The sequence below is a fragment of the Oryctolagus cuniculus genome, chromosome 5, assembly GCF_964237555.1.
Source record: "Oryctolagus cuniculus chromosome 5, mOryCun1.1, whole genome shotgun sequence".
NCBI classification, from domain to species: Eukaryota; Metazoa; Chordata; class Mammalia; order Lagomorpha; family Leporidae; genus Oryctolagus; species Oryctolagus cuniculus.
In genome coordinates this window covers 144,592,518-144,836,310 of record NC_091436.1, presented here as the reverse complement: position 1 = coordinate 144,836,310, position 243,793 = coordinate 144,592,518, and the positions used below count along the sequence as shown (strand labels likewise).

Genomic DNA, 243,793 nt, shown 5'->3' with positions numbered 1-243,793 from the left:
CCTGAAGCGCTGGCATCCCATAGGGGTGCCGGTTCTAGTTCCGGCTGCTCCTCTTCCAATCAAGCTCTCTGCTATGGCCTGGGAAAGCAGTAGAAGATGGTCCAAGTCCTTGGGCCCCTGCACCCACATGGGAGACCCAGAAGAAGCTCCTGGCTCCTGGCTTCGGATCGGTGCAGTTCCGTCCATTGCAGCCATCTGGGGAGTGAACCAACGGATGGAAGACACCTCTCTCTCTCTCTCTCTCTCTCTCTGTAACTCTTTCAAATAGATAAACTGAATCTTAAATAAATAAATAAAAGAAATGAATAAACGTTAAATGGGGTATGAAATCCTCTTTCCTCTGCCTTTTGTTCTATTCAGGCAATCCATGGATTCGATGGTGCCCACCCTTCATGGAGAGGGCAACCTGCTGTGCTGAGTGCTGACCTCGTCTGAGAACCCCCATCCCAGACACACCCAGATAGAATGGGTCATCTGCGCACCCCTGACCCATTCAAATTGACGGCTAAAATGAATCATGGCAGGGGCTACACCTGCGGTCAGAACCATGAGGAAATCAGGAGGGATGAAGACTGTGCTGGGCGTTTTCTTTTCTTCTCTCTCTCTCTCTCTCTCTCTCTCTCTCTCTCTCTCTCTCTCTCTCACGCGATAACAGTGCCTGCATTTCCTCTAGCTGACTGATCCTCTCCCCAGATGGGCAGCTGTGGGAGGACCGTCTGGGCATCCTGCACTGCAGCCCCAGGCCGCAGGGTGGGCGTGCCACCTAAGGTTAGCCAGGTGGCCGGCTCATCAGGGACTTGGAAACTTGGGCCAAGTGATCCAGGGATGGAATAAACTCAATGCCAGCAGAAATTCCTTACCTGATGAGATCGTCGATAACTCTCGCAAATGATACTTTCCCCATCCGTTTCAGGAGCTGTGCTATCCTTGCAATGCATTCCTCTTAAATCAGCAGAACTGGCTTACGACCCTCTCAACTAAAGACCCTGGGCTGGCCATCAGGACGTCATGCATGGTTTTGCCTGGGTAGTTTTAGGGGGAGAGCAGTGAAAAGCTGACTGAAGACAGAATGGAAGGTGGGGAAGTAGAGATAATGATTGCATTCTACTCTTTTAGGCATTTGTTTTGGAAGAGAAGCCTTTAGGGAAGTGACTCTTTTTAGCTATGTTTGACTCCATGTCAGCTAAAGACAGTTCTTAAAATTTGGGCAGCTACAAATATGTTTTATAAGGATTGCTCCAACTTTTAGTGAGATTTAGTTTGTAAATATATTTCAACTATTTTTACAAGTAATGAGCATACTTCAAAAAATTTGTGCAAAGAGGAATCAAAAGATAAGCTAATTGTGGTGCAAAAAGTTTTTGAAATTCATGGATAGAGACTCTTCAAAGAGTTCATGGAAAAATGCATGTTACCAAAAACTGTGTATGGATTTCAAAATATTTTTGCAGAAAAATAAACTTCTAATTCCATTTTTCCACCTTTTAAAAATTTTTATTTGAAAGCCAGAGTTGCAGAGAGAGAAGGAGAGGCAGAGAGAGAGAGGGACATCTTACATCCTCTGGTTCACTCCCCAAATGACCACAACAGCCAAGGCTGGGCCAGGCCAAAAACCAGGAGCTGGGAGCCTCATCCAGGTCTCCCACTTGGGTGCAGGGGCCCAAGCACTTGGGTCGTCTTCTGCTGTTTTCCCAGACACATTAGAAGGGAGCTGGATTAGAAGTGGAGCAGCTGGAATGCTGGCATTTCAGGCAGCAGCTTAACCCACTATGCCACAGTGCCGGCCCCACTTTTTCACCAGTTTAAGTAAGTTCCCTTGTATATGGCAAGTCAGATCTGTGATGTCAAATTGGTCTTTGCTGTGCACTTCAGGATAAGGTTTGTCTGATTTAATGTATCAATAGAAAGCAATTGTAAAAAATGAAACCACCACCAAAGATTTCTTCTGCAAATAAGGTGCCCAACACACCAAGTAAAACTGAATTAAAAAATAATTTGAGGAGCTGGCGTAGTGGTGTAGTGGGTAAAGCTGATGTCTATGATGCTGGCATTCCATATGGATGCTAAAGTTTGTGTCTTGGCTGCACCACTGCCAATCCAACTCCCTGATACCCTGGGAAAGCAGTGGAAGGCAGCCCAAGTGTTTGAGCCCCTGTCACACACCTGGGATACCCAGTTAAAGCTCCTGGCTCCTGGCTTCCACCTGGGTCAACTCTAACTATTGCTGCCATTTGGGGGGTAGTGAACCAGTGAATGGAAGATCATACTCTCTGTCTCCATCTCTCTTCTATAACTCTTTCAAACAAATAAATCTTTAAAAAATAATAATTTGATTTTAGTGCTAAATTTTAGAAATTCGCATAAACTAAGACCCCCTTTCCCCCAACCAGACTTGGAGAGAATTGCTATATGATGCTTTTCTGCCCCCTGGTGGTGGTTAAAAAGCATTAAGAAAATTATCTGTTTTAAAACATTTTGTATTGAAATTGATAATATATTTTCAGTATAACAGAATTTCTGATTCTATGACTCCAGATGATTTTTAAATGCGTCATCATTCACAAAAGGCAGGTGACATTCTAAAAGATACTCAAACTCACAAAACGGCTGCCAATCTAATTGTAGAGAATGAACAGGCAGGACCCACCAGTAGGTGGGGGAATTTCCAAAGCTAAGATCGCCGGGCTCTCCTAACCTGACTTCCGAATCTGAGTCCTTAAAGATCATGGATTCAGCCTTCTCCGTTTTACACTGACAGAAACCAAGGACTGTCGATGCTTTAAATACAGATACAAATATTGCCCACCAAATTCTGGTTAAAAGGGCAGGCTGTTTTTAACTTTGAATTGTATTTCTACTCATGAGAAAGGAGACTGGGGGGAAGCGAAAGCATCATGTTAGGTCTGGTGGGCATGAGATATGAAACTGAGAACAAGTAGTGTGAATGGAGAAAGTGACTGTGACACAGGGAGCAAGGAGGCCAAAGGGCAACCTGGGCGGCACCTGAGAAAGTGTTAGATTACCTGACCACATGACCGGGTGTGGGAGGAGGCAGTGGCAGCTGCGTTTGGCTTTGATCTGGTCAGCAACTGAAAGCTACTGTGAAAGACAGACATATTTATAAAATACCAAGTGTTGGTACAAATGAACGTGAAAACTGTTGGTTTGCTTTTGCTGCTCCTTTCTGAGCCCTGGAAACCACCGAGAGGGAGAGAGAGAGAGAGAGAGAGAGAGAGAGAGAACACCAAAGTTCTTGAGTGCCTGATGTAAATTCTCTCCCCGGGGCTTTCATGCCAGACTGTGGCTCCACTCTTCCCAGACTCCCTCCCAACCTCTCACCAGTGGAGCCCTCTCCCCATTATCATTTACTTAGTGTTATTTATCTATTTATTGTTCATTTTATTTGAAAGGCAGAAAGAGAGAGAGAAAGGGAGAGAGATCTTCCATTTGCTCATTCACTCCCCAAAAGCTGGGTTAAGACAAAACCAGGCTGGCACCGCGGCTCAATAGGCTAATCCTCCACCTAGCGGTGCTGGCACACCGGGTTCCAGTCCTGGTCGGGGCGCCGGATTCTTTCCCGGTTGCCCCTCTTCCAGGCCAGCTCTCTGCTGTAGCCCGGGAAGGCAGAGGAGGATGTCCCAGGTGCTTGGGCCCTGCACCCGCATGGGAGACCAGGAGAAGCACCTGGCTCCTGGCTAGATCAGCGCGATGTGCCAGCCGCAGCACACCGGCCGCAGTGGCCACTGGAGGGTGAACCAACGGCAAAAGGAAGACCTTTCTCTCTGTCTCTCTCTCACTGTCCACTCTGCCTGTCAAAAAAAAAAAAAAAAAAAAAAAAAAGAAGAAGATGAAACCAGGAGCCCAGGACTCAGTCTGGGTCTCCCATGTGGACAGCAGGGGCCCACCTACTGGAGTTGTCACCTGCTGCCTTCTAGGGTGCATGATGGCAGAAAGTTGGATGGGAGTGAAATAAGCAGGACTCAAAGGAGGCAGTCCGATTTGGGATGCTAGCCTGATGGTCCCCTGCCATTCACTTTTTAGCGCGACCCCATTGCCTGGAGTTGTACACCAGCCGGACATTAACCAAGACCTTGCCGTCACCAGATTCCCACTCTGTTCTTGGCTTCTCGTGTTCTTGTGCCCAACAGAATGAAAAAAAAAAAAAAGCCCTAATTCTCTTGGTTTCTGCTCCATTTTCTCTCTCTTCTTCTTCTTTTTGAAAATATTTATTTATTTGAAAGTCAGAGTTACACAGAAAGAGGAGAGGCAGAGAGAGAGAGAGAGAGAGAGAGAGGTCTTCCATCCACTGGTTCACTCCCTAGATGGCCGCAACGGCTGGAGCTGTACCAATCTGAAGCCAGGAGCCAGGAGCTTCTTCGGGTCTCCCGCATGGGTGCAGGTGCCCAAGGACTTGGGCCATCTTCTACTGCTTTCCTGGGCCATAGCAGAGAGCTGGATTGGAAGTGGTGCAGCCAGGACTCAAACCAGTGCCCATATGGAATGCCAGTACTGCAGACTGGGGCTTTAGCCTGCTGTGCCACAGCGCCGGCCCCTCTATAATCTTTTATATGTAGCCCTTTGGTTGTCTCTAAACTGTTATTGTGATATTACTTTTTTCTTTGATTCAAGAATTATTTAAAAGAGTAATTAAGCTTCTTTTAAAAAACAACCTAATTATGGGCCGGCGCCGCGGCTCACTAGGCTAATCCTCCGCCTAGCGGCGCCGGCACACCGGGTTCTAGTCCCGGTTGGGGCGCCGGATTCTGTCCCGGTTGCCCCTCTTCCAGGCCAGCTCTCTGCTGTGGCCAGGGAGTGCAGTGGAGGATGGCCCAGGTGCTTGGGCCCTGCACCCCATGGGAGACCAGGAAAAGTACCTGGCTCCTGGCTCCTGCCATCGGATCAGCGCTGTGCGCCGGCCGTGGCGGCCATTGGAGGGTGAACCAACGGCAAAAGAAGACCTTTCTCTCTGTCTCTCTCTCTCACTGTCCACTCTGCCTGTCAAAACAAAACAAAAAACAAAAACAAAAACAAAATAAAACAAAACAAAAAACAACCTAATTTATTTGAAAGGCAGAGTTACAGGGAGGGAGAGGCAGAGAAAGAGAGAGAGAGAGAGAGAAAGTGAGTGAGCTTCCATCCACTGGTTGACGCCTCAAATGGCTGCAATGGCCAGGGCTGGGCCGATCTGAAGCCAGGAGACAGGAGATTGATCCAGGTCTCCTACATGTGTGATAGGGGCCCAAGGATTTGGGTCATCTCTCACTGCTTTCCCAGGCCCATTAACAGGGAGCTGGATTGCAAGTGGGGCAGCCAGGTCTTGAACTGGCATCTGTATGGGATGCCAGTGCTGTAGGAGGCGGCTTAATCTGCTATGCCACAGTACTGGCCCTTAAGCTTCTTCATTGGTTGGATTACTTTGGTTAATCTTTCTTCTCTTTTAGTTTCATTGCCTTAGAGACTGTGGCCTGTGTAATATTTACTTTTCAAACTGAAAGACTTTCCCTTTATCTAACATAGATTCAAGTCTATAACACACTGTAAAAACAAATGTATTCTCTATTTTTAGAGTTCCAAAAATCTTTCAAGTCAATCTTGTTAATTGTATAACTTAAATTTCCTATACGAGAGTCATTTTTTTTTTGCCTTCTCAATCCATCAAAAATGAAGGTATATATTTTATCACACTATTATATTTTACAAAACTAAATTTTTTTGCAATTTTAATAGTTATTGCTTAACATATTTTCATGAAAAACATTTCACAACTATGGCTGTTAGAATTTTTTTATTTTATTTATTTGAAAGAATTACAGAGAGAGGTAGAGACAGAGAGAGGTCTTCCATCTGCTGGTTCACTCCCCAGATGGCCGCAACGGCTGGAGCTGCGCCGATCCGAAGCCAGGAGCCAGGAGCCTCTTCCGAGTCTTTCACTTGGATGCAGGGGCCCAAGGATTTGGGCCATCTTCTACTGCTTTCCCAGGCCATAGCAGAGAGCTGGATCAGAAGAGGAGCAGCTGGGACCAGAACCAGCTCCCATATGGGATGCTGGCGCTTCAGGCCAGGGCTTTAACTCGCTGTGCCACAGCGCCGGCCCCTGGCTGTTAGAATTCTAACTGGGTCTCCCAAATCCCTACTTCCTGGCACACCTGCCTGTATTCTCCCTGCCCTGGGGCATGAGAGAGATGCGCAAATGTGGGGGCTGTCCCTCCCACAGTGAAGTTGAGATACAAGCCAAAGGCAACAGGATTCTGCAGATGACAAGAGCCTAGGGTGATTACTGATGCCATAAACAAGAATGTCAATTTGTTAAGTCAACAACAGGAGTCACTGTGCACTTACTCCTCATGTAGGATCTCTGTCCTTAGTGTGCTGTACATTGAGATTTAATGCTATAACTAGTACTCAGACAGTATTTTTCACTTTATGTTTCTGTGTGGGAACAAACTGTTGAAATCTTTACTTAATGTATGCTAAACTGATCTTCTGTATATAAAGAGAATTGAAAATGAATCTTGATGTGAATGGAAGGGGAGAGGGAGTGGGAAAGGGGAGGGTTGCGGGTGGGAGGGACGTTATGGGGGGGAAGCCATTGTAATCCATAAGCTGTACTTTGGAAATTTATATTCATTAAATAAAAGTTAAAAAAAATAAAATACCACAAATACAGAAAGCACAGTATCTCAGGACATAGGACAGAGTTTTGCATATAGTATGCATTCAACAGATATTTACTTCTAAATATATAAATGATTCATGCACTACATATAGTGTTTATATGTAATGTTCTGATCCATTAAAAAGTTATCAGTCAATAAATACTATCAGTAAAATGACAAAAAAAAAAAAAAAAAAAAAAAGGATTCTGCAGATGCAGCTAAACTCCCTAATCCATCAACCTCAGTTAATCAAGGCGAGAAGGTCCTTGTGGGTCTGATGGAGTCAGGTGAGCCCTTTGAAAAGTCAGAAGGCATTGAAGTGAGAGTGCCTCCTGCTGGCAGGGTTGGGGAGTGCCTGTGGAGGGGGCCATGAGGTAGGGGCTTGTGGGTGGCTGAGTGTGCTCCCCAAGCAACATCCAGTGAAGAAATCAAGACCTCAGTCCTACAATCTTAAGGATCTGAATTCTGCTAATAACCTGAACCTCTTGGAAGACGGTCCCTAGTCCATCAGGGGCCGGGTATATTTTTTTCTGTCAAGGGCTATTTGGATATTCATAACCTCATTTGCAGGCCATACAAAATTGTCAAGTTAAAAATTGGCCTTAGAGCCAGTGCCATGGCGCAGTAGGTTAATCCTCCGCCTACGGTACCGGCATCCCATATGGGTGCTGGTTCTAGTCCCAGCTGCTCCTCTTCAAATCTAGCTCTCTTCTGTGTTCTGGGAAAGCAGTGGAGGATGGCTAAGTGCTTGGGCCCCTGCACCTGCATGGGAGACCTGGAAGAAGCACCTGCTCCTGGCTTTGGATCGGCACAGCTTTGGCCGTTGTGGCCATTTGGGGAGTGAACCAATGGAAGGGTGTCACTTCGGAAGTGGAGCAGCCAGGACTTGAACTGGTGCCTATATGTGATGTCAGCATTGTAGGTAGCAGCTTAACCTGCTAGGCCACAATGCCGGCCCCAAGATGTGGTTTTTTAAAAATATTATATGAGGGACTGGCACTGTGCCATGGTGGGTAAAGCCACTGCCTACAGTGCTGGCATCCCATAGGGGCGCCGGTTCCAGTCCTGGCTGTTCCACTTCTGATCCAGCTCTCTGCTATGGCCTGGGAAGGCAGTAGAAGATGGCCCAAGTCCTTGGGCCTCTGCACCCATGCGGGAGACCTGGGAGAAACTCCTGGCTCCTGGCTTAGGATCAGCGCAGCTCCAGCCATTGCGGCCAATTGGAGAGTGAACCAGTGGAGGGAAGACCTCTCTCTCTCTCTCTCTGCCTCTCCTTCTCTCCCTGCATAAATCTGATTTTCAAATAAATAAATAAATCTTAAAAATATATTATATGAAAGTACTTCAGAAAGCTAATTAAAAGATAAGTTTATTTTGGTATAAAATTTTTGAAATCTATGCATAATTTTTCATAATATGCATTTTCATACACTTTTTGAAGAGCCTTTTTATGCACAGACTTCAGAATATTTTTGTACCAAATTCCATTTTTATTCCAATTTTAATTCCATCTTCCATTTCAAACTTTTTGAAATAACCTCACATACCAACACACCAGAGTTCTGTGAATGGACTCAGATATTTTAATAAAAAATGTTCTTACAATCTGTTTTTCTGATATAAGCTCATTTCACTTAATATACTGTGTTGCGTCCATCTTTCCAAGTTCTTTGTAGTTGTTTCCAGTGGCTGAGCCAATAAATCATAGGATTCCCTAGGTGGCATAGTAGTTTTGGTAGGAAACTGCTCCGATAAACCCGAATTTTTAATTGTTTAAGCACAATGGTCTCAGCCCATTTGGTGCTGTTGTAACGGAATACGTGACAGAGGTGATTTGTAAAGAGCAAAGATGTACTGAAGGCTGGGAAGCCCAAGGTCCAGGGGTTCATGTTTGTCCAGGGTCTTTGTGCTGTGCCATCCCCTGGCAGAAGGTAGAAGGCAATAGAATGTGCACGTTGTGTATGAAGCTTGGGGAGAATGGGAAGGGGCCAAAGTCATTCTTCATGAGGAATGCGCTCTGATGATAACCAACCCATTTTTATCTCAAAGCTCCTACCTCTCCATATGGTTGCACTGGGGATTAAGTTTCTAACACATACACTTTGGGGGACACATTCAAATTATAAAAAAAATATTGCTGGGGCCATTGTTGTGGTGTAACAGGTAACCCCGCCATCTGCAGCGTCGGTATCCAATATGAGCGCCTGTTCAAGTTGCTCAAGTGGCTGCCCCACTTCCAATCCAGCTCCCTGCTAATACAGCTGGGGAAGCAGTGGAAGATGGCCCAGGTCCTTGGGCCCCTGCACCCACATGGAAGACCTGCATGAAGCTCCTGGCTCTTGGCTTTGGCCCGGCTCAGCTCTGGCCATTGGGGCCACTTGGGGGAGTAAACCAAAGGATGGAAGACCTCTCTCTCTCTCTCTCTCTGTCTCCCTCTCTCTCTCTAACTCTGCATTTCAAATAAATAAAATAAATCTTTAAAAACAAATACAACAAAACAATGTGCATTTATTTTGTTTTATTTATTTATTTATTTATTTTTGACAGGCAGAGTGGACAGTGAGAGAGAGAGACAGAGAGGAAGGTCTTCCTTTTTCCATTGGTTCACCCCCCAGTGGCCGCTGCGGCAGGCGTGCTTTGTTTTTTAAATATTTATTTTATTTATTTGAAAGTCAGAGTTACACAGAGAGGTAGAGACAGGTTTACTCCCCAGATGGCCGCAATGGCTGGAGCTACACTGATCCAAAGCCAGGAGCCAGGAGCTTCCTCCACGTCTCCCACATGGGACTTGGGCCATCTTCTACTGCTTTCCCAGGCCATGGCAGAGAGCTGGATCGGGAGTGGAGCAGCTGGGACTAGAAACCGGCGCCCATATGGGATGCCAGCACTGCAGGCGGCAGCTTTACCTGCTATGCCACAGCGCCGGCCCCAGGCACCTAGGTTTTCACTGACTTGTTATTTGTTTTTGCCTAACTGGAGCATATTGGTCATCTACATGGCTGAGGCTGGATGCCATGTCCCGGATCCAGCTGGTGGAAGGAAGAAGAAATGTGGAGAAAACAAGCTCTCTGGGGCCGGCACTGCGGCGCTGTGGGTTAAAGCCCTGGCCTGCAGTGCCAGCATCCCATATGGGCGCTGGCTCTAGTCCTGGCTGCTCCTCTTCTGATCCAGCTCTCTGCTATGGCCTGGGAAAGCAGTAGAAGATGGCTCAAGTCCCTGGGCCCTGGCACCCATGTGCACCACCGTTGCGGCCATCTGGGGAGTGAACCAGCGGATGGAAGACCTCTCTTCCTCTCTCTGCCTCTCTCTGTAAATCTATCTTTCAAATAAATAAAAAATAAATCTTAAGAAAAAAAAAAAAGAAAACAAGCTCTCTTCAGACTCAAATGAGATTTTCCACATGATTCAAACTACATTCCTTCAAGGGCAGTGTAGTCATATGGCTACCCAAGGCGGGGGAGGCTGGGGATGCAGTTTAGGAAGAAGGGAAAGGACAGGCATTTAGTCCAGCAGTCAAGATGCCACTAGAGACACCCACAGCCCGCATCTGGTTGCCTGGCTTTGAGTCCTGGCAACGTTCTCAGTTCCAGCTTCCTGCTGATGTGCGCCCTGGGAGGCAGCAGAGGGTGGCTCCAGTAGCTGGGTCTCTGCCGCCCAGCTGGGAGGCCCTGACTGAGCTCCCAGCTCCCTACTCACGTTGTGAGCATTTAGAGGGTGAGTCAACGGATTGGGCACTCTGTCTCTCTACCTTTCAACCACATAAACTAAATAACATTTGAAAAATAAGGGGAAATAGATTTTGATGGAGAGCTAGGGTCTCTGCTACAAGCAATTTGTTATATGCTTGTTTAATTTCATATTTGAGCAAAATTTTAACATGCTGATCTCATTTTAAAAGAATTATACCTTTAAATAAGATATGAGGCATTTGTCAAATGGGCACACCTCTGGTTAGTGGCAGATCCACATGGAAATCAGATCTTCTGATTCCTATGCCAAAGCCTTTTCTAATTAATTAAAGAAATTAGGTTTTTGAAGTGTTGATGAAGTATGAACTTTTATTTGTTTTCACTGAATATAAAGCAGATAGGCAATATCTCTATTTGAGATATCTGCGATATTGAAGTCAGAGAGAGAGACAGAGAGAGAGACAGAGAGAGAGAGAAAGTTATTTCTGGAACCTACAGAGTACGGGGTAATTTAACTTCAGAACATGGTTCTGGGGCCAGTTGGTGGAAGCAGCCTGCAGAATGCGCAGCATATTGCTGGTGTAATTATTTTAGAGCTAACAAATGAGAGAACATTTTGATAGCTGTCTATGAACCAGATTTTAGTTGCTAACAATGGAACATCCTTCCTTGATTTCCACATTCCCTGAATGGGTTTCCATGAATATTCCTGCTTTATTCTTCATGAAGCTGCAGCTGAGCATATAGGAAAATGTTGACCACATTCTTAGTAATTTGGATAGCTTGGGTTTTCAAATACTATTCTTTCAATAGGTATATATCATTTCTTCTTGCTTAAATTAGCCAGATAAATACTAAAATTCATGTTTCATTTGCCATTGTGGTCAGCATGAAGAAGTGAGAGTCATAACTTTGGGAAAACTCCAACTTTTCTCACCATCCCAGAACATGGAGAATACACATCGCTCAGAACTCTTTCAACAACCACATTGTCATAAATTTGTATTCTTTTCTTGAGCAGGCAACTCATGCATGGCACTTGTAAAATATTTCTCATGATCTCTACATGTCTCTTAGGAATGCTATAGTATAGCACAATGTCTTTATTTTACTTTATTTAAAGATTTATTTTTACTTATTTGAAAGACAGAGTTACAGAGAGAGGTAGAACCAGAGAGAGAGAGAGAGAGTCTTCCATCTGCTTGTTCACTCCCCAAATGGCTGCAACAGCCGGAGCTGGGCTGATCTGAACCCAGGAGCCAGGAGCTTCTTCCCAGTCTCCCATGTGGGTGCAGGGGCCCAAGGACTTGGACCGTCTTCCACTGCTTTCTCAGGCCATAGCAGAGAGCTGGATTGGAAATGGAGCAGCTGGTGCTGCATCCCATATGGGATGCCGGTGCTGTAGGCTGGGACTTTACCCACTACTCCACAGTGTTGGCCTCAGACAATGTCTTTAAATGTCCATAAAAGATCACAGATTTTATCATGCCTGATTGCAGAAAGAAACTACTCTCTGCTTTGGCCTAATTCTTACATTTTCTCTACAGCTTTTAAACTGAAGAGGAATGCCTGAAGTAGGCTGAGCACCACTGGCTGGGTGGAGGCCGGGGTCCCTAGCAGGGGGTGCACGCTGTTCATTACGTGTGGAGGTGACTGTGCCCCTTCGAGACCATGAGCAGGACAGCAGCTGGAGTCTTCCTGAACAGACCTACAGAACTGCTGTGTTCACTGGAAGACTTCCCAAGGCAGGATCACTGGCTTTTTGAATGGAAGAAATCAGGCCACAGAGTTTTATATTAAAAATCACACACACAAAAATAAAAATAAAAAGGTGCGCCTTCTGATGAATTGCCGTGCTGAATGATTGAGGTCAGGAGATTACCAATGAAATCGTTTTTCTTGGAAAAGATCAAAAGTTTATTTGAGAGTGTGAGAGACTTTTCCCTTCTGCTGGTTCACTCCCCACATGCCTGCAATGGTGAGGGAGTGGGCGTTAGCTAAGCTGCTGTGGGAGTCAGGAGTGCAATCCAGGTCTCCCATATGAGTGACAGGGACCCAACCATTTGAGCCAGGGTCTGCATCAGCAGGAAGCTGGAATTGGGAGCACAGCTGGGACTCCAACCCCGGCGTTTCACTATGGAAAGTGGGTGTCTCAATTGGCATCTTAATGGTTAAACATAACACCCACCCCTGATGGAATGACTGCTAATGAAAAACAAACAAACAAACAAACTTTGTGACACTGATGAATGGATTTTATTTATTGTTTAACTTGTTGAAGAATTATTTTTATTTGAGAGACAGAGAAAGAAATCTCCCCTCCACTATTGCACTCTCCAGAAGGCTGACTCAGGGAGAAGCCAGGAGCCCAGAACTCTATCTGGGTTTCCCACGTGGGTGGAAGGAGCCCAAGCACTTAGCCCAGCAGCTGTTGCTGCTCCAGGCACACAAGCAGGGAGCTGGACTAGAAGTGGAGCAGCCAGTACTTGGACTGGTGCTCTGATATAGGATGCCAGGGTCACAAGTAGCAGCTTAACCTGCTGCACAATGCTGGCCCCTGGGGAATGGAATTTAAGCCTTGTTTCTATGCTTTAGCAAGCAATGCATTTCTCTCATGTGGTTCTTCATGTCATTAGGATGTCATTCATTGGCCACTGAAAAAGCAAGCTATTGAAATAAGCTGGACTTAGGACTCAAACATTCAAAGGCATAGTGTCCAGCAAAAGCGATCTTGAAATATAAAGTGGAGGGACACCTGAAATAAGATTCTCTGTTGGGCGAACGTTTCCCTTTGTGAGTTGTATCTTCAGTGCCAAGTTACTAAGCAAACCGCAGAGGAACAGAAACCGTTTGGAGAAGTCTGGCTGAATTATATCACTGGGTAATTTGAGCTGGCTCGTTTCCACGTGAAGCACAGATACAGCTTTGTCATGTTCAGAAACACTGAAATGGTTAAATGAGCAGGAGAAATCGATGACAGATTACAAAATCAGTTCATCTCAGTGGAAGCTACTGAAGTCGTTAAAACTGCTTCTGCGTTTGAATGTCCTGCAGAAAGCACCACTGGTTTGAAATTATTCTTTTAAAATGAGAGTGTTTTACAAAATTCCCTTTTGGAATATGAAACTTATGCAATAGCTCCTAAGGATTTGGTATCAGACAAGGGATTCCTGACCCATAAATCCAACTGCCTACTCTCCATTTGCAGTGAAATGTCACAAAGATGCCCCGAGTTAAACACTGGCAAGGCTGAGCCATGGTCTCCCTAAGACCTGCTTTTCTTTCACTGCTTTTTTATCACAGGCAATGGCTTGAAATCTAGGATAAGTCTGAGCAGCCTGGGCTGAAACCGGAGAGGAGGCGAGAACAGGGGGCTGTGTGGGAGGTGTGCATCCATTTTCACCCTTGACGGGCAGGCAGAACTCCTCTGTGAACACTTGGAGTTGGTCTGGGGAGGCGGCTTTGGGCTGGGGACGTGGATGTGGGAATCGTCTACCTGGAGGTGATGAAGTGATGGGAGACAAGTGAGCATCTAAGAGGGAGGCAGGTGGAAGGGAAAGCAGCCAGAGCCGCACACTGTCTATGTCACAAAATCAGAGGGAGTCTACCAGGACGAGGCGGCGTGTAGACTCTCGGTGGCGGAGGAGGGAAATGAAGCCACAGAAATGTGGTGAGACCAGAGCTAAATCAGCTATAGAAAGGTGTGCATGTGTGTGTGTCCCCTCATTCTGCTTCTGTCTGTAACTCTGCCTCTCAAATAAATAAATCTTTAAGGGGGGGGGGGCGGGGAGAGGTAGGGAGGGAGGGAGAGAGAGAGAGAGAGAGAGAGAGAAGAGATTCCTGGTGCTTAACTTTCTAGAAATTATTTTCATTTTGACTTTTTGTGAATGTATGTGACATACAATTCTGCTAGGTATAAATTTCTTTCTTCTTAAGATTTATTTATTTATTTGAAAGGCAGAGATAGAGATAGATAAATAGATAGATTGATAAAGATCTTCCATCCATTGATTCACTCCCCAAATGGCCGCAATAGCCAGAGCTGGGATGCTCTGAAGCCAGGAGTTGGGAGCTTCATCTGGGCCTCCCACATGGGTGCAGAGCCCCAAGCACTTGGGCCATCCTCTGCTGATTTCCCAGGTACATTAGCAAGCAGCTGGATAAGAAGTGGAAAAGCCAGGACTCGAACTGGTCCCATATGGGATGCTGGTGCTACAGGCGGTGGCTTTAATGGCTAAGCCACAGGTATGGATTTCTTAACTCATTGACAGTATTTATTAGTCATAACATTGGTAACAGAATTTGGCAAGATGCAAGAAACAAAGCACATGGGAAAGACGGCATTGCCTTTGGTAATTGTTCATAAATTGTCCACTGTTTTTCAACACATTCAATCTATTCTTTTTTTAAAAGGATTTATTTTATCTATTTGAAAGACAGAGTCACAGAGAGAGGTAGAGACAGACAGAGAGAGGTCTTCCATCTATTGGGTCACTCCCCAAATGGCCACAATGGCTGGAGCCGAGTTGATCAGGAGCCAGGAGCTTGTTCCAGGTCTCCTTGTGGGTGTAGGGGCCCAAGCACTTGGGTGCTTTGCACTTTGCCGAGTTCCCAGGTGCATTAGCAGGGAGCTGGATTGGAAGTGGAGCAGCTGAGACTCGAACCGGTGCCCATATGGGATGCTAGCATTGCAGGCTGGGGCTTTTAACCCACTGCACCACATTGTTGGCCCCTCGTCAATCTATTTCTTCCTTCCTCCCTCCCTTCCTTCCTTCCTTCCTTCCTTCCTTCCTCTCTCCCTCCCTCTCTCCCTTCCTTCCTTCCTTCCTTCCTTCCTTCCTTCCTTCCTCCCTCCCTCCCTCCCTCCCTTCCTTCCTTCCTTCCTTCCTTCCTTTCCTGGCAGAGTGGACAGTGAGAGAGAGACAGAGAGAAAGGTCTTCCTTTACCGTTGCTTCACCCTCCAATGGCCGCCACAACCGGCGTGCTGCGGCTGGTGCACCACGCTGAAGCCAGGTGCTTCTCCTGGTCTCCCATGCGGGTGCAGGGCCCAACCCCTTGGGCCATCCTCCACTGCCTTCCCGGGCCACAGCAGAGAGCTGGCCTGGAAGAGGGGCAACTGGGACAGAATCTGGCACCCTGACTGGGACTAGAACCCGGGGTGCCGGCGCGGCAGGCAGAGGATTAGCCTAGTGAGCCATGGCACCGGCCGTCAATCTATTCTTAAATCACATAAATAATTGACTTATCAAGGTAGCGTAAAATAATTGGCTGAACTTCAAGTCCAGAGTCTCATCTCCCGTGAAACCTTTTAAATGGCTGGTATCAAGTTCAAAGCCAGCTGACTTATTTCTCAATATAAAATTACTACTATATAATGGATATTTAATATGTACTTTTTATAGTCTTTTCCTTCCATTTAATTTTCCTCCTAGAAGTTTATAAGTGTATTTTAAGTTATTTACATTTGTTATAATTTGTAATCTATAGTATTATAAGTATACTATAGTTATAAAATCATGTATTTCCTGGAATGTTCACATTAACAGACATTTATGAAGGGGTTTTCTGAGTGAAAAGGTCTTGACTTATAGAACTGGATTGTGGAATTTTCTGAATGACAGGTGTTCTAACTGCAAATGGCTTTGTCTAATATCCACCTTGATGAAGAAGACATTCACCAGGGAAGCCGATGGCATGCTGGATAAATTCTAATTCAACAGGAAGACTCAGCTGTCTTTCCTAAATCTCACATATGAGAAAGGGGCAAATCAACTTGGAAAAAAAATTTTTATCACCCAGAATTCATCACAGTATTTACACAATTAGAATTTTACTTTATTTCAGAATAAGTTTACATTTCAAAAACGATATTTACTAAAGCCACAGCATTATTCACACAGACAAAACTTTTATAGCAAATCCTTAGTATGTGAGCGTTAGTCATTTGACTACTATATGGATATAGGAGATATTTAAAAAGTGGAAATGATGTATTCCAAAGGCTGTCATAGGCACAATATATATGCTTGTATTGGTTCTGCAAGCATTATGCTTCATGAAAGCATTCACACTTCATGAAAATGTGATTCAAGAAGTTGTAGGCTTTTCAGCACTACATATTGAAAAGATACAAGGCAATATAGTTATTCCTATGTGGAGAAAGCATGTACTATCAAGACTACAAAACAGGAGCAGCAAGCCAAACCAACAAACAATTCCTTGGGTGTTAGAAGAAGTAATACATCTATGGCTTTTTCGTGTGCAGTTTTGAGACTGGTTAGCAAGTCCGGCAAGTGGAAAAGAGGAAATCAATCTGTAACCCAACATTCAAGGCATCCTGAAAGGCATCTGATATTTAACAGGTTCCAAATCAGAGAATCAAAAGTGAGCTTGACCTCAGCATAAAATTGTGAGGTATTACATAGCAAAAAAAAAAAAAAAAAAAAAAAAAAAAAGACTTCCTCTCATGTATCTTTTGGCATAAGAATTTTTATTCAAAAGAAGAACATGGTGGAAAAGTATTTAAGATGAATAATTCGAGTTCACTTTTGGTTTTTAGTAACGATGAAGGATATAGGTCTTTCAAGGACCAAGAAAGTGAATTTGGTCCTTCCTGTGGAGTTTCACTTTTTCATTAAAATTTGAGTTAAAACATGTATTCATGCCAACGGTGTATCTGCACTGATAAAGCTGAGTATGTGGTCACGATAGAAAGCCACTGTACATTTTTCAGGGCAAACTACAACAACACCATACCGAAAAGTCTCTAAAAGGTAGAAATGGACACCTCAGATTCGCAGATGGTTCCTATTTCAACTAGCAAATCAACATAAGTGTAAAAGTGAATCATGCAGATGTTCACCTAATGATGGGAGGGGAACAGAATTCTCTTTTTCCTTTAAATCGTCAGTGATCGCAAGTCATCAAGTGGAACTAAAAGTCACACACAAAAGCAAATCATGAAAAAATGTTAAATATTTCCAAATGCCCACAAAGGCGTGCCGGAAACGAAGACGTGTGGGAGGCCCAAACCACTGCCACGGCTAGCTCCTCAATGCTGCTTTTTTGTTCACTTGATGGGCGGGGGGTCAGGAGAAGGGTGTTCCGTCTCTCTGGAGGTCAGGCCATAATTTCTGCAGGTTCAGTGACCAACTTGGAGCCATCCCAGAAAGTCTTGAATTGTTCAGGAACGGGAAACTCTCTCTGCAAGAAGAACAAAGCTATTTCAAGCGAGGCTTCCCTTTGCGAACAGATGGAAGGCTGACGAGAGCCACAGGATGGGCAAAGAAATGTGACAGAGCCCACATGTGCATGGTGGAGGGCTCTTGGCCACCTGGAGTCTCGCATATGTCAAGTGTCAGGTCAGTGACTGCACACCGGCGTCATCATTAAAGCCAGCAGCTACCAAGAACCAGGCAGGCTTCTAAGCACTGGGCACACAGGAACCAACGAGGCTTTATCTCCTACAACCACCCTGCGAGGGGGCGGGGAGAAGAGGTGTCTCCTATAGGAAGCAGAGGGCCCACGATGGTATCAGTCGTAAACACAGCAGTCAGATTCCAAACCTGGGCTGTCTCTCCTACCTGCGTCTCTCACAAAGTCATCATGAACAGGAAACAACCTGCAATCCCATTAGCAGGCCAGGATAGGAAGGAGAATCTGCATTTGCAACAAGCCGAGAGGCTGGCGAGGCGGGAGAGGCTTTATCTCCGAATTAACTGCCTGCGCCTGATGAATTCTGATCACGAGAACGTGTTGAGGGTTGTGTAGAGATCTGTTACCCCTCCCCCTGCCCTGCCCCCTTCCCATTGGAAAACACACACGCGTGTGCACACACACACACACACTGCACCCTCTACACACACGACAAAGCGGAAAATACAGAATGGCCCAAATGAAGGTGGCCTGGACTCTCCCCTTTCCCCAGGCTGATTCCCCAGTAATTCTGGAAGAGGATGGAACAGGAGCAGCCCCACAGGCCCTGGCTTCTGGGCTTGTTGAAACCCTGTGCGTGGGATAAGCGTCACATCGTGAGACGTGATGTCTCTGTGAAACACACGTGAGCACCTGTGCTGTTTCCTTGGGAGGGAGCTATTCCTCTCTCTAAAAACGAAGGCCCTGTGGAGTCATGAGGGTCCTCTGGTGGAAACCTGCAATGGAAGCCACAGTCTCAGTAAGCTAATGGCTGTGTGTGCCGCGTGCAGGAGCGTGGCCCGTATCCATCCCGGGGCTCTTCCACAGGAGCCCACGAGGAGCTGTCGGTCCTCCAATCCCAGGCCACATGGACAACATTGCAGAGTGAGGGCTGCTCCCTGACAGCCGTGCATGGCAGCTGCTCCCAGCCAGTAATGCGACGACGGATCTGCTCCGGGAGACTGATTCCTGTCAGGGCCAATCACCCACCCCCACCCTCCATCCCCGCATTCTACCGCCAAGGGCACCTCCTCTGTCCTGGTCCCTCCCCTCTCCAACTGGGCAGAGGGCCGACACCTGTGGGCACGAGCAATTGGCCCATGGAGGTAAGACTTCACCCTTTCGGCAGGAGAGCTCTGGTTTTGGCTACACTTGGCCTTTGGGCCAGCAGTGCTCAACCTTTGGCTCCGCATCAGAACCCCCTGGGACGTTCCCCAGACCACAGATGCCTGGGTCCCACGCCCAGAGAGCCTCATTTCATGAGTGTAGAGGGCTCATCCACACCCCACAGCTCCTCTGAGTGGATCCAGTCCCCATGCACAGGAGCCTTCTGCAAGGGCCAGGGGTCAGCCCGAGCTTTGGCTGCCTTACTCGGAAGCTGTTCTGTATTGGCTTTTGTTCTTTAGCTTTTTTAATTGAGGGTGGGGGGAGGAAGAGTCCCAGAGGGGACCTTTTCTGGCTCCAGATTAGGCTGTCTAGACACCTAGTGGTCAGGCATGACCCAGTGCTGGCAAAGATTTGTGTTTTAAACAGAAATTATGGGGCTGGTGTTGTGGCATAGTGGGTTAAGCCTCTGCCTGTGACACTGGCATCCCACATAGGGCCGGTTTGAGTCCCGGCTGCTCCACTTCCATTCCAGCTCCATGCTAATGCACTTGGAAAGGTAAAGGAGGATGGCCCAAGTGCTTGGTCCCTGCCTTCCACATGGGGGACCCAGATGGAGTTCCAGGCTCCTGACTTCAGCCTGGCCCAGCCTCAGCTGCTGCTGCCATTTGGGGAACGAACCAGCAGATGGAAGATCTCTCTCTCTCTCCCCCTGCTTCTCCTTCTCTCTCTGTGTAACTCTGACTTTCAAGTAAAATAAATAAATCTTTAAAGATACAAAAAAGAAATTCAGAGTCCTGGGCCTCACTCCAAGCCTCGTGAACACAGTCTCTAGGTGCAGGATTTGGGAGCTGGCATTCTTCACGCAGCCTCCCAGCTGGTCCTTACACTGGGTTGCAGAATTTGACTGCTTAGACTTATCCCCTCCCCAGGAGCACTTCTCCTTCCTTCCTGTTCGCCTGCACCAGGACAAAGGGAAATGTTTAGTCCTCCACAGTGGGAGTTCAGATGCACGCTGTGCTATTTGATAGACGCTGGTGCATTAAAATAATTGTGGGTAAAGGGCCTTGAGAAGCGCCAGTCCAGGAGTGAGCAGAGTCAAGAGGCTAATGGGAGAGAATAGACATGGACGACGGCGTCCTGAACTCCTCCTGGCCTCTGAGCTGTCCCACGCATCAAGCTCATGGCAGGCAGCTGATGAATCAAGCTCCCAGGACGTCAATAACGAAGGCTCCAAGTACTTACATAGTCGCCATCCTGAGGGACAAGGATGTTCATTTCAGAGGACGTGGCGCTCACAACCTCACAGTCCAGTGCATCGTCACTAAGGTATATGTGGCAGCCTTCTGTCTTATTAATGGATATTGTTGGCACTCTCCCCATTACCTGAAATACAAAAAAAAAAAATAAAATAAAAAAAAATAAAATCTGGGATCAAACCAAAGAAACAGAAACCATGATGTCCTCCAAATAAATACAATCTCGATTCTTCCAGGCTTTAGCTTGGTTATCCAGCATTAGGAATTGCTGGATTAGAGCTGAGGGACTGCTACCTATGGGCCATGTCTGCAGGCTGAATAGGGTAGGAGTCATTTGGGGACAGAATGAATGGACCACCCACCCAGGGGGCACTCCACAACCTCAGGTGCCTTCCCAAGACAAAATTAAGGCACTAATTTGGAAACAGCAGCTCCATGTTCACAGAAAGTCTCACAATCCCACGAGAGGACCTGAAACATATATTTGATTTCATGATAAAAGCAATAAGATGCATTTTCCTTTATTTGCTTAAAATTTTAGTTTTGACCAATCTCTCTGAAACCTGGATTCAAACAAGTACTGTCATTTAAGAATAAAATTATTCTTGAATAAAAACTGATTAGATTGTTTCTGTACTTAAATAAGTAGGAAACACTATAATTCTTTTGACATAAGTCCTCTGCTGAAATGCAAAGCTTAAATGAGATGAGTGTCTAGGTATTTCGAAGTGTATTCATTTCAGGAGCCACAAGGAGAGGCTTGGTTCAGGACACTCATTATATAGATACACAGAACTGTACACAGAGGAGGCGATTCTTTGTATCGTTTATAAATATCGAAGGGCTACAACAATTCTGATAGTTTTAAATTTCTCTTTGAACAATCAGTTTTCAGACACTCCCACCAAGATCTCCACTGGGGCAGTCTCTCCCACATTACAACTCTAATTTTCGTTCTTGTAATGGTAATTAAAGCGATAAGGACATCTCCGCTTTCCCCTTGAAGAAAAGACTGCATTGCAAGTCCTGTTCACAGCGCAGGTGATGGGGAGAATTCCTTGCCGGGGTGTCTAGCCGGGTCACCATACCCATACTTCTCTGTTTACTGCTCTCTCCATAGAAACTGGGCATGGAGTTGGAATTGAGCCCAGTCAAAAAAAAAAAAAAAAAAAAAAAAAAAAAAAGGCAGAGGTAGTTTAAGGTCAAGTAAGCTCTGGGCTCTGCCACAACTAAAATAATAACTCACAGATTTATATTCTGATCTCAAGAACATGTCAGCAGCCATGTTTTGATCATTGCTAGATTTCCCGAACTGTTTGATACTAGACAAAAGGGAAATGGATAAATTGCTAGTTCATCTTGGATGATTCGAGACAGTGGATTAACAATTGGTAAGTACACTGGCCTAACAGCATTTTACTTGTATTTATATATGTAGAACACCTTATGCATCTAAAGAGGCAATGGGAGAATTTTAAAAATAGCCCTGGCATGTTAAGGGTTGTTGTTCCCGCAGCCTTCTGGTCAGTGCCATGTATCGGTACATTCTGTGTGTGGCTTTCATCTCTGAGAGTCTGAGAACACCCTGAGAACAGAGATTACTTCTGATCAGGGGAGCTGGGCCAGGCTCTCTGCGGAGTGACAGATGTGGCCTTGCATAGGCCAATGTCTTGCATTTAAGACATGCTTCTGTAGTAACACTTGTTTTTCATGAATTTATTCCCCCCCCTTTTTTTTTTTCCAAAGTTCCCATTGACTAATTTAGGTTCTCTCTCTCTCTCTCTCTCTCGCACGCACACGTGGTTTGTACTGTTTTCCTAGGAGAGTCTGCCAAAAGCAGGATTACTGGACCAAATCTTATGAACTTTTGTCCATGCCCTTTTCTTCCAATTTTTAAAAAGGATTTTTGAGGTAAAAGCTGCAGACATGAAATTCACCCACTTTCCATGTACAACTCGATGCTTGTTAATGACTCCACAGAGCTGTGCAATGATTGCCACGTTACCATCACCCCAGACAGCCCTTCAAGGCCATTAGAGTCACCCCCATCCCCATCTGCAGGCAGCTGCTAGTCTGCTTTCTACTGATATTGTGTTCAGGTCCCTTTAAAACAAGTCCTTAGGGCCGGAGCTGTGGCACAGTAGGTTAGTCCTCCACGTGTGGTGCTGGCATTCTGTATGGACACTGATTAGAGTCCCAGCTGCCCCACTTCTGATCCAGCTCCTTGCTAATGGCCTAGAAAAGTATTAGAAGTTGCCCCAAGTGCTTGGGCCCCTGCACTCACGTGGGAGACCTGGAAGAAACTCCTGGCTCCTGGCCTAGGATCAGCCCAGCTCCAGCCACTGTGGCCATTTGGGGAGTGAACCAGCAGATGGAAGACCTTTTTCTCTGTCTCTCCCTCTCTTTGTCTATAACTCTGCCTCTCAAATAAATAATTAAAAAAATTTTAAAAATAAAACAAAATATAAACAATTCCTCAAGTGTTTTCAATGAATTATGACATTCACTTAGCTTGACATTTGCCATAGGTAGACACGGTCTGCTCTTCCAGACACCATTCTACAATGCTAGTCCACATCCATAAAAAAAAATCATGATGCATCTCAAACATGGAAATATATAAAGAATGATATAACAAATGCATCAACGCCTACCAAATAGCTTTACCAGAGTGCTTCATTTTAGCTCTCTTTTTTAAGACTGAAGTCTTACACCGTGTTGAAGCCCCCTTTGTCATCCAGGGTCCCATTCTCCTTCCCTCCGTGTCCCTACTCTCCAGAACATTGTATTTGTCATTCATCATCTCTGTACCTTGGATGAGGGGACTGGGTGGCTGCCTGAAGCTCTCATAAGCATATGTAATGCATGAGCACTGTTTTGTGTGTTCTGAATCTTCATAAACGGAAAACAGGCGCATTTCCCAGTGGATGCCACTCTGGAACTTGCTCAATGTTGTTTTGAGATTTATCTGTTTTTTCCTTTTTTACATTTATTGATGAGGCAGAGAAATTTATTGATGATATATATATATATATATTTTTTTTTTTTGACAGGCAGAGTGGACAGTGAGAGAGAGAGACAGAGAGAAAGGTCTTCCTTTTGCCGTTGGTTCACCCTCCAATGGCCGCCGCGGCCGGCGCGCTGCGGCCGGCGCACCGCGCTGATCCGATGGCAGGAGCCAGGAGCCAGGTGCTTTTTCCTGGTCTCCCATGGGGTGCAGGGCCCAAGCACCTGGGCCATCCTCCACTGCACTCCCTGGCCACAGCAGAGGGCTGGCCTGGAAGAGGGGCAACCGGGACAGAATCCGGCGCCCCGACCGGGACTAGAACCCGGTGTGCCGGCGCCGCTAGGCGGAGGATTAGCCTAGTGAGCCGCGGCGCCGGCCTTGATGATATATATATATATATATATATATATATATATATATATGAAAGAGAGAGAGAAGGAGAGAGAGAGGGAAGGAGGGAGAGGGAGAGAGGGAGAGAGAGAGGGAGAGAGAGAGAGAGAGGCACTCCCATCTGCTGGTTCACTCCCCAAAGGCTTGTAACAGCCTGGGCTGGGCTGGGTCGGGGCTGAAGCCAGCTGCTAGACTCCCAGTCCCGGTATCTCTGGGGGGTGGCAGGAACCCAACTACTTGAGCCATCACTGCTACCTCCCAGAGTCTGCAACAGTAGGAACTGGAGTCAGGAGCTGGAGCCAAGCATTGAACTCAGGTACTCCAAGGAGGGACAAGGGTGTCCCAACGGCTAGGCTAAATGCCCACCCCTGCCCGTTTTCACATGTTATTTAGCTTGTTTATTTTAATTACTGTACTTATTTTATTTAGCTTGTTTATCTTCATTACTGTACAGTATGCCACTGGGAAGATTTATTAGCGATTCATTCACCCACTGGTGGCTGCCAGCATGAATAATGCAGTGAGCATTTTATAGCCATCTCCTGGGTGTATGCACTGTGCTGTTCCGTGCACATTCTCACGGGGCAATCACCCAGGCACGCACTATGGACGTGTCGTCCTTAGATGGTGCCCATTTGCTCTCCAGGGAGTGTAACAGATTTGCTCTCCCCTCCACACACCAGTGCACCAAGGCTCACACTGTCTCTCCTCCGGAGCAATCCTATAACCTCAGACTTGAATTCACAGGCAGTCCTCAGGGTGCAGTTCTCCGATGGGGAACTCAGTTAACACGGCCCTTTGCCAAGTCAGGGCAGTCTGAACACAAAGCTGATGAGTGGGGAAAGATCTATGTAATAGTAGTGTTAGTTTGCATTTCTACAAATCTCATACCTGTAATTCAGTTATAGAAGGTAGTGTATCTTCTCTGAGCTTTTTCTAGAATTATCGGATATAGGCATAGAGTTGGCACCAGTGCCACGATCTCATAAGGCCCACTCACAGCTATTTCCATTCAATGACCATGTACAAAACCAATTTCTTAGATGCAGTTAGTGAATGTGAGTTCTACTATTGAATATATGTGTCACTGGAGCAAAAGAGAAAGATCTCTAAAATCCAATTTTAACAAACATAATTAGGAAACACTAGAGAGTAGCAGTATGAGAAGAGGGGTGGGTGGGTATTCAGTGCAGTGGTGGAGTCACTGCTTGCCACGGAACGCCTGGATTTGAGTGCCGGCTCTGTTTCTGTTCCAGCTTCCCGCTAATGCACACTGTGGGAGGGAGCAGGTGATGGCGCAAGTAGCAGTGGCCCTGCCATCTGCTTGGCAAAACTAGATGAGTTCCTGGCTCTTAGCTTGGCTCCGGCTCAGCCGTGGCTGCTGCAGGCATTTGCGACTGAATCAGTGGCTTGAAGATGTCTGTCTGCCTGTCTCTGTCTCTCTGCCTTTCAAATAAAAATTAAAAAATCAATATGAAAAGAACGTAATCAAAGACAGAAGTTATAGCTGGCCATAGGTAAGAAGTCCCTTAGCTTTTCTTGTACTATAAAATCCCATATACCTTTATCTTAAAACAAAGAAATACAGATTTTCTTCTGTTTTGCAAATTCAATACCAAATCCTACTATCCAAGTTGTTCTTCTTCTTCTTTTTTTTTAAGGTTTATTGATTTATTTGAAAGAGTTACAGAGAAGGAGAGGCAGAGAGAGAAAGAGAGCCATCTTCTATCCACTCCACAAATGGCCGCAATGGTCAGGGTCTAGCCAGGCCGAAGGCAGGACCCAGGAGCCTCATTTTGGGCCCAAGTACTTGGGCCATCTTCCACTGCTTTCTCAGGTGCATTAGCAGGGAGCTGGATTGGAAGTGGAGCAGCCGGGACTTGAACCAGTGCTATGGGATGCCGGCATTGCGGGCAGTGGCTTTACTCACTATGTCACAGTGCCAGCACCCTCCAGGTTATTATTCTGATGATGTCAACTATTCTTCAGGAAAACTGTTCCTCCTCCTTGTCCAGAACCAATTTTCCCAGGGTGGGGGGGAAATTCTCTTTGGGATGGTAGGGCAATGAATCTCTTGGTATCTTTATTTATGCAGTGGCTCATTTATTGCAATCATGCACTCAGCAAACATTTATTGAACACCTACTATGTGCAGGTACTATACAACATTCTGGGGCTGCTGGGACCAGCACTACAGAGTAGCTGGTAAAGCTGTTGCCTGCGACATTGGCCTCCCATTTGGGCGCCAGTTTGTGTCCTACCTGCTTCACTTTAAATCCAGCTCCCAGCTGATTTGCCTAGAAAAGCAGAAGAAGATGACCCAAGTGTTTGGGCCTCTTCACCCACATGGGAGACCCAGATGAAGCTCCTGGCTCCTGGCTTCAGCCTGGTCCAGTGCTGGCCTTTGCAGCCATCTGGGGAGTGAACCAGTGCATTGATATCTCTCTCTCTCTCCATCTGTAACTCTGCCTTTAAAATAAATAACTCCTTAAAAATAAAAAAAGATTCTTGGACTGTAAAGATTAGTCAGCTGTCCTTGAAATAGCTGGTGAGCCAATCACTAAAGCACAAAACGGAATGAATGTGGCATAAGAAACTGAAAAGGAACTAAAGCAGTGTAAGAAGCAGGACAGAACTTCACACAGGAGGTGGTGACAGCTGCGTCTGAAGGCAGTGGGGACAAGAGTCCCCTTGCAGGCCGAGGGCATGGTCAGTGCCAAGGCAGAGCTGGGGCAGAGCGTGGTGGGAGGGGCACTCACCTGGATTCGAATGTCCTTGGAATTGATCACTTCCACAATGCCCACCACGTTGTCAAACACCAGGCCGAACTTGTTACAGTTGTCTAGGGGGAAAAATCAGCTCCACTAAATACACATAGTAGGTCTGCATGAAACAACTCATCCTAGTAATTAGTAATTGCCCTACCAATTGTAATGGAATTTATTTTCCCTTTCATCTGGAGAGTTGATTTGTTGCACTTGAAAATGTAAGCCACTTGTTTCAGTTCGGTCTCCGGAATCATAAGGTCATTCCTGTCTTCTTGGTATTCCTAAAATTAAAACAGACGCAAGCATTACGTACGTTTAAGGTTGATACCCAGGATGTGGCATGTTTCAAGGTACTCTATCTTTCAGAACCTCTCCTTGTAGAGGAAAACCATAGGTCTTACCTTAGTATCTGCATTGGCTGGAAATGGGTGGATGGAACCAGGGGTCAGGGTTCATATCAACAGGTGTCTGGACCCTGGCTAGCGGGTGGGGGCTGGAGCAGGGGTATGGCAGCTGTTGGCTGAGACACTGACGCTGCACCTGGACTCGAAGCAGTGCTGGATAAACAGGCCGGTGAAGGGTCAGGAGAGTGGTCTAAGCCCCCGTGCTTTCAGGCTACCATCACCTTTTTTAGGGACCGTGACCCTTCATCTTTAGGCAGACCCTCTGTGTGGGCAGGGGACACCAGCTCTCACCCACAAAGGCAGTTTCTTTGTCCTGTTCACACAGTTAGCCCCGGCAGGGCTGGGTGGTGGCAGCTGAGTGCCTCACTGCCTTCATCAGTGGGGCTGAACAACGCACCCCATGGAAGATCAGAATGGGGCGCCCTGGTTCCACAGGTTAATGGTTTCTCAATATTTACAAGCTGATGAAAGGAGGAAGTCAGATTCATGGAGATAGCAGGAAGTAGCATGGAGGTTTCTGGGGGTTGCAGGAGGGGGTATAAGAAGCTACTGTTCAGTGGGCTCGGATGTTCAGTTCTGTAGGATGAGACAGGTTCTGTGGATGGAACAGTAGTGATGGCAGCTCAATAAGCTAGTCCTCTGGCCTGCACGCTTGAAAATGGTCAATGCTACATTTTAATGTCTGCATTATATCATAACTAAGAAAACAATTTTAAAAGCTAAAGAATGCATGAGAATGAGTGGAAAAAAGTTAAGTTTATGGACACATTCAGAAATGTCCTGGTTTCTACTCCAGCAGGCAGATTTAGCCTCTGTCACTTGGAACTCCCAGGTAATTGGCTGAGCAGTTAGGTCCTTTAGCTGGATTGTGACAGACAAAGGTAAAAGGGAGCACTCACCACTCTCCACTTCTTTCCTTCTAACTCAAACACAGGAGCATGTTTCTGAGCAGGAAGAGATCTGGGCGATGTAGGGCTCGGGGTGTGGCTTTTGGTTGGAGACTTAGTCTGTCCTTGAGCCCGTAGGCTGGGATTCTTGTATGTCTTCTGGTCATCTGTAACATGCCGGAGCCCTGGAAGCGTAATACATGTGGACACATTTCTTTATAGTTCATGCAAGGGGAAATGTCCCTAACATGTTATGCCATGTATTGTACAGAGTATGAGAACCTCTGGTAAGGCTAGTTTCCTAACAGCCTAGTACTCCCAGTTAAGATGTCAAGTCTTCGTCCTATTAAAGTTTAGATAGCCAGAAGCACTGTAAGCATTTTTTTTTTTTAATTTGAGGAACCTCTTCTTTAAGGAGATGATAGATTAAAAATCTCTGCCAAAAAAATTCCCAATACACACCAAACCCCCTGCCCCCAAAAGATCACATGACTACTTCACCCATGGCTAAACCACTTGCCAGACACAGCATGAAAGGTTAGGGCGTTCCAGTGAGCGTGCATTAGAATACGGAATTGACCTTAGAGCTCAAAGTCCACTCCTTCACTTTGCAAACAAGGTTTGGAGGAGCCAGTGGAGCCAGTTGGGGTAACAGAAAAATTTAGCATTTTGGGTTCTCATCTCTCAGCTCAGTAGAAAGGCACCCCCTTACAATCTAATTCCTATCACCTGTGCAAAGCGAAAACACATGTGCATACCATTTTTTGTCAGCATGATTTACCATTTAAAATGCATGTGCTCCTGATCCTGAAATGTTTTATTTAACTTTTTAAAAGATTTATTTATTTATTTGAAAGTCAGAGTTAGAGAGGGAGAGACAGACAGATAGACACATATACAGAGAAAGAGAGAGAGAGAGAGAGAGAGAGAGAGAGAGAGAGAGAGAAATTATTTTCCATGCAGAGGTTCACTCCGCAGATGGCCACAATGGCTGGGGCTGGGCCACCCTGACACTGGGAGCCAGAGTTTCTTCCAGGTCTCCCACGTGGGTATTTTTCCCAGGCCATTAGCAGGGAGCTGGATTGGGAATGCAGCAGCTGGGACTCCATATGGGATGCCGGTGTTGTAGGCGGCGGCTTTACACACTAAGCCACAATGCTGGCCCCATGATCCTGATATATTTTTAATGTTGTATGATCTTTAAAAAAAAGTCAACTGTTCACCAAGAGAACACAGTCAGCTCAGTGTGATGCATACACAGAGGTGCTACTGTTTGCTACATTTGTTTCCCTCGATCTTGACCTCGTGGCTGTAGAAGAGGATGCTAAGGCACCAGGAGCTGAAGCTGAAGCAACTGGGAACCCAGGGTGTCTGAGCTCCTTCTAGTCCCTGCAGCACTGCAGCTCCCGCCTTCCCTGTATGCTGAGGACTGGGATGGACTGAGGTCCCCTGGGGCTCCGGGTGTCTGTGCCTGGTGCTCCAGGGGGAACAGGGACACCCTCAAGGTCCCACTTTCTCACCTTTTGTGATTGCTTCTCCCTGGTTCAGTTGGGCAAATAAAGCTGAGCGTGAAGGAGAGGACGCCTCTTTTTTGCCTTCGGCTTCAAAAAGCGGAGGTGGCCCTGGAGGGGGCGGAGGAGGAGGGGGCGGCGGGAGACCCGGCCCGGAGGAGACCACAGAAAACGTTGAGGCTGTCGACGCGACGGGACCCTGTGGAACACAGAAGGTGGAGAGCATGGCACCGAGACTGAAGCCCCAGCTGGGATCTTGCTGGAGTGACTTGGAACCTGTTGGCACCAGGGTTCCCAGGAGGCACACTCAGGCACAGTGGTTCTGTGCAGGGGGTCCTGGGGCTGAGCCGGGGTCCACCCTGGGAACACAGAGCACGGCTGCCAGTAGAATCTGCATGGCCAGGAGTCCTGCTGCCAACTCAGAGGCGAACAGAGGCCTGGTCACAAGTTCATGTCCAAGGCTCAGGACAGGAATGAAGCTGGCCTAGTTATTAGAAAAAAGCAGTACAAATTGACAAGAAGATGAGCTCTTTAGCGACACTCGAAATCACAATCCCTGATGAGAGTGGGAGAGACAAACAGCGGATGGTTATTAGGTGATTTTGAGCCTTTTGGACCAGCTAGAGGGAGAGATGCTGGACGCTCTGGAAGTCGTTTTCCAGATATGGAAGCCTCAAGCTGACCACCAGACAAAGAGTATGGACACGTTGGAGGGGCTGCAACCGATCTGACAGTCAGTCGTCAAACCCGGGGAAAATCAGTCTTCCAGAGCAAGACCTGTGCTTATTCTTACTTTCTCTGCTGTGTGAAGGGCAGTCCTTGTTTTCAACGTGAAGGTCTAACAAATTCAAATGGCAGTAAAAGGTGACAGAGAAGACAGGGACTATTTTAACGTTCTGAAAGGTCCCCATGGATGACAGCTGCACGGTGCTTCAAGCAAGTGGGATAGAAACACACACAGACCAGTTTGGGATAAAAGCCACTTTACTTTTTTTTTTTTTTTTTTTTTTTTTTAAGACTTATTTTATTGGCCGGTGCTGTGGTTCACTAGGCTAATCCTCCACCTGCGACACCGGCACTCCGAGTTCTAGTCCCGGTCGGGGTGCCAGATTCTGTCCCGGCTGCTCCTCTTCCAGTCCAGCTCTCTGCTGTGGCCCGGGAAGGCAGTGGAGGATGGCCAAGTCCTTGGGCCCTGCACCTGCATGGGAGACCAGGAGGAAGCACCTGGCTCCTGGCTTCAGATCAGCGCAGCGCGCCAGCCGTAAGGGTCATTTGCGGGATGAACCAACAGAAGGAAAGCCTTTCTCTCTGTCTCTCTCTCTCACTGTCTAACTCTGCCTGTCAAAAAAAAAAAAAAAAAGAATTATTTTATTTATTTGAAAGACAGAGTTACAGAGAGAGGTAGAGCTAGAGAGAGGGAGAGAGAGACGTCTTCCATTCCTCTAGTTCACTCCCCAAATGACTGCAATGGCCAGAGCTGAGCTGATCTGAAATCAGGAACCAGGAGCTTCTTCCAGGTGTCGCACGTGGGTGCAGGGGCCCAAGGACTTGGGCCATCTTCTACTGCTTTCCCAAGCCATAGCAGAGAGCTGGATCGGAAGAGGAGCGGCTGGGACTCAAACTGGCACCTATATGGGATGCTGGTGCTGCTGGCTGGGGCTTTAACCCATTGTGCCACAGCACCAGCCCCAGTCACTTTACTTTTAGACTTGGAGGTGGAACTGTATACCTCTAATAAGGAATTATAAACTAGTTCAACTTAAAAAAATTGGGAGTGTTGAAATGTGACTTAGGTTCATATATTTTAAATACCAAGTACACAGGTAAAACATCACATAAATGCAGAATATAAATAATAAATACAGTATATTCTTATTTTCATAAACAACTCAGTACTATGATGTGTCAAAATCAAGAAGTTATTAATTTTTTAACAGATTTATTTATTTACTTGAAAGCCAGAGTTAAAGACAGAAGGAGAGACAGAGAGAGAGGTTCACACTCCTGCTGATTCACTCCCCAAATGGCTGCAACATTCAGGGTTGGGCCAGGCTGAAGGTAGGAGCCAGAAGCTTCTTCCAGGTCTCCCAAGTGGGTGGCAGGGAACCAAGAACTTTGGTCATCCTCTACTGCCTTCCCAGGTGCATTAGCAGGGAGCTGGATCAGAAGTGGAGCAGCTGGGACTCGAACTGGCACCTATATGGGATGCTGGTACTGCTGGCCATGGCTTTAACCTGTTGCACCACAGTGCTGGCCCCAGAAGTTATTAATTTTTAAAAATTATTTGAGTGAAAGAGGGAGCTCCCACCCACTGGTTTACTCTCCAATTGCTTAAACAGCCCCAGACTGGGGAATGAAACTAATCACACACCTAAGCTCTCACCTCTTGCCTTCCAGGGTCTCCAATAGTAGGAAGCTGCAGTCAGGAGCCAGAGCTGGGGCTTGAACCCAGGCACTCTGATGTGGGATCACAGGCATCTGACTGCTAAGCCAAATACACAGCCCTTAACTTCATCAAGTTTTAGTCTAGTAGTACAGTAGATGCCGCTCGAAAAAGAAAACAAGCTATTTCCAAGTACTTCCACAATCCCTATTAAGTGTAGAATTCCCTTGAAAATAGATTCTTCTCTTATTCAGAATGCAAGACTTAAAAACCCAGCAGGCTGGAGTTCTTACTTCCTACAGATATAATTTGCAAGGCTTTTATGTTTCTATAACCAACCTGGCGCCATCAGGATTCCTGGGTCAAGGAGAAATGATTTCAGAGATCAATCTTCCCCCAGCATGTGAAATGTTTTCTATTGTGTTATAGGGGTGAAATTTGAGAATTTGTTCTGAATCATAAAGACCATAAATAGGAGCTTTGCGCATCAAGCAAATATTCCTGTCCTCAGTGACACACACCAAAAGTCAAGAAATACTTTTCCTCCCAATTACATAATAACTTATCGAGTTGGTGATGGAACAGGCCCTGTCCCCACCCTCCAAACCGCTCATGGCTCTATGGTCTGATTTTTGGGGAAAGGGAAGGTGATACCGGCTCCTAACAGAATCACTTAGTTGGTTCCATGGCTCCCGGGATCCATTCTATGAGCCATTAAAGGATCCTGAAGCTGATAAGCCACATAATCAACTTTTTTTGGACCACTGATCTATTCAGAGAGGTGACGCAGGAATGGCAGGCATAGGATTTACGGCCACTGATGTTGAAAATGAAAGCCAAAAAAACAGGAGCGCTTGGGAGCAGCTGAAACTGCGCTGGGCAGACCCTTCCTGTCTGCCCAGCCACAGCACAGCCCAGGCTCGTGTTTCCAGGGCTCCTTTTCAGTCAGCATTCAGGCACTCTGCAGTGCGGAGCACCCAGCACCAAACTGATCAGACCTTCGCTTAACTGGATCTCCGCCGGCCGCCCCTCGCACACTAACTTATCTGTACCGCGGTCCCTTCTTCTCTTTCTGTAGGACGTGAGCACAGCGGGCGCCAGAGCTGTCGGCCTTCCTGCATGGGCCTGGCTGCCAGTCATGGCCTGACAAGTTCAATGTCCCAGGAAAAAGCAGAGGAGAGGAAGGGAGCCGTGTGCTGCCCTAAGTCTAGCAGGGGTGCCGGGCACTGATGATTTTCATTCATTCAACAGATTTTTAAGGCCCAGCACATGGCAGGCTCTATGCCAGGGGCTCCCAAACTCATTCAAAACATGTTAGGGATCTGCGAAAAATTCCCACGCCCAGGCCACACTGCAAATACTCTCTGGGGGTGGAGGTGACGTAAGATGAGACATGTGTACTTTTCTGAGGCTCCCTAGGTGAGGGACTCCCAGGTGCTGACAAGTCTGGGGACAACCTCCATCTCCTGGGTGCAGGGGTTAACCTTAATCAGTACAACCATGCTACCCAGACTGTACTGAAGCACTTCCCTAGCAGAAAATAAATCAGGAAATCGACTATTTAATTAATCTTACAAGTATAAAGTAAACTGAAAGTAGATCTTTGTAAAAATTAAGAGTTGGAATAGGAGGGGGAGGAGGAGGAGGAAGGGTGGGAGGGTGGGCGGGGGGGGGGAGGGTAGCGTGGGAAGTATCACTATGTTCCTAAATCTGTACATATGAAATACGTGAAGTTTGCATACCTTAAATAAAATAAAAAATTTCAATTCTCAATGGCAGAGACATAATTCAAGCACATGTCTGTTTGATTCTAAAATATTCTTCAAGGAAACCTTTTATACTATATTCAGACTTTTAAAAAATTATCTAGGAGGCTGGTGCTGTGGTGTAGAAGGTTAAGCCTCCATCTGTAGTGTCAGCATCCGGTACGGTGTCGGTTTGGGTCACTTCCAATCCAGCTCCCTGATAATGTGCCTGGGAAAGCAGCAGAAGATAGACCAAACACTTAGGCCCCTGCACCCATGTGGGAGACCTGGAAGAAGCTCCTGGTTCCTTGCTTCTGCCTGGCCGAGCCCCAGCCGTTGTGGCCATTTGGGGAGTGAACCAGTGGATGGAAGATCTCTCTCTCTTTCTCCCTCTCTCTTTCTCTGTCTCTAACTCTCCTTCTCTGTAACTCTTCCAAATAAATACCTATTTTAAAAATTATTCAAATAAATATTTAGTTTATTCTAGAAGTGGAGAGACAAAAAGAGAGAGAGGAAAAAGCCTCCCATCTGCAGGCTCTCTCCTTAGTTCTCACAACAGCCAGGGTTGGGCCAGGCCAAACCTGGGAGCCTAGAACTCATTTTGGGTCTCCCATGTGGATGGCAGGAAGCCAGCTACTTGAGCAAACAGCTGCTACCTCCTGGGGTATGCATTACTAGGAAGTTGGAGGCAGCAGTGGACCTAGGCACTCCAATCTGCAATGCAAGGCATCCCAAGTGAAGTCCTAACAGCTGTGCCAAACGCCTCCTTCCTCCCTTCTCCCCCCTTTAAAAACAGCCACCAGCCAAATTAAAGATATAGAAGTCTGTGCTGCCTCCACACATGTGTAGCATTGTTCTCGTGCCTCTGGTTAGAATAGGCGTAGATGAAGGAATGGGAGAGGTGTAATAACCCAGCTTGGATTGCACCTCCATTGCAACCCTCATGCTCTAGCAGCGGACCTGGGTCCTACGGCCAGCTCTGCCATCAGTGTTCATCCTAAGGGGACAGAAGACATCTTGGGCTTTGATACTGGCACCTCAGCGTTGTCACCCTTGATGCTGCTTTTTATTTTTTGGATTTATTTGAAAGGCAGAGTTAGAGAGCGAGGGATACAGGGAGATCTTCGATCCCCTGATTCACTCCTCAAATGGCTGCAATGGCTAGAGTTGGGCCAAGCCAAAGCCAGGAGCCAGGAACTCCATCTGAGTCTCCTACGTGGGTAGCAGCGAGCCAAATACTTAGGCTATCTTTTGCTATTTCTCAGGTGCATTAGCAGGGAGCTGGATTGGAAACAGAGCAGCCAGATCTCAAACTGGTGCTCTGATATGGAATGCTGGCATTGCAGGCGGCGGCTTAACCGCCGAGTCCTCAACACTAGCTTTGATGCTGCTTTTGTGGCAACTGGGTGCCCTGGTTCTGGAAACTGGGCTCTTATGCAATTTTCCTAAGTCCCCACTGGTCACAGTAGCAAGGTCCTTTTTTTTTTTTTTTTGACAGGCAGAGTGGACAGTGAGAGAGAGAGAGACAGAGAGAAAGGTCTTCCTTTGCCGTTGGCTCACCATCCAATGGCCACCGCGGCTGGCACGTTGCGGCCGGCGCACCGCGCTGATCCGATGGCAGGAGCCAGGTGCTTCTCCTGGTCTCCCATGGGGTGCAGGACCCAAGCACTTGGGCCATCCTCCACTGCACTCCCTGGCCACAGCAGAGAGCTGGCCTGGAAGAGGGGCAACCGGGACAGAATCTGGCGCCCCAACTGGGACTAGAACCTGGTATGCCAACGCCGCAAGGTGGAAGACTAGCCTATTAAGCCGCGGCGCCAGCCTGCCAGTAGCAAGGTCCTTGTACCTAGACCCTGGCTCTCTCTGGCTAGTGTTCTTGTTGTTCTGCTCTGCTGGGGGTAGAGATTGAAGGGTTCCACCCCTCAGCATGATTTCCTTTTAGAGATGAATGCCCCAGGCTGTCCAGACTGGCTAGGACGAGAGCGTCAGACCCTGGCTGTGGCCTCAGCTGCCCCTTGAGTGACCCACTGCCTCCTGCTTTCCACAGCACCGGAAGCTAGAGATGTAGAAGGAGCACTTGCAGAGGGGCACACCTCTCAGGAAGGCGGGAGAATGAGGCCTGGGCAGAGCCTCTGAACCTGCGGTGCCTGCCCAGGGAGCCTGCGCGTGACCACACCAGCTGGGGTCTCCTCCCTGCTGCTTAGCCCAGAAACCCTGAAAAACGGCCAGGCCAGCCTGCAGACGGTACTCACTGCTCTGCCCAGAGCCCACCTGCTCAGACCTGCATGCGCAGACTAACACTGTCCACTCCGGGTATTTCTGGTTCTTCTCAGAGTCTTCTCTAACACATCCTTTTGCAATGAGTTTTACCCTAACGCTTATTTTCCTTTCTTTTTTTAAAAAAATATTTATTTATTTGAAAGTCAGAGTTACAGAGAGAGAGAGAGAGAGAGAGAGAGAGGTCTTCCATCTGCTGGTTCACTCTCTAATTGGCCGCAATGGCTGGAGCTGCGCTGATCTGAAGTCAGGAGCCAGGAGCTTCTTCCTGGTCTCCCACACGGGTGCAGGGGCCCAAGGACTTGGGCCATCCTCCACTGCTTATGTATCCAGAGATACATAAGAGAGCTGGATCGGAAGTGGAGCAGCTGGGTCTTGAACTGGCGCCCATATGGGATGCTGGAGCTTCAGGCCAGGGTGTTAGCCCGATGCGCCACAGCACTGGCTCCCATTCCCTTTGTTTTCTATAGTGTATAGTAATGCATCAGAAAGCTGTGTGACTTGCACAAGGCCACCTGGAGGGGGAAGTGAAGCTGGTGGCTGAACAGAGGTCTCCTGGGTAGGAACTGAGTGGAGACTTAGTCTTAAGTGGCAATGACCTACACACAGATGCTTTTCCAGAAACTTTCAATGGGCAGGTGTTGTGGCATAGTGGGTAAGCTGCTGCTTGGGATGCCTGCATCCCATATCACAGTGCTTGGGTTCAAGCCTCGCCTCTGCTTCTGATTCAGCTTCCTGTTAATATATTCGAGAGGCAGTAAATGATGGTCCAAGTACTTGGGTCTGTGCCATCTATGTGGTCGACCGGGAAAGAAATCCCGGCTCCTGGCTTTAGCGTGGTCCAACCTGGGCTGTTGGAGACATGTGGGAATGAACCAGTGGATGGAAGAGCTGTCTCTCTCTCTGTCTTTCCCTCTCTCTGTCACTCTCCCTTTCAAATAAATAAATAAACCTAAAAAAAACCCTACTTTCTTTGTTGATGACATGAGTTTCTTAAGTGTCTTGGGGCCTCAGACTGGGGACAATTCAAAAAGTACATTCTATTAAAATCATCTAACAGTGGCTTCCAACTTAAACAAAACGCAGCACAGTTATGAGTTTACATGGCCATATTCAGGGTACAAGCTTCAGTTATATTGCAAGAATACAGCACAAATCCTAAACATGCTGCCTTTAAGCTCTATTAAGATTATTTTTGAGAGCAGATGTTTGATTCTATACTTTTTTTGGGCACAAAGACTTTTTAAAAAGTCAGTGTGCCGCAAATCCCTTTCTCTAAATTAATTTCAAATGTCCTGGGAACAGCTGCTTCCTCTGTTTTTAAATATGTGAACTGTGGCTATAAAATAATGAACCCATTGTATGCTGCATGTGGAATGCTTGTCAGTTTTTGGTTATATATGCCGTATATAATATATAACTATATTATATATAATAAAGGTCTATGCTAATGTGCACTGAAATTTGTCCTCATTAAATGTTACTTTGTGGAGTAACTACTAATCATTTGATTTCTCTAGGATTTAGATATTTTTTTTAAAATGAAAGTGGTTTCCAGTTCTTAGTTGGAGTCTCCACCTTGCTTTGCTGGTGGCAATGACGTATGTAATCGACAGCTAGCAATCTACTCTTACCACCTTATTCTCGCCACCAACATCTTGCCTTAATTATTTGGTACAAATTTGGATCTAGATTAGGTGAAAAAATTACTTGAATTATCCATTTGGTTGAGCTTGTAAAAAGTAGGACGAAGGCGAGTTCCTGTCCCTGTGACACAATGAAACAAAAAGTGAAATACAACTATTTACATTAAACAAATTAGTTGCAAAAGTTTTCAGGCTAAAATCTGTAGTTCTGAAGTTGCTTGGAAATCTTCAATGTTCACATTTCAAGTTCTAAGAGTTTTAGGCCCAGAGGGGTAGCAGATGATTCTCTCTATACGGAATCTAACTTGTTAGTAGGTGGACTGAGCATGAAGTGAGAAAGCAAGGCTCATTTGCTGGTCTACTCAAAAAATATTTACCTGGTGCTACCTTGCTGGGAATTGGGTACACAATGAGGAAACAGGCCTAAGTCCTGTCTTAGAAACACACACACACACACACACACACACACACACACAGTGAGAACGAGCTTGCTCCCAACTGCTGGTTCACTCCTCCAAATGCCTGCAATAGCTGGGGCTGGGCCCAGCAGAAGCCAGGAGTTGGGAATTTAATCCAAGTCTCCCACACTGGCAACCATCACCTGCTACCAGTTAGAAAGTTAGAATCAGGAAGCAAAGCTGGGATTTAAACCCAGGCACTCCCATTGGGGTGTGGCCATTCCCAGTGGTGCCTTAGCCTGCTCCCAAGTCCTGTTTTTTTTTTTTTTTTTTTTTTTTTTTTTTTTTTTTTTTAGAAGCTCATAATCTTGAATCTGCAGGTGCCTGATCCCCTGTTTCAGCTAGCTGTAGACTGAGACAACCAGCATGTACAGACTTTTTCCCTCATCATTATTCCCTGAATAAACACAGAGCACCAGCTATTTACCTAACATTTCCCTCATAGTAGGCATTACAGCCAGAGACGACTTCAGGTATATGGGAGGAGGTGCACAGGTTACATGAAAACACCATGCCAGCTTATAGCAGAGATGAGCATCCGTGGAGTTGGGTTCCCAGGAGAGTAACTGCAGAGGCAGTTTTATATTTGTCACATGAACAAGGGATGCTGGGGCACACAAGGAGTGACCAGCTCTCCTGGAGAAGGCAGGGGCAGGGGGCCGGAGCAGAGGCTACAGCAATGTAGGCTCCCACCACACCATCCGGTGCCTTGTAGACCCCTTTGTCCTAACAGCAGACAGCAAGAGGATTTAAGCAAGGGAGAAACATTCCCAGGTAACATTTGTCTTCAATTTGCAGAATAGGTCAGGCAACCTATAACCTATATCTTGGTTACTTTTTTTTTTTTTTAAACCAAAGTTTAAAAAGCAAAGACCAAGAAAATTAAAACACCACGTGACAGTTTCTTGGAACAGGCAGAATCTGTTGCTTACAACAGAGCTTTTGTTAAGAGATGTCTTCCATAAAGCTAGCTTAGAGAGAGCAATATTTTGAGCCATCTGTCTTTACGTATTTGTGGAGATTGCAGATAAAGCCACAAAATGAAGCAGCTGACATGCAGTGGTGTGGTGTGGGTTTTATGTCCCCCACCCCCACATGGCTCCCTGCCGAGCGGGGATGGGTCAGATTCTTGGCTGTTCTTTGAAACACCCTGGCCCATGAGTCACCTGGCTTCCTGTTAAGTGTCACTCCAGGTGGCAGTGACAACTTACACGTGCCCCAGTTCTATACTTGAAAGCAATTTAAAAATTACAAAGCCATTTCAAACCACAAATACACTCATATCTTCATGCTGCAACTGTAGGCACTCACAGCATTTTGCAACTGATTCTCTTTACAAACTACTGTTTATTAACATTTTCAAGTGGCCTTGTGGACTATGGCACATGAAACATGATGACAAACATCTCACCTATGACACTAGGAGGGCGGGATTAAAAGAAAGAACTAGTATCTTCAGAACAAAGTACTTTTAGGCACAGAAATCAGTCTGCCTTGCAGCAAAATACACTTTCCAAAGCCATCATGAATGGCATGCTTATATTTTGGATTGCTAAACCAGTTTCTTTCTGTTTTCTGCAAGATGTGCTTTGGTCAGTAACAATGAAATTGATATATTTCCAAAATGCTCACATCACTAACCATCGAGGAAATGCAAATCTAAACACACCCCAGACTGGCCATTATTGAAAAAGCAAAAAAATAATAAGTGCTGACGAGGATGCTTGGAAATCTCATACACTGTTGTTTGGAATGTAAATTGGTAGAGCCACTAGGGAGAACATATTGAGGTTCCTCAGAAAACTAAAAATAGATCTGCCATATGTATGATCCAGCTACCCCATTTCTGGGCATATGTCCAAAGGAAATGAAATTAGTGTTATCCACGAGATACCCACACTCCCGTGTTCACTGGGGCACTATTCACAATAGCCAATATAATGGAATTAACTTAGGTGTCTAATGATGGATGAATGGATGAAGAAAATGTGGCTTAAGGTACCCACGATGGAATGTTAATCAGCCATACAATGCAATGAAATGCTGTCATTGGGGGCGAAATGGATGGAACTGGATGGCATTATGTAGAGGAAGTCAGGCACAGAAAGACACATACTGTGTGTTCTCAATGTCAGTGAAGACTGTGAAGGGTTAGGGGAGAGAGATGGACGAAGGTTGGATATAGAGCATCAAAATACAGAAAGAGGAGTAAGCCAGAGTGCACTAACTCTGCAGGAACACCCCGGGGTGCCTGTGGTTCACAACAGCCTCGTATATATTTGAGAAGAACTAGAAGAGAGGAGCTTGGACGTCCCAAACACCAGGAAATGATACACCTGGAAATGCTAACTACAGGGATCTGATGGTTAACACACTGTATACATGAACTGAAACATCACACTGTAGCCCATAAATATTTATAGTTACTACTAGGTGTTAATTAAAATTAAAGCACACACACACACATGCGCACACACCAAAACCAAATTGATACATTTCTGAATCTGTCCATTTCCATAAGAACTTGTAAACTTTTACATTCATATTTGGATCCCAGCTTCATTAGAAAACAACTACAGGGGCCGGCGCTGTGCCGCAGTGGGGTAACGCCCTGGCCTGAAGCGCCGACATCCCATACGGGCACCAGTTCGAGACCCAGCTGCTCCACTTCCAATCCAGCTCTCTGCAGTGGCCTGGGAAAGCAGTAGAAGATGGCCTTGGTCCTTGGGAGACAGGGAAGAAGCTCCTGGCTCCTGGCTTCAGGTCAGCGCAGCTCCGGCCGTTGCAGCCATTTGGGGAGTGAACCAGCAGATGGAAGACACCCCTCTCCCCGACTCTCCTCTTTGTGTAACTCTTTCAAATAAATAAATAAATCTTAAAAAAAGAAAACAACTACAATCAGGAAAACAGGTTGCCCATAGAGTGTCAGATGATCCGTCCATACAACATAACTGAGCCAGAGTGACTGGACTAAAGCCTCTCTTCTCTTATTTTTATCACTTCTTAGAATTCTGAGACTTCTTTTGCCAATGAAAACAAAGTTTCTGGGGACCTTTCCAAGAAAACAGAATTGTTAATAATACTGCTGAATAATAGTTTCAGCATACTGTGTGTTAGCCATTTTTATAAGGTCTGTTTGGGGACTATTTCCTATTTCTTCTAGGAAACAGCACATTGCTGTGAGACCAGGTAGAAACAGATGGTCCCATAATTTTTAAGGAAATGTGGGGCCACTTTGAACAGGTATCTTCACAGGCAAAGCTCCTAACATCCTTATCCTAGGTTACGAATGAATGGGGAGAGATCACGTCTCAAGGCAGGTGTTCGGCCTAGCAGTTCAGACCCGGCTTGGAACACCTACAGCCTGTAGCACAGCACCTGAATTTGGCTCCTGCCTCTGCTCCTGATTCCAGCTTCCTGCCAGTGTGAACCCCTGGGGCAGCAGTGCTGATGGCTCAAGTTGCTGAGTCCCTGCCACCAGGTGGGAGACCTGGACTGAGTTCTGGTTCCAGCTTTGCCCTGGCTCAGCCCTGGCTATTGTGGGCATCTGGCAAGTGAACCAGCAGATGGGAGATGAATTTCTGTCTCTCTGCCTTTCAAATAAATAATTAAAAAAATAATTTAAAAACCAAAACCAAAACCCTAACCTCATGATTTCACCTATGGTCTCTGACTTCACTCTTCCGCCTCTCTTCCCGCCTCCCCCTGCCTTTGTGTGTTGTCCTCTGATGGTCCACCTGAGCCAGAACTTCAGCTGTAGACGACGAAACGGAAAATCAAAGTTGCTTCTGCAAAACGGTATCAGCTTCACGTGAGAAAACTGACACACACCGTCTACTCGAGGACCGGCAAACCAGTAACCCAGTGTGTTGACGCTTGTCATACTCTGAATTCCTGAGAGTACTTCAACACGTTTGTGAAAAAATGGAATTAAAAGAGAAATTCATTTGGATGTGAAAGTGTTGAAATCTACACGTAGAGGAGTCTTTGAAAGGCTCATGAAAAATACATATTATGGAAAAAAAAAACTGCATGGATTTCAAAAATCTTTTGCAGCCAAATAAATGTATCTTTTAATTCCATCAACTTTTTGAAATTCATTATCTGGATGTGTCTCTTCAGAAAACATATGGTGATTTCTGTTCTACTTGCCCAAATTGGACTTTTTTAAGATTTTATTTATTTGAAAGTCAGAGAGTTACACAGAGAGAAGAGAGGCAGAGAGAGAGAGAGAGGTCTTCCATCTGATGGTTCACTCTCCAATTGGCTGCAATGACTGGAGCTGCGCTGATCTGAAGTCAGGAGCCAGGAGCTTCTTCCGGGTCTCCCATGTTGGTGCAGGGGCCCAAGGACTTGGGCCATTTTCTACTGCTTTCCCAGGCCATTGCAGAGAGCTGGATCAGAAGAGGAGCAGCTGGGACTAGAACCGGCGCCCATATGGGATGCCGGCACTTCAGGCCAGGGCATTAAACCTGCTGCGCCACAGTGCCGGCCCCACAAATTGGACATTTTTGACAAAAGCAGAGCAAGCTCTCAGAGTAGACCCCCATAGAATACAAGAGATCTAGACACTTTGCATACATGGTCTTGATAAGTAGCTTTAATTATTAGTTTGGCTTGGCTTGGCTACCGACGTCTGGACCAAATCTGGAATTTCCAGATTGTCTTTTTTTTCTTGTCTGCCAGCATTGGCAGTTTGAAAATACAATTTCTCATAAGAGAAAACAAGGAGAGATAAAATTAAATTTTCCATGGGAAAACTTTCCAGGGTTAAAGATAGCAGAGTATACCCATCAAAGAGACACAGGCTGGGGAAGCAGCAGTTATATAAAGTCCAAGAGTGACATGTGGCTTGAATTAGCTGGAAGACTACTTCATTTGGCCAGAAGAGCCAAAGACTCAGCTATCACTGAATTCCAGGTTTTGTTTTTTTCTTGCAGACTTTAGGGTCATAAAGAAACAATTGTACTTTCTCAAATTATCCATACTTGGTAAGTAGTGAAGGTGAGGCAGGGGGTTAAGGCAAAATAATAGCTATGAGCAGGATTATTTATATGTGACACTATACTCATTTGATATATTATTTATTTAAGAAAAAGTTTTCATAAAAACAAAGGAGCATCTACGTCTCCAGAGCTTTCCAGAGGCGGCATGCTAAGTCAAGCTAAGCACCGTGTCAATTTCAGCTCCAACATCCACAGGAAAGGTGACTCGGGGCTCAGACCCAAGGAAGGGACTGGGATTAGCTCGGTTTGTGTCAACGGTGCAAGCTGCACCAATAAATTGTGGCCAGGGCTTGCCTTGCATTCCCTTTTATGAAGTGTTTATTTTCCCGTTAGAAGATAATCTGCACCATTTTTTTTAAAGTAAATTTATTTATTTAATCTTTATTTATTTGAAAATTAGACAGTCAGAGACAGCTCCGATCTGGGGTTTATTTCCCAAAAGCCTACAATGACGGGCTGGGCCAGGCTAATACCGGGAGCCAAGAACTCAATCCAGGTCTTCCATGTGGGTGGCAGGGACCCACTGACTTAAGCCCTCATTTGCTGCCTCCCAGGGGATGCATTAGCAGGAGGCTGGAATCGGCAGTGGAGCAGACCACCCCACCCTCAGGGACCAGCCTCCTTCCCATCGCTGCTCCTGTAGGGTATAGCGAGGCTTTCCTATCAAGAGTCAGCCTCTCCTCTTAACCTCTGCTTCTAGGTCTGGGACAGGACGGGAATCGGTGATACTGGAGACAACTGGTTGCTGTGTGTTGGGTTTGAGTTGCATTTGGCTGTGAAGTGATTTTGTTGCAACAAGCACGTGGCGCAGAGGGGAAAGGTCAGGGGGCGTCGCCCTACACTTACTGAGACATACCGTTTGCTTTCTGTTGGTTGCATGTCTGAAGCGAGAGAGAGGCCTTTAGATGATACCAACTTGTTAACCAACTGTTGCAGGCTCTGAGAAAAATTTGCTCTTGAATCCCCACCCTCACCCCCACCACCAAAAACAAAGGAAGTGGAGCAGAGACTCAAACCCAGGCACTCAGGTATGGGACACGGGCGTCCCAAGTGTCATCTTAACCACTGTACCAAATGCCTCCTCCACCACACCCACCTTAAAAAACAAACTATTCTGCTTCATCTAACATCAGCTTCCACTTCCTGCATTTTTGCCAACTGAGAACAACGGGCGGCGGGAGGCACACGGGGAACAGGGGAAGCGTTGTCATCAGCAATAAAATGCATCATCCACCGTCATTCCCACCATCAAGGCACAGCTTTTACGTGGCTTGAGCAAGGGGCAGGATCCATAGGTCATGGAATAATAACATTTTGCAAATTCCACTGTGAAGAAACGTGCTCAGAAACAAATGTGTTTCTTGCAGCAAGTGCATATGGATATCGCCTGTTGCTAATGCCCTGGACCAGCTGCCGCAGCATCATCCAATGAGCTCCTGGCCCGGGAGCAGATGCTCTGTGTTCCCAGACATGACAGGAGCTCGGCTCTCTCCTGCTCCGTGAGCCTTTGCTCGGGCCGTGCCTCAGTTTGGAAGACTCTTGCCCATTTTCCATCTGGAAAACTCTTGCATATCTTTCAGGGCTCAATTCAAATGTGCCTTCTGTGTGTAGGTGTTCTGCAACTCACATGAAGAGGAAGCGATCTTGTTTCGCTATCACAAGGGCTGGTCAGGACACTCTTCCTGCGATGCTTCACTTCCTAGGGCACAAGCCCGCTGCACAGGGCTGGGAAGAGGCCCAGGCTCCGGGGCCTGACATGTGGCGAGTGCTTCACAAATTCTTAGTGCAGTGAATAAATACCCATTTCATAAAGTAGAAGGGGCTGAGCATCAGAGCTGCTGTGGAGAGAAAGGGGCATCGGGCTTGGGGTCGGACATGCGGCCAGCAAAGACCAGAGAAGCTCCTTGAGAGAAGATTTTATAAAGCAACCTGGAGCATGGGCAGAATGTGACACGAGGAAGCAAGAGTTAGGGGATTCTAGGAGCAGGGACGTGAGCACTCTCACCACAGCAAATACATGAAACTGAATTGTTAGTGATGGCACAGGAACTTACAGGTCTGATTACTGTATCTTTCTAGACATCACCCCTTGTCGCCTGCTTGCTTCATGAAACCCCTGCTACTTGAGGAAGTGTCTTTCAGGGTGGCCTCCAGATGTATTCACAGAAACACCTACGCCAAATGATCACTCACCCTTCCATACTCTGCTCCCTCGGACCACAAAGATATGACTTCAGCTAATATCTTGTCACCTGGAGTCTCAAGGCATTGTGGCCATTTGAAAAGATGACATTCACTTTAAGAAAGGAGATTTGGAGCCAGTGGTTAGCCCAGCAGTTAAGACACTTGCATTCCACATCAGCGTACCTTGGGTTTGACCCCTGGCTCTGGCTCCCAACTGCAGTTTCCTGCTAATGCACTCCCCACGAAGCGGCAGTGATGCCTCAGGTTGCCAGGTTCTGTCACCCCTGTGGGATACCTGGAAGGAGCTCTCAGCTCCTGGCACTGGTTAGTGTGGGTATTTGGGGGGTTAACCCAGTAGATACGAGTTCTCGTTGTCTCCCAAATGAACAGAACTAAATTAAAGATGATTTGCCATCCGTCAACATTCTGACAAGGATGGGCTACAGGCTCTATCTGCCACTGCCCCTGGTCACTTGGGGGTGGGAAGGGACAGTGAGATGGAGAAAGTCATCAGGCCATGGCAGTGCTACGGGAAGGCCCTGTCTCAGGAAGTTGGGGAGCAGAGGCTAAGCAGTTGGAACAGCGATGGGTGAGAAGCCAAGGCTGCCTGCAGCTGAGTTCCCTTGAGGCACCTGCTAAAACTTGGGTATGGTTTGAGTGTGTTCCCCAACAGTCCACGTGCCAGAAGCTTGGTCCTCAGTGGGGCAGTGTTGAGGTGGTGGGACCTTTAAGAGGTGGGCACTGATGAAAAGAAAACCCACAAATAATCCCCAAACTTCAAAAGGATGAAGTTGAAGCTATAAGAAGTGATTCACACGTTAGACTGCTAGACCACGAATCATTAAGGGATCATCACACAGAAACTTATCACTCCAGAATTCGCTACAACTGCATCTACCTCCCACCCTCCAGCACCCGCCCCCTCAAAGGTCAGTGGCCACAGGGCAATGATGGACCATGGCAGCCCTGTACCAGTCCTGATTCTCCCCAGGTTAGGACAGTTGATTTCATCTTTCCGATGGTGGCTTTGAGACCCTGTTTCTTTGGGTTCTCCTCCTGTCCACCTCTTGTCTCCTGGATTGATTCACCCCACCCTGGAAGTAACCTCATTCCCCAAGGTTATTATCCTGGAGCTCACATCTACACAGCTCTCATTTCTAGGCAGGCAACTCTCAACGTTATGTTGGGGTCCACCCCTTCAGTGAGCTCCAGGCCTGCATTTCAGTGCTGTATACCTTTTCCATCTGGATGGATGTCTCACTTGCACTCAAACAGAATATAGCAAAATCCCATATGGATGGTCTTCCTCCTCCATGAGCCCCTCCCGTGACTTCCCTATTTTTATCGATGGTACCATGATTCCAGATTTCTAGACTGGAAGTTTTTGTCTACATTTAAGCTCCTACTACTTCTCTCTCTTTCTATCTCTTCTTTGTCCTTCAACTCAGTGGTCACTCTATCTCTTTCTTTGCATTGCCCATATCACATTTTAGGTCACCCCCTAGCCATCCACTAAAGTCCCCTGACATATGTCAGGGCCTCTGATATCTCTCCTTTTCCATTTGTCCTACACAATTCCTCAGTCATTACTCACAGGGTATAACTTTTCGCTAAAAACCTGTGCAGAACAAAACAACCCTGCCTACCACATACGACCTCGTCCTCTTAGCATGATACATAAGGACCTCACCATCTGACCAACCGCCTTCCGGGTCTCACCTCTCATCATGTTCAGCTCTGCAAAGCTACTAGCCTTTCTCGCCGAGTTCTTCAATCAAGCTCTGTGTGCACAGACTGATTTCTCTGTTAGGAAATGTCCTTTTGGATGGGCGTTTGGTTCAGTGGTTAGGATGTGGGAGAGGAGGCCTGTGTCCCATATTTGAGTGCCTGGGTTCTGTTCCTGATTCTGGATTCTGGCTTCCCCTACCAATATGGACCTAGGGGACAGCAGGTGGCTCAAATAGTTGAGACCTTTTTAGGAGATGTGGCTTGAGTTCTTGGCTCCTGGCTCTGGCTCTGGTCACTGTGGGCATGCAGGGAGTACATCTGCACATAGCAGTTCTGTCTGTCCATTTTTCTCTCTGCCTCTCATAATAAGAAAGCCAAAAACCATCCTTTTCATCTCTATCTGCCTATGAAGCACCTATCATACATCAAGATCCAAATCAAGTGTCAGCTCCTTTGTTACCCTTCCTGCCCACCCAGGAGTCTACTTGGCATGGTTATTTTCCAATATAGCTTTCATTATTGATGTTTATTTTGCATCATGATAAAAACAGCTGAAACTGTAGCATGAATATAATGTGTGCTTTGCACATGTTGGATAGCCAACAAGTGGTTGTTAATAAAAAGGCTTTACTAAATAAATGAACAAGTACAAATGCATGATCACTGCACAACAATTCCTTCAGCCCAAACGAAATACGCCAGAGTGGTGCTTTTCAAATTGTAATATGCACATAAACACCTGGGGAGTTGTTAACAGGCAGCTTCTGATTCCAGATGGCTGGGCAGTAGCCTGAGAGTCAGAACCGCTTCTTCCCTCTCTTCCTTCCTTTGAAAGGCAGAGTGACAGCTGAGCAGAGGGAGGGAGAAGGATAAGGAGAGAGAAAGAGAGGTCCTTCATCTGCTGGTTCACCCTCCAAATGGCTGCAATGCCAGGGGTGGGCCAGGCCAAGGCCAGGGGTCTGGAACTCCATCTGGGTCTCCCATCTGGCCCAAATACTTGAGTCATTTTTCACTGTTTTCCCAGGCTTATTAGCAGGAAGCTGGATTGGAAATGGAGCAGTCGGGACTAGAACTGGTGCTCTGATATGGGATGCCGGTGTCCTGGGTGACAGCGGAACCTGCTGTATCACAATGTTGGCCCTGAGACTCTGTATTTCTAAGAGGTACCCAGATTGCCACAGGTACCACAGCCACACTCTACTTCAGAACAGGGTATACCTCCCAGGTATTCCCCATCTATGTTAGTAACAGGCTCTGTCACCCTGCCCACCCTATGCTATCACACTACCTGGGAAAGGGATTTATGTGGGCCCAGAGATCATGTCTGTTATGCCACACACTATCTTTGTGTTCTCAGCACCTTGTCTAGAACTTGGTGCATTGTAGGTGCTTTTTTAAAAAAAAAGATTTATTTATTTGAAAGGCAGAGGCAGAGAGAGAGAGAAGAGAGAGAGAGAGAGAGAGATCTTCCATCTGTTCATTCACTCCTCCAATGGTTGCAACATCCAGGACTCTAACAGGCTGAAATCAGGAACCAGAAGCTTCACCCGGGTCTCCCATGTGGGCACAGGGGCCCAAGCACTTGGGTCATCTTCTGTTGCTTTCCCAGGTGCAATAGCAGGGGGTGGATTGGAAGTAGAACAGTAGGGACTTGAATGGGCACCAATATGGGATGCCAGCACTGTAGGTGGTGTCTTTACCTGTTACACCACAGTGCCAGCCCCCACAGTAGGTGCTTTTGTAATGTTGGTTTAATCATGTGGTTTCTTCAACCTACCTAAGTTTGTTGTCTGTGCATTTGGGACTCATTTGTTAGTTGCTAACACTTTTAACCCCCTCACTGAACAATGTGGATCTCTTTTGTAAGATTAAGAAGTACAGATGTTCTTCTATGTCCAATGGGGCTTTGTCCTGACAAACCCATCATTGGCTGAAAACACTGTGAGTGGAAAGTGCACTGAATGCACCTGACCTCTCACTGTCCGGCTCAGCTGCATAGCAGAATGTCTGGGCTCCTCTGGTGACCCTGGGGCTGCCTGGGAGCTGTGCTCGCTGCTGTTGTCCAGCATTGCCAGAGAGGATGGGAGGCACAGCACTAGCCCAGCAAACAGCCAAGTTCAAAATTCCAAGTCTGGTTTCCGCTGAATGCATATCATGTTTGCACCGTCATAAACTCAAACAGTCATAAGCAGAACCACCACAAGTCAGGGACCAATGGCCATTGGCTACCTATAGGCCCCAAAGGGAGCTAAAAACGCAAGAGCAATTAATTAGCCTGGATGCAGCTGTGGTCGCCTCTGTCAGCAAAGATCTGTGGTGAAGAGCAAGGACTTGTGACCCCACAACCACCACCACGGAGGCTCTGCCCACTCACTCTGATGGATACATCGAAGCTGAGGTTTAGTGTAAGTTGCAAATGAGAATTTAATTTGAAAGGTTAACAACAGTTTCCTTGGGAGCCAAAGAGTCCAGAAGAAAGACACGAAAACTTACAAGACATAAAGGTTCCACGGCATGCTCCAGGGTCTATTTACACAGTCAGATACCTTCTGGGCGAGTTTTAATCTGATCAAAAGAAAACTGCTCAACATTAACTTTGTTCATGGACATTTGGCTTTTACTCTGAGAAACAGGCTGAAAAGAAGTATCTGCCTGGAGGAGAAGAACTTATTGTAAAATGTCTGACTTTGGGAAAAATACAATTCCATCTTGTCTGTTTATTTTAATCACTATTTGGATTTTCCTGGGGAAGTTAGGCCGGATGACAGTTAGTGTATAGGAGACAGTTTCTTTAGAAGATTGCATTTTTTTTTTTTGACAGGCAGAGTGGATAGTGAGAGAGAGAGAGACAGAGAGAAAGGTCTTCCTTTGCCGTTGGTTCACCCTCCAATGGCCGCCACGGCTGGTGCGCTGCAGCCGGCGCATCGTGCTGATCCGATGGCAGGAGCCAGGTGCTTCTCCTGGTCTCCCATGGGGTGCAGGGCCCAAGCACTTGGGCCATCCTCCACTGCCTTCCCTGGCCACAGCAGAGAGCTGGCCTGGAAGAGGGGCAACCGGGACAGAATCCGGCGCCCTGACCGGGACTAGAACCCGGTGTGCCGGCGCCGCAAGGCAGAGGATTAGCCTAGTGAGCCGCGGCGCCGGCTGACATTTTATTTTTTAAAACTATTTATTTATCTGAGAGGCAAAGAGTGAGAGAGAGCAAGACACACACACACACACACACACACACACAGAGAGAGAGAGAGAGAGAGAGAGAGAGAGAGAGAGGAAGCTTCCATACTTTGGTTCACTTCTGGAATGCTGGTAACAGACTGGACAGGGCCAGACCGATGCTGGAATCTGGGAACCCAATCCAGACATCCCTGTGGCTGACAGGAACCCACTTTTGTGAGCCATCACCATTGCCACACCGGGTCTGCATTAGCAGGAAGCTGGAGTATTTACCCCCGCTGATGGGATGAGGGTGTCTCAACTGCGAGGCTAGACGGCTGTACTGGATAGATTTTTAAAGCACATATTAACATTAAGAACTACGTCACTGGGGCTGTCGTTGTGGCACAGCTGGTTAAGCTGCTGCTGGTGATACTAGCACCTCATCTATGAGAGCAGGTTTGAGTCCTGGCTGCTCTGCTTCTGATCCAGCTCCCTGCTGATGTGCCTGGGAAAGCAGAGGAAGATGGCCCACGTATTTGGGCCCCTGCCACCCGCATGGGCGATCTGGATAGAATTCCGGGCTAGTGGTTTTGGTTATGGCCCAGCCCTGGCTGTTGTAACCATTTGGGGAGTGAACTAAGAAACAGAAGATCTCTCTCTCTCTCTTTCTCATCTCTTTGTCTCCCTCTCTCTCTCTCTGCCTTTCAAATAAATAAAAAATAAATCTTAAAAAATATAACTACAGTATCATCATGTGTGTCTCTGTATAACTTCAGTAATGTGCAGCCTTATTCTATTCTACAAACAGTTATACCCTAGAGTACTTCAAGATATTTGTGGAAAATGGAATTGAAAGATGTTTCTTTTTGGCACACAAAAATGAAACATATATATTTTTTCCATATTCTACATTTTCCATGAACTTTTTGAAGACTCCAACATTCATGGCTTTCAAAAATTTTTTGCACCAAAAGAAACTTATCTTTTATTTCCATCTTCCATGAAGTTTTTGAAATACCTTCAAATATGAAAGGACACAAATATGTGGACAAGTTGAACATCACAAAGTTAATACAATAATCATATTTATGTTATTCATGGAATTGTTTTCCTGGCCTGATCCACACAGAACAGAATAACAGTTTGAATGTTGATCTGGACAATTCACCAAAAAAAATCAATTCTTTGATAACTGGGAGTGTAAACACTAGGCTTTTCTTCCAGCTTATCTGATCTGAAGGAACTGCCAACAAATATTACAAATCTGACCACCTACAGAGGATAAATAAGAGTCTCTACTGGGCTTGTGCCAAAAGATGAGTTATCCAACAAAGCACATCTGAAACTTTGCGCCAAGGAAAGGATGTTAATTAACACAGATCTGAGTTCTGGAGAATGAAACTAACTGCAAACGGCAAGAAGCTGCTGGTGCAGGGCCCTCCTAGGCACAGTCGCCTTCACGTGGAAGGGAAGCTCAGGAAAATGATCAGGTCCCACGGACCACAGCACATGGCACGAGAAATTCCGGAGAGATTACCCCACAGCTGCTTCCCCCCGGCCAGGACGCTCTGACGCCAGCCCACTGTGCACACGTGCACACACACACACACACACATGCACATTCACACATGGGTGCTGTCCAGAACAATCCTTGGCCTCAAAGGTTCACATTCCGCAGTGACAACTGGACGGAGCAGCAGTTGCACTGCACAGCTGCAGGCCCAAGGCACAGGCTGGGAGGCGGTGCCGCCAAGCTGGGTACCAACTGCTGGCTCAGGGGGCGGTGACTCCTTAGTGAGTCCTCGGAACTCAGAGCCCTGACAACGCTAACAACCCCGCAGGGCAAATCTCAAAGTCCAATTTGAAAATGGAGGTAGAAACAAACTCTCAAAGCACCTGTACTAAGCTTTCCATGGTGCATGTAGGAGTACTGTTCTGCACAAAGTCCATTCAGATGGGATGGGTTTTTCCAACCTGAGTCCTGTGGCATCCATGGATGCTACCTTATCTTTCTTTTTTTTTTTTTTTTTTTTTGACAGGCAGAGTGGACAGTGAGAGAGAGAGAGAGAGAGAGAGAGAGAGAGAAAGGTCTTCCTTTTGCCGTTGGTTCACCCTCCAATGGCCACCACAGCCGGTGCATCGCGCTGATCTGAAGCCAGGAGCCAGGTGCTTATCCTGATCTCCCATGCGGGTGCAGGGCCCAAGCACCTGGGCCATCCTCCACTGCACTCCTGGGACACAGCAGAGAGCTGGACTGGAAGACAGGCAACGGGACAGAATCCAGCGCCCCGACCAGGACTAGAACCCAGTGTGTCGGCGCCGCAGGTGGAGGATTAACCTATGGTGCCGCGGCGCCGGCCTACCTTATCTTTCTACATTCCTTCCTAATCCTTTACAAATTCATATTTTTACATAGTTGTGATCAGTGGGCAAACAAATGAAACAGTCATGTTCATTTCTTCTTCCCACAGGCCACTGGATCAGATAATTTTTAAAAGATTATTTATTTATTTGAGAGGTAGAGTTACAGACAGTGAGAGGGAGAGACAAAGAGAAAGGTCTTCCTTCTGTTGGTTCACTCCCCAAATGGCTGCAATGGTTGGAGCTGCAACGACCTGAAGCCAGGAGACAGTTGACTCTTTCTGGTCTCCCATGCTGGTGTAGAGGCCCAAGGACTTGCGCCATCCTCTACTGCTTTCCCAGGCCACAGCAGAGAGCTGGATCAGAAATGGAGCAGCCGGGACTAGAACCAGCGCCCATATGGGATGCCGACGCCACAGGCGGAGGATTAACCTACTGTGCCATGGCACCGGCTCCTGGATCAGATAATTCTAAGAGCTCCTTGCCTCTTCCTTGCAAGAATGCTGGCATTCTGCCTTTAATTACTGATCAATCTTTTTGCTGATGTGTTGACAGATCTTGCAAGTTAGGAGACATTAGTTGGATTTATGCTAGCCTGAATTATGCTTTGGAATCTTTAAATAGTTTTAGTAATTAAAAATATAAATTTAATTTTAAAATTTGAAAGTATAATTTTTATAATATAATTTAAGTAGCTTTTCTTCCCAAATCTTAGAAAAAGACTAAAAATAATCAGAGGTGTTTCTATACACATGTCTGAAAGCTTGTCCAAAGATTTTATATATATGATAATCTTTCTGAACCAATATTTCCCTATCAAAACTATTTATCACTTTTAAATCTTTTTTTTTTTTTTTTTAATTCTTACAGATTTGAGAGGCAGAGGGAGCATTCCCAAACTCTGGTACATTTCCCCAACGCCCACAGCAGTTGCTGGGAGTCAGAACCAGGAGCTGGGACCACAATCCAGGTTTGCCATGTGGATGGTAGGTACCCAATAACTTGAGCCATCACCACTATCTCCCAGGTCTGCGTTGGCAGGAGAACTGGAGTCAGGAGCCAGAGCCAGAACCAGAAATTGAGCCCTTGCATTCTGAAGTAAGATGCCAGCATCTTTACTATGAGGCTAAAAGCTCACTTCCTTCACTTTCATATCAACTTTATCATTATACGCTTCCCTCAAAAGCAGTGAAGTAGACTATATGCTTTAACTGCTGTGAATAGAATTTTCCCAGGGCACATTATGTGCTCAATAAACAATAGCTATTACTATTATGGCAACCTATGATGCCCGTGTGTGCGCTATGGACCATTCACATTTTGTGTAGATAGAATATTTATTTACTATAACATGTCTGCCACTACTTGGGATGTGACCCTTGAGTGGGTCACGAAATCAAGTTAGTGAGTCTCTGTCAGAATTCTATAAAAAATGACATCAGTTAACAAAGAAAGCAACCGAGTGCAAGTATGTGGTAAAAGACAGCACTGTTGTAAAGCTTGCTTTAGTGCGGTTTTGTGTATATGGATTTCCCTCCATGAGTTGTCTTAAAAAGTTTGAAAGTCACTGTTTTTACAAAGCCTGCATTTCTGGTGAACATAATGGAATAAGTATTCACTCAAATAAAGGCAAACTACATTTATTTTTCTGCAATTAATAATCAATTCTTCTCTTTTATATTCAGAAACACAATTACTCAGCTTTTATATTGCATTAAAGGTTTTCCAACAATTTCAAACTAATTTGCTATTCATTTTCCATGGGAACCATTACAGAATTAATAGGCTAGCATTTGCTGACATTATTTTCCACAAATGGGCTCTCATTGTTTTAAGCATTTATCTACCGTGAAATAATAATAGACCCAAGGACTCCTGATTCTATGTTTACGATTCTCTAAAGATGACCTATCTCCAAGGCAAAGATGTGACAATTCCCCTTCATGACACAGTGATCTAGAACAAACCAGTATCTCTTTAGAAATGGCTGAAAAATAATCCCAATTAGTCTCCATAAACACCCTCCATATTCACACACCCTTGCTTATTAAAACCCCTCAAATGTCTGTGAACCCCTTTCTCAAAAATTACAATGTTGTGGGCAGAGGAAAAACAATTAATCCACTTAATTGTATCCTGCACCGTGCATTTCAGTGCCATGGAGAAAAGAAGCAAAGAAGACAGCAAAAGGAAAGCTCAGTCTTGAAGAGTCAATGTTAGCATTGGCACGAGTGTCGGGGAACAGATGGAGAAGTCCCAGAGTCCCTTGGAAAATAAGACTCTGCCTCAGCCTTAAGCAAAGATGCTGACATCAACATTCAGAATAGCTATAGACCATCAATTATGCAAAGGTAATGAAAGGGAGTTTCCATGGGAAGCAAGCACAGAGGCCCAAAACGGCAAGGAAGATTCTAAGAGCCCCCTCATTCACCATTTAGCCATTCACTGCACACCTACTCGGGCTCAGACACTACACTAAGGGCTGGAGACAGAGACTGAGTTTGCAATCCAGTGGGAGAGTCAAAAAAGCACACCGAAAATTACAACTCCACACGCTAAAGGCTGCGACTGAGGACTAGTCAAGAAACAAAGGAGGCATTGAGGACAGTCACAGAAGCCAGATGGGGAACTGACGGGAAAGCAGTGGAAGTTTCTTAAAGAGGTGATTTTGGGGGTCGGCACCGTGGTGTAGCGGGTAAAGCCATCTCCTGCTTCTGATATGGTCAGCGGTTCAAGTCCCGGCTGTTCCACTTCTGATCCAGCTCCCTGTGATTGGCCTGGGAAAGTAGTGAAAGATGGCCCAAGTGCTTGGGCCTCTATCCCCAGTGTGGGAGACCTAGATGAAGCTCTCAGCTTCTGGCTTCGGCCTGGCCCAGCCCCAGCCATTGCACCCATTTAAGGAGTGAACCAGCAGATGGAATATCTCTCTCTCTCTCTCTCTCTCTCTCTCTCTCTGTAACTCTTTCAAACAAATAAGTAAAACTTTTTTTTGTTTTTCCCCAGAGAGGTGATGTTTGGGCTGAGACATGGAGAAGGGCTGGGGTTGCTTGCTGGGGGAACCAAGTTATCCTGCGTGGTACACAAGTATGTCCAGGACTTCGCGACAGAGGCTAAACACTATGAGTCTGGCAAATTTTCAGACAACAACAATTTCATTTGTTCTGACTTAAGCATGGCACCTGTTCAGGGTGCTATAGCAGTTAGGGATGGCTGGGATGCATGTGAGACATGGGATGACACGAGAGACAAGCTGGAGAAGAGGCAAAGGCCAGACCAGCCTCCCACAAGGGGACTGAAGGGGGTGCAGAGAGAGGCTGTGATTTTACTCTTTGGCTCAGATGTCATTCATAGTACTAAGACTGCCAGGTATTCAAAAACATTGTGCTAAAAATTTTCACACACCAAAAGAAGAATTAAGAATATTTTAAACAGGCATTTTATTTGTAATTCCACCTCCTTAAAAAATTACACCCTTTTCCAAGCTCTCCTGTTGTCTTCAATTCTTATCACACAGTCTCCTTTTTATATTTTTGTTAAAAAATATTCTTTATTTTCATTTTATTTGAAAGGCAGAGACTGAGAGAGAGAGAAAGAGAGAGGGGGAGGGAGAGGTCTTCCACTTGCTGCTTCTCTTCCCAAATGCCCACAACAGCTGGGGCTGGGCCAGGCTCAAACTAGGAGCCCAGAACTCCATCTGGGTCTTCACGTGGATGGCAAGGACCCAAGTACTTGAGCCATCACCTGCTGCCTCCCAGAAAGCGCATCAGCAGGAAGCTGGATGGGGAGGGAAGTGGCCCGGACTCAGAACCAGCCACTTCAATACGGGACGCTGGCCCCAGGTGGCAACTTAACCTCTGTGTCGCATGCCAGCCCCTCCCAGGTTCTTCACACATACACCACGCTAGTATTTGTGCACTTGACCATCAGTTATTAACCAGCAAATCATTTTCCATGGACTCCTCATGTATGTTATTCTTAAACACTGTGGGGTGTTCTATACACAACTTAAGCAGTTTTCCTTTACATCACATAGATGGTTCCCAGATTGTCCTATAACAAATGACATTTCCATAAGCAGTTTCTACATGTACATTCTACCTTCTCATTTCCTTGAAGTCAATTTTAAGGTGTGAGATTAGCAGGTCACATGGTATGCAGATTGCTATACATATTTTTGTGGTCTTGGTTAACAGGTAGAAGAGGGCCTGGTACTTACTGTTTTGCTCCAGGTGAGGCCTGTGGTATGGTGTTCCTTGATGTATGCCTGAAGCTCACTCCAAATGTTCAGATACGACTTCACCCAATCCACATGGCGCAAATCACTTTGTTATGAAAGAGAGTGGGAGAGAGGGGAGTTAGGATCTACAACAAAATTTTTAAAAAGATTGGGGGAGGGGGACAGGGTTATCAGTAACCAGTGCTCCAAACGGCCCTGCAGCAATTGGCTTTCTGTCCGGGGAGACCCCGGATGGGAAGATGGCCCAGTCCCCTCGGGAGGGGAGGCCGTGTGTGACTCAGAGCCGGGGACTGCCTGGCTCCTCAGGCCATGCATCTTGGTCCCATTCCTGCCATCACCTCTGTGAGGTGAACGTGGACAGAAGGCCACTTTTCTTTTACTATTTCTGATACAGAATGCAAAAGCATAGGCTCTCGGGAATGAGAATGGTACTGTAATTGTAATGATTCGGTTGAATTATTTAGTTAACAGTACAACTGAATTGGAGAATTCTATTCATTATGACTGTTGAAGGGGCGGCTATTGTGAGGAACATGATTTTTTTACAAGTGTGTAACACCATACTTCTAAAGGAACATTCACTTAACGCATTGTAATTTCACAATGCAAACACGGCTGGCAGGACAAGTATTTTTGTCTCTATTTTATTGAGTCAAGAACTAGTGAAATGCTTACCTTTTATAACTGGATTCACATACAGGATTGGGGGAAATGTTAAACTTACAGACAGGTGAATATGGTTGCATTTCTTTTTTTTTTTCACCCATAATATGTACTTTTTCCGTTTAGAAAGTGGTGGTAAATATGAAAATGATGACATTTGAGTTAACAACAATTAAAATAGGTCCCTAAGGCATTAATCTGAAGATAAGCACTGGAGGAAATCTGTCTTACTCAAGCTCATGTCAGTGATGACTGTCCCTGGACATATTTTGTTTTGCCTTCTTGGAAATACATGTTTCTTCCCACTGCATGAAGTACCAACGTGTTTAGATCCACTGCATTAAGGCACATCGTTTAGGAAAACTGAGTGGAGAACTGGGGTCACAGGTCCTCCACTCTTCAAAGAGGAAAAACATGGGTGTGGTTTCAGTCTACACTTTTTGGATTTATTGATTATATTCATCAAATCTATGAACAATCTGTCACTTAGTTTCACTCAAAGGCCTGAGTATAGCTTCGTAAGTTTCCTTACCCTAGAGGATTTTGTGAGAGTCTTGCACCTAGGAAGCAGTATAGAATACATTACAACTATTAGAGCATTAAAATTACCTCAATATACATGCACACATATATTTATTCATATGGGCATTTAATACACATACATGTATATTCCTATGTGTGCACACCACACATACACATATGCAGACATTATAAAAACAGTATGTTGCCCACGTAATCTACTCTCTATTAAAATACTTAACAACCGATGAAGTCCTAATCTACATATGTAAATTAATTTCCTCTTAACCATGGCAGTATTGTTTTGACTTAAATCCTAGCAAAACTTGTAGTAAGGAATAACAGCATGGCACCTCTCACCTGAAGTCAGTCTCTAAGAGATCGCAAATTGAGCAGGACCTAAGCAAACACCAGAGGCTGCAAACCTTTCCTTGGTTTTCATTACCCTGGTCTAAGCTGTGGCACGGAGACTAGGATTTTAGAGATCAGAACTCAGAGAGAGAAGCCATGACTTGATAAGGCCCAGGTAACTGACTTGCTCTGTTCGCATACTGAAAAAGCAAAAGCAACCCGTCGACCCAGGGCCGAGGGAGCTCAGAGCTCACCTTCTGTTTAAACCACAAGGAGTCTGCCTTTCAACTTCTTCACTGATGGGCCAGTCCAGTGGGGGGGCAGCCATGAGCTGCAAATGACCACAGCGCACAGAAGGAGCTGTGGCCCTGAGAGCACCCACATGGGTGGTCAGGGTGCAGAGTGCTTGTGTTTTCATCTCGTCACCACCCCAGAAGCTCAAGGGTGACTTGGGCTGGGGTGACTGCTTCTGGATGTGACATGATCTGCACCTCTGGCTGCACTGGCCTGCCTTACTGTATGGTCTCCGGGGGAGGGAGGGTCCTCTGAGCTTCACTGATTTACCCTGGATGCTCTCAGAGCACATTTTCTACTTAACAGTTGACATCAAAGGAGAAAGACTGACTCTCTGTGCACAAGAACACAGAAGATCCCAACCCTCTCGGCTGTGGGGAGGACCACTCACACCCATGGCCCCAGCGTACACTCAGGTAGGGACTGAACTGAGGCACAGATTAAATTCTGTAACCACATACAGTTGGGCATTACAGGGATATGCATGTAGTGACATGCACTTCAATGGGGAGGGGTTACTCATTACAAGAGAACTGGGCAAGGCAGGCTTTCTAAAATTCAGATTATTACCTGGATGTCTGATGCTACTTTCAGCTGCCTTTCCCTGCCAAGATGGGATATTTTTCTTAAGTTTATAGCCCACTACATAGAACCCTAGAAAGGGATTAGCAATGAACTATATGAGAATACTTTGGAAAGCTTGTGGGGAAAGATATACATTTATTTTGGTGCAAAAAATAACCTTGAAATCTCTGCAGAGTTTGTTCATAATATATATGTTCCACGAACTTGTCGAAGACCCCCTCGTATGCATGAATTTCCAAATTTTTTAGCACCAAAATAAGCTTGTCATTAAATTTCATTTTTTTCCCACCAACTTTGTAAAGTACCCTGTTTTAGGGACAAATGTCTAACCAGTGACCAACTGAACATGTGAGTAGGCAAAGGCAGTACGTACCTGTGTTTGTAGTCCTTTAAAACCCTGTTAGTGTAAAAGGTGGCGGCGTCATTCATCTCCTTGACATAAGGACCAGGTTTGGGGGACTGAGAAAACAGGACCATCACCCAAGCATAGAAGGGGGAAAAAAAAAAACAGGATAAGAAAGAAAAAGTCTTAAAGAAGAAAAGCAAGGGAGACATGGACTTGAAAGATGGAAGCAAATTCTGCCCTGGGAGGGCGACTGAAACACTTGGCACTCAGAACAGAAAGCATTGAACTTCAAAGAGAAAAGGCAGATGCCCTTGGCCTGAGCAGGCCTCTTCCGTCAGCGCATGAGACTGTGGACATTGTGGAGAGGGAGCGTGGAGGCGGCCGTGAGTGCTCCCAAACACTCCAGCAAGGTGAGGAGGCACAGGGCAATCTCGTGGCTGGACTCACCACGGCGATCCATCCAAGGGCGGGGATGCTCTCGCTGACGGCCGAAAGATGATTAAACATGGTACTGCCCCGGTTTCTCTCTCGGAAGGTCTGGATTTCCTGAATCTTTTCCGATATGGGTTTCAGAAGCGCAGCCACGTCATTCTGCAAGCAGTGAGACATAGAGGGCTGTGACAGCAGCATTGCACTTCTCCGCATGCTGGCCCATTGGTTCACGCTCCAATGGCCGCCGCTGCGGGCGCTGATCCAATGGCAGGAGCCAGGTACTTCTCCTGGTCTTAGGCCCCGGGCTCAGAAAGAAACATAAGTATCTTTGAGAAAGGAGCAGATTTGTTCTTTGCTATGTTCATCCCTGTTTCCCCAGCTTCAGCTTCAACCAGCGCTGATAGAAGTTACTTGGGAAAAATACTGCCTCTGCACTGAACACGTCTAGCTTTTATTTCTTGTCGTTACTCCCTAACCAATGCAGTGGAAAGATTACTTACATAGCATTCCTATGCATCATAAGTAAGTGAGAGCTGTTTTAAAGCATACAGGGCCTGGCTCCTGCCATCGGATCGGTGCGGTGCGCCGGCCGCAGCGCGCCGGCCGCGGCGGCCATTGGAGGGTGAACCAACGGCAAAGGAAGACCTTTCTCTCTCTCTCTCTCACTGTCCACTCTGCCTGTCAAAAAAAAAAAAAAAAAAAAAAAAAAAAAAGCATACAGGGGATGGGCATATGCTATATGCAAATACTATGCCATTTTCTGGAATGGACCTGAGCGTTGTGGATTTGGCTATGTGTAGGGGTCCTAAACCCAATCCTCCACGGATACTGAGGGACAACAGTACTGTTTTCACTCTAGATCTATGAAAATTGACGATCTTTAAAAACCAGACTTGGTGCTGTCTCTTGAGATGCGGGAAAAGCCCACCAGTCTACTACAGCTCCAATCTGGGAGACTCTTGCATGGAAAATGGTGACATGCAGTGCATATCAATTCTACTGTCTTTGAAAAAATTTTTAAAAAATTTATTAGAGAGAGAGAGAGAGAGAAATAGATACATATTTTCTCCCATCTGCAGTTCAGTCCCCAAATTCTTGCAATGGTCCCAGGCTGAGGGCCAAAGCCAGGAGCTGGGAACTCAGTCTGAGTATGTATTCAAATGGAACCCACAGATCACACACTGCAGCGACACAAAGGAAAGGTGCGGTGAGCGAGAGGTTAGGGAAAAGGATGTCTTCCTCTTCCTGTGGGGATGCTGAGGGAGGGTGTCCTTGGTTTCGCCACAACCCATGGGAAAACGTGGAAACCTTTCACTAAGGCTCTTTTTAAGAAAACATGGTGCCTTACTCTATTTATAAGGACTTTGGTTTAGCTTCCTACATCATCCCCAGTCCTTTGGGCCTGTGACTACTGGTCATGTCACTCATGATTAATGCAAGCACTGACGTCTCTAGTCATGAGGAAAGAACTTTGAAAACCATGTGAGTTGAGTGATGAGGCTGCACAGAGCCAAGCACTTCACAGCATCACAGAGCCAGGCGCTCCCTAACCCTGCAGCTGCTCTGAACATCTCCCCTCCCACTCCCACCCCATCTGCTCAGCACGCTCACCTCTCTTTAGGTGTCAGGAGCAGATTCAAGGATGTTTCTTGGATTTTTTGATATGTGTGTGCTCCACAGGAAAAAAACAAAAACAAAAACAAAAACAAAGGTCCTATATTCAGCTTCTAAAAGTAGCTGGAGAGCTTTACATTGCATTTTATTAAATCTACTTGCAGGAAGTAAGAAGAGGAGGCTCTTTGTAGCTTTTTCATTTCTTTATCCGAGATCTCAGAGCAATCACTTCCACTCATGGCTACATCTTGGAACCACTTGGGGGTGGGGATGGGGCTTTGGACCCCAAACATGGAGATTCAGATTCAGCCTGTCTGGCGGTGACCTGGGTGGAGGTGGGGCATTGGAAATCCCACCCTTTCCCCTGTGATTTTTTTTTTTTTTTGACAGGCAGAATGGACAGTGAGAGAGAGAGACAGAGAGAAAGGTCTTCCTTTGCTGTTGGTTCACCCTCCAATGGCCGCCGCGGCCGGCGCACTGCGGCCGGCGCACCGCGTTGATCCAATGGCAGGAGCCAGGTGCTTCTCCTGGTCTCCCATGGGGTGCAGGCCCAAGTACTTGGGCCATCCTCGACTGCCTTCCCGGGCCACAGAAGAGAGCTGGCCTGGAAGAGGGGCAACCGGGACAGAATCCGGCACCCCGACCGGGACTAGAACCTGGGGTGCCGGCGCCGCAAGGCGGAGGATTAGCCTAGCGAGCCGCGGCGCCGGCACCCTCTGTGATTTTAATCCCTGCTACAGTGGTGGCCTCACACCGCAAAGGACAGTCACTTCTGCCACAGACAGCAAAACTATCAGGGAAGAAGTTATGAACAGTTGCAGCAGCTTCTCAACTCCTCCCCTAAAGAAAATGTTGGAGGTGAAGGCTTTGCTGTCAGCACAACCTTTGTTCAAATCTCAGCTCTGCCACTTACTGCTCATGGGGCCCTGAACACTTTGCTTGATTTGCTCTTTGGTTTCTTCATCCATAAAGCATAGATGATAATACTTATGATCTAGAGGCTACAAGAAATATTGAACTTTTTGAAAAAGAGATTCACTTTATTTGAAAGAGTTACAGAGAGAGAGAGAGAGAGTAAGAGAGTGAGAGAGCACTTCCATCTGTGGGTTCACTCCCCAGATGGCTGCAATGGCCAGGGCTGGTCCAGGCCAAAGCTGGGAACTGGGACCTTCACCAGGGTCTCCCATGTAGGTGCAGGGACCCAAGTACTTGGGACACTGTTTTTTGCTTTTCCCAGGCCATTAGCACGGAGCTGGCTAGGAAATGGAACAACTGGTGTTGGATGCTGGTGGTGCAGGCTGTGGCTTTACCACTATGCTACAGTGCTGGACCCAGATACTGAATTTTAATTCCTTGGCGCATAAGATTAAGTGTTTTAATTCCTTGGCGCACAATAAGAATAAGTGTTTGTTATGGTATGGTGCACTTAGCTCATCCTGGATGTAAAAAGGATGCTGTCTCCTACAATATGTAATATTTATTTGTTTCAAATATATGTGTATTTAAGATCAGAGGGGCTCCTAGAAACATCCACATAGGCTAAGAAGACTTTAGGATCACAGGAGTCTAAATCAGGTTACTTAGCTCAGCTTTCTGACAGAAGTAATTGAGCAGGTCACAATTAGCTTCCTGAAAAATAGGGTGGACAAGGTGGCACAGTGGTTAAGATTCCACTTGGGACACCTACATCCTGTACTGGAAAGCCTGGGCTTGAGTCCTGGCTCTGCTTCCAATTCCAACTTTGTGCTTATGAACACCCTGGGAGGCAGCAGGTGATGATGGTCAAGTACTTGAATCCCCATCACCCACTTGAGAGACCCAGATGGAGTTCCTGGTGTTGGCCTGGCCCAGGCCTGGCTGTTGTGGGTATTTGGGGATTGAACCAGCAGATGAAAGACCTCTCTCTCCCCCTTTCAAATAAATAAAAGTAAATTAATTTAAAAACAGCCATTAAAATAGATTATAAAATATCAGAGAGGATTCCAAATAATGGAATAGGGAGGGAGCTTACTGCTCTAGTCTAGGGGAAGATAGTTTAAAAAAGTGGAGAGAGCATGGTCTCAGTGAAGAGTCAGGGGAAAATTGCAGAGGAAACTCCAAGCAAATTAGAGGGACACTTTGGACCTATGCGGAGGTCATGGATGCACACAACTTAGGACCCCAGCAGCCAAGAGCCTCAGCACCAGCTTTGAAGAGGGAGGTGAGGCCAGATGTCAGCAGCCCAAACCACTGGCAATAAAGCTACAGGAAAAACCTGGTGTGAGTCTGGCTAGGAGTACCTGCCAACCTAGAGGAAAAAAAAGGGGCATCTCTCTCTCCCCAACCACCTGGCACCAGTGTCCTGTAATTAGCTAAGAGAGGAAGGGTGCCATTTTGGACATTCGTTAACAGCTGGGCCAACCTGTATCTGCACACCCAGTAACCAGCCAAGAAGAGATGCCCGAGTCTGTTTGGGAGAATTAACAGGGGGATGGATGCTTGTGACTGTGGGAGCCTTGTGTGCCAGCACTGTGAAAACACTGTGGCTATAGGGGTGGGTACAAGGTGTGGCTGGGACTTTGGGAAGTCACTGTGGGCAGCTCCACATGCTTGGGTTGCCCGATTCCCTGGTGAAGGTCATTGCTGCAGGATCCATGCTCACACTGAGGACTGCACAGATCCTTTGTGTGGTTCTTGTGGTGGTGCGGATGAATATTATACCCACTGGGACTAGTGCCCAGGCATTGGTCTCCTTGGAGGAGAGGAGCTGAGCATGAGACTACGCCAACAGAGTTGATCAAACCTGCCCTCTGATAAAAAAAAATAAGGGAGATTAAACATGCCCAACTTGGGTACCACCTTGGATATTCCCCTCACCCTGGAGCACTCAACACACCCAGCACACACCTCTGGGTATTCACTGAAAAAGCTGACACTCCACTAAGCCACAGAGGCATTGTCCAAAGATGAAATCCACCACAAGGGGAAAAAGTATCTCCACAAATGCCTAAAAATAAATGCAGCAATTCAAGAAACAAGAATAAGGAAGACAACATGATGCCCCCAAAGGAACACAATAACACTTCAATACTAGAATGTGAAGATTAAAGGGTTGAAGAAATTCTGGAAATGGAATTCTGGAAATGGAATTCAAAATATTGATCACAGGATTACTTACGAGTAATCAAAAGCAAATCCATGAATTAAAGAAATCCATACATAACATGAATGAAAATTTTTCCCATGAAATTGAGATTTTTAAAAAGAAATAAAAATGAAATACTGGAAATGAAGAATTCAATAGAACAAATAAAAAATGTGGTGGAAAGCCTTAACAGAGCCAGTGAGGCAGAAGAAAGAATATCTGAATTAGAAAACAAATCTCTGGAAATTTTACAATCAGACAAAAAAAAAGTTCAAAAAGTAAAAAACAGTGTTGGAGATTTATGGGATACTATCAAACAACCCAACATATAGGTTTTAAGAGTTCCCTAAGGAGTAGAAAGGGAAATTAGATTGGAAGGCCTTGTTAGTGAAATGATGACTGAAAATTTCTCTAATTTGGAGAAAGAAATGGATGCCGAAGTACAGGAAGCGCATAGAACTCCTAATAGACACGACAAGAAAAGATCTTCATCATGACACACTGTAGTCAAATTCTCCAGAGTAAAACAGAAAGAAAATATTTTAAAATGTGTGTGAGAGAAATGCCAGATTACTTTCAGAAGAGCTCCAATTAGACTCACAGCTAACTTCTCATCAGAAACCCTACAGGCTAGGAGAGAATGGCAAGATATAGTTCAAGTCTTAAGAGACAAAAACTGTCATCCCTGAAAAGCTTTCATTTATTAATGAAGGTGAAATAGAGACCTTTCATAATAAACAGAAACTGAATTTGTCACCATACATCCAGCCTTACAAAAGATGCTTAAAGATGTACTACACACAGAAACATGGTCATCACTATGAAAGAAAAGTGAAGGCAGAAAATCTCCCAGTAAAAGTATAAAGGAAATCCAAAGTAAACAATAGGAATATTAATGGAAAAAAGTCAGGGCCAAGTAATTACTTATCAATAGTCACACAGACTGTAAATGGCTCAACTCTCCAGTTAAAAGATGCAGACTGGCTGAATGAATCAATCTATTTGCTGCCTACAAGAAACACATCTCACCAATAAAGATACATGCAGTCTGAAAGTGAAAGGATAGAAAAAGATATTCCATGCCAACAGAAACCAAAAAAGAACTGGTGTAGCCATCCTAACATGAGACAAAATAGACTTTAACACAAAAACTGCTAAAAGAGACAAAGAAGGACATTAGGTAATGATTAAGGGATCAACTCAACAGGAAGATGTAACTATTATAACTGTATATGCACCTAATTACAGAACCTGGCTATTTAAAAGAAATTTTTTTTTATTTAATGAATATAAATTTCCAAAGTACAGCTTATGGATTGCAATGGCTTCCCCCCCATAACATCCCTCCCACCCGCAACCCTCCCCTTTCCCACTCCCTCTCCCCTTCCATTCACATCAAGATTCATTTATATACAGAAGATCAGTTTAGCATACATTAAGTAAAGATTTCAACAGTTTGCTCCCACACAGAAACATAAAGTGAAAAATACTGTTTGAGTACTAGTTATAGCATTAAATCTCAATGTACAGCACACTAAGGACAAAGATCCTACATGAGGAGTAAGTGCACAGTGACTCCTGTTGTTGACTTAACAAATTGACACTCTTGTTTATGGCCTCAGTAATCGCCGTAGGCTCTTGTCATGAGCTGCCAAGGCTATGGAAGCCCCCTGAGTTCACCGACTCTGATCATATTTAGACAAGGCCATGATCAAAGTGGAAGTTCTCTCCTCCCTTCAGAGAAAGGTACCTCCTTTCAAAGAAATGTTAACAGATCTATAGGGAGACACGGACTCCAATACAATAGTAATGGTGGAATTCAATACCCTAATTTCATCAGTGGACAGATCAACCAGACAGAAAATCAGCAAGGACACTACAGAGTTAATCTACATTATAGACCTAATGGACCTAACAGATATCTACAGAACTTTTCATACTACTGTTGCAGAATATACATTCTTGTTACCAGTGCAGGGAACTTTCTCTAGGATAGAACACATAATAGGCCATAAAGAAAGTCTCAGCAAACTCAAAAAAACTAAAATCTCACCATGCATCTTCTCAGACCACAGTGGAATGAAGCTGGAAATTAACAACTCAAGGGGAAATTAACAACTCATGGGGACTGAACAATATGCTCCTAAATGAACAGTGGGTCATTGAAGAAATCAAAAGACAAATTAAAAATTTCTGGAAATGAATGAAGACAATACAATTTATCAAAACTTATAAGATACAGCAAACGCAATGATAAGAGGAAAGTTTATAGCAATTAGTACCTACAAGAAGAAACTGCAAAGGCACCAAATAAATGAGCTGTCAGTGCATCTCAAGGATTTACAAAAACATCAAACCAAGCCCAAAACTAGTAGGAGGAAAGAAATAATTAAAATTAGAGAAGAATCAGCAAAATTTAAACAAAAAAGTACAAAAGATCAGTGAAATGAAGAGCTGAGTTTTTGAAAAAATAAATAAAATGGATATACCATTGTCCCAACTAACCAAAAAAAAAAAAAAAAAAAAAGAACTAACTCCAATTCTTTTCAAATTATTTGAAACAACTTGAAGGGGAGGGAATCTTCCCAAACTCCTTCTATGAAGCCAGCATCACCTTAATTCCTAAACCTGAAAATGATACAACAGAGAAAGACAACTACATACCAAGTTCCCTGATGAACATAGATGCAAAAATCCTCAACAAAATATTAGCCAATCAAATCCAACAACACATCAGAAAGATCATTCACTCAGACCAAGTAGGATTTGCAAATCAATGTGATACATCATGTTAACAAATTGAAGAAAAGACCTCACTCCTGTTAGAATGGCTTTCATACAGAAATCAAGAAACAACAAATGCTGGTGAGGATGTGGGAATATAAGAACCCTAGTCTATTGTTGGTGGGAATGTAAAGGGATACAGCCACTGTGGAAGACAGTATGGATATACCTCATAAATCAGAATATAGACCTACCATATGACCTAGCCATCCCACTCCTGGGAATTTATCCAAGGGAAATGAGATCAGCATAGGAAAGAATTATCTGTACGCCATGTTTATTACAGCTCAATTCACAATGGCTAAGATGTGGAATCAACCCAAATTTCAATCAATTGAAGACTTGATAACACAATTATGGGATATGTATACCATGGAATACTACACAGTGGTAAAAAAATAAAAGCAATCCTGTTGTTTTCGACAAAATGGATGAAAATGGAAAACATCATATTTAGTGAAATAAGCTAGTCCCAAAAGGACAAATACCATATGTTCTCCCTGATCTGTGATAACTAATAGAATGCTTCAAAGGAAATCTATAGAAGTGAAATTGACATACTGAGATGCGATGACTTTGAACAGACCTTGACTCGACTGTTAAGGAAAATATTTTTTTTCCATAGTATTTGTTGAACTCTTTACTTACTACAGAGTTAATCTTTTATGTATAAAATTAACTGACAATAGGTCTTAGTAAAAAATAATAGGAATAGGAGAGGGAGGAGTAAGAAGGGTGAGAGGGTGGGTACAGTGGTCAGTGTTCCTAACCTTGTATTTATGAAATGCATGAAGTTTGTATACCTTAAATTAAAGTTTTCTGGCAAAAAAGAAAATATCAGAGGACATTCACATATAATAAGGATGAGCATCTCAGGAAGCACTTGTTCCAGTTATGCAGTGTATGTGTGTGTAGTGGGCTGCAAAAAAATTGTTTCTTTTTGTGACTTTCAGTCCACATGTTTGAGAACCATGGAAATAATCCAATTCTCTCATTCTACATACAGGGATATAAGCTCCAGAAGATAATTTGCTGAGACCAGATCAGCTTACAAGAGTTGGCAAATCTGCAGCTGGAACCTAGCTCTTCTGGGGAGCCTTGAGACAATTCTCTGTATTGAGCACTGAGAACAATGTGGTTGCCTTTTCACACGCAGTTTTCTTCTCTACCAACAAGATTAGGGAAATTCATGGTGGAGACAGTAAGAGCTCAGGTTCTAGAATGAGACTGCTTAGGTTCAATCCTTTCTCCATAGTGAACTAGGCTTACACAAATCACTTGAACCTAATCACCAAAGTTGCCCAAGATTCCATGATCTAACTTGCAAAACAAGGTTCATAGGGTACTCCACAGGGATGTTATGAGGAGCAAATGAGAAGACGTGTCTGCATGTGGCAAGAGGTGCAGAGCATGGTGGGCATTCAACACATGGCCAGTGAGCTGCGAGATGCTGCCACTTAGAAAGTCAGATTGGCCATTCGACTGAGCTCTCTCCTGTCACACATGTGAACAAGGGAGAGCAGTTTCCTGAGATTTGCAAATGGACAGAGGACCTGTTTTTAATTGCAGGAAACAAAAACAGATAGGGAAGGAAAGCAAAGTGTTCTCAAAGTTCTCAGTGGACTTCTAGATCCTCCATATCGAAGGAAGGGAAACCAAAGATCTGCTGCAGAAGCTAGCTGGTTCTCGTAAAAATCCACAAAACCTCCCTGCCTTCTCTCCTTCCCTTCTGGTCATTACAAAGCAAAGGTCTTACCGATTTGGCATGAAGACCAGGAATCAGGGTTGTTATGGTCTGTGTCGTGTCCTCCCTGGTTCACACACTTAAGCCCCGGCTCCCAGGACCTCAATGTTGCCATATTTGGAGATTAAAAAAAAAAAAAAAAAAAAAACTAGTGAAGTTAAAAGGAGGTCATTATCATGGACTTTAATCCAATGATTATCCAATCCAATGACTATTGGATTATGTTATTAATCCAATGTGACTGGTGTCTTTATAAAAAGAGGACCTTTGGACATGGGTAACACACAGCGGGAGGATGATGTAAGGACACAGGCAGACGCCTCACCTAGCCAAGGAGTGAGGCCTCAGACGATATCAACCTTGCTGGCACCTTGATCTTACACTTCTGTGGCACTTTGTTATGGCAGCTCTAGCAAACGATTAAAGGGTCTAAGAGCATTTCAGGAAAAGCAAAACAAAAATAAAACAGAAAAAAAATTCCCTAAACTCTTCCCCCTCCCAAAACCCTTAACAATAAACCAATCAAAAAAAAAAATCTAACGATTCCCACCCCCAAACAACGCTATCCCATTTCTGCTCCTTAATGACTGCCAAAAGTAATTTTTAAATGCTCTCCCTAAAATTTCACTCTATAGAGAGCAAATATCTCTCTCTTTTCAGTCCCAATTCAACACCTGATTAAAGGTCTGGCATACATTTTCCCATCCTAACTTTCTCCAACAATTTACTGAGCTATAATATTCTCCATGCAATGGCATAGTTGAGAAAGACCAGAATATTGAAATTGTTGGTGCCACTTGGCCAACTGGTTCGAGGGAACAAGAAGCAGAAACTAAGTATTTACAATGCTAGGGAGATTTATTAAGGCCATCTTGGTTCATCTCTAACTTCCCAAGAACAAACTCTAAAGTCTGAAGAGACAGAGTATTCTGGAAGATATTTTATATTGGTTATCTGATGAAAGCATCATAAAGATTGAGAAAGTTTCCTTTTGCCTTAGTTTGGCAATTGCATGAGAACTGTCATCATTTTAAGAAAAGAAAGCAATGCTGGGAGAACCGAGTACGACAGCTGTTTGTACAACGCCAATAAAGAACACAACTTCTATTCTGTGCCAATAGATTTCTCCTGTACTTTAAAGCAGGCTTATCTTCCCTGGTTCATCCTGAACCTTCACAGCTGGAACCCAAACTCAGAGAGGACAGCAGAGCGGATCCTGTGATATCAGCCAAGGCTCAGTGTGTGGGATGTTAAAGTGGACAAATGGGCAGGCTGTTGGTTAGAGGTACTTCTGCCTGTTTAGCTATTAATCATGTATTAGGCTGAGTTGCATGGATGTCGATTAAATGTAGACAAGGATCTTCCACTGAAGGAGACCACCTTTCTCCCCCAGTGGAGTGAACACAGTGTGCTTTGGAAGGACTTTAAATTGCTCAAGTTCACATACATGTCAACAAGATCACTATTATTCTTAGTTTCACAACTCTTCCCTCAGGTTTCTTTTATTCTGAAAGACAAGAAATGTTCAAGGTTCGTGCAAGGATGAGCCCCTCCCTAAGATTCTGTGCCTTTTAAAGGATGCAAAAATGGCCCAAGTGGAGGTGACACATGAGCCAACTGCAAGTTCTCAGCAAATGCGTCCAAGAGCTCTGAGCTGCAGTGCTGAGCTTTGGAGAGTATTTTAGGACTCCATGTCTTTATGACCTTAGCTTCTGCTTTAAAGTTGAAGAATTGAGCCCCATTATCAGCTTCATCTAAGTTTCACTCCAGAAGTAACTGAATTGTTTTGCAGAAAGTAAAATGAAAGAGTTTTATCAGCAACCTTTGTAGAAACTTTACCCTAAAAGGAAAACCAAATTCCCACTCATGCTGTTTTGTAAGAGATGGAACAAACTCTGAGAGTTTGACCTCAAAGATGTGTCATTGAGTAAAACCAAAAAAGACTGTTATTTCTGGAATCCAGAGTGCTCATGCGGTTCTCCATCAGGTGGGAAATGGTCCATCATTGTTATTTCTTTTTGAATAATCTATTTTTCTTATTATAACTTTATTATACATTTTTTGGGAAGCATTGGAAAGCACAGATGGGAAAACACAAGTATAGGTAGATACTGGTGTCCATTTTTTCTCTTTAGCTATAATTACTACAGATATCTTTAAAAATAACAATATCTTTAAATTGTGGCTTTTCAAACCATAAAGAATGATTCTAAGAGCCAAATTCAAGCAGTTCAATTAAAACAAGCAAGTGCACAAATAAAATCCCATTTGCATATTTCTGGCAAGTACTGTGAGAATTCTATCATTTTAGGAAGAAGGTTTCAAAGGCAAATTTTACACTACAAATGCATTACCATTACAATTCAAGCATGAAAGTAAAACTTGAACTTCTTAATGTTTGGATCTTCCCCACATTTAAAATTCTAAGAAAGATCATATCAAGTGATATTCTTAGAAAATCATATTACAAAATATTTATCATTATTACCCCGGTTTATGTATGCTTTTGTACAATGTTTTACCAGTTGACTTCCTTTGGATTTGCTTTTGTGTACGTGTGTGTGTGTGTGTGTGTGTGTGAGCATACAGCTAGCAAACACACAGAGAGACATGTATTAAAGAATTAACAGAGAATTTTTATTCAATTCTATTGGCTTCTTTACATATTCTAAATTCTGGCATGTACACACTTTTCCTTTGTAATCAGAGGACAAGTTTCATTTTATTTTATTTTTTAAAGATTTATTTATTTATTTTGAAGGTCAGAGTTACAGAAAGAAGGCAAGGCGGGGAGAGAGAGAGAGAGGTCTTCCATCCGCTAGTTCATTCCCTAATTGGCCGCAATGGGCAGAGCTGAGCCAATCTGAAGCCAGGAGCCAGGAGCCAGGAGCTTCTTCCGAGTCTTCCACATGGGTGCAGGGGCCCAAGCACTTGAGCCACCTTCCACTGCTTTCCCACACCATAGCAGAGCTGGATTGGAAGTGGAGCAGCTGGGACTCAAACTGGCACCCATATGGGATGCTGACATGGCAGGCAGCGGCCTTACCTGTTATGCCACAGCACCGGCCCCAGGACAAATTTCAAAACCTACTAACCACTGTGCATCTTCAAAGGCAGAAAAAAATTGGGGGCTGATGTGGCACAGAGGGTTAAGCCACTGCCTGCAAAGCCAGCATTTCATATGGGTGCCAGTTCAAGTCCTGGCTGCTCCACTTCTTCTCCAGTTCCCTGTTAATGTGCCTGAGAAAGCAACAGAAGATGGCCCAAATCCCTGGACCCCTGCCACCCCTGTGGGAAACCTGGATGAAGCTCCTGGCTCTCGGTTACAGCCTTGCCTACCCTTGGCCATTGTGGCTGTTTGGGGAGTGAACCAGCAGACGGGAGATCTTTCTCTGTGACTCTGCCTTTCAAATAAATAAAAAGAAATCTTCACAAGTAGAAAAAAGATAATATAGGTACTATTGAATTTGCATATATCAGAAAATATTAACCTCATTCTTCCAATCAGGGAGTGACTTCAGGAAAACACATTCAAAGCTTGCCAGAATAAATTATTCAAACAAAGAAGAACCAAGTTTTCTCAAGCAAAGATCATTCAAGTAAGGAATAGCATTTACATCTAAAACTATAACACTGGGGTGCCTTCTAGTAATTGAAGCAATTGTTTTCACCATTTTTAAAGTCAGAAGCAAGCTTTTAAACCTCAGAAATGTAAAACTGTGTTACTTTTGCTTTGGGCAACCACTGAGATTTCCCCTTTATGTTCTTTTTATGTAAAACATTTTTACTGTCCAGGAACATTTAGGAGATTTCAGAATATGCCTCATGGAAACATTTTCAAAAATGCTTGTGCATTTTAGACAACTTGAGAATTGAAAGTGCTTGCAAAAGTGTCATAGAAGTCAATCTAAATAAACAAATCCACCAAGTATCACCAATGTACATGAGGCCATGATGCTGACATTGCATTGCATAATGACATATTCCTTGGAACATATTTTTTTTAAATAAACTTATATTTTAATTCAATTTTCCCATGAGCTCTTTTTCCCTTTAGCTTTTATTTATTTGAGAGGCAGAGAGACAAACATACTTTCATCCACTGATTCACTCTACAAATGCCCACATTGATCCTGACTGTGGCTGATGCTGGGAGGAAAAGGAACTCAGCAGAGGTCTCACATGGCTGGCAAGGACCAAATTACTTGAGCCAGGAAGCTGGAGTCAAGAACTAGGGCTAGGGGCTGGGGCTATGGCATAGTAGGCTAAGCTTCCGCCTGCAGCACAGGCACCTCATATGGGTGCTGGTTCATGTCTCGGCTGCTCCTCTTCAGATTCAGCTCTCTGCTTATGGACTGGGAAAGCAGTGGAAGATGGCTCAAGTGCTTGGGCCCCTGCACCCCCGTGGGAGATCAGGAAGAAGCTCCTGGCTCCTGGCTTCAGAATGGCTCAGCTCTGGCCATCACAGGCATTTGGGGAGTGAACCAGCGGATGGAAGACCTTTCTCTCTCTCTCTCTCTGTAACTCTACCTTTCAAATAAAAATAAACAAACAAACAAATAAACAAATAAAATAACAGAAGCAGGGCTAGATATTGAACACAGGCACTCCCAGTATCAGATACAGGCTGTTTAACTGGTGTTTTATCTGCTAGGCCAAATATTTTTTATGTTCCCAGAAGATATTTTTATATGTTCATAAGATTTTACAGTTCACATATATGCCTCATTTTAGGGTTGCTAAGCTCTTAAAAATGCACTCAAGGATCTGAAATGCTTCTGATTATAGTCCTTAAAAATCATCCATTTACAGCAGGGGTGGGGAACCTTGTTTCTGCCAAGGGCTATTTGGATATTTATAACATCATTTGCAGGCCACACAAAATGATCAACTTAAAAATTAGCCTGTTATAGATTTATTGAATTTCAAGACCCGCCTGTGGGTGCCTTCGCAGGGCCAGACCAAATTATTCTACAGGCCTTATACGGTCTGCAGCCTGGGGGACATTCTCCACCCCAGTCTAGAGCAAAATCTGGTAACTTGGTCTTCTCAGGGAATTCAGTGCTTTAGAGAGCTGCATCGTCCTGCCAGCCCAAAGAGAAGCTTTTCACATGCATAAAATCCTACTGAATTTTTTAACTCAAATCTTTCAACAACCCATGATTCTCATCAGCACAATTTTTTTTTCAGTAATAGTTTTTGTTCTTAAATGATTTCAGACATACAGAAAGTATAGAGAATACGAATGGGCTCCCATGTATATGAAATAGAATTTAGTAGTGTGTGGAGGCTCAGGGTCTAAACTATGAAGCTCCTCCTCTGCCACTGGGCACGCCATGGCCTGCAGTCTGGGACATGGGATGATGCAGGTAAGACCTCAGGGTGGCACTGATGTGTGAAGTCCAATTGTTCTATTTTTCTCATAAACGTAGAGCAGTGCACTTGCTGTGGCAAACTGGAAGTTTTTAATGGAAAATCTTTTCTACAAAAGTTTGAGAGTCATTTCTGAAGTCATTGCCTTCCTCTGCAGATAACAGTCATTAAGTTGTAAGGGTTTATGTGGGATTTTGGGGCCACTGGACCAATGAGCAACAGACATTTCTCAGTCAGTTCTTACTCGCTATTTTGGTCTTTGCCACTGTTCACAGGTGTGAACTCTACCTCTCATCAGTTCTAGATTTGGTAGTGCACTATTTGGGGAAGGGCTTACTCTAAAACTAACCATTTCTTTATCCAAACAAGAACACGGTTTTGCTGACATGACATGTGGGCTACAGTCTTCTCTAATCTCTTAATGCCTGACACTTTTCAGGAGGGTAGGTATGTGATATAAAAAAGTCAAGTTCAAGGGCCGGCATTGTGGCATAGCAGATAAAGCTGCCATCTGCAATGCCAGCATACCATATGGGTGCTGGTTTGAGTCCTGGCTGCTCCACTTCTTATCTGGTTCCCTGCTAAAGGTCTGGGGAAAAGCATCAGAAGATGGTCCAAGTGCTTGGGCCGCCATACCCATGTGGAAGACCCGGAAGAAGTTCCTGGTTCCTGGCTTTGGCCTGGTCCAATCCTGGCCATTGTTGTCCTCTGGGGAGTGAACCAGCTAATGGAAGCTAATGGAAGCTCTCTCTCTCTCTCTCTCTCTGTGTAACTCTTTGCTTTCAATTTTTTTTAAAGTCAAGTTCAATGGAAATCTAAACATTTAATGCAATGACCCACAACAATTTGTGTCCCTAGAATATCTTGTATCCTGAATCTTGGTGCAAGAACAGGGGTTGGAAGATGATAGAAAAAAAAAATAAAAAACAAACAAACAAAAATTCCTTAACATAAACTGACCCTTCAGGCTAAGATTTGTAGCTTTCACTATAGTTGTTCTGATAGATGCTTTCACCGATGGTACAAAGAAGAGCCCAGAGAAAATATCTTTTCTATTCATGCAATGGTGAGAAGGCTGACAAGTGAATATAGGATACACACAAAGCTCTACTGTAACTCTCTTTATAAATGGGTTCCTGTAAAATTCTGGGTTCATGGCAGGGGCATAGGATGAGCTGGTCTATTTGAGATACAAAGAAGGAAGTAATGGCTCAATAAGCGACAATGACAGATAGAGGCATACAAAATGACTACAGAGAGAAATCAGAAATTTGAGGGGAAAATTACGTTGAAAATCAAAGCTGAACTTGGTTATCCACAATAGGAATAAGAAATGAGAAGACTCTCATCGAGCATTTTGTTATTGTTTCCGTTTATTTTATTGGCTCAGCTGAGAAGACATTAACTCTTACCCTATCTGGGAGGTACCATCTGGCTTCTGACAATGATGAATTTTATAATCATCTATAATTTTACTTTATGAGACTCTGCACATTAAAAGTGAAGAGCAGTGGATCTTACTGTGCTTTAGTCAAACCTACAGCAACTTCACTAATAATTCCCAGGGTTATAAACTGGAGAGAACCGTCCAAATCATTTAAATTCACCAGCTTTATAAAATCTAAGACTAAATACACAGATCAAAAATCAGTTCTTTGAAATGGAAAAAAAGTTTTCTAAACTGCCATCTATTTTTCTACCAATGGTGGGTGAGCACTGACCACACGCCAGACACCATGTGGACTGGTTTTCATCAGTTGTGTCTACTTTCTCATGGTAAACCTGTTTAAGTTAAAGCTTTCATCTGAAAAATCCCAGCCCAAGTCAACAGCACGTGCCAAGTCGTTGTCTTTCCCCCGAATCAGTGAACTCCTGATGGAAGGATGGCCAGATCTGTTCTCTGAGATTCATTTAGTTAAGCTGAGAAATCTTTAGCTTCAATCTCAAACTTAGCAGATACATAGAATTTCAACATTTACCCCTGAGTCTTCAGACATCCACAAGGTAGAGAAACCATTACTGCCTGGAATCACAGTAATTACTGGGTACTTAGCTCCAATTACTTGTAACTGGCAATGTGCTTTCTCTTTTAAGGCTAGCACAATCTTCAAAAGATGCCACTGTTTGCTCTTCTCCAGAGTGGTACACCCAACTCAGCACCTGCCACAGTGCGGTGAGCAGCTCCACACCAGCGATGCCTCCTCCTGGCTAACAGAGGTTGAGGGGGAGGATGTTGCACATGCATCTCCCTTTGGGGACTCATAATTCTTCTTGGATATGAGAGATCTTCAAGAAGCTTATGGAAAATGCCTCCTTGAAAAAAGCTATGCATGGATTTCAAAATTTCTTTTGCACCAAAATAAACTTTTTTTTTGACAGGCAGAGTGGATAGTGAGAGAGAGAGAGAGAGAAAGGTCTTCCTTTACCATTGGTTCACCCTCCAATGGCTGCCACGGCTGGCGCGCTGCGGCCGGCGCACCGTGCTGATCCGAAGCCAGGAGCCAGGTGCTTCTCCTGGTCTCCCATGGGGTGCAGGGCCCAAGAACTTGGGCCATCCTCCACTGCACTCCCGGGCCACAGCAGAGAGCTGGCCTGGAAGAGGGGCAACCGGGACAGAATCCGGTGCCTCAATCAGGACTAGAACCCGGTGTGCCGGCACCGCTAGGTGGAGGATTAGCCTATTGAACCGTGGCGCCGGCCCAAAATAAACTTTTAAAAAATAATCCATTTATTAGAGAGAGAGAGTGTAGCTCACTCTCCCAATGTCTTCAACAGCAAGGGCTGGGTCAGGTCGAAGCTGGAAGCTGGGGATTCAGTTAAGGTCTCCCATGCGTGGGACAGGGATGCAAGTGTTTGAAACATCATCTGCTGCTTCTCAGAGTGTGTATTAGCAGGAAGCTGGAGTCAGGAGCTGAAGTGAGACACTGAACCCAGGACTTCCAATGTGGGATGTAGGCATCTTCACTGGTAGGCTAAACACCTGCTCCCTAAGTATCTTTTCAATTTCCACTAGCTTTCTTTTTTTAAAAACTGATGCATAGTTTTTTTTCATAATATACTTTTTATTTTTCTTTTTAATTAATTTATTTGAGAGTCAGAGTTACAAAGAGAGAGAGAAGGAGAGGCAGAGAGAGAGAGAGAGAGGTCCTCCATCCACTGGCTCACTCCCCAACTGGCTGCGATCTGAAACCAGGAGTCAAGAGCTTCCTCAGGGTCCCAAGAACTCAGGCCATCCTCCACTGCTTTCCCAGGCCACAGCAGAGAGCTGGATAGGAAGTGGAGCAGCCGGGACCCGAACCGGTGCCCACATGGGATGCCGGCACTGCAAGCAGTGGCTTTACCCACTACATCACAGCGCTGGCCCCTCCACTAACTTTTAAAAGACTTCTCATATGAACTTAGGTACTAAAGAAATCTATGTTTTAAATTTTTAAAAACTATTTTTATTTGAAAGACAGAGAGACAAAGACAGAGACAGACAGAGAAACTCTATCCACTAATTTACTCCCCAAATACCTGCAAGAGCCAGAGTTAAGCCAGGCTGAAGCAAGGAGCCCAGAGCTCCCAATGAGTCTCCCATATGGGTGGCAGGAACCCAGCTACTTGAGTCATGATCTGCTGCCTCCGAGGGTGGGCACTGGCAGGCAGTTGGTTCAAAAGCAGAAGCAGGACTCAAATCCTGATATAGGATGCAAGCAACCCAAGCAGCATTCTTTTCCGTCATCCAAAATATGTTTATTGGGAAGATTTCCCAGCATCTTGACTCAGGGTGCTCTGAGTGCTGCTTCCTTCTGAAGGGACATCCTTCTGAAAGCCTGGCTTTTCCTCCCCTGGGTTGGTGGATGACAGTGGAGCAGCCACCACACAAACCTACCATTTGTGCATGGCTGAAAGCCGTGGAGATCTGAGCGCATCCTGGGCACCTCAGACCCATGAAATAGGAACTGGGGCTCTGCACCAGGTGCTTCTTCTTGTGTTCCCTCTTCCCTTCCGGAGAGGGACAGAGGAGATCCTTTTCGAGAGGCACATTCGTGTGAGCAGGTTGTTCGTCACCTCCGGAAAGCCCAAGCAGCATTTTAACCACCCTGCCAAATGCCCACCACTGAGGAAACCTGTGTAACTCTGCCTTGAAAAGACTGGAGGAGGCCCCTACATGGGAGAAGACAATGTGCTTGACTAAATCTGCTCATTGAAATGTTAATCTCGCCCAAAAATGCCTTCACAGAAACACCCCGAACAATATTCGACCGAAGACACTTTGTGGCCCAGTCAAAAAATTTTTAAAAGATTTATTTGAAAGACAGAATGACAGAGAGCGAGTGAGAGAGAGAGATATCTTTGACCTGCTGGGTCACTCCCCAAATGCCCACAACAATCAGTCTGGGCCAGGCTGAAGCCAAGGGCCACGAATTCCATCCTGGTTTACTATATGGATGGCAGGGCCCAACCATTGAGGCCACCACCTGCTGCCTTCTCAGATGCATTAGTAGGAAGCTGGATTGGAAGCGGAGCAGCAGGGACTCCAACTCCAATTCCAGTATGGGATTCCAGTCACCACAGCACCAGCCCTGGCCCAGTCAAGTTGACACATAGAACAAACTGTCCAAGCAGGAGACAGCGAAAGAGCAGTAACCATAACAAATAACTACGCCACGTAGCACGTTAGGTGTCAAAGCCATGCAGGGGGGCGATGCTGTGGCACACAGCAGGTTAAGTCTCTGCCTGCAGTGCCGGCATCCCATACGGGCGCCAGTTCTGGCCCCGGCTGCTCTTCTTCTGATCCAGCTCTCTGCCACAGCCTGGAAAAGCAGTGGAAGATGGCCCAAGTGCTTGGGCTCCTGCACCTGCATGGGAGACCCTGAAGAAGCTCCTGGCTCCTGGCTTTGGATCTGCTCAACTCCAGCTGTTGCAGCCATTTGGGGAATGAAGACCTTTCTGTCTGTCTGTAACTCTGCCTCTCAAATGAATAAATAAAATCTTTTTTTTTTTTTTTTTGGTTTGCAGAAATGTGTTGATATTTCGGAGATATTTACTCTTCTATCCCATGAGCATCCAATCAGCTGCCTTTCAAGAAGTGGCATATCACTGCTGCCACAAAATCCCTTCATCTTTCCATGGTATAGCACACAAGTTTCAGGATCTGCTTCAAGATGAAAAATAAGTTTATCCTATTCAATTTTAAATAAAATCTTTAAAAAAAGCCTTGGGGGAAATCTACAGCTGCATGAGGGAGGCTGGAAACAGAAATGGTGGATTCAATTTCAAACAGGTCTCATTGAGGAAGCGACATAGCTGGATGCGACATTAGCCACGTGGACATCTGGGTAAGAGGTTTCTGACAGAAGAAATAGCCCCTGCAAAGATCCCAAGGTTGGAACAGGTGTTCAGGGTTCATGGCACAGCAAACAGATGGTAGACCTGCAATGCAGAGAGTGAGGGGAAGTGGCGGGGCTGGAGGCTGTGTTGGAAATGGGAGGGTGGGGGCACAGATCGCCAGGCTGCTGACAGGACCTTGGCCTGGTTCTGAGCAGAGAAATGCATGGTGTGTCTTTTCTAAGGCTAACCCTGGCTGCTGCACTCAGAGGAGACCGCTGGGGCATCAGGGCAGAAGCGAGGAGATCCTTTTTGAGACGACTGCAATAATTCAGAGAGGACAGATGGAGGTAGCTGGCGCTAGAGTGACTTCAGTGGGGACTGCAGCAAGAGGTGGACTGCAGATCGGTTGTGTGACGTAAGAGCAAATGAGGGGCTGGTGCCGCAGCTCAATAGGCTAATCCTCTGCCTTGTGGCGCCAGCACACTGGGTTCTAGTCCCGGTCAGGGCGCTGGATTCTGTCCTGGTTGCTTCTCTTCCTGTCTAGCTCTCTGCTGTGGCCCGGGAGGGCAGTGGAGGATGGCCCAAGTCCTTGGACCCTGTACCCCATGGGAGACCAGGAGAAGCACCTGGCTCCTGCCATCGGATCAGCGCGGTGTGCCAGCCGCAGTGGCCATTGGAGGGTGAACCAACGGCAAAGGAAGACCTTTCTCTCTGTCTCTCTCTCTCACTGTCCACTGTGTCTGTCAAAAAAAAAAAAAAAAAATGAGGAATTGGGAACGATGCCTTCATTTCTGACCTGGGTGACCAGAAGGCTGGAGTCACTTTACCATCCACTGAGAAAGGGACATGGCAGAAGGGGCAGACTGAGCAGAAAGAGCCGGAGTTCAGATTTAGACATATTATGTAGATGCTCCTCGACCAGGCTTTCCCAGGACACAGCCCTCGCTGATATCACCTGCAGTGCAGCTGTCTTGTCCTTAAGGTCCCCCTCCTCCAGTTCAGCCCCTTTCCTGTCTCCCCTCTTCAGTTTGTCTCTGCTGGTCAGTGTCTTCTCACAGCAGCTCAGTACTCCACATCAACGTGCTCTGTGTCCCTGTGCTCAGTACAATCCGGTTCCAATTTAGTCCAATGCAATGCATAAATACGCAATTGGTCCCTGGGTTCCATATGACTCAGTTCCAATCCGGATCAACACAAAGTGGAAGCAGCAATGCTCTGTTCTCATATACACCGCCGGTGCTTTAGGCCAAACGTCAGCCAGTGGTAAGCTCTGTGCTGTTTTGCTCTGGCCATGGTTTAGGCAGAGTCATGCACTCTGGCCAGCAGCAATGGTTTGTGAGCTGGCTATCTCGGATTATGGCTACAGTCTGTGGTTGGTGATACAATTATTTTTGCTCATTTCCCAGGTCAATGACTCATTAGATCCTGAAACTAGCTGACCCATAAAGACAGCAAGCTTTTGGACTTGGCTTCATCTGAACCGGATTTTGATTCACTGAGGTAATGGACAGCAGCATGCTATTGAAGACAGTTGGCTTGGTTAGACCCAATCTCGTTGTACAAGTGGATACTGGTGGCAGTCTGGTTCGCATTTTAATCCTAAACACAGTAAGGCGAATAATGGACAAATGAATAAATGCACACACCAATGTGGAAGGGAAACCTGAAAATGAAGCCCCTGGGAAACTGGATGCAGCCTGCGTAGCAGAAATCTCAAGATGGAAGTGGCTTCTCTTGTTTCCATACAAACATTTTTCATTCATAAGGAACGAAAGAATCAGATAATGTCTTCTATGTTCTCTGCCTCTGTTTTTCTTCATAATCTTCTTTCCTGCCTGCTGCCCACTGATGCTGACCTTACCATACGTCGTTGTTCCTTTTTTTCCCCCATTAAAATATTTATTAGGCACCTTTCATGCCAGATTTCACTGTAAGAACTTGGAATATATTAGTGAGAACAGAAAAGACCTCCCCCAAGGGTTTACAAGCCATCAACAAACAGACAAGAAACAACAGGCATATGAAATATCCTAGCATGAAGAACAAAGTGGCCAGAGAGGCCGGGGAGTTTTTCTTCAAGTAAAAGGGCGTGGGCGAGAGTATCTGCCAGGCACGGTATTTGATGGCTGCCCGGCTGATGCTGTTGGACCTGGCCAGGCTGTCACGCACAGCAGCGGATCACACCGGAATGTGGATCATGGGTGAAAGGCAAGCAGGAAACAGAAGTAGGGAGAAGCTGCCTTCCCTCCTCTGACTTCAGTTACTCAGGGGCCAACCATCACTCTCAGTTCCAGCTGTTCTTGGCCTTGGCACCTAGTGGATAATAAGCTGGCAGCTGCTTAGCATCGCACGAAACCCACAAGGATCCACTTGACCCCTTTGGTGTGGCCCTCACCTGGCTTTTCTCTTTTGGGTCTTTTTTTCAGCTCTGACCCCTTCTCACTTGCTACTCTACAGAGCTGGCTTTATGAGCTAGACTCAGCTTCTGGACTTTTTTTGTGTGTGTGTGACACCAGATTACAAAATTGAAGCACCAATCCATGCACCCTACTACTGGCTAGCATCACAAGGAAGGAGGGAAAATATGTAACTACTTCCCATCACTGGTTTTAGAAGACTTCTCTGAACTTGTAATATGGACCTCTCCAGCGTTACACATTACTGCTGTAATAAAAAAAAATCTAATTCCTGCGAAGGAAAAGAGCCAATGGAGTCAAACCTTGTCCTTCCCTCTGGCACAATAAATGCTGCTTCTTCCAGAATAAACACAGGGACAGGCTGTGACCAAACACAACCGGGCTGAGCAGCCACTGGGACCGACATGATCCTCACCATCAGGAAATCCACAAAAAAAGTATCTGCAGGTGTCCCTTGGGGTAAAGGTCATCTGAAGATCATTTTGGCAGTGGGGGCAGGAATAGAAAGGCAGTGAACATTTACTGCTTGCCTACTATAAATCATGCACTGAACTTTGGAGTCTACGTATTATTTAAATATTGCAAAACCTGGAAAGGTTGGCAAGATCGGCACTATTACCCCTGTTTTACGAACGCAGGAACAAGGCTGAGACATAGTTAGTAGCTTGCCCAAGAGCATCTGGCTAGAACCTGGACTTGATCTTAGATAAGCCTGGTTCCCAAAGCTTACGTTCTTAGGATCTGAAAACAGCTCTGACTTTGGAGTAGGACACTTCTGGTCCTACCTTCACTTTCACAATGGTCTGAGCCCCAGCATCTTCCTGAGAAGTCAGCAACATTCATCCAAAAGGTTCTGGTGATGACTACATCAGGAACAGTGTGTACCCTGGCTGACACACAGTGGAGGTCTGAGCTGCCATCATGACTGCCAATGTTCAAGCAATTTTACTAACCTCAGATACCGACGAAAAGCCATGTCATTGCCAACTGGACAAAACGGGGTGATTTTCGGTTAAACACCGTTGTTGATAAAAGAATGAAGAGCATAGTGCCTGTGAGATGCAGTCAGAAGGACCTCCATGTCCCTGGAATATACTAGATAAGGTGGACCCAGAAGCCGTGACACTAAGAAGGCTGGAAGGGGGTTTTCAGGCTTCTCTGGAAATACCCAGTGTGGCTGGGAGTGCAGCAGGGAGTGTGCACTTAGCCGGCAAACAGATGTGTGGGCAGAAGGGCTGCGCTTAGGGCTGGCACTCAGCTGAGGGCAGCAGGGCAGTGGACCAGTTGTTCAGACCCTGGTAAATGGCCACCTGTCAGACCCTTTGGGCATCTCCTGCTGCTCTGGCTGCCTCAGTCTCTCTTCCAGATTCCCTAAAGGTCCCCACAGTCCAGCAACCAAAGGCTAGTGCCTGGCCTAACAGGAGGTCTCCAGGACCCAGTTCCAGTGCTGTGATGCTGTTTGTTCTGATTGGACCCATGGGGAATCCTGAGGCGACAGCTTAAAACTCATAGGCAGCCCTCTGCAGAGTCCTGTCTCTGTGGCAGGAGCATCCAACTCTGTTACAACTGGCCAAATTTTTTGTAAACTCCCAAGTATTCTACAATTCTTTCTTTTCTTTCTTTTTATTCAAGATTTCGTTTATTTATTTGAAAGACAGAGTTACACACAAAACACACACACACACACACAGAGAGAGAGAGAGAGAGAGGTCTTCCATCTGCTGGTTCACTCCCTAGATGACCACATGGCCAGAGCTGAGCTGATCTGAAGCCAGGAGCCAGGAGCTTCTTCCAGGTCTTCCACACAGGTACAGGGGCCCAAGGACTTGAGCTATCTTCTACTGCTTTCCCAGGACATAGCAGAGAGCTGGGTTGGAAGAGGAGTGGCCGAGACCCAAACTTGCACCCATATGGGATGCCGGCACTGCAGCTGGGGCTTTAATCCACTGCGCCACAGCACCAGCCTCTAATCCTTTCTTTTCTAGCCTCACAGAAATTTACAGATAATATACACTAGAGACACATAAATTTTAAAAATAATATGTTGCCTAATTGTAAAATAAAGAAAGGGGCAGGCATTGTGGCACAGTGGGTTACGCTGCGGGTTGAGACATAAGCATTTCATATCAGAGAGCTGATTTGAGTCCTGGCTGCTCTACTTTTGATCCAGTTCCCTATTAATGTGCCTGGGAAGGCAGCAGATGATGATCCAAGTACTTGGGCCTCTGTCATCCATGTGGGAGACCTTGATGGAGGTTGGAGCTCCTGGCTTCAGCTTGGCCCAGCCCTGACTGCTGTGGCTATTTGGGGAATGAGCTAATGGATTGAAGATCTCTCTGTCTGTCTCTTTCTGTAATTCTGCCTTCCAAATAAATAAAATCTTTCAAAAAATAGATGAAATAAAAAGAAAGCAATTTCAGTGCAAAAATGCTTGGCCACAATTACACAAGGAAGAGATGAAGGGGTCTCACTTGCAGCTATACATAAACTCATGGGAAATGAGACAGCCCCAGGTGTGGCTGATACCAGGTGAGTGTGCAATCAACTCCAATGCAAGAGCCTCTGGAAGATATTTGGAGACAGAATTTTCTGATATGGCAAACACAGGATAAAATTCAGATCAAAAACAAAGCGACATCTTACCTTAATTTGCTCTATAGTTGCAATCCACGGTAACTTAGGGTATATTAAAATAGTACAAAATTACTATGCATATGCATACGGAATATGGAATGGGATTAGGTTCTAAGCTCAGATGATTAAAAATAGATTTTTCCACCTACATTCAAATCTGGTAAGCCACTGAAATTCGAGCAGGATGAGGGATAATGTACTGGGGGCGTGTTCCTGGATTTCTGATATTTGTCGTCACCACCCACTGAATGACAGGAGCATCTTCCCACACCTTACAACCAAAAAGGACTCTTACAAGCTTCAAAAATGCCCTTTGGAGGACGGTAACACCCCTCTGGAGCACCCCAGATACGGCTAAATAGATGGCGGCAATAGACACAAGTCTGTTTTGTTCACTACTATTTTCCCAGCCGAGAATCTGGCAAATAGTAGAATCTCAACCAACTTTGGTAAGTGAGGAAGTGAGCACAAAACCCTAGTCAGTCAAGGGCAAGGCAAGAAATTTCAAGGAGTTAATTCCAGCACTCAAGCCAAGACATATACAGAAGGTTTTAAATTGAACCCTCTCGGCGATGGCAGGCGACGCTGGGTAATGCCAGACCTGGGATATTCAGCCATTCAGTGCCCACTCAGACACAGTGGTAGACTTTGAGGACACCAGGAGACAGCACTGAGCGGTATCACAGTGTTGCTGATTTTCCTTAAATGCAATTTCTCTTGTGGCTCACTACAGCCATCCATTTTATGAACTCTGGAATGAGCAACAGTTCTAGACTTTGGTGGCGATGCTTCCCTGTATTCACCTGAGTGGGCCACAGGTAAACGTGTGTCAATGGCTGGTGGTAGAAGGTTCTGCAGAGCTACAGTGGAGCATAAGGGGGCAGCCCACTGGGGTTTCCACACAGCATGGGCATCGGTCACTCTTGGAGTTTAGTCAGGACTATACCCCTCATTTATTTATTTTTAAAGATTTATTTATTCATTGGAAAGACACAGAAGAAGAAAAAGAAGAAGGAAGAGAGAGAGAGAGAGAGAGAGAGAGAGAGAGAGAAAGACACAGAAGAAGAAAAAGAATAAAGAAGAGAGAGAGAAAGAGAGGGAGAGAGAGAGGTCTTCCATCTGCTGGTTCACTCCTCAGATGGCTTCAATGCTCAATGGCCAGGACTGGGCCAGCCCGAACCCAGGAGCTTCTTCTGGGCCTCCCACGTGGGTGGCAGGAGCCCAAGGACTTGGTCCATCTTCCACTGCTTTTCCCAGGCCATTGGCTAGGAGCTGGATCAGAAGTGGAACAGCCAGGACATGAATCAGCACTCACATGGGATGCAATGGCTCAGTTCACTACACTACAAAGCCAGTCTCTCTGCTCCTTATTAACTGAGAGAGTAACATCCACTTCATGAAAAACACGTGAGGCAAGAGGTGCCCTAGGGTCATGAATCCTCTTTCTCCTTAAACTTCCAGAGGGTGTAACTCGAGGCCAGGTATGCTAACGCAGAGTGCAAACTTCAATGACAACAGAACTAACAGACTGCTGTTATTGAATGAGCCAGCAGGATGTGACTGACACTAAGGCGTGCACTGATACAGAAATCGATGCGAACTCTGTTAATGACTTTATAATTAAGTAGTAATTTTTCAGCAGAGGAAACTGAGGTATAGAGAGTTAACACAATATCTCTGAGATTAATGTTGGCTTATAACATGATTTTTTAAAAACAGTATAAAATTAATTGACCCAGAGCAGGCATTGAGCCTTGCAACTCACTGGGTACCTACCTGGTTTGATTCCCAGCTCTGGCTCCTAATTCCAGCTCCCAGCTGATGTATAACCTGGGAGGCAGCAATGATGGCTCAAGTAGCTGAGTTCCTACCACCTACATAGGAGACCTGGATTGAGTTCTAGGCTCCTGGCTTCTGCTCTGGCCTAGCCCCAGCCACTGTGGGCATTTAGAGAGTGAAACAGTGGGTGGGGTACCTCCCTATCTGAAATAAATCAAATTTTAGAAACCCATTGAACAATTATTATGAATCACCATGCTAACTACAGCTACTATATCCCCAGCACTGAATCTGTTCACACTAACAGTTGAGTGCAGCTGCCCCACTGGAGTAGGGGGGGACACTGGTGACTGTGGGTGATGACCACAATCCAGAGGGGTGATGTCTGCCTGTTCTTTAAGGTTGAGAAGAAATCTGAAGGGAAAGGCATTCTAGGCTGAGAAAACAAAGTACAAAAATACAAGAAAACTCACAAAGTCATGGTGTGCTCAGGAAACAACACACCTTACAGAACGATGCAGAATGAGAATCTTGGGGGATGCCTGGTGGGCTGCGGCTGCTGAGTCAGACAGGGGTCTGCTCTTGGAGAGCTCCAGGTGCAACACTGAAGGATGTGGATTTTAATAGGGAGCCTGATGAGGATTGAAAAAAACGTTTATTCTTACCTAGCTGAAAGGCATAGTGTCAGAGAGAAAAAGAAAGAGACAAAGATATCTTCTATCTGTTGGTTCACTCCCCAAATTCCCAAAACAGCCAGGTGGGCCAGGCTGAAGCCAGTAGCCTGGAACGCCATCTGGGTCTCCCATGTGGGTGGCAGAGGACCAAATATCTGGGTCATCACCTGCTGCTTCCCAGAGTGCATTAGCAGGGAGCTGGATCAGAAGTGGAGTAGCCAGGATTCCAGCTGGCAAATCTATATGGGATGTGGGCTTCCCAGGAGACAGCTTGCCGTGCTGTGCCACTCTGCGCTGCCCCCATGCACCGCCACCTCCCTTCATGGGGATTTTGAGCAGGGCAGCACTCTAACCATAAGTCTAGAAAAGCCAGTCTGGCATGGAAGAGAGATTCAGAGCAAGGGGGTGGGAGCAGCAGGCAGGGGTTCCCACAGACGCAGGAGGGATCCTGCCTCTCTCCTGTCGGATCTCCAGCACAGGCACTAAGTAGGCACAGTGTACTCAGGCGTTCACTGCTGAGTTGACGAATGGGGTGAGGATGACAAGCGACCACAGAGCAGACAGGAGGAGGATTCCAAGGTTCCTTGTTGTTCCTTGTTGTTCATGAAGTCAAGGACAACGGCTTGGTCCATGAGCAGAAGGCATAGGGGCGCACCCTGCACAGCGGCTCAACTCGGACACCAGAGGCCACCGTGACATTAGGATGTGCGAGGACTTTCAGCTATCTGGAGTGTCCACTGCACATGGAAGGAGGCCTCATGCCCATCACACTGGGATCCTGACGGATTCCCCGAGTTCAGCTGGCCTCTGGTTACTGTCATGGAGAAAACATTTTAAAATCCCATCACAGTCCCTAGAATACCAGGGGCTGAATAATATTTTATAAAGGGAAATTTGGCTTACAGTTCCAAAGGCTGAGGAAACCAAGGGCTTGGTGGCAGTTTCTAGTGACAGCTTTCCTACTGTCACAACATGGCGGAAAGCAGAGGGCAAGCGGGCATAGGCCCAAGGGGCACGCGTGAGGGGCAGCGCTCCCTGGTGCCATCCCACCCTCCCAGGAAGAAACCCGGCCCCTCAGGAAGGCAATGCTCTCTTTCAACAATGTAATCACTTATTCTTAAAGACCCCACCTCCCAACTCGGACACAACAGCAATCAAACTTCAACATGAAGTTCAGAGAGGGCAAACCATAGCATATCCCTAGATTTTTTTTTAAAGATTTATTTTATTTGAAAGACAGAGTTACAAAAAGAGGTAGAGTCAGAGAGAGAGAGAGAGAGAGAGAGAGAGAGAGAGAGGTCTTCCATATGCTGGTTCACTCCCTAGATGACTGCAACAGCCAGAACTGAGCTGATCTGAAGCCAGGAGTTAGAAGCTTCTTCCGGGTCTCCCACGTGGGTGCAGGGGCCCAAGGACTTGGGCCATCTTTCCCAGGCCAAAGCAGAGAGCTGAATCGGTGCGGAGTAGCCAGGACTTGAACCGGTGCCCATATGGGATGCAGCCGCTGTAAGCCAGGGCTTTAACCTGCTGTGCCACTGCGCCAGCCCCCAGATCCCTAGCTTTTAACGACTAGTGCAATATATTTCCAGGCTGATTTGTAAGAAACATTCCAGGCCTTTTGGTGATATCCTGGTCGTGCTTAAATATTGAAAATTTATTTAGGTCTTGCCCTAGAAAAAAATTCAAATTGGGCTTAAATGATCAACAAAAACAAGCTCCTGTCAGTTTATTTCCCATTATTTTGTAGGATTTTCCTATTGTATTGGTTTTTGGAACATGTTTGTGTATAAATGTAGGGTTTTGTTAAAGGAGCATACTTCAAGAAGTTTGTGGGAAAAAATGGAATGCAAAGAAAAGTTTGTGGTGGTGCAAAATACTTGTAGTTGAGGGCTGTTCCCCTAAAAGGTTCCGATCAGTTCCTGCTTCCTGAAGGGAAAGAACATCTGAAACAGGGAGAAGGAGGGCAACCTGGGAAGATCTGCCTAGTGTTGAGTCTCCTTTCAAAACGCTGTCTTTAGCAAAATGTGACCTTATGAGAGAGACAGACAGACAGGGCGAGTGCTTATCTCTGGTTCATTCCTCAAATGTCCATACCAGCTAAGCTGAAGCCGGGAGAGGGAACTCAATCCAGGTCTTGCCTGTGGGTAGCAGCGACTAAGTTCTGGAGCCATCACCTGCTGCCTCCCAGAGTCTACATTACAGGAAGGTGAAGTTGAGAATGGACCCAGGATTCAAATTCAGGCACTCTGATGTGTTTTGCAGGTGTCTCAAGTGGGGTCTTGACAACTAAGCCACCCCAGTGTGACCTTATTAACAATGACTCCTTTAGTTATCAACTATCACTTCAAGGAAATAAGTCCAGTGCAAACAAAGGGGCTGACAAGCAAGGAAGATGAGTGGGTGGGAGGTGGGAGCTCCCACAATTGGAAAAGGTGCTGTTCATGGGATAAAGTCCAAAGTCACCACTCCTACCATTCCCCAGGGCCGGCTCTGGACCTGACTCTCGGAACCAGCTCTCTTGCTATCTTGGGCTGGGGCGTGCCTCCTTATCACGCCTGGCTAGGGAGAGTTGGGTGGCACCAGTAACCAGAGGCTTGAGCCCTGGGCTGGAAAACACCCAGCGGATCACTGCAGGTCTCTGATGAGCCCTGTAGCAGAACATCTGTGGGCTCTGATTTCTCCATCTGTACATGGAGTGTAGCATTACTACCCATGTGCTCTAGTGTGATGTTGTGAAGATTAACTAGCAGGTGACAAAAAAGTTGGAGACTCTTGAATTGAATGGTCCCCAATAATTGTTCACACAAAACTCCATCAACACATACATTATGCTATGTATATTGGGACTGAAAACAGAAGCCCTCAGGACTGGGACTTGGTTTGTTGTACTATTTCTATTTAACATTCTGCTATCTCAAGTGCTCTCACGCCAAGTAGAGAAATCAGACAGTAGTGCTTGAGCCTTGCATTTCAGAGAATGTTCATGTTATACCAATAATGAATGATTTTCAGACAGTGAAAGAAAGCCATCTTTGGTTAAGGACAGTTTGTGGCCAGAGAACAAGGGGACATGGATCCCAAGACAATGGCACAGTCCTTCCACCTGTCACAGAAACAGGCTCCAGGTGTTCATAGGCAGCTGCTGAATGCTCGCCAAACAATTTTCTCTATTGGATTTCCTTCCCTGAGACAAACCTGCCACAGCCAGCTTTCCTGTCCAGCTCCCATGTACTGCCTGCTTGAACTCACTTCCACATCAGTGTGGCCCCACACTTGACCAAAACAGCACGTGGGCTCCACCCCTTTGGCGTTCCACTTGATTTTTCAATTTGCAAATCACCCAGGAAATGTGTTAGAGATGAAAAGTTGAGGTGTTTACACACTGGCAATGAAATATGAGCTTTATCCTGCCAGTTGAAATGAGCCTGCCAGGTGTATTTTTTGGTGAGATTAAAATTGTGAGCCGTATCACATTACCCCTGGCCATGCCACCAGATGCACAGCGGGTGTCTCACAAAGAGGCACTCCTGTGTCATCTGAGCCAGGCTGCGGCTTCCCACAATTCATTACACGGAGCTAGTGACAAGGCCTTGCCTGAGAGAGGCCCCACCTAGACGTCAAACATAGAAGCAGGGATAGCAACGATGCTTTTCTTCCTTTATCTGCCCACCAACATCCCTGCTATCGTGGAAGAGCGCTGGAAAGAAAATGAATGGAGTTCACTATCTTTGAGTTGGGTCTGTGAAAACGGCTCTCACCTCAGGCTAGTAGACAGACTGAGGATTCAAGCTTGGGAATCTCTCTGTGTCTCCACGATGCTCTCGGGGACACCCTCTGCCCCACACCGCCTTGTACAGCTCCCAGAAGAGTGACCAGAAGACAGAAAGAAAACACCCAGGAGAAAAACCATGGGGCTGTTCCAGGGCCAGGTCCTCTGGTCGTGTCAGGGTGCCCTTGTACATGGTTTACCTGCATGAGCCACTTTCTTATTACTGGACAATGAGCTGGAATCTCAGGAAGTCACAAAGATTTTCATAAGATTGTTTATAGAATTAGAAAGGAAACAACAGAGGGAAAAAAGAATTAAAGAAAAGTGCTGGGAGCTACATACCCCAAACTCTTGAGTACAGAACTCCACAGATGCTCATTATCATTGTAAGATTATCTCTTCAACAACAAGACCCAACAGACACGATCTGATGAGCTTCATAAACAATAAATAAGTCTAACAAGTAAGTTCCACAATGAGCCTGAGTCCTATGAAACAGTTTTGCAACTTCAAAGGGAATAATAAATGGGACTAGTGCTGGCTACCTGAGCAGGCCTGAATGTGCTAATGACAACAGGTGCCAGAGAGAGAGAAAGAAAGAGAACATGAAGCGTTACCCTGCAGAGGAACATGTGGTGATGGAGATTATGACAGCCGAAACACCTCGCCCCAATTATGGCTGTGTGACCTAGGTAATGATGCTAGAACAGAGCCCAACAGACCTAGTGCTAGGGACTGAATTGTGCCCCATATCCCCAGATTCTTAGGTGAAGTTCTAACCCCACAAATCTCAGGATGTGACCATATTTGGAAACAGGGATGTTACAGATGTAATAAGTGAAGATGAGTACGGTGGGTCCTGATGCTCTGTGATTGGGGCCATCTTTGTCCCCTTCCCAAACTCAGGCTGAAATGTAACTGCTATTGTAACTGGATTAAGGGGAAAGACCTACCTTTAAGACACAATGAGGTCATGAGTGGATAAAAGCCACTGCTGTGGGAGTGGGTTCCCTATAAATGGAGGGGTTTGGTGCCCTTTTGTCCCTCTGTTGCGCACATGCTGTCTCCTATCACGTTATGATGCAGTGAGAAGGCTCCTGCCAGATGCCAGCCCCTCAGTCTTTGATTTTCCAGCTTCCAGAATGGCGAGAAAGAAATGTCTGTTCATTGTAAATGGCTGTCTTTCTTACGCATTCTGCAAAAGCAGCATACAAGGCCTCAGCCTACTGGTGTCCTGAGAAAGGGGACATCTGGACAGAGACACCTGCACATGGGAGCACCACAGGAACATGAAGCCAAGGGCACCAGATTGCCAGAAATCCACCAGAGCTAGGAGAGGGGCTGGGAACGGCGTCTTCCCTGAGCCCACAGAGGCAGCAGGGCTCTGCCCACACCTTGATCTCACAATTCATTCCAGCCTCCAGAATTGGGCGACCACACATTTTTGTCGTGTGAGCCATTTGGCAGCACAGGGTTACTGCAGCCCTGGGCAAGAGAAGGCCCCTCCAAGCTCTGAAGCCCAGGAAGACCAATGGAAGCAGGAAAAGACCGTGACGAGCATGACACCACGAACAGAGAGAACACAGCATTTACCCAACGTAAGGAGAATTTTGGACTAGACTTCTGGGTTCATGAGACTCCAGAGAAATCCACTCAGTGCTGGGTGACTTCCCTCCACAGACCAGTCTATCACACAAAAATAAATAAATGAATAAATAAAGACAAAGGCAAAGCTTCAAAGCCAGGAAGCCGGGGGCAGACATTTGACTTAGTGGTTAAGATGCTGCCTGGGACACCTGCATCCCTGGGTTTGAGTCTCAGCTCACTTTCAATTCCAGCTTCCTGTGCACTGTAGGAGGCAGCAGGGGATGGCTCAGGTACCTGGGTCCCTGCCACTTCCATGGGAGACCTAGACTGGGTTATTGGCTCCTGGCTTTGGCCTTGTCCAGCTCTGATTCTTATAGGCATATGGAGAGCAAACTAGAGGTTGAAAGATAGCTCTCTCTGTCTCTGTCTCTTTCTATCTCCTTTTCAAATACATAAATACATACACTTTTTTTTTAACAGGCAGAGTGGACAGTGAGAGAGAGAGACAGAGAGAAAGGTCTTCCTTTGCCGTTGGTTCACCCTCCAATGGCCGCTGCGGCTGGCGCGCTGCAGCTGGTGCACCGCGCTGATCTGAAGGCAAGAGCCAGGTGATTCTCCTGGTCTCCCATGGGGTGCAGGGCCCAAGCACTTGGGCCATCCTCCACTGCACTCCCTGGCCACAGCAGAGAGCTGGCCTGGAAGAGGGGCAACCGGGACAGAATCCGGTGCCCCGACCGGGACTAGAACCCGGTGTGCCGGCGCCGCAAGGTGGAGGATTAGCCTAGTGAGCCGCGGCGCCGGCAAATACATACACTTTTAAAAAGCTAGGAAAGTTGGTGTTTGATGATGCAAGGATAAAATTTTTATTAGATTTCTCTCCATGGGCACTAGAGGAGAAAATCTCTGGCAAAGCCAAAAAATGAAACAGAAAACAACTTGACCAGGGTCACTTTGCTCTTTGAAGTCCGGAGAAGAATATCTGAGACCAAAACAACTGGCCAATTAAAAATCCAAATAGGGATGGGAGTTGGTGTAGCGGCTGAGATACCACCTGGGCGCCCATATGAGAGTGCTTGGGTTTAGTCCTGGCTCTGCTGCCTCTTCCAGCTTCCTACTAATTGCACTCTGGAAGGTATCAGGTGATGGCTCAAGTAGTTGAGTTTCTGTCACCTACAAGGGATACTGGGGGCTGAGTTCCTGGCTGCTGACTTTGGCCTGTCCTAGCCACGGCTGCTATGGGCATCTGGTGAGTAAAAGAACAAATGGGAGATCTCTATCTGCCTCTCTCTTTTTGCCGCTTGAGAGCCAGAAGAAGGCGATCATAAAAATACAAAGAGTGGATCACAAGACCCATATTTGGGGCAGGTGTTTTGTAACTCTGCCTTTCAAATAAAAAAAATAAATCTTTTTTGAAAAAAGACTCATATTCATCGTGTCGATGTAAGGCAAGACATAGATATAAGGACATCCTGAGAAACAAATGGATTACAGCAATAAGCAGGGATTAATATTATAAAAGAGTTGACAAATTAGCAGCTAAATCTTGTAACTATCAGGTATTAGTTAAATCCTCAAAAGGATCTCAGATAGTAACTACAAAACATGAATAGCATTAGAGAAGCGAAAGATTCTTTCTGTTTTCTAGAAGGCAACCAATGTTTGTTTAGTTAAAAGAAATAAATCAAGCTGGCGCCGTGGCTCACTAGGCTAATCCTCCACCTTGCGGCGCCGGCACACCGGGTTCTAGTCCCGGTCGGGGCGCCGGATTCTGTCCCAGTTGCCCCTCTTCCAGGCCAGCTCTCTGCTGTGGCCCGGGAAGGCAGTGGAGGATGGCCCAAGTACTTGGGCCCTGCACTCCATGGGAGACCAGGAGAAGCACCTGGCTCCTGCCATCGGATCAGTGCGGTGCGCCGGCCGCAGCGGCCATTGGAGGGTGAACCAACGGCAAAGGAAGACCTTTCTCTCTGTCTCTCTCTCTCACTGTCCACTCTGCCTGTCAAAAAAAAAAAAAAAAAAAAAAAAAAAGAAAGAAATCAAAGCCAGGAAGATGGTTTTTCTGAAGTGCATTGATGCTAAAATGTTAACATGTGACCACTGAAGGCTATCTTTTAGCCCAGCTCAAAAACAGATAAACAGTTTAACACCCACCAGAGAGACCACAAAATGGAAAGATATAGCCAAGAAATGACTAAAATCAAGATAAATTTACTGGGACTTAAGGACAAACAATGTATCAAAACGTAAGTATGAACAACCTAAACTTTTTTATTAAAAATGAGTAACTGACTACATTAAAACACAAAAATTCAACTATCTGTAGTTTCAAAGCAAGGCAATTAGTCATTTTGGTGGAGGACCATTTGTTAGGCACAATGGCCTAGCCATGATTCCTGCTTATCTTGCAAGACCAAGTTCAAGGGGCCCCTTCCCTGTGAACCCTGCTCCAATCCCTCCAACCTGGGACCCCGAGCAGCTCAGCACTAATTACAATGTACTACATTTGGGTTTATCATTTGTTCTCACTAGACTCTGTGCTCCTGGAGGAAACCCATCCTGGGATCTCCAAGTATAGCTAATGAAATCATGGCTCATGATCTATCAATGAAAATGAACAACAGATGGACTAGGAGGTAAAGGCCACACATGTCCAACACCATTCCTTTGTGTGAGCAGAGACAGGAAAGTATACAGGTTCAGAGCACCCTGGTTGTTAATGGGATCAGGGGACTGAATTGGCTGTAGGGTGAGGACTCTGATGCTGGAACCATATACTATTGAATGGGCCTTGAACACCATCCTGTGCAGTCTGGAACTGATCCCTCAGGCAAAGAAAGGGATTCCAGATTAGTTTTGTTTTCTGCTTGTTTCTTTTTTAACAACGGCTAGGACCAGAGACTGGGGAACAGACTGGGGAGAGGGAGCTTTGGGGCAGAGTCAGATTATAAGAGGCCACGCTATACTTATACCATGCCAGAGCAGGTTAAGCCTCCACCTGCAATGCTGACATCCCATATGGGCGCCAGTTGGAGACCCAGCTGCTCCACTTCTGATCCAGCTCCCTGCTAATGGCCTGGGAAGGCAGAAGAAGATGACCCAAGTGCATGGGCCCCTACCTCCTATGTGGGAGACCTGGAGGAAGTTTCCGGCTCCTGGCTTTGGACCAGTCCAGCTCCAACCAACTGGCCCAGCTCTAGCCACTATGGCCATCTGGGGAGTGAACCAGCAGGTGGAAGATTTCTCTCTGTCTCTCCTCCTCTCCCTGGAACACTGCCTTTCAAATAAATAAAAACTAATTCTTCAAAAAAAAAAAAAAAAGAGGTCACACTACAGTGTTTATCAACGAGCAGTGGAATTTTTCCTTAAATCCTTCATTTCACAGCTTTAAATAAAGCAAGATTGTTACATCGTTATGTTAAAAAATAGAAAAACAAGAGAGCTTCTCTCTCTTCCTTCCCTTTCTCCTCTCTTCTCTTCCCTCCCTTCCCTTCTTCCTTCCATACTTCCTCCACCCCTCCTTCCCCCTTCCTTTCCCTCCTCCTCCCTCCCTCCCTTGCTCCCTCCCTGCTTCCTTCCTTCCTTCCTACTTCCTCCCTCCCTCTCTTCCTTTTGGAATTAAGACAGATGGGATAGAAGAAAGGTTTCAGATCCCATGGATCAGGGCTTCACCAGGACTTGAGGATTGGTTGAGTGAGGGGAAAGAACAAGCAGGAGTCGAGAAGACTTGGGGATTTCTGGTTCAGGCAACAGGGTGGCTGGGGTTCCATGAATTGGGAGAAGGAATCAGGAGGGAGCACAGTGTTTGACAGAGGTTTGTGCACATGTGGCTCTAGGTAAACTGCACTGGAGGCTCTTGTGACACATCAGGCTTAGGGTCTAAGAGCAGGAGCCTTCAGTATGGAGATACACAGTTGGCACCACCGGCATAGGAGGCTCTGATTCCACATGATCAGGGAAAGCTCAGCTTGGATGAGGTCCTCCTCCGGCAACAATGACATCTTGAAGGAATATGTACACTTCAGGGGTGGAGGATGGAAAGCCAGAGAGAGACTAGAAATAAAATAGACAATTTAGGAAGAAGAGTTGCGTGACACAAAGGAGGGGACACTTGTAGGAAGGTGACAGCCAGTGGTAAGACTCTTCAAGGAGCTCGGATGGAAACAGGACAATCAGGAAGAAGGCAGGGCACCGGGAAAGTCTTTGTGCACAATGATAAGGGAGGCAGAGGGATGACAGGAAACTGCCAAGTGTCGGTGAAGTGAGGACACGAAAGCAGGGCAAAGAGGGTTCTCACGAAGCGTGGCAGCGAGGGGGAGGATGGAGACAGCTTCAACAGAAGAGGAAGTTCTCGCTCTCTCTTTTTTTTTTTTTTTTTTTTTTTTAAGGCGAGAGAATCCTGATTTGGTTTGTAGACTAAACAGGAGGAGCCAGTTGGGAGAGAAGGGAATAGCTGATTAGATAAGGTTTTAGAGGAGGTAGGAGGAGACCTCAGCACCCACACAAATAAGGAGACTTATCATGCCCTGAGATTACAGAAGAGATTCTGAGCAAGCAGCCAGAAGGGGCCACCGTATGACTGTAATAGAGACAGCCGACCTCAGAGACTCCGTGTTGAGGTCCCAAGCAACATTAAATGTATATATAGCAATAGTGAGGAAATGCAAGAAGTCAAGTCAGGAACAGCTTAATTAATGTAAAACTCTGTTTAGGGCATACCTGAAAAAAATAAAGACTGGAGGCAGAGTGGAAAATGGCAATAATTAAGGAAAAATTAACAGACATGGGAAACAACCTAAATGACAGGATGACACTTTAAATCACAATTTCTCTCCAAGAAAAAAATAGATCTTTCCTACAAATTTATCCCAAAAAGCCAAATGACAGAGATACTTAAGATTACCAGAATTAGAAAATTTTAGTTTTTTTTAAAGTTTATTTCCTTGGAAGGCTGAGTTATGGAGAGAGGGAGAGAGAGCGAGAGCGAGAGCGAGAGAGAGAGAGAGAGAGAGAGGTCTTCCATCTGCCAGTTCATTCCCCAAATGACTGTAAAGATTGGTGCCAGGCCAGGCAGAAGCCAGGAGCCAAGAGCCAGGAACTTCCTCCTGGTCTCCCACGTGGGTGCAGGGGCCCAAGCAGTTGGCCAATTTTCCCAGGCCATTAGCAGGGAGCTGGATTGGAAGTGGAGCATCTGGGACTCGAACTGGTGCCCACAGGAGATGCTGGAATCACAGGTGGCAGCTTCACCTGCTGTGCCACAATGCCAGCCCTGAAAATTTTGCTTTTTAATTCTTTTTTGTTCTTACTGAGTGATACCAGATGAGCAAGAAACCTTTCTGTGTTTCATTTCTTCTCTTCTCGCAAATAAGGTTTCCATAAATAATCCACAGGGCAAGGAGTAATTATGCTGGGGCCTTTAAATGATGGTTGTGTTGAGTATAAATCTCTTCTCTGCATCCCAAAAGTATGGGAGGAGGACCATCTTTCAGGCTTCCTGAGATTCTCCTACTGCAAAAAGTGTTGGGGGTGGGGAAGGACCCAGTGTTGTGGTGCAGCAGGTTAAGCCACTTCCTGCAGTGTCAGTATCCCATACTGGCACGGGTTTGAGTTCCAGCTTCTCCACTTCCAATCCAGCTCCCTGCTAATGCACCTGGGAAAGCAGCAGAAGATGGTCCAAGTGCTTGGGCCCCTGCCACTCATTTGGGAGATCCAGATGGAATTCCTGTCTCTTGGTTTCATCCTGGCCCAGCTCTGGCCATGGTAGTCATTTGGGAAGTGAACCATTGGATGGAAGCTCTCATTCCCTCACTCTCTCAATCTGCTTTTCAAATAAGTAAGTCTCTTTTTAAAAAAATGTAATTGGAGTTGACTTTCCAGGCATTATTTGTTCTCACAAATAGAGAAACAAGAGGAGGTTTACAGAGACGTTTTGTCATTTCTTAAATGATCTTGGAAGAAGGTCTAAATCATCCTTAATATCTGAAGAATATCTGGTTTGGACAGCTTATTCATTTTGTCTCTTGTTGAGCGCTTATGATGAACAATGAATCTGGGCCACCATTCACTGCTCAGAAGTCCCAAATAATCAGATTCTGTTCCATCGGCCCCTCCCTTGAAGTGATTATTCAGTACCAAGTCAACAGTTAGACTGGCTGGGTGCCAGAGACGCACATAAAGAACAATGTAGAGCAAGCAACTAAGGTGAGGGTAACCCGACTGAAAATAAAGACAGAAAAATAAGCCAAGGAGATTCAAGAGGTTGGATGACCTGTTAAAGCGCAGGCAGACCTGTGTTGCATGGTTCCTCTCCTTCATTACTGCCATCTTACTAATTAGGACACCTACACTTTGCTTTCCCTGCTGCAAAAGATGGATCAAGACTCAGAGAAGCAGCTAAGAGCAGCGGGGTTCAGAGAATTACTGTGCCAGAGAGGTCTGAGGCACAGCACCACGTGATGGCTTAGAAGTCCCTCTGTCACTTCCAACTGACGACCCTGGGATGGTGACGATCTTTGTCTGTCTTCTTTCCTCACCTGTCTCCTGTAGCTCTTGTCTGACTCTTCCCCCGCTTTAAGTCTCAAGAGATGAAAGAACAAAGTTGAGTGGAGTGAGCCAAGAGAATCCTGCCCAGTGCAGTACAGGGTACAGCCTCTGAATACTGAGATTCTTTGGTTGCTACTTTTGAAAAAGATAATTCAATCTTAAGTACAGGATTAGCAAATTACAGAATGACTTGGAATGTCTCTGTGCAAGCCAGAGAAATGCTCTTTGGAAATGAAAAGAAAAATACCTTTTCAGGGGCTGGTGTCAAGGTACAGTGGTTTAAGCCACTGCTTGGGATGCCAGCATCCTATACCAGAGACCCAATTCTAGTCTTGGTTGCTTCATTTCTGATCCAGCTCCCTGCTAATGCACCTGGGAAAGCAGCAGAAGATGGTCCAAAGACTTCAGGTCCTGCCACCCACACAGGAGACCCAGACTCCTGGCTTTGTACTGGCCCAGCCCCAGCTGCTGCAGGCATTTGGGAAGTGAAGCAGCAGATGGAAGCGCACGCGCTCTCTCTCTCCTTCTCTGTAACTCTGCCTATCAAATAAATAAAACAAATCTGAAAAAAAGAGGAAAACATCTTTTCTACATACAGAAAGAATCTTAAAGGTATATCCGAGCCAGTACATTCTCTAGAAAGAGAACTTTCAAATCCAAAAGAGTCAAGAGTCACTGATGTGTCATTACTACAGCTGTCCTTTGTTTCAGATAGGTAACCTATGGTACAGACCTTTTATGATCTCTATTTGTGGTCAGAAGCCCTCAGGGACTCACATGATCAACGTGAACAGTATATTTATATCCATTTTCCAGGACCAGTGTCCACTCTGACCCATTTTAAGTAATGATAAAGGGTTCAGTGGTATCTTAGCTTGTATGATGTACAGTTTGCCCAGTGTGTGCATTATTTGCTGCCAAGTTGGTAAAACATGGAGTTTTAAGTTATAACCCTGTTCCTATGGGAAAAGAGAATCCAATTTATGACTCTGCAAGAGGACTCCTATACACACTTGACTACAGAATAGTCAGCCAAAGAAAATGATGGGACTCCTGTCGTTGGAGTTGTTTAAATCCCATTTATGTGACTGGCTGACCGTTACTCTATAGAGAGAGACCATCTGTGCAGGGATGGGCTAATCCTGAAGTTGCTTTGCATGGCAGTTTCTGCTACTCATACTACGCAGGTACCAGCTTCAGAGGCCTGACGCTGGCCACAGCACTTTCCACTCCTTCCTGCAAACACACTGTTTCTCACAATTTACATGAAAACACTGCCCAGGGAAGAATCCCTCTAATTGGAACATTTTTTCAACAGTGTTTTCAACCAGCTGGCTTTTGGCAGTGCAAGTGAAGTTAATCAGCAGGCTCCGGCCAGAACCTATATTCTACAATCACCGTGTGCCCGAGCCGCATCTGTCCCCCAGATCTAGTTGTGAACATTCCTCATCAGCGCCACACACCCAAGATGAACCATCCTGTGGGCCCCTCAGGGGTGCACACAAGAAAGGGTGCATATGAGAGATGGTATCTTGCTTACAGCACATTGCTGTTCTTTCTCTTCTAGGTTTCCCTTTTCCAAATGCCCACAAGGATACTCTTTCTGGGCTAAACGGATGTGAGGGACCTATGACTTACTAGGTGTGTGCTCAACTACACTCCAGTCCGTAACACATACACCTCCGAAGAGTGTGTTCTCTCACAATAGAAGATAACAGGACAATGCTAAACAAAAATGTCACTCTATGCTGATCTCGTCCCTGAGTCACTGTAACTCATTATCCCAGCTTAAATTTTTTTTTAATTATTTGGAGGGGAGGTATCTTTCATCTTCTAATTCATTCCCCAAATGCCCACAATGTCTGGGGCTGGGCTAGACTGAAGCCAGGAGTCAGGGACTCCATCAGGTCTCCCACATGGATGACAGAGACCCAACTACTTGAGCCATCACCTGCTGCCTCCCAAGGTGGGAGTCAGGAGCAAGCTGGAATCAGGAACCAAATCCAGGCACTCTGGGTGGAACACAGGCATCCTAACCTGCCTCTGAACTGCTGGGCTAAATGCACGTCCCTAACCGATTTAATTCCTCAAGCCAATAAAAGTCATCAGGAACTTAAGCCTCTCTCCTTAATGAAATCTGGCACCAAAAAATAGTTAGGATCATAGTATGTCCTAAAACTGAAGACACATCAACTCTAAAGAGCCTTGAGGCCGGCGCCGCGGCTCACTAGGCTAATCCTCCACCTTGTGGCGCTGGCACACCAGGTTCTAGTCCCGGTCAGGGCGCCGGATTCTGTCCTGGTTGCCCCTCTTCCAGGCCAGCTCTCTGCTGTGGCCAGGGAGTGCAGTGGAGGATGGCCCAGGTGCTTGGGCCCTGCACCCCATGGGAGACCAGGATAAGCACCTGGCTCCTGCCATCGGATCAGTGCGGTGTGCTGGCCACGGTGCGCCGGCCGCGGCGGCCATTGGAGGGTGAACCAACGGCAAAGGAAGACCTTTCTCTCTGTCTCTCTCTCTCTCACTGTCCACTCTGCCTGTCAAAAAATAAAAATAAATAAATAAAAATAAAGAGCCTTGAAGTTCTTAGGATTTTGTTGAGGGGATGAAAAACATTCATAAAAACTAACAGTGGAGGGGCTGGCGCGGTGGCATAGCGGGTAAAGTTGCCACCTGCAGTGCCGGCATCCCATATGGGTGCTGGTTCAGGTCCTGGCTGCTCCTCTTCTGATCCAGCTCTCTGCTATGGGTGGGAAGGCAGTAGAGGATGCCAGGTCCTTGGGCCCCTGCACCTGCATGGGAGACTAGGAAGAAGCTCCTGGCTTCAGATGAGCTCAGTCTGGTGGTTGTGGCCATCTGGGGAGTGAACTAGCAGATAGAAGACCGCTCTCTTTCTCTCTCTCTGCCTCTGCCTAAGGCTCTGCCTTTCAAATAAATAAATAAATAAATCTTTATAAAAAAAAAAACTGACAGTGGAATGCTTCCAATGTAGCACATGAACAAGCTCCTCATGGTTTGTCAGAGACCTCTAGCAGGTGCTGCAGTTCAAAGCCAGACGTCATCGGAGGCACAGTTACTTTGCCACTGGGCAGAGGAGACAGAGGCGGGAGGTGGAGGGTCTGAAGCACAAAGGTGGTAACATTAAGATGAGTGCAAAGAGCAGGAATATATGAATCATGACAGATGACATCACCCAGGCCCTCTTTTTCCAAAGTATGTTCTCATACAAATGAAATAATAATAGACATAGAGTGCTAGGTTCTCTGCTATAGAGGAGGGATCCAATAAATGCTTGGTTAAAACAAAAGCCCTGAGAAATAAATTAATGGAGTTGAGGAAATTAAAGAGGGCTGGGGTATGTAAGACACACAAGGGCCGTGCAGAGATCTGAAGCAACTACGTACAGGCAGATTTATCTAATAAACGATTCCAGATATGGAAACACGAGTTCTCACAGCAGCTAATCCGCCAAACCTGACAAGGACATTTATTTTTCCTGTTTAGTTTACAGAAAGAAATAATCATCAAAGAAGAACTACATTCTCCAGGTGTTCGCCACCTGCAACGTAAGCCCAGAGCTGTGCCAGGGTCGGGCATGTGCATGATAAAACGAAAAACAACCTATAGTGTGTGGTATGTTTTCTTCTTTCCCTTACGTACTTTGTGAAATGTCTCTCCTTTCAAATGCATGGACATCAACAAGATGTTGTCTTGCTCCAGTCAAGAAAGGAGCTAAAAAAATTGTAGAAGTGATAAATTTTGGTTTTCATTATTCTGGCAATGTTGATGCATTCATGTTCAAAATGCATGTGTTAAAATCTCTGGAAGGCACAGTGCATTTCAATGAGTTGCATGCAGAGCAGTTTGTCTTCTAAAGACAATTTCTTAAAATTTATTCCGGATTATTTGTAATTTTAGTACTTAGGGAGGTGCCTGCATTTTCAATTAGAAGCTAAATTTACAAATGAAGAGTACTGGCCAGTGCAGCTTAAATCGAGCTCTCTTGAGTTGGTGTACATAAACACTAATATCAAATGATGGTTTCGTCATGTGATCTATCCCCCAGCACATACAAATATAGAACATGACCATAAAAAGTAACAGCCCATGCCCTCTGCTAAGTAATTGATGTCAGCGGACCCGGGCTGGAATGTCAGCTGGAAGCACCTTCTCCTGGCCTGCGATTTTCACACAGCCAGCTTTCCGCTGCCCACAGAAGCTGGGTCCTGCAAAGAGGATCTGAGGTAAGGCAGCAGAAATGGGGAACAAGCAGCAAAGCAAAAGGGGCGTGGCTTCCAAAAAGACATGTTGAATGACTCAGCGCCTTCTTTTTAAGTTCATGTTTGATTCAGGTCGTAAGAGAGAAAGTTGTAACCCTTGCAACGTTTTATATCAGACTGACGGTGGCAGGTAGGCAAATATTTAGCTTCACAGTGGACAGCAAAAAAAAAAAAAAAAAAAAAAGAATTGACAATTATTTTACTAAAAACTACAAAGCAATCCTAACACGTAACGACACAGAGAATGAAAAATTCCTGAGTCCAATACACAGTTTTATGCTTTCTGTAGCACTTGCCATTAAAGTGCTCAGGCGTTCTCACGCACTCAGTATGAAATAGTTGATAAAGGATATTATCCTTTATTAACCCCCTCCTCCCGATAATCTCCCAAATCCCCAGGGTGTGATAACCACCTCACTTCCTCTGGGCAGTCATTCATTACCTAATTTATGTCTTACACAAAGAGGGATGAGCTAATGTGCCTTATCAGATTAAAAAAAAAATCCAACAAAGGTCACCATGAGTGACAGCCCAACGGGACAGGATCCTAGCAAATCCACTCTGCCTCCACAGGCCGGGGCTTCTAAATGCCTATAAAGCTACCAACCACAGCCGGAGCTCAGCGGCTCATCCACAGCTTTATGTTGCTAAAGCAAACAGTCTGTGCAGAAGAATGACAGAATTACTCTCCTTTCTGATTGCCCTTCTCTCTGCATCCTGATAAACTCACCATTAGCTTTCCTGTTGGGATTCAGCCCTGACTGGCTAGCTTCAGGCTGTCAACTCAAGCAGACTCTGATGCTATCACACACACCATGCCTCTCCTTCCTTCCCTGGTGGCTTACTCTGCATCAGCAGCTATTTCCAGCTCTGACAGCAGCCTTCACAGGCTGGCCGGGGTGGCATTACCATGGTAATTTCACTGCCATGGAACGGCTCATGCGACAAAGTAAAGGTGGGTTTTCGCCTCATTTCTCTATCTCTAGTAAGAAAAGCGACTCAGAAAGCTGCTGGTAACAAAAGAGTAATCCTGTAGGTATCAGCATCTGGTCAGTTTTTACCTCTGGACATCAACCATATTTGGACAGATATTTTAGTTGAGTTCAAGCCCACACAGTTCTACTGAAATTAAAAGCACATATTCTTTTGGCTGCTTTTGAGTTTGGTGGCAAAGACCATCAACCCATCTAGCATCATCAACAAGAGCAAAATCTTAGGTACCTTGATGAAGTAGTAATATCAAGTTAATTTGGAGAAGATTACAAAAATGAGCCATTGGTTAGATTCTAATGTTCCACTCTTTGCTGAAACTGTCAATCCAGATCACTGGGAAATATCCCTACTAAATGAAAACACAACTCAGCATGATACAAACAATGAAAATTTGTTTCACCTTTTACTTCTGTTGTCACTATTCTTCTGTTCTCAAGATACATTTAGGAATTACTTAAAAATCCATGAAAAATACTTGTTCCATACATGCAATTAACAGTAGTTACTCAACAGATGTGTTCTAGCTGCCTTTGCATTAAGAAAAAAACCTACAACTTTCATTATTTCAAAACAGGCATTTCATTTTACCTTAGGGCCAGAGTTGGTTTATTGCATTATGTTATCTGTCAATGTGGCCCCTGACAATAGAACGTAGCACCACCACTCACGGCCAGATCTTTCAGGAAGATCCAGCAGCCCTGACAGAGCAGTGCTGTGACATTTTCTGGGCATGGACTTAAGCAACACTTGGGAGTTTGGCTTTGTTCATTCGTTTGCCTTTCCTTTACAATTTCCAGACCTGCCACAAGCACCAAGTAATTTATCCAATGCATGCTCCGAGATCAAAGTCACTCCTTTGTTTGGCAAGTTAAAAATATTGGATAATAATTTGACACTTCATAGTTACGTTAAAACATCACATAGGCAAAAAGGATGAATTCATAATAACAAAGCTCTGATACTTGTATGCACATATCTATATCTATTTAAATCCAAATGCATCAAAAACATTTATCTGTTAGATTTTTAAGTGTTTTATGTGGTTATTTTATTTACTAGAAAGGTAGACACACACACACACACACAGAGAGAGAGAAAGAGAGAGAGAGAGAGAGAGACTTTCAGCCAAAAATACTACAGCGGATCTCATGTGAGCAATCACAAAAAAAAAACAGTTTACTATGATAAGTGTTGGAGTTTCAGGAACTTTTTACTAAAACTCTGGACTGTACTGATTAACACTGAAATCTTCTGCTCAGTTACCTACCCGTGAATGCTTTTCCTCATTTCATCCTCACAATAACTCCATAGGTAGGAACTATTATCCCTATTTCAAACATAAAAAAATGGGTTTAGAAAGTTTAACTGCCATCCCCCAAGCACCTAACTGGACAAATTGGTTTAATGAGAATTCACTGTGGATTTTATCAGGTTGGTTTTCCAGGAATCACCCAGAAGGAGACAAAAGATCTGCAAAGACACAGGTGAACTGTTTTTCTTTTTTCTTTTTTTTTTTTAAGAGTTATTTATTTATTTGCAAGTCAGAGAGAGAGAGAGAGAGAGAGAGAGAGAAACCTTCCATCCATTTGTTCATTCCCTAAATGGCTGCAACGGCCGGAGCTGGGCCAGACAGAAGCCAGGAGCCAGGAGCTTCTTCTGGGTCTCCTGCATGGGTGCATGATCTTCCACTGCTTTCCCAGGCCATAGCAGAGAGCTGGATCGGAAGTGGAGCAGCCGGGACTTCAACCAGTGCCTAATATAGGATGCCAGTAGGCCGGCGCTGTGGCTCACTAGGCTAATCCTCTGCTTGTGGCGCCGGCACCCCAGGTTCTAGTCCTGGTTGGGGTGCCGGATTCTGTCCCGGTTGTCCCTCTTCCAGCCCAGCTCTCTGCTGTGGCCCGGGAGAGCAGTGGAGGATGGCCCAAGGGCTTGGGCCCTGCATCTGCATGGGAGATCAGGAGGAAGCTCCTGGCTTTGGATAATTTTATTAAAATCACCCACTAGTAATCTGGTTCTCTCCCTCCAGATAATTAGCTGAAATCCCAAGATAATTGCCACTAGCCTTTCTTGTTTGGTTGAAAATGAACAAATTATTAACAAATATGGTGGCCGCTCTGTGCATTAGAAAATTCTGACAGGGTGAGTGAGCAGAGGAGTAGCTGGGAGGAGTCTCTCGCCCTCCTTCCCCTTCCAAGTCTTCAGACTGTAGTCAGACAAGCAAGGAAGGAAAGAGAAGCAGCTTTAGATTCCTGCTCCCTGCACATCAGAAAGCAGTCAGTCCGTCCTCCCTCCCTCCCTCCCTCCTTCCCTCCCTCCCTTCCTTCCTTCCTCCCTCCCTCCCTCTCTTCCTTCCTTCCTTTCTTCTTTTTTTCCCCCTCTCCCTCCACCTTCTTGGAGGAGTACAAAACCTCGTCTTACTGGTTTTTTTTTATTTTAAAGATCTATTTTCATTCTATGTGAAAGGTAGACACACACACAGACAATGCGTGTAGAAGAAGATACCTATCTTCCATCACTGGTTCAATCCCTAAATGTCCACAACAGTGGGGGTTGGGCCAGGCCAAAGCAGGGGCCCAGAACCATGCATGGCAGGGATTCAACTACATTAGCCATCACTTGCTGCCTTCCAGGGTGTGTGTTAGCAGAAGCTGAAATCCAGGTCTCAAACCCAAGTCCAATACGAGATGTGGGCACCACAAGCAGTGTCTCACCTGCGGGACCAAACACCCTCCCTTCAGTCTTTCTGATGAGTAAAATCTACACGGCAATCAATGACCAGAAATCATCTTCCCTGATGCTGGAAAACTTAGAGTTAACTTTTCCTCTGTGTACTGGTGGACATGAATTGCATGTGTATGTGTGCACTTGTGCACACAGACACACACACACACATACAGGTCATTCATTGTCAGGTCTCAGCAGCACAAGAAATGCTGGAGAAATATGGCAAGAGTGTGGCAGGAAGGGAGAAAACCTGCTGTTCTTATGACACGACAGCTGGGGGTTGCCACGGCCCAGGTGCTTCTCACCTGTTCCTGCACCATATCTACAGGCTAGGGGAGAAGCCTCCCAAGAACCTCCCAGGTGCCTGCCGTTTTCCTCGGGGGGTGGTACCCATCCAGGACACCTGTGGCAGAGTTTTGTGATCTCCAATGACAGAGATCATTACAGATCTTATTTCTCATCTCTCCTGTATGATGTGAGAAGTCTCAAGACCACAGTACACTTGTTCATTTTACCTCTCCCTAGTCACAGAAACATGTTCTAAGGTCATACTTTGATTTAAAAAACACCTATGAATAACCGTGCAGTGTGCCTCTTGTGTATAATGTCTGTAAAAAGGACTTTGGATGATGAATAAAGGAATAGCTCAGGTCTAGAGCCCCTAGACAGGTTACCAAGGCATCGCTGTGGGTTATTTTTCACGTTTGTGAACTAGAAACGACAGACTTTGTCTCTACAAGGAAATTGTTTTGTGTGTCAGGGTGAAGGCCTCCTGGAAATTTTCTACATGAAGGTCCTGCCATCAGTTGCAAGGAGATGCATCTGATAAATGGTCACGAAACTTCCTAGGTAATAATGTTATTAAGGACTGGGCCTTTCTGGCCTCAAGATTAATTATATAAATTACAACCAGAGAGACAAGAAAAACATGAGATGGTCTGCAAATGTGTTGTCACATGTTCTAGGTCCTGAGTGTTTCATATATCTACCAATGGGAGGGGTGTGTCTGAACTTCAAGGGGTGACCCACTGTGTGCCATGAAATTGATTTAGTGGGTCATGCCTGGTCTTAACAAAAGAAGAGAAAAATGACACAGCAAAATAATGAAACAGAAGAAAAACATCAGAAGGCAGAGCACACGGTAAGAATGACTGTTGTTTCGTAAAACTGGGTGTTGAAGTAAAATATATTTTTTAAATGGGTTATGGTTGAAAATTTTGAAAGCTCTTATATTACAGAGTACAAGAGATCTGTTCTTCAGTGCCTAAATGAGAAAGGAAATTCGAGGCTGGAAGCCATCATTGTCAATCAGGGCTGTAGGCAAATTCCTTTTCTAGCTTCCCCCAGGGTAGATAAAGGGGTGTCACTGGAGGAACTGGGGGTACATGTCAGTCTGTGGCCCACAATCCTACTTAAAAACAGTTATTTTGTAGTCTAGAAAGAAGGAACTCAAGGCAATCTGTATTAGTCTTCTATATCTGCGAAACAAATTTCCACGAACTCAGTGGCTTCAAACAATACTCACTCATCATTTCACAGCTTCTGTGGCTCAGAAAGTCAAGGCGGTGCTAGGGCCACTGCCCAGGGTCTCACAAGGTGGAAATGGGCCACAGCTGATCACTGACACTGATTTAGCCGTGCCCTAGGCTTTGGCAAGGAAAGTGCTTACTCTCATTTGCAGGCTCCCAGGCACCCCTGGCAGGGCCACCTCCCTACAATATCTTCCCTCCCTAATGCCTGAAACTCCTGTTAAAGACGGATTTCTCTTGGTGCATGGTTAGCCTAGAGGTTAAGATGCCAGTGTTCCATTTCTGAGTGCCTGGGTTGGATTCCTGGCCCCAGTTTCTGATCCCAGTTTTCTGCCAACGTGCACCCAGAGAGGCAGCAAGTGATGGCTTAAGTAGTCGGGTCCCTGCCACCCACTGGGAGACCAGGATTGAGGTCCTGGCTCATGGTTTTAGCCTGACCCAAACCCAATCTCAGCCATTTGGGGAGTAAACCACTGTATAGGATTTCTCTCTCACAAATAAATATTTAAAGTGCATTCTCCACCCTTTTCTCTCAGATCTGCATTACAATTGCAATTACTCATGTAATTATTTACTAGAAATTAAGCTCACTGGCCAGCGCCGCGGCTCACTAGGCTAATCCTCCGCCTTGCGGCGCTGGCACACTGGGTTCTAGTCCCAGTCGGGGCGCCGGATTCTGTCCTGGTTGCCCCTCTTCCAGGCCAGCTCTCTGCTGTGGCCTGGAAGTGCAGTGGAGGATGGCCCAAGTGCTTGGGCCCTGCACCCCATGGGAGACCAGGAGAAGCACCTGGCTCCTGCCTTCGGATCGGCGCGGTGTGCCGGCCGCAGCGTGCTGGCTGCGGCGGCCATTGGAGGGTGAACCAACAGCAAAAGGAAGACCTTTCTCCCCGTCTCTCTCTCACTGTCTACTCTGCCTGTAAAAAAAAAAAAAAAAAAAAAAAAAAAAAGAAAGAAATTAAGCTCACTGTAATAGGGATAAGATTTTGGAGATGTTTGTCACTGCAGCATAACACAGCCTGCTTTGATAAAGAAATGTTAGGAGAAAAAAAAATATGGGTTTGATATTTGGCTGCTAAGAGAATTCGAGCTTGTGGGGGGTTTTCTGGTAATGATCTCCATGGTCTTGTTGCTCAAGTGTAGTGACAGAGCAGCAGTCTCAGCACTGTCCAGGAACTTACTAGAAATACCGGCTAATGAGCCCAATCAGAAACCTGCTGGACCAGACTCCTCATTTTAACAAGATCCCCAGGTATCCCATCCAAGAGTGTTGTTTCAGAAGCAGTGGTCTACAGGCAGCTGGAAATGCAATTCTAAAGCATCTTAAATACATCTGAGCTCAATGTGTAATGGGGCTAGCACGGCACGGGTCCTCACAGTGTGGTCCCTGGGCCGGCAGCATCTCCATCCACTGAAGATTTGTTTATTTGTTTTTTTTTTTTTTTAAATTTATTTATTTATTTGAAAGAGTTACACAGAGGGAGAATGAGAGGCAGAGAGAGAAAGGTCTTCCACCTGCTGGCTCACTCCCCAGTTGGCCGCAATGGCCAGAGCTGTGCCGATCCAAAGCCAGGAGCCAAGAGCTTCCTCTGGGTCTCCTATGAGGGTGCAGGAGCCCAAGGACTTGGGCCATCTTCTGCTGCTTTCCCAGGCCATAGCAGGGAGCTGGGTTGGAAGCAGAGCAGCAGGGACTCAAACTGGTGCCCGTAGGGGATGCTGGTACTGCAGGCGGTGACTTTACCCGCTACGCCACAGCACCAGCCCCAAGATTTGTTTATTTGTTATCTGAAAGGCAGAGTTGCAAAAAAGAAAGAAGGAGAAACAGAGACAAAGAGATCTTCCATCTGCTGATTCACTCGCCAAATGGCAGCAATGGCCAGGGTTAGGCCCGTCCAAAGCCAGGAGCCAGGAGCTTCTTCTGTGTCTCCCACGTGGGTGGCAGGGGCCCAAGGACCTGGGCCATCTTCTGCTGCCTTCTCAGGCACATTAGCAGGAAGCTCAATTGGAAGTGGAGCAGGCAGGACTCGAACAGGCACCCATATGGGCTGCTGGCGTTGCAGGTGGCAGCTTTGCTACAACACTGGTCTCTCAATGAAGATTCTTTAGAGCTTCAGATTACCAGGGCTGAACCCAGACCTATTGAATGGGGAACTCTGAGAGTTAGATCCAGCAATTTCTATTTTAGCAACCCTTCACAGAATGTGCACGCACATGAAAGTTTTCTTGACAATCCCTGCTGACTATCAACAAGAGCTGAAATTACAGTAGTTGATTCTTAAGCGGAAGACAAGGACAATTACAATACTGTTCCCATGAGAAAATGCGATGTGTTACAACATAATGTTCTTTATGCACAGGGTGGCCATGGACTGTGATCCCCACTGTGGTGGTGACCTGTCAAACCTACTTTTCTAGCAGGTGGATGTTCCAGGACAGATCTCTGGATGAAGAGGACAGGGAAGGAGAAGGATAGGACAGAAAGGCAGAGAGGCAGCAACACTGCTTCGCGCTCTGCCACCCTGACGCTCCTGAGCCTTGCTGCATGGGAAAACCATGAGAAAGAAGCGCCATGGGGACCCTTCTGGCTGTGCCTCCCTGGAAATCCACCTCTCTCTTTCATCAGGAATGAACCAGAATCAGATCGCACACCCAGGTGCCTGAAGACAATCAGCAGTCCAACCCCTTGCTTCCTTTGGGATATCACAGACCCAGGGCATCCATTCACTGTTTTCATTGGTTTGCATCTTCATCCAAGATTTAGTGAGTGCCTTTTCTGTGCAAGGTATCCAAGGCAACAGGGAGGCCTCTTGCTCTGGACTTGGGAAAGGGCCTCTTCCCCTTGAGACTCTCAACTGAAATCACCCGTCTTTCCACGTCAGGCACAGAAAACGAGCATCAAACCATGACTTTCTAGTTTCACGTTCCTCTTCCATCAAGAGGGTTTGAGAAGGCCAAGGAGAAAAATGCATCCACAGTGACTCATAGAACATTTCCATCCCTAGACGGCCCCTAACCCAGACTGTGCATCAACTCCTTACAGCACATGGGGGGAGCCATACACCCAGCTCTGGTTATGTCAGACTCACCTGGAGGACCACACAACTCTCAAAGCAGAGGCCACTCCTCAGACCAAGTAAGTCAAAACCCATTGAGTGGGACCCAGGCATTGCTATTTTAAGAAACTTTCCAGTTGGTTCCACTGTGCAGGAAAGGATAGGAATGACTATGCTAGGGAGGGGATCTAGGGTATTAGTTTTTGCCCCTTAATGGAGCTGAGTATCTGTCCCTGAAGGTCAAAGTCCTGGATTCTCAGTTCAGCTTCTGTATTTTCTTTTTCTTTTTTCTTTTCTTTTTTTTTTTTTTTTTTTTTTTTGGCCAGGCAGAATTAGCCAGTGATAGAGAGAGACAGAGAGAGAGTTATAGACAGTGAGAGACAGGGAGAAAGGTCTTCCTTTCATTGGTTCACTCCCCTAATGGCCGCCACGGCTGGTGCTGCGCTGATCCAAAGCCAGGAGCCAGGTGCTTCCTCCTGGTCTCCCGTGCGGGTGCAGGGACCCAAGCACTTGGGCCGTCCTCCACTGCACTCCCGGGCCATAGCAGAGAGCTGGACTGGAAGAGGAGTAACCGGGATTAGTACCCAGTGCCCCGACCAGGACTAGAACCCGGGGTCTGGAGCCACAGGTGGAGGATTAGCCAAGTGAGCCGTGGCGCTGGCCAGCTTCTGTATCTTCATGACTTTGCTTTGGAACTCAAAGTGAGTAATCACATTTAAACTATTGTATCACAGCAAATCTTTCCATTCATCTTTTAATTTTTATAATTGTTACCAAAATTTAGATACAGATTATATAGCCAAAGGAACAAGTTTTATTTTTTCCTATCTGGGGGTTTGTTAGCAATAGCTCTACTTTTCAATTGAAAACTTGCATTCATTACGTGATCAACTTGGTCAAAATAATGTGGTTATGAAGCCTTGGTAGAGGGAATGCAATGCAATTGCATGACACAGTGTCAGTGGTTTAGGCAGGTGGTAGTGGGGCCTGGGTTTACAGAATAGGAAAGTCTAGTGCCCTAGAAAATGAGAAGAATCCCCAGCCACCGCTTTGCTCTTAAATCTGCTCTTGTCATTTGCATACACAAATTTATTCTGGGCCTTACATGGCAATGTTACAGTAGGTTAAAAGTCACTAACATCATAATATAGATTGAGTATCCCTAATTCGAAATGTGAAATATAAAATGCTCCAAAATTGGAAGCACTCAGTGCCACAAGGGGACAATTTCACACCATGAAACTTTGTTTCCTGCCCCAAATTATGAAAAATATACTCTAAGATCACTTTCAGGTTAGGTGTATGAAATATATATGAAACACAAACAAATTTCATGTTGCGACTTTGGTCCCATGGCCAAGAAATCTCATTATGCATATGCCTGTGCATATGCATATGCAAATTTTCCAAAGTTGGAAAAGAATCCCAAACCTGAAACAGTTCTGGTTGCCACGATTCAGAAACAGGATACTCAACCTGCACTGGCAACATTGTTGCATTTAGCATCACATCCTCTAACATATCTAAATATCTTTAACTTAAGAAAGACTGATTCACATTCATGAAAGCAGGGAAAGGAGAGATGGAATATGCCTAAGGATAAGGAGCCTTCCAGAACTTCATGGACAATGGAATGCAAAGACAGGTTTAGTTTGGTGCAAAGTGATCTGAAACCCATGCCTAGTTTTTTCACAATCCACATTTTCCATGAATGTTTTGAAGGGCCCATATGCATGGATTTCAAAGTTTTTTGCACCAATGATAAACTTATTTTTTTCATTCTGTTTTCCACAGATGTTCTTAAGCCCCCTGGTGCTTAGAGATTCTTGGAGATTCTCTCCAGTTCTGGTGACTTTAGAACAGGGATCAGCACCATCATCACCGAGGAGTTTAATATTAAATGCAGAATCGCAGACCTATTCCAGCGTCATGAATCAGACTCTGCAATGAAGCTCCTAAGCTCCTTAGGTGTCCAAAAACCCAAGGCACTGGAGAAGCACTGAGTCAGCCTACAGATGCTACTCACCACTCTGGAGCTAATCAAATCATACACGGAATTTGTAGATGATCGTAGAGGTGAATAGTCTTTGAAAACAAAGCAGCAAAGAACTGGAACTAAAAATTTGTACCAAATGCTTCCTGGATTATAAAACTAATAAGAACAGGATACAGATGACATAAACAGATGGCTTAAACTGGTGATGTCCATTGTGACAGTATAATTTGGTCACAACTATAACATGCTTATCACTAGTCATTAGACAGAGAGAGTGCTTTTTTTTTTTGCAATTGATATACATTTTTAAAAAACGTGTCTACTAAGATTATGAATACAGAAGAAATGCTCCTTAGCATGGTTCATGTTAGACGGAGAATTTGCCCATACTCCAAGTCTCATGTTGGGGGTGTCTCTCACAGGTAAAGGTTCTGCTGGCTCCTTGCTTCCTGCCTGAGGAGCCCCTTCCCTCAGCAGCCCTGTTCCTCGGGGTGAGCTCTTACCTCCTGGGGTTGTTGGTACTGAGAGGCCATGAGAAGGAATGCCCGCTGCGCCTGGAAAGCACTGTGCACCATTTCTGCCTGGGAACAAAGATGGAGAAGGCAGTTTCAATGTTAAGAGCTCTTAACCAGAGAGTCACCCACCACAGGACTCAGTAATTCTGCCCCTAGGGACATGCCCAGGAAAAATGGAAGCAGATATCCATGCAGAGCTTGCAAACAAATGCTCGCAGCAGCATTATTCTTTGGAGCCAACACGGGGAAGCAAGCCGAATGCCCACCCACTGATGAGTGGCTAAACAAACCGTGATGGATCCACACGACAGAACATGACTCAGCATTCCACAGAAATGAAGGACTGACACGTGCTTCAACACAGAAGAAGCCTGAAAACATTATGCTGAGTGAATGAAGCCAGCCACAAAAGAGCATATTCATATGATCCCGTTTATAGGAAATGTTTGGAATAAGCACATCTACAGAGACAGAAAGTAGATTAGTGGTTGCCAGGGGTTGCCAGGAGGGAGTTCTGGGGGGGGGAGTGACCGCTAATGGGCTTGGGGTTTCTTCTGATGGTGATAAGAATGTCCTGGAGTTAGGCAGTGGTGATGCCCTCACCACATGGGGAGTATATGAGACTGAATTGTTGACTTAAAAAGGGTGAATGTTACAGGTGTGAATGCTATCTAAATAAAGCTGCTAAAAATATTTGAGTTCCAAAGTGCCATTATTTTCAAAGCATGACTCTCTCTTGTTCTTTCACACTGGGTCCCGAATCTGTTCTATTCCTTCCAGGGGAAGGAGGATCGTTCTTTAACTCACCTAGAGCCAATGTCTTCTACGATTCCTCACTATGATAGTTCTGGAAGAGATTTTTTTAATGCTGCGTGGGGCCCCAGCTGGACTCAACCCTTCCATCAAAATGATCTGTGCAGAAGGAGTACCTTCAAACACACTCTCCTATCCTTACCCTCTACTCACTCCTGATGTTTTATTAAAAAAAAAAAAAAAAAAAAAAAAAAAAAACTACAGAAATGTACCAGGAAGACAATAATCTCAAATACCTATATCACCCAGCATTAACTAACTTTTTTGAAAATTTTCTCTAGCCTTTAAGAAAATCTAGTTGTTTTCACAAGATAAGGCATACTTATTTAGAATATTTTTTAATGCAGAAACATTCAAAGATTAGTTTTTGAAAAAATAACTCACAACCTGGAAGTGATCATTAGCAACGTTAGATGACATCATTGTAACCACTGCTTAAGAATATGTTCAGAGAAAAAAAATATGTTCAGACTTATGGAATGGGGCCATACCTAGTGTTCTTATTATTTTTTAAAAAGCATAACATTTAATTATTATTCAGGGGATGGTGCTGTGCTGTGACATAGCAGGTAAAGTTGCCACTGCAGTGCTAGCATCCCATATGGGTTCCAGTTTGGGTCCTGGTTGTTTCACTTCTGACCCAGCTCTCTGCTATGGCCTGGGAAAGCAATAGAAGATCACCCAAGTCCTTGGGCCCCTGCACCCACATGGGAGACCTGGAAGAAGCTCCTGGCTCCTGGCTTTGGATCAGCCCAGCTCCAGCTGTTGTAGCCATTTGGGGACTGAACCAGTAGATGGAGATCTCTCTCTCTCTCTCTGCCTCTGTAACTCTGCCTTTCAAATAAATAAATAAATCTTTAAAAAATTATTGTTGAATAGTAGAGATGAAAAAGAAAAAGAACTGTTAAAGTTCAAAGAAAACTCCCTGTATTAGAAGTTATTATTTCCTAAATGATTGATCTAAGGTAAAAATATACAAAATATTAATAAGCTGGAAATGTGTTTGCATTGTTATACAATAATTTTAGACAGTATTGGTCAACTTCCTGGGAAAGATGAGAACAGAAGTACTTTTACATTTTTCCATTTCTGGCCCCCTGTTTCCATATTTTTCAGTTATTATTTTGTCCAGTTGATGACATTCATATTCAGTCTGCAACATTAGTTTCCACTGTTGTTTAGTAGTACTTCCACATTTAAACCACTCTAGTGGTTTAAATAGTGTCTCCATTTCCAAATTATTTTGATGTATTTTTTCAAAGATTTATTTAATTTTATTTTAAAGAAAGAGCAATGGCAGGTGGGAGAGTTAGAGATAGAGAGAGAGAGATCTTCCAACTGCTGGTTCACTCCCCAGATGGAACTGTATCCGGGTCTCCCATGTGGATGGCAGGGGCCCAAGTACTTGAGCCATGTTCCCTGCTTTCCCACATGCATTAGCAGGGAGCTGGATTGGAAGTGGAGCAGCTGGGACTCCAACTAGCACCCATATGGGATGTCAGCATCACGGGCAGTGGCTTAACCCACGGCTCCACAACGCCGGCCCTTTGCTATGTTTATAATTGGCTGCACTGTCCATATCAAGTATTTTCTTCACCAAGAGCTTCAGTTCTTTCAGGTTTGAGCACGTCCTCCTGCTGTCTTTACATTCTCACGTCTTGTCTGGATACTTCCTCTGGGTCACTTCCTTCTCTGTTCTCAGAGAGCATGGCACTAGGAGTGGCAGTGCAGATGCCCGAGCTGAGCTTGACTTTTTACTCGCCTTTAGGAAACTGACTTATTCTGGCTCGACACCTAAAGAATTATTTCCTTGTTCTTGAGGTTTAATAGCTTCCCTGAGATATGTTTGGGTCTTGAGCATTCTATATTTTAGCCCCTGGAATAGACTTGGTCCTTTTTCCATCTCTGGGCAATTTTCTTCTTATATTTTTTTCAATACATCTTCTGTCCCATTTGTTATAGCTTCTACTGAGGGACTCCGATCATTATCCTCATATTGTATAATATTTGCATGTCTTCATATCTTTTAGATTATCTCTGTGTTTAACATCCTTGTCTGTCATCTGTATTCACTACCATTATATGAACACTTTTTCCCCGTTGTCAGCAAATTTTCAACTGGCATCCTACACAATGCTTCTAAGTTATCTATCACTTCCATATTAGCATATCTGGTTCTTGGTTTGTTAGACTTCCTATTTCCTTTTTCTCTTCATTCATATTGTTTTACCACCTTGTCTTTAAACTATTTAAAAAATGCTTTTATATTCTTAAGTTTGGAGAGTGTAGGTTATCCCCTTATTAAACCATTGTGAAGAATTTGCTTCTTTTTCTTACATTTCCATCTTCCTAGGGGGTGAGCTCTGTCTGTCTACTTTGCATGCTGGTTCCTACTAGATGTAGCTGCCATGCCAATTCTCTTCCATCTTGCTTATGCCTCATCGGCTCCGTCCAGATAGTTTAATTTTTCTGATAAAATGTGGTAATTCCTTGAGTCTCTTGTAGCCCCTAGAAACCAGTGTCTCCTCCCTTTTGAGCAGCAGTTTGAGGGCTAAATGCTGTGCAGGCTCTCTCTACTCTTCTAGGTTGGATGAGCCAGGGGTGAGGAAAAGGAGCAGCTTAGCTAAGGTGATGCCCAGTCTTCACTAGAGCCTTTGGGTGCAGCTCATTCTTCTGAGAATTAGTTAACCGACTCAGGCCAGGAACCCAATCTGGGTCTCCTACGTGTGTGGCAGGGATGGCAAGGGCTCAACCACTTGAGCCATCACCCTCTGCCTCCCATTGTGCACATTAGCAGGAAACTGGATTGGAAGAGGAGGAGCTGGGACTTGAATCAGGCACTCCCATATCAGATGCAGGCATCCCAAGCAGCATCAAACACCTGCTGCACCAAACACCTTCAGGGCACTATCTTCTCTTCTCTTTGTCCTGATCTTTGGATTCAGTGACTACATTGCTCACAATGCTCAGATGTCGGATATTCCTTGGGGAAGAACAGAGGGATTTCGCGTCTCACTGTACTGTCAGCCATTACGACCTGCAGAATGTGAAGCTAGCTCTGAGCCGCGTGAATGCTTTGTCATGTATCAAATACGTCTTTTCACAGTGACTCAGAAGGACTCTTGTCAGTCTGTAATGTCCACTTTTTAAAGAAAAAAAAACTACAAAATACAACTTTCCACAGCTTGACTAAAAATAAAGCAACTGCAGTTCTCCCAGCAGTCGTGGTGCAGGAGCCTCCGCTGTCTTCATCCGTGCTAAGCCTTGCAGAGTCGATGGAGTTGTGGTTGCTGTGGGAACCGTGACTTCTGCAGCGCAAGGTGGCATGAACAATATTTTGCAGTTATCCCAGGATGAACACTGTCATCAGCCTTTTTTATTTTCTCTGGTAACAACGTTTAGCCTGTTGCTCGCAGAATGATTTTCTGGCAAGTTCTGATTTTCAAAGTTGGCAAATTTCACTAATTAGTCTCTTTCTCCAAATGGTCTTTTACTCAACAATAGGGCTGAGGCTGGAGCCACAAAGGCTGAACACGTAGATGTCTGCTCCCTTTTCATTTGGCTTATGTAGACAAAACCTTTCTAAGGATTAGACTGCACCCCTCTCCTTTCAGCTCCATGGAAGTCTGGGCATAATTCATAAATACTAACCCACATTCTCTGATAACCTCATCAGTCTTGTCAAAGGACTTTCATTCCAACTTGAGATATTCCGGTCCACTTTTTATTCCTTCTGGAAAGTTCCATGATCCCTCCCCCATCCCCCATCAGACAGCACCCTGTTTAGGGGCAATTTTACTGAACCTGCTGAGTCTGATAACTGGAAAGAGAGAATTTGGCTCACTCAGGCAGTTCCCAACATTGTGAAAGGAAAAGCCAAACGTAGGGGTTTTTCAGGAACGACAAATAATCGATGGTTTTTGCTGAGTGTGTCCATCACACGTGTGCAGGGCTCAGAGAGCCTCCAGGGCCTTTGAGAGGGGACGTGTGCATTCAGCTGCCTGTGAGCACGTGTGTACAGAGAGGAAAGAGCATTCTGGTAAAAGTCCAGCCGTGCATTTTGTTTGAATTCTATCAACTAGCGCTTGGGTAACTGGGGTTCTGGGACACACAGGTTGCTGGAACATCTACTGTTCTGCAGTCCAAGAGTGAAGAGTGTTGAATGAATGTTAGCAACCAATTTAAAGCCTTTGAGAGTCAGTAAGGAGACCTCAGCTAAATATGACTTGTTTTCCTCCAGTCCTCTTGGGAGAGAGAGCTGGCTCCCTGGGGAAGCCCAGTTGATGTCAGAATACTCATCAAAGCTTTGCATTGTTTAGCTGGAAAAAACTATAGGCTGCAAAGTCCCATGTGGGTGGCAAAACAGTGACTGGGTCCTGGTACCAGCTCCACTGGCACAGCTGAAACCAGGGGAAAGGGCACAGGCAAGATGTGGAAGATGAGAAAACCATGCAGCCTGGGGGCCCATGCTAGAGGCACTTCCAGAACCTTCTGGAACCACACTGACTCTCTTGCTGAGAGCTAGATGGCAAAGGGAACGGGGCCCTTCCTCCTCTGACAAGGACAGGAGATGGACATCTATTTACTTTGTACAGTTGGGAGACCCTGAGAGGCCACTGCCCATGCCATCCCCATAGACCCCCCCCCACAAAAGTGGCCTACCAGCATCCTCTATTTCATAATTAGAAATACTGTGTTTTCATATTATTTATTTTTTAAAACTTTTATTTTATTTGAAAGGCAGACACACACTTACACACACCAATACACACACGGATTTTGTCTGCTGGTACACTCCCCAAATTCCCACAGGAGCTGAGAACTCAACCCAGATATCCCACATGGGAAGCAGGGACCCAACTACCTGAGCCATCACCTGCTGCCTCTCAGGATGCACATTAGCAAGAAACTGGAATCAGGAGTGGAGCTGGGGCCGGCGCTGCGGCTCACTAGGCTAATCCTCCGCCTGCGGTGCCAGCACACCGGGTTCTAGTCCCGGTTGGGGCGCCAGATTCTGTCCCGGTTGCTCCTCTTTCAGTCCAGCTCTCTGCTGTGGCCTGAGAGGGCAGTGGAGGATGACCCAAGTGCTTGGGCCCTGCACCTGCATGGGAGACCAGGAGGAGGCACCTGGCTCCTGGCTTCGGATCGGCGCAGCGCCGGCTGCAGCGGTCATTTGGGGAGTGAACCAATGGAAGGAAGACCTTTCTCTCTGTCTCTCTCACTGTCTAACTCTGCCTGTCAAAAAAAACAAAACAAAACAAAACAAAACAAAAACAGTGGAGCTGGTACCGGGACCCAGTCACTACAACATGGGATGTCTTAATGGCTTCACCAAATACCCACTGCCCCTTCTCCTCAATGCGAGTGTATTCTTTAGGGGCCTCTACACTACTCTACAGGAGAAGTGCCTTGAGTTTCAATCAAGAGGTAAAGAGTGATCTAATAAATGAAAACAAGACAAGATACTGGACTCATAAAAATAAGTGACTGGATGCCAAAGATAAATTTCACCTGTTCCTGATTTTGCACTGAAGGTGCTTAATTTTGTAGACCAGACCATAAGCACCGACCGCATAGTCAGATTGTGAAAGTTATCTGAGCTGACATACTACGAACCTCACAGAAGGCTTAAGTCAGTGGTTCTTAACCTTGTGCATGTATCAGGATCACCTGCAGAGTTTGTTAAAACAGATTGCTGAGTCCCTCCTTCAGAGTTTTGGGTAGGCCCAAGCCTTTGCATTTCTTTTTCAAAAAATTATTTTATTTACTTGAAAGCGAGAGAGCGAGTGAGTTAGTTTCCCACCCACTGGTTCACTCCCCAAACAGCCAGGGTTGAGCCAAACAGAAGCAAGGAGCCAGGGACTCCATCTGGATGTCCCATTTGAGTGGCAGGAACCCACGTCCTTGAACTATCATCGCTGCCTCATAGGGGTGCACACTAGCAGGAAGCTGGAATTGAGAGAGGAGCTGGGACTCTCATGTAGGCACTCCAAAATGCGACACAGGTACCCCAAGGAGCTTCTTAACCACTGCTCCAGATGCTCCCTCCTGCATTTCTAACAAGTTCTCGGGCGAGGATGGTGCCTTCAGCTCAGACACTATACTTTGCAACCACTGGTCTAAATGATACTATCATATCTTTTGTCTCTCTTTTCTATCTTATTTTCATTAATAGCTGAGTTAGCAAAATAGCATAGGAGAACCACAGGCTCAGTATCATCCCAGAGGGCTCATTCCATTCATCCCTGGCACTTTTTCAAGTGTGGGGATGAAAGTCTGGAAAAAAAAATGAAGTTTTTTATACAAGGTCATAAGGCCAGTTAGTGGCCAAAATGAAGCAAGAATTCCTGACTCCTGATTCATTTCTCTTTTATTGCCAGGGGGAGACCTGAAGCACACAAAATGGGAAGGAAGCAAAAGGGGGTGAGGACAATGCAGGTGGAGAGAGCTAAATACAACTGCATCAGGCTAATGTTTCTTTGGAAAACACAGCAAGACTTTATATCTACCACTGCTTGCCTACTGGAAGAAGAGTGGTGTGCATGAGCCAAGCCAGTCATGGGAACTCTCACTACCAAAGGATATTTATAAAACGGCGGCATGAGCATTTTGCTTCGGCGTTGAGTGCAGGCAGCCATGGTAATCAGAAAGCACAAAGGAAGGAGGGAGAGGAGAGAAAACAAGAGCCCTGGGTAAAAAATGTGCTAATGGTGTTTGGGAGCAGATACTGCAGGCCAAGGCAAGACTGCTTCGTCCCTTCCCACTCACAGAGAGCACTTGATGCCTATTTTCCTATCATCACTCCAAGGGTTCTCATTTCTTACAAAGAGTTTGGATCGAGTCCACAACTTCTCCTGGCCTCCAAAGCCATGCACAAATGGACCCTCATCTTCTGGCACCACAGTCACGACTCCTCTGCAAGTACTCCCTGCTCCGGCCGGGGTGGTCTCCCAAGTACTCCAGGACTCTTCTCAAAAGAGCCCTGGGAAAGAAATCTATTTATAGACTCTGAACCTGCCTCACACAGCTCTGTTGGCCCTTGGAAAAAGAAATCAGGGTGTGGACAGGCTGATGAATTTCCCAACGTTGATGGGATGAGATAGGATAAGAGTGGGGTCTACTGACCCCGGCCTTCTGCCTGCTCCCTAATCCCACACTACTTACCACTGGGTTAACTCTGTGTGGATGGGTTCTTTCCCATTTCCTCAATGACACAGGAAGTCCTTAAAGAGTCAGGATTCTATGTGCTGTCTGTTATTTTGTATCATAGCATTGAATACAGCATATGGCATATAGCTACTTACTGCTGGACAAGGATCCCAGCACTAGGTGCAGGCCACTTGACATAATGAAATCCAGGAGTGACTTTCATGGTGAGTGCCCAGAGCAATAGATAGGGATATGGCCCTCCTCAAAGATAAAGGATAGAAATGAGTTCCCTGGTTGTTTCTGATGCTGTCTCCAGTGATACCAATCCAGCAATGAATCAATAACGTTAAGGGTGGGAGGTGGTTCCCTGGCCTACAGCATCTGACCCTGAAGAGACAGGTTCTCCAAAGTCACCAAGAGTGCTTCACACCCTACAGTGTTTTCTCCTGGTCTGTTCCATCTGTCAGCTTCCCATGTGTCTACTTCACAGTCCCATCTGACTCTGCCAATCTCAATCACCACCCTACCTGTTACCTGGCACATGACAGGTGCTTCAGAACTGCCTAGCGGATGGATGAACTTAGCATAGCATGACAGGACTGGAAGGTACATTGTTATGTGTGTTTCTTAAACAAGATTTATTTACTTATTTGAAAGACAGAGTTACAGAGAAACACAGAGAGATTTTCCATCTACTTGTTCACTTCCTAAATGGCTGCAATGGCCGGGGCTGAGCCAGGCTGAAGCCAGGAAGCTGGAACTCCATTCATCCAGGTCATCCACGTCATCCACGTGAGTGGCAGGGGTCCAAGCACTTGGGCCATCTTCCATTGCTTTCCCAGGTGAATTAACAGGAAGCCGGATTGGAAGTGCAGCAGCTGGGACTCCAACAGAGGCTCATACGAAATACTGGGCATTGCAGTTGGTGGCTTAATCTGCTGTGCCACAATGCCAACCTGAAACTCTTAAATGTTAAACCCAACAATTACAGATTGATCAGTAACTGATGGAAAATTGTACTACCTCTGAATTCTTACCACTTCTGTCATTAACTTCTGTAAGTTAAAAGATCTGCTCCCTTCCACTTTTCTTTTGTAAACAAAAAACTTGGGGGGGGGGGCAGGTGTTGTGGCATAGCAGGTAAAGTCACTGCCTGCAATGCTGGCATCTTTTATGGATGCTGGTTCATGTTCCCGCTGCTCCACTTCTGATCCCGCTCCCTGCTAATGACCTGGAAAAGCAGCGGAAGATGGTTCAAGTACTTGGGTCTCTGCCACCCACATGGGAGACCTGGATGAAGCTTCTGGTTTCTGGCTTCTGCCTGGTCCAGCTCTGGCCATTATGGCCATCTGGGGAGTGAACCAGCAGATAGAAGATCTCTTATTCTCTCTCTCTCTCTCTCTCTCTCTCTCTGGGAAAGTAACAGAAGATGGCCCAAGTGCCTGGGCCCCTTCTACCCATGTAGGAGACCCAGATGAAGCTCCTGGCTTTGGCCTGGCCCAGTCCTGGCTGTTGTGGCCATTTGGAGAATGAACCAGCAGATGGAAGATTTCTCTCTCTGTGTCTCTCCTTCTCTGTTGCTCTGTGTTTCAAATAAATAAATAAATTTTTTTAAGAAAAATATTACTCAGTTTCAAGTTTCAGGCAACATTATAGAGCTCCCACCTCAGCTGCATCCTCTTAGTGACAGACCATCTTCCCATTAAGTAAGTGTGTGTTTGGGACACCTGGGTGGGAGCGGCATTGGGCAGTTACCTGGTAGAAAGGATGGTGGCACGTGCTATGGGGGACCCTTGAGAATTTGAGGAGCAGGGTTTCAGCTTAGTAAAAATGGTAAAGTTCTCTAATGATGCACTTATCCTCACTATGTGAGATTGTAGTCTTTGTGCTTGCTGTAGACATTGTGCTTGTCTGTAGACGTTGGAGATGAAGGTTAAAGCCACAACCCAAACCTCCCTCTCCAGGCCGTCACAGTGAAGGATAAAACATACAAATATGGAATGTTTCTTGCTATGACTTTTTTTTTGTTCCCACGGACTTTTGCCCATTTTGCACAATAACTCTGGGAAGCCACTCTTTCTTCCCAGTGCGCCATTACGAAAGGGCACAAAGCAACAAGACAGGATTACCACCAGCAAAGGAACTTGTCTGTCTGCTTCTGCTTAAACTTGTTGTGAGGGCAAAATCTGTTTTGTCAGTAACACAGTCTGAAGCTAAGAGCTAAGACATGAGAAATCAGACTGACTGCTATTTGCAGTTGAATCCAAAATTGCTACAGTGAGACAGGAGAAGGGCCAAGCTCTGCTTGGGCTGTGTCTGGGCCCATCATCTCACCTGGGCTGCCTGTGCCTGCCCCTGCAAGCGGCCACTTGTCCCATATAAGATTACAGTACAATTCTATCTTATCTAGGAGGAAAACACGATTGTACAATGAACGATTTATTAGAGCTTGACCAATGTCCTCAGGAAATAAATATTTGTTATTTAGTGTGTGCCTTAGTGTGTGCCTAGATGTCACATAAGGTAGAAGTCAAGAGAAACAAAGCATGAACACAGAGAATAATCAGGGCATGCATGTAATAAGTATGCTAATTGTGTGGTACAGACAACAAACCTCTAAAAAGAACAGGAATGGATTGCAGATATCATCAACTGCTATGATTTACAAGTGGTTGGTTCCCTAAAGGTTCATGTGCTGGGAGCTTGGTCCCTAAGGGGGTGACATGGAGCTGATGGAAGCTTTAAGAGGTGGGATCTTGGGGGGGTTCTTAGCCTGGAAGGGAATACTGGTCTCCCGGAGTAAGTTCTTGTGACAGCAAGTTGCTACAGAAGCCTCAACTTGACCCTTAAATCTCTGACTTTCCTTTTATGAGATGTGCTCCTTCCACCATGCTCCCACCACTACCATCCACATGGCTATGCCTCAGCCAACAGGTCCGTCACCGGGGCTGAGCCCATAGCAGCCCCTTGCCCTCGAACCTATGAAACTGTAAGTAAAATAAATCTCTTTATTTTATTTATAAAGCTAGACTGCCTCAGGTCCCAAAGGGACAAATATTATATGTACTCCCTGATCTGTGACAACTGAGCACCTAAAAGGAAACCTGTAGAAGTGAAACTGACACTATGAGAAACAACGACTTGATCAGCCCTTGTCCTGTCGAGGAATGGTTTATCATTTTATTTTTTTACTATTTTCTTTTTCTAGTAATACCATTGGTTGAACCCTTTACTTAACACAGAATTATTCATAGGTATTTAAATCCAGTTGAAAATTGATCCTTGTAAAAAATAAGAGTGGGAATAAGAGAGGGAGAAGATATACATGGCACTGTTCCCTCGGACTTACCCCTGAAGGTAAAGCTAAAAACTCCATGGGACTCCAAATCCCTTTAAGTTGGTTGGTACTAATGCCATCTTACTAGTTAAAATGATCATTTTAAGTGTGTAACTGATCATACAGATAGGAATAAGTGTCAAAGAGATCACATAAATAAGACCAGTGTCTGCTAATAACAAAGATCGAATTAAAAAGGAGAGAATGATCCAATATGGGAAGCGGGATACACAGCAGACTCATCAAATGACAAATGCCCTAAATAGCACTCAGGCCTCAGAATCAGCCCTTAAGGCATTCAGAGATCTCGCTAGAAAGCCCAAGAGAGTATTTCAGGCATGGAAAGTCAAGACACTGTGGCAAAAAATGACCTACATGAAAGATCTCTGTGAGTGAGATCCCAGTGGAAAGAAGGGCCATCAAAGAAGAAGGTACTTTTCTCTGAAGGGAAGAGAGAACTTCCACTTTGACTATGGCCTTGTCTAAACAAGGTTGAAGTTCGTGGACTCAAAAGGCTTCCATAGCCTTGGCAGCTCATGACAAGAGCCTCAGGTGATCACTGACATCATAAATAAGAGTGTCAATTGTTAAATCAACAATGGGGGGGCCGGTGCATGGCTCACTTGGTTAATCCTCCGCCTGTGGCACCAGCATCCCATATGAGTGCTGGGTTCTAGTCCCGGTTGCTCCTCTTCCAGTCCAGCTCTCTGCTGTGGCCTGGGAAGGCAGTGGAGGATGGCCCAGGTGCTTGGGCCCCTGCACCTGCATGGAAGACCAGGAGGAAGCGCCTGGCTCCTGGCTTTGGATCGGCGCAGCGCCAGCCATAGCAGCCATTTGGGGAGTGAACCAACAGAAGGAAGACCTTTCTTTCTGTCTCTCTCTCTCACTGTCTATAACTCTACCTGTCAAGTAAAAAAATTGTTTTTTAAAAAAATCAACAACAGGCGTCACTGTGCACTTACTCCCCATGTAGGACCTCTGTCCTTAATGAGTTGTACTATGAGAATTAACAGTAAAACTTATCTTCAAACAGTACTTTATACTTTGTGTGTCTGTGTGGGTGCAAACTGTTGAAATCTTAATTAGTGTAGAGTTGATCTTCTGTATATAAAGATAATTAAAAATGAATCTTCATGATGAATGGGATGTGAGAGGGGGTACGAGGTGGGATGGGAGTGGGGTTGGGAGGGTGGTTATGGAGGGAAGAACCGCTGTATTTCTAAAGCTGTACCTATGAAATTTATATTTATTAAATAAAAGCTTTCTAAAAAAGAAACAAAAAATGCTGGACTGCCTCAGGAAATTTTGCTATAGTGATGGAAAACAAACTGATATACCAACCCAAGGTAACTTCCCCATGGGGTCAGTTTGACAAAACATGACACATTCTCATAAAAAAAGAGATATAAAGGAACTGCATTCTTTTTGGATAAAAGATTTCCTTCTCTCTAGAACTCAGAGAGCACACTGCTAGGCACTCAATCATTTCTAACCATCATCTTCCTTAACGTGGTTCTCCAGCTCTTCAAGACAATGAGGATTTCATAAAGCCCAAGACTCAACCTCGGCTGCCTTTGAAATACCAGTGTGCACAATACAATGGAGTCTAAATTTACAGCCTGACTAGAATAAGGAAGCAGCAATGTCACACTCCACTTATTTAAAAAATACGTTGGCAATATTCCACTAAATCGTAAAGACAAGTTAATTTAAAGACTCTGGCCTGCTCAAGTAACAACCAAGTAACAGTCAATTTCAGGCTCTGCCTGAGCCAAAGCATGTATCAAAAAGACAATAATTTTATATTAGATAATTGTTATAAATTAATATTTTTATTGCCCTACGGTTTACTGATGTTTTTCCTGAATTCTACACTCATCGGCAGAGCTAGGAGGCATGCTGATTGAACAAGGTAAATACTTTTGCAATATGAAAAGGAAAGATGGGTAGGTAGGTTGAGAATGTCAGTGTAAGACTATGAGGTACACTTTATTTAAAAAATCATCATTCAGGCACTGATAATAAATGAGGTTTATTCTTCATTAATAGGCCTGTTGCCTTGGTAACTTCCAGCCCACAGAAGTATTTACGTCAGCCATAACACACACCTCTAACACCAAGAAACAGCCCCAGTATCTTCTTCTACATCCATGCCTGCAGTTCTCTGTTATACCCCATATTCAGGTGCATTACCAATCTTAGTTAAGGTGACCTCAATACCCTACCAAACCCATCCAAAACATGTTATATAAAACACCACAAAGGCAGTTTAAACAAATTTCCTGGTACATCAAATGGATCAAAGGTAGACTTTATAATTTTTATTTTTTACAGGAAGGATGATTTATGAGGGTTGTTTTTACTTTTCTGCTGGTTCAGTACAGGGTAAAGCATTTTATACATTCAATGCCATGAATATCATTGTTTATTCAAATCATGTAGTTACCATTCCTATTTTCTTAGTTAATAATTACCAATGGGGGCCAGCGCCATGGCTCACTTGGTTAATCTTCCGCCTGCAGCACTGGCATCCCATATGGGCACCAGGTTCTAGTCCTGGTTGCTCCTCTTCCAGTCCAGCTCTCTGCTGTGGCCCGGGAGGCAGTGGAGGATGGCCCAGGTGCTTGGGCCCCTGCACCCGCATGGGAGACCAGGAGGAAGCACCTGGCTCCTGGCTTCGGATCAGAGCAGTGCCGGCCGTAGCGGCCATTTGGGGAGTAAACCAACGGAAGGAAGACCTTTCTCTCTGTCTCTCTCTCACTGTCTATAACTCTAATGTCAAATAAATAAATAAAAATAATAATAATTACCAATGAACAGCCTGAAGCACCTTCAGATGCTGTGAGAGTATGAATTAGTACAGTGTGTGTGCGTGTGTGTGTGTGTTTTGTGTGTATGGATGGTGGGGACAGAACAATTTGCAGTAAATATTTGCCAATCAATAAGTATTAGCCTAGCACTTCCAATTGTAGGAATTTTCCTTGAGATAATAATTGCATCATTATACAACAATGTTTCCATAAGGATATCCATGGCAGTCAGGAATGGTAATAGAGTAAAAAGTGTACATAAGTCAAATGCCACTGATTTTTAAATGATTATAAATAACAGCAGATGACCATCTTGCAGGGCCAGGACCAGGATGAAGCTAGTGAGGGGCCCAGAGCACAGAATTTAAGAGATAATCTTTCTCAGGGTCACACCTGGGCTGTGCCCTCACCTGCATTCTTGCTTGTAAGTTATTTTACTTACACACAACTGTGATTGTTAAACTCAATTATGGTGTAGCCATGTAATGAATACTATCTACTCATGAAAAATGACAATGTTGGGGCTGGTGCTGTGGCATAGCTGGTTAAGCCTCAGTCTGTAGTGCTGGCATCCCATATGTGCACTGGTTCCATTCCCAGCTACTCCACTTCCCATCTAGCTCCCTGCTAATGCACCTGGGAAGGCAGTGGAAGATGACCCATGTGCTTGAGGCCCTGCACCCACATGGGAGATCTGGAAGACGCTTCTGGCTCCTGGCTTCGATCGGCCCAGCTCCAGCCGTAGTGGCCATCTGGGGAGTGAACCAGCGGATGGAAGAGCTCTCCTGTCTCCCTCTCTCTGTCTGTAATTCTGCTTCTCAAATAAATAAATAAATCTTTTAAAAAAATGACCTCAAATTACTTTTTAAAAAATGGACCTGAATTTACTGACACAGCAGGAGGCCTGGAACATATGGTCTGAGTTAAATAGCAGGTTACAAACACAGTATGGGCAGAAAAGTCTGCAGCACCCATTACATAAAACCAACCCTTGTAATGGAAAAAGCTTGATATAGAACTCTTCAAAATAACAAAATAGGGTCAAGAAATTCAGAGGTAAAAGCAATATTTCTCAGGGCACAGGAATAGGAAAAGAAAGAAAACACCATTGTATGTGTAAAGCCATTTGCTTCTCTGACAGGCATGAATATTGTTACAAGTTTGTATTCTGAACAAAACCATTCTCCCAAATTAACTTCATTTTCAAATTCAATCATTGTGTAGCTACAAAATACTTGGCAGATTGGCCCCTCTCCAAATTCTCCAACTTGTTTTTCTCTGACTTAAGGAATCTAAAATACTTTATCAACATGTTTAAACCAAATCTTTCAACTTGGCAGCCAGCAAAGGCTTCCCAGTTGATGAATCTTAGGTCTACGCAAGGGTAGGAGACTTGGCTGCCTTAAGACCACTCAGAAAAATCAGACCCACATGGCCCTCCTTATTCAAGAAGGTTGTGTGTCCCTCCCCTCCATGCTATTTAAGTCATATTCTTAATCTGACTTTTCATGCTCATCTGAGGGTACTTCAAAAAGTTCATGGAAAATGGAATTAAAAGGTAAAGATTTTTTTTTTTTTTTAAAAAGGCAGAGTTAGACAGTGAGAGAGAGAGAGAGACAGAGAGAAAGGTCTTCCTTCTGTTGGTTCACACCCCAGTGGCTGCTACGGCCAGCGCACTGTGCCGATCCGAAGCCAGGAGCCAGGTGCTTCCTCCTGGTCTCTCATGTGGGTGCAGGACCCAAGCACTTGGGCCATCCTCCACTGCACTCCCGGGCCACAGCAGAGAGCTGGACTGGAAGAGGAGCAACCAGGACAGAATCCGGCACCCCAACCGGGACTAGAACCCGGGGTGCTGGTGCCGCAGGTGGAGGATTAGCCAAGTGAGCCACAGCGCCAGCTGGTAAAGGTTTTTTTTGATGAAGAAAAATTTCATGTGTATCAGGGTTCTTCCAAAAAGTTCATGAAAAATATGTACTATGAAAAATCTATGCATGGATTGCAGGCTGGCGCCGTGGCTCAATAGGCTAATCCTCTGCCTTGCGGCGCCGGCACAGTAGGTTCTAGTCCCGGTCGGGGCGACGGATTCTGTCCCGGTTGCCCCTCTTCCAGTCCAGCTCTCTGCTATGGCCCAGGAGTGCAGTGGAGGATGGCCCAAGTGCTTGGGCCCTGCACCCCATGGGAGACCAGGAGAAGCACCTGGCTCCTGGCTTCGGATCAGCGCGATGCGCCGGCCGCGGCGGCCATTGGAGGGTGAACCAACGGCAAAAGGAAGACCTTTCTCTCTTTTTTTTTTTTTTTGACAGGCAGAGTGGACAGTGAGAGAGAGAGACAGAGAGAAAGGTCTTCCTTTGCCGTTGGTTCACCCTCCAATGGCCGGCATGGCCGGCGCGCTGCGGCCGGCGCACCGCGCTGATCCGATGGCAGGAGCCAGGAGCCAGGTGCTTTTCCTGGTCTCCCATGGGGTGCAGGGCCCAAGCACCTGGGCCATCCTCCACTGCCTTCCCGGGCCACAGCAGAGAGCTGGCCTGGAAGAGGGGCAACCAGGACAGAATCCGGCGCCCCGACCGGGACTAGAACCTGGTGTGCCGGCGCCGCTAGGCGGAGGATTAGCCTAGTGAGCCGCGGCGCCGGCCAGGAAGACCTTTCTCTCTCTCTCTCTCTCTCTCTCAACTGTCCACTCTGCCTGTCAAAAAAAAAAAAAAATCTATTCATGGATTGCAATTATTTTTTGCACCAAAATAAAATTTCTCTTTCCAGGAACTTTTTTTCCCCAATTTTATTTGAAAAGCGGAGTTAGGAGGAACAGAGATAGAGGGAGACAGAGAGAGACAGAGAGAGAGAGAGACAGAGAGAGAGAGAGAATCTTCCATCCACTGGTTCACTCCCCAAATGGCTGCAATGGCCAGGGCTGGGCCAGGCCCAAACCAGGGGCCAGGAGCCAGGAGCTTCTTCCTGTTCTCCCACATGGGTACCAGGGTCCAAGAACTTGGGGCATTCTCTTCTGCTTTCCCAGGTACATTATCAGGGACCTGGATGGAAACTGGAGCAGCCAGGACTCGAACTGGTGCCCATATGGGATGCTGGCTTCGCAGGCAGTGGCTTAACCTGCTTTGCCACAACACCAGCCCCTTCATGAACTTCTTGAAGTACCCTTGTACATTCCTTTCACTTCGAAGCAGAACACAGGTTCTGGAGGACTAACCCAGTGGTTGGCTAATAGAAGAGCTTTGATTTCAATAGCAGTTCAGTAACTGCAGATTAATAAAGAATGACTGAAGCTACTGGAAAGCAAGAGTGGTATTGTAGAGATGCCATGAGCTTGAGATTCAGATGCAGGTAGGCCAGAGATCGAATCCAACTCTACCCCTTACTAGATGCATGGCCATAAGCAAGTCACCTTTTGTAGGCTTGGTTGTCTTAAATGTTGTTAACCCCAGGGTTATCCTAATGATCAAATGAATCATGTCTGCAGGTAGCAGTACAGAGCGCCTGACACAGAACAGGCTCTCAGCAAATGTTAATTCTCTTTCCTCTTCTTCACAATCACCTCCCATATGGGAAATGAACATGGGCAGGGAAATAAAGTTGACCTGCAGTGGCTATAAAATTTAACTAAGAGCCAGATTTTGCTCATTCAACGCCCATGCCTACCCGGCATCAACCATGCTAGAGTGGATTTCACCACGCACCCTCGACCGTGAAAGCTCTTTGCTTTCCCATGGCACTGGGGTGCCCTGTGACCAAGCTGAGCAGAATCAGCAACATGTGCAGAATCTTGCTGCCCATATTGTCTCTTCATTTTGCCTTTTCTTGCTCAGTGAACTTCCTTTCAGGCAGTATCTCTCTCCCAAGATTTATTTGGTATTCCTTTCCTCCTCTTCCGATACTAACAGTAACACACACTTGTAATGAAATGTTCAAAAGACATGGACATTTAGGAAGGAAAAGTTTTGAGCAATCCCACCCACCACAAGGATGACAACCATCAGCAATTCAATGTATAGCCTTGCAAACTTTTCAATTTTAATAAGGCAAATCTTCCTTAGGTGCAAGTACCATCACCCTACCCTCTTGGCTTTCAATTCCTGCTCAGCTATGCTCAGAAAATTTCTTTTCCTGCCTTTTCTCTCCCACTAGTGAATTCCAAGGTTACCCTTATAACGGTTGCTAAGCATCAAAGGAGTGTAACTATACACTCACATAAAAAGAAAGAAAAATCTTGTTTAGCAGTGAAAGTAGGAAGAATCAGGTTCAACATCAGCTCAAAGTATGCAGACCCTGCACAGAAATCCTCATTTCTTTCTCTTTCTGTAATGAAACTCACATTCTTCCAGGTATCAGTATTTATAATAAACAACTATTTTTCATTTATTGTTATTGTTTTTCTTCTTCATTTAACTAAAAGTATGGTGCAAGATTTTTTTTCCTAGTATCTTGCATTACATAAGTGCTGCTCCAAAACCTACATTGTGAAGGGTTTCTTTTTTAAAGATTTTATTTATTTGAAAGGCAGAAGAAATGAGGAGGAAGAGAGAGATCTCCCATCTGCTAGTTCACTCCCCAAATGGTCACAACAGCCTGGGCTTCATCAGGCCAAAGCCAGGTGTCAGGAGCTTCTTCAGTGTCTCCCGCATGGGCTCAGGGACCCAGGCACTTGGGCCATCTTCTGTTACCTTCTCAGGCACATTAGCAGGGAACTGGAGCAGAGGTGGAGCATCTGGAACTCAAACTAGCTCCCATGTGGGATGCAGCACTGCAGGCAGCGGCCCAACCAACTGTGCCATGGTGCTGGTCTCAAGAATTTTCTACAGAATGTCTCATCTATCAGATACTGATATTTTTGTCAAATATATAAAGATGTAGTACTACAAAAATAAAATTTCAAAACCAGACTTAGGGACAGGTATTATGGCACAGCAGCAGGTTAAGCCACCACTTGGGATGCTGGTATCCTATATGGGTACCAGTTTGTGTCCCGGCTGTTCCACTTCCAATCCAGTTCCGTTACTATGCCTGGGAAGGCATTGATCTTTGTCTCTGTGCCTCTCAAAAAAAGAAAAAGAAAGGAAAAAAATGTTGCTGATACTTAAACACACACACACACACACACACACACACACAAAACCCATACATACAAAGTACAAGTCTCCATTTTTTCAAGTACTAGACTTAAAATTACTCAGTTGAAAGTTCCTGCAGTTGCTCAATTCACAATAGCTAAGACCTGGAACCAACCCAATGCCCATCAACAGTAGACTGGATAAAGAAATGATGGGACATGTACTCTATAGAATACGATACAGCAGTCAAAAACAATGAAATCCAGTCATTTGCAACAAGATGGAGGAATCTGGAAAACATTATGCTGAGTGAATTAAGCCAGTTCAAAGGGACAAATATCTTATGTTCTCCCGGATCAGCGACAACTAACTGAGCACCAAAGGGGAAACCTGTTGAAGTGAAATGGACACTATGAGAAACAGTGACTTGATCAGCCCTTGTCCTGACTGTTGATGTACAATGTAATACTTTATGCATTTTAGTATTTTTTCTTTGTTCTAGTACTATTGGTTGAACTCTGTGATTAACACACAATTATTCTTAGGTTTTTAAATTTTAACTGAAAAGTGATCCCTGTTAAATATAAGAGTGGGAATAAAAAAGGGAGGGGATGTACAATTTGGGACATGCTCAATTGAACTTGCCCCAAATGATGGAGTTAGAAACATGCCAGGGGATTCCAATTCAATCCCATCATGGTGGCATGTACCAATGCCATTTCACTAGTCCAAGTGATCAATTTCAGATCACAATTGATCACACTGATAGGTCTAAGAGTCAAAGGGATCACACAAACGAGACTAGTGTCTGCTAATACTAACTGATAGAATCAAAAAGGGAGAGAACGATCCAACATGGGAAGCGGGATACACAGCAGACTCATAGAATGGCAGATGTCCTAAACAGCACTCTGGCCTCAGAATCAGCCCCTAAGGCATTCGGATCTGGCTGAAAAGCCCATGAGAGTATTTCAGGCATGGAAAGCCAAGACATTCTGGAAAAAAAAAAAAAAAGAAGACCTAAATGAAAGATCTCTGCGAGTGAGATCCCAGTGGAAAGAACAGGGCCATCAAAGAAACAGGTACCTTTTTCTGAAGGGAGGAGAGAACTTCCACTTTGACTATGACCTTGTCTAAATATGATCAGAGTTGGCAAACTCAAAAGGCTTCCATAGCCTTGGCAACTCATGACTAGAGCCTAGGGAGATTACTGACGCCATAAACAAGAGTGTCAAATTGTTAAGTCAACAGCAGGAGTCACTGTGTACTTACTTCTCATGTGGGATCTGTACTTAATGTGTTGTCCAATGTGAAGTAATGCTATAACTAGTACTGAAACAATATTTTACACTCTGTGTTTCTGTGTGGGTGCAAACTGATGAAATCTTTACTTAATATATACTAAATCCATCTTCTGTATATAAATATAATTGAAAATGAATCTTGATGTGAATGGAATGGGAGAGGGAGCGGGAGATGGGAGGGGTGTGGGTGGGAGGAAAATTATGGTGGGGGGAAGCCATTGTAATCCATAAACTGTACTTTGGAAATTTATATTTACTAAATAAAAGTTAAAAAAAAAAGAAAGTTCCTGCAGTTGTCCTCACAGACTCTGCACCAGGGACATAGTTTCTGGATGGCAGCCACCTGTGTCCTGCACACGGGCAGCAGCTCCTCTGTTTCTTTGCACGGAACTTAACCATCCATGGCTCACATTAGATCTATGGGAAAGTGCCATCCCAGATTCTCCCAATAAACTGTGGGAGAGGAGATCTCATTTAAAAGTTTAGCACTGTCTGTATTTGGATAGATTGAGATAATTCATTGGGTTTTTCACTTCCCACCCAGATGTTTACAGTTTTATTAATTCAGCTAAAGACTCTTAAAACCAGGGAGATTTGATTATTGAAAAGCATGGTGAAGCCTTAGCCAAAAATTTAATTTCTCAATTTGCCCTTTCAGATTCCAAAGTTATTTCTTGCCCAATCACTATCATTGTGAATGTTAATGATTGAGAGGAGAGAGACACACCGAAATGCAATGCAAACAGAAAAGCCAAACAAAATTTGAATTTTTCTGAAACACTGACCTTCAGCTTAAAATGTTTATAGCAAGGTTCACAAAAATATCTTGTCTCAGATAGAGCACAGCCCAGTGGCAGGAACTACCTAGTCAATACACTGATAAATTCTCTGAGTGGTTGTCTCTTGCTAAGCTGTCTAAAAGCTCGAGTCCTTCAATGGCTCACTTTCCTCAACTACAGTACAGAAAGGAGAATGAAGGCAATGAAGAAGGCACTAGATAAAGCAATTCAAGTGTATGTGGTAAAAATCTAAGGAGATGCAGCCATCATTTAATAGTCTGCTTCTCAATATTTTACTTGGCTAATCCATGGCTCATAACTTTGATTTTTTAAAAACTGATAATCTAGGTTTTGGCTTGATTCAAATTGCCAGCCGTAGTAACTATGTAAACTCACGCATCTATTGATTCAATTATTTATTGATAACTTGATGTATTCATATAGCAGACATTTATTAAGCACTTATGATGGGCACAGTGCTAAGACACTGAAAGACAGGGCAGGGGAAACAGCATAATTCTGGAATCTTGTAATAAGTCCCAGCACTCAGCAGGTGGCCCAAAGCCATACGTCATACTACCTTACTTGTATGTTAATCCAAACACACATAAGTTATAAATTCTTACTTCACTGGCTATCCTGTTTTCTTTTATACAAACAAAACATATTTGACATATTAAAAGACTTGGCTCGTAATGTGTTATAACATGTATATAGACTGCCATATTTTTAAATGAACAGTGCTAAGCTACAATCTAAATACAGGGGTAATTCAAAAAGTTCATGGAAAATGCACATTATGAAAAAACTATGCTTGAATTTCAAATATTTTTGTACCAAAAATCACCTTTTAATTGTATGTTTCCATGAATGTTTTGAAGTATGCTCATACAACTGAAAAGGAAAAAACATACAAGATTGGGAAACATCTTATATTTGTTATATGCATAGTACAAAGTCTACAAACACGTTTCCTAGAGTCAACCTGACTCTCGGGCCTGGGCAGTTGTATAGTTGGCCCAAACTTAAATGTAATGAAAATGGTATTGTGAATATTATGAGGAATTCTTAGTAGAATGGAGAGTGAGAGTGAGAGCAAGAGCAAGCGAACGAGCGAGCGAGAGAGAGAGTTCTGTGGGGATGGGCACATGTGTAGAAATAATAATCTAAATGAAATCAGAATGTAAAGAGGTCATTACTTTTGGACAAAGTATTAATGCTGAGGCAGCCTCCAGCCTTCAGGTAATTAAGTTACCCTGAAATCCAGATAGAAAACAATAACAGATGTTCCAATTATTGGCATAGTTTTAGAAAGAAGGAAAGATAGTGGAGAAAGAAAAAGGCAGGGAAAACAGGTAAGTGAAACATGGCACTCTGAGCTATAGACAGACACTGTGCGTTTACATAGAGCAATGACATTCATGCAAGGCTCAATCTAATTTTTCCAGGTGCAGAATAAAAGGTACAGGTGATAAGTTTTACCCCTAACCACAGGAGGCCATGGCCATGCTCAGAATTTGTCACTATGTATGTCTGTTGTTTCATTTTGCTTATTCCAGCCAACAAAGAACAGAAAGGGAGAACCAGGCTGCTGTTCTACAGAAGCAGAGAATTAAGAACCACAGCCACTGCGTGCATCCATTCATGGCTAGCATGGAAGGAACAACCTGGACTTTCTTCACCCAGTACACGATTCCGCCCATTCCATCATGAACTCTACGCAGCACAGGAATCTCTGTCAGATTCAGCAGTGCTGGTGAGGATTCTGCTGTGTCTGACTTACTCAGTCAAAGAATTCAATTGCCCCTAAAGAATCTGCTACTGAAAACAGACCAGTAAAGGCTAATTTCATTGTGGAGGCTCTTCCTCTTCCTGCTTAAATTGTTAGTACAGGCAATAATGAGTAATGCAAGAAGCAGGATACGCTGTACTCCCTATACGTTGTTGTTGTTGCTGGTGTATTTACACTTGAAACTTGAAAAACGTAGGTTATGTGCATAGCACTAAAAAAATTCCAAAACCATAACTGCTGTTCTAAAGGTAATTTGAATTTTTTCTCAACAATTAAACATTTCTAATCTGTTGGCTAGAGTTTAACTATGAATCTATGCTAAAAAGTAATTTCTTCCTCTGGAGAGAAGGTCTGAAATAAGAATGTACTGTAAGAAAGCAATGGTTTTAAGCATAAAAAGATGTTTAAAGTTCATTTGCTTTAATAATATATCAGTAATAAAACTTAAGACATTAAGATTTTTTGGGCCGGCGCCGTGGCTTACTTGGTTAATCCTCCGTCTGCGGCACCAGCATCCTATATTGGGGCCAGATCCTAGTCCCAGTTGCTCCTCTTCCAGTCCAGCTCTCTGCTGTGGCCCGGGAGGGCAGTGGAGGATGGCCCAAGTGCTTGGGCCTCTGCACCCGCATGGGAGACCAGGAGAAGCACCTGGCTCCTGGCTTCGGATTGACCGGCTGTGGCGGTCATTTGGGGGGTGAACCAACAGAAGGAAGACCTTTCTCTCTGTCTCTCTCTCTCTCTCACTGTCTATAACTCTACCTGTCAAATTAAAAAAAATTTTTTTCAAAAACTGCATATTTTTATTGAACAAATGAGTTCTAATATGACTCAGAAAACTTCATATTTTCCTTTGTCAAATGGGAAATTCCTTGAACATCTTGAAAGAAACAAAGAACAAAGTTTGGAGTTGTCATTTCCACATAATTACAGTCTCCTAAATTTAAGGATGGCTCAATATTAGGAGATCTATGAATATAATTAATCATATTCAAATATCTAAGGAGAAAAATAATAATGATTGTCTCCATCAGTGCTAAAAAGTGAGTAGACAAAATTTAACTGTGGTATTTAAAAAAAGACCCAGATTTGAATGTTAAAAAATGATCACACAAACACTTTCAACTCAGAATAAGCATACTTACTGGGCTGTCATTCTTGCTCAAAGATAAGCCACTATTAATATTTGTTAAATACTATCTGGATAATCAACTGAAAAGTTATGCAAAACATCAAGAAAAGTGGGCAACTGAAGAAAAGTAGCCAGAGAAAAGCAAAACAAAGAAATCAGGAGCCGTCACTTCTATGAAGAACAACTTCATAGCCTAGGACGCACGCACACCACATCCCAGCTCCTGCACTTTGGATTCAGCTTCCTGTTTACATGCACCTGGGAGGCGAGAGGTGATGGCCCAAGGACTTGGCTCTCTGCTGTCCATGTGTGAGACTTTGGCCTAGCCCAGTCATGGCCGTTGTTGGCATTTGGGGGAGTGAACCAGCAGATCTCTTTCTCTTTCTCTCTCTCTCTCTCTCTTTCTCTCTCTCTCTCTCCCCCTTTCAAATAAAATAAAAGTAAGTGACTAAATTAAAATATTTAATAAAAGATGCCACTTGGGACGACCTTTTTCTATATTGGACAACTAGGGTCAGAATCCCTGTTGGGCTCCTGACTCCAACTTCCTGTTAAGGCACAACCTGGAAGACAGCTCTGTCACTGAGTTCCTGATGTTGGCCTGGCCTAGCCCAGGCCACTTGGGCACTTGGGGGAGTGAGCCAGCTACTAGTTGACTGGATCTTTCTGTGTCCCTTTTATCTGTTTGCCTTTTAAATAGATAAATAAAAATGTTTTAAAATGAGGAAATTCACAGATGAAATCAGTCCATTTCTTAGCAATGGTAATGCTCTCCCCCAAAACAGACTCAAGAATTGTGCAAAAATCCTGTCGGAAAAAAATCCCTGGAGGGTACAAAAATGGGCCTGAGCTGATGGAATGACGTATCCTGTTCTGGGATAAGACAACTCAATATTACACTGATGGACTTTTTAAATATATTAATTTATAAGTTTAACTTGATCCCAGTAAAGACACTGACATTTTCCTCTGGATACAGATGAAAAGGCAAATCTGGAGAGGAGAGGAAGAGCAAGAGGCAGATGAACCACAGCGAGCACATGAAACACACTCTGCACTCCCAGCAGCTCTGACAGTGTGGTGTGACACAGGAGCAGACAGAGAGCTTGGGGGAATGAACAGAAAATCCAAACATTCACTCTGAGACATGCAGGCTCTGGTGCATGATAAAGGCAGCATGTCATTCCGTGAGGGAAGTGACTGATGAATAAGTGGCGATGGGAACAATGGAGATCCTTGAAGGGGAAGCTGGGTCCAACCTTACAGCACGCATCGAGATCCAGTCCCACCTGCACATGTGTGGGCACGAAGAATGAAGCCATGGAAAGTATTACAAGGAAAAGCTTTTAAATGGCAACTCAAAATCTAGAAGCCATGAAAGAAAAAAAAGTATCTATTTACAGTAAAAACATGCAGATTGGTATACTTCTTAATGTCTTGCTTTATCTGACTGGCATTCTTGCACTCATACAAATAGATTACTTATTCAAAAATACATTAAGAAACAGACTAAACAACTACTCCAGCAAGAGTATGACAAAAAGCATATTTGCTGTCTAGGAAGAAAACAGTTAAGTTAGAGACTCATGGAACCCAATTCTTTGTTTTGGCAAGATATTTTGGTGCTAGCTTTCATTTTTGGTAAACAGGCCAATCCTAGTGGTTGGTGACACCTGGTGGCCCTTCTAAGATGTTTTGAGTCCAAGTCCAGTCTCTTACTAGCCAGGGCCCTACACTCTAAACCTGACATGAAATCAGAATGCTCAGTGAGAGAGATGGGAATTCTATGGTCTAAAAACAAATTTCCCTAAGTGAAAAAGTAGTCACACTATGTCCAAGTAAGGTCAGCAACTCAGCAGGACGTGGGCTGTGAGTCAAAGCATGTCTGGTAGCAAAGTATGTGTTCAGTGCTGAGAATAAAAATTCTCCATGTTCTTGGGAAGCAATGATAAGTGAGACTGGCCTGTCTGTGACCTCTGTGAATTCTGCAAATTTAATAGCAACGGCACAGTGAGTAATGACCAGGCTGAGATGAGGCCAGTGAGATGGGACAGAAGTGAGGATGTGTGAGGGACACGTGGCCCCTACTGCCTCACCCAGCGGAGAGACACTGGGAAGTGACAGAAGCTTTCCACCCTCTCTGCTCAGCCTGCACCACAAATGGAAGAGAGGGTGAGAGGGGCAGGTCAGTGCCATCTTGCTTCTCATAGGGGACCCAGTGCCTACAAAGCTGCTGATACACAGCTGCCCAGGGGATCAGAGCAGTGTCTGCCAACATGGTGCACTGAGACTGCGGCCTCTGCTCCTGCCCTGCCACCAAGTCTCTGTGGTCCTCCAGCAACTGACCTCATCACCTGACCTCTCCAGGTGCAGGCCCCTTCTCTGCAGGAGACAGAAAGACAGGAAGGAAGCAGGGAAGTGGGGGAGAAGGGAAGAGGGTAAAGAGGGAGGGAGGGAGGGAGGGAGGGAGGAAGGAGAAACAAAGATGGAAGGAGCAAGGGATGGAGAAAGAAAAAAGAAAAACAATGTATTTAAAGAAAGGAGGACGAAAGATAAAAGGAAGAGTGGGGAGGAAGAAGAAAGGGAAAGGCAGTGAGAAAGAAGAAAAGGGGCATGTAATTGGAACAGATGATTTCTGAGTGCTTCCTTCTCCAAAAATCCCATTGTTGATGGCTAAGACAGCCACAGGGGAAGATGTCGGATATAAAGCCTGCCCCACAACCCCAGGCAGAACTCTTTATGGAAGTCATGCTTTGGATCTATGCCATGTGGAGAAACTGAAAGATAGACAGATCCTTTGGGCTTGTGATTGCCAAGATACTCTGTGTCTAGTTATGATACAAATAAACGTTCAAACTAAAACAATTAGCAGGAGACTGGAAGTGGAGGGGAGGACCAACATGCTTGAAGGCAATTCGGGTAGCCAGGAGATCTGTGCCGAACGGGCTGGTTCTGAGTTAGCCCCAGACTGGGGCTTCCAACCCTCTGGGGCTGGGGCTGGGGATCCTGCACAGATCCAGACTACAAAGCACCAAGCATCATGTTTTTAAGGAGTACAAATGACTCATGAATGTTTTCTGAATTCAAGAAAACTGGAAGAATACAGACAGAATTAGGAAAATAAACAAACAGATATTGTTATGCTATTTATTCCAGAGTTTGGATTACGATTAATTCCAGGGAGAAGGGCTATGAAAGGACCCCAGGACAGACTCTCAGAGGGACTGTCTTTGTAAATGCGGCTGGCAGATTTTCTCGGGATCATTGTAAAGTGTGAAGATAGTTTATTTTTAGTGCGTCCGTTCTCTGACCCATGTCTTTCTTTTCCTTGACATAGCACAGGATACACTTGATCATGGTGACAAAAACTCTATTGCAAGCCCTTCATCTGGAGCCCTCATAGCCCCCTTCTGCTTTAAGGCGGAGGTAACTGAAGAGTCACTGGCACTGGCTATTGACAACCAGGGGCCCAGATAAAGGATGTGGCTCTGTCTTGTTAAGGACTATCAGGGACAAGATCAAGGTCATGCTGGAGAGGGTAGAGCCAGCTCTAAACTCCAGATACAAACTGCTAGTGCTGGTCAGAGAAGGCGATAAGTCTCACTCTGCAACTCCAAATGCATTACCCAACCAGTACAGCATAAAACGAAGGAAACATTTTGTAGAGGATTGAAATAAATGATAAAGACTAGAAACATCCAGTATAGTGATTGTTACCCATCAAAAATCGGGCTTTACCAAGTGTCAGAAAATGTCCTTAATGAAGTAGAACACAAGGATGTCACATTTTGTGGCATGTGTCTCAGTCGCTGTGTGCTCCTTGTGCACTGTGTGCAGCTGAGCTGTATGGCCCTTTGGCTCAAACTTCGATTATCACATTTTAAAAAGTTGTATTTATTTGAGAGGAAGAGGAACACACAGAGAGATAGAGCTCTCATCTCATCATCTCATCTCATCTCATCTCATCTCATCTCTCAAATGCCCACAACAGCTGGGACTTGGGCAGGGCCAGGGCCAAAGCCACTAGCCAGGGACTCTATGCAGGTCTCCCATTTGGGTGGCAGGGAACCAACTATGTGAGCCATCACCTGTTGCCTCCCAGGATGCATCATTAGCAAGAAGCTAAAATCAGGAAACAGAGCTGAGGATCAAACCAGGTACTCTGATGCAGTATGCAGGAATCTTAACTGCTACACTAAATGCCTGACCCCTGATCCTCCCACTTTTACTAAACAATTAATAAAGGATGGGGTTTTTTAATTAATTAATTAATTAATTTAGAAAGTCAGAGTTACAGAGAGAGATCTTCCATCTGCTGGTTCACTCTCTAGATGGTCACAATAGCCAATGCTAGGCCAGGCTGAAACTCAGATCCAGGAGCTTCTTCCAGATCTCCCAGGTGGGTGGCGGGGGCCCAAGGACTTAAGCCATCTTCTGCTGCATTAGCCAGGCCATTAGCATGGAGCTGGATTGGAAGTGGAGCAGCCAGGACTCGAACCGGCACCCATACGGGATGTGGGTGCCACAGGCGGTGACTTTACCCACTACAACACAATGCTGGCCCCAGTAAAAGAGGTTTTGAAAGTCTACTTTAATCAAGAACAGGAAATTAATGTTCCAGACCCCAAGAAACAATGAAAAATATAAATCCTACAAAACTTCAAAAAGGATTTGGGTTAGGAACATCTATGATTTGAAGTTGCTTAATAATTATCAAATCACTAAGAAACAGACCAGAGATGAGTACCATATACCATGAATAATACTAAGACATTTTTGCTAAAAATACTCTCTCTTCTCCCCCCAAAAATCACATTAGTTCACTTATGGGTAAATGATGTTCAATCAAGAGCTTGGGTTTATGTAGGTTCAGTTTTTGGAGAAACTTCGACAGCGAGCACTATATTTGGATTATATTTACACTAAACATCTATTATTGAATGCTGAATTGTTCATTCTTTTTTTTTAAAGGGGTGCAAGCTGTGTCGGTGTCCTTGGCTTGAGGAGTAATTTAAATAAGCCCTTTGGTTTATGTTGCGTGTAAGAAAGGCTTTATAAAATCTAATCTTTTCTAAACCTGTTGTGTTCTTCGGCTCAGCAGAGCTTCCTAATTGTAGCTATTAGTTCCCCTTTTTTGTGGTCTGTTCCGTCAATAGACTATTGAGTCTTCAGTAAATTAAGCCCGCCCGGCAGCCAACACATCGAGACAGACGTTAAATCATAGCTGGGCGGCCCTTGTTCATTATTGGTATCTGTGAAGCAGCTTTCAAGCATAGGGACAAGATTTAGCACGATGCACATTTGTGTCATTCTCAAATTTCCATACTGTACAATCAGGTATGTGAGGGGCTTTTTTTTTTCAAGGCAACAGGTGTGTTCTTAGAACAAAGTTCAACCCCCATTTCTGGCTCATATGAGAGCAGCAGCTGCAAGCTTAATACCAATGACACATGGTTCTATAAGAGAGAAAAAATAAACTACTTGTTCAAAGTATTAAAGTAATGGGCAGATGGTCTGTAGCTGCCTGTTCTTTTCTTTGTGTTGTAGAACCAGGGTCTAAACTTTCAGAAGACAAGTGTTTCTCCCTCCCTGTCTCCTTCTTCCCTGATTTCCTTCCTTCCTCCTTTCTGCATTATCTCCTCCCTCCCTTTCTTCTTTTCCCTTCTTTATTCCATTTCTTTAAAACTAGTGAAAATATAAGCTTCTGTAACTAGTACATACTCCTAATTGAGAATATTCTTTCCTTTGAATGGAGAGAAAAAAAAAACTTCATGTAAATAAAGCTACACTTGATTACTCAATTTGAAAAAGAATATAAAGTGCTATAATTTGAAGACTTAGAATGCAAATCCTACATTTTTTAAAATGCAAAGTTAAGTGCCTGAAGGCCTCAGTGGTCTCCGCTAAGAAGTTTCTATTTCTGTCCTGTGACGCAGGCTCATAAGAGTTACCACACACTGTGTACCCAGAAGCATGATGTCAGCTACCATTAGTTCATAGCAACAATGATGTGGGAATCACCGTGCTAGTATTCACCAGAGTAAACATTCAACAATCCTGCAAACACCTTCTTTACCTGGGGACAAGGTTCTTTGGTTAGCTTTCAGGTACTGCCATGCCTCAGAAGACAAGAGGCTCGGTCAACACCGTGGTGCATACACATCTCAGACCAGAGCAACGGTGGAGCTGTGCGTTACGTTTAAAGCCAACATGCCTTAGTACTTAGACTTTTTTGGAACTCAGAGTATGTCAAAACTACCCCTCGTTCAGCAATGGGTACTTCCATAGAAATACTTAATAGAATAAAGAATCTTTGTCTTAGATGTGACAAACAGTTACACTGCAGTGTGGTGAAATAAGTGACAATTTAATGACAAACTTCTGGTATAACTGGTATAATCCAGAACACTGGTGCTTGAGTGTTGCCTATGGTGTCTAACTGGGGGAGGGGTGAGAGGCAAAGAACCCTTTTTTATATTTTTAGAAACTCTTATATCACAACCTTTTTCATTAATCAGATTTTTTGAATCTATACTGAAGACGATTTTTTCCAGCATTTTCTCAAATCTGAGAAATTTATAGGCAGATGGATTTAGAATTCAATTCTCCAAGAGAAACAAAATCCAATGAAAAAGAAGAACCTGGCAATACATTTCTTTCTAAGTTTTTCAGATTGGTTAGCCTATTACATTTGATTTTTGTTATAGGTAGGTAAATAATGGCCCACCTCACGGATGACAGTAACATTTTAAAAAAATAGGAAAAGTCTAAAACTGGGAGATTGGCTTGGATTACCTTTAAGGGTCTTTTCCCATCCAGAGATTCTCAATTCTATGGTTTTGTTTTCCCTCAACCTATACTTTTTTTCAAATCGTAGTAAGACACACTTAACATAAAACTGTCCACCTTGCCCATTTGTAAGCTTACAGCTCAGCAGCAGTAAGCGTATCCGCCTTGCTGTACAAACAATACCCGAACGAAACATTTTCATCTTGCAAAACTGAAACTCTGTCCCCATTAAACAACAGCTCACTCTCCTTTCCTCTGCCAGCCTTTGGCAGCCACCATTCCACTTCTCCCCTTGACTCTTGACTACCCCATGCACCCGGATGGTATATGTTCACCCATGTTGCAGCATCTAACAGGATCCTCCTCCTTTTCAAGGATGAATCAACTCCCTTGTGCATACGAGCCACATTTATTGTGCTGTTTTTCCAGCTTTTGGCTATTGTAAGTAATGCTGTGGCATGTACAGTATCTCTCTGAGACCCTGCCTTCAGTTGTGGGAGTTATATCAAGAAGTGGACCTGATAGAACATATGGTAATTCCACTGTTAACACTTTGAGGAGCCATCACTCTTTTCCACCATGGCTAAACTATGTTCCATTTCCACCAACAGGGCCCAAGGGTTCTGATTTCTCCATACCCTCGCCAACAATTCCTACTGCTTTCTTGATAGAGGCCTTTTTTTTCCGCTTTGTATCTTTTTATTTTATTTTATTTTTTAACTTTTTTTTTTTTTTTTTTTTTTTTTTTTTTTTTTTTATAGGCAGAGTGGACAGTGAGAGAGAGAGACAGAGAGAGAAAGGTCTTCCTTTGCCGTTGGTTCACCCTCCAATGGCCGCCGCTGCAGCCGGCGCACCGTGCTGATCCGATGGCAGGAGCCAGGATCCAGGTGCTTTTCCTGGTCTCCCATGGGGTGCAGGGCCCAAGCACCTGGGCCATCCTCCACTGCACTCCCTGGCCATAGCAGAGAGCTGGCCTGGAAGAGGGGCAACCGGGACAGAATCCGGCGCCCCGACCGGGACTAGAACCCGGTGTGCCGGCGCCGCAAGGTGGAGGATTAGCCTATTGAGCCACGGCGCCGGCTCATTTTTTAACTTTTATTTAATGAATATAAATTTCCAAAGTACAGCTTATGGATTACAATGGCTTTTCCCCCCCCATAACTTCCCTCCAACCTGCAACCCTCCCCTTTCCCCCTTCCATTCACATCAAGATTCATTTTCAATTCTCTTTATATACATAAGATCAATTTAGTATATATAAAGTAAAGATTTCAACAGTTTACACCCACACAGAAACACAGAGAGTAAAATACTGTTTCAGTACTAGTAATAGCATTAAATCACAATGTACAGCACATTAAGGATGGAGATCCTACATGAGGAGTAAGTGCACAGTGACTCCTGTTGTTGACTTAACAATTTGACACTCTTGTTTACGGCGTCAGTAATCTCCCTAGGCACTTGTCATGAGTTGCCAAGGCTATGGAAGCCTTTTGAGTTCACCAACTCTGATCATATTTAGACAAGGCCACGGTCAAAGTGGAAGTTCTTTCTTCCCTTTAGAGAAAGGTACCTCCTTCTTTGATGACCTGTTCTTTCCACTGGGATCTTACTCACAGAGATCTTTCATTTAGGACATTTTTTTTCCCAGAGTTTCTTGGCTTTCCATGCCTGAAATACTCTCATGGGCTTTTCAGCCAGATCCGAATGCCTTAAGGGCTGATTCTGAGGCCAGAGTGCTGTTTAGGACATCTGCCATTCTATGAGTCTGCTGTGTATCCCGCTTCCCATGTTGGATCATTCTCTCCCTTTTTGATTCTATCGGTTAGTATTTGCAGACACTAGTCTTGTTTATGTGATACCTTTGACTCTTAGTCCTGTCATTATGATGATAGAGGCCATTCTAATGGGTGTGAGGTGACACTCTCAAGCTGCACTTTGAAGAGACGAGAAGGTGGCTGGTGACTGAGTCAGATGAGCCAGAGGATCTTTTTTACAGCATCAATCAAGTGGTGCCCAGTCCTCTGCCTAGTGTTCTGTGTCTTGTTATCACACGTAGAAGAGTGAGTCCCTTACTGTGGCTGAGAAGGCCCTGCTGGGCTCTGGCTCCTTGCTGTCTCTCTCCTTTCTCACCTTCTCCTTGGCCTCCTCTGCAGAGGCCATGCTGAGCGTGGTCCCTCCTCTGGGCTTTCCCCCTCTCTGTTTCCTTCTTGCTCACCTCACTACACAGTTCACTCCCTTCTCCACTCAGATCTTTGTTCACCTGTCACCTCAGCAAATACTGTCCCACATCTCAAACAACAGTTCCGCTCCAGGCATTTTCTGTATCATGACCCTGCTTTCTTACATTTTTGTCACATTTGCTACCTGAACGAATTTATACACAAGGGGGCTTCAAGAAGTTTGTGGAAGATGGGATGAAACAATAAGCTTACTGTGATACAAAAAGTGTTTGAAAACCATGCATCAGTTTTTCATAAGACACATTTTCCATGCTCTTTGTGAAGGCTTTTTGTCTACTGTCTGTTTTCCAGAGTCAGGTGGCAGTCCTGTGAGGGCAGGGCATGGCCTGATATGTTCAACTCTACTCCCAGCTTCAAGGACAGAGCCTGGTGGTGTGCAATCAGTAAGCGTTGCAGGAATGAATGAATGCATGCATACACAAATATTTTGGCTACCACATGCCTAGCTTGTGTAAACAAATTTACAGAAAAAAAGTCATCACACTGTTTGAGTTGTCAGAGGCTGGGCTGCTCATTCCAAACTTTCCCCAGCCAACAGGGGTAGAAAGTACTCACGTGAGTCTCTACATCACCAGCAAGGATCCTACTGTTCTTTAAGAACTCAGCCACCATACCGTTCATCAGCTTATCGAAGGCTTCCACGGAGGGCGCCACACCTTGGAAGAGGGACATTTTGTTATTCTCTGGTGATTTAATGAAAAGCTGGAGCTGACTTGCTACAGGGAATGTGGGAGTTGAGTATCATCAATGCCAGTCTCACTAATTCCTTCACTGAGTCAGTTCTTCACTCAACCTATGTTGAGTAAGCTCTTCTCAATGGCTCAGTCTTCCTATTCTTCATCCTCCTGAGCAAGGACTGTCCACTCAATACTCCCCCAACCCAGGAGGTCAGCAGCACCATCACAGTGCTGCTTCTACAGCCACCTGCGCAGGCACCCAGGACAGTGGAGAGGTAGCAATGGACTTTGGGCTTGGAGGCAAAGCTGATTCTACTCATTGCATGCCTTCACTTTCCAGGGGGAGGAGAGACCACCCTGGTGGGAAGGAAAATGCTTGCTGAGCCAACACATGAAGGGAGTTCTCTGCCAGGAGAATACAACAGCTGAAGTGCAGACAGCACAGCCAATGAGCTCTGCATTCCATCCTGGGCTTTTTAATTCACAGACCAAAAAAATCCAGGTCTCTGAGTCCCAATACTGAGAAACAGCACTACAGGCTGTTAACGTCCAAACCAAATCTGAAGATTGTCTTTCTCATAGTGCAAAAATAGAGCCTCCATGCTCTCAAGTCAGCTGGATAAAGCTTTCTTCCTTCCTTCTTATTCTCAACTGGCCATTTCCTCAGGCCCAAGGGGTGAGGGCAAGAGTTGCTGACCGCTCTCTGCTCCTACACTCTCATTTCTAGACAGACTTTGGAGCTGAGTGAGTTAGTTCAAAACACTTCGGGAACATAAAAAGGGCATAGGGCTAGAGATTCTCTGTGAATGCATTTATAATCAGATAAACTGGTCTGTTGCTTTGGGAGAAGCCTGAGAGGTCTCTGCTGAGTAGCTAGAGCAGGAGAAAGTTTCAGAAATGCAATAGAAATGCTTCTACCTACAAGATAAAAGAAAACATTTTCCAATTTCCTTTCATCACGCTGCTCTGCTCACACCTCCTCCGGGCAGTCTTTAGTGGCCTTTCTCCCCAGATTGCATCCTCGGAGTATCCCTTAATCAAAGCATTTGAGGCTCTGGACAGTAACGCATGGAGACCAAAGACTGTGCAGGATTAGGACTGTGTGTGATTCATCTGAGATTTCCTTGCACCTACCACAATGCTTGTCACTTGGAAGGCATACAAAAAGATTTTTCAACAGTTGGGGCTGAGCTTACCTGATTATCAGGGAAAAAATATTCCACATCCTAAAACATATTCACAGTGTCACAATAGGGTCTTTTTTCTATGCACATGATACATTTGTAAAGGATTGTTTTTCCTTCTAAAAGTTTATTTTAAAGTGAAAAAAAAAAGGAATGATAATGTTTATATTTAAGCTGAAATGCTGTTCTTAAGGATTTGTTTAGAAGAGAATTTAGAGAAATACTAAAACTGGCTAAGAAGAAACGGAAATGTTAATGTTTAGAAGTAGTGAAATGTTTAAGTCATTCAGGCATTTTACTAATTATCCTGCTTACTAATTACTCCTTTTCAAATGTGATAACAAATTGCCAGCTAAGTTGTTTTGAGGATCTTTGCTTTGATAACTGGTCTGGAATGGTTTGCTAAGTTAGAGAGACTTACTTAATCACATAAATATTTTAATTATATGTCCTCTAATTTTACTTAGCTGACTAATTTTCCAAGATAGTTTTCCTAGGGAAAAACTTTAATAGAGAAAATACAAGGTATAGTCTGGTACCTCTTTGATAAGCAAGCTCCAAATTATTGAGGAATTTTTTTGTTTTGTTTTTACTCAATAGCACTACACAATCTCCTGGAAGTTGGATTTTAACTTTACTTTGTATGTTCACAGGCTTTCTATGTGTGTGGTCAAAGTTAAAGAACTGTCTTTAATCACTCCAGTGGTATAATAAAGCAAAGTTACTGAAGAGAACAGGAAAATATTTTCTTCAATAAGAGTTACTGAATCTCATAGGCCAACTGGAGGTTAAAAAACAAGAGGTTTAAAATGAAATCATAGATGGGTCTCACTTGGTGCCGACAAAACCTACAGGCCCCTGGCAGCCTGTCTTTGAACTTCACCTCTTTCCATTCATTCTAGTCAGGGGAGCACCAGCCAGCACGTTTGTGCTCACACAGTAGTTTCTGTCCGGTGGCATGCAGCACAAGGCACAGCTCCAGCTACGCCTGAAATTCTAGCAACTCCACCGAAGTCTTTCCTGGGAAAGCTTTTTTTTTAAGCCTCCTCTTCCCCAAGGCTTTTCTCAGCTCTCCAAAGCCTGACACGCCTCAAAATGGGTCAGGTGTGACAAGAACAGAGTTTCCATATTAAATATGGATTGCCTGGTTACATCTGAATTTCAGATAAGCAACAAAAACACTTTTAGGTAAGTATGTACCATGGACTACAATCCATGCACTATTTGGGACCCACTTATAAAAAAAAATTCTGTTCTCCATCTGAAATTCAAATTAATTGGGTATCCTGTACTTTTATTTGTTAAACTGCAACTTTAGACAAGAAAGAGTTGGGAAAATTTTTGTAGATAATTTGGAGAGTTTGCCACAGATGGTGCCCTTTGAAGGAAGTTGTCAACTTTCTATGTTTAATCATAGATTTTTTTAAAAAGTCTTTTTCTGAAGCATGATATCAACTGCCAGCTTTTAAGAGTGTACTTGGTTAGGAATAGGCAAAGGTGAAACCACTGGATGTGGCAATGTCACACCAAAGTCACGTCTGGCTTCACATCAGACTAACTCCCTTCAAAGCTGCAGTTCCTAAACATAATAGCATATTTCCTTTAGCAGTAAAGCCTTCCGAGTGATAATTCTTTCTCATTTACATTCTAATCCAAAACATTCTATTCTCTTTTGGTAATTACTTGGATGGTCTAGCCAGCAGTTGAGTGTGGAGCAGCAGTACAAACACTACAATGAAAGAATGATGACATCTGGCACAGGGATTAGGCTCTTAGCAGGCACAGATGTTGGTAATTCTTGCAGATTGTGGGTTGAACCTTTCTTTCCTTTCTCTTTTCAGGGATTGCTTGGCTCTGGTTAACGTTATGGTCACATATAAAGGAAGGAGTAGGAGCGCTGAGGAAAGCAGGTGGAAATGCGTCTGGGGAGCTAAATGATGGGAGCGAAATGAAGTGACCCCCTTGGAGACCTGTGGTGATGAGCTTGTGGCCCTACCTCCGTTGACACCGTTGACTTCCCCACAGTCCCCAGGAGGTCTGTGTGACTCCGCAGAGAGCTGCTCCAGCCGGCTGACCGCGTGCTCCAGCCTCTCCATCAGGCCCTGCATGTCTCCCATTCTGGAACAACAGGCACACAGAGGCTGCATGAGCAAGCGCAGAGGAGCAAACTGACAGCATCAAACTCAACAGCGGTGACGGGGAAACAGGAAATCACTCAGAATGGCTGTGATTGCCCACAACAACAGGAAAGTGTGTGAAACTCTGAAGGATATAGAGTTTGAAAAAAAACAACAAAAAACGGCAAATGATGTTAAGCTTAATTTTTGTTGAATGATTTTTACAAGCCCAATAAATAAGACACAAACATCGACTCCCTCTATACTACTCTCAGGTGCTGGCATGGAGGCATCCTGGTAAAGAATACCATCTACGAAGGTAATTCAAGGAGCTTATGGAAAAATGGAATTAAAAGATTATTTTGGGGCCGGCGCCGTGGCTCAATAGGCTAATCCTCCGCCTAGCAGCGCTGGCACACCGGGTTCTAGTCCCGGTCGGGGCGCCGGATTCTGTCCCGGTTGCTCCTCTTCCAGGCCAGCTCTCTGCTGTGGCCTGGGAGTGCAGTGGAGGATGGCCCAAGTGCTTGGGCCCTGCACCCCATGGGAGACCAGGAGAAGCACCTGGCTCCTGCCTTCGGATTAGCGCGGTGCACCAGCCGCAGCGCGCCAGCTGTGGCGGCCATTGGAGGGTGAACCAACGGCAAAAGGAAGACCTTTCTCTCTGTCTCTCTCACTATCCACTCTGCCTGTCAAAAAAAAAAAAAAAAAAAAAAGATTTTGGGAGCCAGTGTTGTGGTACAGCAGGTTAAAACCCCAGCCTGCAGCACTGGCATCCCATATGGGTGTCAATTCAAGTTCCAGCTGCTCCTCTTCTGATCCAGCTTCCAGATAATGTGCCTGGGAAAGAAGTAGAAGATGGCTCAAGTGCTTGGGCCCCTGCACCCTCGTGGGAGACCCAGAAGAGGCTCCTGGCTCCAGGCTTCAAGACCTGCCCAGCTCCAGCTGTTCTGGCCAATTGGGGAATGAGCCAGCAGATGAAGACTTCTCTCTCCATCTCTTGCCCTCTCTCTGTAACTGCCTTTTAAAATAAGATTATTTTGGTGCAAAAACTCTTTGAAATCATTGCATAGCCTTTCCCATAATTTGCGTTTTTCAGGAATTTTTTGATGACTTTTTGTAGCATAATTCGTATCTTTTCGCACCAAAATATATTTTAATTTCATTTCCATGAATTTTTTAAAGTACCCTTTGTGTATAGCACTTAAAATGCAAACTAGGGGGGCTGATGCTTTGGTGTAGCTGCTGCCTGCAGTGCCAGCATCCCGGTTCAAGTCCCGGCTGCTCCACTTCCGATCCAGCTCTCGGCTATGGCCTGGGAAAGCAGTGGAAGATGGCCCAAGTGCTTGGGTCCCCGCACCCACGTGGAAGACCCGAACAAAACTCCTGGCTCCTGGCTTTGGGTTGGCTCAGCTCCGGCTTTTGCACCCATTTAGGGAGTGAACCAGCGGATGGAAGATTTCTCTCTCTCTCTCTGCCTCTGCCTCTCTGTAACTCTGCTGATCAAATAAAATAAATACATAAATCTTTTTTAAAAAATGCAAACTTATATCTCAAAAGTAATACTGCTAATTCTTCTTTACTAAACTTTATTTATTTTCATCTACTTGAAAGAGAGATGGAGAGAAAGAGACAGAACGAGAGAGAGGTATCTTGCATCTGCTGGTTCACTCACCCAATACCCACAACAACTGGGGCTGGGACAGGCTGAAGTCAGGAACTTCCAGGTCTCCCACATGGAGGCAGCGACTCAAGTCCTACGCTAGCAGGAAGCTAGACGGGAAGTAGAGTAGCTGAGACTCACACAGAGACTCTGAAATGGGCTGTGGTATCCCAAGTGGTAAATGAAACTGCTGTGCCACAATGCCAGCCCCGATACTGGCAATTCTTAGTCTGCTATATGGTGGGAGCATATTCTAATCTTCCCAATAACTGCTCTGTTAAAGTATAATTCTCTAGGGGACTCGAAACCCAAAGATGAAACCAACGGGTCCAGCACAGGAGAACAGAGTTTAGGAAACTGAGCATCAATTAGAAGGCAAGGAGAGGTCGTGACCTCCAGGGGCTGACTGTTTTCCACTCCTTAGTGATTTGTTTCTGTTGCTGAATTATTCCAAATTATAAGTATGCCAAATTATAAGAAGAATAGGAATTTTGATTTAAAATATGCAAAATGTTATTTTCTTTTTTGTAAGGCTGCTGGATATTTTTAGACAAAATTTAGTGAGATTTGGTGATGTAATCTCAGTAACCCGTTGGTTGGAATAAACAAGGATGGAAACTGACTCAGGGACTGAGCATGGAAGTGGAGTTTGGTATCCACTTTGCCTGCTTCCAAACAGATGCTTAACCAGGTGTGTGTAGGGTGCACACCTTCAACTACCTGGCCCTAGAATTCCCATTTGTGTCAAGATGGAGAAATCAGAGAGACTACTTAATGGAGCTCATTTCCTGCTCTGAAAACCACCAAGACAAAAGAGCCAGGAGTACAAACTCTTCATGATTTTACAGATACCAATGATAATTTTTGTTTGTGTGGTCTGTTCAGTTTGGGGGGAGGCATGGAGTAGTTTAATGCAAATGTTTACAAGAGGGTTGCCCAACCAAAAAATAAAATAAAATAAAAAGAATTTGCATGTGTGTTCCTCTGAGGAATGGCATCCAATCTAATTTATCTCACAGGACCCAGCTCCTGGTCCTGCATTCTGACCACATCAGCTTCTGACTACTTTGGGCAAAGCCACACTGCTACTGCAGAGAACAGAAGGGGGCTCATGCGAGTTGGCGCCTGTGGTTCTTCCCAAATCTTTAGAACTTTCCAGGGCTGGGCATTTGGATGCCTACACACCGAATCCATGTGCTTGGCTGCCCAGCTCCCAAGCCAGCTTCCTGCTAGTGCAAATCCTGCGAGGTAGCAGGTGAGTAGCTAGGTTCCTGCCACCTGTGTGGAAAATCCGGATGGAGTTTTGGGCTCCTGGCCCTCGCACAGCCCTGGTTGTTGTGAGCATTTGGTGAGTGAACTAGTGGATGGAGAGCTCTGTCTCTCTGCCTTTCAAATACATAAAGAATTTTTTTTTATTTTTAAAAAATGTATATAGTTGAAAGGCAAAGTCTTACACAGAGAGAGAGAGACAGCAAAAATCTTCCATCTGCTGGTTCACTCCCCAGTTGGCCACAGTGGCCAAGGTTAGACCAAGTCAAAGCCAGGAGCCCAGAGTTTCATCAGGTCTCCGACCTGGTGCAGGGGCTCAAGTACTTGAACACTCCTTTGCTGCCTTCTCAGGCACATTAGCAAGGCGCTGGATCAGAATCAGAGCAGCCAGAACTTGAGCTGGTGCTCCAGTATGGGAGGCCAGCGTTGCAAGCAGCGGCTTACCCTGCGGTGCCACAACGCAGACCCCAGCTTTCTTCTCTAAACAAAGGACTTCCATTCTCAGCAACAGAGGAGCAGGTGCATGCTCCCGGAATACAGACGGGGCTGTCCTCAGCATGGGTAAATTCCACTGTTCTGATAGTTTGCATTTCTGCTGGCAACTAGGTATCGAGTGTCTCTTTTGTGTTTTGTAGACCATTCACTGTGAGATCAGCACAATGACCAAGGGCCACTAGCATTTTAAAAAGCAAGGTGATCCTTCTCAGAAGTCCCGAATAGCTGCCTGATGCTGAGTCCAGGAGTCAGCTGGTCACCAGATGGCGGGCGGGGCTGCTGGCCCCTCTGGAAAGTCACCTCTCCAGAAACTGCCAGCGGCTACTCTCTCAAAATATAGAGCAGCGTGCTCTGCACGGCTCACATCAGCATCTAATCCTAAGGGGATTCAAAATTAGAAGTCTCTCATCTATTCTTTCCCTCCTCGCGTCACAGCATTTGCTTCCATTGAAATAGAAGGGGGAAAAAAAAGGAAGAAGGAATCTAATGGACTCCTTTACGCAATCTCCCTGCAAGGGACATGGGTGTCCTGGGGGTGAGGGAAGGCCATCTGAGAAATGATAAAAGCCCCTCGGATCTTTTAATAGTCGCCCAGCTGTTCGCGGTTGTCCACGGCCCCTGCCACTCAATTCGCCAAATGTTACCGTGGTGGCCCTCGTCCAGGCTAGGAGCAAAAATGTGTTTGCTTGGTAGCCAGCTCCCGTGCCCCGCGCCTTGGAAAGGCTCCCACCAGCCTTGGCAGCTTGCAGGCCAGGATGCTGGGGGAGGTTTGTCACATTTCACATCGGCCTCCCCAACAAAGCCCCCACACACCCCCGCACCGAGGGCTCTGGATACTTAAAGACAGGAGCGGGGCTGGGTGGACCAGGAGGGAAGGCAGTCTGAGCGTCTCCCCATGTCACTTCCTGTAAAATCAGCATGAGCAAGGCTTGAGTCTCACCGTGGCCTTTCAAGAGGTCAACGTATAGCTCTTGCGAGGAAGCTAAAGGATGCCTCTGGGTTTTTCACATTTTAGAACAGTTTCTAAGAGAAATTCAAGCCAAAGTAAAGGCTATATGCCAGGATACACATTAGCACTCCCAGGAGGAGGGTGGGGTCCAAGATGGCCATGCCCTCCCCCAGAAACTAATTCTCTCTGTCTCGTACTTTCTCTTTCTGTGTCTATCTGCCCTCTTTCTCCTCTCTCTCCCTCTCCTCCGACACATGCCCTCAGCTGCTATCCTGGCTCTTAAGAGCAAGGAAAGACCAGAGCTGCAGATTCCCCAAATTCTTTTCAGGCGGTGCCGTTCCCCTTGCCTTTCAGAGTGGATCTGGCCAAGTTTTAATGGGAGCAGGGAAGGAAGACCCAGGTGGAGGAAATGCACAGGGCAGTCAAGGCGAACACAGACACCAAGCTGAGGGTGAAGAATGAGTCGGGGCCAGGCACACAGATCCACGAGTTCTGCTCAGGATACCAGGAGAGAGAGGATATGGTGCTGTGGCTGGAATAAGATATTCTAAGAATTAGATAAGGAGCAAAGAGAAGCCAGATACATAGCTGGAGAATCTAGGGACTGGGTTGGATGGTGCAGCTCCAATGTGGTACCCCAGAGCCTCCAGTTACCGCATCCTACCAAAAGCCAACCCCAAGAGGAGTGCCCAGCATCTACAGCTCACAAAAGAAAACACAAAACATGGACCAGGGCCTGTGGAAGGAAACAGATGAGAGTTTAAGGCACTTCACATTTCCTTTTAAAGATCTGCTTTAGGAAACCACATAGGAGAGCCATAGTTTTGTTGTGGTTGTTTATTTACTTACTTGTATTTATTTGAAAAGTAGAGTGTGTGTGTGTGTGTGGGAGAGAGAGAGAGAGAGAGAGAGCTTCTTCCATCCACCGGTTCACTCTCAATGTCCTCAAAAGCCAGGTATGGAACAGGCTAAAGCCAGGAACCTGAACTCAGTCTGGGAGGGGGTTAATCCCAATACCAGGTTTAGTATTAATTTTTCAGCATTCTCTTTTGAGTTTCATTATAATGAGAAGTACAGCCATCTTTGTAATTGTTCTCTTTCTTGAACCTCCTCCTCACTTTTCCATTTTGAAAGTTCAATTTTTACTTTTATCAAAGCTTGACCTGCACAGAATGTAGTTGATAATTCTACAAATCTTCTTTAAAAAAAAAAAACCCTTTGCTTATCTTCTTTTATTTTTTTGTCTCAAGAGTCAACCATTTTCAATTTTAGCTGTTTCTTTCAGTAATTGCCTTCTTACTTCTAAATAACATACTTGTGTCTCTGTGTCTTGTTCATTTTCCTTCAGTTTTAGACATTAATATTGAGTTCCCCTTGAAAATGCAAGGGTTTGCTTTTTTCTTGCCCAATCCTCAGCACCACATACTTGCAATTATTTTCTTTTGTCCAACCTAATGGTCCATATCACAATTTTGCTCTGATCACTATTGAGTTAATGCAGTTAGAAGCATGTGCACCTCTGTCATGAAGTGTACTACGATCAGTTTCCATTTCTCATGCTACCTGTTTTCCTGAAGTCATTATCTTCAGCCTCTCAGTTTTCTATATAAAGCTGTATAAAAATTTATTCATCTCTGAGCCCTTCCCTCACTCAACAGGGCCAAACACATGTGGAATTCCACCAGCTTTTCTTCTCAGAGGAATCTTTCTGAGGTAAATCTCCAAGTCCACAATGGCTCCGTAGACCCGCAGAATACCTGAGCCTGGAATCTGCCATCACCTGTGTCCTGGAGACCACCTCCCCCCAGCTCACATGTACACCTGCTTCCTGGATTCCATGGCTTCCTCTTTCTGGGTGCACTTCTCTAAGCAGCAAGGGTATCTTCTTTCAAAACAACGGTCCATGAAAGGTGAATGTTTTTTGAGATCTTGCAAGTCTGAAAATATTATCATTTTGCCCTCACACTTGAGTGGTAGTCTACTAAGAATAGAATTCCAGGCTGGAAAGCTTCCTACAGATTTAACCCTATGGATTCATCATCTTCTAGCTTCCTACTTTGCTCTTGTCAAGTCCAAAGGCATTCTGAGCCTTGATCCTTTGATATAACTTGTGTTTTTCTTGCCAAAAAATGCTTTTGGAATCTTTTATTTTTATTTTTATTTTTTTGACAGGCAGAGTTATACAGTGAGAGAGAGAGAGAAAAAGGTCTTCCTTCCATTGGTTCACCCCTAAAATGGCCAGCGTTGCGCCGATCCGAAGCCAGGAGCCAGGTCCTTCCTCCTGGTCTCCCATGTGGGTGCAGGAGCCCAAGCACTTGGGCCATCCTCCACTGCACTCCCAGGCCACAGCAGAGAGCTGGACTGGAAGAGGAGCAACCGGGACAGAATCTGGCGCCCCAACCGGGACTAGAACCCAGGGTGCCGGCACCGCAAGCAGAGGATTAGCCTAGTGAGCTGTGGCGTCGGCCGGAATCTTTTCTTTATCCCCAGTGTTTTGATCATTTGAGATGATTTGTTTTCTTGTTGATCTGTTTCCTTTAGAAAGGATTTTTACCATGTCTGGAAAGAAGAGGAAGATGGGCCTTGCATACCGTCTCTGGGTCAGAGTTTATAAATCAAGGTTTTCTTCATCAAATAAATCAGTTAGCATTCTAAACACTTAAACAATTCAAACTATTCCAGTACCACATTTCTAGCAGTATTTGCAAATACTTCCTGCATCTCAGTGAAGATGCAGCCAGTTGGTATCCTCTTGTACATGGAATAATGAAGTATTCTGGGATTAAGAAAATATTTTCCTGGGAGGAAAAAAATGGCTGTCATTGCTTACATTTTTTGTGTCATTGGTCATTTTAGGAAACCCATCCTTAAGTACAGCTGCTAAGCTCCTAACATTGTACAATTTTACATCCAAAGCTGTGCCCACTGTACAACAACCATGGCCGAAACATCATGGTGGCCGCATTTCTAAACTTTTGCATAACAAATGCCCAGAAAGAGAGCATTCCATACACTTGCAAACACTGCATAAGGTCTCAGTGGTTTTCTTCATCTTTAGCTGGGATGACAGAGAGAGCTCCTGGCTTTGGAATTAGGCCTGGATTTGTACCTGGCTCTCACGAGCTGGGGAGCTTTGGGCAAAGAGCTTCCCTTTGCTGCACTGCACTTCACTTACCACGTGCAGACGGGGCACAGGTACGCAGTCTGAAGCATAGTCAGCGATCAACAGGCTAGCTACTACCAAGACATCCCACCTCATTCTGCCCTCAATGGGAACTGTCAGGTTCAAAAGGTCAGGCAGCCACGCAGAACATCTGGTCAGCAGAAACGACTCCCTGAGAACTTCAGGGGAGTTTGCCTCAATTTCAGAACTTCTTCCTCCAACATTTCTTTCTATTTCTTTTTCTTTTTTTCATTTTTAAAAGATTTTATTTATTTGAAAGACAAAGTTATAGAGATAGGTAGAGAGAAAGGTCTTCCATCTGCTGGTTCACTCCCCAAATGGCCGAAACAGCCAGAGCTGTTCCAATCCAAAGCCAGGAGCTTCCTCCAGGTCTCCCACCTGGGTGCAGGGGCCCAAACACGTGCTCCACCCTCCGCTGCTTCCCAGGTGCACTAGCGGGGAGCTTGTATATCTGCTGGTTCATCCCTCAAATGCTGACAGCAGTCAGGACTAGACCCGCCCAAAGCCAGGAGCAAAGAACTCAATCCAGCTCTTCCCAATCCAGCGCTCCCACATGTATGGGTACACGATGGCAGGAAACAGTCAACAGGGACACCAAGCCTGGCATGGAGGTGGTCACTCAGGTTTGCCATTCGGTCCAGATTCAGGAAAATCCCAGGGAGAAAGGTGCCACAGCAAAGGCCTTAAGGTTACCTGTTCCAGGTCTCAGAAGTGTGCTAGGGATGCGAGGCCGTTCTGTTTTGAGTCCTCTCTAGCTGCCCGCAGCACACGAGTGAAGCCATTCTCTTCATTTCAGCAAGCACTGGTACGGCTGTGGCATGTACCTCTGGCAATGCCTCTCCAGTCCTTTCCCGCACGGAGCTGAACTCGCCCTCCAACATTTCTAACAGAGGTTTTCTCGAGCCCACAGGGAATGACTGCTATACAATGAGGATTGGGGTATGCAGTCAGTTTACTAATCACCTGTGTTCTCCCTAAATATTTTTACAACGACTCTTCCGCTTTAAAATGGCCCTCGGCAGGAGACACATGCACTATCACTGTACAACCATTTTTGGAAAAGAGCACTCATTCATCCCTCCTATTTTCTTCAACTTAACCATCTTACGCTCAGGACAAAAGAGTCTATTAAGACTTTAACTCATTCAGTCTAACCAATAAAACAGCAACTTTCATAGCTGCTCTGGACATTGACACCCTACGGCACAGCGTAAGTAGTGATAAGCTCAGAATAACAGCGCATTTGTCTGCATTACGTATCTGGGATCTGCAAGATACACCACCCAATTAAAACACTGCCTTGTGTGTTCTTTTCTGTTAGCACTTGTACACCTTGCCTTCCAAGGAGACCACTCACAAGCTTTCCATGGGCTGGGGTCCTGTCTTTAATGAGTCTACCACAGTGCTGTATAGCTACAGAATTCTAAAAATATTTTTGATTGATTAGTTAATTGGCTTCTATCCACTGCCTTTTCCTTGCCTGCTTGGTCACTGGCACAATTCCAGATCAGGCTGAAAGCCAGATTTTGGTAGGAGCAATTTCCATTGAAAACACACTGGTGGACGAGCTTTTCCCTATTGGAACCACAGTGGCCTCCTCTCACGATTTAACAGAGCATAAATGCTCCCTCCAAAGTAAACCTTTGGCTTTTCCGTGGCTCCTTTTTCTTCAGGATTTCAAAAATTAAAAGCAATTAAAGACTCGACCTTGGTTAAAGAGTTTTGTCAATTTTTTCACAGCAAGTCCATGAAACAAATAAGACAGAGTGCTACTCTTATAGCATGTCCATGTTAGCAGATGGGTCTTCCCAGTGTCTGAAGGCTCATTCATAGCACATCTCACTAGACCAAAGATGCAGACATGACTGTGCTGAGAGTTTCTCCTCTGATTCTCTAGGAGAGACTGAGAAAGACCATGAGCCCAAGGAGAAATAGAAAATAGACCTGAAGTGAGGGTAGAAAATAAGAGTGACTTTTCCTCATGATGACGCCATGCTACGGTCCCGGATGTGAGCTCTCTGCAAAAAGTAACATAATGACATTCGCCAGAATTTAAAAATATCTGTTAAACTACCATCAAATCAGACTGTCCTAGATTGTTAAGTTCTCTATCAATGACTTTCTCTCCTTTCCCAGAAAACTATCTATCACTGCAGGAAGGAGTCTTGTGATTCATTATTACTAAATGGGGTCAATGGCGTGTTTGGAGAGATGAACCTGTTTCATTCAGTCTTTCAGTCTCCACCGTCTTCTAGGCACAGTGCATGGATCTATAAAATCAGAGTTGATTAACATACAGGTCCTGCCCAGCTGCTGTAAGAGGGGCTGGGAGCTGCTTTCTTTTTTAAAAAAAGATTTATTTATTTACTTGAAAGGCAGAGTTGGGGGGCAGGGAGAGACGTTCCATCAGCTGGTTCACTCCCCAAATGGCTGCAGTGGCCAGGGCTGGGCCAGTTTGAAGCTGGGATCCAGGAGCTTCTTTGGGGTCTCCCACTGGGTACAGGGGCCCAAACACTTGTGCCATCCTCCACTGCTTTCCTAGGCCATTAGCAGAGAGCTGGATTGCAAGCGGAGCAGTCAGGTCTTGAACTGGCACCCATATGGGATGCCAGCGCCACAAGCGGAAGCTTAGTCTACTACACCACAGCACCAACCCCCTTTCACTAACTTAAGAAAGTTGCATACAAACATGTTTTGAGCTATGTCCTATACTGACTGCACGAGGCATAAACTGCATTCTCAGAGCACTAGGATCTCCACGAATGATAGACATTTGGTCCCTGGGAACAGGGTGCCATCCAGGACACCAGGACACAGAGAACTGGGCTGTTGCAGCAAAAGAGAGCTGAGACCACGTGGGAAGCCCATGTAGATCATGAAGGCTGCCTCTGTGCACCGACTTGGGGGCTGGTGTGCAGGAGTAAAGAAGCACCCCCACAAGCATGGATTCTGCCTGCAGAATGAGACCTACCCTCTTCTCTTACTAGGACATGAGAGCTCCTTTAGGTAAAAGCGAGGGAGGGACCATCACTGAGAAGGAATTCCCTCCCCACCCCCACTCCATGGCCCTTTCTAAGCAACCATGCTGTTGGGGAAGCGCTTTCAATTCTTGCATCCCCACATTGCCTTCTGTTCTCGTTTAACCCATGGAGGACGTAGAGGTCCAGAAGCTGCTTATAGGAGGCCCCAAGAGCCTCATCCTGGCACTAAGAAAAAAAGAAACATGGAAACACTGCTACTAAGCCAGGCTACTACTAGGCTACTGGTTTTCATGGACCCTTTGTACCTCCAGTAAGTAAAAGTATTGCTCCTCTTGCATCCACGGTATACAAAGAGCTCCTATAACTCAATAATAAGAAGACAAACACACCAATTTGGAAATGAGAGCAATATCTAATATTTTTCCAGAGAAGACACGCAAACAGCCAACAGCATATGTGAAGATTCACATTAGTACTCACTAGGGAAATGCAAATCAAAACTCAATGAGATGTCACATACCCACAACCAAACAGACAGATACTAACAAGTACTGATGAGGATGTGAAGAGATTGGAAGTCTAGGGGCTGGTGCTGTGGCATAGCGGGTAAAGCCACTCCATTTCTGATTCAGCTTTCTGCTAATGTGCCTGGGAAAGCAGCAGAGGATGGCCCAGGTCGTTGGGCCCCTTCATGCATGTGGGAGACCCAGAGGAAGCTCCAGGCTTCTGGCTTCAGAATGGCCCCCCGGCTGTTGTGGCCATTTGGAGAGTGAACCAGTGGATGGAAGACCTCTCTCTGCCTCTGCTTCTGCCTCTGTTATTCTGCCTCTCAAATAAATAAATGAATGAATCTTTAAAAAAAGAAAGAGAGATTGGAAGTCTCATACATATCTGTCACATCAACCAGCTACTCCACTCCTAGGTACCTACTCAAGAGAAATAAAAAAGGCATGTTTACACAAAGGCTTGTAAGTCACTGTCATAAAAGCTTTATTCCTAACTGCCCCTCCCCAAAGAGAATCCAAATGTACCTCAGCTGAAGAATAGGTAAACAAAATGTGTCATATCTATACAATGGAATATTCTACATCCTTGAAAATATTTGAAATAGAGTCATGTAGAATAAAATGAATGATCCTCAAAAAGATGATCCTAAGCAAGATAATAGAGATGACCATGTATTATGTGATTCCATTCATTTGACATCTTCAGCAAGGGCTAATGGAGAAAAACATAAAGTAGGTTAGAGGTTACCTAGGGGAGGAGGTAAGAAAGGAGAGTGGATTGCAAATAGGCACAAACCTTATTTTAAGTGGTGGGCATGATTTAAAATAGGATTACAGCAGAGTTTTGCAATGAAATAAATATACTAACAGCCATCAGATTGTGTACTTAAAATGGGTGATCTTTATGATATGGAAAATTGTGTCTCAAAAAAGCTCTGAAAAAACAAGCACTAAAAACCAGTTAACAGCTGAGTAACTCTGTGGCTCTCACCTATGGCAAAGTCACAGGTGGTTATTAAGCTTAGCCAGAGACTGCTGTGCACACCCACCCGCCTCGCTCCTGGAACTGTGCTAGCTGTGGGGCCAAGGCAGCTGACAGAATAGGGCTGCAGTTCTTAAGGCTCTCTGTGCATCAGAGTCCTGGGCAGGAGTGGGGCTTCCTAAATGCAGACTCTTGGGCCCACCCTCACCAGTACTGGTTCACCCTCATAGGCAATCCCAGTATTGTGCGGCTTTCAGAAGCATTCTTCAGAGTACAAGAACCACACCCCTCGGAGAATCACTATAATGAGGGTGTGCTGGCACACTGCAGGGCACCAGGGATCAAGAAGGGAGCAGTACCCAACTGAGCCCTTGGAAGAGACAGGTTAGGAACCAAACCAAGTCTCAAAGAAGGAGGAGGTGTTATGCAGAAGTAGAGAAGTAAGTAAAGGCACTCCTGAGCCTTGGCCCAGCGTGTGCAAGACACGGAGGTATTAATGGGCAGAAAATGTTTCTTAAGCTTCCACTGTGTGCCAGGAGCTATCTAACAAAGCACAAGAAACAGGGGACTCAGGAGCAGTTAGAGGGGCAGAGAGATCTGGGAGGAGACATGAATTTTCCTATGAAGGTGACATTAGATTGAAGAAGGACTGAGATGTGTTCAGGCTAGATCTGTGATTAAATGGAGGGAAAGGGAGAAGCCCAGGTATCTCAGATGTATTGATGTCAATAAAAGCAGAGACAGGGAATGGTTGTGGCTAGTGAGACAGGAAATTCAGCGTCGGCTTTCCAAACACACTGACCACAACCTCTGACCACCACACTTCTAGGACCACACCACAGAACAAATAAATGCACAAACATGACTGACCGAAAGCACACAGGCAGTACTGGTTCACGTGGTCAGTCGGTCACTGCTCACCATATGACTAGAAGTATTATACTTTATTAAGCTCTGTCACTTCAGGGTGAAGAATGCCATGTCTCTTCGGATTAATACATATTAAGCCTTCCTGAAATTCCTTCTAAACTCAACATGCATTGGCTTTATTGTTAAATATGCATATGCAATTGAACAACAGATTCAGCCACTCTCTTCAAATAAAAGAAAAAACAAAAGGAACCCTACTGTTCCAGGCCAGTTTTATGCACAGAAATGTTAGAGTGCAAATGTGGTCATTGGATGTAAAATGTGCAGGGAATCCATTTGGTGCAAGCATTCTCCTTCAACTCCTTTTAGCTTTTCCAGCCTCCTGGGTCTATTTCACACTTGATTTCAACCTACCACTTGAACACAATCAGTGTTTTCCCATAGTGATGTGGATGAACACAAGACTAGAGATTCTTTTTAAGTCTGCAGACCGAGGAGTCCAAAGCCAAAAGGAAAAGACAGAATCAGGGTAAAGTGGAAAGAAAGGAGTGACAGGTGTGGAAGAAACAGAGGAAAAATGGAATGAAGGGAAGCACCAAGCAGAGGAGGGATAACAAAGTTGACCAAGTCACCTTCAGCCTGTCTCTAGGCTGCGTTCAAAATGTGAAAAGCAGGTACCTGACCCTGGAAGACAACCAACAGCAGCTGAATAAAGGAGAAGAATCAGGACTGGAAAAGGGGAACCATTTGGGAGGAAGATTATAGTCCTCACCCACGCTGTGTGCTGGGGTTGTCCTTGCATCAGAGCTATGCAGGTGGTGCAGGCAGCAAGCATGCTGAAAGAAGCCCCTGTTTGGCTAGAGGGCCCGGGGACTCCTTCAAGTGAAAGAGCATGGGAGAAGCCAAGGTTCTGTTTTCCTTTTTTCTCTCCCAAGAGTGACCACAAACATGGAACTGTGTGACAGAACTGCATAGGCAGTTAAAGTTTCTCTCCTGGCCATAGGGACAAAAAGAAGGAAATAAAAAGGACCACTATGGTCCAAAGAGCTTGGAGAGAACCCCTGCTATTTTTTTCTCTCACTGTTTTGCCTTCAGGATGGCTCCAGACTTTGGAGAACTAAACTGCAGTAGCAGCAGCAGCAGCAGCTAACTTTTCAAAATAAATCCATTTTTCCATGCCAGAAGAACAGGGGAAAAAGGGAGCACAGGAGTAGAAGCATGGGGAGAATCCCAAAGGGAAGGCTGGAGAGGATGTGCAGTGTGTGTCAACAAGCACAAGTCCCAGTCTCGTGTGTTCATGTGTGGGACTCTGAGAACTGAACTATGATAGACACCACTGCTCAAGTCCCAGACTAACCTTCAAAACAGTGCATGCCTGAGGCTCAAGACGAACAGCAAAGGCTTGAAAACTGAACTGATATTGCAATCACTGTTCACAGAATTCAAGATAGGACTGCCTTGATTACCCGATAAGACAAAAGAATTGAGCACCTTCCAAAGGAGTCAGAGTTTCATCATGTAATACTCAAAATGTCCAGAATTCAATCAAAAATATTTGACATAGGAATGCCCAGGAAATGTGAGCAATCCTCAAGTGAAAACACAATCAACAGATGTCAACCTCAGGATGACACAGGTGTTGGAATTATAAGACAGATCTATAGTAGCTATTTTAAGTATGGTCAAGGAGATAAAGATAAATACTCCTGACATCAATGGAAAAATACGAAGTCTCAGTGGAGTCAAACTATAAAAACAAGTGAAAATTCTAGAATTGAAAAAATAGTAACTGAAATAAAAAGTGCACTAGACAGACTTAATAGCAGACTGGAGATGGCAGAGAAGAGTGTCCATGAACTTGAAGAAACAGACATTATCCAATCTGAAGAACAGAGAGAAAAAATTGGAAAAATAATGAACACAGTCTAAAAGGCTTGTGGGACCACATTAAAAGGTCTACTATTTGTGTTACTGAAGATAACATATTGAAGAAACAAAATAAATAAAGATGAATAAGGTAAAGATACAGTTGCCAAAAATAAAAAAGTAACACATCATGAGCTCCCATCCCCTTCTGAGAGGTGCTAGACCTTTAGTACTTAAATGTCTTCCCTAAATCTAGCAGAACAAGGAATCCCTAGCACTATGTCAATCAGTAAACTCGTTCACTTACCAATACTAAACTAGAAAGAGTTTGCTACAATACGGACCTTTGTTTTTTTGTTCAGATAACAGGTGTAAGGTAAGCTACAAGTTAGCAAACTTTTAATTCCATATAGCCTGAAAAAGTTTATAAAACCCTCTTGCATACTGAGATGTAAAAGTAAAATGATTTTCTCTGATGATTTCACTGTTAATTGTAAAAGAATATATGTAATTGTAACAGATTATACTGATATGAAATGTTAATAATAGGGGAAGTGGTGCAAGTTGTATATGGAAACTCTTTGTATTTTACCTAGCAATTTTTGTTTATAAATTTAAAATTATTCTGAAATAAAATATTAAAAAAGAATACATGAACAGGCTGCTCTTTAACTGTCACAAATCTTGCATAATTCTTTTACTCCTTGAATTTATTGCTCAATTCCTTTTGCCTTACAGAAATTTATCCTAATTTTACATATTTTATACTTTGATGTATTTTAATTATCATATTTTTTCTATCAAATATATTTACATTTAAGCCTTAATTCAATGGTCAAACTATTTTTTTAAAAAACTAATACCATTATCTTTATTAGTAGAAAGAAACGTATCAAAATGCAAGTATTACAAACTTTGACAAATAATTGCTAAATGTAAATAGAAATTTTTTAAAAAGATCTTTACTTATTTGAAAGAGTGACACAGAGAAAGAAGGAGAGGCAGAGAGAGAGAGAGAGAGAGAGAGAGAGAGAGGTCTTCTATCTGCTGGTTCACTCCCCAATTGGCCGCAAAGGCTGGAGCTGCACTGATCTGAAGCCAGGAGCCAGGAGTTTCTCTCAGGTCTACCACACAGGTGCAGGGTTCCAAGGACTTGGGCCATTTCCCACTGCCTTCCCAGGTCATAGCAGAGAGCTGGACTGGAAGAGGAGTAGCCAAGACTAGAACCATCCCCCATATGGAGGCCGGCAATGCAGGCAGCGGCTTCACCTGCTATGCCACAGCGTCTACTCCTAGATATTTTTTTTCAACTGTCTTCGCTGAACATGTTTATGTTTCAAATATTTCATGCATATTTATATCACTATACTTATTACTAAAATAAGTCAAGGTTAAGTATCAATTTGATTCTGATTTTTTGTTTTTAATCAATGTAATGCTGAAAAGATAGAAAAGGAGATGGAAATGTATGAAATTTTGTTACAGAAATGTCATTCAACTTTTGAAATCCTTCTTAGTTATATGCTAAACATCAAAAGGTGATGAAATATGAAAAATACTTGAATTGTCAGTGTAAGGAAAAATTGGAAAAGACTAATGGAGTGAACATCCTAAGAACTCACCTATCTGGTTCTCTCAACTATTCACTGACTTAACTAGTCTATTTTTCAACCCCACAGAGACAGAACTTATAAAAAATGGATAGTAAATAGCTCATGTCTATAGGGATGCAAAAATATTTTATCCTGTAGAAGTTCAATTGCTTTCCCTCTCCCACTATGGAAGAAGTCAGTTTTATACCTATTAAGCAAATTCATTCCAACATTTCTAGAAATGGCTTTCTTAGGACTGACTGTGAAACCTTTCTGGCTCTCTTCATTTTTAAAATATGTTTTAAAATGTTCGTTCTTTATTTGATGAGAGTCATGATTTCATACTCTTTCTCTTTCTCTCTCTCTCTCTCTCTCAGATTTATTTATTTGAAAGTCAGAGTTACAGAGAGAGAGAGAGGAGGCAGAGATAAAGAGAGATCTTCCATCTGCTGGTTCACTTGCCAAGTGGCTGCAACAGTCAGGGCTGGGCCACATGAAAGCCAGGAGCCAGGAGCTTCATCCAGACCCACATGGATGCAGGGGTCCAAGCACCTGGGCCATCCTCCACTGCTTTCCCAGGCTATTCGCAGGGAGCTGGATCAGAAGCAGAGCAGCCGGGACTCAAGCCAATTCTCATATGGGATAGCAACGCAGTTGGTGGCTTAACCCGTTACACCACAACACCGGCCTTGATTTCATCCTCTTTTAAAGTTTATCCTGGGGTGGGCATTTGACACAGAGGTTAAAACATCCATATCCTATACTGGAGACGCAAGGCTTGAGTACTCGCTCTGCTTCTGATTTCTGTTTTCTGCAAAATTGTGCCCTGGGAGGCAGCATTTGGGTCTCTGCCACCCACCTGGGAGACCTGAATCAAGTTCCACATTCCTGACTTTAGCCTGACCCAGCAGCCCTGGCTTCCGTGGGCACCTGGGAAGTGAACCAGTGGATGGGAGATCTCTCTCCCTTTGTCTCTCTTCCTTTCAAGTAAATAACAATAAATAATTTTTTTGAGTTTATAACTTGATTAGATTGTCCTTAAATTTGGTCTTGTTTAGTGTAAAGAAAGATTTAGAAAGCTTTGCAAAGGTTGTCTGTCCAGGCATTAGAATCACTCACTTTGTCACCCCTAAAACTAAACTGATATTCTAGATTGCTTCCCTTTCTTACCCTTCTCACCTCATAGATTTCTACATTCCTGAGCAATGCAATCAAGTGAAACTGCTTTGAGATGGAACTTCAGTGAGATGGGCTAGACACAGGCTTTTCACATGCACAGTGAGAAAAAGCTGATTATGGAAAAGGAGGAGAAAAGAGAACTTGTGTCTCCATTACAGGCTTTCTCTCAGAAAGATCAGTTTAGGAAAAGCACGTGTAGAAGATGTGGACCTGGACTTTGTCTTCAAACACTTCCATGCATGTACCTTTGGGAAGTCTTTGCCTAGAGAAGGGGTGGGGGAATATCAAACTCATGGGCCATAAAAGGTCCATAAAATCATTTGGTATGGCTCTGCCAAGACACCCACAGGTGGGACTCAAAATTCAATCAATGTATACCAGGGTAATTTTTTAGTTCATAATGTTGTATAGCTGCACATTATGGTATAAATATTCAAATGGCCCTTGGCAGGAGAAAAGATCCCCTACCTCTGCCTTAGAATAAACCCAATTTATCTCATAAGAATCCAGTGCTTCTTCTATGAACAGAAATAAACAAAAACAAGATGGGAAATACTAACCACCACTGGATGGATCCATCACCAGTGGATCCCTTGAGACTTCTGGTCACAGTTTAGGTATTATTCTGCCCATGGCATCTTCCTTCCCTGATATTGATTTTTGTATTCCCAGTGATACAGTAGCCACTCAACATAGGAGGAATGAATAAATAATCAGGGGATCCCAGAATTTCTCTGGACTGCCACATGGATTGATTCAAAGTAATAGGGATTAACTTCTCATGAAACTGCACAAGTGAAGACACACAACAAGCAGTGTTGTTTATGTACTGCAAGGTCTGTCTTCTGTGTCCCCAGCATCAAACATCTCCAGGAACCATCTTTCTATTTGGTAATGCCATTTAGACCACCCTGCTTCTGTATTCACTCTCAAGGAACCCTCCTGCTGTTTAATAATCCCTTCTTGGTCTGGCATTGTGGAACAGCTGGTTAACCCGTCCCTGTCAATGCTGTAATCCTCTATCAGAGCACTGGCCCCAGTCCCAGCTGCTCTGCTTCTCTGCTTCTAATCCAGATCTCTGCTAATGTGCCTGGGAAGGCAACAGAGGATGGCCCATGTACTTGGGCCCCAGTCACCCACATGGGAGACCTGGATGGAGTTCTTGACTCCTAGCTTCGGCCTGGCCCAGCCTTGGCAAAGCGGCCATTTGGGGTATGAACCAGAAAATGGAAGGTTTCTCTCTCTCTCTCTCTCTGTGTGTGTGTGTGTGTGTCTTCCTGTCTCTTCACTGTGCCTTTCAAATAAATACGTGAATAAATCTTAAAAATATGTATAATCCTTTCTATCAAAACAAGAGAAATGTAAATCAGACATATATTTCAGAGTGGCTTTTAATTATGAGAAACTAGGGGCTAATAGGACCTCAAAGATTACCATATTCACCCACTCATCAGGCAGATGTTAAAGTTTTAGGTTTATGGACTTCTGTGCCTCTCTGCTTGGCTAAGTGTTCAATAAGAAGCCAGGATGACTGGATATCTAAGCAGACAGAGCAGGTAAGACCATATTCACAGCAGCCAAAAGTTCTGGGGGCCAGCACTGTGGCGTAGAGGGTAAAGCTGCCACTTTCAGTGCTGACATCCCATATGGGCGCCAGTTCGAGTCCCGGCTGCTCCTCTTCCAATCCAACTCTCCGCTATGGCCTGGGAAAACAGTAGAAGATAACCCAAGTCCTTGGGCCTCTGCACCTGTGTGGGAAACCCAGAGGAAGCTCCTGGCTCCTGGCTTCGGATTGGTGCAGTTCCATCTGGGGAGTGAACCAGTGGATGGAAGATCTCCCTCTCTCTCTGCCTCTCCTTCTCTCTCTGTGTAACTCTGACTTTCAAGTAAATAAGTAAATCTTTAAAAAAAAGTTCTTTTGGCTTCAGACAACTTCCAGTGTTCCTTAGTTTATAGGGCTGGCTATTGAAAGGACAACAAACCTATTACATAATTTCCCAGAGAAGCTAAGTTTTCCTCTAGTGGAAAAAGCATACACATAGAGAAAAATAAAGCAAGGTGAAAGTCCCCTGGACATAAAGACTCATATGAAAAAAAAGAAAAAGACTAGTATGATTCTACTTACGTGAGTACAAAGCAGAAGGGCGGTTATCCTGGGTGGAGGGTGTGGGAAGACGAGAATGGGGTTCTGTCGCTCCCCCTCTTCGTGGAGGAACGACACAGGACCCTGCGCTGTTCTTTTGTCTGCTCGGCCCTCCCCGGGTTTGCTGCTGGTTCTTCCCGGGTTGGCTACCGTCCCTTCCACCTCCGTGGAAGGGCGGTTCCCCCTGCCACTTTCCCCACTTCAGCAGGGGAGCGGCACACCGCCGGCCGGCTCTCTCGGGGGCTGCTCAGATGTTCCTCAGGTGTTCCCCTTAGATGTTCCTGGTGCATGTTGTCTCTCTCCTCCTTTATAGTCCTCTTCCACCAATCCCAACTCTGCTACCCACACGCCGAGTACGCTGCTCTCCTCCAATCAGGAGCAGGATCAGCTCCTGCAGCTTGTCAAGTTGGTGAGAGGCAGCTGTGTAAAAGCTGTTTACTCCTCTCCCAGCGCCACATTGTGGGAGAGCAGATGCACAGAATAAGTCTTAATTCCAGTAACTTAGTCTAGTCCGAGTTGCTCCCCACAGGGTTCAGTTTGGGAGGATGACCACATGTTAGAGATGCACAGTAGTGATGGGCGCACAAGGAAGTGAATGTACTTCATGCCACTGAATCACACACTTAAAAATGCTTGAAATGATCAATTCCACATTACATAGATTTTACTACAATTTTAAAAACAGTATTAAAAAACCCTCAGTGTTCTGATCTTAGGATGCTTTCCCACATCCCAAGTTAAGGTAGAAATATCCTACACTTGATCTTAGCCAAAAGGCCGAGAAGCGATGGTAGAAATATCCTGAAGAAGTGTGAACACTCAGAGACTGTATCAGAGCAGACTAGAAAACACCAAACATTAAAAAGCCAGATTTCTGATTGGCTTATCATTACCAGAATCATCAAACCAAATCAAACTAGAGCTACTGGGCCACCCAGTAGGACACATCACACAAGAAAAAAATTTAAAGATGTTTGCTCATGTACTTTGCCTAAAGTAATGTCCCTTTGACTTTACAAAGTTGTCCTCTGTGTTGTCCTAATGCCACATAATATAAGGGGATGAAGACATTCATGAATGATTGCATTACAGGGTCATGGTGGGCAACTATGTTTTTTTCACACTTCTTAAGATGGAAGTTCCAATCAGAATTGAAGCAGGAGGAGAAAGCAGAATCTCTGATGCAGCCTCTCTTGGTTTGGGAAAACTAAAAAACTGGGTGTCTATTATCAACTTGCAAGTCAGAAGAATCGGCTATTTTTTTCCCCATTAAACTACGTGGCACATTCACATTCACACAGAAGAACACTGGCTAAAACACATGGACAAGTCTTCAAAGCAGCACTCTGGGTAACAGCAACACATGGAACCAACCCAAATGCCTGTCAACAACAACAACAACACATACCTAAATCAAAGAGGGACTATTGGCCAAAAAGTATTACATAACTTAATGCAACAATATGGATGATTCTTAAAGACTCAACATTGAGTTTTAAAAAGGAGAAGGTAGGGCTGGCGCTGTGGCACAGTGGGTTAAAGCCCTGGCCGGAAGCACCGGCATCCCATATGGGTGCCAGTTCTAGTCCCGGCTGCTCGTCTTCCAATCCAGCTCTCTGCTGTGGCCTGGGAAAGCAGTAAAAGATGGCCCAAGTCCTTGGACCCCTGAACCTGCATGGAAAGACCCAGAGAAAGTTCCTGGCTCCTGTCTTCAGATTGGCACAGTTCCGGCCGTTGTGGCCATCTGGGGAGTGAACCAGCAGATGGAAGATCTCTCTCTCCGGCTGTACCTCTCTCTGTAACTGTCTTTCAAATAAATAAAATAAATCTTAAAAAAAGGAGAAGGTATAGATACCATTTTAATAAGTAAAAAATAAGCAAACCTAAACAATATATTGCTTAGGAATACATAGTTATGTAATAAAACTGTTTTACAATAAAACCAGGAAATGATTAACAGGTAGGAAGGGACAGGGGAATCGCATAGGGGAGAAGCACAAGGAAAGATGTATCAGGATGGGAAACAGTCTAGTGTTTCTTTCCCCAACCTTCCATTTATTTTCTTTAATAGCTTAATTGAGAGATCATTCACATACCACACAGTTCAATGCTTTCAGTATATTCACAGATACACGCAACCTTCATCACAATTTTAGAACATTTTCATCACGTCCAAAGAAACTCTGTGTCCTTTTTCTATCACTCCCCAACTCCAAACCCACTGCCAACCTGAAGCAACCATTCGTCTGCTCTGTCTCTACAGATTTCCTTGTTCTAGATATTTCCCATAAATGGACTCATGTAATATGTGGTCTTTTGTGACTGGCTTCTTTCACTGGGCACAATGTTTTTAAGGTTCATCCATGTCGGAGCATGCACCTGTACTTCATTCTTTGTATGGCTAAATAATATCCCATTTTACAGATAGACCACATTCCAGTAATCTGCTTATCTGTATGCAGGCTTTTTTGTGGACATACAAGCTCTCTTGACTCTAAATACTTAGAGGAAATCGCTAGGTCATGTGGAAACTCTATGTTTCACTTGGAGAACTGACAAACTGTTTTCCAAAGGAAATGCAGCATTTCACCAGCACTGATAGGGGTTCTGATTCCTTCAATGCACACAGTTATCATGATCTGATTTTGTGATGACAGCCAGGCTGGGGAGTGTGAAGTGATCTGTGGTTTTGATGTGGATTTCTCTGATAAATGATGCTGAGAAGCTCTGTATGGGTTTACTGGCCATATATCTTCTGTGGCGAACTATATTCAGATCCTTTGCCATTTTAAAATTGAGTTATTTAGCTTTTTGTTCTTGAGCTGTAAGAACTCTTTATGCATTGTGGATACAAGTCCACTATCACATATATGCGTTTTTAATATTTTATATTTTCTCCCATACTATTTACACCCATCTAGCTCTTAAGCTCTAGTTTCTAAAACAGGTGATGGGCTCATATGGGTGCATTTGAATATGATATTCGTAACTTATAGAGATTTAGCATATCATTTTTGTGTTCAGGGGCTCTTCAAAAAGTGGATGAATGTTATTACAAGGTTAAGTTTGTTTAGATGCAAAAATTTTGAAATCCATTCAAATGAGGGAATCTCCAAAAAGTTCTTAGAAAATGAGTACCATGGAACACCGCACAGATTTCAAAAAATTTTTGGCACCAAAATCAACTTGTATTTTAATTCCATCTTTCCATGAACTTTCTGAAGTATCTTTGCACAAAATACTACATAATTAACGAAGCAAAACCAAAACAAATCCTCACACATAAAAATGTCAGGAAATAGTCCAAAGCAGACACCATAATGCCCCACATAAGTTAATATTATTCTTGAAGGTATTTAACGTAACTCCCAGGGTATCTAACAGGCACTCCAAATTTGGCCCATTAACTCTTTCAAAAGGCTCTTCTCCAAATTCTGGCAAGGGCTGCTGGGAGTAGCAACCACCGCCAGCTGGGCTCCTCCACTTCCCTCCTGTTTTTGTGTTTCCCCAAGGTAAGAGTGGTTTCCACATTTCTAAATAATGAGAGGAAAAGAACAAAGAATAGTGAAAATAATATGAACTTCAAAAAAAAAAAAAAACCTGTAAATAAAGTGAAACACAGCATTCCTTTATGTACCTTCAGCCACTTGCATCCCACAACAGATCTCAGTAGTTATTAAAGAGACCATATGGCCTGAAAAACCAATTATTTTTAGCATCTATCTCTTCTTCCAACGCTTGCCAAATCCTACCCTGCATCAACAAATTAAATTACTTCTCACTTCAACAAAGAGCAGCAAAAATGGACATTCAACTATCGAAGACTCTCTTGATAATGACCTTCATGATAAACTTTCTTTTCCTCTTTATGTACAGTAGATGACATCTTGATTCCACTTTTGTTAAGTGTTTTTAGACTTAGGGGTTCATGAAGAAGTAGATTTTCTTTTCAAGATATTGAGTCTCTTTAAGAAGTCACGCTCCAGTCAGCAGAGCTACGGATGTAATTATTTTCACGAACGTTTATTACCTATGTATTCAGTGTTGGTGCTGCAGGAATCAGCTGCCCCAAACCCTGCCCGTACCCTCAAGAGGCTTACAGTCTAATCAGAGTCCAGTGCCTACCAGAACAATTTCTCTACCGTGTAACCTCACATTAAGTGAGTTTAGATATTCTACCATGAATTCCAGAACACGTGTCTTGCATTAAAAAGAAACCTAAATGAGCAGTAGAGAAGCAATACTCTACAGACGATTATGGTAAAATACAACTTCCACAAGCGGCCACATTCCCACGAGGCCATCACCAAGGGTCCCCGATCTTTTTGCTAAGTACTCGTCTCCACTAGGGCTAATCGAATCTAATCCTGGTTCACCATCCTCAAGGCAGTCACCTCTAACAATCATTTTAAACAGCGCAGGAGCCACACACAGTTTCGCTGAAACTTGCAGCACGTTGCGATGCTGATGAGAAAAGGGTCATTCGCAGGTCTGGTTATCAGCGCCAGCAGGAAGACAAGGTGGCGACTCCCACCCACGACCCGGTACCCAAAGCAGCGAGAGAGCCGGTGTGTGTGGGGGGGTGCCCCGTTAAGAGCCTTCCCTCAATGCCTCAGTTGCCGCTGCATTTTTTAGAAGTGACTTCACCGCCTCAAGTCAGGTTCTGCAATGAAGCCAGGTCGCTTTCTTTCCAGCACTTTCTGCTCGGAGTGGCTGCGGTCAGATCCGGCGCCGTGACACCCACCTTGGCACCCCCGTGAGGCTCCGAGGTTGAGCCGGGGAGAACCCCCGAAAAAGTGAGACCGCCCTGGCGCGCAGCGGCTCCCGCGTGGGAAGGCCGCGGCCACGAGAGCCCATTCCCGCTCGCACCCGCCTTCTGCGCGGCCAGGGCCCAGGGAGACTGCGCGGCCAGGGCGCGCCTCTGCCCTGACCCAGATGGGGGCCGCCCGCGCCGCGTCCCCGCGTCCCCGCGTCCCCGCGTCCCCGCGTCCCCGCGTCCCCGCGTCCCCGCGTCCCCGCGTCCCCGCGTCCCCGCGTCCCCGCGTCCCCGCGTCCGCGCGCGCCATCCCGGCCCGGCAGGCCCCCGCCCCCAGGCGTCCGGGGCCCCGCGCCGCTGGGGCGCGCCGGCCCGTGAGGCGCCCTGCACCTGCTGCCCGGCCGCTCTCCACCCTCAGCAGCCCCGAGCGCCCCACCTTACCTGCTCCGGTGTCCACAGTCCCGTCCTGCGCGGCGCAGCTCGGCGTTCGGCCCCTCGCTGCCTCCTCCCGCCGCCCTCCCGGTCTCCTCCCCGCCGCCTCCGCCCCCCTGAACGCGAGCCCGTGTCAGTCACGCTGCTCCGGGGGAGAGTCGCCGGCGGCTTCCGGGAGCTCCAAATACAGACGTGCCCGGGGCAGAGCCGAGGAGGCGAGCGCCGCGCGCGCGCGTGGGCCCTGGAAATAATGGGGAGCCGAGAGCGCAGGGGGCAGATGGGCTGAGGGAGAAAGAAGAGGGGGAGACGCGGGAGGCAGCGGCCAGGGAAGCGGGCCGCGTGCCAGGCGCAGCCTGGGAGAGAGATGAATTCGCTGCACCGCTGCGAAGGAGTCTGGAAAGATCCGTGGGCTCTTGGCTGAGGGAGGCACAGATAGGTTTTGGGTCCCCAGAGACTTGGGCGGAGACATGGATGGGTAACAGGTCCGCAGGAAGGAAGAGACCGGCCTGTGTGTCCGCCCAGCCCCAGTAAGGATAAAAGCTCTAGTTGCATGGGAGGTGGGTAGCCATCTATCGCCGCGCTTCAGGATCTTGTAACTTTTTGTGTTTTTTTTGTTAAAGTGTTTTATATACGGCAGCAACTGGGGGGAAAAAAATGCCCGTTTGGAAACAAATGCAATCTACTCTTTAAAATGTGTGCGTGTAGGCATTTCCCCTTTGCATGTTGATTATAATTACACAACTGGAGGTCTTTTCCCTTTTTTGTTAACATTAGAAGGAAAGTATTGATTTTCAATTTGAACCGACGTTTATTGAAATCTAAAGAAGCAGACATGAAGCTCCCCATTGAATGAATACCAGGAAAATAATTGCAGATGGGGCGGGGCAGGTGTGGGGGGGTGCTATGGATGCCTTCTTCAAGTTTGCAGGCACTAAACAGGAAGGCGAGTCCGGAGGAAGCCAGCATTCTCTGTCCATGTGAAAATTGCATCTCTTTGCACTCTGTGCATCACAAGGCTTTTCTGCCCCTATAGGTCACAACTTAAAATGAAGATCATTACACGTTGCTCCTGGTGGTGATGTGCAGTGCCATTTTGCTCTGTTTGGGGGGGGGGGCAAGAAAATATAATAACATATACATGGATACATGCACTGCCTGAAGCCAGAGCCAGCATCCTGCTACCCTTGTGCACGACTTGCATATAGTAGATAATCAGCATGTTTTTATTGAACAATGAATGCATGGATGGATGACATATCTACATATTATCTATGTATTGGGAACACTTGTGTTCCAGGAACATGGAAAGTTTGTGTAGGACCACAGGAGAAGCCTAAGCTTCTCTCCTATATGACCACTTTTTATTTTAGAGTTATTCCAACAAACATTAATAGAGCATTTCCTTTAGCTGAATACAGTTGTCCCTTGGTATCTGGGAAATTGGTTCCAGGACACCCCATGTATGCCAAAATTCACAGATGTTCAAGTCCCTTGTATAAAAAGGCAGAGTATTTGCATATAACCTTTGCACATACTCCTAGAGAGTTTAAATTTTTTTTTATTACACATAATCCCTAATATAAAACGAATATGATGGGAATACTAGTTACAGTGTATTGTTTAGGGAATATGAGTTATTTCAAAAAGTTAATGGGAAATGCAATTAAAATAAATGTTTATGTAAAAATTTCAAAAAATCCATGCTTAGTTTTTTTCATAATACACATTTTCACGAACTTTTAAAAATAATCTTTGTGAAAGTTATTTGGTTAAGCGGCAGACAGAAGAGAGAGTGCACACAAGATAGAACTCCCATCTACTGGTTCCTTCCCCAAATGTCCATGATATCTGGACTTAGGCCAGGTGAAGCCAAGAGGCAAGAGTTCAAACCAGATCTCCGGGGTGGGTGGCAGGAACTCAATTACTTAAGCCAACACTGCTGCCTCCCAGGATCTTCATTGCTAGGAAACTGAAGTCAGGAGCCAGAGCTGGGAACCAAACCCAAGTCTCACCTATGGGATACGGACATCTTATCTGCTAGGCTAAATGTACTCTCCCTCCATGAACTCTGTGAAGACCCCTTGTATGCATGCATTTTGCATCAAAAATAAATTTATCTTTTAATTCCGTTTTTCACCAACCTCTGAAGTACCCTTGTAATGACAAGTAAAAAGTCTGTATATGTTCAAGTACAGACAATTTTTTTTTCTAAAATTTTCCATCCGGGATTGGTTGAATCCTTGGATACAAAAATCCATGCATACAGACAGCTAACTGAATATTTTTCATTGGCATATAAAGCATTATGGATTATGCCAGTAAATAAGGCATACTTCCTGTCTTTAGGTTTATAATAGGAAGATGTGGAAAGTATAAAAATAATCACAGTTCTCTCTCTCTGTTCTCTCCTCTCCTTCTGTTTCGCTGTTGCTCTGCATTTCAAATAAAATAAATAAATCTTATTTTAAAATCACAGCACAACAAAAACTATTAAAAATATCATAATTATGGACAAAGTTCTGTGGACATGCAGAAGAGAAGGAAGTTGCTTCTGCTACCCAGGGTCAGAGAATGCTTCGTGGGGGAGGTGCATGTTGAATGGTGGAGCAGAAATGAGACACAAAGAGTGAATGTCAGCTGACGAACGCTCAAGGAGATGCGAGAGAAGGATGGTAGAGGACACACATCAGGGAACAGCCTGTGGGCACGGATGGACAGGGAGTTGTGATATGGAAGGAAGGGCAGGCCCTGGCTGGTGGAAGCCATAGATCTCACCCCAAGATGTTTGGAGCCTCTGTGGTGAGCCTTGGGGGACTGTTTGGAGCAGAACCATGATAACACTAGTAAATTTGGTGGTGCTGTATAGGACTAGAAAGAAATAAGAGGCAGAGAACCCTGTTAGAAAAGAATTCACTAGTCTGGAGGGGAGCGCAATGGGCCTTACCTTGGTGCCTGAATCCTTCCCTTAACCAGTGCCATCCAGCAGAGCATCCACCTGCTCTGTGACATCTCTCCCAATGGGACTCACCCCAGTGAACTGTTCTCTCTTAATACTTCATGTCTGTATTTTCCAATGAGTCCTCTATGTTCCAAGACAGTAGGGATTTTGTCTGTTGGGTTTCTCAGGGCTCACAGAGTAAAGACCATCATTGAGCACATATTTGTTGATAAATGTTCTTTTACAGGATTAGTCCTGGAGGTGATGGGATTAGCAAGAAGAAGACAAACACTGGACTTTCCCAGATCTTTTTCAGTCCTAGAGATTCCATCCCAAACTTGCTCTTCTCTTTAGCAGAAGCTCTCATTATCTGCTCTACAAGGAGGCTGATGTTAGTTTTTATTCCTTCAACTTTTCTCTCTCTATCTCAAAATTTCTCCTCTGTAACTTATATTTCTTCTGAATTGGTATGCCCTTCCTTGCCAGAGCTATTGATACTCTTGGCTTATTCCACCATGGGCCTTTACTCTTGTATCCTGAACTTCTTCCTCTCTGTAGTGTTGTCCTTATTGATTTCATTCCAGTGTCACCCAGCCAGGGCTAGCCCTAGGAGCTGACAACAAGGTAGACAACACAGGGAAGAGGAGGAATCTATCATTGGGTGGTTCTCCTGTTCTTCTTCCCTTTCTTCATGTAGGGTAAAACTGCTAAAGCAGCTATTTCATATGAAAGGGCCCAGGCCCTCAAAATTCATAGTCTTGGGCCGGCGCCGCGGCTCACTAGGCTAATCCTCCGCCTATCGGCACCGGCACACCGGGTTCTAGTCCCGGTTGGGGCGCCGGATTCTGTCCCGGTTGCCCCTCTTCCAGGCCAGCTCTCTGCTGTGGCCAGGGAGTGCAGTGGAGGATGGCCCAAGTGCTTGGGCCCTGCACCCCATGGGAGACCAGGAAAAGCACCTGGCTCCTGGCTCCTGCCATCGGATCAGCGCGGTGCGCCGGCCGCAGCGCGCCGGCCGCGGCGGCCATTGGAGGGTGAACCAACGGCAAAGGAAGACCTTTCTCTCTGTCTCTCTCTCTCACTGTCCACTCTGCCTGTCAAAAAATAAAAAATAAATAAATAAATAAAAATTCATAGTCTCTAATGCATACCCAAGCATCAGGTGGGGTTCCAGCTCCCATGATCCCCTCCCAGAGACTGGTCTTGAAGGCCTGGCTTAGTCCACTTGTGCTTCTATAATAAGTCCCTCGTGCTGGGTTATTTGTAAATAGTAGACATTTACTTCTCACAGCACTGAGCCTTGGGGAGTCCAGGATTAAGCAGCCAGCAGATTCAGTGTCTGGTGGAAACTCTCTGCTTTCAGATGGCAGCTTCCATGCTGCATCCTGACATGGCAGAGGGCAAAAAGGGACTAGGGCACTCCCTTCAACTGATTTTATAATAGCACAAATTCTATTCAGAAGAGTGAAGCACTTCTAACTTAGTCACTTCCCTACACACCCCATCTTCTAATACTATACTGGGTATCGTTATGTTTGTAGACACACAAAGCAAACATCCCAAATTACTTGCATTTCTGTCTGGCCCACAGGAAGCTAGTCATCACTAAGCTGGCTCAGTGAAAGGTCTTCTCCAAAGGACAGCATTATATTGGGGACCAAAGAGCCCAGAAAGATCATCCCCACCCCAAACCTGCTGCATGGAGAAACAATGGGTTCCTGGAATCCAGGTTGTGCACTAAATGAAGCTATCCTACGGTTCCAAGTCTCTCTGTGACACTGGCTGTGCCATCGTGGCTGCCAAGGTTACTGAGAGTAGATTAATGGCCTGTGTTGTCTCACTCTCACCCTATTTGTCCTCCTGGTGCTGCCTCTTACAAAGAGAAAATACCTACTGAACACAGGATTCTTTTTGAAGCTTTTCCTGGCTCGTGAAGGGCACAGGATGTTGATGGCATGCTTCCACAAATGTGCTCTCTCTGGAGCCAGAAGTTCTCAAGAACATGTTACCAGTGCACAAGCTTAATTGAAATTAAAACATAAGATTATTTAATGTGAAAAGTTTCAAAATCCATGCAGTTATTTATAATGCACATTTCCAGGAACTTTTCATGAGCCCTTGTACTATAAGAGTTTGAATTTTATTCTACTGACTCCCCAGTGGGAAGTTACCCCTGCATCTTGCTCTAGCCTACATAGTTCTAGCACGTGGAAGCAAACTGCGTGGCAGCGACTCACAGCTCCCCATCACTTTGATGGTTCTTTTCCCCACACATTCTGGGGGGTTGAGAGGATGAACTATGCAATGAGGAAAGCCAAGGTGAAGAACAGCAGGATTCCCTGCAGTACTTCAGGCACCACAGACGCTAAAAATGACTCCTCTTCTTTGTCCAGTGGACAGGGATTGCTGGCTGAGGTCTCTAAATAGGTTTCAAGACCTTGTGGATGTCGTGAGTCGTAGTTAATGATTTAGCTTCTGTGCTTTTGCTGGGGAGGATGATTGGCCATAGCTTTTGTCAGACTTTTCTGAGTGATCCACATCTAAACGTTGATTGAAATGCAGGATTTGTGGGGCCAGCGGTGTGGCGTAGTGGGTTAAGCCGCCACCTGCAGCACCCCCATACCATATGGGCACTGGTTGGAGTTCCAGCTGCTCCACTTGTGATCCTGCTCTCTGCTATGGCCTGGGAAAGCAGTAGAAGATGGCCCAGGTACTTGGGTCCCTGCACCTGCGAGGGAAGACCCAGAGGAAGCTCCTGGCTCCTGGATTTGGATTGGCGCAGCTCTGGCCATTGTGTCCAACTGGGGAGTGAGCCAGCGGATGGAAGAACTCTCTCTCTCTGCCTCTCCTTCTCTGTCTATGTGTAACTCTGACTTTCAAATAAATAAATCTTTAAAAAAAAGAAATACATGATTTGCAAAAATGCAAAGCAGAAACAAGCTTCCTTCTTTTCTTCCTGGCTGAGACAGACTCTCCCTCTGGTAAGCACAGCCTCTTGCACGTTTCACCAGGATGGAGGCGCAAACTGCCTCCTTCCTCAGCGTTATCTGGGTCCATCATGCTTCATGGCTTTAAATTTCTGGGAATTTCTCTCTCTCTCTCTTTTTTTTTTTTTTTCCAAAGGACATCTTGTGGTGGCCATATCCTGAGCTCAAGGTGAAAACTCACTGATTTCAGGCACCAGATGGGCAATGGGTAAGAGCCATAAGACACTTGAGAGGAAGAAGGGGGCTGGCTGACACAACTCCAACTGCAGTATCCCTCTCCAGTAACCCAAGGGGTGGACAAAATGGTACCTGCATAAAAATGTTCATGAGAGAAATCCATAATATATCCTAAAGGTCTTTTAACAATTCCACTGTGTCACTGAGGTGGTACATAAAGATGCAGTCATCATCCATCTCTTTTATCTAAAAAGCTTTTGAAATTAGCAGTTCATTCATTACATTGGAAAGAAATTACTCTCTTAAATTTTTGTTTTCTGTTTTTGAAGTCTCTGCAGTATATATGTAAATGCCTGAAAGCAGGGCCATAGACATTTCAAATGTATTTATTTATTTATTTAAGATGTATTTATTTGAGAGGTAAAATGATGGAGGATGTGGGAGAGGGGAGAGAAAGAGAGAGAGCGAGAGATTTTTCATCCACTGATTCACTCCCCAAATACCCACAATAGTGGGACTGGGACAGGCAGAAACCAGGAGACAGGAATTCCATCTGGGTCTCTCAAGTGGGTGGCAGGAACTCAAATATTTGAACCGTCATTTGCTGTCTCCCAGACACATTAGGAGGAAATTGGATCAGAGTGGAGCAACTAGGATTCCAAACTGCAGTCTGATATGGGACTTACGTGTCCCAAGCAGTGGCTTAACCTGCTGCCCCACAACTCCCACCCTACACATCTCAAATTTCATTTAAGCGATTACTCAGTGCTGAGGAAGGGATGCTACCAGCCCTTTTGGTGTTTCTTCCTCTCATCACGTGATGACAAACAGCCCTCACCCAGCTGCTAGTCAGATGATGGTTGTGTGCCAGGCACCTGTACAGCTCTGCGTTGTAGCTCTGACCAAGGGCATTCGGGGGTCAGTAAATAGTAGTTTGCTTAATGGAAAAAAAGAATTCTGATTTAAAATCAAGATTTAGAGAAATAAGATTTATTCAAAATCACACAGGAAATAAGCTATTGCCAAAAGTGTTTAACGTTTTTGGAAAGAAGATAATGTCTTCGAAAACATAATTAATAAAAGAGAACCACATTTAAAAGTTGGCAGTCTAAGGGAGAGAGATTAGCCAAGAGAATTTAAGAGACCAATAGGCCAGTGTGAACCCTGAGTGAGTATAGAAAAAGCTACTCATAAGCTATTTAACTCTTGAACTCTCCATTTAAACAAAGCATACAAGGGTGAATTTGCCTGAGGCCAATGGTTAGACAACAGTTTGTTACTAAAAGAACAAGCTTACTTAGTTTCCATTTTAGGAGAGTATTTTAAAGGCAATGAAAATAGAGAACAGACAAAAATAATCACACCATCCTAGCACAGCATGTGAGTTTTTTTTTTTTTATTATTATTATTTGACAGGTAGAATTATAGACAGTGAGAGAGAGAAACAGAGAGAAAGGTCTTCCTTCTGTTGGTTCACTCCCCAAATGGCCGCCACAGACAGCACTGCGCTGATTTGAAGCCAGGAGCCAGGTGCTTCCTCCTGGTCTCCCACGCGGGTGTAGGGGCCCAAGCACTTGGGCCATCCTCCTCTGCCTTCCCAAGCACTTGGGCCATCCTCTTCTGCCTTCCTGGGCCACAGCAGAGAGCTGGACCAGAAGAGGAGCAGCGGGACTAGAACCAGTGCCCACGTTGGATGCCGGCGCCGCAGGAGGAGAATTAACCAAGCGAGCCACAGCGCTGGCCCCATGCACACGAGTTTTCTTGCATTTTGTTTTGTATCTCTTTTATATGATATAGTTTGCACCAGTAAGTTGAAAGTGAAGTCATAATATATATTTGAAACAGAGACTTAGATTCCAGCTTCAAAAATAAAATTCTGTTTCTTAAGTGGACGCCTTCTGCCCCTCTCATTCTCTCAGGCATAAGTAAGCGCCTGTGCCATTGCTGTAGATAGGCAGGTGGCAGTGGGAAAGGAAAACTGAGAGGTGAGAAGGCGACCTGGACCTGAGCCAAAAGTAATGGTCCCTTTGGAAGTGATGAAAATGCCAAAACATCTATCCACCCGGCTCATAGAAGCCTCTGAATAAACACGAGGGACCTCAAAATGTTCATGGGAAAATGATGCATTTCTTTTGGTGCAAAAATTTGAAATCCATGCATTTTTAAAAAATATTTTTATTTATTTATTTGAGAGGTAGAATTACAGACAGTGAGAGGGAGAGACACAGAGAAAGGTCTTCCTTCTGTTGGTTCACTCCCCAGGTTGCCGCTGCAGCTGGAGCTGCGCCCATCCGAAGCTAGGATCCAGGAGCTTCATCCAGGTCTCCCACATGGGTGCAAGGGCCCAAACACTTGGGCCATCTTCTGCTGGTTCCCAGGAGCATTAGCAGGGAGGTGGATTGGAAGTGGAGCACCCGATACTTGAACCAGTGCCCACATGGGAGTCTGGCATCCCAGGCAGCAGTTTAACCTGCTGTGCCACAATGCTGGCCCCAATTACCATTATTAATTAGTCACCACTTTGTGCAATAGATCCCCTGAACTCACTCCTCCTGTCCACCTGAAACTTTGCACCCTTCCATCTACATCTCCCGTTCCCTCTACCCTCGTCTCTGGCAAAGCCCCATTCTACTCTTGGTTTCTGTAAGTTCAACTTTTTTGGATTCCACAAGCTCAATTTTGAGTGTAGCTTGACAGCCTTCAGGGTGCGCTGGAGAGGATGGGCAGGGGTGCCCCCTAGCACTACCACCCAGAAGCCCCGAGGTACGATGAACAGTGTGCATGCTGACTTTCATTCTGAATTTCCCCTGTGTGATCAAGTTCATTGTGCTGGCAGCTGAGAAAACCACGGGCAGCTGGGGAGTTATTTTCTCTCCTTTAGTCACAAGCTGATGGGGATGATGTGGATAGGAAGTGTGGGGGAGAGGAGGAGACAAGTGCTCAATGCTCCGACCAGAACTGGGAGAGGTGGCTCGCAGAGCTTCCTTATGCACAGATCAGATGCTTAAATAACTCGTGATTCTATCTCCTACGGTTGATGAGGAACAACTGGTTCAGGACAACAAAACTCTTACAGTGTCAGAAAGAAGGGCCAGGCTTCACATCAGGCTTATCGTTATTGTTTAAGGAGCAGTACAAAATATTTCATCCCAATTGCATTGTTTCCAAAAACCAAGGAATCCACAAAACTCAATAGAATACTATTTTCCAAGTGTGAGGTCTGGCCAGAACATTCTCTGAAGTTAATCCCCTCTGTTTTGTGGATGACTGCAGAACTAAAACAGGCAGAAACTTGGATATCAAAAGTGACTCCCTGTAAGAAGTTTGCAGATGCCCTGACAAGGAATACACCTCACTGGAGGGAGAGTCTCTGCCCTGGAATCCCTGTCTTAGGGATCCTGTGGAGCTGCAGCTTAAACTACTCTTTATATTCATGCATTAAATGTGCTCTATGTTTAATACACTTTGGTATGTAACACATATACACAATATTATATTTATATATACCACTGACATATTTATTGTTTAAAATTGGTTTTGGACACTTATAGTTCCTTCCACACAAGACATGTTTTCCAGATTGCTTCCTGTGTGTTATGTGTCACAATGTGCAATTCAGTAATATAAAGGAAGGGTCCGGCATTGTGGTGCAACATGTTAAGCTGCTACCTGCCACATCAGTATCCCTTACGAGAATGCTGGTTCGAGTCCCAGATGCTCTATTTCTGATCTAGCTCCCTGTTAATGCACCTAGGAAGACAGCAGATGGTAGCCCAAGTACCTGGACCTCTGCTACCCATCCACATGGGAGACCCAGACAAAGTCCCTGGCTCCTGGCTCTGGCCTGGCCCAGCTCTGGCAATTTTAACAATTTGGGCACTGAACCAGTGACTGGAAGATCTCTCTCTCTCTCTCTCTCTCTCTCTCTCTCTCTCTGCCTTTTAAATACATAAGTAAGTCATAAAATATATGGGGGCAATTCAAAAAGTTCATGGAAAGTGCATGTTATTAAAAAAATGTACATCCCATATGGGCACCGGTTCTGTCCCAGTTGCGCCTCTTCCAGTCCAGCTCTCTGCTGTGGCCTCCTCTTCCTCACTATTATCAAATACTTTAAAGTTGTCAAAACCCAGTCCTGGCTGTTGAGGCAAGTTGGGAAGCAAACCAGTGGATGAAAGATCTCTTTCTCTCTCTGTTTCTCCTTCTCTTTCTGTAACTCTGCCTTTTAAATTAATTTGAAAAAAAGAAAAATAATAGTATATTACATATATTTGAAAATCGCTAAAAGAGGCGATCTTATATATTCTCACCACAAGCCTCTGCACAGTTGTCCTCAGGAATGAGATTTCATGTGGGACTAGACCATGAGTAGCTGGGTTTTAAGTGCCAGAGACAGAACCCATCTCATTCACATCAGAAGTCCTGTGGGTCCTCTTGGCCTTCTTACGGATGGACTGGTGCTGGGACACAGGGAGCCTACTTGCACAGGGGAGCTGAGTCCTTGCCTGGTGTTGGCTCTCTCTGCTTGTTTCTACTTTCAAGGAATCAGTAAGAGCTGGAGAAACTGGAGGTGCAGTGACTGAGATGAGAAAAGGAAGGCACCCATGATCCCCCAGGCTGTGCGTGAGTCGGGGAGGCAATAGTCATGTCATGGCATATTGCAGAGACCATGGAGGACAGAGCCAGCACAGCCCAGGGTGCCCGAGGTGGGGTGAAAAGCATGGCTGATGGGGCTACAGGGATCACCAAGGGGAGGGACCAGGGCCTGGCAGAAGCAAACACTTTCTCGTCCACCAGCTGTGACCACGGATGGGTCCCACTGAAAATAATCATTAACCTGAACTGAAAAACCCAGAGAAGTCACCTTTTTGATTTCAGGTTTTAAGAATAATAAAAAACATGAATGGGCAAAATTCTGCAATTTTAAAGCTGTAACAAGCTTCCAGCTACAATTTTGTGGATTTTTCCTAATAGTCATGAAATGAAAGTTGGGGAGTGAGTGTTTATCCTAGGGCTTAAGACACCCACTTCCCATACTGGAGCCGCCAAGTCTGATTCCCCACTCTGTCTCCTGATTCCAGCTTCCTGCTATGTGGACCCTGGGACACAGCAGTGATGGCTCAAATGGTCATTTCTCTGCCACTCGCATGGAAGACGAGGACTGAGTGCCTGACTCCTGGTGTTGGCCTGTCCCATCCCTGGCTTTGTGGGCATTTGGAGAGTCAATCAATGAATAGTAGCTCGCCCTCTCTCTCTCTCTCTCTCTCTCTCTCTCTCTCTCTGCCTCTCCTCTCTCTGTGTAACTCTGACTCTCAAGTAAAAAATAAATAAATCTTTAAAAAAAAAACTCACTCTGGAGACCTAGTCCATTCCAGATTCCATGGAGGAATCTGGAAAACATCATGCTGCGTGAAATAAGCCAGTCCCAAAGGGACAAGTATCATATGTTCTCCCTGATCAGTGACAACTAACTGAGCACCTAAAAAGAAACCTGCTGAAGTGAAATGGACACTATGAGAAAGAATGACTTGATCAGCCCTTGTCCTGACTGTTGGGGAACAACTTACTACTTTATTCCTTTTAGTATTTTATTTGTCCTACTTAATACTATTGGTTGAACTCTTTAATTAACACACAATTATTTTCAGATGTGTAAATTTAACTGAAAAGTGATCTCTGTTAAATATAAGAGTAGAAATAAGAGAGGAAAGAGATGTACAGGTCGGCACATGCTCAATCAGACTTGCTCTTAATGGTAGAGTTAGAAACGTGCCTGGGGATTCCAATTCAATCCCATCAAGGTGGCATGTACAAATGCCATCTCACTAGTCAAAGTGATCAGTTTCAGTTCATAATTGATCATAATGATAAGATTAAGAGTCAAAGGGATCACATAAACAAGACTAGAGTCTGCTAATGCTAACTGATAGAATTAAAAAGGAGAGAACAACCTAACATGGGAAGCGGGATACACAGCAGACTCATAGAATGGTAGATGTTCTAAACAGCACTCTGGCCTCAGAATCAGCCCTTAAGGCATTCGCATCTGGCTGAAGAGCCCATTAGAGTATTTTAGGCATGGAAAGCCAAGACACTGTGGCAAAAAAGAAAAAAAAATGCCCTAAATGAAAGATCTCTGTGAGTGATATACCAGCAGAAAGAATGGGCCATCAAAGAAGGAGGTACCTTTCTCTGAAGGGAGGAGAGAACTTCCACTGTGACTATGGCCTTGTCTGAATAAGATCAGTTTGTGAACTCAAGAGGCTTCCATAGCCTTGGCAACTCATGATAAGAGCCTCTGGTGACTACTGATGCCATAAATGAATGTCAATTGTTAAATCAACAGCAGGAGTCACTGTGCCCTTACTCCCCATGTAGGATCTCTGTCCTTAATGTGTTGGACTATGTGAAGTAATGTTATAACTAGTACTCAAATAGTACTTTATACTTTGTGTTTCTGTGTGGGTGCCAACTGTTGAAATCTTTACTTAGTATATGCTAAATTGATCTTCTGTATATAAAGATAATTGAAAATGAATCTTGATGTGAATGGGATGGGAGAGGGAGGGAGAGATGGGATGGTTGCAGGTGGGAGGGTGGTTATGGGGGAAAAAGCCACTATAATCCAAAAATTGTACTTTGGAAATTTATGTTTATCAAATAAAAGTTAAAAAAAACCTCACTCTGGAGACCTAGTCCATTCTCACAAGATTGCATCCATCTATTCATGAGTGTGGAAGCCCCATGTCCTGATTACCTTGCACCCAGGCCCCGCCTCTTAAAGGTCCCAGCATTTCAGCACTGCCACTCTGCGGACCAAGTTTCCAGCAGGCGCACTTACAGAGGCCAAACCATCCAAACCACAGCAATGATTGATTTCTCACTTCTCACAGATGGAGCAGTGGAAAGTCATTCTTTATGCAACAAAACTTGATCTTCAGCGATGTCTTGAATGATTTACTGTGATCTCATAAAATGTGTCAAAGAGCTCTGTAAAAAAAGATCAGTCTGCTCCACATTTTTAAAAAAGCAACTACAGCAAAGTCTGAATAACTATGGAGCCACTCAAAGGTACTTGATGTTTCATAACCATTCTTTTTTTTTTTTTTTTAATTTAACAGGTAGAATTATAGACAGTGAGAGAGACAGAGACAGAGACAGAGAGAAATGTCTTCCTTCCGTTGGTTCACTCCCCAAATGGCCGCCAAGGCTGGCACTGCGCTGATCTGAAGCCAGGAGCCAGGAGCTTCTTCCCGGTCTCCCATTTGGGTGCAGGGGCCCAAGCACTTGGGCCATCCTCCTCTACCTTCCCAAGCACTTCGGCCATCCTCCACTGCCTTCCCAGGCCACAGCAGAGAGCTGGACTGGAAGAGGAGCAACTGGGACTAGAACCTGGTGCCCATATGGGATGCTGGCACCTCAGGCGGAGGATTAGCCAAATGAGCCACGGTGCCAGCCCCTCATGACCCTTCTAAAACCATAAGTATATGCTTGGAACTTTTAGGCTTGTATTATTTACCAGATGATTCTACTACAAAGTAGCTATTTTAGCATCACAAAAACCTATAGTTCGACATCTAATAATTTGTCTTTAATTCAGAAGGGATTCCAATATCTGATGTTTCCTGGATTCAGGTATTTTGCATAAAGTCTGATGAGGTCATTAATAAAGATTGCAATGAAAGGCAACTATAATTATAAGCCTTTTGTAATCTAAAAACAATTGGTGTCAGAAATAACTGTCTCGCTGAAATGTTTTGTCAGGATTTTCTTGATCTCATCTATTCAGGTACTGTGAATAGAACTTCCTAAGAATAGCAGTATCCTAAGCCTTTCATTTATTTTGATCTGATTCCAAATATCCATTGAGGGATGTTTGTCCCCCTCACCCACCCGCCCAAAAAAACAGAGAACTGGTTGCACACTGAGCAAATGCTGACACCGATTTGCATTTTTCAGGATTCTTCAAAACACAAGTAAGGGCTCCATAGCCTCCCATGGAGTGGCCAAAAATAGACAATTTTCCATGGTCCACTGGAAAACTGGCATTTGTCAGTGGGGAAGCTTATCCATTATGTAAGACTTCACTCTGTAGATAGTTTTTCAGCTCTCCACATAAACTCCAGCCCTGGTGCCAAAGTCCCAGCTCTCGTCTCCCCCTGTGTTCTGGAGCAATGGAGACCCATCTGTGTTCTGGAGCTGGTGTGATCATGACTGATTCATTAGAGCAGTTGCTCTGTGTATTTTGAGACGGTGAAGTTCAATCAGTCTTCCTGTTCCTGGCTATGGAAGTAAGCAGACAGCACATTTCGGTTTGCACATTAATTTAAATCTATCCTGTTCTAACACTTTCACCAGCTCTCTGGAGAGCTGTGCTGTCCACAGGAACTTCTGAGATGATGCAAGTGTTAATATCCACGCTGATCTGAAATGCATAGTTGTGCTTCTTCTCTCTTTGCCTCACTTTATCCCTCAGAGCAGAATCCTCTTCCACTTCTTGGTGAGGACAGAAAAAGAAAAGAGCAGCTGGGCAGGGCAGGGATGACAATGAACCCGAATTCTGACAAGGGCTCTGGAGTTGCTCTGCCCAACACGGTAGCCACTAGACACGTGACCATGATAATTAACATTTAAGTTAATGAATCAAAAGAAACCATTTCACTCTGCACTTGCCACATTTCAAGTGTTCAATAGCCACACATAACTAATGGCTACCATTTTGGACACGAATTTATCTGTCTGTCCAGTGCTTTGTAGGAGAAAGCATGGCGAGGAGAAAAGCCATCCATCACCTGATCTATCTCCAATGCTGCCTCCTCCACCTCCTCTTCCTCATTAATATCTAATACTTCTAAGTTGTCAAAAACACAAACCTATGGTCTGAATCCATCAACATAGCTTCTTGGTTGTGTATTTATATGATAAGAAGTCAAATGCTTTTCAGATACTGTTAGGGTTCAACTTTTTTATTCAGCTTTTATTGAGACACAGCTGACAAAATACATTGCACATATTTAAGCGAGATGCTTTTGTCAGTTTTAATGTGGTTATGTGCCCCTCTGAAGCCATCACCACTGCTGAGATAATGGATCTGTCCACAACCCTCAAAACCCACCCCAGACTTCTTCATAATCCTGCTCTCCTGCCCTCTGGGCCCCGTCTCTCATCCCAGGAACCCACAGGTTTACTTTCTGTTATAAAGAATGAGTCTCTGCTTCTGAGACTTTTATATAAGGACTCTTTCTTGGTCTGGCTTCTTTTACTTAACATTATGATTTTGAGATTCACTCATGTTCATTTTGTAATTGCTGAGTAGTATCCAAGTCATGGCTGAACCTCATTTTCTCTGTTCATCCACATTATGATGGATACTTGTTTCCATTCTGGGACTATTACAAAAAAGGCTGCTGTTAACATTTGTGTGTAAGTGTTGTATGAACGTGTGCTTTTCTTTCTCTCGAGGAAATATCTGTGGGTGGAATAACTGGGTCATGTGAGTATTTTGAAGCATATTAAGAAACTGCCAAAAAGCTTTCAAAATTGGTAATTCCATTTTTGCAGTTCTACTACTATTGTGTGAGGGTTCCAGTGGTTCTACATCCTCACCTGAACTTGGTATGTTCAGTCTTTCTAACTTTAGATGCTCTAATAGGTGTGCAGTGGTATTTCAATGTGGTTAGGATTCAACTTTGAAATAAAAAGTCTATATTGCTCCCCTTTCAAGCTTTATTTCTTGTTTTGATAGCTATCCGACATTGGTTTCTTGTTACTTTTGTTAGAGTAGTCATAGAGAGGCTGGTGTTGTGGCACAGTGGGTTAACCTATCACTTACAGTGCCGGCATCCCATATTGCAGAGCTAGTTCAAATCCCGGCTGTTCTACTTCCCATCAAGCTTCCTGCTAATGCACCTGGGAAGGCAGTAGATGTTGGCTCAAGTACTTGATCCTGCTACCCACATGGGAGACCAGAATGGAGCTCTGGGCTTTCGGCTTCAGCCTGCCCAGACCTGGCTGTTGCAGCCATTTGGGGAGTAAACTGGTGGATGAAAGATCTCTGTCTGTCTGTCTCTCCCTCTCTCTTTGTAACTCTGCTTTTCAAATTAATGAATGAATGAATGTGTAAGTAAATAAATCTTTCTAAAACATCCTCAAAAATTAATTAAAGCAATACATTAGAGATTTTTGAAATACATGAAATAAAATAACTCAATTCTTACCTCATGGTGACATCCAAACTAGGGGAATTAAAAAGAAGAGATGGAGAGGAGAGATCTTTCTACAGATTTGGGCAAACCTCTTTTCACATCCTGGGCTACCCTCTAGTTGTTCTTTGTGTAATCTACTATCCTTGTATTTTGCCCATGAAACCCTATTAGAGGATTAATGAAACACAGGACTGGTTTTACTTATAGGAGGAAAATTTTCTAAGCTAACTTTTTGAAAAAAAATTTCAGAATAATCATGTGCTTGACTATATTTATTTTGTTAAAGATTTATTTTATTTATTTGAAATCCATGTGTTGGTTCACTCCCCCAAATGGACACAACAGCCAGGGCAGGCTCTGAACTCCATGTGGGAGTTTCTTTCCCAGGCACATCAGCAGGGAGCTGGATCCGAAGCAGAGCAGCTGGGACCCAGACTGGTGCTCTGGTATGGGATGCCGGTATCTGAAGGACAGCTTAACCTTTTGTGCCCAACACTTCCTGCATGTGGACTACATTTAAGTAGCTTATATGAAGAGTAGAAGGTGAAATGTGAAAGCCTCTTCCCATTCTCAGCTACTGCAAGACTTTTCCATGGCGACACTGTACATAATCAGAATCAGAACTAAATGTGTATGTCTTGAATCTCCCTGTGCACAGAGCAAACATAAATAAAGACACTCAATATCCATCATTAGGGAAATAGAAGTCAAACTCACAATGAAACATCACCTATAGAACTGCCAGAATAATAAAAGAAAAAATTGACAATATTAATTACTGGAGTGATTGGAGCCTCCTATATTGATAATGGGAAAGCACAATGATATAATCACTTTAGGGAAAAGTTATGCCAATGTAAGTTTAAATATACACTGATAATATAACCCATCAGTCCTACTGTTTGCTATTTATCCAAATGAAACAGTTATGTTTACATAAAACCTTATGTGCTAATATTTATATGATTTTATTCAAAATTGCTAATATCTGGAAATAATGCAAGTATCCCTCGACTGTGGAGTGAATTAACAAACCGTGGTATCTCTGTAAATGAAATATTACTGAGTGATGAAGAGAATGAATTACACTACACCTAGCAAGAGGGATGAATCTAAATATGTTAGCTTAAAGAAGCCAGGTTTAGCCGGCGCCGCGGCTCACTAGGCTAATCCTCCGCCTAGCGGCGCTGGCACACCGGGTTCTAGTCCCGGTCGGGGCGCCGGATTCTGTCCCGGTTGCCCCTCTTCCAGGCCAGCCCTCTGCTGTGGCCAGGGAGTGCAGTGGAGGATGGCCCAGGTGCTTGGGCCCTGCACCCCATGGGAGACCAGGAAAAGCACCTGGCTCCTGGCTCCTGCCATCGGATCAGCGCGGTGCGCCGGCCGCAGCGCGCCGGCCGCGGCGGCCATTGGAGGGTGAACCAACGGCAAAGGAAGACCTTTCTCTCTGTCTCTCTCTCTCACTGTCCACTCTGCCTGTCCAAAAAAAAAAAAAAAAAAAAAAAAAAAAAGAAGCCAGGTTTAAAAGGCTGCATACTGTGTAATTATGGGACACTTTGGTAAAGGTAAAACCATATAGGATGAAGACACATCAGTGGTTGCCAAGGATTGAGGACAAGGACTTGGGTAAGCCAAGGGACGTCCAAGGGCAGTATTTGGAGGAATGGGATTGTTCTACATCATGCTTGTGAGCTGACTGTATGGTTGTATGCAGTTCTCAAAACACTCAGAACTATACGCTAAAAAGGGTGAATTTTACTGTATGTGAACTCTACTTCAATGTTTTAAATGGGGAAAAATAAATTACAGAAAAAAGGCCTATGCACATACAAGTCTATATTTGTTTTGCAAAATGAAATAATAGCATAAATCTATGTTTCTGATTTGCTATTTTCAACAGGATATCAGCTCTCTCATAATATTGGCACATATGAGTGAAGAACCACTGAGCTATTTGTAGACATTTAGTTTTTTTCCCAAAGTGTTTCTATTTTAACAATGTTGAAAAGAACACATCACTATGTATAAGTCTTTTCTCAGTTATGCAAGTAAAGGTGCATGATAAATTATTTTAAATATAATTCCTGAACCAAAGAATATGTACACCAATGTTTTAATAGAAACTACCAATCTCATACCAAAAAGGCAAAGCAAAAATAAACTTTGAAAAAGGAATTGACATAAGTAAAAGGCATCATATTGAGGACAACCAAACAGAGAGATTAAATAAGCAAACCAAAAAACTGCAATTCCTTTCCAGTTCTGAAACCTGACAGACTGGAAAAATGTCAATCCCATTAAGAGACCCGGAAAAGTCAGGAAGGAAAGTGAGGTGAGGAGGGGTGAGTAGAGGGAAGCGAAGAGCGGACTCTGAGCTCTGCTGAATGGGAGCTGAGTGGAGAACAAGGGGACAGGTCTAATGGGAAACTGGAAGTGCGCATCTGAGCACAGAGAATCTTCTGGGATGAACAGGGAGGTCCCTCCAGACATCGCTGAAGAAATGATCCCAGACATAACACTGTGTAATAGCTCTGAGGTTGGTCTCAGGAGAGCGAGCGCTTCACGCTTAAAGGGGAAACATAGAGAACTGAGGACAGCTCCTTGGGGAAGTCGTCGGTCCAGACTGGAAGATGGAAGAGCAAACAGTTACAATGGGAGGAACTTGGAGAGAGCAGCACAGGAGGAACCAAGGGAAGAAGAACTTTCCAGAGAAAACAAAGGGATGTCAGCACCTTAGAAAATGCAGATCTCAGAAGGAGAAAGCTGCAGGTGTGTCCTGCCATGGAAGCCCTCCCATGAGGCATAAGGAGTTCATTGCTGTGCTGAAATGAAGTTCTGGAATTTGCTAACGCAGAGGTTGCATTTTTTTTTAAAGATTTATTTATTTATTTGAAAGAGTTAAACAGAGAGAAGAAGAGGCAGACAGACAGAGAGAGGTCTTTCTTTTTCTTTCTCTCTCTCTCTCTTTTTTTTTCTTATTTGACAAGTAGAGTTATAGACAGTGAGAGAGAGAGAGAGACTGAGAGAAAGGTCTTCCTTCCGTTGGTTCACCCCCCAAATGGCCGCTACGGCCGGCGCTGTGCTGATCCGAAGCCAGGAGCCAGGTGCTTCCTCCTGGTCTCCCATGCGGATGCAGCGGCCCAAGCGCTTGGGACATCCTCCACTGCCCTCCCAGGCCACAGCAGAGAGCTGGACTGGAAGAGGAGCAACCTGGAACTAGAACCCGGCGCCCATGTGGGATGCCGGGGCCGCAGGCAGAGGATTAACTAAGTGAGCCACAGTGTGGGCTCCATTTTCTATCATTTCTGGTTTTTTTTTCTTTAATTTATTTGACAGGTAGAGTTATAGACAGTGAGAGAGAGACACAGAAAGAGAGAGAGGTGGTTCACTCCTCAGCTGGCCACAGTAGCTGGAGCTGTGCCGATCTGAAGCCAGGAGTCAGGAGTTTCTTCCGGGTCTCCCATGTTGGTGCAGGGGCCCAAGGACTTGGGCCATCTTCTATTGCTTTCCCAGGCCATAGCAGAGAGCTGTATCAGAAGTGGAGCAGCCGGGACTTGAACTGACGCCCACATGGGATGCCAGCACTACAGGAGGTGGCTTTACCTGCTACGCCACAGTGCCAGCCCATAGGTCACTTTTAATTATTCACTGTTAAAGGGAACAAGAAGTCATGGTGGAAGGTGGCCTGTAGCAGTTATGGAAACTGAATTGCTAGAAAAAATTTTAAAATGATGGCAGTAAGTAAAAAGAACTTTGAAAACAGGCAGATAGAATGGTGACTCATGAGCTCAAGATGTCTGAGATCAGATAGGAGTCCTCCCTAGAATGGTTGTGTCTTCCCCACTGTGTGTCAGCTCAGCGCCTCAGTGCACTTATGTCCTATTGAGAGAGAAGTGTGACGGCAAAGGAAGCCACACAGGTGGATGCCGAGATTCAAATGCATGGAGTAAACACAGATACCTAAATCAAGTGGATGCCCATGGGTGCTGCCAGTCAGGAATATTTAAATTTTAATATACATTTCTGCTTTGCTTTATTGTCAATAAAATGGGTTGGATCCATTGGTTGGCAGGCCCAAATTGATAATTAGACCATTAGATTCCCTGTCGTTGTGAAGTTCTTTTATTTTTCCTTTAAAAAGAAAGAGAATGATGTAATTACAATGCAGGGGCATGAAGATCATAATAAAATATGATTAAATTAATATTTCTTTATATTTTTGTGATATTTTAGAGTGTAAAAAAGTCTTTGTAAAAAGCATGCCATGGGAAGCAATGACATTGTGGCAAAAAATGTTCTACATGAAGGATCTCTGTGAGTGAGACTCCAGCAGAAAGAAATGGTCATCAAAGAAGGAGATACTTTTCTCTGAAGGGAGGAGAGAACTTCCACTTTGCTTATGGACTTGTCTAAGCGCTGATGGAGTTTATGGATTCAAAAGGCAGCTCATGTCAAGAGCCTCTGGTGGTCACTGACATGATACATTAGAGTGTTGACTGTTAAATGAACAACAGGAGTCACTGTGCACTAACTCCCCATGCAGGACCTCTGTCCTTAATGAGTTGTACTATGAGAGTTAACTGTAAAACTCATTCTCAGACAATTGTGTGCGTGTGTGCGTGTGCAAATTGTTGAAATCTTTACTTAGTACAGAGTTGGTCTTCTGTTTATAAAGTTAACTGGAAATGAATCTTAATGGAGAATGGGACTAGGAATGGGAGAGGGAGGAGGTGGAGGGGTGGGAGTGTAGGTGGGTATGGTGGGAAGAATCACTATATTCCTAAAGTTGTACTTAGGAAATTTGTATCCCTTAAATAAAAAGTTTCTTTGGGGAAAAATATGCCTTCAGGGGCCAGCACTGTAGCTTGGTGGGTAAAGCTGCTGCCTGCGGCACTGGCATCCTGTACAGTCCTGGGTGCTCCACTTCCAATCTAGTTCCCTACTAATGCACCTGGGAAAGCAGCAGAAGATGACACAAGTGTTTGGGCCCCACCACCCATGTGAGAGATCCTGAAGAAACTCCTGGCTCCTGGTTTAGGATCAGCCCAACTCAGGCCACTGTGACTCATTGGGGAATGAACCAATGGATGGAAGTTCTTTCTCTATGTATTCCCCTCCCCCACTTCATCCCCCATAACTCTGCTTTTCAAATAAACAATAAAATAAATCTTTAAAAAAAAAGGCTTTAAGTGAAAGTAACAAAGGTAATACACTTAGAGAAGTTATTTCCTTTCATGTTGATAGAAAGGTCGCCAACCAAGACTTTGATACTGTTCAAAAATGAATGAGAAATGAAGAGATTCCCAGATACATGCAAGCTGAGGGAGTTCATCATTAGCAGATCTGCCTTGCAAGAGATGATAAAGGAAATTCTGCCTGAAATGAAAGAACAACAGAAAAGAAATCATTTGAAGCCACATGAAGAAATAGTGCTGAGAAAGATACCACACAGATAAGTACAAAAGGCATTTTTAACACTTTTTGATTTAAAAGAGAACCACATAAAGCCATACATAGTTCTCCCTTACTTGTGTGGGATGCATTCCAAGACCCTCAGTGGAAGCTTGAAACCTTGGATTGTTGGGGGTTTCTGATCTGATAATTGAGACAGCTACTAAGGAACAAATAGTTGACAGTGTATACAATATGAATACACTGCAAAATGGATAATTCACATTCTTGGTGGGCTGGAGTGGAATGGCACAGGGTTTCATCCCATGACTCAGAATGGCACGCAATTTAAACTTCTACAGAGTTTCTTTCCGTATTTTTTCATTTAGTACTTCTGGATCTCCATTGGCTAAGTAGCCAGAACTGTGTACAGTGAAACTTCAGATAAGGAAGGACTATCGTAATTACAATATCTGTGTCTGCTGGGGGCTCTGCAATGCATAGAAACGGATGCGTGTGACAACAGCAGCACAAAGAAGGGAAAAGGTGGATTTCTCTAGGAGCAGAATTTTGTGTACTCTTGGTATTAAACCAGACTAGATCTCAATAAAGCAAGGTGTTAATCATAAGTCCCAAGGTGACTACAAAGAAAATAACTTAAAATATACAATAAAGAGGAATTAAAATGGAACACAAGAAATTCAGGGGCCTGATGTTGTGGCCTAGCTAGGAAAGCTGTAGCCTCTGATGTTGGCATCCCATATGGGCTCTGCTTTCAGTCGGCTAATGGCCTGGGAAGAATAGTGGAGATGCCCCAAGTGTTTGGACCTGTTGCACCCATGTGGCAGACTGGATGAAGCTCCTGGCTTCTGGGTTTGGCCTGGCTCAGCCTGGTTGTTGTGGCCATCTGGGGAGTAAACCAGCAGATGGAAGATTCTCTCTCTGTCTCTCCCTCTCTGTAACTTTGACTTTATAAATAAATAAATCCTTAAAAAAAAGAAATTCAGAAGATGACAGTACTGGCTACATAGAAGAATCAAAAAAACTATAATACACATAAGTACAAGGGCAAACCAAACATAAATCTTATCAGAAATTGCATCGAACATTCATGGATTAAATGATCAAAAGACAAAAACTGGAAAATGGATTTTAAAGATGATCCAACTATGTCTTCTACATGCAAAACACTCTATATTCAAATAGTTTGAAAGTAAAACAATGGGAAAAAATACAAACAGTAAGCAGCTGTTTATGTATAGAATAGTATAATATGTGCATGTATGTGTCCATGTTTATGTATAAGCATATGTATAAGTTTATGTATAGTATAATGTATAGTGCATACGTATATACATATAATATGGTTATGTTTATGTACAGCAGAGCATAATATATGTATGTGTCTATACGTTTATATATATGCACATGTATATGTTTATGTATGGCACATATGTATGCATATAATATGTAAAGCATATTATGAACACCTAGAGGATACTAAGATGTTTTATGGCTATACTAATAATAGACACAATGGACACTGAGACAAAATGGTTACTCGAAGAAAAATGAATTCCTAGTGATAAAATTGTCAATCTATCAAGAAGATATAACAATTAGAAACATATTGCTGGGGCCAGCACTGGTGCTGTGGCACAGTGGGTTAAAGCCCCATAATGAAGCATCAGCATCCTATATGGGCACAGGTTCGAGTCCTGGCTGCTCCACTTCCTATCCAACTCCCTGCTAATGCACCTGGGAAAGCAGTGGAGAATGATGGTCTAAGTCCTTGGGACCCTGCACCCACCTAGGAGACCCAGAAGAATCTCCTGGCTCCTGGCTTCAGATCAGCTCATCTCCAGCCATTGTGACCAGCTGGGGAGTGAACCTGTCTCTCTGTCTCTACCTCTCTCTATAACTCTTTCAAATAAATAAAATAAATCTTTAAAAAGGAGAAACATATATTGCACCTAAGATTAGACCTCCAAAATATACGAAGCAAAAACTGACAAAATAGAAGGGAGAAAGACAATTCAGTGATAGTAGTTGAAGACTTCAGCATTCACTTTTGATAGTGGAAAGAACTAGAAAGCCACAAGGAAACAGAAGAGTGTAACCCACGGTATCTAACAGAAAAACGGTAGAACACTCCCTTCAATACATACTCTTCTTAATGATGTGTGGAATATGTTCCTAAAGAAAGAATTTCCTCTACTAAAAAACATATGTTAGACAACAAAACAGGCCTTGTTGAGTGTCAAATGATTTAAGTCATATGAAGTATGCTCTGTAACCAAAATGGAATAAAATTTGAAATAAGTAACAGAAGGAATTTGTAACAAATATGTGGAAGTTAAGCATCCACTCATAAATGGCCAATGGATCAGACAAAATCATAAAGGAAATTAACAAATACTTTGAGACTAAGGAAAGCACAAGTAAAACATAACAAAATTTATAGAATGAAGCTTCAGAAATGCCGAGTTACAAATCCAGGTGTAGATGCCTATAATAAAAAGAAGAAATATCAGCACTCAACAATCAACCTATACCTTAAGAAAGTAGAAAATGAAGAGAAATTAAATTGCAAAGCAATGAGAAGAAAGGAAATGATGAAGATTTGAGCAAAAAATAAAGGAAACAGAGAGTGTAAAAACAATACAGAAAAAAAACAAAGTCCGAAGTAGCTGCCTTGAAAAGATAAAAAACACTTGCTAAGGAGGAGAGAAGGTGCAAATTGCTAACAACGGAAAAGAAAGAGGGGGCATTATTGGAGTGCTTACAGAATAGTAAGTATTAGAAAGGACTGGTAAGGACAATGCATGCTCACACATTAGATAACCTGGGTGAAATGAACAAATCTTGGAAATACACAAAATATCAAAACTGACTCAAGGGACCAGCCTTGTGGTGTGGTGGATTAAGCTGCTGACTGCAACACCAGCATCCCATATGAGTGCCAGTTCAAACCCTGGCTGCTCCACTTCTAATCCAGCTCCCTGCTAATGTGCTTGGGAAAGCAGCAGAAGATAGCCAAGTGCTTGGGATCCTACCACTTATGTGGGAGACCTGAATGGACTTCTGGGTTCCTGCATTTGGCCTGGATCAGACCTGGCTGTTGTGGCCACTTGAAGAGTGAACAAGTAGATGGGAGCTCTCTCTCTCTTTCTCTTCCCCTTTCTCTCTGTAACTCTGCCTTTCAAGTAAAAAAGTCTTTTTACTTTTTAGAAAAATAACTGACTCAAGAAGAAATAGAAAATTTGAATAGAACCAGAAGAAGATACATTGATTTAGTAATTCAAATTTTTTCCTTAAAGAAAAGTTTGGGTTCTGATGGCTTCACTGGTAAATTTTATTATAATTTGAAAGTGCAAATGCAAACTCTTTTAAAAAGTAGATGGCAAAAAAGACTTCTCAATTCATTATTTGAGTCCAGTATTAATTACTTGGACACCAAAAGCAGACAAAGACATCACTTAGGAAAAGGAAACTATAGCCCAAAATTTCATGTGAATATATACACAAAAATTACCACTGAGTATGATGCTCACTACTGAGTTTTCACATATGTTTTTATTATTTTGAGGGAGTTTTCTTCTATTTCTAGTGTGTTGAGGTTTTTTTTTTTTTTTATTCCAGTCTAAATGCATACTGAGCCCTCAGTTCCTAATTTTTTTTTTTAAGATTTATCTATTAATTTGAAAGGTAGAGTTACAGAGAGACAGAATAAGAGACAGAAAGAGAGAGGTCTTCCATCCACTGGTTCACTCCCCAAATGGACGAAACGGCCAGAGCTGGGCCACGTGGAAGTTGGAGCCAGGAGCTTCTTCTGGATCTCTCATGTGTGTGCAGGGGCCCAGTGACTTGGGCATCTTCTGCTGCTTTCCCAGGCACATTAGCAGGGAGCTGTATTAGAAGTGGAGTAGCTGCGACTTGAATCGGTGCCCATATGGGATGCTGGCACTGTAGGCTACAGCTTAACCAGCTGTGGCACAGCGCCGACCCCATGTGTTGAGTTTTTTGAAAAATTACAAATGAATGTTGAATTATGTTAAATGCTTTTTCTGTACCAGCTGAAATTACCATTTTCCCCCTTGTTCATTTAATGTGGTGTATTACCTTGACGGATTTGCCTATGTTGAACCAACGCATATATATATTTTAAATTAATTCATTTATCTGAAAGGCAGAGTTATAGAGAGAGGGAGAGATAGAGATTTTTTATGTGCTGGTTCACTCCCCAAGTGGCTGGAATGATCTCAGGCTAGGTGAAGCTAAAGCCAGAAGCCAGGAATTCCACCCAGATCTCCTGCATGGGTGGCAGGCACTCAAGTACTTGGGCCATCCTCCACTGCTTTTCCAGCCACATTTGTAGGGAGCTGGATCAGAAGAAGAGCAGCCAGAACTTGAACTGTGCCCCATATGGGATGCTGAGATCACAGGAGGTTTAACCCACTGCACCACAATGTTGGCCTTGCACCTAGGTTTTTCTTTTAAAGATTTATTTATTTATTTGAAAGGCAGAGTTACAGAGAGGCAGAAGGAGAGAGAGAGAGAGAGAGAGAGAGAGAGAGAAAGAGAGAGAGAGAGAGAGAGAGAGAGAGAGAGAGAGAGGCTTTCCATCTACTGGTTCACTCCCCAGATGGCCAAATAGCCAGAGCTGCACCGAACCGAAGCCAGGAGCCGGGATCTACTTCCAGGTCTCTCACGTGGGTGCAGGGGCCCAAGGACTTGGGCCATCTTCTACTGTCTTCCCAGGCCATAGCAGAGAGCTAGACAGGAAGTGGAGCAGCCAGGCTTGAAACGGCACCCATATGGGATGCTGGTGCTACAGGCAGCAGCTTTACCCTCTACAGCACAGCGCCGGCCCTTGCACATAAGTTTTTAATCTGGAGACTGACAGTGAAGGGTGAGTCTGTACAATACTTACTGTAATTAATTTGAAAAAATATAAAAAGCTATAAAAAATCATTCAGGTGTAGGCATTTGGCATAGCAGTTGGTTAAGAGGCCATTTGGAATGCCACAACCCATATCAGAATGCCTGGGTTCAAGTCCCAACTCTGCTCTTGATTACAATTTCCTGTTACGGTGTACCCTGAAAAACAGCAAATGACGGTTCAAGTATTTGGGTGCCTGCCACCCACATAACAGATCTGGGTTGAGTTCCGGGCTTCTCGCTTTGACCTGGCCCAACCCTGGTCATTGTGGGAATTTGAAAAATGAGCCAGCAGATGGGAGATCCATCTCTCTCTTTCTCTCTCTCTCTCTCTCTCTCTTTCTGACTTTCAAATAAAATTAAAAGAAAATCATTCAGATTCTGTGTGTGTCTTTTGCTTACTTATAATTTTCCTTATAAGATTATTTAAAAATATTATGGAAGTCCATCAATCTAATTTCATATATTTAAGCAGCATAAAGTGAATCGGCAATTTAAGAAACAAGCCAGAATGCACTATCTGGAGAAACTACTTATTACTTTAAAGAGAATTCTTGAGATGACTTTAAACTTGTGAAACAATGTAATTATATAATACTTTAATAGAGCTATTCAATTATAGTGAAAGATGTAATTTTCTCATTCTGAGATTTTTTTTTTTTTAGCTCTTTGATATTTTGGAATTAAACATTCTCTTACAAAGTGGTAAAGCTGACATTGGTATGTCAAGTGATGTCCTCAGCCTCATGTCTGGAAAAGGAGGGAACTTGCACCTTTAGAGCAGCACCGCCCAATGGACACATAGCATGAAGTCACATAAGCACATTTATTTATTTATTTGAAAGACAGGGTTACAAGAGAGAGGGAGAAAGAGAGATTGTGCAATCTTCCATTCACTGGTTCATTCCCCAAATGACAGCAGCAGCCTGAGCTGGGCCAGACCAAAGTCAGGAGCCAGGGGCTTCTTCAGGGTCTCCCACATGGGTGCAGGGGCCCAAGCACTCGGACCATCCTCTGTTGCTTTACCGAACACATTAGCAGGGAGCTGGATCAGAAATGGAGCAGCCGGGACTTGAACTGGAGCCCTATGGGATGCTGGCAGCTCAGGGGGCGGCTTTACCCACTAAGCCACAATGCCAACCTCTATTTATTTTTAAAAGTTTCTTTTATTTTATTTGAATCACAGAGTTAGAGAGAGAGAGAGAGAGAGAGAGAGAGAGAGAGATTCCACCTCTGGTTTATTCCCCAAATGGTCACAACTGTCAGGACTGAGCCAGGCTGAAGTCAGGAGCCTGAAACTCCCTGTGGGTCCCCCACGTGGGTGACAGAGACCCAAGGACTTGGCCCATCTTCCACTGCCTTCCCAGGTGCTTTAGCAGGGAGCTGAATAAGAACTGGAGCTACCAGGATTTGAACTGGTGCTCACATGGGATGCCAGTGTTTCAAGTGCCAACTTAAACTACTGTGCCATGATGTTGCCGCCAAGGTTCTTTTCATCTTTGTAGGAATCACATATTAAATAGTAGGAAAAAAGCAAAATTTTAATATGCTCTATTTTAAAAAAAAATTAGGTTCTTAACGGCATTTACTTAGTACCCAATGTCATCACCACTCATTTCCAGCTATTAAATATTGTCTCAATTGAAACATCTTAATTTGACTTTTAAAAGTTTATTCAGACATCAAAATTCTACCAGAGAATTTAATAGAGTTTCTTTCTTACTCCTGTTTTCTGTCTTCCGAGGTCCGGGATATCCAGCGACAGTCATCATTACTTTTTTCTCCTCCATCGTCCCAGCTAACAGAGTCTAAGCCTTAGGATTCTCCAGGTTCCTAGGTCCGACCCAAGGCCCTGGTGAGGCTTCAGGCGATGTGTCTGCAAAGCAAGGTGTTTCTGTAAACTTTATTTTTTAAGATTTATTTTATTTATTTGAAAGACAGAATTACAGAGAGGTAGAGACAGAGACAAAGGTCTTCCATCCTCTGGTTCACTCCCCAGATGACCTCAACAGCCGGAGCTGCACTGATCTGAAGCCAGGAGCCAGGGGCTTCTTCCTGGTCTCCCACACGGGTGCAGGGAACTAAGGACTTGGGCCATCCTCCACTGCTTTCCCAGGCCATAGCAGAGAGCTGGATTGGAAGAGGAACGGCTGGGACTAGAACCAGCGCCCATGTGGGATGCCGGTGCTTCAGGCCAGGGCTTTCAACTGCTGCGCCACAGCAGTGGCCCCTCTGTAAACTTTGCAAAACCAAGATCTTTTCAATGTCGGTGAGTTATGAATGTGGTCTCTTTCCAATTCAGCTTGCCCTCCATTATAACTTCTTTCATTTGAGTGGTAATGGAGTGGTTGCATCCAGTTTTGGTCATTTTAGCCAAAGGGAAGGACATGTTTTCTTCAGGTTTAGAAGGATATACTTATATGGTTTATAATCACTTTCTTGTACAAGTACCATATTGGTAGCTATTAGATAGGAGTGGATTCTAGAATATTCCTAAAATCCTGTGTTGAATCACTCCAGGTCCTGATGCACAGGTGCAGATTCACAGAGTCCATCACTACATGGACTTGCTGAAGTTTACACAACCCTGGAGGGACACACCAGAGAGGAAAATGAAATTTTGAAATAAGCTAAGTAAAAAAAAAAATCCTTGGTGGAAAACTCTTCTAAATGTCAAACATGTAAAATTATAAGCAGAGTATTTGGTTCTTATTGACATCTAATCAAAACCAAAGTTCTCTTCTGTTAGTAATAAACTCAAGAAGACAATGTGTCCATTTCACTTCTACAGGTTTCCTTTTTGGTGCTCTGTTAGTTGTCAACGATCAGGGAACATATGATATCTGTCCCTTTGGGACTGGCTTATTTCACTTTGCATGATGTGTTCCAGATTCCTCCATTTTGTTGCAAATGATTGGATTTCATTTTTTTAACTGCTGTATAGTATTCTATAGAGTACATGTCCCATAATTTCTTTATCCAGTCTTCTGTTGATGGACATTAAGATTGATTCCATGTCTTAGCTACTGTGAATTAAGCTGCAATAAACATTGAGGTGCAGACAGCTCTTTTATTTGCCAATTTAATTTTCTTTGGGTAAATTCCGAGGAGTGGGATGGCTGGGTTGTATGGTAGGGTTATATTCAGGTTTCCGTGGAATCTCCAGACTGACTTCCATAGAGGCTTTAGCAGTTTGCATTCCCACCAACAGTGGGTTAGTGTCCCTCTTTCCCCACAGCCTCGCCAGCATCTGTTGTTAGTTGATTTCTGTTTGTAAGTTGTTCTAACCAGGGTGAGGTGAAACATCATTGTGGTTTTGATTTGCATTTTCCTGATGGCTAGTGATCCTGAACATTTTTTCATGTGTCTGTTGGCCATTGGATTTCCTCTTTTGAAAAATGTCTAATGAGGTCCTTGGCCCATCTCTTAAGTGGGTTGTTTGGTTTGTTGTTGTGGAGTTTCTTGATCTCTTTGTAGATTCTCATTATTAATCCTTTATCTGTTGCATAGTTTGCAAATATGTTTTCCCGTTCTGTCGGTTGCCTTTTCACTTTCCTGACTGTTTCTTTTGCAGTACAGAAACTTCTCAATTTGATGTAATCCCAATTGCTAATTTTGGCTTTGACTATGCCTCTGGGGTTTTTTCCAAGAAATCTTTGCCTGCGCCTATATCTTGCAGGGTTTCTCTGATGTTCTCTAATAACTTGATAGTGTCAGATCATAGATTTAGATCTTTAATCCATGTTGAGTGGATTTTTGTGTAAGGTGTAAGGTAGGGGTCTTGCTTCATGCTTCTGCATGTGGAAATCCAGTTTTCCAAGCACCATTTGTTGAATCCATTGTCCTTGCTCCTGGAATTGGTTTTAGATCATTGATCAAATAAAAGCAAATTTGTTGAAGTGAAATGGACATTATGAGAAACAGTGACTTGATCAGCCCTTGTCCTGACTATTGAGGAACAACTTACTACTTTATGCCTTTTAGTATCTTATTTGTTCTACTTAATACCATTGGTTGAACTCTTTAATTAACACACAATTATTCTTAGGCATTAAAATTTAACTGAAAAGTGATCCCTGTTAAATATAAGAGAGGTAATAAGAAAGGGAAGAGATGTACAGTTTGGCACATGCTCAATCGGACTTACCACTAATGGTAGAGCTAGAAACATGCCAGGGGATTCCAATTCAATCCCATCAAGGTGGCATGTACAAATGCCATCTCACTAGTCAAAGTGATCAATTTAAGGTCATAATTGATCATAATGATAGGATTAAGTGTCAAAGGGACCACATAAACAAGACAAGTGTCTGCTAATACTAAGTGATAGAATTAAAAAGGAGAGAACAACCCAACATGGGAAGCAGGATACACAGCAGACTCATAGAATTGCAGATGTCCTAAACTGCACTCTGGCCTCAGAATCAGCCCTTAAGGCATTCGGATCTGGCTGAAGAGCCCATGAGAGTATTTTAGGCATGGAAAGCCAAGACACTGTTGCAAAAAAAAAAATGTCCTAAATGAAAGATCTCTGTGAGTGAGATACCAGCAGAAAGAACAGGCCATCAAAGAAGGAAGTACTTTTCTCTGAAGAGAGGAAAGAACTTCCACTGTGACTATGGCCTTGTATAAATAAGATCGGCGTTTGTGAACTCCAGAGGCTTCCATAGCTTTGGCAGCTCATGAAAAGAGCCTCAGGTGATTACTGGCATCATAAATAAGAGTGTTAATTGTTAAATCAGCAACAGGAGTCACTGTAGGACTCCACATGTAGGATCTCTGTCCTTAATATATTGTACTATGCAAATTAACAGTAAAACTACTACTCAAACAATACTTTATACTTTGTGTATCTTGTGGGTGCAAACTGTTGAAATCTTTACTTTTATATACTAAGTTGATCTTCTGTATATAAAGATAATTTATAATGAATCTTGATGAAGAATGGGATGGGAGAGTGAGAGATGGGATGATTATGGGTGGGAGGGAGGTTATGGGTGGGGGGGAACCACTATCCAAAAGTTGTACTTTGGAAATTTATATTTATTAAATAAAAGTTGAAAACAATACCATGCGTATAATGATAAACAGACCATGGAGTTTTTGAATGTGAATTGTACAAAATAACATTTATCATGAACCTTTTCATTCATAGAGCACAAAGTCATAGTGCCACAATAAGTGAGTATGTCTTAGCAGTCTTAGTAGGAAGTCATGAATTTTATGCATCACAATGTATTTAATTGTGTGTAAGCATATTTCACACAGTTTACCCTTACAAGATCTGATGTTTTCTGTGTAAATATCACCGAAAACTGTTACTAATGTAGACAATGATTGGCCATGTTAGAGACTGAATAATTTATTTGCTATAGCCATATAAAATATTATGAACTATTCTTGTGCAAAGAGGTAATAAGAGAGTGAGCTGGGGCCAGGGCTGTGGCATAGTGCGTAAAGCCACCGCCTGCAGCACTGGCTTCCCATATGGGCACCAGTTCAGTCCTGGCTGCTCCACTCCCGATCCAGCTCTCTGCTATGGCCTAGGAAAGAAGTAGAAGATAGCCCAGGTCCTTGGGCCCTTGCAACTGCTTGGGAGACCTGGAAGTAGCTCCTGGCTCCTGGCTTTGCATCAGTGCAGCTCCAGTTGTTGCGGCCAACTGGGGAGAGAACCATTGGATGAAAGACCTCTCTCTCTCTCTCTCTCTCTCTCTCTCTGCCTTTCCTCTATCTGTGTAACTCTGACTTTCAAATAAATAAATAAATAAATAATATAAAAGAAAGATTATTGATGGCTGTGTTTCTGTGTGTAACACGTCTTTAAGCATCTTTTACAGGGCTGGATGAGTGGCGACAAATTCTTTCAATTTCTGTTTGCTGTGAAAGGTCTTTATTTCACCCTCATTCACAAATGAGAGCTTTGCAGGATATAATATTCTGGGATGGCAGTTTTTCTCTCTTAGTACCTGGGCTATATCTCGCCATTCCCTCCTAGCTTGTAGGGTTTCTGATGAGAAGTCTGCTGTGAGTCTAATTGGAGAGAGAACTTCCACTTTGACTATGAGCTCGTTTAAATAAGATCAGAGTCGACGAACTCAAAACACTTCCATAGCCTTGGCATCTCATGACAAGAGCCTAGGGTGATTACTGACACCATAAACAAGAGTGTCAATTTGCTAAGTCAACAACAGGAGTCACTGTGCACTTACTCCTCATGTAGGATCTCTGTCCTTAATGCGTTGTACAATGTGAATTAATGCTACAACTAGTACTCAAACAATATTTTACACTTTGTGTTTCTGTGTGGATGCAAACTGTTGAAATCTTTACTTAATATATACTAAATTGATCTGTTGAAATCTTAACCTTATATATACTAAATTGATCTTCAGTATATAAAGATAATTGAAAATGAAAAAAAGAGAGAATAAGCAGCCAAAAAGTTGGAAAAAAGTATGATGATGAGTCATAAATTACTAACAGAAGCATTTATCTTTTTTTTCTTGATTTTGTGCTGCTTGAGAAATCTCATCTATGTCGATTATCTGATGAAATAGCCTACCTCTTCACTGTTTTTTTTTTTTTTTTTAACATATATTATCAGGAGTGGGTATTTGGCACAGTGGTTAAGATGCTGCTTGGGATACCCACATCTTGTTTTGGAGTGCCTGAGTTTGAATTCCCACTCTGTCTGATTCCAGCTTCCTGCTAATGTGTACACTGGGAGGCAGCAGAGGATGACTTAAATACTTGGATCCTTACCACACACGTGAGAGATACAGATTGGGATCTGGACTCCTGGATTTGGCCTGACACAGTCCAGACCATTGTGGAAACTGGGGAATAAACCAGAGGAAAGATGATCTTTCTCTCTTTCTCTCTCTTTCTCTCTCTCTCTCTCTTTCTCTCTCTCCATTTGTATACCTGTGGGGAGCAATCCGGACTAGACTAAGTTACTCGAATTAAGACTTATTCTATGCATCTGCTCTCCCACAATGTGGCGTTGGGAGAGAAGTAAACAGCTTCCGCACAGCTGCCTCCAGTTCAACTAATAAACTGTAGGACTTGCTCCTGATTGGAGGAGAGCAGCGTACTCGGCGTGTGGGCAGCCGAGTGAGGATTGGCGGAGGAGGACTATAAAGGAGGAGAGAGACGGCATGCACCGGGAACATCTATGGGGAACACCTAGCTGAAGGAACACCTGTGCAGCCCCCGAGTAGAGCCGGCCGGCGGTGTGCCGCTCCCCTGCGGAAGTGGGGAAAGCGGCCAGGGGGAACCGCCCTTCCACGGAGGTGGAAGGGATAGTAGCCAACCCGGGAAGAACCAGCAGCAAACCCGGGGAGGGCCGAGCAGACGAAAGAACAGCGCAGGGTCCTGTGTTGCTCCTCCACGAAGAGGGGGAGCGACATAATGGTGCCGTGACTCGGATAGGAAACCTAGGACGGATAGCAAACTTAGGAGGGAAGAAACGGGAAGAAATGGGGAAATATCGGAGAGAGAGACTAGCAAGCAGCCTAGGGAAAAGCCGGACGAAAAAGGTGCCGGAAGAAGCTATTGAAAGCCTAGGCATAGACTCAGATACGGACTACGGGGGGAAGCTGGGAGAAATCTCTAAGGTCGAAAGCGAAAGTGAAAGCTAGAACAAACAGACTCGGACGCGGACTGTGGGGAGAGGCCAGGAGAAATGAGGGAGGAATATCGTTGGAGGAAAGCTTGGGGAAACATACCGGGTAGAGAAAAATGTTAGGGAAATTGAAGCCGCGGGGGGCAGGCCAAGGCGGACACGAAAGCCACTTTGGGATTCTCAAGTTAGCCCAGGAATAGGGGGCGAAAAGTTGAAACCAGAAGCTGAAACGTGAGCCAGGTTGGGATCCGTCTGATTAGCCCGGGGAGCAAAGGACGGGAAGCCAAACTGTGGGGCGGAGACGTACGCTGGGTTGAATTCGCCAGGCTAGCCCGGGGAACTTAGATTGAATGCTAGTGGCGGACACGTAAGCTACACGCTGTGTGACTCGCGGAGGCTGCCGTGCGCAGAGAGAGCGTGCGGGGCACAAGTAGATAGGGAACGGGGCTGGCGTAGGCCGTGGTGCAGACGCGAAGGGCGTGGAGACTGCGGAGCGCGCGAAGCCAAGCCACGCAAAGCCGGGAAGCTGCGCAGATGAAAGAGGCGCGGGCTGAAGCGGCTCAGCTGGAAAGCCGAGGAGAAATAGCCTCGGGGCGGAGCCTGCCGGCAGGGCGAGGTGCCGGGAAGCTGCGGGGATAAGAGAAACAGAAGTTTTAGAAGTAAAGTGAGAGAAATAGGAATGCTGGAAGATAGAAGTGGAATGGGAGAAATAGGAATGCCCGGAGATAGAGAAATAGAGAAATAGAAAGGCCTCCCCTCAACATGGCAATTAGAAGGCTTGGATTCGGTCTGCCCGATTAGTGAGGCGATGAGCACCTGGGCGGCTAGCAGCTTATGCGCCGCAGGTCACCGAAGACAGGCACGAATTAACATCAGTAAGGCCTCCCCACAAAAAGGCAATGAGAAGGCTTGGATTCGGTTTGCCTGATTGCTAGGTTTTGCAAGCCCCTGCAGGCTTGACCAGAGCATGCGCTGCAGGGCACCGAACACAGGCACGCATCAGCGCCTAAAAACCTCCTCACAACATGGCGAAGAGAGGACCTGGATTCGGTTTGCCTGATAGGACTTGTAAGAGCCTGTGGCAACTCTAGCAAGTAGAGCAGAGTGTGTGCCGCGGGACACCGAAGACAGGCGCGTATCAACGCTAAAAAATAAAAAGAAAGGGGGATCTGTGGGGAGCAATCCGGACTAGACTAAGTTACTCGAATTAAGACTTATTCTATGCATCTGCTCTCCCACAACATGGCGTTGGGAGAGAAGTAAACAGCTTCCGCACAGCTGCCTCCAGTTCAACTAATAAACTGTAGGACTTGCTCCTGATTGGAGGAGAGCAGCGTACTCGGCGTGTGGGCAGCCGAGTGAGGATTGGCGGAGGAGGACTATAAAGGAGGAGAGAGACGGCATGCACCGGGAACATCTATGGGGAACACCTAGCTGAAGGAACACCTGTGCAGCCCCCGAGTAGAGCCGGCCGGCGGTGTGCCGCTCCCCTGCGGAAGTGGGGAAAGCGGCCAGGGGGAACCGCCCTTCCACGGAGGTGGAAGGGATAGTAGCCAACCCGGGAAGAACCAGCAGCAAACCCGGGGAGGGCCGAGCAGACGAAAGAATAGCGCAGGGTCCTGTGTTGCTCCTCCACGAAGAGGGGGAGCGACATATACCTTTCAAATAAAATGAAAATAAATAAATTAAAATTAAAATAGATATTTTTGTCTAAATAAAATTATTGCCTAATAACTACAATATCTAGAACACATGCAACTCTTTTTCTATTATCTGTTTTTTCTCTTGATTTTCAGTCATTTGGTTCTTTTGCTAGGATTGCCCAGCATGTTTCTTGCTGCATACCAGACATTGTATTTGAGCATTTTTAGAGGTGCTGGAAATGTTGTCTTTTTCCAGAAGGAGAAATCTTTTATTTGCTAGGCAAATATCACCTTATACTGGAATTTGCCAACTCTTTTGGTAAGGAGCCAAATAATACATTTTTTAGGTCTTGCAAGCAAAAAGGAAATCAAAGGTATTATGAGTGCTTTTATATAGCATGAGAAATAGATTTTCATATATTTTATTGAGGAAATCCAATATATAATAATAATAATTGTGGTTTTTTGGTAATACAAGTCTAATAAAAATAAAATTCTTTTTATAGGATATTTGTTTAATTAAATTCAAATTTACTGTTGATTATTATCAAAGTCAACTGCAAATATTTATTTGTTAATACTAATCTATAATGAGATTTTATGTATTTCATCTTTGAAAATGTCTTTTTACACAGACAGGTAATGCCAAATATTGATACCAAACAATACAATACAGTATATTCTTTTTTTTTTTTTTTTGGAAAGGCAGAGTTAGACAGTGAGAGAGAGAGAGAGACAGAGACAGAGAAAAAGGTCTTCCTTGCGTTGGTCCACCCCCCACATGGCTGCTATGGCCAGTGCACTGCGCCAAACCGAAGCCAGGAGCCAGGTGCTTCTCCTGGTCTCCCATGCGGGTGCAGGGCCCAAGCACTTGGGCCATCCTCCACTGCCTTCCCAGGCCACAGCAGAGAGCTGGACTGGAAGAGGAGCAACCAGAACAGAATCTGGTGCACCAACTGGGACTAGAACCCGGGGTGCCGGCGCCGCAGGCAGAGGATTAGCCTAGTGAGCTGCAGCGCCAGCCATAATACAGTATATTCATCACTTAGAAGACATTTATAGAATTTTGTCAGATTATTATATTATAGTTTAGATCAGAAAATATATCCACTTAAAATTAGCATGTTAATGTAGATCTTCCTTCTTGTTTTAATTTTTAATTAAATCTTATTTTAATTCTCCATAATAGGGGAAACACAAAGCATCTTCACATTATTTATTAAAGTTAAACAACATTAGTTGTTGTCAAAATAACTTAATCTTACTTCAAATGCCACATCTATCTGCTATTTTATTTGGTAATTTTTAATTGAATTCTTTAAGAAAATCATTAAATCTGTAGCAAAACAAGTTTCACAAAAGATTACAGGTCTTATGTGTATAACCTAAACTTTCAACTTAAAAAACTAAAAAAAGATGAGAAAACTAAACCCAAAGCAAGCAAAAGAGGGAGAGAATAAATATTAGAATTACGAATCACAGACATAGGAAAAACAGAGAAAGTAGATGGAATGAAAAGTACAATAAAACTAACAAACTTTTAGTGACACTGACCAAGAAAACAAAAAAGGTAACAAATTACTAAAAATATGGAACAAAAGAGGGGCTATCACTATTGACCCTAACAAAATTATTTTAAAAATTATTAATATTATGAGAAAAATTTAAATATATTAATAGCTATTATATCAAAAATTAGTTAAACTCTGATGAAATGAGAAAAAATTTGGAAAGATACAAATTCTAATATTTGACTCAGGAAGAAATAGAAAATCTGAATACATACATAATGAGAAGGCAAATTGTGTTAGTAATTTAAAAAAATTACTGCAAAGGAAAGAAAGCTCAGGTCCATTGGTGAATTTATTTAAATATTTTAAAATAGTATAAAAACATATCAACTTTCCACAAACTCTTTTAGAAAATAGGGAGAAAGCATCTCCAAATTCACCCTCAGGCTGGTATTTCCCTGACAACAAAGCTAGGCAGAGCCATCACAAGAAAATAACAGCTAGCCAATATTCATAAACTTATTTGTATACGTAAAAATCATTTACAAAATATTAGATGCAGAATTCAGAAATACGTGAAAAGGATTATACACCATGAACAAATGTGTTGTATTTTAGGAATGCTAGATTGTCTTAACACTTGAGAATTGAATAATGCAGTAGAATAGTAAGAAACAAACATCACACAAATATCTCTATTGATCCAGAAAAATCATGTGAAAAAAAATCCAATACCAATTCGTGATTGAAAAACTACTTCTTAATAAACTAGGGATAAAAGGGAATTACCTCAACATGATAGGGCATTTATGACAAACCTATAGCTAAAATCTTACTAAATAGTGATTGACTGAAAACTCCTCCCCTAAAATCAAGTAGAAGGGGTTGACACTTTGCATGGTGATGCAGGGGTTAAACTACTGTTTGGTGACTCAGGCATTCCATATAGGAGTGCTGGCTCCGTTCCAGCTCCCTGCTAACGCACATGCTGAGTTGGGCTACCTGTCACTCTGCCTTTCAGATAAATAAAATAAAACTTAAAAAAGAAATGGGAAAAGCCAGCATGTCCACTCTCATTACTTTTGTTTAACATTATGTTGGAGATCCTAAATGGTTCTAAACAATAAAGTAACTTTTATATTTATTATATATATTATATTATATTAATTATATTATATAGTATATATATATATATAACAATCTAATCTAGGTTGGAAAGAAAGAAGTAAAACTTTATTTGTAGCCTAAATGTAGAAGATCCTTTAAAAATTGACAAAAAATACACAAAGTAATAAAGTATCTTAGCTAGTTCACAAGATGAAAATTCAAAAAGCAAATCTATGTCTATATAGTAACAATAAAAAATCTGAAACTGAAATTAAGAACATGATTTCACTTACAATGTCCTCAAAAATAAAAAAAATACTTAGATATATTTTTTAAATGTATTTTAAAAAGTCAAACGTTTTGCACATTGAAAACTAAAAAAATATTGTCAAGAAAAATTTGAGGCCGGCGCCACAGCTCACTAGGCTAATCTTCTGCCTTGCGGCGCCGGCACACCAGGTTCTAGTCCCGGTCGGGGCGCCGGATTCTGTCCGGTTGCCCCTCTTCCATTCCAGCTCTCTGCTGTGGCCCGGGAGTGCAGTGGAGGATGGCCCAAGTGCTTGGGCCCTGCACCCCATGGGAGACCAGGAGAAGCACCTGGCTCCCGGCTTCAGATCAGCGCGGTGCACCAGCTACCGTGGCCATTGGAGGGTGAACCAACGGTAAAGGAAGACCTTTCTCTCTGTCTCTCTCTCACTGTCCACTCAGCCTGTCAAAAAAAAAAAAAAAAAAAAAAAAAAAAAAAGAAAGAAAGAAATTGGAAAGCTAATCCTAATATTTATATAAAACACAAATTACTTAGGGTAACAAAACAATTTTGATTAAGAACAAAATTGGAGCAATTATAGAATCTCATAGCTTATAATAAAGCTGTAGTAATCAAAACAACATAATGTTGACCTAAGTTTAGCCATATAGATAAGGTGTTGTAAGCTGTTTTTATAGAGGGTCATTTAGTAAATATTTGAGTCATTGTGATTGCTTAACTCTGCCTTCCTGGTGAACAAGCAGCCCAGACAATATGCACACATAAGGGGACAGCTGTGTTCAATAAAACTTTATTTACAAAAAAAGATGGTAGGCTGGATTTGGCCAGTAGTCCCAAGATCAATAGAATAAAATGAACACATTTATGGTTAACTGATTTTCAACAAAGATGTCAAGACAAATGGAGAAAGGACAGTTTTTCAACCAATAATGATGAGGTCATTGAATATACACATTGCAATAGACAAGTATATAAATAAACAAACAGACATGGAATCTTACCTCACACTCAATAATTACCTCAAAAAGAATCATAGCCTTAGCTAAAATGATAAAAGCTATAAAAACACAGATGTAAATCTTCATGTCGTTGGGGTAACAAAGAGTTCAGATATGACATCAAGAGAACAGCCATAAAATAAAGAAAATGAATGAATTGGACTTCATTAAAATAAAAAAAATTATTTCAAAGGGCAACATTAAGAAGGCAAAATGAAAATTGAGAGTGGGAATGTGAGAGGGAGGAGGAGGAAGGGCTGGAGTGTGGGCAGGAGGGAGGGTAGGGAGGAATCTGTGTATATGAAATACATACAAGTGCACACCATTGAATGTTTATATCAACACTATTTATAATAGCTCCAAACAGAAAACAGTCCAGTGACCAAGTGATAAACATATGGGTAAACAAATTGAGGTATGCCTACACAAATGGAATAGCATTCAGTGTTAAAAGATAAAATGCTGGTACATGCCATAGCATGAGAAAACCTCAAAAGCATTGTTGTAAATAAAGAAGTCACATGAAAAAGGCTATATGTTGTGTGATTCTATTTATATGAAATGTTCAGAAAAGTCAGTGTAGAGACAGGAAGCTGATCAATGTTTGCCTAGGGCTAGTAGTAGGAATAAAGATTAATTGAAAATGGGCTAGAAGGAAAAGGTGGATTCTGATTGACCTCCCAATTTTATAAATCAAATACAATTCATTGAGTTGTATACTTAATGCTATGTGAATTTCATGGTACATAAATTATGCTCCAATGAAGCTATAAGGAAATAGGTGTTTTCCCACATAAGAAGACATGTAGATGTAGGTAGTTCTGGTCTAGTCAACAATTCAATGATGTTGCCAGGTTCCAACCTGTTCTTCTCTATCCTATCTGCCATCCTTGTGCTAGCTCTCCCATGACCTGGGCATTATCTTCATGCTCAATCCACAGGAAAAGAACTTTCTCACGATCACAGAGTGAGTTTTAACTTGCACCCTATCAGACAGATCCATGAAACAGGAATGCCCAAACCTAACGACAAGAGAATCTGCCCAACGGTCATTTGTCATTCTAGCTTCTCCTCAGGAAGGTAATAAAGAAAGAGTTGGGAGTAGGTGCTGCGATCCTCCAAAGTAAGTCTTAAAAAACAGATGTCGTTACATTAAATAAGATTAAATCATCTGTGTAAATTTATGGAGGAAAAGGCATCAATGATATTGGATTCATTCTAGAGATAGAAAATTATGTTTCTTCTTACAACAATATAGTTTTAATTTGTCATTGAAGGTTTTTCCCAATATAAAAGTACAGATTAATCTTCACAATGATGGGAAGAGTCTCAAGATAAATATTAGAATAGCTGCAGTTCTCATTCTTAAAATACCTCTTAGTAAAAAAGCAAATTTGGACAGCTGATCAAAATAGTTGGCAAAAGGACAGGAAAAAGAAATAAATACTGCTTTATGTTAGTGTACCAGGCTCAAACCAGCCTTTACTATCTCTGTAAAACATTTTATGAGAAAAGATTCACTCCAGGTGTCAAATGTTATAGACATTCTTTCATTTGTACTCTAACTACTCACCTCAATCTTATCCCCACTTCCAAGTAAGGAGGCTTGCTTCCTCATCAGAGTCTGTTTGCATCTTTCTCCAACCCCAAGTTCAATGACGCATGTGTTGGTCACTTAAAATTGACCAGATGGATTTATTAATACCACAGAAACTGGCAAATACTGCAAAATAAGTTATTATTAATTTTTTCCTGGAGAGTAAATAACTATAAGCATACTTCTGTCTGCTTGCATCAATTTTTGGAGTTGAGTGAGTCACACACCTGGAAACAAACTCCTCCCTTCTGATAACTCAACATGAACTCACCAAATGGATCTATATATTTTCTCCTAAATTGGTACTACCACCATTACCTGCCATTAAAGATAAAATCAAAGTAGCCTGTAGCAACAAGCCATTAATATGTTGAAATTACTAATCTGATGGCAAGGTATGTGACTTAAAAGAAGTTCAAATCAGAGTATTTTGTGGCAGGGATACATGAAAATATTTTGGCAGGAAAGCTTCCCACGACATCAGAGAAGCTGGCTGATAAAGGACATAGTATATCCCTACAGTGAGAATGAAGGCTAGAGTAGAAAATGTGTCTACATCTCTGGTTCCTACTGCCTAGGAGGTGAGGGATTTTATGTCCTTACTATTACCCAAAATTACTGCCAGATTATGTAAGTACTATAGATACTTAGTATTAGGATACTATTAGTATCCTAAGTGGTAGCAGCCATCCTTGGTACTGGGTGCCCTTGAATGGTTTGCCAAGGGTAGAAGTGTGAGGAGTGGAAAGGAGTTCTATTAACCCCCACTGGGGTTAGAATGAGGTTGAACACAAGGATGCAATCTGCCTCACGTATACGATTCTCTGTCATCTTAGTCAGATTGTTGTACACCAGAAGTTTATCAACTTTTTCCAGCTTGGAATTTGAGGAGGAACCTCTAATAAAGATGTCTGCGCCAAGTGCAGGGAGGTAGAAAACCCTAGGGCCAACTCTCATTCTTCCTGTGTCTATTAAAAGACTCTCTTGTTCTTGGCAAGATTAGTCAAATGAGTAAAATTATGTAATAGATTATATCATATAAGTTTTTAAACATCAAAATCACATATAAGCTAGTATTTCATGTAATAAAATATGCATATTTAGAGTCTCAGCATTAGCTTTCAAGGTCATCTATTTGATCCTCTCCCACTGCATTTAGCAAGAGGTCAGTTTGGTCTCTGCTTGAATATCACCAGTGGTCAGGATCTCGAGACCTACAAAACAATCCATTTTACTGTTAGACTTCTATTGCCTTGGAACCCATTTTATGAAACTTTCACTCTTTGGTCCTAGTTTGGATCTTAAGGAATCTTCTTTCAACTGACATGCTGCCTTCCCTCCTGTAAATCTGCAGCTCAATCAGTCAAAATTTCTTCCATACTGACTCCAATGATAGGGTTCTTCAAGTCCTTTCCACATCCTGACTAGTCTTACCTGGATGTTCTGTGTTTGTCAATATATTCTTAAATTGTTCAGTACAGAATACAGAAAAAACACATATGTTGTGGCCTGTCCAGAGAGGAATCCTATGCTGGCATCAAGTTTGTAATCAAATGTCAATGGCAGTCAAATTATATGGTCAGCTCATCTGGAGAGACAGCCAGCTGAAATCCCTGTCTCAACAAATGAGATTTTATTCAACCATGTTTGTCTCATTTCATACTGTGTAATTGAAATTTTTTAAAGGTAAGGGTAGGACTTTACATTCATCTCAAAGGATTTTCATTCTTTTAGATTACATTCAATATTTCCAAATATACAATAAATTTTGAATGCTGTTTTATCATCCAAATAATTAGCTTTTTTCTTATCTTCATAATATTTGAAAATTTCAAAAATGCCTTTTTTCCTTATAAAAATCACAGGTAAATGTTTTAAAATAGGACCCAAAACAGCTCTGTGACACACTCTAAGAGATATACCTTTTTGCTGAATCTGGCTTTGGTTGTTTGTAGTAGTGATAACCCCACCTCACGGTCCCTGGATCCAATCCACCCATGAGGACGTAATGCATGCACATGTTCCTAATAAACCCATGGTGACTTCTGCCAGTCAGCTCTTGCTTTCCTACTATAAATAATTATATAAGTAGAAAATGAGCTCTCAGTGTTAAAGTGTGTAAAATACAGAAGAAAAAAAATAAAGACTGAGGGTTTCTCTTGACTTTCTTCCTCTAATTCCATATCCTTACCCAAAGGGAACCACCGTGAAATTGATGTTTAGCCTCCTGGATACTTCCTTACCTGTATATGTAATAATGTCCCATAATTCATTTCTCTGGAAATGTATATTGGGTAGTGCTCTGTATTATCACACTTAATAAAATACCTTAAGATCTTCCATGACAGTGTACCCTCTCTTAAAGGGTTTCAAAATAGTTCTCAGTTTACTTTACTGCTCCCCAATTGAAGGACATTTAGGTTGTTGCCAAATTTTTGCTTTTATAAACAGTGCTGCTATAAATATCCTTTTAGATACATCTTCAGGCAAATGAAAAATAATTCATGCAGTAAAGCTAGAAATAGAATGGCTACATTAAAAGGCATACATATTTAAAAATCCTAAGGAATTTGGTTTCAGTTTGTATTTCTTTCAAGAGTGTATGATAGGATGCTGCAGCCTAGGTCTACGAAGTGTGGCCCCTCTGGTGCGCTGAGATGTAGGATCCAGACCCACTGAGTCAGAATCTGCCATTCAGCAAGAATTCCATGTGACTCACATGTACATTAAAGTTTCATAAGCACTGAACACTCTTTTCCTCACCAACACAAGATATTATCAGTCTTCTACATTTTTCTATCTTTTTTATTTTCCAAGTACTTATTTAATAGTATCCTCTTGATTTTTTTCCCCTGAGGTCTCTACCAAATGCCAATGTTGATAATTCACAGGAAGCAACCCTTATGAATATGAAGATGGCATTTTTTTTTTTTTTGACAGGCAGAGTGGACAGTGAGAGAGAGAGACAGAGAGAAAGGTCTTCCTTTACCGTTGGTTCACCCTCTAATGGCCGCTGTGGCTGGTGCACTGCGCTGATCCAAAGCCAGGAGCCAGGAGCTTCTCCTGGTCTCCCATGGAGTGCAGGGCCCAAGGACTTGGGCCATCCTCCACTGCCTTCCCAGGCCACAGCAGAGAGCTGGACTGAAAGAGGGGCAACCGGGACATAATCTGGTGCCCCAACCGGGACTAGAACCTGATGTGCTGACGCTGCTAGGTGGAGGATTAGCCTAGTGAGCCGTGGTGCTGGCCTGAAGATGGCATTTTTCCTTGCTGTAATCTTTTGGTATGTTTTTCATTCTTCAAGATTCCTTTAGCCACTAGATGATAAAGTGACAAATTTGTATACAGGTTCCCTCTGTTTTCTGGGACATACTTTATCTTGGTTAGAGAAATGAGGTGTTCTTTAGAATTTTTTCTCACTGTGCTTAAACTTATAAGCGAATCCACAGACCATGCCCCAGAAATACATGGGTCACCTTTGAGGACTCCTGCTTCAAGGGATCCTTTAAAAAGAGTCAAGAAACTTCTGCTGTAATGTTGTTGATTGTTCCTTCAGGTAGGTTTGTCCCTCTGTCACCTACCTCCCACCATATCTCAAGGCAAAGAGCTCCTCTCTGGTCCCATGTCAGGGGAAGGCAGGCAGTGTTGTGCTAACTGGAGTGGACTGTTCCTGGATTACTGCCTAATGTGACCCTATATGGGCTGGCTCTCCAGCCAGATGTTGATCTTCGTGTTACTAATAAATGCTTATTGAGTGTCTACTTCTTTCCACTTAATCCTCAAAGTAGCCCTCCATGACAGATATTATTTTCAGTCATTTTCCAGAATGGACACTTGAGGACTGAATAAATGATACTGCACTAGTGTAATGATTGAATAAATGATAGTGCATGATGAAATCGGACTTGGCTCTCATTGCCAACCTTACTGATGACAGCAGGACTCTTAGGAGGGTCAGAAAGGACTCAGAAAGACTGAAGACTTCATGCAGTGCATCACTTTGCCATTAAGTAAACAGTGTGCTAGAAAGTGGTGCCTTTATGGAGGTCGTAAAAATAACAAAAAATTGCTGTATCTAGAAACAAAATTAGCATGTTGGGTTCTGTTTGTTCATATGAATTCTCATTTTCCTGGGGAACTGAAGGATCAGAATAGACACTCATTCCTCAATTTCCTGAAAGGGAGATAAAGGAAAAATAAACCCAAAGAGTTTCAAGCCTTTCAAAGAGGTTGCTGGGGTGCAAGGATGCTATGGTCACCCTTTGGCTCAACAAGCCTTCAGGGTTCTCCTTTAGTCACTCCCTTCTGTATCCCTGTAGCAGTAGTATGTTCTGTAAGAATAACTTTAAGTTGTGCATTAAATTCTACCCATATAAATTGCTATGGTTGTGTCTGCTCCTAGACTCAAATATTACAGGGACAACACCAATATCTTCCCTTATTTCAAGGATATGCTTACTGCCATTTTAAAAGAAATCCCATAAGGAAATCAACTTAAAAAGAAAAAGAAAAAAACCACATGTCCTCTCCAGGACTTTGGAGGTGGTGGCACATTGTTTTAATCCCATAGAAAGGACCTTGATGACATTGATCAAGTAATTGTGACATTCATTTACAGATCTGGAAGCTACAGAGACTCTCTTCTCAAACAACTAATACACTCTCAGTGTTCATTTACACACTGGGAGGATCTGAACACCTTGTGCAGGGTCTTACCTATCTGAAAGACCTTCTTGGAGGCATTCCTGGAATTCAGCGCCTCACAATGAACATGTTTTCTACGTGAACGTTATGTAGCCTCACTCCAATGCCTCGACTGGCTTAGACACTTCAAAATAAAAAGAGAAAAGGAGGGATAGAAATGATATAACAAATATAAACTAAAATTGTACCCCTCAGGAAAGCAGAGTTCACTAGGGTTTTGGCTCCCATTTGATAAATCTTTCTGACTTAAGCCCCTAAAGAAATCCATACACAGAACATTTGTACAGATCTCATAAAATTAAGAGAAATCATTGTGAAATAAGGATGATGAGCAGAGTTGGAGGAATTAATTGTAATTTCAGAGCTGGTCCTAGGGAAAGAAAACCTACAGAGTTTCTCTAAATACAAAATAAAATGAAGGTTTGAGTAATTTTAGAATAAATTGGAGGGGTGGGTTCTTGGAGCATCGATTAAACTGTTACTTGGGACATGCACATTGCATACCAGAGTGCTTGAGTTTGAATCTCAGCTCTAGTTCCCATCCCAGCTTTCTGCTAATGTGTATCCTGGGAGGCAGTAGATGATGGATCAAATAGTCCTCACTACCCACACAGGAGATCTAGATGGAGTTTCTGGGTCCTGGGTTTAACCTGGTCCAGGCCTGGCTGTTGAAGGCATTTTGAGAGTAAACTAGCAGATGAAAGATCTTTGTCACTCTGTCTTTCTGCCTTTCAAATAAATAACAATAAATTCTAAAAATCTTTTTAAATAAACTGGAAATTTATAGCACTTGGTTACATTGCTAAAGATAATTTCATACAAAGGTAAAAATTTGAGTTTTATACACATTTAAAATGAGTGAGTACCAAGGAGTTTAACTTATTAATAATGCAAACAAAATTTTGCAGTGATTCCAGGGAGGACTTTAAAAGAGGAGATATGGGCAGGCCACAGAATAAATTTACAAATTGATGCAAAACTGGTTAGTTTTGCAGAAAGACCATCTCTTCACCATACAGAATTTATGTGCAGGTCTATTGACAAAATAACCTCACATGACTTCCATTTTCTATGACTTGCAGAATTGTAAACTTGCTTGAAGGCAATGAAAAACATGCTCCATAGACCCAGATGACCCAGAGGGGTATACTCCCAGCAGAGCCTAGTTTTCCACTGAAGACACCCAGTAATCTTTTGGGTTACACAATTGCACAATTTTCCCCCTACATAGATGATAACATACCAAGGCAACACAAAACACTTTCCCAAATTACCTGTAAGATTGCCTCAAGTTCCTAGTTTGAATTTCCCAACTAGATACAGCCTTCTAAGATAAATATGCATTCCAAACAGAGCAATGGTATACATTTATATGTTGGAGGGCAAAGGTTCATCTTTGATTCACTGGAGCAGAAGAACAAAATGGCCCACTAGAAACTCAAATCCTTTTTTGACAGAATGATAAGATGATACTAGCTGGGAGGGGAAATGTTACACGTGACAGACCACAAGATGCACATGAGGGACAGCAGGCTTTGTCTGAATTCCCAGTGGGCCTGACCTCTGGGGTTGTCAAATGACACACCACGGAGCATTTCAAAGATTTTTCAACAGTTTTAGAAATCTACATGTAAATTCTTCTGAATCTAGGAAAATTTATTTTTTAAATAGATCTTCCAATTAATTTGTGTCTCCCAGATGAGTCATGCATTTTCTGATATTTTCACCTTTTGACTATCTGATTCAAGAGTTGCAGATCCATTGCATGAACTCCTTCTCTTGGTTTATGCTCTGTCATTTTAAAAGAAATTCTATTTATTTATTTATTTGAAAGACATACAGATGGGGCAGGGGAAGGAGAGAGAGGGAGAGAGAGGAGAGAGAGAGTGATCCTCCATCTGCTGGTTCACTTCCCACTTGCCTACCACCTGGGCTAGGCCATACTGAAGCCAGGAGCCAGGAACTCGATCTGGTTTTCCCTGGGACGGATGACAAGGATCTGACTACTTGAACCATCACTCGATGCCTCCCAGAGTGAGCATTAGCAGGAAACCAGAATGGAGAGCAGTGCGGGGACCCAAATCCAGGCTCTCCAATATGCTGTGTGGTCATCTCATATTGTGCTTAATAGCTGAACCAGACGCCCACCCCCTCAGCAATTGCTTAATCTTGAAGTTCACATTTCCTTTCTACTTGCAATAAAATAGCAGTAAAGGAACAGTGAAAATGTAGCTCTCATGCTCCGATTAAAGTTACTTCTCTCAAGGTGATTAACAACTTCAGACTTTCAAAAATGTGCAAACATTTGCATGGCTACTAATGCACCAACGAAGAGCCAAGCTTTGGCTGCACCAAAAGCCAGAGGTCAATTAAGCACAGCGAACTAATTAGCATTGCATGTACCAAAAGGAGCTGGCAGTAATGTTTCATATTTACACCTTGGGAAGAAAGAGTGGGATTTGTCAAGTTTAAAAACCAAGACATTGAGGTTCTCCTCCAGTCTTTTGAGCTTCAGTTAGTATCACTGCTGGCATCCTGCAATGTCATCCTTAAGAAATCCGAAAACTGACACTAGAGAATCAACTTGTATCTGGGAGAAAGAACTGAATACATTGTGGCTTTTGAGAGCAACAAAATTACTTCGCTTCTGACTGAGAACTTACAATAGTGGCAATGATTGAAAAAAAAAAAGAGTTCTTGAGACAATGCTTTAAAAGGCTTGGGTTAGATGGTGTTTACCTTGAACTCAAAATCGTGAACCCCAAGGAAGCTTTGTGCAAAACTGCATTAGTATCTACATCCTTTCTGCAAGATTTAAAAGCCACGGCTCTGGGAGCTGTCGCTTCCATCTCTTCATGTGTTTGGTTGAGGTGACTTCACATTGGCAAAGGAATTTATCCCATGGCAGGAGGATTCAGTCTGTAAAACTTTGCAGAGGTTGACCAAATGGGCATGGCAGAATGGAGCAGAAGTGACTCTCTTGATCCATTTTGTCATCTATTTCTCTCTTCTCTCCCAGTGCTTTCATATGCTAAATACTGGCTACTAAAAGCTTCTTTCATTCCTTATGCCTAGCAGCTGATCTACTTCAGGCACAGCGAAGGAAAGAAATCCAAGCCTACCAGAGGTTGGCATGGACTCATGAGCCAGAGCAGCCTGGACTTGAATTCCAGCTGTCTTTCGCTGGCTAGGCCATGTGACCTGGAACAAGGTGCTTCGTTAGTTTATTTTCAATGTCCTCATCTGTAAAAAAATAAAAAAAAACCTACCCACCTCAGTGGGTTATTTTAGAGGTTAAATGAGCTCACCTTTGAGAGCTCAGCATACAGCTTGGCATTTAGTATGTGTCACACAAATACTTTTTGAACAAATGAATTAAATTCAAGTAATTGCTTTTTATTATGAAGACTGGAAAAGAAAAGCTAAATGTCCATCAGTAGGAGGCTGATTAAATCAAACATGGTACACAATACAGTTTATAATGCAAGTATTAAAAAGAAAGTGACAAGTTCCCCTAATTACAGGAAAATCTCCAAGAAAAAAATACCCATACGTATACATATATCGAAAGAAAATGAGGTCTAGAAGAAATGCAGGTAACTATTATCTACAATTGTTTCTGAGAGGCACAAAGAGACACAGGAATTCAAGAGATTTCCTTTTATTCTATACTCTTTTGTTCTGCTAAAAACCTTAATTCAGTTTCAGTTATTAACTTTTTGATAACAATCCAGTTAGTGACGATATTGTTGGAGGGAAAAAGGATAATTGAGGAAGATTAAGGACATGTCCTTAATTTCATCACCTCAAAGAATAAGACAAATATAAGAGATTCCCAAGTGCTTTGCTGGTAAGTTGTGTGTGAGTTACAGCTTCAGTATTTTCTTTGGAAACTGAAAGCTAGCCCTGGAAATCTTCAACCTCCTTTTTCTTTTCCAAGGCATGATTCTGGGCCTTGACAGTCAATAACTCACTGTCACTGAGCCACATTTTATTACTTAGAAGTATGAAACCGGGGCGGTGCTTGCCCTTGTAGTGAAGACTCCCATTTCCCACATCAGAGTGTGTAGGTTCAAGTCCTGGTTCTGCTCCTGACACTAGCTTCCCTCTGATGCAGACCCTGGGATGCAGTGGTGATGGTTCAGTGATTGGGTCTCTGCCATCTATACGGATGGAGTTCCTGGCCCAGCCCCAGGTGTTGTGCATATTTGGGAAGTCAACCAGTGGATGGGACATCTCTGTCCTCTGCCTTTCAAATAACTAAAAATAAAATAATTTTTTTCAAAAGGTATGAAATCAGTGATGCTTTGCTCTATCTGTTCCTCCCTAAGACCTTTGATTTATTGTTTTTTCATTTGAAAGGGAGAGAGAGAGAGAGGAAAGTTAAGGGGGGCTATTTCCAATCTGCTGCTTCACACCCCAAATGCCTGCAATAACCAAGGCTGGGCCAAGCTGAAGCCAGGAGCTAGGAAACCAATCCAGTTCTCCCACATGGGTGGGAGGGACCCAAGTACTTTAGCCTCTCATGGTGTGTATTAGTAGAAAATTGTAACTGGAAGTGGATCCAGGACTAAGATGCAGGCACTTGGAAATCAGACGTGAGCATCTCAAACAGCCTCTTAACTGCTACACCATGTCCCCATCCTTTTTATTAATTTTTGTGAATGATAAATCTGTGGTAACAGACAAAAATGGAGCAATGGAACCAGACAGTGAATTGTATCAGGACAACACAGCAGGCTAGTGATTCCTTGTAGAGTGATGATGTGGTTAAGATATGGTCTCATGTCCATAGAGAATTATAATATAGAAGAGAGCTTTATACATCAAAGGCAAAAGTCTACAAATTGAAGTGTTTGAGGGTTAGGCAGTTGCAGGGGGTATGGACTTCAGAGATGATTCCTGCAGTGAAAGAAGACCCTGGCATGGTTGAAGTTAGGTCTGGAAACTGGCTCTGCCACTGTTACACATCCACACTGAGAGTTAGCCCACATCTCTGAGTCTCTCATTCTCCTCTCTGCAAAATGAGCATGCTAGCACTTGTACATATAACACACACACACACACACACACACACACACACCCTTTGATTTGCTGTATATATCCAGAGCCTGGCATATAGTAGGTGCTCAATACAACTTTGTTAAAAAAAAAAGAATGAAATTAGGTAATACGTAGCTACTGGAATCTAAGAGACAGCCAATATATCTTAGTTCTCTTCTGATTCCTGTAAGGCACTTGGTAAGTTTCTTTATCATATATTTCTCATGAAGATAGAGAGTTATGGTCTAGAGGCAAGGATTAATAATCACTTCAAGGACTTTTTCCTTTCATTCACTAAACAGTTTTGTCATATGTTGGCCAAAAGTGTAAACGACCTGGTTCATCATGTAGTTGCATAACATCAACTGAATGAAAGAATATACTATAGCAAAGGCTCAGGAGATTTTGATTAAGATGAGGAAGAGAATTAAATAGGATAAGATTCAATGAGATATAAATGTAAGGTCTTGTGTTTGGGATCCACAAATCCTAAAGCATGTGAACATGGTGGAGGAGACTTTAAGTCCCGGATGGTGTTGCCTTCAAATGCATCAATTTTGAAAATTGGGTCCTTCAGGCTCCACAGTGCGTAGTCACATTCACAGAAGCATCACGCAGTCATCCTCCCTTATCTGCAGTTTTGCTCTCTGCAGTTTCAGTTACTCGCAGTCAACAGCCATGCAAAAATAGTAACTGAAAACCTCCAGAAACAAACACTTGTGTTTTAAATCTTATGCCATCTAAGTCACGTGGGGTAATCTCATACCCTTCCGGTCTGTCCGACCCAGAACGTGAAGCGTCCCTTTGTCCAGCATATCATGCTGTACATGCATCCCACCCAGAGGTCACTTAGTAACCATCTCAGCCATAGGGCTGTAGTGCTTATTATCAAGTAATTGTCACACGTAGCCTAACTCATCATTTGCCTCACTTAGTCTGGTCACATAGGCATTGTGTTACCTCACATTATCACAAGAAGGGTGAATACAAGACAACAAGCTATTCTGAGAGAAAGAGAATGAGAATGTAAATTTTCTTATAGAATATTGTAATTCTTCTCTTTTATGATTGTTAATTTCATACTATGCGCACTTTATAAATTACATTTAATGATGGGTGTGTATGGAATACGGAGAATGTGGTACAAAGTACAGTTTCAGGAGGTCTCCAAAGACCTCCAAAGATCAGATAAGGGGGGTTGGGCCTGCTGTATCCACTCAAGGTAGCACATGGTCTCCACATACTCTGCCACTCCTGGAAGGCTGCATTCTACTCTCTGAGTCTCGGTTCAAAACCATGTGCAGGCAGAGGTTTCTGGAAGCCAAGAGTCACAAGGAAGCTTGTGTGATTTCCAGAGGCTGTAGCGTCGAACCTCAGCCACACACAAAAGACGACTACAGGGGCCAGGCCAACTTGCGAACCTGCAAGAAGCGGAAAAGGGAAAGGAGACAGTGATTTAAGCCAACTCTCAAAGCAGTGTTCATGCAGAGACTTACCTGCTCACACAGAGATAAAGTATAGACCAACATACTCAGGATGCCCCAGAAGAGATCTGTAACCGTGACCGCGCGAGAGAGTTGTAAGAGAGAGAGCTGCGAAAGAGAGAGAGAGAGAGAGAGAGAGAGAGAGAGAGAGAAATGCAGATCTTCCAACCTGAAAACATACAACCTCCTCTTCAGCAATAAAGAACCCTGCTAGGGCAGAGTCCTGATGCCATCTTCCCCACAGGGGAGCCTCTGGCAGACGAGGAAGATGAAGGCTATGAAGAGGGGAGTGTTGATGACACAGCTGCTCTTCTTGAAGAACCGGAAAAAAATTATAATGAAAGAACATGTGAACAGGCCAGGAAGGAATAGGAATTATAAGCTGAAGAAGAGAGATCTGTTTGGGAGACACTTTGGGTGAATAACCTCTCCTTAATCTCACTGGCCCAACCCAGCCTTAGCCAACTTCCAAAGTCACAGAAGGCAGGATGCTGTGCTGTCTTTGAGAACTGCACAAAAGGCACAGGTGAGCAGGAGAAAGGTGCGTACACGATTCACTGAGGTTTGACTGCGCAAAAGCTTCAGGGAGAAGTCCACGAAACAGGACAGCTTTATGTGCTTAAGGAAAGACTACACGTTAACGATCATTTTGACTTTGGCTATGTTTGTTTGTTTCTACCATCTAAATTTTGTATAGGCTTTCCTTATTTTAAATTCTGAAATATCTTTGCCTTTATCACTACCTTCTGAAGCCAGGAGCCAGCAGCTTTCTTCTGGGTCTCCCACATGGGTGCAGGGGCCCAAGACTTGGACCATCCTCTACTGCCTCTCCAGGCCATAGCAGAGGGCTGAATTGGAAGTTGAGCAGCCAAGACATGAACCTGCACCCATTTGGGATGCCAGCGCTGTGGGCAGAGTAGTCACCCGCCACACCACAGCACTGGCCCTGTTGTATAGATTTTTAATCTAAAAAAATGTAAAAATGGATTTAAGTCTACAGGTGACTTATCGGGATCCCAAAGGCATTGTGTCAGGTGCGATGGAAGATAGTGGGAAGGCTGAGGCTGAAGGAAAAACTTAAATGAAGATCAGATGTTGCTAGGCTGTCATATGGCAAAGAAATTAAATTTGTTGTAAAAGGCATCAATAGGTAAATTATGAGTATTGTAGAGAAGTAATAGGCTTCTTTTCATTATTTATTATTTTTAAAAAGATTTATTTATTAGGGGCAAGTGCTGTGGTGTAGTGGATAAAACTGATGCCCACAGCACCAGCATCCCATATGGGTACCACTTCGAGTACTGGCTGCTCCACTTCTGGTCCAGCTCCCTGCCAATGGCCTGGGAAAGCAGTGGAATCTGGCCCAAGTGTTTGGGCCCCTGCACTCACATGGAAGACCTGGATGTAGACTCTCAAATAAATAAATAAATCTTTAAAGTATTTTTTTAAAAATTTACTTATTTATTTATTTGAAAGGTAGAGTTACAGAGGAGGGGGAAGGAGAAACAGAAGAGATCTTCTATCCTGCTGGTTCACTCCCCAGATGGCTGCAATGGCTGGAGCTGGACCCATCTGAAGCCAGGGGCCAGGAGCTTCTTCTGGGAAAAATAATATGTGTCCTTTTAAAATATCAGAAAACAAAAAAAGAAATGAAATATGAGCATTGTTATTATTTTAAAACTTCACCATCTGTTAAAACTGAAGCATGCTAGTGCATTGCAGGAAAAAGTTCTGCGTTTAATGGTGCACTAAGTTTGGCATGGGGGCTGATTGCAATGCTGGCATCAGAGTGATGATTCAAGTCCCGAATGCTCTGCTCCTGCCCTGCTTCCTGATAAAGCACCTGGGAAAGCAGCAGAAAATGGCCCAATACTTGTGCCCCTGCCACCCACATGGGACACCTGGATAGAGTTCCAGGCTCCTGGTTTCAGCCTTGCCCAACCCTGGCTGTTGTGGCCATTTGGGGAGTGAACCAGCAGAAAAGATTCTCTCTCTCTCTCTCTCTCTCTCTCTCTCTCTCTCTCTCTCTTCCTCTTTTTCTCCTCTCTCTCTGTCACTCTGCCTTTCAGACTTTCATGCACAGTTCAATCTATTACCCTGCAGTGAAGTTACAGACAGGATGGCACTTAGATTAAGTTACATTTAAGGCCCTTTCAAATCTGAAAGCCTGTTACTTTATAATTGCAAACAGTATCAGTTCTATTGAGATCACAGCACAGACCTTGGTTGCAAGCCTCCTGTGAGTAGTTGAATGTCAGCTCCTGCCTTAGATTCCATCGGGCTTCATCTACAGCTGGCTAACTGCAATGGGAAGCTGGTGCGGTTGCCAAGAAACTCAGATTTGGATAAATATGCCTCCCTTTTCTAGCATACCAGATAAGCGAATAAACATTCTTATGACCATGACTTAACCTCATCTTGTGGGTACACTGGAAAAATGAATGAGAAAACGAAGGCAGATGTTTAGATAACGCAGGAAAAATTCTCTTTGGATAAATAGTCTGATCACTTACAGGCTCAAATGGCTCAGCCCGTGTGAGTGTCCTTAGTTCTACATCTTAGTGTGTGATGGGACAAAGGCTCAGCCATACTACCTTTATCCTTCAGAGAGAAAAAGAAGAGAGTAGGAATGGTGATAAGGGTACAACCATGTTTCTTGCATAATTTGATAACTTCTGCTATGGAGTGGATTTGTGAGTTGGGATGTCTTTTTATAGAATCTTGGACCACGATCAGTAATTGCTAGCTGGACAATGAGGTCAGTTTTTGGCAGCCATGAAATGATTGTTCCCCTAACTGGACTGTGAATCCTTTGAAGGCATTTACATTTATTTCCCACATGGTACAGAAGGTATGTAGCACTGGATATCAATGGATTGGGATTAGAGATCAAAGATATCATTGAAATCATGGGGATTCATTTATGGTTCTCAACTTTATGGGCACTAACTATATAGATTATACTGAATATAATAATGCACTTATCCTATCAAGATCTTGAAATGATGCGAATTAATCTCCTCAATACATTTATTATTATTGTGACATCTTAAAGCTTAAGCCAAGCAAGCATTTTTCTTGAAATAGTGGTGAAATAAATGGTATTCATTTAACTACTTTTAGCAAATCATTAAAATCAAAACTTTTTTCAACAATTCATTGATAGGCTTGCCTTTAAAAGGTGTTGGCCTCACAAAACATTGTTTATATTTCAATATTTTTCTTTTCCCATTAAAAAACCATGTATTCTTTTTACAGTGGACAAAATTATTATTTGGAATAACCAAAAAGAATGATGACTTTTCCAGTTGTTCCTAGTGACAGACATGGCATTTGCTTAAACCACGGTAGTGTTGATTGGTGCCCACCAGGCAGAAGATGTGAAAATGAGGATGGAGTGGAGACCCTGAGCCCTGATGCTACAGGCTAGCTCTTTGTTGTCTGCTCTAACATTGACTGAAGTTGAAGGTTAGCTACACTCCAACCATGGCTGGAGAACAGATCTGACAACTGCTGTAACTTTCCTCCCATTTGTCCAGCCCTCAGTCTCGCCCCCCAAGTCATCCTCCTATGATGTGGCTATGGTTTCAGCCTCTCCCCTAAAGGTTCATGTGCTGGAAGCTTAGTCCCCAGTGTGAGGATGTTGACGGGCTGGTAAGATCTTTAACTGGCGGGGCCTAGTGAGATGTTATTAAGCCACTGAAGCACCACCCCCAGAAGGGAGTCATTCTCCCAGGATTGGTTTAATTCTCATGAGAGCGGATTGCTGTAAAGTGAGGCCAGCCTATGTGCTCGGCCTCATCTGCACCCAACTGTTTGCCTTTCATCTTCTCCACATGCTGAGATGCAATGTGGGATCCCCCTCAAAGCAGAGGCTGAATGATGAGACCTCCTGATGATGGACCTTCAGCCTCCAGCACTGTAGGCTGAATAAACCTCTTTTTTTTCCTAAGTACCCAGCTGCAGGTATCTCCTTAGAGCAACAGAAAACAGACTAACACATACCACCCCCCCACCAAACACTCTTCCCTCTTGTGGTTTCAAAGAGTTTGGTCATGCAAACAGTTTTGAGAGTCACAAAATTCCAGGAGCACACAAGAAAGGGTATTGGGAAAAGTTTCCTTTTGGTGAGAAAACTGAGGAAGAAAAACTGGGCTGGATAAATACACAGGAAACTCAGGTGCTCTGAAGGCCTCCCAGTGAGTAGTAAGTTCTCTTTCTTGGAGGCTTTATCAGCTACTATGTGCTGACTCCAGGGATAGGCACTGCTTGCTTACGGATGAAGCAAAGAAGCAAATGGCTGATCCAAGATTTGCTTCCTCAGTCTGCTGCACACCAAACTTTTACTCCGCCTTTGGAGAAAGACTGTTTAGAAAAGATGGAATTACAAGATCAAAGTCTTCATTTAATGTGACTGCACCACCTTCCCTGCTTGTCTCTCATATAGGAGCAGAGATGACATCTCCCTAAGTCAGGATCTTCTCACTTTTCTATTCCTCGCATAGATGCTAGGATCCTGAGCTCTGTAAGATCAGAGATCTTATCTCAGTCCCTTTTGCATCCCTAGCACCTAGCAGAAAGCCTGGCACCCCACAGAGGTGTGGAATGAAGCTGGTGGAGAGAAGTCCATTATCTCTATTAAGAGTTATGCAGGAATTCTAACCCTAGGAAGAGCTGGGGCTAAGGAGACCTTTTACTAGTTCACTGTCTTGGGGAAGGTTAGTTTACATGTGCTTTGATTTCTTTGAGTAACATCAAGTAGGTCCAATTGTGTGATCTTTATAGTGTCTTTGCCCCAAACCTTCTATTTTTTTTTTTTTTTTTTTGACAGGCAGAGTGGACAGTGAGAGAGAGAGACAGAGAGAAAGGTCTTCCTTTGCAGTTGGTTCACCCTCCAATGGCCACTGCGGCCGGCGCACCACGCTGATCCGAAGGCAGGAGCCAGGTGCTTCTCCTGGTCTCCCATGGGGTGCAGGGCCCAAGTACTTGTGCCATCCTCCACTGCACTCCCTGGCCGCAGCAGAGAGCTGGCCTGGAAGAGGGGCAACTGGGACAGAATCCGGCGCCCCGACCAGGACTAGAACCCGGTGTGCTGGCGCTGCAAGGCGGAGGATTAGCCTATTGAGCCACGGCGCTGGCCCTTTGCCCCAAACCTTCTATGGAAGCCTTCTGATTCCATAGAGAAAAGCCATGATCTATGGAGTTCATCTAAATAGCTTGTGATAGCTCTTACAAAGCTCAACTCAAATTGGAGATGGATAGTGCTCCACTTTGGAGCAGCCTCCGGCACTGCACAAAGAATTAAGGAAAGCATCCAGACAACAAGCCCAGGCATCATTGGCAAACACTTGCAGGAACTCTGGAGTTGATAGTTACATAAAACTTGCTCCAGGAAGTCCTTCAAGTCTGCATTCAGGGATTCAAACCATCAGGGATCCTGGCTCAGTTGGTTAATCCTCCAGCTGTGGTGCCAGCAACCCATATGGGTGCTGGGTCCTAGTACCGGTTGCTCCTCTTCCAGTCCAGCTCTCTGCTGTGGCCCGGGAAGGCAGAGGGGGGTGGCCCAAGTGTTTGGGTGCCTGCACTCACATGGGAGACCAGGAGGAAGCACCTGGCTCCTGGCTTCGGATTGGCACAGCACGCTGGTCGTAGCGGCCAATTGGGGGGTGAACCAACGGAAGGAAGGCCTTTCTCTATCTCTCTCTCTCTCACTGTCTAACTCTACCTGTCAAATTTAAAAAAAATTAAAAAAAAAAAAAACCAGGGATCAAAAATATTAAAGTAATTGCATCAGTACTGACATGCACAGACTTTTCTCCTGGTTTTCAGAATTCTCTAGACAACACAGAGCAAGGACTATTTGCACTGCATTGACATTGTAGTGGGTATTATAAGTGATCAAGAGGTGATTTAAAGTGAGGGAGGGTGAGATAGGTTCTGTGCAAACACCAATTATAGAATGGACTTGAGCAGCTGCAGATTTGGTATCTGAGAGGGGCTTGGAACCAATGCCCTGAGGATACCAGAGGACAAGTGTGTTCACTACAATATGGTGGAAGCTGTTCTGAATACCTAACAAACATACAACATGGCTCTGTAAGGTGTAATGAGTAACTTTCCCTTAGGAAAGAGATCCTTTATCCTGTTTAATGGATTCTACTTACTGATGGAGGTGTCAAAATATTGTTTCAGAAGCCAAGGAAATGCAGGCTTCTCTTAGGAAGGCATTGTGTACAAGCCAAATGAGAATACAACACCAATATATTTGTATGCACATACAGGAGAATTTTTAAAAATCCAATTAATTCTTAATTTAATACGTTGTCTTAGTAACTCCTATTTTGAGATGTTCAATGCTTGCAACATAATTCATAGCTTTACCAAGGCAGGAGAAAAATAGAAAAAGATGAAACCTTAAAATACCTTTGCCAATTAAATTCTGAATTATTTTTGACTCTGCGAAAAGTCAGTCATTTTATTTTATCAGCCATTTTATTTGAGCTGGTACAGATGATAAAGAATACATTGAATCTTTATGCTTCCACTTACATTTTCATTATTTCACAGTTTTCAATATGTTTTGAGGTTTCATCCAATCTCCTTTACCTCCAAATCCGAGATGTTAAAAATAGATATAGGACCAGCCTAATATTGGATCTGGACTCTGAAGGCTAATGCCAAAATAATAGAGTTCAAGACCTGAGTCACCAAATTCCCTTAATCCCAGGGCAATCTCAAAAAAATCTATAAAATGTAAAAGTATGTGATGAGATGGACCTCAAACTGCATATCAAAACCAGTTACTGCGAGGCTACTTAAAAACGTTCGTGGAAAAGGGAATAAAAAGAGACGTTTATTCTGGCGCAAGCATTTTGTAATCCATGCAGTTTTTTCCTAAATCTCATTTTCTGCAAACTTCTTGAAGATCCCTTGTATGCGTGGATTTCAGCTTTTCTCCCCCTCCCTTTTTTTTTGCAGAAAAAGTGAAAGTCTTTTCATTCCATTTTCCACAAACTTTTTGAAGCCCCTCATCCTTTCTTGTTAACTCTTCATAATGACAAGCTCATCGTTGAAGGACACAGACATTGGGACGACAGCATAGATTCATAGTAAACCTCAAGCGTTTATTTAAATTTCCCCGAGCTAGCTTTTATGAGGCCTCTTCTTACAGGACAGCGAATCGTGAGAAACCCTGCTTGGTGGCCACTGCGGCTCCCATCTCCACTCCTCTGTCCTGCCACCCCCACCTTGCAGGCTCCAAAGCCAAACATTTGCTTTGTGTGGCCTTTTGTCTAGCTGGGGTGAAGCGATGATGGCGCCAGGCCCATGAGACTAAGCAGAATTCCGCTGGGGCCCTTCTAGGTGAACTTTCCTTCACCACAACAAGGGGGACACGGGCCTGGCAGGGCCATTAGGCTTTTCTACTTGCTCCTTTCTTGAATGCAGATGTGAGATGTGGTATCTGGAGCTTGAACAGCTTTGCTAGGCCACAGACATAATGCAAAGGCCCTGAAGCTTTTTCAGGTACATGAGCCAGAGGACTAATGCCAGTAACCACCAATCTTCACACTAAAAAAAAAAGATTGGGGGGCCAAGTGGTACAGTGGGTTAAAGCCCCAGCCAGCCTGCAGCTCTGGCACCCCATATGGGTGCAGGTTCAAGCCCTGGCTGCTCCACTTCTGATCCATCTCTCTGCTATGGCCTGGGAAAGCAGTGGAAGATGCCTCAAGTCCTTGGGCCCCTGCACCTGTGTGGGAGACCTGGAAGAAGCTCGGCTCCTGGCTTCAGATTGGCACAGCTCCAGCCACTGTGGCCAGCTGTGGAGTGAACCAGCAGATGGAAGACCCCCTCCCTCTCTCTCTGCTTCTCCTTCTCTCTGTGTAAATCTGACTTTCAAATAGATAAATAAATCTTTAAAAAATTAAGAAAAGGTGTATTTATTTACTTATGTTTTTATTTGCAAAGCAGAGTTACAGAGTGTGTGCGAGAAGGAGAGAGAGAGAGAGGGAGACATCTTCCATCTGCTGGTTCACTCCCCAAATGCCTGCAACAGTGAGGTCTCAACCAGGCTGAAGCCAGGAGCCAGGAACTCTATCTTGGTCTCCCAGGTAGGTGGCAGGGACCCATGTGCTTAGACCATCTTCCACTGCCTTCCCAGGAACATTAGCAGGAAGTTGGATTGGAATCAGAGCAGCTGGGGCTAGCACTGGTGCCCATATGTGATGCTGGCATTGCAGGTGGCAGCTTAACCTGCTGCACCCCAACATTGGCCTCTGAAATGCTGTTTTAGACAGCAAAGTCAAGGTAAGTCTCTCTGAGGAGTTGAAGCTGAGAAAGAGGCAGCTTTGCAGAGGAATCTTTGTTCCAGGAGGTAGAAAAGCTGAGTACGTATTTTAGGACTAGAAAGAAGGACCCGGCAGAAGGACCAGTATTGTGCACAGTGGGTGGAGCTGCCACCTGTGATGTCGGCATCCCATATGGGGGAGCCGGATCAAGTTTCCACTGCTCCACTTCCAATGCAGCTCTCTGCTAATGCACCTGGGAAGCAGCAAAAGATAGCCCAAGTAGTTGGGGCCCTGCCACCCATGTGGGAGACCAGAAAGAAGCTCCTGGCTCCTGGCTTCTGTCTGACCCAGCTCTGGCCACTGTGACCATTTGGGGAGTGAACCAGTGGATGGAAGGATGGAAGACCTCTCTCTCTCTCTGCCTCTACCTTTCAAATAAATCAGTCTTTAGAAAAATGATTTGATGTTTTGCTTTAAGTGATCCACAAAATGACTGGAAAATTTTAATCAGAGGTGTGGTGTGATATGAGTGCATTTGTAAAGAGATATTCTGGAGATTTCAAATCATGATAATCATGTAAACATCATGTAAACAACCAACAATTCTGGATAATTTTATGTTTTACACATTGTAAAGATCTTGCAAACAAGTCAGAATTTGCAGAAGACAAAATGAAATAAAAACACGAATCCTAAGAGGTATATTCCTGTAAGTGACTTTTTTTTTTTTTTAACAGGCAGAGTGGATAGTGAGAGAGAGAGACAGAGAGAAAGGTCTTCCTTTGCCGTTGGTTCACCCTCCAATGACCGCTGCGGCCGGTGCACTGCAGCCGGCGCACCGCGCTGATCCGATGGCAGGAGCCAGGAGCCAGGTGCTTTTCCTAGTCTCCCATGGGGTGCAGGGCCCAAGGACTTGGGCCATCCTCCACTGCACTCCCTGGCCACAGCAGAGAGCTGGCCTGGAAGAGGGGCAACCGGGACAGAATCCAGAGCCCCGAACAGGACTAGAACCCGGTGTGCTGGCAGCACAAGGTGGAGGATTAGCCTAGTGAGCCACGGCGCCGGCCCCCTGTAACTGACTTCTATCCTAAGGGTATTTTTCTGAAGTATAGTGGAGGGCAGCCTCTGTTATGGTCAATATTCAGGACACAGGAGGAGATGAGTGTGGAGTAAAATAGAAACCCCATTATAAAGGTCAGACACCCAAGGACTGGATCTTAAAATAGTGAGAGATAAAATAAAATAAAATAAAATAAAATAAAATAAAATAGTGAGAAATAAAACTACAACACTGACAAGAGGCCGAATTTCCCATATGACATCAGTAAGAGCAGAAGACAGGATAGCCCATTTGGAAGGTGGCCTGGCCATTTCTTATAAAGCTAAACATAATCCTCCTGGATGACCCCACAATTCTACTCCTGAGGTCCTTACCCAAGAAAACGAAAACACGTCCCCAGAAATGACTTGTATGGGAATGTTCCTAGAAGCTTTATTTATAACAGCCACAAGCTGGAAATGACCCAAGTGCTCATCAACGCAAGAATGGATAAACAAATTGTGGTACATGTATACAATAGAATACTAGCTAGGAATAAAAAGGAATGACATGCTGATACATGCAACAGCATGGGCAAATCTCAAAAAAAAAAAAAAAAACCCAAAAAAAGAATTGTGCAGAGTCAAAGAAGCCTCACATGAAAGAGCACAGACCTTATGATTGTATTTATGCGAAATTCCAGAACAAGCTGAACTAATCTAATAAGGGCAAAAAATCGGAACAATTGATGCCTCTGGAGCTGCAGGTTGGGGAGCAAGACTGACTCTGGGAAGAGGGATGAGAAATCTTTCTGGGGTTGTATTTATGTCCTATATCCAGTTAGGATGGAAACTTACAAAATGGGAAATGTAGGAGTGACTGCACTCCTTTGCATTTAAATTTTATCCTCCAAAATGAAGTAACTGCAAACGCTGCCTCATTGAATTATATGAATGCAGAAGTGCTTGGGAGTGTTGTGTATTTTCTTCTTCTTTTTTTTTTTAAAGATTTATTTCATTTATCTGAAAGGCAGAGTTACAGAGAGAGAGAGAGAGAGAGACAGGGAGAGAGAGAGAGAGAGAGAGAGAGAGAGACAGATCTTTCATCTGATGATTCACTCCCCAAACGACTGCAACAGCCAGGGCTGGGCCAGGCTGAAGCAATGAACCAGGAGCTTCACCTGGGTCTCCCACATGGGTGCAAGGGCCCAAGCACTTGGGTCATCCTTTGCTACTTTCCCAGGTGCATTATTAGGGAACTGGATCGGAAGTGGAACAGCTGGGACTTGAACTGGACCCTATATGGGATGCTGGCATTGCAGGTGGTGGTTTAATCTGCTGTACCACAGCACTGACCCCTATATTTTCAAATTCATCAAAAACTATGATAGAGTGGCAGATGGATGGAGGGATCAACACATGGGTCAGAAAATGAGTACATTAAAATGAAAGTTTCCATGATAAATTAATGGAAAAAGAAAAGAACGTATGGAAATGGATCAGTCTTAACTTTGATGGTTGGGGGCATGCAAAAAGTAATCCATACTACCCCAAAGGAAAATTTTAATTTAAATTTTCCTAGGCTGTTAATGCTCACAGGCAACTAGGAGAAGAAATGCAGAAATGCTAGAATTTGGGAGAATGAGGCAGGCATTGTGGCATAGTGGGTTAAACTGCTGCTTGCAATACTGATGGGCCATATTGAAATGGGATGGTTTGAGTCCCCGCTGCTCTACTTCTGACCCAGTTCCTTGCTAATGCACCTGGGAAGCCAGGGGATGATTGTCCCTGCCACCCACACGGGAGACCCAAATGGAGTACCTGTTCCCTGCTGCAGCCTGGCTCAGCCCTGCCTGTTGCAGCTATCTGGGGAGTAAACCAGCAGCTCTAAGATCTTTCTCTCCCTCTCTTTCACTCTACATTGCAAATAAATAAATAAATAAGCACATCTTTTAAAAAAAGGAATTTGGAGGAGAGATCAGGGCTTGAGATGCGAATGAGGGTGTCACTAACATACATATATATCTCACCAATTGTGATATTAAAAGACACGACATGTTGAAACTACACTGGCAGCCATCTAGTTATATGTTATCATATTCAGAATGGAGTGTCTTGCAGTCGTTAAACAAGGGTGTAGATTCAGATGCACTGATATTAAAGGTGTTCAGAAAATATTATCTAATAAAAAATGAAGTGGCATAACCATACGTGCTGTGTGATTTGTATAAGAATAATCATACTTGCTTGTGAATGGCAAGGAAAATTTCTGGAAGGAATACAAGCAGGTGCTAATAGTGGTTATTTGTCCAGAGCTGGGGTGAAGGCAAGGTACAGGGAGAGTGGATTTTGTGTATTCTTTTTTTTATTATTAAATTTTTCCTTTGAACATGTATTTTTAAGCAAATCACCAAATAAATACCTAGGCAGTGACTACATGATTTTGTTTCCAAAAGAGGCCTTGAGCTACATTAGAAAGAAATGAAACTGGAGAACTGGAGACCTGGTTTCTTTATGACACTGCTCATTGTACGAGACAGTCAATTGTTCTGCCCACACCCTACTTCTCTCGTCAGTAAAGCATCACTGAACAAACAGATCTTCACTTCCAAGTTCCATTAGGCTAATTTCACCTTATTCTACATCCTATCCAAGTCTGTTTATTTATAACACACATAAACATATGGCTTCAGATACTCTGTTTTACCATAACCCAACCCAATCCAACCCAACCCAATCCAATCCAAACCAACCCAATCCAATCCACCTAACTCTTACCAATCCATTCAACTCAACAGTGCAACAATTGTGTCCCAGGCATTGTGTGAGTGACAATGCAGGAAGAGACAGCCCTAGTCCTCACAAAAAAAAAAAAAAAAAAAAAAAAAAAAAAAAAAAAAAAAAAAAACCTTCTGCTTGGAAATGGTCATGCCAACAACTAAAATATCCTCTATTATAAGGAAGGCATACAGAAGTTCTAGAGGTACATCAGAGGAAGCAGTGACAAACTTTTTCTGAGAAGACCAGGAGAGAAGTTCTCTGCTGGATTGGATCACTGTTTACCAGAAGATTCCACTTTCTCAACCCATTCAAGTCACGCTTGGCCCAAGACTTGCTTTTGACAATGGAATATGTGGAGCGAGGTGTACCACAATCATGCAAAAGTTCAAGAGCAGCGTGCCCCTGGCTGCATTCTTTTCCCCCTGCCACTGGGCAGCCGCATTCCAGATCGTCTCTGCTGGGTGCCTGAGTGAAGATGATATGAAACAGTGTCAGCCAGCCATGGCTGACTCTTATCATGTGAGTGGGAGGAAGCCGTTGCGTGTCCCTGAGATTGGGGGATCCACTGCCATTCTACTACTTTGCAGACTGGTCAGTGACAGTGGGCTGAGTCTTCCATACCAAGATACGCAAGGCAATAATTCAACAAAATATTTCAGGGCCAAGGTCACCCAAGCCATATCCTTCATAGGCAAGAAAGCTCAAGATAGGTCCTAGGAAGGAGAGATGAATACCTTGACAGTTCACTTTGCTCTGGGGAAGAATACACTTCCTCTCTCAGCAAGTGGAACATTTTCTGTCTTTCTATGCTTTTTGTATAATTACCGCTATTAAACAACTAAACTGATGCATAAATAAAACAGATTATAAAGCAAGGCTGGCCGCCTCTCAGGAAGGCTCTGACCTCAAAGAGGGAAATCAAACCCTCAACTTCATACAGAGGCCCCAAAGCTGAAAAGAGTGGTAGCTTTGTTTGCTTGTTTGTTCAGCTTTTTGTAGTGCAACTGGGAAACCTTGCTCCTTGGTCCAGACAACCTTTTCAAATTTTCTAGAAAGTAAACATTAGGGATGGAGGGATGAGCATTTTAGCCTAGTGGTTCAGCTGCTGGTTAAGACACCTGGACCCATATGGAGTGCCTGTGTCTGTCTCCTGACCCTGGCTCCTGATCCCAGCTGCCTGCCCATGTAGACTCCAACAGGCAGCAGCGATAGCTGCAGTAACCGGGCTCCCGCACCCACGTGGAAGATCTGGATTGAGTTCTTGGCTCCCGGCCTCAGCCCAGCCCGGTCCCTGCATCTGCCCAGGTCTCGGGCGTTAAGCGAGTGAACCAGTGGATGGCAGTAAGTGCTGTCTATGTATTTCTGAATGAATGAATGAATGAATGAATAAATTTGCTTTAGAAAAGGAAACATTGGTGTCTCAGAGGAGCTGAATGGTATGATTGTGAAAGTTAGCTGAACTATGAAGCACTGGAGCTCTGGAACATTCTTCAGCTCCATTTTGTTAGCAACCTAAAGCATTTCATGGCTATTATTTTTTCCTAGCTCTCCTTTTTTTCCATGAAGCTGAATTCCCACCCTCTCCCCACTTATACAGTGAAGTAATTCTAAGTATTGGAACATTGTTGAAGGGATACAATGCTTTGAATTCATGATCCCTAACCTTAGCAGGGCCCTCAGAGCTGCCTCGTAGTCCTGCTCCATTTCTCCTGTCTCTTCCACAAATCTGAGACGTTTGTTATAGCCCATATCCTTCCTTCTCAAAACATAAAGTTCTGAATGCTCATAAAACATAAACCCTGAGGCAAGGAAGACTGAAAATAAACAAGCTAGTAAATGCACTTTTCAGGTAGGGGATAATGGTGATGACCAAGAATCCAGTAGGCAAGAGGACAGGGAGTGACAGAGGTGGGGAGGGAGAGAAGATGCTTTTGATTGGAAAAGTCTGGAAATTTTCCTGGATCAGATGGCATTTGAATAGACACAAGAGCTAGATGGAGCAAGGCATATGGCTGTTGCAGGGAACATCACTTCAGGCTCAGGGACTTGCATGGGCAAAGGTTCTGAGGCAGGCATGTGATTGGTGAGATCAAGGAAGAAAGTGCAGCTGCAGTACAGAAAGTCAGGGGGAGGGAGAGTGGTGACAGGGAGCAGCTAGAACATGTAGAACCTTGTTATTTATTGATCTGAAAGGCAGAGAGAGAGAGAGAGAGAGAGAGAGAGAGAGAAACAGAGCAGAGAGAGACCTTCCATCCCCTGATGCACTCCCCAAATACAATAGCCACAGCTAGGCCAGGCTAAAGCCAGGAGTCTGGAACTGGATACATGTCCCTAGATGAGTGGCAGGAACCCAAGTACTTGAACCATCACTTGCTGCCTCCCAGGGTGTGCATTAGCAGAAGTTGGAATCAGATGCAGAGCCAAAACTTAAACCCAGGCACTCCAATATGGGATGTGGGCATCTCAGGCACTGTCTTTTTTTTTTTTTTTTTAAGGATTTATTTGGGGGCTGGCATTGTGGTGCAGTGATTAAGTCATGGCCTGCAATGCCAGCATTCCATCTGAGCACCAGCTGGAGTCCCGGGTGCTCTGCTTCCAATCTAGTTCCTTACAAACATACCTGGGAAAGCAGCAGAAGATGGCCTGAATGCTTGGGCCCCTGCCACCCATGTGAGAAATATTGGGGAGTAAACCAATGGATGGAATTCTCTCTTTGTGTGTGTGTGTGTGTGTGTGTGTGTGTGTGTCATTTTGCCTTTCAAGAAAATAAATAAATCTCTTAAAAAGATTTTACTTATTTTCTTGAATGGCTAAGTGACAGAGAAAGGAGAGATGGAGAAATTTTCCATCCACTGGTTCATTCCCCAAATGCCCACAATGGCCAGGGTTGGGCTAGGCCAAAGCCAGGAGCTGGGAATCCTGGAGGGACAGGGACCCAAGAACTTGAACCATCATCTGCTGCCTCCCAGGCTCATTAGCAGGAAGCTGGATTAGAAGTGGAGTAGCCCAAACTGCAACTGGTGCTCATATGAGATGCAGGTGTCCAAAGCAAAGGCTTAAGCTACTGTACAACACCCACTCCAAACAGTTCCTTAACTGCTGCAGCAAATCTCCATCCTTCAGCTCATCGCTTTA

General features: G+C 44.3%; 2 protein-coding genes, 1 long non-coding RNA gene and 1 other non-coding gene across 6 annotated transcripts; 1 reads left to right on the top strand and 3 right to left on the bottom strand.

Moving 5' to 3' along the window:
• Nucleotides 1-16,158: 16,158 nt before the first annotated feature.
• On the bottom strand, nucleotides 16,159-176,465 carry CAP2 (cyclase associated actin cytoskeleton regulatory protein 2). Of its 3 annotated transcripts, none has more exons than XM_070074307.1 (13): nucleotides 175,952-176,465; nucleotides 150,958-151,079; nucleotides 147,652-147,756; nucleotides 113,884-113,957; nucleotides 59,475-59,618; nucleotides 59,055-59,140; nucleotides 56,249-56,354; nucleotides 29,098-29,287; nucleotides 27,590-27,762; nucleotides 26,444-26,567; nucleotides 26,278-26,360; nucleotides 20,108-20,248; nucleotides 16,159-17,548 (listed from the first exon to the last, which is right to left on the bottom strand). In XM_070074307.1, exons 2-13 carry the CDS (start codon nucleotides 151,076-151,078, stop codon nucleotides 17,465-17,467), a joined length of 1,431 nt encoding a protein of 476 aa, XP_069930408.1. In that variant the 5' UTR covers nucleotide 151,079; nucleotides 175,952-176,465; the 3' UTR covers nucleotides 16,159-17,464. The 3 variants fall into 3 exon arrangements, with proteins under 3 accessions (XP_069930408.1, XP_002720911.2, XP_069930406.1); XM_002720865.5 differs by having other exon boundaries at nucleotides 113,884-113,961; nucleotides 147,656-147,756; XM_070074305.1 differs by lacking the exon at nucleotides 175,952-176,465 and adding an exon at nucleotides 170,737-172,582 and having other exon boundaries at nucleotides 113,884-113,961; nucleotides 147,656-147,756.
• On the bottom strand, nucleotides 77,140-78,295 carry LOC108178875 (uncharacterized). The gene has a single exon (XM_070074309.1). It carries the CDS (start codon nucleotides 78,171-78,173, stop codon nucleotides 77,595-77,597), a length of 579 nt encoding a protein of 192 aa, XP_069930410.1. The 5' UTR covers nucleotides 78,174-78,295; the 3' UTR covers nucleotides 77,140-77,594.
• Nucleotides 110,721-114,588, top strand: LOC138849699 (uncharacterized). Its single transcript, XR_011388749.1, has 2 exons — nucleotides 110,721-111,464; nucleotides 113,179-114,588. It is a non-coding gene; the product is annotated as an uncharacterized lncRNA (long non-coding RNA).
• LOC127487347 (U2 spliceosomal RNA) lies at nucleotides 171,360-171,543 on the bottom strand. The gene has a single exon (XR_011389087.1). It is a non-coding gene; the product is annotated as a U2 spliceosomal RNA (small nuclear RNA).
• Nucleotides 176,466-243,793: the final 67,328 nt, after the last annotated feature.

Coding starts and splice junctions, on each gene's coding strand:
- CAP2 (XM_070074307.1), bottom strand. CDS start 151,078: ATGGGAGACATGCAGGGCCTGATGGAGAGGCTGGAGCACGCGGTCAGC. Junction 59,141..59,474: donor CCCTTGGATGGATCGCCGTG/GTGAGTCCAGCC, acceptor CTGTTTTCTCAG/TCCCCCAAACCTGGTCCTTA. Junction 20,249..26,277: donor CCAAGGACATTCGAATCCAG/GTGAGTGCCCCT, acceptor TTTGTATTTCAG/GTAATGGGGAGAGTGCCAAC.
- LOC108178875 (XM_070074309.1), bottom strand. CDS start 78,173: ATGCTGCTTGGGCTTTCCGGAGGTGACGAACAACCTGCTCACACGAAT.